The sequence below is a fragment of the Oryza sativa genome, chromosome 1, assembly GCF_034140825.1.
Source record: "Oryza sativa Japonica Group chromosome 1, ASM3414082v1".
Lineage (NCBI taxonomy): Eukaryota > Viridiplantae > Streptophyta > Magnoliopsida > Poales > Poaceae > Oryza > Oryza sativa.
In genome coordinates this window covers 29601338-29877768 of record NC_089035.1, presented here as the reverse complement: position 1 = coordinate 29877768, position 276431 = coordinate 29601338, and the positions used below count along the sequence as shown (strand labels likewise).

Sequence of the window (276431 nt, the reverse complement as noted above, 5' to 3'; positions counted from 1 at the left end):
TTTAATCTAGACATATATATATATCTATCTAGATTTATTAACATCAATATGAATCTAGAAAATACTAGAATGATTTATATTGTGAAACGGATAAAGTAGTTTTGACTTTTCTTAAGTCAAACTTTTTTTTAGATTTGATCAAATTTATAAAAAAAATATAGCAATATTTTTAGAAAAAAATATGTTCAATATTAAATGTAATGAAACTAATTTGGTGCTATAACTGTTTTTATATTTTTCTATAATAAATTTGATTAAACTTTGAAGTAGTTTGACTTAAAAAAAGTCGAAACAAAGTACAAATTTCAACGACCGAGATCATCAATTACGCCGGATAACCCTATTGCCTTCATGGTATTTCTCTGAGACTATGACCTCGTTTAGGGAAAGCTGAAGATAAGAAGTTTCTCCATGGCTCCGTTCTAAGAAGCAGCTGATGAATAGAGCCAGTTGGTGACAATCCAAACATCTGGAAACAGCTGATGAGTATCTAAAAATCTAGGTTTCAATTAGCTAGTGCTAATCTCACTGTCTGCATCATATAGCAATGCGGCTGACAGAGTGAGAATCTACCTTATCAAAGAGGGCTAGAGATTATGAGTGTCAAAAGCTTTCTAAACAGTTCCTATGCAGCTATGCTTCTTTCCCATACTTCAAATTCTAGTCAAATAGACCTTTCCAACTTCAAAAAATCTAAATTCATCCAAGGCAAGAGGGGAAACCAAACAAAATCCTACCCAAAAGTAAAATCGAAAATACTAGAAGAGGACAGTGACCCTTTATGGAAACTCCGTGCATTGCTATGAAAAGTTACGTGAAAAATGGTAGGATAAGGTAGATAAACATGAGCGGCAATGTAGATTTGCTTTGTACCTCCTAGGCATTTGACAAGAGAATTCTTGACAAACCAAACCACAAGTATGGATCATGGCACATTATCTCCCAACTAGAAAATGAGAAAAGTACAGGAGCGGTCTAAATTTTGTTCAAAAAGTAACTGTCAAGTCATCATGACAGGTGATGGGACTAACTGTAAAAAAAACAATAATATGGTCTTAGTAGGCATTAAAACAACAGATCAGTTTTTTTAGATATTGAAACAACAGATCAGTTAGCTTGGCACAAATAACATATTGTGTTGTTCCTTTTCTGAAGTTCGTCAACAAGTCCAGCATCCTCTTCCCAGTGTCCAAAATGCTTATCCAATTGCACTTTCAAGCTCCAAATGTAGACAGCTTTTGACATATCCTGCAAAGCACAAAATAGGTTTTATATTTCGAGACAGTACAGCTGTTTGACAGTCCATGTAAAAAGTATGTGGCAAAATATTTCAGAAGCCGCAAATATGTGGCAAAATATTTCAGAAGCCGCAAATAACTTGTGATTCATGTCCACAAAGTACGTAACACTGATCGATCACACACAAATAGCAATCCGCACCAATCAAATATTCAAATTACATGGCATACAACAATTGATCAACTAATCTAACATTGTCTGTGAAGGCTGAACAACTACCCAAACCACACAATCATACACACCCTTGCCCCAATTTCATCTCCTGCCCCCAAAGCCAAAATTAGGTAAATGCGTAGTCAGAATAGATTCAATGACTGGTGTTTAATCAAGATTTTATCTGACTGCAATTATTTAAGAGTCCACCTCTATCACCCTCTCCCCTGGCCCGGTCTAGGTGTTTGGGTCTGGTTCTAACTATGCTTCTAATGAGTCTGGCCATCCGTCCCTCCCTTCCTAGTCAGAATTGGTTCGATGGCTCATGTTTAATCAAGATTTCATCTCACTGCAATTGCTTAAGAGTCCACCTGCTATCTCCCTTTCCCCTGGCCCGGTCTAGGTGCTTTGATCTGGTTTTTGTAACTATGCTTCTAATGAGTCCCAAATCCTAATCGAGCAGTGATAAAAGGAAAGCTAAACATAACTATTAGCTATTTTCACTAAACAAAATCATGGAATAAATAATAGTCATACAGCAAATGACAATATGGACGTTGGCTTCAATCAACAAAGCAGTTAGCAAGTATCGCAAAAATGAGAAGAGAAATTCTGCATAAAAGTCATTGGTTAGGGTTACATAAATTAGAATGATGATATTCATGCTGAGCACATCCACTTGAGCTGAGTAAATCGAATGTGCAAATCTAGAATTCGTGCAGAAATCCTAAGCTTGACCTAAAAAAATAATTGCTAGGCAACTGAAAAGTATAACAAGCCATGCCTTATTGAACATTCAACATTGAAAAAAGCAAAACAAGCACCACATCATGGTCCAGCCAACACTGAAATATAAGTTACCTCATGGTTTAGATGCTAAGTGATCGGCGTTTAGGGCTTCTTGTAGAGTCCATGAAGACTCAGGGCATGCACAAAAGTTCAACTCAACTGTGGCACCGAGCATGGCTGCTTGTAAGGAAGAGTGTGACTTGTTGATTACTAAATCACTGATCTCACGGTCATAGAATATCGTCATTTTTTGCAGGGAAGGGAGCCTCTGCAATAACACGGATGCTAAGCATAACTCATGGTCAGAACCTTTAAAAGCCTCATATACAACCATCATGATCTTACGATCTTCTATTGGCTCAAACAAGTCAATAATGCGATCTTCTGTTAGATCTATAGTGACATTGTCCAGTTTAGTACTCTGCAAATCAAGAGGCACGTGTCATTTAACTCAGGCATGATGGTACCAAGCAAGTAAAAAAATATGTTATACCTGTATGTATAGGTTCTCCACAGATGGAAAGTATTTCAATAGACGCCGCATGGTGTGAAACTCATTATCATGCCCAAACCCAAGTTGAACTCCCAAAGTCCTAACAGACTTGCAAGATTGCCCTTCACTCAATAGTGGCACATGGGAGTTCAGGTCAATGTAACCTAAAACTTCAAGATCCATATCGATTTCTGAGTTCATAGATAACACCATGGTTCGATGGTCGCCAGGATCAGGGTGCTCATCATGGGGCTGAGGCTCAGAAGTGCCAACATTATGCAATATGAGTCTGCATAGTTTTGGGGCCACAATTCTAACACTGTCTCTTGCAGAATAATTCCAGAGCACCATCCTCTTGAGGCTATTAGACTCAAAGTGAATCTTGGTAGAAAACTCGAGAAAAGCCAGAGATAACCTTTCGAGCTTTGGGCACTGTGCAACCATCTTCATCAGTGTATCATGGTGGAACTCACAATTGACAATCCCCAATTCCGCGAGATTCGGCAAATGGAAATCAATGGTTCCAGAGGGGTCCTTGAACCTGATTTGACATAAATACAGGGTCTCGAGCCTCCACCACTTAAGAATGTTTTCTGGCACAAATAAAAGTTTAGCCGTTGGCTGAGCTCTATTGAGAAAGATGAACTTGGTCACCTTCTTCGAGTTAAAGAGATTAAACCAAGACATCAGAATAATAAATGCAGACTCATCATCGTCTGTACAGAAGAGAAAATTAGAAGAATATAAGTGCATGATACTTTAAGCAGCGACTCATCTTTAACAAGCAAATTGATGCAAAACGACCAAAGCTTCAAGAATAATTACCTATGCAATGTAATTCCTGCACCCCAAATGGCTGAAAGCACAAGTTGGTGAGCCTCACCGTAGGGAAAGGCCCATCTTGTGTGGAAAGGACTGACCCAACCCTCTCAATGAGATCCACTTGCTCGCCATTCTGGGGGAGCAGCTGTTCGTCGTCAATTTCCATAACGGTGGATAGCCAAAATTCGCTGGCGAATAAGGGACCTAACTCCCGCACCATCTTTACCGGGAGATGACTGAGAACGTCCCTCATCACCGGGGTACCACGGATATTTGCAGCGACTGGAGACGAGCGTGTGGCACCGGCATAATTGAGGTTGGTGACGGCGGCGGGGGCGGGGTCGGAGACGACGGCCATCTCCATGGTTTTCCTGCGGGCGAGCATCTTGCGGTGGGTGATGGTGGTCGCCGGCGGCGGCGGGAGGCAGGAGATTAGCTCCTCGAGCTGCACCATGCTTACGAGTTTTTCGATCCTCTCTCTCGAAGAAGCAACGTGGATACGAGTATAGGATTAGCTTTGCCGGCGGCGGGCTAGGGAGGCAGCGGCGACCGGTAGGGGAGGGGACGGTGGAGGCGGGACAGTGAGGAGTGAGGAGTGAGGACTGAGGGGGGACTTGGGCCTAGGGTTGTGACTTGTCCGTGCGGATCGACGGCCTTTACGGGATTTTCTTTTCGTCCTTCCATGTCATATAGCCCATGAACAAGCAGACCGGCCCAAGTCACTGTTCTGAAGCCCTGTCTACAACGAATAAGTTCACTGTGAGTCCCTCATCTTTGACGACGAGTTTAAATCCATCCTAAACCGTAACACCAGCAGACTTGAGTCTTGACCCCTTAACATGCAAAATTAGGTTAAATTAGTTCCTTTAAAAGTGTAGATGGATGGTTTTGCTAATATGGTAAGTTTATCCGGGGCCACTCGTGCTGACTAGACGTTTACGTGACAAGAACAAAAATAAACCCCACATGTCATACAGTCATACTCACTCCCCTCCACTCTTTTATCTCCCTACTCTCTCTCCCCCTCCTCTCAGTCTTCTTCCTCATCTCTCTCCGTGTCTCCCCTCTCTTCTCATCTCTCTCCTGCCTGACAAAAGCGAAGGGAGGCGGTGTATGGCAGCGTCACATTATTATTATTATTATTATTATTATTATTATTATTATTATTATTATTATTATTATTATTATTATTATTATTATTATTATTATTATTATTATTATTATTATTATTATTATTATTATGCTGAAAATGATGCCACATCCGCTAAAACAGCCGCCCATATTACCAAAGGACCTAATTTAGATGGTTTTTCCAAGATGAGAGGCGAATATTTCTATATTGCGGTTTAAGGATACAAAATTAAACTAGACATAAATATAAGGGAACTGCAAGTGAACTTATTCTAACTGGAGTATGAAACAAAGAGGCCCAGCACAAGCATATGACGGCCCAATTCCTATTGGCCCAGTAGGCCTCATCACACCCTTAGCGCAGAGGAATAAGTTCACCGGATGTCCCTCAATTTAACAGCGAGATTTTTTAATATCATTTACCCCTAAACTCTCACACACCGTTCACCGGAGGTCCCTCGGCACTCGGCAGTATTTTTGCCCAATTTTGTTGACGTGGCATCCTAGTCAGCAAAAAAAATTAAAAGAAAATATGTGGGGCCCACATGTCAGCTGCACTTTTTTTTTTCTCTATTTTCTTCTCCTTTCTCCTCTTTTCTCCGCGTCGGGCTGGCCGGACAGTATCCAGAAGAATCAGGTCAACGCCGACGACGGGCGAGCGCGGGGGCGGAGCGGCGCCGGGCTGCAGGCGAAGCGGAGGCGGGCATCGAAGTAGAGCGTGGGCGAGTGGACGCGGGAGAGCGACGTGGTGTTGACGGCGCCGGGCTGCGGGCGGAGCGCGGCGGGCGAGAGCGGCGATGGGCGGGCGGCGGGCGAGCTCCAGGTCGCTCCGTGCGCGCCGCATCACCAGGGGCGCGACGACTGTTGGGTGTGGGCGGCCGCCCTCCTCCGGCTTTGCCCCCTACTCCCCGCACATCTCCACCTCCTGCCGGAGGCAGGCGGGCGCGGACTGGGCGGCGATGACGACGACTCGCCCTCCTCCTCTCCCCATCTCCCGCCGGCCTCCTCTCCCACTTCTCCCGCCGGTGCGGTCGGCCGGCTCCCCCCCCCCCCTCTCCCGCGGGCGCGCTACAGGTTGACGGAGACATCGGCGATGGCCCATAGCCCCTGCTCAATGCTATGAGCTTTGGAGACGATGCTGGGAAGAACTCCATCCACTTTTTCTGCAATGGCAATGAACCAATCAATCAGCAAGGAGGCATACGTGTATATGAACGAATTCATTCATGGGCAAGATGGAAAATGCTTGTGGCGTCGAACAGCTTGGAGAAGATGCTGTCGTAGGTTGAGGGTCTCGCGGGCGTCGCCGCCGGACACGCCACCGCTGGGGCTCTTGGACCAGATGTGTTCGCCTGCCTGCGCGAGGCGGATCAGCTCGTCTCCCCGACGAGCCGCCGCTGAGGAGGTCAAGGTCTAGCGCGGCCAGCACAGCCGGGCTCGTCTCCCCTTCTCCCGTCGACGCGGGTGACGACCTCTCCCCTTTCTCCCGCCAATGCGGTCGGCCGCCTCTCCCGCCGACGCCCCCACCTCTCGCGTCGGCGCGCCTCCTCTCCTCCTCTCCCGCCGCCTCGTCACGCCGACCGCCTCCGCTTGCCGCTGCAGCCGCACTCGCCGACGCCCGCCCTAGCAGCCGCGCTTCCCGCCGCAAGCCGCGCTCGCCCGCCGCTTGCCCTCGCAGCCGCTCCGCCTGCCTCCGCCCACGCCCGGAGAAGAAAAAAGAACAACAGAAAAATGTGGGTCACTTATATGTGGGCCCCACATATTTATTTTTATTATTTGTGCTAACCAGATGTCACGTCAGCGAAACCGTTTTTGTATAGTTTAGGGGTGGAGATTTCTGGTTTTGTGGTTAAGCAACCTTAAAAAATCTCGCTGTTAAGTTGAGGGACCTCCGGTGAACTTATTCCTTAGCGCCGAATATGTCGGGCCGGATAGCCCAGGAGTCTCGTCCTCTTCCCCTACCCCCATCGACGCAGGCGGCGCTGTACAGCGGTTAGGAGTTCGACAGAGTGGGGAGAAAGCCGGCGAGGGAAGCCGAAGCATCGCCGCCTTCCGCCAGCGCCCCACCGGCGGCCGGCATGGACGAGGAGACGCAGAAGAAGGTGGAGTCCACGGTTCTGGAGATCCTCCGGGGCTCCGACATGGAGTCCCTCACGGAGTTCAAGGTCCGCACCGCCGCCGCCGACCGCCTCGGCATCGACCTCTCCATCCCCGACCGCAAGCGCTTCGTCCGCCGCGTCGTCGAGGGGTACCTCGAATCCCTCTCCCAGGAGGATGAGCAGGAGCAGCAGCAGGAGCAGGCCGGCGGCGCCGGCGAGGAGGGGAAGGACGAACAGGCCGAGGAGGAAGAGGAAGAGGAGGAGGAGGAGGAGGAGGAGCGGGGAGGTGGAACGAAGAGGGAGTACGATGACGAGGGAGACCTCATCCTCTGCCGCGTGAGTTCTTCCCCTCGCGTGAAATCGCTGATACTCCTTTGTTTCGCTAGATTTCGCGGTGGGAATCGGTGTGATGAGGTTTGCTTTTGCAGCTTTCGGCCAGGAGGAGGGTGACTCTTCAGGAGTTCAAGGGCAAGACGCTTCTGTCCATCCGAGAGTACTACTTCAAGGACGGCAAGGAGCTGCCCGCCAAAGGTGATGCACATATTCCTGATTTGTTAGCTGAAACATTGGATTTCTGCTATTATAATAGAGGACTTGTCTTAGAACTGCTCGGTTAAAATGCACCTTAATATTACACATATATCTCGAACTTTACCAGTTTTATTATGGGTGGGACTGCTGCAAGTCAGTTGGGTTAGATTTTGTTTAGACCTCAGAGGAAATATTACACTCTACCAATTCTGACATCTGTATAATCGAATTGCATCATAACTGTAAATTCTCTGATAGCTCGATCTGTTTAATATTTTGATGTGTTTTCTGTGCTTATCTATCCTCTTCTTTCTTGGTCTATTTGATCACACTCTCAAATGTCACGGAGCATACCTAGGTTTTGTTTTGCACATGTATGAGCTATTGTTTATATTCCAGTGTTGTTATAAGGATCAAGGGTGAGTTGCTTAAAGACAAAGGGGTGATGATAAGAATATAGGGAATTGTGAATTGGGTATGAAAATATTCTTCCAGCTTATCAGTCCTAAAAATATTAACTTCGTGCAAATTTCCCTAGTTTTTTCTATTGTACTTGCTAATATCAATCTTGAGTGAGGCCGACCTGTCACTTGTCTGTTGTCATTTGCCATCATGCTTTGATTGTGTCAGCGACACTATTTTTGTAGATCTGTGCTATTGCCAATTTGTAACTGCTTGATTATGGTTAGGATTCTCCATTTGCCAATTCTGCAAATATTTATCGTACAGTCCCTGTTATGGCTTACAAGTTGTTGTTACCAATTTGACTTCTTGTCTTTACTCTTAGATGATTCATATTGGTAGTACTAGGATATCTATTTTACCTTGGGTTTGCACCATCTAAGTCTTTAGTGTGGTTTGGAAGTTGTTGTGCAGTTTGTTTTCTTATTATTTGTTTAGTCCAGCTGAACGTAGTTGCTGAAAAAGTTAAATATGATGTCAGGTTCTAACTAGTTTATAGGATATTTGAATAGGTGCAATGTGATTAAATCTTATGCAACAGCTACCCAGCTCTATTTATATTGTTGTCCAAATTTAGTTTTATGGGAGGAACATTTAAGCTTAGATGTCTAGCTGATCCTCAAAAGTATCTCCCAACCTTATGAAGCTATACTACAATCTTAGGCATAAGCGAAAGATAAAAGAAAAGAGTCACAGTTACTCCATAGCCTGTACACAGGATCCTAATAGTGTGTTGATTTATAATGTTTGGAATACGACATCACCCCTCAGATTGTACTTTTATCACAAATCCTTATATTGAAGTCTAACATCTGACAATTGTTTCACTTGGGACACCTTCCTTCCTAAAGGATGAGCCTTTGTACCATGTTTTTTATTTTACCACCAAAGATGAAAAAGTTCATTTTCAGTTTGCTTTGTGCCTATTGCATCCTCTTCACAGGCATTCTTTGTGTAGTGGTGCTAATGCAATGCAGTTTTGTTTTACTTTCATGACGTAACTGTACCTTTGCGTGTGTGTTGATATGTTTGATTTCATGTGCTTCATTTCTTATTTTGCCACGCTGCTGAATTGCAGGGATAAGTTTGACAGTTGAGCAGTGGGAAGCATTTCGTGATTCTGTGCCAGCAATAGAGGATGCCATTAAAAAGCTTGGAGAATCATCGGACTGAAAGCATGTTTCAGAAGCCCCTTTTGCCTGTATCAAATCAAGAAGGCCTTTGTTCTGGCCCTTTACTTAGGGCCAGTACAGGCTGTAAGTCCGCTATGGAGGGTCTGGAGGTACTAGGGTTCCTATAAACTTTTGTAAAACTTATCCCTTAGTCAAGCTGCATGATGCTGTGTAGGGTAGACGGTTGGAGACTTGGAGAAGTAATTTCTTCATATGCTCGTCTTAATATTGGAGTTAGTGATGTACACTGACATGCATCTGGCTACTTTAGAAAAATCAGACATGGGTTCCAGCAACAAGCCTCTTTTGTTTGGATCATGAGGCACTGTCATCGGACTAACTCATCTTTATGAAGAATTAGTTCTCCGCCGCTAGATGTTAGTGTTTTTCGTTCATGCCCTTACACTTGACAATTGCGTCTTTTTGTCTGGAAGTTGCAATACTGATATGTTTTGGGCAGGTGATCTGAGCCCTTTATCATTGTTTCTCGAAACTGATTTTTAATTAATCTCACGGGTTTCACACCTTCTGCCATCCTGATGCCAGGATAAAGGTTGTACTATAAACTTTAGTTGGTACTCCATAGTTTCCAGCACTAGACTTTGTTTCTGATTTGAGCGTCACCTCCCTGACCAGGAAAGATATGCTCAAAGGAAACAACCAACTAACATCAATTATTTGCGTACGAATTATAGGGAACTATGATGTGAGCTTATGGTATTGATAAAGACTGTCCTAGAGTAGTGAAGGAAGAAACGGTTGATTTTATAGTGTCTTGGTAGTATCATCCAACTCGATAGCTCATTATGGTCTATTTGGAGGAGCTTAATAATTTGAGAATCTGCTAGTTGATAGTTAATTACTGAGAATATTGAGAAGCTGAGTTATCTTGAGAAGCTGAGTTATCTAGCTTCTGGCTTCTAGTTCATTTTCTGTCTTTTACAACTGCATATTCTTAAAATCTGGGTGACAATCTGGACTATTTAGAGGAGCTGAAAATTCTGTGAGAAATTGCAGCTGCTAGAAGCTCTTCCAAACATACTCTATATATGATCATGTAGATTTGGAGTAGCGATATGCATATAGATTTGGAGTAGCAATATGGGGAAAACAAAGTTACATTTCTAGTTTTTGCCTACCAGTTCATTTATCTGAATTTTGTAGCTATTAATTCTAAGACCAATTGTTACAATATGTTCTCGCCAAGAAAGTGTTGCACAGTTATAAACACATATCCCTAGTACTCCCTCTGGTAAAAAAAAAACTTAAATCCTAAGGATGAACATAGACACGTACTCAAATCCTAGGGATAAATCTAAACACATATGTGTATAGATTCATGCCTAAGATTTATATCTTTTTGGGACAAAAGAGTACTCCCTCCGTCCCATAAAAAACCAGTCTAGTACTGGATGTGACATATTTTAGTACTATGAATCTGGATATATATATGTCAAATTCATCGTACTAAAATATGTCACATCCAGTTTTAGATTCGTTTTTTATTGGACGGAGAGAGTGCAGACGAGACATGAGACGAGGAACCGAACCTTTGCAACTTGTCAACCATCTTTTCAATTCTTACCAATACACCATCCTCTTGTAATGCTACAAGTTGCACGTTGCTAGACCAATATTGAAACCGCCACACGTCATGTCATGCTACAATTATTCTGGAGTGTACGTCCAAGGCCCGGACCACAAAAAATGAAAAACATTTGTGGAAAATGACACCGGGAAATTGCTATAACTGGTACAACTTTAATTAGACACATGATGATAAGTAGTATGGGCCCCCAACAAAGTTCTCATAGCTGTATGCCCAAACAAGCGAAACAAACCAACGATCACGTAGGCGCCACACCCAGTCGGCTTGCTGCGATGATCGATGCCTCTTATAGCTATTTATGGACACTAAAAGAAATGACCGTTCGTTGCAACGGGAATAAAACATGAGAATTTAAGAAAAAAAAGGAGAAATATTTACATTACGTAATTAATTAAAATACAAATTTCAGCATCCTTACTATAAATAAACTACATATATTTATATTTATTTCATCCCCACTACATATAAAATCGCAGTTACATACGATATTACGAAAAGAAAGGATCATGAAAATCAAGGTAAATGTGGGTAATAAATTTTCCCAAGTAATAAAATTAATTTTTATTAAATTTTCCATGATTAATTACGTTTTATGAATATAACTGTTAAATGTAGATTAAATTCGACAAACTAAAAACGAATTGAAAGGGAAAATTACAGGGAAAATAAGAAGAAGGAGTTGGGAATCGATTTTTGCCATTAATTAAAGGAGGAAACGCAGGGAAAGACATGGGTATAGGTTCAGATTGGAATAGATAAAAAGAAAATCGAACAAAAAGCTGGCGTGCGCAAGAAAAATCCGATTCCAAAAAAAGCAAAAAAAAAAGAAGGAAAAACCGATTAAAAAAGATAAAAATGATTAATCCGATCAGAAAATAAACGGTGAGAAAAAAAAGGGAAAACCGATAAAAAAAGATGGACCAAACAAAAAACCATAAGTTTTATTTTAAAGAAAAAAAACGCTCATCAGCGGAGGGCGGTCGCATGCGCACCCTCGTTTCTTCCAGCCCCACGCGCCTCATTTCTTCCGCCTGACCTTATCCTCCCTCTCTCTTTCCTCTCGCTGTATCTGCTCCGCCCGCCCGCCATATCTCCTTCTCTCCTTCACCTTTTCTCTCCCCAAGCGGCGACGCCTTCCCTCTCCCCAAACCAGCGACGCTGCTCTCCCTCCTCCTCCCCCCACGGCGACGCTGCCACCCCTACCCCTCAGCCAGGGTGCCCTCACCCGCCCGGAGGGTCTTTTCCCCGGCGGGTGGCGTCCTGCCCTTGGAAACCGACGCTTTAGCTGTGGCGCCCTCCCAAGGCGGGCGGCGCCTCAGCCGCGGTGCCTCGTACCACCCTCCTCCTGGCCGGCGATGCCCTTTCCCCAGCGGGCGGCGTTCTCTCCTCGGCGGCATCACCTTCTTCTCCGGCACAATGGCGGCACCTTCTTCATGGGAGCCCCTCGGCGGCGGCACCCTCCTCATGGCGCACGGCGGCAGCACACGCGCCATCCACCACGACCTCGGGGGCAGCGGCATCCTCGGCTCCAATGAGTAGTGGTGCCAGTGATTTAGTTTTTTGTGATTTAATTTTCTTGCATGATTTTGATTCATTGTTGTTGGATTTGTGATTTTGTGATTAAGTGAAGTTGTGATTTTGTGATTTATTCTCTCTTTTCTGTATGATTTGACATCTAGTTCAAGGGGAACATGTTTGTTATGTACATCCGTATGGGACGGAAGTGAGGCGGACATGTATGTTCGGCCACGGGATGCGATCTCGCGAACGGCCGGATCGGAATCGGGACGACGGACAAAAAAAAAATCACGGAAACCTTATAAATTTTTTAATTAGGTATAGATAGATATAGATATATAAGCTGGTTAATAATTAACCATAGTTTTCGCAGTACTATAACCTTCTTGGCTTCGATGAGTGGCTGCACTTGGTTTAAGTTCTAATCTCTTCGTCTTCATGAACATTCAAAATCACATCTAATACGAGATTAACTTTTATCATATGTGACGAAAGGCATATAGTACTCCCACTGTCCCAAAAGTACTTGGTTTAAGTTCTAATCTCTTCGTCTTCGCGAACATTCAAAATCACATCTAATACGAGATTAGCTTTTATCATATGTGACGGAAGGTATACAGTATTCCCTATGTCCCAAAATATAACAACTTTTGGTTGTATGAGAAGTCCCATCCAACCAAAAGTTGTTATATTTTGGGACAGAGAGAGTACTTTCTTTGATTCAATGACTGCTGCACTTGGTTAAGTTCTATACCATATATGAACTGTCTCTTGCCTTTTACAGTACTACCTTTCTTATTTTTCATGGTTACATGTTATGCACGTGTGGGCAGTGGTGATAACACTACCCTAGGATCTAGCTAACACCCTACTAGTAGTAACCACCATACGTACATGTCATGACGTGGTGGATGCATCCTGCACGTGCGACTGTGCGAGTGAATAGGAAGAGTAAAATATTCCAACCAACACAAGTTGATACAACAAAGCACAGAAGAATGAAAGGTATCGGTCTATCGGATGAATTACTTTTCTACTAGTAGTACTACTAAATTCATTCATTTTATTCTTTGTGTAATGAAATAAACTAATACTAGTCAAAACTGCTTATGACATTTGTGGACAGGCAGGCGATGTGGCCCATTGGTACGTCGCCTGGCCTCTAGCTAGCGTTCGTCGCGACAGAAACGTACGCGTGATGGGTGTGCCGCAGGCTCTGTTAGGCATGTGTGATGACTGATGAGTGACCGCCTGCCTAACCACGTACCCCTTCTTGTGTCATTGTGTCATATGCAATGGGAGTATCAAGCGTGACATACATAGTATCGCACGTGCGAATGAAACGTCTGTCTTGGGTGAAGTGTTTGTGTGGAGTTGTTAATGTACCAATGGTGATCAAGGATTTATTTACTGTATCTAGTATGGACATAGCAACGCTAATTGGTAATCTCATTTTCAGGCTGATGTTGTATGTTCTATTATCTCCATCTTAAAATAGGAGACGTCCTAGTATAGTTGAGCTAAATTAGCCAAATTAGTGTACCATATGACGCTAACTTATTACTACTTCATCCGTCCCAAAATATAAAAGATTTAGGGTGGATGTAACATATAATCCAGATTTATAGTCCTTTGATATATCACATCCATCCTAAATTTTTTATATTTTACGACGGAGAGAGTAGTTACTTTGAATGACCAGAATAAGCAATCATTTCAAAACAAAAATACACCTGTCATTTCTACCATGGAAGGAATCATGGATGAACTACCATACATGATAAAATTTGAATCGTACACTGCTACACCGACCCCACGTTTCTGCTTCTTACTAAAACATCAAGCATTACAGGACAATAGATATGAAGTAAAATGCCAAGTATACGGGACAGAGGGAGTATTGTAATTTGCAAATATTTGTTTAATATAACAAATTATTATATTTTAGGATGAGTAAAGTCATATATTACTAGTTTGCTGTATCTATTAGTCTGTTCGGTTGGATATGGGATGCGGCTGCAGCCAGCACGGATAAAACTTTACTCACAGAATCAGCAGCATGCAGTTGTAGCATGGCTGCCGAACAGGCGCTATATAAGTATATATAAGTGACGTGACGATGGGGTTGGAAATTCATGTCTATCTTTTTTTTTCTTTTGATAACTGCTGGAAATTCATCTCTCTCTTTTTTTTGTTTGCTAACTGCTGGAAATTCATCTCATTCTCATTTCTCGAGTGCAGGGCAGTTGGCCGCTGCTGGCCTGGTGATTACGGAGTACATGCATGTGGGTAGCAAGCTGGGAAAACAAGGTACGATTACAAATGCTGGCACTGCATCGACAGATCCAACCGAACCACTGCACCGACGGTGTGCGCGGGTGCTACGAGTACTTTACTACTAGACCGATCACTCTAACAGTGTGTTTTTTACAAAAATTTTCTATACGAAAGTTACTTTAAAAGACCATATTAACTCATTTTTCAAGTTTTCTTTACTAATACTTAATTAATCGTGCATTAAACAATCGCGTTGTTTTGCGTGCACGAGAGGGAGGGTTCCCAACCCATGCTAAGGAACATAGCCTAAATGTACTGCTCTGACCGATCGGTCGACGACCGTCGTGCAATTAGGGCATTCATAGTGCGCCACTATTATTTGCTCAGCCTCACGCGCCAGCTAGATGAGGAACAATGTTAGCTACATGTGTCACAGTGCAAGTTGCTTCTTATGGGTCCCACCATTACCATCCTTTTACCACTTTTTTCTCTACCCTCTCTCTTTCCTGTCTTCTTTCCCTACCGCAGTGAGCACCGAGCGCATCGCCAGCCGAGCAGCCAAGCGGCAACGGCGCCGACCGGAGGGGCGGTGAGGCTTGACGCTCGCCCGTGCACCACCCTCCTCCTCCTCCTCCCCGGAAAAAACGACGAGCATCGGTACAACGGTGCAGGAGCTCAGCGGCGGAGGGCTTGATGGCGGAGGAGCTCGGCGGCGGTCGATCTGGGACGGCGCCGGGCGGCGGGGCGGTCGAGCGGCAACCCGAGCTCCTCCGCTCGAGCTGGGACGGCGCCGGGCGGCGGGAGACGACGCGCAGGAGCTCGACGACAGATCTGGCCGACTTGGGGACCGCCGCTCGTGCTAGAGGAGAGGGGAGAGGGGCGAGGCAGCTGAGGAGGATGGCCCTGAGCTCGGCGACGCGGAGACGAGGAGGTCGACGAGCTCAGTGGTGTGGATAGGAGGATGACGACGAGCTCGGCGGCGGGACGGCCCAAGCAGCGACGGTGCCGAGTGGCGAACGGCGCCGGGCGGCGAGCGGCGATGACGACGGCGACACCAACCTCCTCTTCTCCTGTCCCGCTCTCACCTCCTCCTCCTCGTCCAGCCTGTCGGCTGCCTCGCCCCTCTCCCCTCTCCTCTAGCACGAATGTGGGTCCTGCCTGAGACTAAGGAACTCGTAGCTAAAGTTGGCTACTCGGACCTGAGCAAGTTCCGTGCTTTGACGATATGGTATGGAATATCCGTTTTTTGGTGTGGAGGCTAAATGCCACAAAACCTACCGTGAATGGCCTTTAAGGCGCGACCTTCTCCACACGTTGCCGATGACGGAATTTTGCGAGCTCAGACACACGCGTCGGCCGATAGTGCAACGACCCCACAACGTACGGCTGTACTGCAGATCGACACGGCAATGTGGTGGTGGGGGAGCGACGGAGAGTTGCTGGTTAAGGTTGTTGGCGCGTCACGTCGACCCATCGGATCGCCCGATACGACGTCTAAGCTCACCATTTTTCCTTTTTCCTTTTTTTTTTTGAGAACTGTCTAAGCTAGCAGAGCTCACCTCGACTGCCCAGTGCCCGTCATTCGGTATTCCCGTGGGACACCACGCCCGTCGCACTCCCTCCGTTTTGCGCGACGGGACCGGGTGAGAGCGTGCGGTGTGGGATCGAGCCGGCCGGCGAGCGAGATCGCGCAATGAGGAGGGCAGGAGGCGCGACATGTAAAGTACTGACTTGAAGACGCGGAACGGCCGGTTTTCACACGAGAGGCAGACCGGCTTCGACGACGAGGAAAACTTCCAGATGACACGAACGTGCGCCGGCGTGGGACGTTGACGATGCGGAATCTGAGGGAGGGAGCACAGGTAGTCCGTGGTCGGTAGGCAGTTGGTCAAAGTAAACCGCGCGTGAAAACTGTACTAGTGCTTCCAAAAGATTGATCATGGACTGCACATACTAAGCAGTTTTGATTTGTAGTGACTAAGCAGTTCTCTTTTTTTTTTTTCCTTAACACGCCTTGAGCGAAAACAAAAGCTTATCCAACAACGAGGACATGTCATTGCCATATCAAAGTATGGAAAACCCCTATACGATGCTTCAGGCTAAATTTGTGTACATGCATCTTAATCTAACATTTTTTTAAGACAATGATCTAAATCTAACATATAAATCAGGAAAAGAAATATATAAATATCATCTTTGCTTCCATTAATTGCTTGAAGTCACAAGGAGTTGCACCTACCTAGGATTCAAAGACTGATAACAGTTGGCAGCTATACCGTACGCACGAGTACTGCTGTACTGGTAGTACAGTACTAACTTACTGCACTGCACTGTCACGGGGAGGGAGTGGTGACGCTCACCCCCCGCGACATCGCCGCGAGCACCGTCTCCGCCGTGAGCCGCTCCGGCCCGGCCGACCGCACCATGAGCGTGTGCGTGACGGCGTCGTCCGACACCGCCACGTCCGACGCCACGACGCTGATCTGGGATTCCCTCATGGCGTGGAACACCCTGGAGATGGGGTGCTCGTCCAGGGGCGTGGTCACGCGCAGCACCACCTCGTCCTGCATTGCCTTCACCTCCACGGCCGGCCCATCCGCCCGCGCGGGCACGGGCGCGTCGCCCCTGAGCCGGGCCTCCAGCTCCTGGATGTACGCGATGGCGTCGCTGAGCAGGGACGCCTTGTCCATCTTGGAGATCTTGGGCACCACCGCGCGCAGCGCGTAGAACCTCTGGTTCAGCTTCTCCCGCCGCTGCCGCTCCGCCTCCACGTGGTTCAGCGGCTCCTCCCGCCCGTTCGCCGGCTTGCGCCCACGCTTCCGCGGCCGCCGCTCCTGGCCGCCGGCCTGTTCCTGCACGTTCGCCTTGGAGAAGTCCAAGCTCTTGGGGGGCTCGGCTGGTTTCGCCTTGACCACCTCCTTCTTGGCTGGGCGCACCGGCGTGGTTTGGACAACGAGCCGCGGCGTCCATGGGGCGTCGCATCCCATGGGCTGGGACGGTCGGCCGGGTGAGAGATCCTTGCCGAAGATTCTCATGAAATCTTCCGGCGGAGCTGGCACGGCGCGCATGGCAGATTGGATGGCGCGCAAGACCTCGGGGGTCTCGCGGATGGCTACGACGGAACCGAGCTCGAGAACGCCGCCCTTGCACGGGAGGAAGACGACGGTGCGTAACCCCGCGGACTGGGCGAGAGACGAGCGAACGTACCACCCTGGCGCGCTACCGGAGCCGGAAGGGTGGGGGTCTACGTCCGCCCAGGCGTGGCGGCCGGAGGCCAGAGCGCGGCCCGGTCCGCCCGAGCCCTCCGGGAAGGAGAAGTACATGGACGCCAGGAAGTACATCTCGGCGCCGGTGACCCGGTCCAGCCGGAGCGCGTAGTCGGCGCCATCCTCATCCCCGCCTCCGTACAGCGCGTGCAGCCGCAGCAGCACGCGCTTCCGCGCCACGCTCCTCTCCGCGGCGCCGACCTCCCCGTGTCCGGCACCGTCGCGGCAGTGGCCGTCGCCCCAGCCGAGCACGGCGCGGGCAGCGCGGCCGCTGGCGGCACCGGCGCCGCGGGACTCCTGCCAGAAGATGCCGTACGTCCAGGCCCCTCCCTGCCGCTCGACGAGGTCGTGCAGGCTCGCCTGCAGCTCGGCCGACGACGGCGACCCCTCCGGCGCGTCGAGGTGCGGCGGCGTGGTGGCCAGGTGATGCGCCGCGTCGTGCCCCAGCACCGCCGCGAACAGCGCGGCGTCCGTCTCGGACCACGACATGCCCGCCGGCCCCGCTAGCTCGCCGCCTCCGCCTACGCGCGTCGGTCAAACAAATCAACCGCGTGTGCGCTCTCTTTTTTTTGGCCGAGACAAGATGCGCGTGGCCTTGTGAATTTTTTACCAGCTTACTACGCTTTTATATATAGCGCCGAGCCGTCGAGCACGAGACGTCAGCTCACGGGAGCTTATTGGCCACGGCAAGTTGCTTGGCTCTCGGCTAGCTCGGCTGCCACTGGAGTGTATCGGTGGCGAGTGCTCGGAACCAGTGAAGCGTGTGGTGTGGAGTGGATGCGCGATGTGAAGTTGCGATCGAGCCGGGGGCTAAAATAAGGGGGGAGCTGACGTACGGCGAGGTACAGGACTTGGAGCGGGTTCGATGCACCAAGGACGCGGGGGTCGGCCGCCTTACGGGATTGTGCGGTTTTTGGAGCGAGGCGTCGCGGCATGTGATTCATGTTGGCCTTTTGGGTGGTTCGGCCGTTTCCTTTCCGTCGATATGGATGTTGTCGCCCCTCGACCAAAATCGCTATCCTACCGTGAATGGCTTCAGTTCCCGTGTAGGGAATACCGTCCGATCGGCATAGAGCATCATGGACCGTTTGATTCTCTATGTGAGGAAGGAGAGTTTTTTTTTAATAGAACTGAAGGGAGGGTTAAGCGACCATATATAGTCCTCCCGCCTTTGCTACTTGCACTCTAGAGTGGATTTTAAACTCTCTAGATATTTTCATTGTTTTTTATGTCACTTAAATAATTATAATCATACAACTTAAAATTCAACTTTTACATGCCGCAAAAAAAGATTTGATTGTAAATATACGTTAACTAGTTTAATTTGTCTTTTTTTTGGCAACATGTAGAACTTGAATTTTAGGTTGTATGTTTGTGAAATGATATATCACATATTAATATATCTTCTCTTTTTTTCAAATATTTTTATAGCTATTTAAGTGACATGTAAATGACAAAAAAAATATCCTCTCGAGAGTATAAAATAGTTTCCCTCTGCGTGGTACCCCTTTTTTTTCTTCCTGATCAAGTGCACCCCCTTGTCAGCTGTCACGCCTCTCAATCACCCTCTGATGTGACGAGGAAATAACCAACGTGTATTCTAATGGCTGTTAAAACATACTCATTTCCCAAATGGGACAATAACGCATAAATATACTTGTCTGTTCAAGGTAATTTAAATTTGAAAGTTGTTCTAGAAGTTCGTTTGTTGAAAGCTAGCTAGGTGGTCAGCGGGGCGGATTCATAATGGGGGCGGAGAGGTCTTGAAACCCCACTACCGTTCCCGGGACAGTGGAGACCCCCCTAAGCCCCCACTAAATTTTTTTCTATAGATCCATAAGATGTGGGGACTGGAGGTTCGATTTATACTGATATAGTTTATTTAGCTTCCACTATTATTTTTTTCTAGATCCGTCCCTGGTGGTCAGTGTGGTCTTAATGCACGACCCATAAACCGTAGTTATGATATGAACAAATTATATGCATGATGGTTACGACAAACCGTTCGTTTTGTTGTGGCTGGCCACATCAAGTCACTCGTACAAGCATATCTTCTAGTGTTACCTATCTACTTTAGAGATCTCGGACCAAGTGATACCCCGACTACATATAATGTCCATGCCGGATCCTAGCTTCCTTGGACTTAGCCTCCTAGTGTTATTTAACACATAAGTCTTTTGCTAAATTGCAGCGAGGTGTTCGACATTGGTTTGTAGGGAACACAACACTTGCGTTTCAATGGGATCAACCATTCTCCTTAGGACGTTTCATGTAATATATATGGCTGAAAATTGGTGGACGAGAGACAATTGTGATTTTGGTTACCACGGAAAAAGATCTGTTCTCCACTAGTGATTGGGAGAACCGTTTCTACTTGTAGGGCAACAATCATATTTGGTGTATCCGTGCATTACCATCTTTTCAAAATCATAATAAATTTAAGGCGTCATTTTCACTGGTTTGGAAAAAAAATGCACCCTTTACTTTCTCCTACGCTAAAAAGGCTAGAAAATGTTTAATTAGGACTACGATTGCCTATATGTTTGCATGAAAAGGAATTTTTGCTCGAGTGTCGATGCCATCAGGCTCGTGAGAAAATACAAGGGATGGAGGAGATGAATTGTGTGCTATTAGCCTATTACTGTGTTCAGCGGTTAACAAAAAGGCAGACCCTTTTTTCCGTAGGATAGAGTTATTAACCTTTTGGTTTCTTTGTTGTAAAAGTACTCACTCCGTCAAATAATATAAGAGATTTTGACATTTTACTTGCACTGACCACTCGTCTTATTTTTAAAAAATTATGCAAATATAAAAAATAAAAAATTATGTTTAAAGTACTTTGGATAATAAAGTAAGTCACAAATAAAATAAATAATAATTCTAATTTTTTTTTAATTAGACGAATGGTCAAACGGTGCAAGCAAAATGTTAAATCCCTTATATTATGAGACGGAGGGAGTAATAAATATATGAATTTAAGGTTGACTAACCCCTCAATTAAAATACAAATGGTATAAAAACTCATAAGCTAAATCTTCTACTATGCTGGACACAACTGGAATTAAGGAGCACTGGAGCACAAATCTTATCACATAAAAAAATTCTAAATATATATACAATCAGATGGGCTGAGAATAGAGTGGCAAGTGCTGTGGAAGGTTGTGGTTGTTGCACACTTGCACTACAGTCAGGCGTGCTGAAAAGGATATATGGTCGTCGCCAATAATAGCCAGACAGTGCAGTGAACTGGCGGACTCGTCGTCACCTCAGTGAGGTTTGGTTGGTGGCCTAAATAGCCTTATCAAATTTTGTCAATACTAAATTTTGGCAAGTTTTGACATGACTAATTTTGGTAAGGCAAAGTTGTGTTTGAATTGAAGCCAAAATAACATAAATTCACTATTGAAATGGCATATTTTCAATCCATCAGATCCGGATCCGTCGTATTTGGCCCCCTTTTTTGTCCAACGGGAGAGATGCGCGCACGAGAGGGATTACTATTTGACATCAGCGCGGCTCCGGCCGAGAGGGGACAGAGAGATGAAGACGGGGACCTCCGCCTCCTCGACCTCACTGTCGTGAGAGGCGTGCGCCCGCAGCAAACCCCCCTCGCGGTGGCGCGCGTTGCGGCAAGCCGGCAACAACTGAAAGTGGATCGTACGCGAGAGAGACGCATACGGGGGTGGGCCAGCGTGGGATCGGAGCATGCACAGGGGGGGGTATGATCGCTGCTGCCGTTCCGGGCACGGGAATTCAACCCCCGTACGGGTGCAGTCTGGTCCTTTTGAAGATGCTAATGATCCAGCCCATGTGAGAGTATAGTTTCTTCGCAGGCTTGCGGATTTGGATCAGGGCATCTTTGCGATCACTTGAGATTAATTTCAACCTTTGCGTCTGGCGAACCATGATTCTTTCCTCTTTGTGGTGGGGGTCCAGCATATGCAGTCCAAAGACTCCGAACTCGTCCAGATCTGAGCTTGGACACAGGTGCCATCATATTCGTATATATGGCTTGATATTTTAGGCTCAACTTTGATAGAACTCCTACTTAGTAGGCCAAATTTCAAGGATTCCAATCCAATCGTTGGTTAGGAGCGGTAAGAACAATTGGATCGCGCACGAATATCGCATGGCCGCCAGATTGCACCTATCAGCTTCGACATGGCAACAGATCGACCATCCTACGTTACACTTTGAACTCCACAGTCAGAACTGTTGCTGCTGCTAATGACCTTATTAATTGGAAGAGATTAGATTCAACATGATGATGATTGATCTATCCCTAGGAATAGAGAAGAGCGGCGCCGCTGTGCCTTTCAAGGCCGCGAGATTAGGATCGTTCCCATGGCACACGTACAACACACTAAAAAAGCATTTTTCCCAACATGGAGGTCTCATTTTCGCAAGCGGACATGACCTTTAGAGTCAAATGATCGTCTACAAAAATATAAATTAAGGTGAAATTTACGGTCAGCATGTGAAAATATACTTGAATATAATTAAATAGATTTGGATAGGAGTAGATTTTTTCTAAGGCTCCACACTTCACCCCTCTCTTCACCCACTTCACCCCTCTCTTCACCCACGGCCGGCCTCTCCCTTCCCCACACCTCACGGCCGGCCTCCCCTCACCTCTCCTCCTCTCCCCTCCCCTCACCTCTCCTCCTCTCCCTGGCCACCAGAGGGGGGAGCGATGGTGGCTACGGCGCGGGGTGGCGCGGAAGGCGGCGTGGCCGCGCGGCTCCCCTCACTCCCTCCCCTCCTAGATCTGGCCGGAGGAGGGATGGGGGAGGCCGGCGGGGGAACAACGGCAGCTACGGCGCGGGGCCGCGGCGGTGGCGGCTCCCCTCCCCCTCCCTCCTAGATCTAGCCGGAGGAGGGAGGGGGGAGGCCGGCGGCGGCGGGGCGGCGCGGCTCCCCTCCCAACCTCCTCTCCCAGATCTGGCCGGAGGAGGGAGGGGGGAGGCCAGCGGGGGCAGCGGCGGCGGCGGCGACGACGACGTGCGGGGACCGCGACGGCGGCTCCCCTCCCCCCTCCCTCCTAGATCTGGTCGGAGGAGGGAGGGGGAGGCCGGCGGCGGTGGCGATGACGACGCCCGGCGCGGCTCCCCTCCCTCCCCTCCCAGATCCGGCCGGAGGAGGGCGGCGGCGGCGAGCTGCGCCCGTGATTTTTTTTTTGTTCGTTGAATGGTGCCCGCCTGCGAAAATTGATGATTTTTATAGTTGTTGGGCTGCAGGCGGTCCAACCTCCTGCCTGCAAAAATCACTTTTCTAGTAGTGACACATCCCAGCTAGCCACGCCTTCTCTCTCTCGTAAATTGCACTTTACATCATGTTATCTTAAAACAAATTTCACTTAATACTATAATACATCATCAAACCTACATAAATTTCTTAAAACATTTAAAATGAACGTTCAGCCTCATCTTTTCGTTTATTCTTATGCTTATCAGCAAAAATTTAAATTTTCAACCTTAAATTTGAAGCTGATTTTGGAGATTTTCATCGAAGTTTATTTTTTAGTCTTTGCTTTTAGATCGCTGAGAACATGTATATAAAAAATTATTCACAAATTACTTTTTGTTTGCAAATATGCTGTTTGATTTATTCCATGAATAAGGCAAAAGATGGAGCCCATTGTGAAATATGGTCGCGCCAAATGACACGCCCTTTTTAGCATGTTCTTACACATATGAACGTAGAAATTTCAAAAGATTTTGGTACGATTAGGACAACTTCATTAAATTGTTCATTTAACATGTAGATTTATTTAATTAAAAATCATTATATTTTAATCTATTTATGGCATAGCTATTAAAAAGTGTTTTTATGTAAGTCTACATTATTTCAAATGTACTTATTTTATAAATATTAATTATTAAGCCTTATCTTCAGCTAAATAAGCCATGGTCTTTAAAAATAAGTTTTTCAAAATGGACATTTTTAAATAACGACCGTACTCTTTTTTACATAAAATATACCAATCGAATTTATGATTAAAAAATATTTTTCCTCTGTTCAAAATATAAGTATACAAAGTTTATATCTAAATATAGCAATTGAGTATCTACTCCCTTATCTTAACCAATCATAATATTTCTCTTATTTAACTTTCCTTTTACTCGCCTAGTTTATATTTGGTTTTCAGCCAAGAACTATATAATAAGTGGCTATACCTTTTGTTTAAGTAAAGACAGGATTTTATCCATTATCTAAAAAATTCACCTAGTTTATTAATACCTATACCCAATTTCAAACAATTTTATAGACCTTATAACGATGGGGCATTTCTCACCAAAGTAGAACTAACAAAAAAAAACAAACTATTCTACTCCAACCCCGGAAACTTTATTTCTAGCAATTCTCATGCAAATTAGTACTTGCGAGAAATACCCACGATGTCCTTATCAATTTTTGAATTCCAATTAAATATGTATATATATACCTTTGTTTGGTTGGCTAAAAAATGTTCTTATAAGGGAGTACGTAACAAATCTTTTAGTATTTAATTGTTTTTTACTTGACACCGCCTATATATTAATCTTTAATATTTTACATATTGTAAAATATTTTACATGTAAAATATAACTATATCATTTGCATCCATCAAAACATCACAATTTAAAAGTTATTTCTGACCATCGGTTGTCAATTAAAAAGAGGAAAGGAGGGAGAAATTGGCAAAAGTGAAGCATTTATTAATTCTCTTTGTTATTTTATTTGTCGATACTTATCAACTGGACATTAGTCAGTGCAAAGAGGCAAGTAAAGTAATGAGTTTTCTAGAGATTCTAATAGATATATGTGCACGAGACATCATAAGAGCTTATATCTGATTGACACGTGGCAAAATTTTGGAGATGTTTAGCTAATTTTTTAGGCTGCCACGTGGCTAGTTCAATTTTAGTATCCAGCAACAACATTTGAGATAAACAACATTAGTTTTTTTTAATTATGTTTTAAGTAAATTAAAGATAGATGATTTATCCTTTCAAATTTGACTTCTTTTCTACATCCACAAAATTTTCATGCATGTATAGCAACTCTAATAGTATATTTATTGTATTACTCCATCCGACCTAAAATATAAGCATTTCACATGGCAACTCTAATAGTATATATATATATATATATATATATATATATGTTAGCATGTGTCCTGTATATCACATGGCTTGTGCGTGGATTATCATTCGTTCGTGCCAATCGCCCGTATCATTGGCTTGACTCGTCTTCCAATGTTGGTTTAACCACGATAATACCTCCTCTGATTAGACTAGCTGTCGATGCCTTGACATTTCGCAAAATTAAACATTATTTTATAATAATCTCATCAACCATCAGTAATAGCTAATTATTCAAAACACAATATTAATTGTGACAACGATTTCATTCATAGTCATAATTATCAATTAATTGAGCTCATACCTACCACATGAGAATCACGTGATGAAATTTAAGCACGTACACTCACAATCTGCTGGACAACTGGAAGTAATACTATGTGGGAACGTTCCAAACTACAACTTTCTCATTTTCTATTAGCACACTTTCTAAACTGCTAAATTGCTATTTAATATATATATATATATATATATATATATATATATATATAATTTTCTTTAAAATTCAAATAAACTTATTTTTCAAGTTCATAATAATTAATTAATCATATGTTAATTGTTTGCTCATTTTACGGTGCTACTTAAAAGCACAGCTGATCTGCATGAACGAACGCAGTAGGTGAGGTTTGGCCCAACTTGTAGCATAGTTTCAGACAAAAAAAAGCAGAATATTTATACTTCCTAGTCATAAGTAGTTGACATTTAGAAGAAGATTTGATCAAAGTTTTTAAATTTATGACAGAAAGGAGTTCCGAACAACAACATTTGCAACAAGAGTAATTTATATGCAAGAAATAACTAAGAACCATACACCCACTTTTTCCATACTTGTGTGCAAAAGGAAAATAAGTGCCTAACAAAGCTTGCAAGCTAGCACGAATGAATTGAGTATAGCTCAGTTGGTAAAATCTCATGTGGTAGAACTTGCTTACTCGGGTTGAAATTTAAACCTTAGCACCAGTGTTCGTATTTATAGGTTTTTTAGTGGTAGACGATATATCCATCAATAACAAGTTATCAAAATACGCCGGTACAATTTTTAAATATACTCATAAGATCAACAAGGTTGAGTTATATACATATATAATTAGCTTATGCGTTTATACCATGTTTTGAAAAAAAATATTAAATCTTACAAACCGGCAAAGCACGTACGTACAGGGTGTGGAGAAGAGAGTTGCACAAGTCGTAACCTACCCACGGTGCATGCAGCTAAAAAAAAAAAGAGTTCGCCCGCTCCGCTGGCCTGTGAGAAATAATGGAACTCACTTCTCACTTCTCCACTCGCATATGAGGTTCAAAGAATGCACACTTTATTCCGTTCCACCGATTGATCCATTTTTCCCATCCACACAGTCGTCCACACTCCACACCGACCAGACGGCATGCATAGCGCAATCAGCTAATCTCGTAGACTCTCCATCTCGTAGACTACCTAATCTCCCTCCTGAGTCCTGACGTCACCACCGGCCCGGGCAGCTTACCTCAGCGAGCATGACACGCGCACAACTCTACGCATGCTGCCCTATCCATGTCCCAGCACATGCGGCCCACTGGGGGGGGGGGGGGGGCGCACGATCTACAGTTTTTCACACGCGTCGGTCACCGGTGGAGTCCTCATACCGTGCTTGACAGTCAGCAGAGCTCTCATCAGGTACAATAGCAGGCTATAAGCCAGCTACAAACATATTTTAAAAAAAAATAAGAAGAGAGAAGGACAGCGGACTATAGATTTGTAGTCAGCTGTAGCATGGACTTCAAGACACAGTGTGTATGATAGGTGGGACCAGATATTAATAGTGTAGTATATAACTATTGTATGAATAAGCTATTAAATTGGATATAAATAAATTAGAGCTAGTAGTTGGCTATACTATTAAACTTGCTCTCAGGCCGCCGCAGCAGTTGACGCACGCCCGGGGTGCGCGGGTCGATGAGGATCGTGACGCGGAAAGGCCCACACAATCCAGGGGAGAGCCGCCGCCGTACGGCCGCGCTGCGGCTTTGTGCGTTGCGTGCGTGGCGACATGCATGCACCCCGACGGTTGATGAATGATGAGCCGGCCGCCCAGTTGAGAAACTACGAATCCAGCGTGGATTCCGGCCAGATGTATCCGTTCCGAGAGGTCGCAGTTCGCACGGGTTACACGCTATGGCCAGGTGACGTAGGAGAGCCAACCTCAGCAATGGTCCTTTTCCACTGTACCATGGTCCGTCCATGAACAATGCCCGTAACCCCATGCATAAAGTGGTAAAAGGAAAATACCACTAGCCTTCAAACGGTTTTGGTTATACACTTTCTCAGTTCCAAAATAAATGCACTGACATGAAAATAGTATTGGCTAATAAATTTTCTCCTAACAATTTATTAAATATAAATATAATATAATTATGGTGTAATTATATTATAATTTGTATGTAATTTTGAACCGTTAGATTTGCTTCACGATTCTTGCAAACAAGGAAAGAAAATCACATATGCGCATAGTTGAGGAGATTCGGTCCCATAACATCCGCTTCACAAAAATAATATGTCATCGTGAGATTTTTGAAAGCTACATATAAGTTGTTATATTACAGTTATATGCAAGTTACAATATAATTACACTACGCGGTTATATTGTATTTAGAACTCTTAAATTTTTGATAGAAAATTTATCGACAGATGTATAGGTAGTTTCTTTCAAGATATGGCTACCTTAACATGCTCAACACTGTCACGCCCAGAAATTTAGCCCAAATTTCCAGACTATTTTGTGTATTAAATCCCTGTCCAGGACCAGCCAGGGTACACAAAACGACAAGTAATAAACAGTTCCAAACGTAAATAAAGCGTAAAATACTTACAGAAGAGGCACTTAGTCCTCACACCGAAACAAAAGCAGCAGCAGCGGAAAAAGGCGATCCTAGCGGGGCTTCAGCTCCACTCCACAGGCAAAACTCAACTGGGGTCTGAGCCTTGGTCCTCTAACTCCATCTTCAGCTCAGAAGCACTACACTTCTGAAAAGGGGGAATAATAGCAAGGCTGAGTACAACCACCGTACTCAGCAAGCCACACCAACGATGCAGACGTGCAAGGGGGAACACAAGGACGGTTTGTGGCTATTTGCATAAAGGCGGTTGTAAAACATTTTATTGAGCAAAACAGTAAAACTGTTGAGTAATTAAAGTAATATTAAATCTCCACTGATCAACGCTACACCACGTTGAACAGGCCCAACCAACCCACCTGTACTACAGTGCATTGGGTCGATTTATTAGGTGTGAGACTAATCACGGTGAATCTGGTCGATCGCCCATAACCGCGGGCACGGCTATTCGAATAGTTTTACTCTGGCCAGAGGTGCACAACTGTACCCACAAGACACAACCCACCGACATGTCACCGCGTCATCATGTGCCCATGATGCACACGTCACCATGTCGAGTGATTGTGACGAGACCCTTCGCATAACCCTCCCCTAACCATCCACACCACGCTAAGGTTTCACCCCCACCCCTCAAAAGGCAGTGGGCGGTCCCCTCTTGCGCCGCGGTGAATCCGGCAGCTGGACAACCGGACACCCCGGCCGACCCAACTCCATCACGCCCACCCTCGCCACCGGTGCCTAGGAAAGGGTCGAGCTATACTTCAGATCAAGCAGTTACCCATTCCCGCTTGTGGCAAGCGCTGTAAGTCTTCCAGGGTTTCCCGTGAACCGGTCCTTAATTGCTATGGGTGCGACTCGCAAAACCATGCATCCACAGCCCACCATTCAGTCGCATTTTAGTTGGATAATTACGACCATAAAACATGGCCAGATGTCTCGAGCACGCAGCTCAACAAGATACTAGAATGTCTAATACTGCAATTATCCCATCGACTGAGCTAGTGGTAATTAAGCATGGCTAAGCATATAGTTCTAGCTAGGTCACATAAGTAACACAAGCTAGTCAATTTATTACCCAAGGTTGACAAAGAACAGATATCAAGTAAACATGGCGCAAGCGAGCAGATAGGAAAACCCTGATCCCATGTAATTAGCAAAACATGCATATTTATTTGTAAACGGTAAAACATTTATAAATTGGGATCAACATGCTCAAGGAGAATGTGTGACTTGCCTTGCTTCTTCACTTTGATCTTCTGAACTCTTTTCCTCGCGACCGCGGACTTCCGAAACGACGGAAACTACACGCTGGCACGCAAAACGAGGAAAAACTCTAATAAACACCAAGAAAACAGTACATAAAAAGTAAACAAACATGTAGAGCTCAATTTTAGATGAATTTTGCAAGTTGAATGGCTCAATTCGGAGTTCGAATGAATTAGATATGAATTTTAGAAGGTTTTGAGCCATTTTAATGAATTTCTAGAATTATTACCGATTTATTGCGCAATTTAAATCAATTATGACGTCATCCGACGGGGGAGAGGTGGCGCCGGCAAGCGGGCCCCACCTGACGGTGACTCACGGGTGGCGGGCGCACCGTGGACCGAGTCCACGCATGCGCTGGTCCGCGGGCGCACCACGTGGCAGACACGTGGCGGCCACGACGGACGGCTAGCGGAGGTGGCGCCGACGTGGCGCCACAGAGGCACCGACGCGGGCGGCACGGGAAGGCCACGTGGACGGCCCAGATCGCCCCGAAGGAGGATCGGGCGGCCACGGGCGAGCGGGAGCCAGCTCACCGGTCGGCCGGCCGGGAGCGACGGCGCACGGCCCGATGGTCGCCGGCGACGACCACCGGCGCGACGGCACGCACGGGAGGCGACGAAAAGAGGGGAAAGGGAAAGGAGATGAAGGGGGTCCTCACCGAGGAGCGCCGGCGACGGGACGACCATGGGGAGGCGACCGGCGGCGGAAAGGATGGCGGCGGCCGACACGGGAGGCGACGGGAACGGCGGTCCGACGACGCCCGACCATGGCGGAGCCGCGGCCGAGGGCCGGCAGGACCTAGGGAAATTATTGGAGCGGTTAGGGAGGGAAATAGGCGACCGGAGCGGCGAGAATACCACGCCAGAGAGGAGAGGAATGGTGGGGCTCACCGGCGACCGAGAGGTACCACGTTCCGGTGGGTTTCCGGCGATGAACAACGGTGACCGAGGTGCTGCACGGCGCTGCGAGGCGAGAGGTGAAGACGGAGCGACGCGGCGGCGGCTAAGGCGACGGTGGCACACGGCTGGAGGCGGCGTATGGTGGAGGTGGCTCGGGATGCACGGTGGAAGGGTGGTTGCGGTGGTGGAATGGGGAAACGGAGCGGAGGCCGGGGTAGAGCTTGGCACGGCGTTGCCGACGGCGCAAGCGGCGAGGTGCGGCGACGACTAACGCAGCGGCAGCGGCCGGCTGAAGGCGGTGTGTGGCGGTAGTGGCTCGGCCTCGCGATGGGAAGGTGGTTCCGGCGGTGGAGGAGGGAGATGGAGTGGATGCCGGGGTGCGGTGGGGTGGTGTGATGCTATAGGTGGTGGCGGCGCAGCGCGGCAGCGACGGGAGCGGCGGTGGCGGGCGGCTGGAGATCGCCGGCGAGCGGCGGCGAAGGGGATCGGCGTGGAGAGCTCGGTAGAGGGCGTGGGGGACTCGGGAAAACGGGGAAAAAGGAAGAGGAGTCCACGGGGATTGATTTTATAGCTCAAGGGGGCGAGGAGAGGGCCGGGGAGCGGCGGATTTCGAGGGGAAGTGGGGCGGCGTCGTGGGGGTGTGGCGGCTCGGCGTGGCGTTGATTCCCGCGGGGAGAGAGGGGGAGTGGGGCGGGATGTGGTCGCGAGGTGGAAGGGGTCTCGGGTCCACGCCGGTTGGGACGAGGGGAGGTGCGGGATCGGCGGAGGGAGTGGGCGGCGTGGGCGGCGGTTGGAGCTGGCCGGAGGTTGGGGATGACAGGTGGGGTCCACGGGTCCCACCTGTCGGCCTGAGTGAGAGGGGAGGCCGGGAGGGAGGAAAAGCAGACTTGCGCCAAAAAGGGGAGGCAAGCCGGGCCGCGGGAGGGGAAGGAGAGAGGATTTTGGGCCGAGCCCGAAAGGGAGGAAGGGGAAGTTTATTTTGTTTTCTTTTTATTTAAATTGATGCAATGACCTTTGTGCTATTAAAACTATTTCTCGAGCTCCGAAAATTCACGGAAAATTCCGGAGAGTACATTAGGGCACAAAGAATATTACAAAATATTCCCGGCCAATGATTTTTAAGGGAAAATTTTAATTCTCCCAACATTTCACTTGGATAAATTGATTTAACTTTTATTTAATTTCTAGAAAATGTATTATTAATTGATTTTTAAACCCGAACGAAAATCGGGGCGTTACAAATCTACCCCCCTTACAGGAATCTCGTCCCGAGATTCTGGGATGGCTAGAAAGAAAGCCGGTGCTGGTGGGCGGTCTGACTGATCTGCACATTGAACTGCCACATTCTGCTTCGAACTGATTGATTGACTGGTTGATCAAACCTGCACGATTGCACTGGCTGGATTCGACCTTTCTGTTCCTTTGCTTTGCCAAAACTGGACCGACTGGTTCTGCTTGAACTGACCTAGGCCAGAACTGCGGATACTCCTGAAACTTACTTATCTTGGACTGAACTGTTGAGGTTGGCAATTTTGGTAACCTGAGAATTCACCACGCTGGCTATAAGAGGATGAAAATTGAATCTGGCATTTGTAAATCATTTACCCTATGTCCGCTTGGACTGGTCCCAACTCAAATGACAAGTAAATCCAGGAAACCTGCTTGACCTGTCTAAGCTAAGCGGTTGAACTGGCCTCATGGGTGTACCTTAGAATTCAATCGGTTGCCCGGGGATCGGCTTAATTCTTCTGATACCTTGCAACTTGCTTCTTCAAGTGCTACCCTGATTGCGGCACTGGTTGAACCTTCAACTAAAACAGCGACGAAGTGAGGCAAAACTCTTCTCCGAGACCTACCCCCCTTACAGGGAGTAGTCTTACTTCCGCGTGGCTGGGATCAGTTGAACTGTTGTCCTTCAAATATAGCCAACACTTCTCTGATTTACAAAGAGCCCTGACTTTGAAAACTGAAAACTTCATCGGTCCATCAAATTGAAGCAATGGCGATGCACTTTCACCCCGACAAGATTTGGAACTTAACCCTTAGTTGATGATAGGAAATTCCACATAAAAGTGACTCTCATTTAGCTCATGGACACACTGACTCTTGACTGCAACACACTACTGCTGGAGTTCTTTCCGCTACACTTGACCTTGCATCGAGCTTTGCATCTCCCGCATCAATACATCCATCATCTAATCTTGGACACCAAATGTTGATCACGAGCAGGGTTCTTCTGGCACTGGGATACCTTGTAGCTTTCAACTGAACCATTGATTGGTGACTTTAATTGATCTTATCTCTGACACTGACCATCCGCTGCCAGGACGGAAGAGAGGTGGAAGAGAGGGGTTGCTAAAGATAAGGTACTAAACCACTTGCCTACTGTTATGTTGTGAGTAGACTTTTATTGTTCAAGTTGCTTAAGCAAACAACCTAGTATGGTCGCATCCCCACCAATGATGCAAACCATACCCCTACACACAAGCAAACAACACACGATCTAGAAAGCTAACGGAACTACTCTTCTGGGAAAGATTGGGTTTAGGTCAACTTCGGGAAAACTCCACTTGATCTTCGCAGAACGACGACTCTGAACTGATCTTCTCGCTCCTTGCACGAAGCTTGAGGCTCGAATTGACTTGACTTCCGAACAGACATGAAGCTGACAGCTGGTCCTCTAGGTTTGACAACTAAAAGAATTGGAGAGATTGGGAGGAGAATTTTGAAAAACCGTTTCACAAAGAAATGCCGAAGGGCGAGAGGAGACAATTTGCAAGTAGGGTTTTCAGAAAACTTGTCCTTACGGTTTGACCATTTGGCTCAACCTACAGTCAAGTTGGCTCTGATACCACTTTGTCACGCCCAGAAATTTAGCCCAAATTTCCAGACTATTTTGTGTATTAAATCCCTGTCCAGGACCAGCCAGGGTACACAAAACGACAAGTAATAAACAGTTCCAAACGTAAATAAAGCGTAAAATACTTACAGAAGAGGCACTTAGTCCTCACACCGAAACAAAAGCAGCAGCAGCGGAAAAAGGCGATCCTAGCGGGGCTTCAGCTCCACTCCACAGGCAAAACTCAACTGGGGTCTGAGCCTTGGTCCTCTAACTCCATCTTCAGCTCAGAAGCACTACACTTCTGAAAAGGGGGAATAATAGCAAGGCTGAGTACAACCACCGTACTCAGCAAGCCACACCAACGATGCAGACGTGCAAGGGGGAACACAAGGACGGTTTGTGGCTATTTGCATAAAGGCGGTTGTAAAACATTTTATTGAGCAAAACAGTAAAACTGTTGAGTAATTAAAGTAATATTAAATCTCCACTGATCAACGCTACACCACGTTGAACAGGCCCAACCAACCCACCTGTACTACAGTGCATTGGGTCGATTTATTAGGTGTGAGACTAATCACGGTGAATCTGGTCGATCGCCCATAACCGCGGGCACGGCTATTCGAATAGTTTTACTCTGGCCAGAGGTGCACAACTGTACCCACAAGACACAACCCACCGACATGTCACCGCGTCATCATGTGCCCATGATGCACACGTCACCATGTCGAGTGATTGTGACGAGACCCTTCGCATAACCCTCCCCTAACCATCCACACCACGCTAAGGTTTCACCCCCACCCCTCAAAAGGCAGTGGGCGGTCCCCTCTTGCGCCGCGGTGAATCCGGCAGCTGGACAACCGGACACCCCGGCCGACCCAACTCCATCACGCCCACCCTCGCCACCGGTGCCTAGGAAAGGGTCGAGCTATACTTCAGATCAAGCAGTTACCCATTCCCGCTTGTGGCAAGCGCTGTAAGTCTTCCAGGGTTTCCCGTGAACCGGTCCTTAATTGCTATGGGTGCGACTCGCAAAACCATGCATCCACAGCCCACCATTCAGTCGCATTTTAGTTGGATAATTACGACCATAAAACATGGCCAGATGTCTCGAGCACGCAGCTCAACAAGATACTAGAATGTCTAATACTGCAATTATCCCATCGACTGAGCTAGTGGTAATTAAGCATGGCTAAGCATATAGTTCTAGCTAGGTCACATAAGTAACACAAGCTAGTCAATTTATTACCCAAGGTTGACAAAGAACAGATATCAAGTAAACATGGCGCAAGCGAGCAGATAGGAAAACCCTGATCCCATGTAATTAGCAAAACATGCATATTTATTTGTAAACGGTAAAACATTTATAAATTGGGATCAACATGCTCAAGGAGAATGTGTGACTTGCCTTGCTTCTTCACTTTGATCTTCTGAACTCTTTTCCTCGCGACCGCGGACTTCCGAAACGACGGAAACTACACGCTGGCACGCAAAACGAGGAAAAACTCTAATAAACACCAAGAAAACAGTACATAAAAAGTAAACAAACATGTAGAGCTCAATTTTAGATGAATTTTGCAAGTTGAATGGCTCAATTCGGAGTTCGAATGAATTAGATATGAATTTTAGAAGGTTTTGAGCCATTTTAATGAATTTCTAGAATTATTACCGATTTATTGCGCAATTTAAATCAATTATGACGTCATCCGACGGGGGAGAGGTGGCGCCGGCAAGCGGGCCCCACCTGACGGTGACTCACGGGTGGCGGGCGCACCGTGGACCGAGTCCACGCATGCGCTGGTCCGCGGGCGCACCACGTGGCAGACACGTGGCGGCCACGACGGACGGCTAGCGGAGGTGGCGCCGACGTGGCGCCACAGAGGCACCGACGCGGGCGGCACGGGAAGGCCACGTGGACGGCCCAGATCGCCCCGAAGGAGGATCGGGCGGCCACGGGCGAGCGGGAGCCAGCTCACCGGTCGGCCGGCCGGGAGCGACGGCGCACGGCCCGATGGTCGCCGGCGACGACCACCGGCGCGACGGCACGCACGGGAGGCGACGAAAAGAGGGGAAAGGGAAAGGAGATGAAGGGGGTCCTCACCGAGGAGCGCCGGCGACGGGACGACCATGGGGAGGCGACCGGCGGCGGAAAGGATGGCGGCGGCCGACACGGGAGGCGACGGGAACGGCGGTCCGACGACGCCCGACCATGGCGGAGCCGCGGCCGAGGGCCGGCAGGACCTAGGGAAATTATTGGAGCGGTTAGGGAGGGAAATAGGCGACCGGAGCGGCGAGAATACCACGCCAGAGAGGAGAGGAATGGTGGGGCTCACCGGCGACCGAGAGGTACCACGTTCCGGTGGGTTTCCGGCGATGAACAACGGTGACCGAGGTGCTGCACGGCGCTGCGAGGCGAGAGGTGAAGACGGAGCGACGCGGCGGCGGCTAAGGCGACGGTGGCACACGGCTGGAGGCGGCGTATGGTGGAGGTGGCTCGGGATGCACGGTGGAAGGGTGGTTGCGGTGGTGGAATGGGGAAACGGAGCGGAGGCCGGGGTAGAGCTTGGCACGGCGTTGCCGACGGCGCAAGCGGCGAGGTGCGGCGACGACTAACGCAGCGGCAGCGGCCGGCTGAAGGCGGTGTGTGGCGGTAGTGGCTCGGCCTCGCGATGGGAAGGTGGTTCCGGCGGTGGAGGAGGGAGATGGAGTGGATGCCGGGGTGCGGTGGGGTGGTGTGATGCTATAGGTGGTGGCGGCGCAGCGCGGCAGCGACGGGAGCGGCGGTGGCGGGCGGCTGGAGATCGCCGGCGAGCGGCGGCGAAGGGGATCGGCGTGGAGAGCTCGGTAGAGGGCGTGGGGGACTCGGGAAAACGGGGAAAAAGGAAGAGGAGTCCACGGGGATTGATTTTATAGCTCAAGGGGGCGAGGAGAGGGCCGGGGAGCGGCGGATTTCGAGGGGAAGTGGGGCGGCGTCGTGGGGGTGTGGCGGCTCGGCGTGGCGTTGATTCCCGCGGGGAGAGAGGGGGAGTGGGGCGGGATGTGGTCGCGAGGTGGAAGGGGTCTCGGGTCCACGCCGGTTGGGACGAGGGGAGGTGCGGGATCGGCGGAGGGAGTGGGCGGCGTGGGCGGCGGTTGGAGCTGGCCGGAGGTTGGGGATGACAGGTGGGGTCCACGGGTCCCACCTGTCGGCCTGAGTGAGAGGGGAGGCCGGGAGGGAGGAAAAGCAGACTTGCGCCAAAAAGGGGAGGCAAGCCGGGCCGCGGGAGGGGAAGGAGAGAGGATTTTGGGCCGAGCCCGAAAGGGAGGAAGGGGAAGTTTATTTTGTTTTCTTTTTATTTAAATTGATGCAATGACCTTTGTGCTATTAAAACTATTTCTCGAGCTCCGAAAATTCACGGAAAATTCCGGAGAGTACATTAGGGCACAAAGAATATTACAAAATATTCCCGGCCAATGATTTTTAAGGGAAAATTTTAATTCTCCCAACATTTCACTTGGATAAATTGATTTAACTTTTATTTAATTTCTAGAAAATGTATTATTAATTGATTTTTAAACCCGAACGAAAATCGGGGCGTTACAAACACTGGGTGGTCTCATCGGACCCACGATTGAATTATTCAGTTCAGCCCAATAATTTAAATTTAAGTCCTCTATTTATGCTTTAGTTACTTATTTTGCATCCAAACCCCTCTCAACCTAAAATTTCTTATAGAAACACCCATACATTACCCGTTAGTCTCGTTCATTTTCTCACCCATCCATTTTCTTATCGAACCGTCGCTTTCCCCACGTTGATTTACTTTTGACCATCACAGAGTCGATGGAGCCCCAACGCGATGACACTTGATTCATCACCGTCATTGACTGTTCCTGGAAGCTTGACTCCGTCCTCTCCTACTTCTCAATGCCCTGGTCTCTTCCACGAGTCAGAGCCATATGATCACTTGCGATGCCATGTCCCCCTTGTCGACGCCTCTCCGTGGATGCCGCTGCCCCAACCGAGCTTCCTAGCTCTGGCCGCAAAGTCAGCGTTCTCGCTAGATCTAATGGTGGCTTGGGCCGAAGAGCTGGGCGTCGGTGTTCTCGCTAGATTCACCGGTGACTCAGGTCGATGAGTTAGGCGTCGGTGTGTATTGGGCCAAGACCTTGCCGACTGCATCCATGGCAAGGCCGGGCTACGTCGCCGCAGACCCCGATGAGAGCATCGCCTCTAGCTAGATACAGATCTGACCATGCTTGTCCCAGCTGTCTAGCATTGCAAACGGCTGTCGTCCAGATCTCTAGCGATGACGGTGGCGGGGTACTCCTAATTGTTGCGCCGCATCTAGGTCTATTGTTCCCCTCAAACAAGCTGTCGCCATATGGCTAGACCCAATCCCTCCTCCTTTTCCCCCTTTTCACTGCTAAACCACTTTCTCTCACCTGAGGCAATTGTGTCTCCTGTGAGGTACGTTGAGTTGCTGACACCCTATGAGGATCCTCCTTGCCTCCACCATGGCATTCGAGCCTAGGTAGTAGCTTGGGGCACAACACCAAGGACACTGATTGTTCATGCCCTATGGAGACGACTGACGAGCAATCTTGCTGCTCCACATAGGACACAGTGTGCCATTGAAGATAGAGGTGAGGAGAGCGTCCTTGCGGTGGTGTTAGTAGCCTTGTAGAGGCAGGGGTGGCTTGGGGAGAAAACAGGAACAAAAAGTTTGGTCCAGCTACCCAAACTATAGTAGAAAAAGCCGGGTCGGGAATTGACCTGGTGAGGTCACCAATTGGACCGTCGATTCATAGTAATTATTTTTTAACCTAAACCGACTCTAAAATAACTAAATAGATTAGTTTATCTTATTGTAGGATCGTAAAGGGTCCCCAAAAGTTAGCCATTGAGGTGAGGAGTTCCCCACTTATATATTAGGTCCTATGCCCTTCCACAACCAATGTGGGACTATTCAACAATCTCCCCCTTCACACATTAGTGTCCCTCAGCCCTTCACTGCCCCTTCACCGTTTCACCACGGTCCCTCAGGTGTATGGGCCCTGCAGGCACTCACGGTCCATCAGGCCTTCACACACACTGTCCCTCGGGCCAGAGATGTTGAACTAGCCAGTCTCTGATACCAATTGTAGGATCGTAAAGGGCATTTCTCACCCCAAAAGCTAGCCATTGAGGTGAGGGGCTCCCCCACTTATATCTTAGGTCAGATGCTCTTCCACAACCAATGTGAGACTATTCAACAATTTTCACAACGTGATTGCATGGTGCGGTGGAGAAGGGTGGACATATCTTAGATTTAGGGAAAGTGAGTTGGGGCTATATGCAATTCCCTTTTCACCTTTTAGGTTTGGCCAGACATAATTGTAAATTTAAATAAGACAAGGTATAGTATAAAAATTTGATAGGGTTAAAATGCAATTCTTTTATGGATCCCCACTAAGAGTAACCTGTACTGTGACTTGTGAGCAGAGTATCCTTAAATAGACTCCTCCTACGTTTTATTAGATAATGGATATTACACCCCGGTCTCATGAGATATCTATTTAGTGAACTCTAATTTTGTCTTCTTTAAACCACTTCTCGAAGTGGTTTTCATTGTAAATGCTCCCACCTCTCACCTGCTTGGAGAACTAAAGAAAACGAAAATGTACGGTCGCACGTTTACGTCTCAATTCACTAATAGTACTACTGTACCTCAACGGAGTAAACATTTGATGTCATGTCAGTGTGTCACGCTTAACTATTTGTAGTGTGCCCCTCCTACCTAGTAGTATTACTGTATGATGGATGATGATTGACGCATTGCATTTGGTCTAATGCTTCGCCAGACGTAGCTTTAGCCTCGGCTAAAATGGATGTATGACACGAACCACAACTTAAATAGCTACTGTACTCCGTACCATAGTAGGCCTATCTTTGGATGCTAATATGCTATATGGTCTATATGGCACATTTCACATTCGGGGAAGAAAAAAAAAAAAAAGCAAGCCATCCTTTGGGCGATTCAGAACATGGCAAGGACGGCGAAGAGAATCATCCAAAATCTCGCTTTAGGCGAGCAGGCCCGTCCGTTCACTTCCCTTCCGCGCACGGGCAATTGATGGCGCACAGTCCACTCTCACCAATTAATTCCCGGCCCACACCAGATGCCAAATTAGAGATCGCTACTGTACTCTGTAGATGTTTTGAATCTACGAACGTCTAGAAGCGAGAAAACCTCGTGGATGGATGGATAGGATATATACGGACGAACAGCGTCTTCTTGGTTGAAAATACTGTAATGTCAGTAGAGTGCAATAGTTAGAAGCCTCCAACTGTTCTCACGGGGCACTCTTCAGAGTAGCTTTGTCCAGATGCATGGATCGGATTCACCACCTCACCACGCAACATTATTGCTCCAGCGAATCCACAGTGACCTTGTGATCGTCGCGCCCACGTCTCCAGCTGCGGTACGAGTTCGTTTAAGCATAGATACAGAAAGAAGCTCACGAGATCGTCTTTAATGGCTGGCACACCGCATAGCGCATCGGATGTATCGGAGCTTAGGTCCACCGCACCACGTGAAATTAGAGTCGAAGAAATCCACTTTGATGGCCGGACTCGAGACCGTAGCGATCAAAGGAATCCAGATTACTGTAGCATTTATGGCACACGTGATTAATTTCGAGCATATGACAAAGGAATCCGAGACATGATGCATTTGATTTGACAATAAAACCTGATTAATTTTGAGCATATGTTATCGCAGCGTAAGCTCAACGATCAACGTCTTCCAAGGTCTGCAGCATCAAACACGGATCAAATAGCCACGAGGGCTATGGATGTTTTCATTTTTCAACATTCCATCTGATTAATTTTGAGCATATGTCATCGCAGCGTAAGCTCAACGATCAACGTCTTTAAGGTCTGCGACATCAGACACTGATCAAATCGCCACGAGGGCTATGTGTGTTTTCATTTTTCAACATTCCACGCTGGGAGAAGCACAAAGTATTCAACAATTCAAGCTCCAAACGGACAAAAGTAGCAGCCTATTCACCCAAGGTTGCCACGTATCGACACTGACATCAGTAATCCACTCATCTTTATAGGTGCCCCACAAGGAGAATTAAAAAGCATTGAGATAGATACTGATGTTCGATAATCTGCATACAAGAAACAAAAATCTGTCACTTCTCTAAAACTACATGCATGCAGTGGGTTGAAAAACTAACTTAATCTATAGTCATTATTTTGACAAAACTACAAATATAGCGGCGGAAATTGTGATGGGCACCAGACGCACGTGATATGTGTGTGAGAGCCAATCATATGTTACTGGACGAAGTAACAAAAGTACACGGGGGCGAAGATTAGAAAGAAAATGGTTTCACATTAAATGCCCAAACACAATATGAACTCTTTATTTCTTGCCAGCGGTACCAGGAACCACATGTGCCAGTAGCAAAAGGCAATTGATTACTGACGTAACTTACAATCTCGATAAATTAACAGAGTCCATAACCAATAGAAAGAGAGAGAATTTCAGCGTTGTGACTGTGTGAGCAAAACTGCAATCTACAGGGTTCATCGTCTTTCTGGCTTGCTGCCTTATTTATGGAATACAAAACCTAAAGAAAAGGAAAACAAAAGCTAGGTGAATTATCGTGGACTATTTATTCTATAATACTCAGACTAAAGCTCCAACAATTTCTCGGGCAACTAATTTAAGCTGCTCTGAATTAATGAATACATCATTGTCATGAAATTGAATGCCACAAGAAAAACATGGTAAAACTGGCATAGTATTCAAATAATTCACCATAATTGGAAAAGTCAATGATGGTATAAAATCATTATATTCGTAAGTCAAGAGAAACCAATACTTCATTTTCAATGGATTTGGAGCAACCAATATCAACAAAATGAAGCCGCAGAAGACAAAATCACATACATCACTGAGAGTTGGTTGGGGGAGCTTGTTTGGCAGTCTCAAATGAATCCAGTATGGGCCTAACAACAGCTGGAAGAAAAAGACCTGAAATTGCAGGGGCACAATCGTGAGGTTCCTTGTAGATACAAGTTGATGAATTACAACATAAAATGATCTGCTCAAACAAACAAACAAATAACACAAAATTATGATATTTCCAACAAACAAACTACAGTTAGTGCATAAAATTGCTGGGTCTATTAGTCTTCTAAAGAGCATAAAAAGGCATATATTTAAAAAAGATCCAAGTGATACTAGTAAATGCCACACACACACACACACACACACCACACACACACACACATATATATATATATTCATTTATGAATTCAGATTATGTGCTAGGTCTCTTCACAACGTAATAATACACAAGAAAGAAACCCAATCATGCATTCATTGCAGAAGCAGAAAAATAGAGGGAGAAATAGACAATTATTGTTACTTTCATAAAAAAGTGCGACTGCTAGCTGCCACTAGCAAGGTTAATCCAAGAAACAAAAAAGTATCATTATCAATGTAGAAAAAGAAAGCCAGAAAATGGTGATATGGTATTCAACCTAAGGTAGAAAACAGCGAACTGGAGCACTATGCGAGGTTAGTTGCAGTTGACCTTTATTCATCATAGACATAATTTGGGAAACAAAAGCATAAAAGATACAATAATACAAAACAACCAAACATCAAAATGCAGAACTCCCATATACTTTAGACATGAGCTAAGTCCTTCTCAAATCAAAATAAAGAACATAAATACTAAACATTAGCATGTGACAACTAGAACGAAAGATAGGAATGTTAAGCAACTAAGCAAGTGATCATTCAAACAAAAAGAAAAAGGGTAATGCCTTTTTAAGAAGAAATACTCTAGAAAGGTAATGGTGGACGACTTTAATTTAAATAAAAAATAAAATATTTTAGGCCTAGCAGTTATCTTAGCAACAAAAATGACTTGAACTCTTGAGTTTTTGTTTATTTTTTGAAATAGTATGACTAAATAGGAAAATAAAAATCATATGACATCTATAACTTAAAAGCAGCAGTTATGTTCGAGGCACATCCAACAAATTAGTGAGAATGCCATTTAATAATTCAAACATATAGCCTTCATATAGATTCCCCCCTCCTTAGTTTGGTGTTTCAGGGGCAAAATAAATATCGCATGCATTTGAATGCACCACGCACATCCTATCATGTAAGTTTAGGTCAATTTACCATGATTATACATTATCATGATAATACGAACAGCATGTGCACAGAAAAAAGTGCATGCCATATTATTTGAAAGGGAATGGCACTTGATAAACTGTGCATAGACAGGACAATACTTATCTCCTTTCTGATTTTGAGCATATGCTCTCTGGCAACTGAAATTCAACACGATGAGCTAGACGAGGAAAAAAAACAACCCCTTTATAAAAAGGCAGAATTTTAGTCAAGGGCAGTGACAGTGCTAAATGCCTAAATCTATTATTATCAGTCCCCAAACCTACACACTCAATCTTTGTTTCATTACGGCCTGAGCCCACAGAAAAAACTCTAATAGAGAGTCCTGATAAGTTCCTTGTAAAATGAACCAAGCAGAAAGAGATTGGTTGCAGTAAAATTATTCTTCGACACAACCTTGTTGTACTGACCAAACCAAAGCTAGGAGGAACCTGGTGAACGCGCCTGGAGATCCAGGACGGGCCATGACTGATGGCTCCGAATCTGGTAGATTCCATTCTAGGGTTCCCCGATCTGAGCTTACGAGAGTCATCTATGGATGGAGCTGTACACTACATACGCACACGTCGAATCATGGAGACCGGAGAGGGAGGAGAGGGGATACCGAAGCCGGCGATGAGGCAGGAGGCGGCGACGACCGGCTCCTGCACCACGAAGACCCTCAGCTTCCCCATCGCCCCCATCGCTCCTCGTCGCCGATCCAACCACGCCCGCTTTCCCTGCTCTGCTCGCTCGCCGAGGTGGAGAAGAAGGAGGTCTTCGCCTGCTTCCCTGCCCGAAACGTGTCACGGCCCATCTCGTGCTCGAAATGGGCCGTGACACGTTTCGGGCACGAGATGGGCCGTGGGCCGTGCCACTTTCCCTCCCTCTCCTGCAGCGGGGCGCGTGGCTCGTCTAGAAATCGGATGAGGTGAGAGAAGAGGGGCGCAGCTTAAGCCTCGAAGAGATGGCTATGGCAATGGCGGCTTCGCTCGCGGCGCACCACCACCTCGCCGGCGGCGGCCTCCTCCCCACGCCACGAGCGAGCGGGAGGAACGGCCGCAGCGGCATCACCATATCCATGAGAGCGCAGGTGGAAGCTCACCCAACCTGCCCTAACGATGTCCTCCTCCCCTGGCTCACATGCTTTTGTTTTTTTTTTTAATTCCCCAATTTCTCGTAGAGAAAGCAGAGCGGTGACTCTGGGAGTGGGAAGGGAGACGGCGGAGACGGGCGAGTCAGCGGTCGGCGGCGAGTGTGGCGTCGCCGGAAACTGGTATGCTCTCTGGCCGAACTAAGGGAGTAGGTCTCCTCCTATATCTCCGCGTGGTTGATTGTTTTGGACGGAACTAGGACGGCATGGACGACGTTCTCGCTGAATAATCTGCGAGCCTCCGTTTTGGAATGCGCATGCCATTTGCCTTTCTTTTTACATGAGATTGGGAAGGTAGAGCGGGGTCAGTTGTGTTCAGGAGAGAGAAGCGTCGGATGTGTCCATTACTCCATTATCATGTGGTATCAAACCTCGGAAACCCTTTTTTGAGTTGCGAGGATTATGTGATGCGATATTTCATTTGCACCTGTTTTGGTTCATTATGGAGCTCTTGCTTGCATAGATTTTCGTTTAAAGGAATCCTGAGGCTTCATGGGGGTGGGATAGATGAAAGCATCATTTTTTTTTGGCCAAATAAGGCAATTATTTTAGGTTGTTTCTAAACAATAAGTCACAAATTGTTGGTACAAGAAACTTCCTTTGCCCTTGTAGTGTTTTTCTCATGTGATTCCATGACATTTGCTATTCAGTATTATGCTCAAAATATGAAGTCACAGATTGTTAGTATGATGCAGCATGCTCTGGTTGTCCTTCATCTTTGTAGTGTGGCTCTTGTGGTTACATTGGTGGCTGCTAGCAGTGTCAGAGCATGAGACAAACACAAAAAGTATTCAATTATCCAAATCATTTTAAAGTTTTAAATAAACATCAACTGATAATTAGAATTGGACATTGTTGTTGTTCATCGTTAGTTCACATATATCATATCAGAGTAACTGTACGTATGTATTAACTCTATTAAGTATTCCAAAACCACTGTAAACACAGTACTAGCATAAAAGGGGAGCATGAAAAATTGAAGGGCTTATTTGGTTTGGTACCCTACCAAAATTTTAGTAGTGCCAAAACCTAGGCAAGTTTTGGCACTACCAAGATTTTGGTAGGGTAGCACAGTAAATATGAGTGTTTGGATTAGTGCCAATGAAGTGCCAAATTTTTATGGGTCAATTTCCATTTGGATTGGTACCAATGAAGGATCACCAAATTTTTTTTTTGTGCTGTAATAGCTTTGGTACTATTTGCTGCAGAATAAGCAGAGCGGTGAGGCGGCCAGCCGAGGAGACGAGTAGTGGCTGGGTATTTATTGAAGTAGAGAAAAGATGAAGCCCTAGCTTTTTTTTTTGAACAGAAGTGCGTGAACTAGTTTGGGCTGAGCCAAGTTGTGTAGCCTGCTTCTGGGCGCTTCCGGCGGGTGACGGATGGCTGCCAATTCCAGCCTATGCCTTGCTACCAAATTAAGCCTAGGCACTACCAGTGATTTGGTCACAATCCAAACTCTCAGTGGTACTGTTCTGATAACCAAAATATTGGTATGGCCCAGTTTTGATAGCAAACCAAAACGGCCCGAAAAGTAGCGCTGATTGAAGGCACGCTATTCTTTTGGTCAGATTATTAAAATCCACAATTATGTTTTTGTAACTATAGGTTGCTACCTTCTATGTGTATTAGCAAGCTATAGGCAAGACAGACATCTTCACATCTTTTGTAAGGGACCTTTTCTTGAACTTGAAACTAGAAAACACATGATCACCACTAGCTCGACCAAAAAAATGAGCTAGTTTGTTACACATGGAAAGTGCCTCATGTGGAAGAATGAAATAAAGAGCTGTAGAATTCAGTAATTTAAATAGGACAATAATAATGCATAGATTCAAGAATACATGTCTACGTTCAACCTTTTGAGCAAGGGAGACTGGAACTGTGCCCCACCACTTGCTATTAGCTTGTCAGCCTTCGTTTATTTTATGTCAACCAAGTATCATATTCAGCATGGCATGACCATGCCCAACAGTTAAGCAGGCTGCCAGGCAGTTGTATGCCAGCCATGTCTTCATTGTTTGCATCACTATTGAGCATGTCACCACATAAAAACATTCGAAAAGGTGACATTGGGTGTTGTTGCCATGCTTTACTTCACATTCTTTTCTGATTTCCATGTATATAATTGATATATGCGTCCTTGCAGACCAAAGAGGATGACATGTTGCGGTACAAGTTGGAACGTGTCCCTTTCTTAGAAGAGAAAGTGAGAAAAGTTAGGGAAAATGGGAAGATCATATGCTTGGACATCAACCAGCTGATGTTATCTGAAGAGAATAGATTTGCTTTCACAATAGAGGTGGCTGAGGAAGCTAACTCTTATCTTGAAAAGAACAGGCATGAGTATGGACTGAAAAAACCTATACTACATGTGCTCAGTGACCGCATGAATGAAGCTGGGTTTTCTCGGCCGGAAGGCTACCTTTATCCTTATCCTATTAAGCCTGGTCCTTATTTTATTAAAGAAGAAGGGCACTGAATAAACCTCATGCTCTACAGTAAGTATATTTCACAGCCTACTTGCCAAATGACCTTTTTTAAGTCCTGCTTTTCCCTCCAATTTATCTGTTATCCTCGTTTGCTATGACGATTGTTCTTGCTAACAACAAGCATGCCCTAGAGTTGGGGGACTTGTTTTTGGGTGGGTCATTTGTGTGCGTAGGAGGGGGTTTGCAGATCTGCTTCATCAAAATATAGAAGAGGACAGTATGAACTCACAAGCAAATATCAATATTTATCACGCAAAAAATGGCTTCATAGACGATCCACTCCCTCAGAACTATGCATTAATATTACACCTAAGGCCCTATAAAATAAGCTGGTCTTAAGTCCATGCAACAAAGACTAACAATAAGATAAGAGTATATCTATATGGCTTTCTGATCCATATGGATGTATAACGATTAAAGCTTACATCAGGGGATCCAGATATTCATATATTAAGTTTGCTACAGAAAGTTACTAGTTTGACTCATATAACCCCTTCATGTAGTTCAGACGATCATACGCAGTGATATGTACGAAGGAGCTTAGATGTCTAGCGGCTCCTGCCTCCAATCCCAGGCCTTCTGCGTGGATCATGTTTAGAGTTTGCCCCTCCATAGTCATAATCCTGAATATCTGTGAGAATCTTTCTACTATGCCCCTTCATTTAGAAAATAAAGAACAAGGATAATTAATTAAGTATATAAATGAAAAAAGAAATGTGAAGTTATTAATTATGGTATTTGTTCAAATTAGTGCTGCAGTCAACAATACTATCTTCAATAGGTGTTGTTATATGACTTTCATACATTAGTTGTCTATATTATTTTATTGAGGGGAGCATAAAGTGAGTAAGTGACCAACTATGACAACATTAGGGGACACATCAAAAGCTGGAAATTGGAAAATGTTAAATAGCGCTAACATATATGAATTGAAATAATTAATCCAAGATGTTAATATTTCCCTCGGTGAAACTGTGCTGAAAACTTTGGGGGCAAACCTTTATCAACTTTGGAGTAGCAGCAATATCATTTTTCATCACTATGGTTTGGCCTGCATTAGGACGAAAGCAGGTTGTTTAGACATATAATTAATAATACAGTAGCATATTGAACAAAAGAAATAGCAATAATCATACCAGCAGATGCATTGCAGAGAAGTATTAAAAGGATGATGGTGAGTAAAAATCTGGATTTAGGCATGTTGACCCCTGCTTACAGAACGTTATTCCTTTCAGAGGATTTGTTGGCAAGGACCTATTGTGTCTCTGCCCCTTTTATACATGGACGGTCAGGCAGCGGGAAGGAAAAAAATATTGTAACTTTATATATTGTCTACCAGTAATGATTGCTGTACAGGATTATGATGAAAATCATAATCCCACAACACAAGGTCAACTGCACTTGGCTGAAGCTACTTGAAAAGTTACATTTGCTTTTTCAGCAACTAAAGCTAAGACAGACTGATACATGCGTATTAAAGCATTGTTCTGTTGATTTTATTCCACCCTTGATCTGCAGTTGCAGGTAACACCGACCATGGTTGAAATTACTTGGAGTAGTAGCTTATTTTTTTATAAAAAAGTGATTATGATTAGGTTATGTACCAGTTATTTTGTAAGCACAAAGTATTAAAAAGAGGTTGTCATGGCATAGTGATGATGAGTAGACTGCAGACCTCTGGTAATTGCTAGTTTGCTACAGCATGGAAGTTACCTCTGAAAATTATCAATGGTACATATTTTGTACTCCCTCTGTTTCATATTATAAGACTTTCTAGAATTGCCCACATTCATATAGATGTTAATGAATCTATACACACATATGTGTGTATAGATTCATTAACATCTATATGAATGTGGGCAATTAAGTCTTATAATATGAAACGGAGGAAGTACAATATAAAATGTTTAATAGTTACAGTACTAGCATACTAAAAACCATCCCAGGAGAGAAAATTTATTAAATAGAGAACCTAAAAATTGATATAGTGCATCCACTATCATATGGTAAATGGCTAAATGCTAAAGAGAGAGCAGTAATAAGTGGAGCGAGTGCACACTACAGCTATTTCACAGTGTGCTAGGGGACAGGGAGTGGGGAAAATACAATGTAATTGGAGGGAACTGCAAGTGCAAGTGCAACAGCACCCCCCACTAATGGATCCTTCGGTCAAAAGGAAAAATAACTTGCCCATTGTCTTGTGGCCTTGTGGGGATCCTGTTTGAGATTTTCCCTATCTAGATTTGTTCATACCAGTGGCATATGCAGATACATATTCTGCTGATTTGTCTTGCTATACATCTACGCCGTCCTTCTGCTACATATGGTTGCATGCGCATTCTGTTTATGGACTATATTATGACCTAACTACCCACGTATCCACTGTACTACCAGCTGTGCAAATGATCACGACCAAGATGCAGTTTTGTTGTTGGCCGCTCATTATGTCATCCTAGGCAGCGAGCACCTCTATGAAGTTGACTCATCTATCTGTTGGCTTGCAGCATTCTGAGAGCCAAATGCATACAACAGGAGAAAAATTTTTGGGTCACTGCTTTATAATCCAACCATAGGCTAGCAGCTAGCTGCGCACAGCGCCAAGTGCTGTAGGATTACAGAAATTGGCATCCCCACTACCTTGCTATTTTCATGTGTGATGACACCACGTACAAAAGTCTTTCTTGAACAGCATAACTACACATGCAAAGAAGCTAAGGAATGATGGGCATATGTCGGCGTCATACCATATCCTCATCAATGTTACATCGGAAGTGCACGTGTGGCCGTGCAAGGGTTACTCTGAGATTGCACGGAGATGATCTATTTGCCACATAGTACAAGGTCCATTTCAAACTATTAGAGTTAGATATTGGCCAAGATTCTTGAGTATAGCTTTCTAGTCAAGAAAATAAGATACTCTGTAACATACTACTAGGAGGAAATATGGTGCAGGAGAAAATGAATTCACATTCTTGTTGACTCGAGGGAAAAGCATGGTGGTATGATGAAACTTTTCTTACATATGCACAAGGGCTTACATAGATGAGAACAGTAAGAGCACTATCAGTGGTTAGTTTGCACTTCAATTCAGAAGCATCATTTCTGCACCCGATATTTTTAGTGAGGCAACTTCCTTGCTTCTCAGTTTGCTTGATTTTGATACTTTTTGCAAGAATGCGGTTAATGCCTTACTGGAACGTTTTTCATATTCAAAACTATTTCTCTGCTTCCCTTTTGTGCAACCTGTAGTTCATACTGCTCAAGCTGTGAAAAGTCAGTCAGTTAGCTTTTGATTGCCTTGGCTCTTCAGGTAGTTCTCTGGTGGTGCTTGACTTCCTGTGCTCTTATTTTGATAGTGAAATGAAATCTCCGTGCCATTTTATTTTGGGTTTTCCTTTCTTTCTCAAGATACTGCTGGGCGAAGTGGAGCAAAGCTACATCGCTGAGGCAGTGAGGCTGTAAGGCATTATGCATGTATAACTTCTAATCATTCATCATTACTGTTCTGCAGGACCAGAAAACACAAGATGGGACCTCTTTTCAGAACGGAGCAGTCCTGCAGGTAGTTTTGCTGCGTACACTATACGGTTTGGGAGGATTTGGGGATACCTCGCATCACTTCCATGATCAAATGCCGCCTATCTCCAGATCTCTGATATTTTGCAAGAAGTTCACCAGGCTTAATGTACAGTAAGGGCAGTGGATCCTGTCATTTTGTTTGGACGGTCTTCTGCTTTGCTTTACATGAGTCCAGGACTATAAAAAGTGAACAGTGAGTTCTGCCGTGAAAACCATGTCAATGGGGGTAGACAACCATTTTCTCATGCATCAAGCTTTGATTAATCAAAAGATCCATCGGGTCCATGCTACTGTTGTCTTCCTACTGTACCGTTGTAATCTCAACTGATTTACCTTGGACTTGGCTACCTAGTACAGTAGTACCCAGGGTGAGTCTAAGCAACTATATTTTGCTTCTCTTTTGGGTGGCAACCATATCCTGAATCCTAACTTTTGAGAAGCCAAGCTAGTAAAGTCAAGATATTATACTCCTGCTTGATCATCGAAAAGTTTCGAAGCACGCTTGCATGATTTGTACTTGAGAAGCCATAACGTGCGAATCAGGGACTTGCAGGAAATACTGGCTACTCCCTGTTCTGAAGGCCAAGTTTTTAGCCCTGTTTAGGATCTGAAGAGCTGTTTAGAAGGGGCTTGGACCTTCAGCTGTTCAGCATTTGGCAATCCGCGGGACCGGTTGCAAACTTGCAATCCCTACAGCAGTTGGCACTTAGGTAGTACAGTATCAACCAATCTGACCATCCACCAAACAAAAAAACTTTCATGGTTAATCAACTCATTATCTTTTGCCTACCTTGATCTACCTTTTCTAACTTGTAGCAACAACGTTTTGGAGGGAAAACAGGGTAGGAAGTAGAGTTAGGCCCCTTTTGAAATGCACGAAAGGAAAAATACAAGAACAAGTAAAACATAGGAATTGAAATTGAAGTAGTATGTTTTTTCAATCCTACGAAAATTGAGAAATCAGGAAACGGAAAGAAGAGCCATTTGGTTACACCATAAGAAACACTTAATAAAGGAAAGTTTTACATAAGGTCTAACCTCTTACTTATTTTCCTATGAAATTGACCATAGGAAAAAAAATCCTATGGAAATTTTTCCATCCCCTTCATATGAATCAAAGGGTTCTATTGGGAAAAAAAACCTTAGAAAAATAAATCATCCAAAATGTCTTTGCTAATCCTTCATTTCAAAGGGACCTTTAGTGACAGTTAACCATGGGAAGTTACTTCCAGTCCCCACCCACACCTATTCCGAGAAGTGGGACGACAGAGAAAAAACAGAGAGGTACGTAGTTCCATACTTACACTACATATTTCCATCTCGAGCAATGCTACACATACTTAAAATAATTTACGAAACTCTTACAAACAAAATTCAACCGTTTCAATTAACTAGATGAGAGTTACAAAAATCTGCATTTGACTCACAGCTACATGAATGTTTGTATAAGTTTTGTAAGGAAAACCTTGTTTCCTTTCATCTTATATTTGTTTACTCATGAGTATATGCAAAATTTTGTTTCTTTATATTTTATTTTCATGTATTATACATGTATATTAATCATGACAATTAATTTTAGCTTCAACTATCTTGTGCTATACCTACTCATGATCATGAGATATCCTGGATCTTACGGAGAAGCTCGAAATTTTAAGGTGACCTACAGTGCTCATAGGGAATTTAGATCCTCTACGGTATCACATAGGATATAGACATGTCTGCTATATAGATAATTAATGTGTTGAATAAGAATTCATTATAGCTCAAGTGTCTGACCTAAGATCTTTGGGTAGATCATTGTAGCACCCTTTTTTCACTATAGCGACCAGTCTAAGAGACATTACAAATCATTATGCGGAATGTGCCTAATGCATCGCACTCTTGCCCTCTATGGAATTTGCCTAATGCGTCACGCGCTTGCGCTATGTCATAGCATGATTTATTTGTATAAATTAGGTGTCTAGAGAAAAAGATAAAAGATATTTGTACAGCGTAATTGAGCTAAAGCAAGAGCCAGATACACAGAATACATGACACGGTAAAGTGAAAGGCATGTGTATTTTCTTTTTTTTTAAAAAAAAACTTCTATGCGGTTGTTGTGAATCACAAGGAAAAGAAAGGGTTTCTTCATTGGTTGCCTTCCTTTGCCACATTACATTTTAGTCATGTCATAGGTTTTTACGTACGTGTTTGCTCCGCTATCACAATTATATTGTGTCAAACTTTCTTAGACTAAGGACCCATCTATCATACTTTTAAATTTGGAACCAACCATACCACACTTATGACCAATTATTTCTTAGCAACGCTCGGTGGCGGGGCCAAAATGTAGACATGGAGGGAGCCTAAAAAATATGGAAGAGGTCTAATACGCTGTTAACTTTGCTTAATTACTTTGGCGACCGGCCAGAAAATCTTACTCTCATAGTAGTATAGGACAGGTAGGGAGGATACCAACCGTCACGAGCTGATCTCCCAGGCCGCCATTGGTAGGGGTGGAGGAGGAGGCTGACGAAGCAGCTAGAGACGGCCCAGTGATCGGCTGATAGCATAGGCAGCGATGAAACAATGCTTCTTCTCCTCAATTCCCCTGTGATACCACGCCAGATATGGGATGGCAGCATGCTTGGTTAGGGGTGGAGGGGTAACAGGACAGCGGCAATGACGATGTGTCAAAGGTGGTGGAGTTATTTGTCATTGTGCTCAAGGCAGTGTGTGGCATCACTGCAGTAGGATCCCTTCCTATAATATTCCAAAAGATTAAAAGTGCGTTTGGTTGTAAGTCACAGTTTATCACACCTAAGGTAAGGCAAACTTGATAGGTGTTTGATTGTAGCCATAGTTATGATAAGATTCTCTTCCAAGAAATTAGGTTCTACGTGTCAATGATTGAAAATAGTGTGGCAAGATTCCCTTAGACTTAGTAAGTTGTGACTAAGAATTTGATCATCTCACCTTAGACAAGGTATGACAATTTTTATTGGCAAGTAATGGTAAAGTGTGACTGGACACTAAACATGCCTTAATTATGCTCAGGCCTCAAATGAAGATAGTCTAAAATAGTTTAGTGCAGGTGGCATGTTCAGTTGGATTTGTTGGTAGTACCTCGAAGTTCTTTTTTAGGATTAGCGCTATTACCTTGCAGTCACTATGAGCATCACCAACAGATTACCTATAATCTTTCCCCAAAAATTGTTTTTGGGTTTTCTAAACTGAAAATAGGAAGTGAAAAAACTCCTAGCTTTAACAGATAGCCTAAATTCAATCCCCAAAACTTAAAAGTAGGCCCTTCTGTTAAACTACCAACAGAAAATTTTGTTTTTTTTCTTTCATGCGCAAAAATATCGCTATCTCCCACGTGCGGGAACGAGAGGAGAGAAACAGGAGTACGAGATTGGGAGCGAGTTTCACGCCCACATATATAACGGAGCGAGGAATTGGGAGTAGGGAGCTCCAAAACTCGGTAGGAGAGTAGAGTATCTGTTGGAGCTAGTTTTTAGACTAAAATTCCTCAAAATCAGTTTTGGGAATCAGATAGATAGACTGTTGATGATGATATAAGAAAATCACACCTAATCTAGATCTCCTTGTTGGGCTGCCTTGAGGAGTGTGACAATGGGCCTTGGGTAATTGCACCATGGGCCATGGCAGTATTACACTTGCTATCGGCCGGTATGATCGAATCACTCGAGGTAGCAATCATCAGGGTTCACCATACCGCCGGTAACCGTACGGTTACCCGGCTTACCGCGGGGGTACGGTAATGTAAATACCGCAGTAACCTCCTTAAATTCAAATAAATTTAAAAAATAATTTAAATTTTTGATGAATTTTGCACGGTTTTTCACGGTTACCGCGGTTACCGCGCGCCCCGGCAGTTTGGGAAACCCTGGCAATCATTGGGTTGATAGTTGCTCGCAATTGTGGAACCTTTCTCAATTCTCAGCCGTCAGCTCCTCTGCCTCCTCACTCTGTACTCCTACGTTTTACTTGTCACGTGCATCAGCATCGTGCAAGACAAGGGGCTAACGCATTATCTCAGTCGTCCATTCCGAGAATCCACGATTAGTTGCTCAACTTTGCTGCTAGCCTGCTACAATATAATCTGCTTGAGTAATATTTTCCAAGGACATTAAAAAAATCTCATCTACTATACAGCATTTTCGTAACAGTACTTTGGACGTTACTTAAGTGACTCCTGGACTTTTGATCTCCATCCAACAGCTATCCACGATGTTGGACATAAGATGGACCTTAAAACCTAAAATCAACCTTATACTCTCTCCGGGTTGATAATACTTATCGTTTTAGACAAAAACATGATCTTTAAAAAGTAACTTTAACAACTATTTTCTATTATAATATATATAAAAATATCAACAAACATATGATTTTATTAGAGTACTTTTTAAGACTAATCTAACCATATGGTTTTCATATTTTTAAGATAAATATTTTAGAAATTATTTGTAGTCAAAGATTTTAAAGTTTGACTTTATCATTGTCCAAAACGACTAATATTATCAGCCCGGAGAAAGTACACATATATATTGTGGGAAAGTTTGTAGGTGGCTTTAAGCTTGAGGCTAGCTGCAAGCTTGAGTCATAGGGAGAAAACAAATCGATCATATTTGACTCTTTTCCCTCCATCTCTCTTACCGGCAAAAAAAGTAGTACTGGTTTATATGTAAAGTAAGATTCTTTAATTATGTGAGATCCGGCTTAATGCTTTTCTTTTGTCACATATACTGCATTGCAACAATTGCCATATATTCACTTCTGCCATCCCATTATATAGCAACTCAAGAATGGATTGATATATCCCCTATTACTAATCTAGACATGTTAAGGCTGAGTTGGGCAGTCCATCTTCCCAACCCACCACCTTCGTTTTTCGCGCACATACTTTTCAAACTACTAAATGGTGTGTTTTTTAAAAATATTTTCAATACAAAAGTTGCTTTAAAAAATTATATTGATCCATTTTTTTAAAAAAAATAGCTAATACTTAATTAATCACGTGTTAAAAGACCGCTCCGTTTTGCGTGCAGGAGGGATAGGTTCACATCCTGCATTACCGAACACAGCCTAAATCTTGTTGTCTAGATTCGTAGTACTGGATATATTAAATCATGTTCTAAGTTACTATATACTGAGATGAATAGAATAAGTAAAATTAGACCCACCTTAAGTCTTGATGAAGTTACTACTAGCTGCGTTTGGGAGGACTTCCCAAAAAAAAAAGTATTAGCCATTAGCACGTGATTAATTAAGTACTAGTTTAAAAAACTTAAAAAATAAATTAATATGATTCTCTTAAGTAACTCTCCTATAGAAAACTTTTACAAAATTACACCGTTTAATAGTTTGGAAAATATGTCAGTAAAAAATAAGAGAGTAGAAGTTATGAAAGTTAGAAAAAGAATTGTTTTAGTAGTATACAGTTATAAACTATTCCCTCTGTTCTAAAACATAAGGGATTATGGATGGATTCGACATGTACCAGTACCATGAATCGAATCCAGACAAGTTTTTTATGCATATTTATTCTACTATAATATATCACATCTGCTCTAAATATCTTATATTTCGAGGTGGAGACTGTCGCTATGTTTTTCTGCCCGTTGCTAAGCACACGCCACCCCCGATGCGGGGACGCCTCTGGCCTTCTTGCCACGATAATTGAATGGAACTTCCACATTCAGATTCGATAGGTGACCGTCGACTCCAAGTGCTTTGCACAAAACAACTCCGGCCTCCCGGCCACCAGTCACACGACTCACGGCACTACCACCCCTGACTCCCTGAGGCGGACCTGCCACTGTTCTGCATGCGAAGCTATCTAAAATTCTGAAGCAAAGAAAGCACAGCACATGCTCCGGGACACGCGCCACCCGGCGGAAAAGGGCTCGGTGTGGCGATCTCACAGCCGCATATCGCATTTCACAAGCCGCCCATCTCCACCGGCTTCACGAGGCTCATCGCGGCACGACCGCGCACGGAACGCACGCGGCCGACCCGCGCGCCTCGATGCGCGAGCCCATCCGCCGCGTCCTCCCTTTGCCTTTGCCGCTATCCTCTCGGTCGTATCCCGTTTCTCTGTCTTTTGCTCCCCGGCGCGCGCCAGTTCGGAGTACCAGCGAAACCCGGACACCTGGTACACCTCCGCCGGCCACAACGCGTGTCCCCCCTACGTGGCCGCGCAGCACATGCCCATGCGCGACACGTGCACCTCCTCATCCAAACTCTCAAGTCTCAACGGTCCTATAAATGCACGGATAGCCTCAAGCTGCTCGTCACAAGGCAAGAGGCAAGAGGCAAGAGCATCCGTATTAACCAGCCTTTTGAGACTTGAGAGTGTGTGTGACTCGATCCAGCGTAGTTTCAGTTCGTGTGTTGGTGAGTGATTCCAGCCAAGTTTGCGATGGCTTCTCAGCAGGAACGGGCTAGCTACCACGCCGGCGAGACCAAGGCCCGCGCCGAGGTGAGGTTTCCCTTCGTGCATCCGCGCGCGCGCACCGCACGTACACCACCACGTTTGTCCCATCCGTTGCGCGTGCGCTTACATTTGTTGTTTGCTTGTTTCGTGCGTTGCAGGAGAAGACGGGGCGCATGATGGGCACGGCGCAGGAGAAGGCGCGGGAGGCCAAGGACACGGCGTCCGACGCCGCGGGGCGCGCGATGGGCAGGGGACACGGCGCCAAGGAGGCGACCAAGGAGAAGGCGTACGAGACCAAGGACGCGACCAAGGAGAAGGCGTACGAGGCAAAGGACGCGGCCTCCGACGCCACCGGCCGCGCCATGGACAAGGGCCGCGGCGCCGCGGGCGCCACGAGGGACAAGGCGTACGATGCCAAGGACAGGGCGGCTGACACGGCGCAGTCCGCCGCCGACCGCGCCCGCGACGGCGCCGGGCAGACCGGGAGCTACATTGGACAGACCGCCGAGGCCGCCAAGCAGAAAGCGGCCGGCGCCGCGCAGTACGCCAAGGAGACCGCGATCGCCGGCAAGGACAAGACCGGCGCCGTGCTCCAGCAGGTTCATTAGCACTCGCAGATCGTGTTCTTTTCCTAACCATTCTATTTTGTTAAACATTCATGCTAATTGCTGCAAAAAAACGCTCTCTTGGTGTGCAGGCAGGGGAGCAGGTGAAGAGCGTGGCGGTGGGGGCGAAGGACGCGGTGATGTACACGCTCGGGATGTCAGGCGATAACAAGAACAACGCCGCTGCCGGCAAGGACACCAGCACCTACAAGCCTGGAACTGGGAGTGACTACCAGTAATACGGTATAAGAAGCATGTGTCGTCTTTGGCACTGATGCCAAAGTGTACGTGTTGTATCCTCTTTTTTAAGTTTCAGCTCGACTTCGACGTGTTCGGTGTCACACTTTGGTTTTTCAGTTGTGCTCAACTGTTCATGTTTCTGGTTCCATGGAGGGCCAGTGTGGAGGTCAATGTTTAAGCTTTCGTTTTAAAATCTGATAATAAAGTTGGTTAAGACCTGAAAGCGTTATCCCTTCTCCATTTAGCGACTTGGAAAATGGCAAATGAGCACACAAAATGATTGGTGCTTAGAAACCACATTTGGAGATCAACATATTTTGTTGCCAGGGTTTACAGGATAAACTTCAGATAACTGTTCATCAGCCAAAAAGACAATGAAAGGAAGAGGTCAATGGTGTAAATCATAGAAATCAATCACACATCACACCTTGCATTAATTTCCAGATGGAACACATTACACATCAGTATCACTATATGCACAGCACAATATAGTAGATTCATTTCACAGATCTCGCACTGAAATTCATTTCAGATACACAATTTAGACGATGTAGTAGCAAACAAATGCCACTTATAATATACCCATGAAAAACAAACAAATACACACACGAACGCACACAAAAGAATGGGGGGCAGCATTAGCAATATAGCATCTGCCATCGATCTGCGCTGCTAAACCAATGACCATCACGGTCAGAAGCCGGCAAACTTAGATTTGATGGCGCCCACTTCATCCTCGCCCATGAGAAACGTCTTGGCGAGCACCTCCATCGGCATGGCCGGCTGGGTCGCGAAGAGCGCGAAGGTCGGCGTGACGAGGCCGGGCGACTGGCTGTCGAACATGGCGACGAACGACGCGTTGCCGGCGCCGACGTTGAGCTGGAAGTGCTGCAGGCCGCGGGGCACGACGAAGAGCTCCTTCTCCCTGACCACCTTGGAGAAGAGCCGGTTGGCCGCCGTGGTGAACCCCACCATGACCTCGCCGCTGAGCACGAGCACGAGCTCCGAGGCGCGCGGGTGCGAGTGCGGCGGGTTGAGGCCGCCGGGCGCGAGGTCGGTGCGCGTGATGGAGAGGCCCAGCGTGTTCAGGCCGGGGAACGCGGACACCGTGGCGCGCGTGGAGTTGACGCCGAACGGGTTGCTCGTGCTGGGCGCCTGGACGATGGCGTCGCAGAAGAAGTCGTCGCTCACCACGGACGCCGTCGGCTTGCACGGGAACCCGTCGACCGCTGTCGCCGCCCGCAGGTCGGCCACGCAGATGTCCTGAAGCGGCGGCGAGTCCGCGACGGCGAGGCGCGGCGCCCCGGCTGCTGCCACGACGGCCACCGCGACCAGCACCCGGAGCACGACGGAGCGAGACGACGCCATCGTACACCAATGTACGTAGCCAAAGCGAATCCCTAGAAGTGAGGAACTAACTAGCTGCTCGATTTTTCTCGAGAGTTGATCATGGTGGTGACCATGCGCTGCTGGCTATATGTAATGCTAGCCTAGCGAGATGCGTGCACGGGTGGACGTGACGTGAAACGATTCTGCCGATGTGGATGCTAGCTGAATCGGTGATGGTGTCGCTGCAGCTCAGCGCAGGCGGTTGACGGGGTCGCGAAGCGCGCGCGTCCATGGCGTGCGGCCGGACGATAGCCAAATGAAATCAAGTAGGCGCGCGTGGCGGCATGTACTGTTTGTCGCTGTCGAGACCGGCGCGTCGGGTCGGGAGGACACACCATTTGGCAGGTCCCCGGGAAGTAGATGCGGAGTAGCTTGCGTCGCGTTTCCAATGACGCGGAGAAGAGGAATGAGGTGATCACATTAAGAAATATCTACATGATAGTTTTCTTCGCCGTTTGCATTTTAAAGGAAAAAAGTCCACTCTAACTCCCTTAAAGTAGGCCAATCTAATTTGTACCCCTTAACAAGAAAATAAGATAGAACGACTCCCCGAACTATTAAAACCAGTACAACTTGACTCCTCTAGCAATTTTGAAGGGTGGTTTTGCTGACGTAGCGGTGTTAACCCAGTTTTCATCCCACGTAGCATGTGGGGGCCCACATGTCATTCTTTCTCCTTCCCTTCTCTCTTCCTTCTCTCTCTTTTCTCTCCTCCTTTTCTCTTCCTCTTCGGACGCACGCGGGGAGCGAGAGCCTCATCGGCGGCGGCGGCGGGCGGCGGCGGAGTGGCGACAGCAGCGTGCGGGTGAGGGCTGGAGTGGGGGTGGGCGGGCGGGGCCAGAGTGATAGCGGCGGCAGGCGCTGGAGCGGCGACGACGGCATGTGGGCGAGGGCTGGAGCGGCGGTGGCGGGTGGGAGGTGAGCGCTGGAGCGTCCACCATCCCCTCCAGCTTTGCCTCGCCATCTCGATGTCGTCGTCGCCGTCCGCGTCTCCTTCCCCACCTTTCGCTGCGCTGCCTCTCCCCTCTCCCTTCTCGGACGGCGGCGACGCTTCGGCAGGCGGTGGCGGAGATAGAGGAGTAGCTCGACGGTGTGGAGGACGCATCCGAGCTCGGCGATAGAGGGCGGGCGAGATCTCGGCGGTGCCGCCTCTCCCCTTTCCCTTCTCCACCCCCGGCGATAGCCTCGAAAGGCGGCGGCGCTTTGGCAGGCGGCGACGGAGGTAGAGGAGTAGTAGGACGGCGCGGAGGGCGCACACGAGCTCGGCGGCGTTGCGACCGGCCCTCGCCCGTCCGCCGCCACCGCTCTCGGTCGCAGCCGCCGCCAAAAACCACGGGACGCACCGCTACAGCTCTGGTCCGCGCCCACTGTTGCCGTCGCTCCAGCTCTCCCCGCCTCGGCAGACGCCGCGTGCTCCGTCGATTCAATTGTGGTGAACACCATCTGGGATGAGGCGATGGTGGCGACCGGCGGTGCGGACCAGCCGTCGTGTACCTCGACCTTGCCGTCCCCGGCCATCCTCCCCGCAGTCCCCTCCTCTTGCAGCCGCACCCGTCATCCCGCCCGCCACCGCCACGGCCGAAGGGGAAATAAAAGAGAGAGATAAGGGAGGGAGAGGGAGGGGGGAGGAGGAAGAAGGAATAGAGAGGGAAAGGATGACATGTGGGCCCCACATGTCAGTGGGTCCCACATTATTTTTCTGAGAATGACAAATAGGTCCCACATTTTTTTTTTAGTTCTGATGCCACATAAGCACCACGTGGGACGAAAACCGGGTCAACACCACCACGTCAGCAAAACCACCCTCCAAAACCGCTGGAGGAGTAAAATTGCACTGGTTTTAATAGTTCGGGGAGTCGTCCTATCCGATTTTCTGATTGAAGGGTAGGAATTAGATTTGGCCTACTTTTTAAAGAACTCAAAGTGGACTTTTTCCGATTTTAATTGGACTCATCTACTACTAAATTTGGGCCCAATAATTTGGGCTTTAAATAGACTCAAAGAAGCCCATTGTTATGTTGAAGGCATTGTATCCCATTAAGATATCAAAAGCCACTTTACATCCCTCAAGTAGAGGTTGAATTTTATTCGTGTCCCTCAACCATAAACTCAGATACAGAGTATCCCCACCTCTAAAACCATTGTAGACCAAGTCCCTCGATAGTATTGAGAGCAGTTTTGACTCATGTGGCACTTACATGGCTTGTTTAACTTGGTGCAGCGTTGACGCAATGCGTACTTGGGAGGATAAAAATTTAAAAAAATACACATAAGTATCCATTAAAAAAATTAAAAATGTGGTACGACCCATATGTCATCACCCCTTTCTCTCCCTCCCTCCTCTCCCTCCCCTTCTCGCCAGGACACATTAGTGGTGAGCTGATGTCGGGTTGGTGGGAGTTCACTAGCAGAAACCTCCAACAAGACGAGCAAGGCCTCCCGGACACTTTATTCCTCCAAATCCTACGATAGCATGTCAATGTCGCGTTCACTCCATTCCTGTGTCCTCTACCTCCAGCATCTATGATGAGCACCTCCAACAACAACAATCGTAGGTCTTCCTCAGCGTCCTCACCGCCACGGGTGGACATCACCAGCAAGAACGAGCAGCTCACGAAGGATTACTACACGCTAACGCACGATACGAATAGAGGTTACTGGAATGCGTGGTGTGCCTCTTGGAGTTTAGGGAGCGGGAGACAGGAGTTCAAACTGATCAAGAATTAAGTATTGGTGAGTCGTTGGGGTTAGCGTGCCGTTCTCGAGGCCGATGCGGTGAGGCGGCGACACCTGAAGTCTAAACTAAGAGCAAGTATAGTAATGTACAGTCAGCTGGCGAAATCAACCGCTGCGTCATCCAAATCCAACGTGGAGGAGCGAGAAACCAAGAAAGAGAAGGAAATGGGCGAGTCGCGAGTCGCCGGCTCGAAGCGTCGTACCCGAGGCAAAACGCCCGCTCCCAACTCGGTGCTGGCGATTGAGCCGGTGCCTGCTCCACAACAGATGCTTTGCACATGCATATATTAATTGCTTAGATGTTTTAATTAGGTAACGTATCAGTCAGCTTATAGTCAACCCATTATACAGGTGAGCTTTTAAAGCATGGCTAAGTGACATGGCAGTGGCTTTCAGCCGGCTGCTGGCTACGTTACTATCCTTGCTCTAAGAGCAAGTACAATAGCAAGCTATTAGCCAGCTGTAAACATATTTTAATGAGATAAATGATAAAAGAGAAGAGCAGTGGGCTACAGATTTGTAGCTAGCTGTAGCGCATACTCCAAGACACAATGTGTGTATGACAGGTGGGACCATATATTAATAGTATAGTAAGCAACTATTGTATGAATTGGCTATATATAAATTGGAGCTAGTAGTGGGCTATACTATTAAACTTGCTCTAATGCACCGAGGGAGAAGAGAAAGGGTTGATAACATGTGGCCATGTGGGTCCCACTACATTTTTAAATTTTTAAACAAACACCCAGTGACTATGGGTCCCACAATATATTTAAATTTTTCTTATAGTGCCACGCAAGCGCCATGTCAATCGTCACATGGGATAAAGACCAAATCAAATAAGCAATGCAAGCATCACATCAGTAAAAACCATTCTTAATATTGCCGAGATTCAATTCGCACTGGTTTTATGGTTGAGAGATGAGAGTAGAACTCGGCGGTGAATTAAGGGATGTATAGTAGACTTTTTTTATCATGTTCCAATCCAGCAACACTGTCGAGTGTCGACCTCAGGTTGCCTGCTTGGGCCCTAGGCCTAGCATATTTCGGAAATAAGAATTCCTCGATGTAATCACGAGCTTACCAGTCACAGTCAGGCAGTCACCAGCAATCTAAGCGCGTCATACATGCGTAACGCGTTCACGAAGTCCATGGTGCCAGCCATGGAAAGCTAACTCTGTTGGAACTGTTCTAACTTCTGATATGCCAGCTCAAGTACACATTATATCTCGCTTAGTCCAGCGTGACAGCGTCAACCATCTGATCTGACCAGCTGGATCCTGGATCAATCATCGAAGATGAAGCTTTGGAAGTATCGGGCCCGGGGACGACAGCGATCTACGTACGAAAGGCTGGGACAAACTGAGGTACGAAACGACGCCGTATTACTGTGTTGCTGTTTGATTGCCAATGGCCAGTGGAGATTGGCTCGGAAGCCTAAGTCGGCAGTCAAGGGGCCGAGGCGAGCAACCAGAATCCTGTCAACTCAATCGATCGGGCCGAAGGTCACTGTTGGTGGACGGGCGAGGCTGTCCAGAACGATCGATTCGACCTGTTAGGCGTTAGGCCATTCACAATGCATCTACATGGCATTTGGTCTCAACTGTCCAGCTAAACAGATTGTATACGTGGAGAAGAAAAGAAGGTGGGGCCCATGTATTCACCAGCTTCGCGCGTCCTCATTTGGCTCCGAGAGCCTCATCAGAAAAACAGCTTTTTTAATCGCATTTACACATGAGAAAGCAGGACAGAGAGAGAGAAGGGGGAGAAGCTGACCCAAAAAAGTAAATTTTTGTGGTGGGGCCCGCATGAGAAACAGTTTGGTGGGGTCCACCTAAAGACACGCGCCCACGCCGCATTGTGGAGAGAGGAGCTTCACGCTGTTTCTTCGTACGTGGCTTCGTACGTGGCTGTTTAGGCTCCTTAGAAAAATACTACACAGTGCTAATGCCCTTGCTAGGCATCTGTCCGCGCGCTCACCGGCGGCGGCGGACCGGGTCACGCGACCCTGACCGAGCCTCACCGTTAAGGATCACATCATGAAGCAGCACCAGGCCACCAGCACGTACTACCTCCGTCTCAGCAGCCGTGGAAATCCGTGTCCAACGTTTGACCATCCGTTTTATTTGAAAATTTTATGAAAATTTTTTAAAAAATTAGTCACACATAAAATACTATTCATATTTTATCATCTAATAATAATAAAAATAATAATCATAAAAAAAATTTAAATAAGATGAACGTTCAAAACGTTGGAGATGAATAGTGTAAAACTACATTTATTTTAGGACAGATGGAGTACTGTCTGTCTGCTGGATGTCACTGCTAATCGTTTCAGACTGCATGCGCCTTTGCCTGAAAGGCCTCTGTTTGGGATTGTTTTTTTTTTTAAACGAACCTCTGTTTGGGATTGTCGCGGATGTGTTCTGGACTTCTGGTGTTCTAGGCGCTTGGAGGCATGGATCAGCAAACTCAACCAACCTGATCGACTAGCCCTTGATGTCATTATAAAGCATGGAGCAGCAAACCAACCTGATCGATCGATTAGTAGTCCAGTAGTCCTTGATGTCATTATACATGTTCCCCATTTTTCCTGGAACATGTGCCATTCAACTAGTAGGACTTTTATATTAGAGAGAAACCACAAACAAAAATTGAACACATTTTTAGGCCCGGTCGCTCCGCCCCAGGGGTGACGCGGGCGGCAACACCTCACCGTCGCCCCCTCCTCTCCCACGCCTCGCCGCCGCCCGAGCAGCCGCCGGTAAAGCCGGGCGGCTGCAAAGACGGCGGCGGCGGGGCTCCCCTTTCTCCTCACTCCTGGTCAAGTGGTTGGGGCGCCGATGAGACCGGAGCACGAGGGGCGCAGCTCGGCGAGGACTGCCAGATCCGGCGCCGTTGAATTCGGATCCGGCCCTCCCTTGGCCGGATCTGGGCTGGACGCGCAAGTCGGCGGCGAAGGCGGCAGCCGCGGCGGCGACCGCGGCGCGAGGGCCGCGCGGAGGAGGCGACGGCGGCGGCGACCGCAGCGCGAGGGGCGCACGGAGGAGGAGGCGGTGGCGGCCGTGGCTCGAGGACCGCACGGCGGCGACTGCGGCGCGAGGACCTCGCGGCAACGGTGGCTGCGGCTCGCGGACGTGCGTCAACTGCTGCTTCTCTGGCTTGTGTGCACGAGGAAGTGGTTGGCGGCGGCGACGTCTCTTCTCCCAGGCGGCTTAAAAAACCCATCTCGTGGAGCTCCTCCCCTCCTATGGCCAGATCCTGTTCTGGCCGTGGGGAGCTTCAGGAGAGGGTGGACGCGGCGGCTTGTGCAGAGGACGACGGTGCCATGGCGACGTGCGGGAGCAGGCCGCGAGCCTACCTGAGCCGTGGGGTGGTGAACTGGGCTAACTGGTGGCTGATGAGATGATGTGGTGGTTCGGCGACGGTTGTTGTGTGGTTCAGTGGTGGCGCTGGACGAAAATCATTGGCGAAAGCCTTGCTTAGCCTTTGGCTGGCACGACGGCGGCGGCGCCTTTGGCATCGTTCCCTTCTTGGAGGCGTCGTTATAGCGTTTTCTCCACGCTACCAGTCTCTAGGTGAAAACTGTGATCCGGTTTCCGGACGGGCGATGGCGGCGTTTCACGTCGTATCCTCCTTGGGGGCATCGTCTTGGAGAACCTTACCCATGCACCATTTGCCGCTTGTGGACTCCTGTGTCAGCTCGATGTGCTAGATGCCTAGGTGCTTGGCGAGGCCTTGTCCTTCTTGGTTCCTTTCTTGTATTGGTGGCATCCAGCTTATTCGTCTGTCTCTGTCGGGTGGAGTCGAAACTGCTACGTCGTTGGGGTGCGACGAAGCTTGGCAACGATAACATTTGCAGTTTCTCTCTAGGGATGTGGGTGTTGCTAGTACAGGCTTTGGCGCTTCAGGGGCTTGAATGATGTCCAAAGTGTGAGCTTGGTGTTGCTTTGCTCGGTTTGGCGGTGCCTACAATGATGCCATGATCGCCGTGGAGTTGGAGCTGCTGGGTCGCTGGGCGGCTAGCTCGGTAACGATGACATGTGCCTTGTGATGTCAACGCGGTGTGCCGCCTCTTCAGCATCTCGACATCGGTGTTCGTCGTTGGATTCCGCCATCGTTTCGTTGATAGTTTGGCTAGAGTGATATAGAGCTCCGTGTGCTGTGTGGTTGTACCGGCCACGGTGGAAAGACTTGGCGAGTCTCTACTCGCCGAGAGTTTGTTTTTTCTTTTTCTGTAACCCGTCTGGGTTTTTACTCCTGTTTAATGAAATATAATTGACAGTTCTCCTGCCGGTTTAGTTTAAAAAAAACCCAAGCTCATTTTTGAGAGTCAACGTTGTACTCCATCATGCATACTCATGTATGAGCATCGCGCTGCTATTTCTCTATGTATCTGGATGCATGCATCATGCGTACGTCTCTCTCGCGTTTTCCTACTCTTCCGTACGCAGTTCGTCGATTGCGCTCTTGTTCCTACTCTTTTGGTTTTCACTTTCAAGTAAACGCCGGGTAACCCCCGCAAAGAAAACGGACGCCCAGAGACATACGGTAGCAGGCCCGGTTTGAACGCCCGCCGGCGCCGGATCAATCCGTGATACCCAAGGGTGCCGCGCCACGTATGACGTACCAATCCCAAATCGAGTCGAGTCGAGTCGCCGGGAGCGCGCAAAGGCTTTAGCTAGCCAACGCAGAGCATGTCTTGGAACGCGTCTCAAGTCTCTCCAGTCTCCACACGTCGTTAGTTCCATCGATGATGATCTGTGGCAAGCAGAGCCGCCTCAAGTAGAATAACTCGCCCAATGCACGCGTACATTCCTTTCACCTAATGCGTAGTATTGGCGTATTGCTGACACACACACCCTCCGTCGTTTGACTGATAATTTTTTTCTCCCCGTCGTTTGATTGATAATTCGACATGATTGACAGCGTATTTTAGCTAATCCCTCCATACTAATAAAGGAAGTCGTTTAGAATATTGATACGGTCTCTAAAACACAACTTTGACTTCTTTTTTCTATAAAAAATATTCATTGAAAAGTGATATATGTATACTTTTATAAAAGTATTTTTCAAGACAAATCTATTCATATAACTTTTACATTTTCAATCCTCATGATTTATATTCCCAAGGTTTAACTTAAATATTATCCTAAACGACTTTCTTTACGAGTATCGAGGAAGTACTTTTCTCTCTCTTTCCGGTCAATGTTTGATACCTATATCACCTTGATTAGAATAAACACTGCGTAAATATGTTCAAAGTTGTTATTATGCTTATCATTAGTTCACAACCAAGCCAACAACTCCCTCTCGGAGGTCTCGGAAATACGGCTTTTGTTAATTAAACGAAAGAATCGGCTGCTACTGAGTCTGCTACCCTCGCGTCGCGTGCACCAGGTGCATATGCTGCTCTTTTGTCCTGCCGCGGCAGCGCGCGCACGGCGACTCTTATGCCAAACCCACGCACGCAACGCAAGCACATATGCTTCGTTTTGACTGCTCCCTGCTCAACACCACACACGCTCTCGCTCGCATATAGGCAGGCAATACGTAGCTACACCGTGCGCGCGCGCGCACACGTACACGCACACCACCACCGGCCGGCGTCGAGCGCTGTTTGCGCTGCTCGCGCGTCCGTACATGGCGGGGCTGCAGCGATCGAGCGAGACGTTCCGGCGGTCGGGGTCGTCGGGGATGGTGTGGGAGGACAAGCTGCAGCAGTCAGGGGAGCTCGGGGGCAAGGCCGAGGCGCCGGCTCCGGCCGCGCGGGCGGCGGCGCAGCGGAGCGGCTCGAGCGGCCACGGCGGGTACAAGGCGGGGCACGTGCAGCCGGCGCTGGACCCGCCCTCCCCGCGCGTCGCCGCCTGCGGCTTCTGCAACCTCTTCGGCAAGGACAAGCATCATCAGGCGCGCCCGCGCGGCGGCGCCAGCGCCAAGAGCCGGCGCCGCTGAGCCAGGCCGTCCCTGCCATGTTTGTTTGTTGAGATGCTTTGTTAGCTCCGGGCTAGTTGCTTCGTGCAAAGAAAGGTTAGAAATATATCGCCATGCCGCCATGCGCATGATCAAAAAGTACAGATACTTAAGCGTGTTTCTCCGTTTCTTGTACACACGGTCACAATGTGCAGTCCTCTTTGATCTCTTGCTCTCTCTCATGAATCATGATCTGTGACACTTCAATACTTTCATCAACGTTCTTCATGTCTCAGCCTTTTCTTTCGGTTATTATTTCGATTTCTACCTTGTAGGGCTTCAAATTCGCAGTTTTCTTAAGGAATATCGTATCTATGGACCTGTTTGGCATAGCTCCAGCTCCAGCTCCACCTCTCCTGGAGCTGGAGCTCAGCTAAACAGTTTTCAGCTCCACCAAAACTGGGAGTGGAGTTGGGTGGAGCTCTCTCACAAAATGTACTAAAGTTGTGAAGCTGGGTTTAGGCAGCTCCATAACTCCACTCTAGACTCAACTCCTGGAGTTATATTTAGGAGTTGGAGCTGTACCAAACATGCCCTATGTTTGCAATTTCGATTCTTTTCCGGTTGCATTTGAGTCAAGGGGCTTTTTACTATTTGCCACTTTTAGATTTGGCAAATAATTATTTGCCACCCCTATCTCAATGACATATGGGTCCACATGTGTCTATGACATGTGGGTCCAGTGGTAAAAAGTTAATTGCCACATCTAAATGTGGCAAATGGTTAAATATCTCTTGAGTTAAACGGGGCTAATCATAAATCGTATTACTAGCAGTCCGTATAATTAACTCCGTTCTGGGACTAAATTGGAAGCGTGAACCCGGCACGCATCCTGTCTCTTTCGTCCTCTGCTCGTTTTTTCTCGCTTCGTACGTATGCGACGAATCAGCGCCCACCTTCCCCTGATCGTGCGTACTGTAGTAGTAGTAATACCGGAGAACTCACTCCGTTCCACAATGTAAATCATTCTAGTATTTCTCACTTCCGTTCCACAATGTAAATCATTCTAATATTTCTCACATTCATATTGATATTAATAAATCTAGACATATATATTTATTTAGATTCATTAATATCTATATGAATGTAGAAAATGCTAGAATGATTTATATCATGGAACGGAGGAAGTAGTAATTAGTAGTAGTAACAATCAGTAGTTGCTTCTTCTCCGGCCTTATTTTACGGGGTCTGACCTCATTCGTCCCGTTCAGACTTCGCAATTGCCACTTGACCCTACTAAACAAAAACTGTCACGCGTTCAAACTGCAGCACGTATGGAACTTGCCTAGGAAAAATACGTAGATGCATACGAAATGTCGTTTGGGAATACTTGCAGGGATAAATATAATCACTGGTCATACGTCGGGCTAGTAATTTCTTCCACACGAAAGACTGCATTTATTAACCGTAGCACTTACGTATATTTCATTTGACCAATTGACCTCGTGCTCCAGATTACATTGATCTACCTTGAGGTCTCGCTTCCTAGATGAATATACTTCATTTTGTTGCTCTTGCAATAAATCGTACAGTGGAAAACGCAAGTTTGACAAAATGATGTCATCTAAAAATACTTGTAGCACGCTGGTGCAATAAAACCGCATATATCCACTTGTGCAAAACTAAAGGCCCTTCAACAGTACGTTTCTGAGTTACATTCTGAAGTTAACAAAACAACCTGGTAAAAATGTTAAAAGAGTCCGAAGCGTTGGCCACTTGTACACAGATGCTGGGCAATTCTGAACAGCTCCCAGTTCTGGGATGAAATATCAGAACTGTGTAATATCAGCTCTACTTTTAAGTCATCTATCCCCCTTTATCTCAGATGTAAAACTCAAAAGATCTTTTGTTGCTACAGCTCTGGAAAAACATAACAAGGAGGGCAAAGGTGCTGGTTATAAGTTGGAAAATAACCGATTTCTGTAGTGTTAGAAAGTGATTACTTTTACCTTCGAGCAATGGCAATGCCTTCTTTATCTACAAAACCAACCAAGAGTCCTCTATCTTGACGATCAACATGTTCTGAAACTACTGGAAGTTGATCCACTCCATAAGAATCCATGATCTTTTCAACAGTAGTTAGAGATGTCTGAGGTGTCACAGGCCACATTTTACACTTAACGGCTCCACAAACATAAGTTTGTACAGGTTCCTGTAGCATGACCAGAAATGAGTAACATACAGATAGAACTACAAGACGACAAAAATATATGCCAGTTAAATACAGTTAGCATGTTCTGAATTATGATTGCACCTCAGAAAACAAATAAGAAACCAACTGTATTTTTCTTTGAAAATCTTTAAAGCAAGCATGAACCACAGAAACTTCAGAGATCGAGACTGGCCAAGGGATATAGATCCCAAGGGGCTAGCAAACTAAAGAATATGTTATTTTGATATGTTCCAATCAACAACAGAGAAAACAAATGAAGCTGGGGGCAGCTGATGATCTCTTATTCAGGAAAGAAGAATAGAAAAGAGTGCATAATGGCTGTGTATATCCACTTGAGGATATAGAGGCCAGATTCTTATCCATCATCTAAAAAAAGGAAAAGAGTGCATAAATAAGACAAGGGTGCATGTCCAGTTGAAGTTTGGTATACATAAGTCATAACTTATGAATTAAGATCAAGCAGAATCGCAGAAGGAAAAATGAGGGAAAACGACAGCAAATCACCTCAGTCTGTACCCTGGTAGTTTTCGCAGTTCTGCAGAAATCCTGGATATCTTTGAGAGTTACCAAGCCTATTAGAGATCTGTTGCTCTCAATTATCATAACAAACGGTTGCTTTTCCACAAGCATAAGATTTAGTGCCTCAACTACTGGAGTTGTCTTTGAAACAGAAATATATTTAGTCTTCATAGCCTCTGCAACAGTAAGATTTTCCTGAAAATTCTCATGCTTGGCATCATAGACACACAGTGAACTTTCAAGCTTACATAGGTCGGTAATAGGCTTATCTGTATCCACAGAAGCTCCTTGTGTCTGGGAGGGCACACTTTTTTCCTGTTTAAAATTACTTGATTTCACCTCTGAGGAATCCGGCTTACTCCTATTGCTCCTAGAGAACCTCTGGGGAGAAGCAATCCAAGATGATACTCCAACAGCACCAAGCAAAGGTAAAACTATACGATAGTCCTGAGTAAGCTCAAACAGTAGGAGGACAGATGTAAGAGGCACCTTGCATACACCAGCAAGCGTGGCTGCCATACCTACCTGCAAAGATAGAACAAAAGGAAGCAAACATGCAAATCAGTTTTCTTTGCTTGATATTTTCGATCAATCTAAAAGAAAATACGCAAAAGAGAAAACTATTGCTTATAGACATATTACCAGGCCATATGCTTGAGGTGACGCCACATCTAGGAACGGGATTTGGAACAGTGAATCCGGGCCAGTAAATGTAAACCTCATGACCTTTCCATACGCCATGCCTGTAGCTGCACCAATAAAAAGGGATGGTGCATAATAGCCTCCAACCAATCCAAAAGCCCTGCACAAAGATGTCGCCAATACTTTTACTCCAATGAGCTGAACCAATACAGCTGCTGAGAGTCCACTTGTGAATGGTCGTGATTCCAGCAAAATATCAACATTTTCAAAGCCCCAATAAAGAACTTCAGGGTATACAAGGGCTAGAAGACCAACAATAAGGCCACCCAAGGCAGGAGATGCAGCCTTTGGTAATCCGGTTGCCGTTTGTAAACTTTGAACTATCTCCATAGAAAGTGCTGTACACCTAGATAGTGTAGTAGACACCAACCCACAGAAGATGCCCAGCAAAAGATATAGAGGAAGTTCTGACATTTATTAAGTCATGTAAATATCCTCATACTTTCAATCTCTGGATCACGAGAAAAAATATGTAAAAACAAGATGTTATTAACAGACAGTAAGACTAATCTACGTCCAGGAGGGTTTAAGAGGTGTTTTCATACTTGACAAATCAACCTTACTAATGGCAAAACTGAATTCTTTAGGAGGATGAGGTCAACAAGAGCACAAATGTGTGGTTTCAAAACAAAAGCCAAACATCAAGATTTTCATGTTCCCTTCATTTGGTAGTAAATTTTCCCTTCTTCAACTATTTCAGTTGGGCACAATATGTTTTATTTTAGAATCGTAAATTAGGAAGTGCTACACAAGTTACAACGAGAACATGTCAAAATACCGGACAGGCAGTTAACCAGTAGAAATTATGTATAGCCTAAATGAAAGTATTGCAAGATATGGTTTGTATGCATCAAACTGCTGAAAAATATCAATTATAACAAAAAAGTACCTGTTGGCGAGCGGAAATCATATTCTGGAACGGTAAAAGCAGGATCAGAACCAAGACCAATCTCTGAAACAACAGACGCTATCACTGCACTGAGTATCACCATAGGTGTTGAGTTGGAAAGGGATGAAGAGTCAACAGAAGTAGGCCACAAAACAGATTCCACGGCGAAAAAGCACCCGGCAACAGCAGCATTAAAACCTACAATACAAGCAATCACCTGAAATATAAGTACAATGCAATCAGAAAACAGAATGCATGGGGAAAAGGATTACTTGGCCAGTTTGAATTGTAGGACTGTGTGGAGTATCCACAAAAGGAGAATATCATACTTTATGCTGTGTCAACTTAGGTGATCTATTGACCAAGGAACATTACACAAAGTTCCATAAATAGATTCTTTGCGTTTGGATGCTACATAGCAAAAAGTTCCAAAAAACAGACGCTTGCGTTCAGATGCGTAGCTTCTGATACAAAAATATATTCCATGTGTGTAATTAATTAAAACATGACAGACCAACTTAAAAGTTGAAGATAAAATATAGAGAAATATTCTGCAGTGAATGGAATTTTGAAAAATAAGAAATATGAGAAGCAAGATTCACCTGATGCGATTCCAGCTGCTGATCCAGCTGCCACAAGAGAAAGTTTTTTCCCTCCTTCCAATTTAAACACATTTCCAAATCCTTTGGCTATAGATGAACCAATCTCCACACTTGGACCCTCAGGCCCCAAAGAATTTCCAGTTCCAAGAGTAAAAGATGCTGCCATGGCTTTCAAAAATGGCCTAAAGGCACCTTTTATCTTAGACATAGTGTCATTTGAGTTGGTTGCTATAGAACTTCTTAATGTGTTAAACACTCCAACTATAATGCCTCCACTGACTGGAACAAGTATCACTCTCTGCCAGATTTCACCGATGGACTCCTCCCTTAGCCATGAAGCGCCTCTCAATGGTATGCCGTCCCAAAAGAGATCACGTATTTCATGAACCTATGCCAAAATAATACAAAGTTCTTATCTCAATCTGCAACATGTGTAATAGTGATTACTTTGAGGACTTGTATGCAATCAAGATGCTCAAATTCTTGAAATACATTATTTATGCCTGGCAGCTGCAACGCCAACCTCCATTTTCATCAAACATCTATGGGCTTAGAGATCGAGATTATACACACTATCCACTATATTATCAGTAGGGAAGAATCAGGAAATGGCATCTTGTGAGGATGGGTGAGGACTGGACGCGCTAATTGGACAAACACAATTCGAACCAAGCTAAAACAGGCACACAGCAGACAAGGAGTAATAAAACTAGTAATTTTTGGATGGGAACTAAACTAATGCATGGATGCATGAATTAGCACCAGCATAGCTTATGGATCGGCAATGCTACATGTGAGAAGCGTTTTAGAAGGGATTTGGAAGCAAATTGTAGCTTAAAACATTGCTATGTAAGTTCGTTGTCCAATTGCATCGCATATTCACATCCAAGTCGGGGAACTAGACGTGAGATGTGTCGTCGTATGGGTACCGAGAGGTTGAAGAGGACGACGGAGACGCCACTGAGGAGCCCGACGAGGCAGGCGGCGAGCGTGACGAGGTCACGGCCGGGCGCCGCCACCTCCTCCTCCCAGGCCGCCTCCACCCGCTCACCCCGCCGGTCCCCGTCCTCCTCCTCGGTCGCCGCGCCGCATCGGATGGTCCGGAGGCGCGCGCCCCCGTCCCCGCCACCGCAGCGGCGACCTGCCGGGCGGCGGCGGGAGAGAGAAGGCGGGGATGGGGTCGAGACGAGGAGGACACGCGCGGGACAGGGTGCCACGGACGGCGGCGCCATGAATTGGGAGAGGCATCTCATATTCTCATCCCTAGCATACTACTGCGAGTCTGCGAGAGAGGAGGGAGTGCCGCGAGGCCACGGCAATTCGGCAAAGCGTCTCCTGGCGGATTTCCAGCCTATCCAATTCCAGATGGAGGCTGGAGCGAGCTGTTCTTTTTTTTTTTTTCATTCCTCTCGTTTTATGTGGTAGGCTGGTAGCCAAGAACCGCGATCGTCTGTTTCATATCATCATCGGCCTCTCTCTACTTCTCTAGTCTCTTGGAGAAGTAAGCAGGATTGGGCTTTGGGAAATGATAATGCGTTTTTGGGTTTTAGGGCCTTGCTTGATTTCGAGTGAAACGGGCCTAACAATTTCCTGTTAATTACTCCGCTTAAGGAAGGCCATTTCCTAATCATGTCGAATATGTGTTTATACGTTATCAGTGTCCTTACCAAAAGGTCTCTATTTGACTAGATTGCTTTGCTCCAAACACATGTTATCGCAACTATACGATATTGGTGGAGAAATACTTTTTACTCCTGGTTGGTAATCCCTATAGTCCCGGTTTTCTAACCGGGAGTAAAAATACGGGACTAAAGGTTTTTTTTCTTTTTTTTTCTATTTTGTATATCTCACGCACATTATCTCACATCATTCACAATAATATAGTTCATCCTAAATCATTCACAGCAACATAATTCATTCTAAATCATTCACAGCAACATATTTCATTCTCAAAATCATTCACAACAGCATAGTTCATTCTCAACACAGATCGAATCACACATTCAACACAAATCGAATCAACACAGATCGAATAATTCAGCACAAATCGAATCAACACAGATCAAATCACACATTAAGAAAAAAGAAAAAAAATACGTGCAGCCACGCCGCCCTCCACCGCCTATCGCCGCACCGCCCTCCGCGCCGGCCGCCGCCGCCCGGCTGCCTCCCCTCCCGGATCCGCCGTGCGAGGCCGCCTGTGCCGCCGCCTGGGCGCATGAGAAGTGGGGAGGAGAGGGGAGGGGGCGGATCCGGAGAAGGAAGAGGAAGAGATGCGGTGAGTGAGGAGAGGAGAGGAGAAAGAGATAAAGGTGAGAGAGGAGGAGATAGAATTTATTAACTGATCCCATGCGCCTCCTCCTCCTCGATCTCGCGCGCGTGCACGCCTCGTTCTCTCCGCGCATGCCAATCTTTTTTCCCGGTTGTTTAACAACCAAGACTAGAAATAGATCTTTAGTCACACTAACCGGGATTAAAGATAACAGAGGGTCTGACACCGCTTGCCTTTTTTTATCCGGGACTAAAAATGATCTTTAAGGTTGGTGTTACCAACCGAGACTAAAGATCAAAAGGTAGCTCTAACCTTTTGAACCGAGTCTAAAGATATCTTTAGTCCCGGTTTTTATTGTAACCGGGACTATTGTGGAATTTGGTCGACCGACCAAAGATGGTTTCTCCAGTAGTGTGATTAGTGTGCTAGGATCTTTCTGACATGGACCAATAACTCCTTCGCATGGAATAAGTTCAAGACTTTGCGGGGAGGTCCGTGTATCCGTTGGCGATCCATTTGTGTAATTAAGAGCAAGGCTAATAATATAGCCGACTTGTTAACTATAAGGTTCTTTGTAGCCTTCTCTCAGCCCACCCATATAATAGTTAGCTCTTTACGATTAATATAGGACCCACTTATCTCTCTCACAGAGTTTTTTGGTTTTTGTGTCCAAACCGGCTATAAGTTTACAGCTCGCTTCTCCTCTCTCTTCTCTCTTCTCTTCTACACCTCAGCATTTAGTCGGATTATAGCCTCCTTATTATACTTGCTCTAAGGATAGGCCAACGTGAGACTTTGGTGGATAGCCTTGAAGATGCTCGAAGGTGGCCACGTGTCCTCTGCACGGGTGCACATGGCTATCTAGCTAATTGCCCGGGAACCATGTCGTGGCACCATTCGAAGATAGGACCCCACAACCCAAGTTTGCATGGAAACTGCCAAGTATGTTTACCCAAGACACGGTCAACTGGAGTTGGTATGTTCACTCAAGAAGAAGGTCGATCTTCGCACATCCTAGGGTGTGTTTGTATAATGGAAAATGAGGAATGTAATTAGGAATGAGAAATGAATGAATGGTTATGATTAAATAGAAGAGGAAGAATGGATGGTTAGAATTTAGAGATGTTTTGGTGGGTGGGAAATTATTTCCCTATCCCATTAGCCAAACAGGGCTAGATGTCTCGTTTCAGGAATCACTTGTCAGCTCGGTAAAGGCTAACGTGGCGTTTCTTGAAGAACGGTGGAGGCACATCCTACGGACATCACACATCCATCATATACGGGTGGAGGCACATCCTACCTCTACTAAAAAATGATTTTTCATGGCGTCACCCTATAATTTTCGCTGGCAGTTATACGTGAAAACCGCTACTAAAAATGTAACTAGGGGTGAAGGGTTACGGACAGCCAGCGAAAATCGGTTTTTGCTTTTCGTTGGCGGCCACACTAAGAGGTCCGCCATTAAAAATAACTCTATTTTCGCTGGCGGCTACGCTAAGAGACCCACTATAAAAAATTGGGTTTTCGCTGACGGCCGATTTTCGCTGGCGGCAGCTAACTTACACCGACTATGAAAAAAATATTCCCTCTATTAAAATCTTCTCCAATCTTATCCCTTCCCATTCACCTCTCCCATTCCTTCTCTTCCTCCTGCAGCCTCTCCACCTCCTGTCCTCCTCCAGCCTCTCCTCCTCCTTCTCCTCCACCTCCTCCTCCTCCTCCTCCTGTCGGAGTAGGAAACCACGGCGGATTAGCGACGGTGACGACGGCGACCGGGAGGGGCGCCGTGATCCACGGCCGGGAAGGGCACGGGCGCGGGTGCAGGCGTGGCGGATCCGGCCACCGCAGAGCCGCGGGCGGCGGATCCGGCCGCCGGAGGGCCGCGGGGAGCGGATCGGGGCGCGGGCGGCGGCGCGCGGCTGATCCGGGCAAGGGCGGCCGCTCTCGGACGCCGGCGGCAGTGCGCGGCGGATCCAGGCGCGGGCGGCGGCTCTCAGGCGCTGGCAGGGAGGCTAGATCCGCCGCCGCTAGATCGGTGGCGCCTGGCCGGTGGTCACCGGGGAGCTGCATGCTAGCTGCAGAGAGGAGGCACGACCGCACGAGAGGATCCTCTCTTCAGTTCATGCGTTTGGTTCTGATCTGTTTGCACGTGGTGGGGTTCAACTGCTCATTATGTTTGACGTTTCTGGATCATCATTTTCTTCTGTTCATGTGCTCATTTTCTTCCTTCGAATTCCAGAAACCATTTCTGCAGCGGGGCTCTGTGCAGCGGCGGAGGCCGGCGGGGCTCGGCAGCGGCCTCGTCGAGGCGGAGGCAGTGGAGGCTTGAATGCTTGAATTTTTTTGATGCTTGAATGCTTGGGGGAATAGAAATTTTTGACTGTAAATTTAAATTGTGCTTGTGTGAATTGAATTTTTTGACTAATTTTTGCTTGGGTGAATGGAAATTTCTGTGGATTTTTGAATGGTGGAGCGTTGATTTTTTTTTTAAACTTGGCCAGGATTAACACTGGCGGCTGACACAGTGTTACCCGCCAACGAAAAAATATTTTCGCTGGCGGCCATCTTAAGCCAGCCGCCAGTGAAAATGGATCTTTGCTGGCGGTTGGGCTTAAGACAACCGCCAGCGAAAATGAATTATCGCTGGCGGCCAAAAACCGCTAGCGAAGATTGTGATTTTCACTGGCTTTTGCTTTGTGGCGGCTCAAAATTCCACCAGCGAAAATCTAAAATGGCTGCCACGAAAGATGGTTTTTTTAGTAGGGTACGGACATCACACATCCATCATATACGGTGTGTCAGTTGCTAAGTTTGTCCATTGCATTAGGGTATTGTCCTTCAGAAACCTGAACATGTATACTTCTTTCTTTGCTCCCGAGCACTTATGGGGTAGACCGTACCAAGGTCACCGAGAACCCAGGTCGATCACAGTTCCATGGTTTCCTTTGTTTGTTGGAACACAGTACACGCTTATGTAAACACGCGTACATCACATATATAAACACACATCTTATAATACGAATTCAATGCAAACAATCGAGAGGAGAAACATGCCACGTGGCAACTCCAGTTTCGCATAAGAGGCTCGACGAAACGATCTCGCGTCCGCGAGTGGAGGCATCGATGAAACGCTCTTGTGCGCATGCAGCAGGCCTCCAGAAATTTCTCCGTAATCAGGTCCCAATGGGCCATTGCTCGGTAGCCCATGCGAATTATGCCGTGTGATGATTCTAGAAAGAACCGGCGCCATTACTATGCATACATGTAGTGCAAACACCCGGTGTATGCTGATTAATGAACTGTACCGTGCTGCTGACGTTGATTTCTCACATTGCCGCCGTACGACTGGCAAAGCCCAGGCAAGCAGGCAGCTATTGCTTCCTTTCACCACCAAATCTTGAGGATCAAAGGAGTAAGGCCCTCTTTATTTAGGTTTATAAGCTAATTTATAAGTCGAAAAGTCTAAGCCTAAACAAACAAGCAGCTTTTCCGTTTGGCTTTTTTAAAGCCATAAGCCACTCTAACACTATTAAGCTAAAAGCTAGGTTGGAGAAGCTTTTTTGGCTTATGTGAGGTAGATGTATGACTCAACTACTAAACTTAGGACATTAAATCCACCGGCTTATAAATCATATAAGCCAATAAGCTGACTTAAAAATCTAGGCCAATAAGCCTAAGCCTAAACAAAGAGGGCCTAATAATACTACCTACTTTAGTTAGGGTTAAAATAGGATTAGCCGGATGTAATTAAATCATCCACTAAAAAAATCCTCAAACATCAGTCTTTTTAAACTTTCTATGTTTTTCATTTATATGTTTTACACATGTATTTATGCGTTTTATATTCCAAATGTTTTCTTTCATATATATTGTTTTCCTGAGTTCCAAACATGTCTTAGGCTATGTCTGAGAGGAGAGGAAAAAAATAAGACACGTAAAAAGAAGTATGCCATTATCGCTTCATCAGGTGATTTAGGACTGTTTAAAAAGCCAAGGACTGTTTCAAACATGAAAAATAGAAATATGATTATTTTAAAAAGTAACTTTTCTACATATAGTTTTATGTAAAAACACTCTGACATACGGGTGAAAAATGATGGATGTTTCCTTTGTTTGTCCTTTGTCGAATGCAGCCTTAGAACAAGTACAATAAAAAGCAATAAGCTAGCTATAGAACAACGAAGGAGAGTGAAGAAAAATGGACTAGTTAGTTGCAGCACGAGCTCCAATATAGTATGTGAGAAGTAACCACCCCTTGTGAAAGGGGTAATCTCTTCACGAACTCCAGTAAAGGAATGGTGTGAATTGGATGAAAATTGGAGCCAGTATGTTAGAGACAATTTATTACATATGCTACATCTTAATTAATTAGTTGATGATGTGAATAAATTGGTGGTCTCAATCACCTCTACTATAAAACTTACTCATAAAATTTGCTCTTAGAGCAAAAATAATAGTGGTCTATAAACTTACGTATATGATAGAGATTAAAATATATATATAGAGAGAGAGGATTGGCTTTCGATAAAATCTAGCTCTACACATGTTTTAAGGTAAATACATTAAATTCTTGTAAGTAAGATAAAGAGAGGAAAAAGAAATATAGAGACAATCTTATAGCCAACTTATAAGCTCTAATATAAGTTTAGTTATCTCTACTATTAATCTGGCTCTTCTATATATGTGTATTAATTTGTTACCTATTCACTAGGCCTAATGAGCCAGGCTCACTGTACCACACGTGGCAAAGCCGCACGCTTTTTCTAGTGTATACATTAATCATATGAGCATCTTAGTTTATATTTGGTTAAAGGGATATCCCTGGATAGGAGATGATCCAGTTTTTTGGTATGTTTGGTTGGTGGACAAAGGTGGATAGGGTGGTCCAAAGAGGAAATAACTCACACATATGTTGGATGAGCGTATCTGACCAAATTGGTCGGATGAGAATATCCACCTTTTTGTTAATCTTAATCATTAGTAATTGATTAACAATAATTAATGTAATTTATTGATAATAATTAATAATTAACTTGTCAAAATCAAGGTTAATTAGACAGAATTAGTCTATTTTGTTTTTAATTAGTATAGACTATGGCTACATTAATGATAATAACATATTTTAGTATTAATTAATATAACATTGTTTTCCTTCTCATCCATCCAACCAAACAAGATCCACCCAACCAAATAAAAAATAGGATCACCATCAGTGGCGAAGCCACGTTGAAGCTAGCGGGTGCACATGAACCCACTAAATTTAGAATTTCTCACTTGAAAACACTAAAATGCACAGTATTACATTGAAATTTTCTAGATCTTCAATGGTAGTGTCCCCTTGTTTTGATGCTAGCTTCGCCCCTAATCACCATATCCTTACAAATATGAATGACCATATCATATCTAACATTCTAACCTTAGACCACAAGCCAAACGCACCCTTAAGAAAACTAGATCACATTGACAAAATCCTCACATATATCTCACCATTGATATTGATTAACCGCACCAAAGTTGTCTTTATAAAATGTCATGTAACTACGCCATTGGACCATAAATATTTTATGTTTATAATAGGTTAAACTTTTATTTTTTTATTATCAATTTTAGATTAAAATGTGTTCATAAATTTAATGAGTTCATCATGATGATATATAGTACTTTTTTAAAAGCAAACACACCTTTTTTTTATAAACACACATAATTGTCGTTGTAACATGTAAGAGCACCCGCAATGCTAAAGTAAGATGCTCTCTATAAAATATGTACATCTCAGCAATAAACTAGATTAATAGTAAACCACCTCAATAGTATGTTTAGAGCACCCGCAATGGTAAAGTAAGGTGTTATCTATAAAACATGTACATCTCAGCAATAGACTAGATTAATAGTAAACCATCTCAACAGTATGTCTACATGGGTATCTATAGCTCTCTAATACATTGTCTCGTTTTTCTCTATAGACTATCTCCAGGTTAGTAGATAGCTTTGCTCTCTCTCTTCATTTAATCTCTTCCAAGTAGGAAAATATGCTGACATGGATATCTTATAGAGAGCCTATAGATAACCATTGTGGGTGCCCTTATATGGGTATCTATAACTCTTTAATCCATTGCCTCGTTTTTCTCTATAGACTATCTCCATGTTAGTAGATAGCTTTGTTCTCTCTCTTCATTTAATCTCTTTCAAGTAGGAAAATATGCTGACATAGATCTCTTATAGAGAGACTATAGATAAATATCTATACTAATATAAAAAGGAGGAGTTGTCCCCCACCAATGCTTCAGGCCAAATCATCCCCCAATCATCTTTGTCCTCAGCCGTCCGATCTGTTGATCCAACGGCGAAATCACCGATTCCGCCATCCCACCACCACACAAATCCACGCCCGCACTACTGCCACCGCGCTATCTACGCCCCCACGCTCTCCCCGCGCGATGACTCCGCCGCCGCGCCTCCTCGCGCTGCTCAGATGCGCGCTGCGCCTCCCGACGCTTCCTCGCTCCAGGCCGCCGTCGTCATCGCACGGTCCCGACCCCTCCAGTATCCCCCCCATCCCGCCTCCTCCTCCACCGCGTCGCCGATGGCTCCATGTCGTCGTCGTCGTCGCGCGGTCCCGGCTGGCTGTCCACCGCGCCATCACAGATCCAGCCATCCCTCATACCGGACTCCCCCATCCTGACGGCCCCATCCCAGCGGCGAGGAGGCGTCGTCGCGCGGGAGATGACTGGTGGGGAGAGTGAAGAGGGAGAGGCGGATGGCAACCCTCCCTCTGTCACGCTCGCTCTCCAATCCCCCTTCACAGTCGAGCCCTGCGTCGTCGCCTTCCCCCGCCGATGCCACCACATCAAGGCACCTCACGCATGGAGCTCTTTCCCCGAAGCCGGACGTAATGGCCGGTCCCTCGCTAAGGCGCCCAGCAGATCCGGCCAGTTGCCTCAGCAACAGAGAGTCCACGGACTTCTCCACTGCTCTGTAAGAGGATCTGGACTCTTCTGCCAACGAGGCCACTGTCTGATCCACCATCGTAGGGGATTCTTTCCGTTCCCTAAATGCACCACATATCTTCCCCTCCGGAATTTTTTTTTTCGAATGAAATTGATAGAATACCAATGGCTGTTGCAACAAGGTAATTTGCCCTCAACCTTTAGCTTTTCAAATTAGAATCAATTTAATTACTTCTTTGTTTACGCACATCATTTTACCCTAAAGACTGATGCTTGCACTGATGTACCATGTTGTCATGGGGGATGATCTAGACGTGAGGACTGGCAAGCCATCTCTTGATATGTTTCTTGCTGAGATGAGGAGGTTCGAGGTATTGCCATGTAAGTGCTCTTACCTATAATGTTCTTTATACTAAACACAATATTATAATTTTACCTGGCACAAGTGCATTGCATGTTGTTCGGGTCAATTTGGAACCAGTATTTCAAGCTCCTTCTTCTGTAGCAGCAGTTAAAAATTGCTGGAATGTGACTTCGCTCCTCCTCGCTCGCTCGCTCCTCCTCGCTCCTGTGTACTGCCACCGCGCCGCCGCATCCTCGCCGGAGCCACTATCTTCTCCATCCGCCGCCGGAGCCGAGGTCCATCTTACAGTTTAATTCCTCACTGAATGTTGACTATCCCTGCCAATCAATCACACGATTCCCTCTGAATGCTAATCCATTCAATTAATTTCCTGGACTGGTAATATCTCTCCCATAGTGGGGAATCATGTGTCTTTTGTACAAATTACACAGGTTATTAAACTGGATTCTCCATTTCACTTTAGAAGTTGATTTTCTTGCTTTCTTGGCTATATTTCCTGTCATCACATCTTACATTTACAAGTAGGAATGAAATGATGGCCGACTACCTTCTTGATCACTGCGATGTGCCCCTTCGCTTCAAGGATATGCATAAATCCAAGGTGATTCTCATCTTCCAAATCTTTATCTCGATATTTCCCCTAGGAATAAAAGATTCCAAACCCATATTCACACTATTTACAGTGAGCATTAGGATCATTTTATAGAAAAAGATATCGAGGTGATCTAGAAGTTATTATACGTTAGGTCTGCTGCTTCATTATAATAGATCATATGTGTATTTCTGAATATATCTTCTTTGTTTGGTTTTTCCCAGTCCGGCACTCTGCTAGTATTCTAGGTACCGGACTGCAACCTGTAATATTATTTTGCGGTGTACTGATTGGGTGGTTAGATTTCAAAAGCAATTTCAAATTATCTGTCCTGTCCAACTATTGCCAGATTACCCAGGTGCCATGTACAATACTATTTTTTTTTAAAAAAAAAGTGGCACTCAGGAAGTTTGAGAACCAGTATGTACTCCTACCAATGAATATCACATCATGGTGTTTCAGGTTTTGTTTAAGTTTGGAAAGAAAATATACATAATTTGTGGCAAATAATGTTCAGATTTGCAGATTAACATGCTACCAAGGTCAAAACTGTATGTAATACATGCAAGTGTCAGATTTTTTTTGTTCCCCTACTTTACTAAAACTGTAAATTAGGTTTACAACGTGTTTCTGATATATAACAATAAGAGAAATCATGATATCGAAAAGTATCTGTTAATGCTATAAGGCATCTGAATATATTGGCTTACTTCTATTGTTTATAATACAGGTTGACATTGTGGCCAACTGGAGATTTTGGTAAAATCCTATCATGTTTCACCATGGCATTTCACTGTTTGGCGCACGGTATTTAGGAGCTATTTGTATAGTAAATGCTGGAATATTGAAGTAAATTATATGTTCAGCTTATTAACTGCATTGCGATAAGCTTTGATCTAGATCCGGTTTCAATTTTCATTTGTGTGGTCGCATCCTTTAATTTATATAGCTTCATAAGAGTATACTCCGAAGTACATGCCGTTTTATGTATTTTTATGCCTTCATATTCTGATTGTCTAATGGCTCTAAAACAACAGACGTAAACTACGATGTCTGAAGTTTTCCATGTTTTCTTCCTTATGAAAATGATATGGAGCTGTGGCAAGCTGCTTTGGCAATCCCTGTTGCTGTCCAGAGTAAAGATTTTCATGTGGCTTGCGCTAAAGGGCAGATGCCTCATGGCTGACAATCTACAGAAAAGAGGTGGCCTCATCAGGCGAATTGTTCCCTATGCAACCTGACATTTCAAGATGACACCCAACCTTTTTGTTCAATGTGCTTTCACAAACAGGATTTGGAGATTGCTCAGGAGCTAGGTGAATGTTGGCTTTCCGCTTCCCAGTGACCTCAATGTAGACTTGGCTGATTGGCGGATGGCTTCAAGGAGAAGCTTCAGAGATTATCTCAGAAAAGTTTTCGGTACACTCTTCTTCAGAGATTGTCTCAGCAAGTTGTATGGTTGTGCAGCTCTTTGGTGACATCAAAGAAATCACAATCTGGAGGGAGGCAGGCTTCATGGTAGGCGAAAAACGATTGGCATTATTCCTTTTGCAGTTTTTTCTCTCCCACTCTTTGTAACCGGTTTCGACAACTTCGTGTGGACGCTTAGTTTGTAACACCATCTCATAATCTTAATGAATTTGCTTAGCCTACTCTTGGGCCAGTCTGGCTAAAATAAATGTAATCAGAGTTATACTTCATTTGTTGGAAACATAACTTGTAAAATAAAACTAATCATTTTTATCCTTACAAAAGGCTGCTCAATGCTGCAATAATTTATGTTGAAAAAGGAAGTGGCAAAACAGCATGTCTTTTGCTACTTTGTTCTGTCTGTTTTTCTTGAAGAATTCTCTAATTTTATTGTGATTAGTCTTTTGAAAAGACTATATTAAAGAAATTTCTTATTTTGTTTTGGTTATTTCTATATGCAAAAATTAATAGCTCTATAAATTCAATAGTTGAAGAGAAGCAATGTTCAGAAAAGTTGAATATGCACTTGATATATATGTGTTAATAAATTACCTTTCAAAGTATGTGTACTTTCTAATTTTTAAATGTGACTATATATTTTTTATATATATTATGACAAACGTGTTTTACATGTGCACGATAACTAGCAATCTCTAAAGTAAACGTATATTGACTAAGAATCTACGCTGAATGGCTCTATTTTGAAACGTGGATATATGACTATATGTTACATAGGAGTTACAAGGAAAACGAAAGAAAAAAAAAGACGCAGCGTTCTAGAAAAGTGTCATCGAGCCCATTGGTTTTGTCGCAAAATCGTAAATGTTATTGCCAAATGCCAATCACATCGTGGTCCAAAGCAAAACACACATTTCTGCGAGTACTTTAATCGGTGAGCCCTTGAGACGTTAACTACACGAAACACACATTTCTGCCGCCCGACACTTGCCATGGACCAGATGACCAAAAAAATGAAGCGGTTAGTGTGGTGCAAACAAAACAAGCCGCTTTACATGTGTTTCAAGACTAAAAGAAGAATAGTTTTGTGCAAGACTGTTTACGCTTTCAAATAAAGACAGAAGCAGTGAAAGTGCTTTGCTTGCAGAGAATTGAAGAATGCCCTAGCGCGAAGCAGCGCATGCGGCATGCCCCCACCAGAAACCGGAGGAAGAAGACTAGCAAAGCCGGATCGAGATCAACTGCAGTGGTAATAGCGACTGCAACTTTAACCGTTGTTGCGTGACTGTCAGATCAAAGAAAATGGCTCAGATTCGGTCAGGGTACACAGTCGTGTACTGTAAAGCTGACAGCCTGGTTGTGTCGTGGCGCAGCTCTCTATCGTTCATCAGCTTAATTTGATGGTTGTGGATGATATGACTGTTTAACGTGCACCCGACCTGGCCGCGAGCACACAGCTTTCGCTGCAGTTTCCGTCCGACCTGGCCGAGACCGGCCATCGACCGCTCAGGCTTGGATAAAAAAGGGCCGGACTTGAGCATCAGCGGCGGCAGAGCGGCAAAGCGCCCACGGAAACGATCAGCCCGTACGTGCAAATTGTGCAAAATATAAATCGGTCATCGTCCACTCGTCCTATCGAGACGGCCGGTCCAGGGTGGCGCCCTGGCGGGCGGTCATGCCTCCATCAAATAAGCACAGATGCCTATCTTGACAGACCGTATTAGTATCGCGAACCATATGTGATCCTCATACTACCGCATATCTGTATGCGTGCACTGGATCAGTGAGTGGCTCTGTGTTTATAACTTAGGGTTGGGAACCCATCTCATCCGCACGGAAAACGGAACAGTTCATTAGGGCGTGATTAATTAAGCGTTAGTTTTTTTAAAATAAATTAATTTGATTTTTTTGAGCAACTTTTGTATATAAATTTTTTTTAAAAAACATATCGTTTAGTAGTTTAAAAAGAGTGTGCACGAAAAACGAGAAATTTGAGTTAGGAGCACCGAACACACCTAGTAAGTTCCACGCCAAAACCGGAGGAACATTCGTACCACGCGTATGATGCTGAATCCTCACGAGATAATTTTGCCGTACGTTTTACTCGCAAGTGCAGTGCTTCTAGAACAAAGTGGTGGCTCTCGTCTTCCCGACAGCGACGCGCACAGTGATAGGATCGTCAAGCACACAATCAGGCGGCCGCTTGTACTGAAAACCGGACGCTTTGCTGCGTTAGCATCGCCATTATTCGGACCCCGCGCGCCAACCATGTGGTGTCGTTCGATCACCGGCCACTGTCTCCGCCCACACGGCCGGAGAGAATCCCTCGCCGCTTGAAAAAAATATCTCTATTCCCCCCGGTATTGATAGCTCGCGAGCCGCGACTCGCAAGTCGCAACTGACCACAGGAGGAGACAAACAAGACGCAGACCTTATGGACCTTATGGGTGATGATCTTATCTGATTCGACTAGTCGACTAGTCGCACTGATTAGACTCCCCTTCTCTGGTCCCATCGTCGCGTTGTTTGGCGGCATCAGCAGTTACCCGAAACTAATTATTGCGAACACGACATTATTGTTTTTCTAAAACAAAATCGAGATCGCAAGTTCGCGACGAACGCTGATAGCTTCAGTTCAGGCGCGCCGGTGCAACGCGCAAGGAAGGATAACCCTTGCCGTCGCGGTCGTGTGATCGTGTCGTGCGCTGCACTGCACTGCACTGATCAGGTCGCGCAGCCGCTGACGTTTCGTTGTGTCGGCTCCACCCGTTTGGGTGGATCCCTTCCGAATTCCGATCCCATTGGTCATTGACCACCGGGCTGGTTGCCCGCACTGGTCTTGCCCTTTTAAGCGCCGGCGCTTCCGTGGTTGGCTCGCCATTCCAGAGCTCGAGGTGGAGATCGCGGGGAGAGGAAGCGAAACAACGATAGGAGGAAGCGAGACAACGAGAGGTGGTTTCTCGGTTGCGGGTGAGTCGTGTTGAAGTGAGCTATGGTGGCGTTGGAGATGTGTGCGGGAGTGGGAGTTCGGGGTCACGAGTTGAAGCATGGGCGGCAGCGGCACGAGGAGGTGGGGAGTGAGGTCGCGGGAGACGGCGTGGCGTCGCTCGGGGAGATGGACCTGTACGGCGACGTGCTCGAGTCGGTGGTGGAGCGCGTGCCGGCGGCCGATCTCGCCGCATCGGCGCGGGTGTCGCGGGAGTGGCTCCGCGCGGTGCGCGCCGCGCTGCGGCGGCGGCCCCGGCGGCTGCCCTGGCTCGTGGTCCACCTCCATGGCCGGCGGCGCCGCACCGCGGCGTACGACCCGCACTCGGGCGCGTGGGTCACCGTGCCAGCAGCGCGCCACGACACGCCGTCGCACGTCCGCCTGGTGCGGGGCGCGGGCGGGGACCGCGTCTGCGCGCTCTCCCTCTCCGGGCTCGCCGTGTCCGGGGACCCCCTCGGGAAGGACGTGTGCGTCGCGCTGAAGGCCCCCGGCGTGTGGCGCGTCGACCCGGTGTTCGCCGCGGTGGGTGACCGCGTCGTCGCCCTCGGCGGCGCGTGCCAGTTGGCGCTGGGCGAGGGCGAGGACGCCTCGGTGGTGGAGGTACACGAAAGCGGCAGCTGGACGGCCTGCGGTCCGATGCCAGCCGAGCTGCGGGAGTCCGCGGCGGCGACGTGGCTCTCGGTGGCCGCGACGGATCAGCGAGTGTACCTCACAGACAGATCCACCGGGTGGGCAAGCTGGTTCGATCCGGCGAAGCAGCAGTGGGGACCCACCTGCCGCCTCCGCCCTGACGCCACCGTCTCCACATGGGGCCTCGCCCCCGGCCGCGGCGGCGCCGAGCGGCTCGTCCTGTTCGGAGCGAAGCGCTGCGGTAGAGCCGAGCAAGCGAAGAGCAGAGTCGTCATCCAAGCGTGGGAAGTGGACGGCGACGGCCTCGCGCTGTCCCGTGGCGCGGCGCACGACACGATGCCGGGGGAGATGTCCGAGAGGCTGTTCCCCCGTGACGAGGACGGCGATGAGGAGGACGAAGAGGAGATGTCGCCGTCGATCGGGGTGTGCGGCAACGCCGCCGGAGGGTACGTGTACAATGCGGCCGACCCGACAATCGGAGCCGTGCTCTACGAGCTACGTGACGGGGTGGGCAGCGCCGTGGAGCGATGGGAATGGGTGCCGTGCGCGCCCTCGGTCGAGGCCGAGCCGTTGGGACGCTTCATCCTCGCGTGTTCGCCGGTGGGGCTGGACGAGCTCGCGCGTGGTCAACCAGCCGCATGTACAACCGCACAGTGAACTCATGACTGCCGACGCCCGTCCAAAGCAAGTTAACCTCAAAGGTTGCTTTTGTAAATAAAGTCCCGCGCAGTAGCACGGCTACTCGCTAGCGTACATAAAAAATTATGTTAAATTTTCTTTACACATGATTTTCTTAGAAGTTATTAATAGTTATCCCGTTGGCTTATAACATTATAAAAAGTCAAATATTGGTTTCCAAGTCAAACCAGCCACCATCTTTTACTCTTCTTCTCATGTTACCCTTTTATTTACTCGTGCGATTTGTCACAACTTTTATTGACTTTTCATGAGACCATTAAAAACCGTACCTTATAACTTTTACCGTTCATTGTATCGTTAACGTTAAGTTCCCTTTTATTGTTTCGAGAAGTCCCATCAAACGATTACATTATACTCATTTATGGATAACCCGTTATCTTTTTTTTATTATTATCATTCAGTTTTTAAAAGTTGAACATGTTCCTTACTTTACTTTCTAGAAGTTCTGCTAACCATCATGACCCTACTATTTATGTCATATCTATCTCATTTTTTCTTAATATCATTGGGATAAAAAAAAATAGGCCTAACTATCTTTTTTTTTTGGAGGGGGGGTTTATAGTTTTTATATTTCCATTATTCGTCACGATACTACTTTTACGGCTTGCCCGCTATCCTCTCCCTTACTGACATTTTCCCACCGTTGTGTTATATAGATGAACTACTTTGAATGTTCCTTGTTTTCCTTTATTTCTACATGTATTTCTACTTTGAACTCTGAATTTTTTTTTCTATTTCTAGTTTAGGAATTTATTTTTTTTATTTAAAATTTTGGTTAATCATGTGTTGTGTTCTATATGGTATTTTTTTCATTATTTATTATTTTTATTTCGAAATTCAGTTATTTGTAAATTATAATTATACTTGATGCTTAATTTTATTTTTTAAATTTTGAATTTATCTTATTTTCTATTTGAAATTTTAATTAATCTTGTGTCGTTTCTAGATGATCTCTCCTTTTAATGTTTCCTTTTTTTATTTCTCATTTTAGTTATTTATAAAGTGTATTTTTACTTGAACTCTTATTTTTTATTTTTCTAATTTCATAATGTATTTTTTTTCTGTTTTTTAAATTTTAGTTAATCTCGTGTTGTGTTCTAAATGGAATGTTTTTTTTCAATATTTCTTATTTTTATTTATAATTTCAGTTATTTTTACATTGCATTCCTATTTAAACTCTTCCTTTTTTTCCCTAATTTTGGAATTTATTTAATTTTTAATTAATCTCCTATTGGGTTTTGTATGAATTGTTATTTCAATATTTCTTATATTTAGATTCGAATTTCAGTTATTTCTGATTTGTGGTTGTATTGGAACACTCTTTTTTTCTAAATTTGGATTTTATTTTATTTTTATTTTGAATTTTAATTAAAGTTGTCGTGTGTTCTTGATGGACAGTTCTTTCAATAGTCCTTTTTTTTTATTTCAAATTGTATCTTACTTGAACTCTCTTCTTTTTTTTAAATTTCAGAATTTATTTTATTTTTTATTTCAAATTTAATTAATCTTATATTGGTTCTATATGTACTCTTTTTCCAATATCACTTATTTCTAATTCTAAATTTTAGTTTTTTCTAATTATATTTCTACTTAAACACTCTTTTTTCTGCAATTAATGTGATAATTTATAGCGTTCATGGTGAACATGGTGAAAATGTATTTTAATAATATAATAGATGTCGTTCCATTGTGAAAATGTATTGCTTTGCTGAAAGTTGCTGCAGTGTTTTGCATAGTTTCCTCGAACTCGAACCTCTCTGCCATTTTTTTCCTCTCGTTTTTTTTTTCATGTTGAACATTCGTATAGTGACAAAGGTGAGGGTGTTCCTTTCTGTAACTTTATTTAAGCAGGAGGTAAAGCAGTGAAGTGACATATGCATTATCTTACACATTATTGCTTTCATGTGTTGGGCACTAAAATCTCGGCTTCAAAGTTAAAGTCTTGGCAATAGTGACTAGGGGGGAAACAATATAATGATAAAGTTTGGAAGACTCGATTAAGACATATACTAACTCCTCTTTTACTGTTATTTCACAGTGGCATCGGGACAGATCGGGTGCATAGATCCGATCTTTGACCAGTGTTTTGTATAGGAAGACAAGTCCATTTTAACAAACCACCCACCCAACCCCCAAATATTACTGTTGTCTAAAACACTTTCCCAAACTTTAAAATTGGTCATCCAATCTTAACTATCAAAATCATTCAATTTAACCCATCTTATTCCAAATCAGCCGGTTTTCGCTTGCGTAGCATTTGACATGGCATTCCCACGATGATAATGGTCTCTGCAACAACGATGACTTATGCCATGTGGGATTGGTGATTTTGGGTTTTTTTTTCCCATGAATGTGGATTTAGGATTTTGGGGAGATTTTGCAAATGAAAATACAAATTTGGGTGATGAAAATCCTTATCATATGCGGTCACCTTAATCACCCTGCTAGTGAATTTTTTTCATTGGTGGACGTCATAAGCTAGCCGCATGTGAAGAATATATTTCCCAGGCACAGAGGCATCCGTCAGCGAGAAGTTTGTATTTTTCATTGACCTTTGGTTATCGGCGGCACCGCGGTCGCTAACGAAAACTCATTTTGGACGTCAGTGTAAACACATTTTGTAGTAGTGGGAGGCAGAAGAAGAGGTGTTTGTCACCGATATATGGGCCTGTGATTATTATTTTTATTTCTTGACTAGGCAGTTACATCAGCTCACGTAGGCAAAAATCGGTGAAAACCGTTTTGAGGGTAAAGTAAATGGCATTAAAAGTTTAGGATGTCAAATAACCGGTTTCAAAGTTTAGGAGAGTAAAATACCCTATCGAAAAAGAAATTGCAATAGCCATTGAACCGGTATCAATTCCACATGTGGTGCTCGATGTCCATGCAAAGTGAAGGCTGTTTTATCGCGAATATTAGTGAATGACCTAATATCACATAATTAGAAGGGGTGAGGCTTCGAACCCAGGTCGTCTAGCCCACCACCTTGTGGAGCTAGCCGGAAGACCCCTGTGCGTTTCTCTAAAGGTTGTTTTATCATTCTCCTGAGTACCTGTGTAACAACCACTTACCTGTAGTGTTTAATTATTTACAGACTTCACAGCGCGTGTTGTACTGCACACTGGACTCTAAATTTCTCGCGCGCGCACAGACAGTATATATAGGATATTCATATGGGACTCCATGGTGCCCGGGCTCCAAGGTATAAAACACACAAATTCTCTCAAATTTTTAAAAATTTTCATATATATATATATATATATATAATATGTGAACTATCACACTATCACACTATGTGAACTATCAATATGCCTGCACATTATCTTATTCGAATGTGTGTGTATATACACTACGACTAATGGTAAATAATACTCCGTATGCGACTAGCTAGAGTTGGCGAAACAAAAGATATATTAGAAGCAAGTTACTACCAACTATCTGACGAGAAAAGACTGTTGGAACAGACAACACACCATCCTTATTCTAAAGAGCAAAAATTAAGCCAAGCGGTTGCTAACGATTGACTAATCGGTCATTATATCTGCGACAGTGCCACCAGGTCGTGGCGTGGAATAAGTTCATTACAGGTCCCTTGACTTGAAAGCAAGTTCGATTTTCGTCTTCGAACCATAATACCGAATACAACAGATCTTTCATTTGCAAAGATTGGTGCAATATTGGTCTCAAAGAGACGGTTTATATGGCGGTTTCAACTAACCTAGCGCCCACGCAAACAATTTAACTTGGTCTTTATCTGATGTGGCACATGAAGCAAAATTTAACAATTCAAACATTAAAACAAAAATTGTAGGCCCATGTGCCAGTCAAACAATAAGATTAAAAATTAATATTACCCACATATTAGTGGGCCCATTTCCTCCACCTAATCCCTTCCTCGACATGTATGGCCACGCCTCTGCGCTCCCCATTACCTGACGCCTACCGCGATGCCAAGTCCTCCCTCTATGCCTCCGCCTCCCCTGGCGACAACTTCAAGCACATGGAGGCCAACACCTAGGGCGCCGCTGCCGACAACCATTGAAAGGAGTCGTCCGACTACTGTACCGCCGTACCGAACCCTTCCCCCACGTCGACGACTTCCTCTCCTCCCCTTGTCGACGCACCATTAGCAGCGGGCGCTTCCAATGTGTCGAAGGACTCAACTAAGAAATGGTATGGACTTGTGGTCGGTGTGGTAATCGTTGCATCGCAGCAGGGTGGCGATCTACCGTGCCATCACTTAGCTCCTCACCGGTCAAGAAAGGAAGCGGATCGAGCGCTTCAGGATCGAGCTCTGCGTTCCAGATCCAGGCCCTATCAAACTACGCTCCTCCACTTGCTCGGCCTCCGCCTGGCCGCTGGGAACGATATCCACACCCTCATCACTGATATGGATGCTGACGACAACGGGACCATCGAGTTCGATGAGCTTGCCTCCTCCCGCCGCGGGCTTGTGCTACACCCACCACTGCAATCGCCGCCGCCACCTCACTCCCACTGGTTATGTTGCCGCCACCGCAACAGTCGTAGCCGATGCGCTGCTCCCCATGCCGCCACGCATCGACCGCGCCACACGGCACCCTAGGGCGCCGCTTCCGTGTCGTGTGCCGGAAGCACACAAGGACGCCATGGCTGCCTCCTCCGTCGCTTTGGAGGAGGAGGGGAGAAGTAGAAGGGGTGGATATAGAGAAGAGAGAGGATTATGGTGAGGGAGTGGGCCCACTGACATGTGGTCTCACTATTTTTTAATCTTATTGTTTCACTAACACATATTGTTAGGTCCACAATTTTTGTTTTAATGTTTAAATTTTTAAATTTTACTTCATGTACCACGTCAGATGAATGAAGACCAAGTCAAATTAGTCACATGGACGACACGTTAGCTGAAATCGCTTGGGACAAATATTTCATTTGTTTTGACGGTTAAAGGACCCGTTGTATCTGATATTATGGTTCTAGGATGAAAATTGAACTCCTTGTCAAGTTAAGAGACCTGAAACGAACTTATTCCTTATGGCGCTGCCATTGTGGGTAATAGGCCCAGACTAAGCCCTTTGTGTAGTGGGGTGTGGGCCAGTGCGGCCCATTAACGTTGAGGACAGGGCCCAGCAAAAGCAACTTGCATTTCCTTCTTTTTTTCAGGCAAGTTGCCGAGTTGGGCGCTGCCCAGGGCCAACCTGCGGACCTGCTTGGAACCCTAGCGCCGCAATGCAAAGAGCAACCGTTGCCTCAGCCTCCCTATATAAGCAGAGCACAAGCCGGGGGTCTTCACCACATCCCCTCTGCTTGGTCATTTTCAGCTATGGGTGGTAGCATTCATCTTGGTATCGTCCTGCAGTTCTTAGTGAGAAACAGGTCAAAGCTCTAGATTTGTGGCTCCTGGCTTCTATTTTACTTGAGTTTGCTCTCCTTTCTTGTGGCTCTTCTGTTTTGTTTTTCTTTTGATTTTTATTAAGCTAGATTTATCATGATTTTTGCTGTTTCACGGTGAGATCTTGTTGTGCTTGTGTATTCTGGTGCAAAATCTTCCAATCCGGCTGCGACAAATCTCCTTTGGGCAGCCCGGCCACCTTTTGCACAGAAGGATGGGCTACGTGTGTTAAAACATTAGTGGCAAGTGCTTTGCCTCATTTCCATCGTGGAGGATTGGAGTTCATCTGTTTCCAGTCCTCCCAATGGAGCAAGCGCACATCTTGTCTTGCATCCCTTCAATTTCTGTCTTTCATAGGAGTATCACTTCTGAGATCTGATGAAAAAAGAAACCTTTCTGCCATCTTTTGAGTTTTCCCTGCTTTTCTCGTGAAGGATGGTTTATCTCTACTCCTTCCGTCCAAAAAAAAAAAGTACTTATCTTTATATCTGAAATTCAGTCAGAGGTCAGGAAAACTGGATCTGAGGTAATGTTCGTACATCAGTGGAAGTAAAACTGTGGCACAGTGCAGCTTTGACAAATGACATGGTCCCTCGTCTGGAACTATTCAATCATTCAAATACTAGTACTAATAAAAAAGGAACATGTAATTTTGCGTGATACTACTAACTTGCTAATAACATGTAGCAAGGGTTTGATGACCAAACTTCATAAGGAAAAAAATTTCATACGCTTGCAAGGAGATATTGATTTGCATAAACTGCTGTTCCGCAGTTGTCAATAGGGAAGCCAGCATAGCAGCCACATATTTCCAAATCGCTTTATAAGTTACATACAACTAATGAAAATCTTGCTTGCGTCTAGGCTAATTAGATCTATACAAAGGGTACCAAATCCCCGAGTCCCAGAGCAATAGAGCATATTCGCGCAGAATATGCCTTTTCAATCTCTGTCCCAAGATCCAAATCTTCAATGAACCTCCCCCACTCGATAAACTAAAAACGTTTGACTCTGTCAGAATAAGCAAATTGTGACAAAAAGGCGGCTGCACCTTGGCCGTGTTTACATTTAAATTTTCTTCAAACTTTCAACTTTTCCATCACATCGAATATTTGAATACATACGTGGAGCATTAAATATGAAAAAAAAATTGCACAGTTTACATGTAAATCGCGAGACGAATCTTTTGAGCCTAATTACGTCATGATTTGACAATGCAATGTTACAATAAATATTTGCTAATGACAGATTAATTAGGCTTAATAGATTCGTCTCGCAGTTTACAGGCGGAATCTGTAATTTATTTTGTTATTAGTCTACGTTTAATACTTCAAAAATATGTGTCCATGTAATTAAAAAAAATTGACGCACGCAACTAAACACAGCCGTAATCGAGGGCTGTAAAGTTTACATAAACAGGAAGTTCTCCAAAGAGAAAGGACAGCAGGAAAAGGCTACAACATGCTGACTGAGCCTATACTTTTCTATTTGCACCATTTGCTCTGCACGTCCTTTGGTGGAGCATAAATGCATTTTCACAAACCAGGCCCTATTTAGGGCGTGTTTAGTTTGGGAAAAGAAAATTTTTAAATGTCACATCAGACGTTTGACCGGATGTTGGAAGGGATTTTCGGACACGAATAAAAGAACTAATTTTCAGAACTCGCCGGAAAACTGCGAGACGATTCTTTTGAGCCTAATTATGCCATCATTAGCACATGTGGGTTACTTTAGCACTTATGGCTAATCATGGACTAATTAGGCTCAAAAGATTCGTCTCGCTATTTCCTCCATAACTATGCAATTAGTTTTTCTTTTTATTTATATTTAATACTCGATGCATGTGTCTAAAGATTCGATGTGATGTTTTTGGGAAAAACTTATTGGGAACTAAACGGGCCCTTAGATTCTAACTTTTTTTCTTCAAATTTCTAACTTTTCCACCACATCCAACTTTCCTACAAACACAAACTTACAACTTTTCCATCATATCGTTCTAATTTCTTCAAACTTCTAATTTTGACGTAGAAGTATACACAGCCTCAATCTAGTACTCAAGGTTTACCAACTGGCTTGTGGAATCCCAGAATTTGATCCACAAGAACACGTTAACACGCTAGCCCTACGCCCCTACTTGTACAGTGCGGGCAGTTCATCTCTCTTGCAGTTTAGTTTCACTGTAGTTCCTACCAGTTAGTTTCACTGTAGTTCCCCAAATGACGATGCACACGGTTTAATCCCTAGACCAACAGTAAACTTTGCAGACATTATCAACTGGGCAACTGGCTCCAGGTAAATTGATTTACAATATGGAGACTGTACACATAATTTTAAGTGCTACCTCAGCTGATAGAAGTTAAGGGTCTGGAATGTCTGAAGAGGGAAGAAACCTCATTAGGAAACTCGATAGAGACCATACGCAGATAACCCCAAGAATCTGGAGGACAGTCAATAATGCTCCTAAGGAGTTCATGATAGCCAAGGTTTGGTTTGTTGCCTCTGTTCCTCTAACAGAAAAGGTGAGTGCTGTCACCAGCTGAGCTGCCCTGTTCAGTTGGTGAAGCCTGTAGATCTGCAAAGACGAGGAAAAGAGTAAATGACATATGCTTAGAAATGGAGCAGTTCACGAGACAAATAACATCAACAGATATCTAATTGTTCATTATCTGCTTTTACTGTGCCTCTTAAGCGATTCACTCAGGCATCTTCAAGACGCTCGTGAGACAAACAATATCAACTGATATTTAATTAACCGTATAGTGAGCTTCGTTCCAGAAATAATCACAAAAAATTTCTTTAAAAATTGTGAAGCAACCTCCTGGTTCGTTTGAATGAACAAGAGCAAAATAGATGGTCTGCAACTCTGCATCTGGAGATACAATGGACAAAAAATAAAGCTGATACAAATAAAAGAGTGTCAATTGTAACGTGTAAAAAGATCTGATGCCTGCTTCTATATATGCCTATGTAATCGGATTTTTTGTGATTTAACACACTGCAACATATAGTTTGGGCAGACTGAAATCACACCAGTGCACACTTGATTATAAGGAAAGCACAATGGATTAAGCTTTTGTTTCAGGATCCAATAGCACCAGGATAAATATAAGCACCAGGTTACCTTAAAGATGATAGGGATAACTGGCCAAGAAGGTGATTTCCGATGCCGTGCATACTGCTCGAATGCGAATTGTACAACAAGACCAACCAGATAAGGGGCAAGAGTAGCTGAAGCTGCTGGTCCAGTCCAGGGCCAGACCATTCCCATGGTCAAAAGCGGTATCATCAAGCTCAAAACCATCGTTGTTACTGAAGAAATACGGAAAAATCTGGATTTTGACCAGATATAACTCTTAGGAGCTACTTGCTGCAAAGGCCTCCAGACTTTATCAATCAACAGGACAAAAATTGCGACTCCTCCATAAAATAGAGCCTCGGTAAAGAATAGTATAAGAAAATCTGTAAGCAATTATGAAAAACCATCAGGTTATGCTGCCATGCTTAGGCTTCATCCAAATGTGGAATGGGAATCAGGGACATCTAGTGTCTTAAGATTTAAGAGTATTAGTATATACATAAAAATCTTTAACTAAAGAATGCTGCACATAGGGTTCAGTTTAAACAAAAAATGGAACTGTTATGAGATATGTTTGAATAGAAAAATATAAATTTAATGTAGAATAACCTATTGTCAATCAAGCACTAATTAGTCATATTCCTTCTCTAGAGTAGTGCAAATACAGACACATGGGATATGCTAGTGCTAACCAACACAATTATCTTGTTTCCGTCAACTATTGAAGTATCAAAGAAAGCATACCTGTCAACAAGGAATCCTCAAACACAGCTGAGAGTACTTTGCGCAAGTAAAGCGATGGAAGAACCAAGAAGGCCACAAGGATAGTTGGACCAACAAACCAAACTAATCTAGACGCTTCCTTGCCAGGATGTGGCACACTCTCCACACTTTTCATCTGATAACTACTGCCTTGAAATGAGATGAACCCTGATTTTCCATTACCCCTCTCAGTAAAATAGGAGGAGCTACCAGACGCAGGGGAATCCTCAGTGCTATTATCGGTCTCTTCTACCGGCAACGCATCTGTGGTAGGTGAAGTAATTGACTCCTGTTTGTCCATAGCAGCGAAGGAAGTAATTCGCTTGATATGAAACCTTCCATCGTGGTTGCCGTATCTTCTTAAAGCATGCCCTGTTTAGCATGTAGAAAAACTAAGCACAAACACAGCAGCTCAAATTCAATAGAGTTTTATGGAAAGTAGATGGTCCAAGGGGGGAAAACCTTTTAGGGCGTCCAAGTGCTGCATTCTACCCCCATTTACTCTCTGAATTGGCAATGACCTTGCAAACTGAGAGATAATCCGTGTTACTGCTATGTTACTAAAGCTACATCAGACAATTCACCATCTCTTAGTGGTCACAGCATACAGAATAGCAGACGTATATGGAGTGATAGTGATCTTTCAAAACCAAAAGTATATGGAGTAGGCACTAGTTACTGTGACCATTCTTAGCAATTTCAAGTGCAGTACTGCAGTATCCCTGAAATTATCTGCCATTAATGTATTATGTATCCCCTCTGTGGGCGACTCGGATGACACAGCCTCACTGCATGATGCCACCACACGCAGGGTAGATTTTTATTATGCCTTTCTTTTCGACCGGGATATACACAACCACTCACGGGAAATTCTACCGGCGGCCAATTAAAACCCTGCCTAATCCCCAACCCAACCCAGGCAAGCAAGACAACCACCGCGTGAAATTCTATAAATTGGCTAGGGGACCTACTTGCCTTGGAATACGAGTAAGCGGAGGAGCTGAGGCGGCAGCGAGGAGGCGACGGCGCGGCGGTCCGGGGGCGGGGCCTGAGCCGGAGGGCGGGGCTCGCGACGGCGGCCATGGGCGCGGGCTGTCTCTCCCGGCGTGGCGTTATCTGTAGCAGCGGCCAGTGGCCGGGCGGGCGGGCGGCTGGTGTGGGGAGTCGGGGAGGGAGGGGAGGCCGGGAGGGCAGCGATGGTGGCCTGGGGAGGCGGACGGGCGCAACGCAACGCAGGCACGGGACAAGTGCGGTGTGGCCGGTTGGTGCGCGAACGTCGTCGCGGACTCGACTCGCGGTTTGCTCGCCTCGCTTCGCTTCCCACACTTGCGCTCACCGCCTCACACGCACACGGCAGGCACGGCACACGCGCACGGTGGCATCGTGCTCGGTGTTTCTGGGCCAAGTTTGCACCGCGCGATGGGGTAGGCCGTGTGGAACGCAAATGGTGGCTGCGCTACACTTGGGCTGCTATTCCATGGTTTGGTGGGCTCTGATTATCGGTCTTTCGCGTGTGTATGGGCCGTATGGCAGCTTAGAAGAGACCTTCGTCTCTCTCTCAAAAATGAGAGAGTGTGCGTACTGGAGTTTTACAAATTACTCCGTACTGTACTACAATAGACTGAAATACAAAGAAGAAAAATAATTGAGTATTGGTTGACGGACATACTATCCTACTAATCTACTATTCCCTTGCACGTTCATGTGAGGTCTATTTGCACACGGGTTTGTTTTGATAATGCTCATATTTTGAAACTGGCACAGATCCGTAGATTCTAAACTTTGTGTATATATTCAAACTTTACCATGGATTTCATAGATATTCAAATTTTGTACGCGGTTTTTTGAGCGACAACAGTTGCAGGGTGTTGACTGACTACTGAGTAGGGCATGCTATGTACGTCGAGTGTGAGGAGGGGGATTGTCCGTCGCCAAAATATCACCTCAACTATGCCGCGAGAATGAAGTCGCGCTAGTTATTTTATACTACTCAACTAAATCAAATGCCTCTCTAATGGTCATTTAGATGACGTTTTGTCCAATACTTTAATTTGGTATAATGATAGTCCTATTTTGACCGAACAAAAGCTGAAGCTTGACACTGTTCTTCAGACTTCGAAAGAATCTGCAGCTCATAAAGCCGGAGCACTTTCACATTTCGAGCCACTGTTCCCAGCGAATCAACGACTTTAGCAATAGAAACACTGATACCAACATATCACATCAAAAAGTTTTGACTGTTTGAGTATGAGTATGATTACCATCACAAAAACCACAGGGAGCAAACCACCAACAAGCGCCGATCCACAGAAGTAAATCAAACCCGTATATATCTGGAGTACTAGCGTATAGTGCCCCCCCAATCCCAAGGCCACCGAGGTGACCGCGCGCGCCACGACACACGTACACCCCTCACTGTACTCCACTAAGCCCACGAGGCCACGACCCACACTGTGCGCGCGCGCGGTCAAACGACACGTACCATCAATTTGTACAGTTGTACTACAACCGCGACCTTATTGTCCGTGGCATTCTTCACACCCCGGCCGGCGACGCGTCGACGGGGACGGTGTGCCTGGGCTGTCCGCCATTCGCCGACGACCTCCCGCCCTCGCGCACGCTGTTCTCCGCGAACCGCACGCTGGCCGCGTTGAAACCCTTCTCGCGCTCGTGATCCGACCACTCCCGGCTGTAGTACTCCTCCGCCGTGGCCCCCTTCCTCGGGCCTACGAGCATGCCGCCCCACTGCGGGAAGTAGATGAGCATGACGGGCAGCGTGCACGCGATGATCATGAGCCCCATGTACTTGATCCCGGTCTCCGTCTTGTACTTTGTGCCGTGGAAGAAGATGTACTGCGTCAGCACGGCGCCCACGTTGCCCCCGCCGCCGGTCATCCCGGAGATGAGCCCCAGCGACCTCCGCGACACGAACGGCACGATGCCGAAGGTGAGCCCGCACGCGGCCTGGACGAAGAAGGAGAAGAGCACCATCACGGCGACGGACGCGGCGAAGGAGAAGTCGACGATTCCGAGCACCACGCAGAGGACGCCGCCGATGGTCTGCACAGTCCACAGCCCCCACAGCCTGCCGCGCATGCCGTACCGGCTGGAGAGCCAGTCGGAGAGTAGCCCGCCGCCGGGGCGGGAGATGATGTTGGCCATCCCGAAGCTGGCGGCGATGAGCCCGGCGGTCTGGAGGTTGACGTCGAAGCGGTCGTAGAAGTACTGGTGCACGACGTTGTCGATGGTGAGCTCGACGCCGAAGCTGTAGCCGTAGGTGAGCGCCAGGATCCAGCCGCGGTAGTTGGTGAGGGCGTGGCGCAGCACGTTGCCGAAGCTGTCCTTGTGCATGTCGCCAGTCTTGTGGAGCTTCCCGTAGTTGCCGCCGGGCATGTCCTGCCCGAACGCCAGCACGGCGATGGCCGAGAACGTCTGCATCAGGCCCGGGATGAAGAAGGCGATGCGCCACGCCGTGAACGGCGTGCTACCGATCTTGTGGATGGCCTCGTACACGAGCGGCATGAGCAGCTGGACGGCGCCGCCGCCGAGGTTGCCCCAGCCGCCGGCCACGCCGTTGGCCAGCCCCACTTTGGGGGCCGAGAACATGGAGCTCATCCAGAACTGCGCCGACACGAACGACGCCAGCGAGATGCCCGTGAAGAAGCGCACGAGGAGGTACCCCGACGGGGACTGGATGATGGAGGAGCAGTACACCGCCGGTGTGGTGAGGAGGATCAGAGACGCGGAGGCCAGCCTGGGCCCGACCAGGTCGCACGCCGTGCCCATGGCCAGACGCGCGAACACGGCGCCCGACACGGACGCGATCCCGGCGTTGCCGATGTCCGTGGCCGTGAGCCCGAGGGTGTCGCGGATGAGCGGCAGCAGCGGCGGCGCGGCGAACGTGGACACGAAGCAGCAGAAGAAGGAGAACCACGCCATGTGGAAGGAGGCCATGTGTGGCCTCGCGAAGGAGAAGAGCCAGAACTCCGTCGCCTTGAGGTCGGAGTCCACCGGCATCCTGAACCGCGGCTTGCCCCCCGCCGCCTCGACCCCCTCCACCTCCATCGCCACCGGCTTAGCCTCCATCTCCAACACGTGGTAGCAAGGCTAGCAGCTTAGCTAGTGACTGTGTGTACGTACATCCGCTGTGCCCTGCGCGTCAGCTCTTATAGCATAGCGGAAAGCGCGGCTCCGGCAGCGCGGCGCGGCGTGGCGCGATGGTTGGGTGCGGCGAGAGGGCAACCGGTGGAGAGAAAATGAATAAAGATTTCGGGCGTGATCTTACGCGACCGGTGGGAGGCCGGCGCTGCCGTCTCCGCGCTCGCGTCGCGGGTTTTTGTTGGCGAGCGGGTGACTTGGCGGCGCAGTAGGGTCACCAAGCCGCAAGGGTGGTGGGCCATGGCTGGAACGAAGGGAGATTCCGACCTCTGACTTTGGAGGTCACGTAAGTTCCTTGGCCTGTGGAACTGCCTCCCTCCTCGGCACACACGAATACTGTATTGGCGGAGAGGAATTCGTCGCGGATTTGGATTGGGTTCCCCCGGAATGCCACCAAGTCTCCAACTATTATGGCAAGTTTTATGGCAGAGATGACTATCACATCTAATATTGTCCATATCATCAACTAATTTATTAAGGACAGCTCATATAATAGTCTCAATGCAACATAAATATTTATTTTATTCACTCTCATCCAATCAACCTCACTCTTTTCTCCTTCCTCCTTAAAGTTTGTAAAGAGGTTGTCCCTTGTATGAGGGATGGCTCATCCTCTCTCTCATCTACTCTCTTCTCCACATCATCATTTAAAATTAGATGGCATCTAGGAGATTGTGCTTAAATAACTATAGTACTTGCCGTTAGCTCTTCTCCTTCTCCAGTCTAGTTGACAATAGTGCTACGACATGATAACCTCTGATTGGCGAGTACTGTACGGATAACTAAACTATGCAACACTAACATGTTGGTGACTTTGTGGTCATTTTAATTTTGGAACGGTGAGATCAGCTCACGTTTAACACAATTATACTTTGAGACGAGCTGTTTTATGTGTTCTTGTATGCCTAGTGCAGTGAACGGCCTGTATCTTTTCATATCTATATTAACAGTATGCCTAGTTGCCTACTTCCTCCATCCCATAAAAAGAACACTCCTAACATCTCAAGATAATTTGAGTGAGAAGTAAAAATAATCAAAATCCTTATTATTATTGAAAAAGTAGTAACGGTGATAAGTAAGTAAAAGGTATTTAAGAAATAAAACTTCTCGTTTTATGTGTTGAGAGTAGGTGGGATGGTAGAAGTTGGTTTTTTTTTACAAAATTTAAACTGCAAAAGTTGATTTTTTTTACATAGGGAGTACTGCTCAGTATTTTTTTTTATAAAAAATAGGATACAGTGTACTACTTGTCCTTGTTTTTCTGAATGTCAACCAGTTATAGCCGCTGGTTTGCTAGAAAACAGCTTTGCGCATGCATAGGACATGTTAAAAAAGGGATCAGTTGTGCAAGTGGAAGGAGAAGGACATCACGATCGCAAACGATTTGCATGCCAATATATTACTGCATTTGAAAGCATCAAATCTCACGGTATATTTGCAAACGAAAAATAATTTGTAGATAAAATTTTTACATATGTGTTTTTAATGATCTAAAAGTAAAGACTGAAAAATAAACTTCGATGAAAAAACTCCAAATCAACTTTAAATTTAAAGTTGAAAATTTTAATTTTGGCTTATAAATATAAGTATAAGCGAAAAGATGAGGCTGAAAGTGTGGCATCATGCACATACCTCAGCTAGGATTGCGCAGCCAAAGGACACAATCATATGATTTGGAAGAGAGAACAGAATAACTAATATTCCTCAGGAATTTGTTCCACGCGAAAAATATTCCTCTGTAATGGCTGGAGATCCTGCTTTAGTACGGATAGGAAACAACGTTTGTGGTTGGAAGAAACGGCCAACAACTAGAAACATTCAGAATTTAGCTTTCAAAACTACTTATGATTATGCTAGTAGGTACCAAGGTGCAACCAGACAAGTAGGTGATGAAAATAACCAGAAATTGAACGCTGCATTTGTACACTTGCGAAATGTTTTTCCCCTACCTTAACCATGGCTTCTCATGCTCTGAAAAGGGCAAGATTAATTTCATCAGAGTTGATGACAAATTGAAGATACATATGCATATTTATTTTGAGACAAATTCATTTTTGAATAAGTATGAACATTTCAATTTGGACGAAAAGTTTCCTTGAGCTGGCCGGCCGGCCTGGCCCCAAGCAATTCCTGGCAACAGAGCGACACGATAACATGTCAAAACTTGTGCACTCTATAAAATGGTGAAGATATAGACACGAAGCATAAGATGTATAGTAAGTAGCTAGCAAGAGGATCGAAATGTAAGAGCTAACCCCAGCTAGTGTTTTCTTTTTCTTTTTCTTTTTTGGAACCCTTGCTCAATCACTGTTAATTAGTGGACATCTACCAAAAAGCCCAAACTTAAATTCCGGGTTACCAAGTTAACCAAAATTCTTGTGACGGCCTATAAAGTTTGCATTCTCTGGATGTGGATGGCATTGACTTGAGCAATGGAGTTTGCTCTGGATATATGTGTGACGTCTCAGCTTGAAAGCTGAATTACTGTAATAAACTTTGGTCGGAAGCTCTTGAGCTAAAGGCTGGGAAACAAGTTGATCCCACAAAACACGATATCATGTGGCTCTTTTAATCTTCTGTACGTGTAGCAACTAACAATAACCACCATTATAATATACAGATGCTTGTGCAACCCCTCCGCGGACTGCGGCTGTTCCGCAGATCGTTGCAAGATTCTTCCTCTGACTTTGGTATCTCGCGTCATCTCCTCGGCTTTTTGCTGCTACCAAAAGTCTCTGCATAGTTAAATGTGAGATACATTTGGGGTACTTATATATTTAGAGCACATCCGGATCCATGGTTTGTACGGAACACAGACGATGCAAGGGATTTTCTGAAATTTGAAAACCTGACAATTAGATCATTCATGAAGATGAAGGACATGGATGTCAGGGGCGATCGATTCAATATCCGGGCCAGTATATGCATCTTGTACTAGTAGACTACTAGTTTCAACATTTCACGCTGATATGATTAGGATTTGTGCAAGAATTGCAGATAAGACGGATATCCCTTCAGTTACGTTTCGTGACTAGTATACATTGGACTGAAATTATTGGTTCCGGCCGGACATTTCCTGCAGCTCGTATGAACTTGCTAAGCAAGATGCCAACTTGCTATCCCCCAAATTGTCAACCTCGCCGTAGGTTGGCATCCAATTGGCAGTTACTTTATTGACCTGATAGGGATGGCCGTGTCCTTCAACTCCAGCTTAGCGGTGACCCCAGCAGGTGAATGTGGCAACTCGGATATCCCAGCCGCAGCTAGAGCTCCTCTCACCAATCACTAGCTCTCTGTTGCATCATCATTAAGTCATGGTGATTAGTTAAGATAAAAATGACGTATTGTGATTAGTTTAGCCTGCGATCTCATGCTGTCCCAGCTTGCTCTGACCAACAAAGATTCAAGATACCGTTTCTGCACTATTGAACTACCAGCCATCGGTTGAGACGACTTAGATTTGATATTATTGATTCATGGCTTGGCTTGAGTTTACTTGGGTATCCAATGGGCGCCTCTGGCTTGCTGGTTCCTGTAACTTCGATATCTTAAATATATATAGGTGGCTGTTTACTTACTTAAGTAGCACATGTACGCCTGTAATCTCCTCATCAAACTTTGAATGCGCAGTGATAGTCAGGATCAATTTTGAGCTAAACAAAAGTTTGCATTGCCTTGGTTAAATTGGTCGATGGTTAATTGGATTGAGTTTGGATGTAGTGGGGACATACTTCTCGCAAATGTCTGCGCTACAGTGCTACCTGTTCATTCTCCGGTAGCCATTTGTCCGTAGCACATAAATAAACAAGATAATACCGAAATTAATTAGGGACATAACTTTTTTAGGAGAAAACTGTAATGCTTAGCACACCACTAAACACGCCGAGGCCATTTTAAGGCCGTAGAGATCCCTACGATCATGGCTAGCCATCCACGACCAAACCGCAAAAATTTACGCCATTTTTGGATCGACGGCCGTCAAGTCCCGTACGTCTTCTTTTACCACCACCATTTGATCTGTTTCCTTCTCAGACACCAAAGGAACTTGTTTTTTGTATTTTTCTTTTCGGTAGCTACTTTCTACATCTCTCTTATTTGGATCACGTATTATCCTTTTTCATTCCACGACCGACGACCAATGTTCCGACACCTCGCCGCCCTGATCCTGTCCGCCGTCGTCTTGGCGGCGTCCACAAGCTCCGGCGTCGTCGATGCCCGTCCTGTCCACACCGGCCCGTACCACGTCGTCATCAGAACCGCCGCCAAGCCCAGCCGTCGCCTGATCGGGCTCGGCGGCAATGCCGCCATATGCCAAGAGGTATAGCTAATTAAGGATCGACCAGTGAGCACTACTACACACACTACACCGACATAGGTACGCACGACGCATCGAAATTAACCCGCATGCCATTTATATATGCGTGCGTGCATTGGCATGACATATGATGCAGGTGCACTACAAGGCGCTGTGCGGCACGCTGACGACGCTGCCGGGGGTGATGACGCCGCAGCAGCTGCTGGACGCGGCGTTGCGGGTGGCGGAGTCCAAGGCCATGATGGCGGAGAAGCGGCTGGCCGACGTGATGAAGTCGCGCGCGGTGAAGGCCGAAGGCACGAGCATGTCGTCGACGCTCGACACGTGCAAGGGCGCCTACTCGTCGCTGGCCGACGCGCTGCAGAAGGCGCGCGACACGATCAAGAGCGGCGGCAGCCACGACGACCTGATGACCGAGCTGTCGTCCGCCTCCACCTTCTCCACCGACTGCGGGGAAGCCTTCGACGAGTTCCCGGACCTCACGTCGCCCATACCCGGGGCGCAGCGCCACGTCAACCGCCTCGTCAGCAACTGCCTCGACCTGGCTGCCACCATCAAAGAAAACTGATCGATGGCGTGGACGCACACGTGCCGCGCCGGCCGGCCGCGCTAGGTTTGTAGGCTGCTTCTGGCTGCAGGCGAGCGTGCAAGGCTACAACGACACGTACTGCATGTACTGCGCACACTCTGCCTTTTCATGTACGTATACGTGTGTACTAGCGTACATGGTGTCTGTATGTACACTGGTCATGGGGAGAATGGGGAGAGCATGCAGTGCGTATGTTTTTATCAATATTTCTCGCAGCGGCATATATAGGCGTCTTGGTCTTGGAGATTAGCAAAAAGAAAGAAAAAGTGTTGTAGTTGAGTCCGGGATATATTTGTGCATCAGTGCATGGGAGGTTGATCGCCCAGAAAGGTATATATAATGTACTTCCTTATTAAATACAAGTTACTACATACAAATGTTTTTTTTTCTTCATCGACATTTGTACTTGCAATGAGCTCTGAGCTTCTCTCTCTGATGGAGTTAATTATTGAACCTGATGATATACCATAATGGGCCGCACTTCTGTCACCATCATGTTCCGGCCCAATAAAAACAGGCTGTACAGTCATCGATACGGACCACACCGACGGCCTAGCATAAAAGAATAAGTTCAGTCCAGGTCTCGTCTTTACGCGGAGTTTGAATCACGACCATAAACCACAATACTAAATATAACATGTCTCCCAACTATCAAAACCAGTATAAAAATAATTCTCATAGGATTTGAATGGCAATTTTTGCTGACGTGACGCCTACATGACTAGTTTGAATTAGTTGTTGTCTAATATGCCTTGACGAGTCACTAGAAGGAAGACTAAAAAAAAAAAGTTGAAACAAAATATTTAAGCTCATGTGTCAGGAATAAATAAAAATAAAAAAGTAGTAGGACCCACATGTCAGTGGGTTCTACTCTCCTTTCTATCTCCCACGCGAAGACCGGGCGTGGGTGGGGAGGAAGGCGAGGATGTAACGTCGGCCGATGTGTCGCTCGTATTCGTTTGATCGTTTCGAAGAAGCATTGGAGGTGAACTGTGTGGGAGGAGTCAGAGGCAAGCTACCATTGCCCCCTAGTCATCGGCTTTAGCCTGGGTGGCCAACATCCACCTTTGCCCTGTGCGCGCAGAGGTACCAGTGGCAGAGAGCGGTAGGAAGTGGCATGGGGAGAGATGATGGGAGGAGGCATCAACGGCAGGGTGGCAGGTGGCGGCGCGGTCGCCGTCTTTCCTCCCATACGTTGGCTAGCTCCTCCTGTCAAGTTCTTCATTAGCCCCTCGTGTGGCTGAAATTTTTACATTTTGGTCCTTTTTAAAAACTTATTTTACAAATAGACCCCTGGGAAAACTTAAACCGGAAATGGTCCTTTTTGGGCGCCAGAGTGGCTGGCGCTGTACCCCAACATGGCGGCGCCAGCCACACTGGCGCCGTGCCCGTGCCACCGTGGCACTAGGGCTGTCGTAGAGGTGCTGACTGGGCAGAATGGGGGCGCCAGCCACACTGGCGCTGCCCCTCCTACCACGGCGCCAGCATGGCTGGCGCGCCCCTCCTCTGTGGGCCGACCCCTTAAACCCCGTGGGCCCCACCACCTATCTCCTCCCCACTCCCATTTTCGCCCAAGCACCAGCCCGAGCTGAGCAGCAGCAGCTCTCCCCCTCACCTCCCCACCTCAAATCCACTCCATTTGAACTCGTTTTTCGCGAGATTTTTTGTGGAAATCGAAGAGAAAGGTAGACTCTTTCATTCACCCCTCTTTTTTTTTGTTTTTAGTGGTTGAATTTGTAGATCGGTGGGTAACCCTAGAACCCCTTTTTTACCCAAATTTGTGATTTTTAGCATTTGTTCTTAGGATTGGCTTGTTGTAGTGCTACATGTTTGCAATGTACTTATTGGTGTCACGATTTTTTTAACCATATATGTGGTAATGTTAATTTTTGGATGGTTTGGTTGGATGGATGGATGAAAAATTATGGTTGAGGCATGAAAGTAATTTTAATTTGATGGACTTGATGCTATAGTCTATAGGTTAAACTTTTAACCATTAATTATATGAATGTGAGAAAATTTTGGTTGCATTATATAAATTGATTATAGTTAACTAGAACTAGGTTGGGTTGTATGACGGAGTATTTGTAATATTTCGATGTGTAATGCACTAGTAAACTTGTTGATAGTTGTAGGTGGATTAAATATTTTTTTGGAGTAGTAGCTTTGGGACAATTTAAGTTATGCATTGGTTATAATATGTCGGTTTGGACTACGTTTAGGAATGAAGATTTAATTTTTGTTGCAAAGTTACATTTGATTTTTTGGTGTAGATGGATAGACTTGTTCGTGTTTACTACGGTGGTAGAGTGGTGGAACCTTATGTTGGTGCACATGTTGAGTTTGAGGATATGTCATTGAAGACCATTTTGTTTCCCACCTACCCAACTCTAGATGAACTAAGGTCACGAGTGAAAGAAGTTCTTGGATGGACCGAGGATAATGTGGAGATTCGTTTTTATGGGAGATACGATGTTGGTCAAGGGCATAAGTATATATTAAATGTGATAGGTCAGTTGGAATGGGAAGTTTACTTTGATTTGGTAAAAGAGTCTCAGTTTAGATCTCTAGAGGTGTTAGCATCAAAGTTAGTTCGTACCGTAGAAAATTTGGATCTAAACAAATCTCCTTCTTATCATTACGTTGAGAAGAATTTTGTGACATATTATTCTCGTCGTGGAGGGGGTGCAAGTAAGACTGAGTTGGTACGAGAAGACTTGGAGGGGGAAGGAGAGAAGAAGAGACCTTTGCTTGGAAATGATTTATGGGAGGCAGGACCATCAAAGAGACATTGCGGTAGTGATGATGTGGATGCAGCGAGGGAGATGAAAAGGGAGTTAGTACAAGAGGGGCTTGATCTAAGTGAACATTTGTCGGCGAGTGTTCATTGGTCATCGTACGGAGTCAACCCTGAATACCCGACAGAAGTAGCAGGCCAATATGTGAATCCAGATGATTACTTTGATGTCGAATTGAGTGGTGGTCACGATTCTGTCTCAGTAGAAGTCAATAGAAATGATGTTGACGAGGAGGCAAGTGTTGAGCAATATGATATTGAATTTGCTGAAGACTCTGATGATGACCGTCCATTCCCTCCACTTACTAATAATGACAAGTTAGCATTAGAGGAATGTCGTGCGTTTGAGAAGGTGTTTGGGAGGAAGCCGGACAGCTCTGATTTGTTTCTGGGCAGTTGAGTACCACCTTCCGCACCGTGTCATGCGACAGTTCGGGAAGAAACAAGACTGGCCGGTTGAGGACATCTCAACTGGAGTTGAATTACACAAGTAAATATTTCTTATCTTTGTTTGCTTTCATTGTCAATGTTCAATTTTGTACCATTTAACCCTTGTCGATGCTCACTATTGTTTCATCACCTTCTACTTGTCTAGGTATGACAGGGTGAGAACAAAGAAGGTGAAAGACTGGGGGCTAGAGCATAATAGATACATTGATGAATGGAGGACAGCCGAAAGGAACGACAGGTACATCGAGACTATACACCAAAATCATCTTTTCTCAGAGTACCTTCGTTGGCTGCATAGGACATATAGATTGTTCCTCCGCCCTACTTGGACGGAAGCCGACATAGAGGATGACCGCGACTTCGATGAGGGACGGAATCCCTATGATATCCGGACTAGAGTTGGATATCAAATGGAGCACGCCCCACTTAGAGACAGAGTCGTAAGTTTTCTTGCATTTGTCAAAGTTATTTCCATTTGCACCCTAGACCCTAACATATATCTTCTCACGCTTTCAGTCGAGAGAGCTCCTCAGGAGTGTGAATGAAATGGGGCATGCCCTCCAAGCTCCGAGGGGTGGTGAGGACACGGAGAACACACTCCGCAATGTTTTAGAGGTAAAATTTATTTAGCACTTTGCATTACTTGAGTTATGCCTAACAAACTTCTTTTTTTTTTTGAAATGCAGAAAGTTCGTCAAAGGTGCCGGAAACTTGCAGCAAGATTAGGTTGCAAGTCGGTTGGATTGGACGACGTGTACCAACCGCGGAGACTACCACCACCACTACCTCACTCCGCGCGTCCAAGTACCGCTCGACACTCCATCAGGACAGAAGAGCGTGAAGAAGTTGGTGGCTCGTCGTCGTCACGCATTCCGCAAGGGAGGGGAAAGGGGAAGGCGCCGGCTCCACCTAGCGATGACGATGACGACGACGACGACGAGGATGAGGACTACGTCGCACCAGACGCTGAGGAGATAGACATGTCGCAGCTTCCCGACGCGCCTCAGGGGACGCAACCCACGCAATACAACTTGCGATCCACTCGGGCAGCGAAAAAGAGGTAAAATGAGCTTACCATTCTCAAATGTTATTTGATTTCCCTCATTTTGTTTTTAAAATGTTTTAAACATTGGATTTTCAAATGTAGGTACACTCCGGGCTCGCAAGCTATTCGACGCCAACGGAAGAAGTGATTTGTATGAAGTTAATCTATTTATTGGTAGTATGACATATGTGGTGCACTATGTGATATAAAATGTGATGGACTATGTGAGGACTATGTGATGGACTTTTGACATTGTTTCATGTGTGGAATATAGGATGGACTTTTGGCATTGTTTGATGTGTGGAATATGTGATGGACTTTTGGCATTGTTTGATGTGTGGAATATGTGATGGACTATGTGAGGACTATGTGATGGACTTTTGGCATTGTGATTTGTGCAATTGGAACTTGTTTTAGTCCGTACGAATTTGTGAATTGTGATTTGAATTGCGAACTGTGAATTGGTACATTTGTGCAATATGGATCTTCAATTTGCAGGGAGGCAGAGGGCGGCGCCAACCACCCTAGCGCCGCGGTTGGGGAGGGCGGCGCCAGCCAGTGCCGCGAGGCAGAAGGGTTTCGGGCTGGGGGGAGGGCGGCGCCAACTACCCTGGCGCCGTGGTCCATGAGGGCGGCGCCAGCCGAGGTCCGGAGGCAGAAGGGCTTCGATGGGAGGAGGAGGGGGGCACCAGCCACCCTGGCGCCGCGGTCTGGGGGGGGGGGCGCCAGCCGTTGCCTGGAGGCAGAAGCGAAAATTTTGAGGGGGAGGAGAAAGTTGGTGGGGCCCGCAGAGGAGGGGCGTGCCAGCCATGCTGGCGCCGTGGTATGAGGGGCGGCGCCACTCTGGCTGGCGCCCCTTTCGGCCTAGTCAGCACCTCCACGACAGCCCTATTGCCACGGTGGCACAGGCACGACGCCAGTGTGGCTGGCGCCGCCATGTTGGGGTACGGCGCCAGCCACTCTGGCGTCCCAAAAAGGACCATTTCCGGTTTAAGTTTTTTCAGGGGTCTAGTTGTAAAATAAGTTTTCAAAAAGGACCAAAATGTAAAATTTTCAGCTCGTGTGGCGCCATGCAGCCGCTTTCCACGGCCTTCCTCTGCGTCGTGCTCCGCCCGTAGCAGCACGCTCTCGCGACGACCGCTTCCTCGTGTCTCCTTCCTCTCCGCTGTGGCCCTACGCTTCCTAGACAACGGTGCGATGGTGCTTCCCAGCGAGCACAGCGTTGCCCAACACCTAGAGGCGTAGATGCAAGAGGCGGTCAGGGGACGACAACAGGAGGTGGAGGGTGCCAACGAGGGATATCGAAGTCGACCCCAACGCATTATCCTCCCACTCAAGTGCTGGGCCAAGCTCAACCGACGGCCCACCGAGTAGAGCGCATCAGCAAGGAGGGAGGCGTTTGGGTGGCAAGGGGCGCGAGGAGGAGGCGCTGATGCGAACAGGCGGTGAGGGGTAGAGTATTTCTCTGGAAGGATATTGCCGGTTGCAGCCGAGCTTGAGGGGGTGGTGGCATCATAGGAATTCGTTGCCGACGCCGAGCTGCTCCCTAATCCCCACCTGATGCCAATGAGAAGGAAATGATGGGTAAAAAGGGCGAGCCGTTGTCGTGAGGGAGTAAAATGGTCTCGCCGTCGAGCTAGTTCCTCCACAGCGATCTCATCGTCGCGTGTCGTACCTGCTCGTGACGGACGTTGTGTGACTAACCCTGCACCAGCAGCCGTTCCTAGAGCCCGAAGCAGCAGCAGCTTGCAGCCGAGTGGATCCGGCCGTCGAGTCAGCACTGGCTTTGGCGCGGGTTGGGGGATGAAATGGCTGAGCTAGCTTCTTCCCGCCGGCCGTTGTCCTCACCGCCAGCCGCCAGCCACCGACCTTCTCACCGCTCGCCGCCATCCTCCTCACCGCCTACCGCCCTGGTGAGATGGGAACAGAGCGGAGGGGGGGAGATAAGGGCCATAACACGCGAGTTCCATGTAGGTCCCACGTCGACTTAGCGTTGTTGACTACGATCAACTCGCCACGTTAGACAAAATAAGGAATACTGCTTTCATGGGACCTTCAGTAATCCGGTTTTGTTAGTTAAGGAATAGGTTATATCTAGTATTTCAATTTAGAAACGGAAACTCCATGTCAAATGAGAAATCTAAAGTGAACCTATTCCGAGTATAAATAAGCCTAACATACACCACGCTCCCGTTCTGACCCAACATATATGGGCCGATCGTAATTAGGTGCAGGGGCTGAGCAGGGCTGACAAAGGTAGGCATTACGACTTACGAGCCCTGTCGGTGATATGGGACCGGGAGTATCGTGACCAGAGGCTTGAGGCAGACACAATCGCCCACGTGGCCTGGCACCTTCGGGGACGTCGGGCCCGAGGGTGAGGTGTCCGCCCTCCTCCTGATTTCCCCGAGGGGGGGTCGGGTGACTCCTGCCCCGGCCCCGAGGGCCGAGGCGCCCCGACCCCTTGTGGAGTTAGCGCCATGTGAATGGGTTGGGTGAGCACGGTAAGCCTCACCTAACCACATTTATTGCGGTCTGGTCGAACGTGTCACGCTGCATGCAGCGTAGTGCAGCGCGTTCCTTTATCCGGTCTGTGACCAGTCACAGACCGGTCAGATCACGGGTTAGGTGGCGACTGGCGGTCTGACGCACGCCTTGCCCCATCCCGTCAAGACGAAAGCCTCTAGGCACTCGTCTCAAGCCGGAGCTAGCGTGTAATCTCTTAGAGATGGCACGTTAGCCCTGGTTAGATTTATACCAGGCTTCATCCCAACCATTACAGGCAAGATGCTACATGAAGAAGGGCAAACATGCACGTTGCTAAGCTGACACGTGGTGGACAAGGATGACTGATCTGTGACCGGTCTGACACTGGTCGCGTCATCAACAGACAGCCATAATCCCACGTCGCACCTGTTTCCGGCGGAAGTGGGGGTAGATATGGGCCGTCCCGTCAGAAGGGCACCCGGAGAGCAACCGTACCGATCTCCGTCCATTTATGAAGAGAAGAACAGTCCAGTTTGGAGAGGGAGAGGGGCATGTGGTATCCCCTTGAGATATAAAAGGAGGACCTTGCCCACTTAGATAGGGGGGGACTTTTGGACACAAGGCCTTCTCCAGATCCGATCCCAGAGCGATTGGGGGCTGGTTGACACTTTATTACTTGTTCATACACAAATCCACCAAAACACAGGAGTAGGGTATTACGCTTCCCAGCGGCCCGAACCTGTATACATCGCCCGTGTCTCGCGTTTCCCCCTACCTGGCGCGCCAGATGACGGAGCTCGTGGCTCCTCACCGGGAGACCGCACAGGCCCCCCTTTGCCGGTTCGGCCGGGGGCTTAGGGTGAAATCTCAAGCTCTCTCGGTATGTGGAAAGATCGCCAGCCTCCCTCTCCAAACTGGACTGTTCTTCTCTTCATAAATGGACGGAGATCGGTACGGTTGCTCTCCGGGTGCCCTTCTGAGAAAGGGGCATGTGGTATGCCCTTGAGATATAAAAGGAGGACCTTGCCCACTTAGATAGGGGGGGACTTTTGGACACAAGGCCTTCTCCAGATCCGATCCCAGGCGATCCGCCCGCGGCCTCGTCGCGAGCCGCCCTGGAGGCTGTCGCCTGAGCGTCGCCCGAGGGAGTGGGCCCAAGCGACGCGCCCGCAGCTTTGTCGTGAGCTGCCTCGGAAGACGCCATCGCCTCAGCCTGACGAGCCCGGGCGGCCTCCTCCTTAGCAGCCTCTTCGGCTTGGCGAGCCCGGGCGGCCTCTTCCCGAGCGGTATCCTCTGCATGGCGAGCCCGAGCGGCCTCCCGGGCGGCCTCTTCAGCTTCCCGAAGGCGATCTGCGGCCTCTCGCCGGTCAGATTCTCGCCTCCGTTCCTCTGCGGCCGCCGGATCTTCGGCCTCGGACTGGCCGGACTTGGGATGGCGGGAGGAACGTGACGGGACATCGTTGAAGCAAAAGAAAAAACCAGAAGACGAACAAGATGGGTAAGAGAAAACTTGCTTTTGGGATAAAAGAAAGACGGTCGCAATGAGAGTGGGACGAACCTGCGAGGGGGTCGGTTAAATGACCACCTTGGAGGGGAAATCAGGTTTCCCCGGGATGGTTCCGTCTCCCCCATCTTGCGGAGCCGCTTCTTCTTGCGCTCCCCCTCGGGCTGCGATGTCGGCGCGGCCCCCTCCGGGTGCCGACTGCTGGCACGCACCGCCCCGCCCCCTCGGGGAGGAGATGGGGGAGGTGTTCCTCCCAGCTTCCTCTTCCCCTGGGCGTCGGCAGGGCGGCTGCTCCCCGAGCCCCCGGCGCGGGGCCCAGAAGCACGACCCCCTCCTGGGGTAGATTGTTCCCCCCGGCGGCTCTCGCCCGCGCCGTCGTGGCCCTTAGGAGTTTCCTCCTCTGAGGCCCCGACCCCCATCATAATGGTCAGAATGGAGGCGCGGTCGGGATCGCTGCAGAGGGGGAGGATTCCTTGAGGAATGAGAGACGCCTCCACGGAGCTGAGATTCAGCACCCGTTGGACCACGATCTTGAAGTCCTCGGGAGCCCAATCCCATCTGACTCCCTGGTGGGTCCGCATGTAGTCTTCGGACCCGGTGTACTCCCAGGCGCCCCGGGCGCGCCGTTGGAGCGGCGCAATCCGGCGACGGAGGTAGTCGCCGTACACCATGGCCCCTGTGAGCCCCTGGGATCGCAGGCCCGCCAGGCGGTCGAGGACGGCGTCATAGTCATCCCCCAGATCTACCGGTGCCCGCCAGCTGGAGACCTGCGCCGGGGGCTGACTTGGAAGTCGGAGGCGCGCTTCGTTGGCGAGGGGGGTGTAGAACCAGTCGCTCTTCCAGTCGTCCCACTTCTTGCGGAGGGCGCAGGGGATGTAGCGGTTCAACACCGGCCCCCGCGGCTGGAAGTAGCAGCCACCAACCACCGACGGCGGCGACACCGACTGCACGGTGAAGAACCACCGGAACAGCCGAAGAGATGGGCGCACCCCAATGAACATCTCGCATAGGTGCGCGAAGATGGCCAATGTCATCACTGCATTGGGGGTGAGGTGCGCCATCTGGAGATCGTAGAAATCCAGAACATCCATAAAGAAAGAAGAAAATGGCGGAACCAGCCCTGCCATTGCGAAGGGGAGGAAGAAGACGGACCGCCCCGGGTAGTCTGGTGCCGGGCGTCCCTCGCCCAGCATCACTATCTCCCGGCCGGTGGCAGATTCCGGCATAAAGCGGCGCGGCAGCCCGGCATGCCTCTCGCTCACGATGCGAGAAGGCGGAAGTACGCTTCCGTCGAGCAGAGCGGAACCCCGTGCCATGGCGCCGGAGGAAGGGATGATTGAGAACGAGCGCGTGTGGCGAAGGAAAGGCGCAGCAGAGAAAGAGTTAGGGCTCAAGCAGCGAAGGCAAGGGGAATAATGGCGAAAGGAAGGGAGCAAATCCTTTCCTCGGTGTCTTTATACCCTTGCCATCGCTGTGCCTGGCTCCTCGTTTCTCGCGCCCACTATCTCGCTCCCTCGTTTCTCACTATCTCGCTCCCTCGTTTCTCGTGCCCACGCTTCCACTAATCCCATTCGCCCGCTTGCGGCGCATGAGGTGGATATGCGGTTGTGGCAGTCGAGATAGATCGTATCGTGCGCGCGTTAATTACGCTCGCCGACCGAAGCGACGTTACCATATCTCCAGGCGAAGCAAATCGGCTCACCCAGATTCGTACGCCGCTCAAGTAATGTGGCAGTCTCGAAGAGACCGCCCATTATGGACAGCCAAGTCACCATTACCGATGTGCATGGTTTGAGACCGTTGGGTTTCTGCCCAACCATGGAGACCGGTCCCACCTGTCACCAGGCTTTAGGAGTGGCGTCACGCCCGACCGCTTCCCTTGAGAAGGGCGATCGCCCTGGCATAACGCCGGGGGCTACTGTCGGTGATATGGGACCGGGAGTATCGTGACCAGAGGCTTGAGGCAGACACAATCGCCCACGTGGCCTGGCACCTTCGGGGACGTCGGGCCCGAGGGTGAGGTGTCCGCCCTCCTCCTGATTTCCCCGAGGGGGGGTCGGGTGACTCCTGCCCCGGCCCCGAGGGCCGAGGCGCCCCGACCCCTTGTGGAGTTAGCGCCACGTGAATGGGTTGGGTGAACACGGTAAGCCTCACCTAACCACATTTATTGCGGTCTGGTCGAACGTGTCACGCTGCATGCAGCGTAGTGCAGCGCGTTCCTTTATCCGGTCTGTGACCAGTCACAGACCGGTCAGATCACGGGTTAGGTGGCGACTGGCGGTCTGACGCACGCCTTGCCCCATCCCGTCAAGACGAAAGCCTCTAGGCACTCGTCTCAAGCCGGAGCTAGCGTGTAATCTCTTAGAGATGGCACGTTAGCCCTGGTTAGATTTATACCAGGCTTCATCCCAACCATTACAGGCAAGATGCTACATGAAGAAGGGCAAACATGCACGTTGCTAAGCTGACACGTGGTGGACAAGGATGACTGATCTGTGACCGGTCTGACACTGGTCGCGTCATCAACAGACAGCCATAATCCCACGTCGCACCTGTTTCCGGCGGAAGTGGGGGTAGATATGGGCCGTCCCGTCAGAAGGGCACCCGGAGAGCAACCGTACCGATCTCCGTCCATTTATGAAGAGAAGAACAGTCCAGTTTGGAGAGGGAGAGGGGCATGTGGTATCCCCTTGAGATATAAAAGGAGGACCTTGCCCACTTAGATAGGGGGGGACTTTTGGACACAAGGCCTTCTCCAGATCCGATCCCAGAGCGATTGGGGGCTGGTTGACACTTTATTACTTGTTCATACACAAATCCACCAAAACACAGGAGTAGGGTATTACGCTTCCCAGCGGCCCGAACCTGTATACATCGCCCGTGTCTCGCGTTTCTTCCTAGCTGGCGATCTTTCCACATACCGAGAGAGCTTGAGATTTCACCCTAAGCCCCCGGCCGAACCGGCAAAGGGGGGCCTGTGCGGTCTCCCGGTGAGGAGCCACGAGCTCCGTCAAGCCCGCATGCAGTGGCTGACCTAGAAAAAATATTATTGGTCCAATACAGTACATACTAAGGCTGGTGAGAAAACACCTCGTTTTCCGCGCGCACGCTTCCCAAACTACTAAACGGTGTTTTTTTCAAAAATTTTCTATAGGAAAAGTTGATTTAAAAAATCATATTAATCTATTTTTGAAATTTAAAATAGTTAATGCTCAATTAATCATGCACTAATTGCTCACCTCGTTTTGCGTATCTCCTTCTCCTCAAACTCACCCTTAAGTATTTAATTATGGAAAAATACATCGAAGGTCACTCATCTTGTCACCCAATTACAAAATCATCCTTGAACTACAAAACCGGATACAACTTATCCCCCAACTTACAAAACCAGTGCAAACTAGGTCCTTCGGTGGTATTGTCTTTGGATTTGGGTGACGTGGCGTCTACGTGGCTTCTTTGACTAGGCCTTTATTCCATGGGTATTGACGTGACGCTTACGTGGTAATTCAAGTCGAAAAAAAATAAAAATAGTGGGGCCCATGTACCAGTTACACTAGAAAATAAAAAAAAATGATGGGTCCATGTGGGACCCACATGCCATCCTAGTATTCACATGACACCGGACGGAGCGGTGGGGACAGCGGCGCCGCGGCGGGGAGGCCCAGGGCGCAGCAAAGGGCGCGGGCGGCAGCAACTGACGGCGCCGTGGAGGAGGGCGTCGGCGGCAGCGCAGAGGAGATGGGCATCGGCACCGGCAAAGAGGAGATGGTCGTCATCGCCGGCGAGGTGGGGGAGGCGGAGGAGGGGAAGGGAAAGGGTGGCAGCGGCGGCATGGCACGAGGCGGCGACAAAAGAGGTTGGGCCCCATAGGCTAGCTCACAACGAGGCATCAGAGGGGCCACTGGCGCGGAAGAGGGAAGCCCCGCCCCGGCCATGGCAGCGGCGGCGGCGCAGCCGCCGCAGAAGGAGGCTACCGGCGCGCCACCTCCACCAACCGCACCCGCACCTCCGTCGTTGACAGCCTCCACAAGAACTCCACGACTCCTGCAGCACGCGATCCAGATGGCCGCAACGAGGTGCTCGGCGTGGTGGCCGAGATCCAGGAGCGGCACAGCGCGCCTCCGCCTCCATATGGTCGACGTCGACTGTCGCCCGCCGCCTCCGTCGCCTCTCCACACACGGCTCCGCCCCCACCACCCCGCGCATCCTCGCTCACCTCGTCGTCGCCGGGGTCCACGCCGGTGACCTCGGGGACCGCTTCCATGTCAGTGTGAGCGTCCAGTGGTCGCGGCGATGGCGGCGGGCGTCCGTTGGCCACCGGCCGCGCCGTGCGCCTCCAGTCTCCTCCAGCTGCCGCCCGTCTTCTCCTCGAACATCCGACCCAGGCGCAGCGGCCTGCTCCCGCGTCGCAGCCGCCACCTCGTCACCCACCGCCGCGTCGCCGGCCGTCGGACCTCCTCCTCTCCCGCCTCGCCCCAGCGACCTCCTCCCACCCGTCGGCCGGCCAGCAGAGAGGAGAAAAGTGAGAGAGAGAGAGAGAGGGGGAAGGGAGAGAGAGGGTGATGACATGGCATACTGATATGGGGGCTCACGCTGACTCAGTCGCCATGTTACATAAAATTATAGTCAAAACCACCAAAGAAACTAAAGTGAACGGTTTTATAAATTGAGGGATATCATATATCCAGTTTTATAGTCGGAGATGATTTTATAATAACTCGATGATAACAAGTTGAGAGGGACCTTTTATGTACTTTTTCCTTTAATTATCGATTGATAGGGTCGCGACGATGCCACGAGGGAGTCGCATGCGACGATCCCTCGATTCGCTTGGCCAGGCCGGCGAGACGACGCAAACCACAGCGGAGTAAACTGAGATGTTGAGAAAACGTTAGACAAAGATCGATGTGGCAGAGCCGCAGAGGTGTCAACTACCCAGAGGCCAGAACTACCTCAACGGATTACATGCAGTACTAGGAAACGATCCAAAATCAATCCCACAAAAATCATCCCTCTATAAAAAGGTCGTGATGGAAAGGTAAACGGGTTTGGGTTGTAAACACACCTGAACGAGTCGAAACAATCTACTGCGAAGGTGGGAATATAGTGTCATTGGATAAAGTGGGTTCTTTACAAGGCCCAGCTAGTCTAGCTAGTACAGAAAGACTTGGAATCACCAAAATTGAACGTCATAAACATCTCAAAAAACCAAAAAAGCAAACCTTAACGACACGAAATTTGTTCTAAGCCATGGAATATAATTATATAAAGAAGAATGTTGGCATGTGGCAACAATGGATCACGAACGGAAACAGCATTGACAAGATGATCAACACCCTGTAAGGTCTGAAACTCTGAATAGCTGATTCTCACTGCTATAGGAAACCGTCACTGTGCAGGTACACAACAGAAAGCATGCCTTAAAAATAGTTCTACAGGTTCAGCAGTTTTAATCTGGACTTCAAAAGCACCGCCCAGGTATTTCATTTATACCAATTCAGCTCAAGATTTTTGTGTAGTACAAAAGGGGGAAAGTTCGACACCCACAAAAATAAATCAATAATGATACAAGTGAACAAAAAAAAAGTTTTTTTCAAAGCTATACTTGATGGGTAACTTACAGTAACCATGGTAAAGTAACACTAACAAGATGAACAACGAGACAGAAAAACCTTGCATGGTTGAGCTTTTCAAAGACTTCCATGGCAACGTCCCAATGCCAACTATATGTTGTATATCGAGCATCAAACATGTATCTTGGGAGTTGAAATTTAGCATCAAAATCTTTGAGCAGCCATATCAGAGATAACTCATATAAGTCTCAGTTCGTATTCACCAGCCATTGTAATGTATCTAACCCAAGGAAGCGCCTGGTACCCACTCTTTTCAATGATCTTCAGATAGCGAACCTGCAGAAAATACAAGATGGCATACATTTTGAGTGAAGATAGCAAAGAAGTACCATAAGAGCAATCAAGTACATATTTGCAATAGTAATTTGATTACCTGAATACCCGACACAGTGAAATATGGTATCTCAAATTTCACTCGTATTGGTGCCTTCTTTTCAGGAGCTGCTTCTTCTGCAGTTATACTTGGAAGACTAAATTCAGCTCTGCACATGTAATCCTAACAGAAAAACTCACATATATTAGCACACTTCTAGGTAGCATGAAGTAGAAGGCAAAGATGACTTGGCTTGAAACTTACCTTGCCACCAGGAAATGATTTTACTTTCCAGACCATTGCATCTCTCTCAGGTGCATATGCAGCAGAGCCCATTGAAGTTCTTATATTAGGGTTCGTAGCATCTGAAGGAACAGGCACTTCAATTTCAACATTTGTTGCTGTGCTGCAGGTGAAAATAGGAAATATGTCACCTTCCAAGAGGCATTAGTGTAACAGCAAACATTGCTCTTGTAAAATGCTCACCTCCTTTCCTTAAACTGACTTCTTGCTTTCACCATAAGTTCTATTCGGCTTCTTGAATGTTTCTCAATTTGTGCTTCCACCCAGATAAGTGGTTTTACCTTAAGGATATATAAAAAAAGACAGGCATGAGAATAGCGGAGCAAGGCAGTGCATTTCAGGTATCTAAAGCATCCAATAGCTGTAAATCACAAGCAGTAGAGAAAACCTGGGTGCTAAGTCTGTATGTCATTAGATCGAAAGATCCGTCAGGAGGTATGAAGGATATAGTTCTATCATTCTCAAATCTAGCCAACCTCACGCACCTAGTAATAACAGAAGAGAGAGGTCATATATGGCCCTGCTCAAATTGTCAAAGTGACTTGAAAAAAATGCTAAACTGTTTACTTACTGGTGAAATTTAATATCATCAAGATCTATTGCTTTTCCTTTAGTAGCTCGGCCTTGAGCCTCCAAAAGAACCCTATCGTTCAATCCAAGTTTGCACTCAGGCATTCCACTGATTCACAATATTGTTCAGTATTAGTGGGGGTCAGAGATGTGCAGGAAAACATAAATGGTTGGGGTGACAGCATAACACAAATAATTTGAACTTTGAAACATAGATGGAAAACATAATTCGATGGGGAGCATGGCGCATGAGCATCATCAGATGATCAGTTCAGAATGTCTGCTAAAAGGTAGACATCTGAAACAAATTAAACGGAATACTCCCAAATTCTGGTAATCTGCAAAGCACTCTCATTGCTTATATCCTAATAATCTTAATTTGTAGGCTCCGAAGCTATAATTGACATTTAGAGGTATTTGCTAACATTTTGTGATGGGTATGGCCAACATCAAACACTTGAAATGCAGTATCGATGTTCCCAGGTCATAAATTGTATGTCCATCTTTCAACTGCAAGTCACTTTATGATCATATGAGAGACCACCATTCTTTCTGAATATGGGATATAAAAGATGCATAGACATTTTAAAAATTAGAAAAAAACGGTGCGGCACATCTCCCAGGTAGTGCTTACAGAGTGAATTTCTACCTTGATCAAATTCCTTGATGATTTAATGTGTGGCAATAGCAGTTCTTTATACAAATACGTGATAGCCTTGGCAAATCAAATTCATATAACAATAGTTGACGTTTGAACTTTGAACCAATTCTAAAGTCGTCAGATAGTATTGCATGGAAATTGATCTAGCTCAAAAGACATTCAGCATGCTTTCATTTCTTTGTCCAAGATTTATGATAGATCTAGTTGCATAACAGAAGAATCTACAAGCAGTAATCTGTTAGAGACGAAGAGGTTTCTAGAATAAGACTTCCTGAAAACTTTCAAAGGCAAAAGGTCAATGAAACACTATGGCTACATGATAAAATCATGAAATTTCAGAAGTGAAGCGGTAGTATAATACTTAGTTTGACACACATAAGAATGGAACAATTGGAATACAAATACATATTAAATGCATGATTACAGGAAAAATGAGCATATGAACCAGCAAGTAAGATGACGCGTTTACTTCACAAATAAAGAAAGTAAAAAAGTTTGCTTAGGCCATCACTTAAACAGTTCAATTTTCTGATAAATGGTCTTCTAAATGGGCAATTAGGTTGGACACTTCATCTATTGGTGAGATCCGATTGAAGGTACCCTGAATGTTCACTCATATAAATGTGATCCCTATTGAATTACAGATCCAGATATCATACTACTAGTTCCACAATAACATTGTAGGCTCACCTCAAATATGTCCGCATCTTCAGTGCCCCAACAACATCTGATCTCACAATCTGCCCATTGCTGTTAACAAGAATGTTAACACTCTCCACAACATCCAAGAACACCTGGAAACACATCGGTTAGATAATTTGGAAAGCACCATCACAAAACTACCCAAAATAACAGAGTGAGCCTGTATCTTACTTCATTCTTCTTGTACCGAATACCCTCACTCCGCCATGACACGGCATTTGTCACTGCCATAGGTGGCCTCTGTGATACCTCCATCCTGTACGCATCCGTCTTAATGAATTCACTTAAGATTTTCGCCTCCGTGTATTGTGGGTACCCAAAATCCATCATTTCATCAAGCAACTCATACTGCAGGCACAAATCAAACACCATCTTGTGTCAAATCCAGTAGATTGTGCAGCAAACCAGAGTGATGCTTAGCTGCTTGCACCATTACTTACCACAACGACAAAGTTATCCCTCAGCGACTCTTCCTCCAACTCTTCGAAATAGTGCTTGAACACCTGCACTCATGCACAAACCAACTTCGTGAACAAACTGAACGCTGAACATGTCATCTGCGTCCCAGGATCCAGGGTGGGTATACGTACATCAACGACGCGGTGGAGGAAGAGGAGGATGCTGGCGGCGTTGCAGTTCTGGCGGGAGGCGGTTAGTAGGAACACGTTGTTGTGCTGGATGAACATGTAGGTGACCCCGGCATCGTCGTAGACCACCGGCGAGTGCGCCTCCGAGTCGCCCTGTTGGTTCACATCAGCTTAGCGCGCAACGCCACCGGCGAGCCACATAGATCCTACGAGGACGAGGAGATAGAGAGAGGCCGGGATGCGCGAGCGCTTACCTCCTTGTCGAGGAGCTTGGTGAAGAAGCGCTCAGCCTGGAGGGCGGAGACGTCGCCGCGGTAGTCGCGCCAGACGAGGACGCGGCCCTTGATGTCCAGAAGGAACAGCGCCGACACCGCGCCCGCCATCGGCGCGGGGTGTATATGATCCCGCCCCGCCGGATCTGGATCTACCCGCCTATCGCCCTACCGGCGACGGCCGGCGGCCATCCGGCGGTGATGCGGGCGGGCGGGCGCGGGATTCTCCTCGGCTTGTCGCCTGCGGAGTCGCGCCGCGCCGCGGTGCCGTGCTCGCGTAGCGCGGCGGTGCGGGTGTTTGGGTGGATCGGAGACGGGACGCGGGGAGCGGGGAGATCGGGAGTGGAGACGGTGAGGAGGGGCAGGATCCGGGGAGGTTTTCTCTCCTGTCCCACTGTACGGTGGGTCCCAGGTATGTCTCTCTGGGTTCTCGGACCCGATTGTCAGAAACTCATAATATTGAGAACATATTTAGATGGGACTAAATTTCCCTATCACATCAGATCTTTGGACACTAATTATAAATATTAAACGTATACTATTAATAAAACTCATCCATAATCTTGGACTAATTCACGAGACGAATCTATTGAGCCTAATTAATCCATGATTAGCCTATGTGATGCTACAGTAAACATTATCTAATTATAGATTAATTAGGCTTAAAAAAATTGTCTCTATTGAGCGTAATTAATCATGTGTCTCTATTAAGCCTAATTAATCCATGATTAACCTATGTGATGCTACAGTAAACATTCTCTAATTATAGATTAATTAGGCTTAAAAAAACCTATGTGATGCTACAGTAAACATTCTCTAATTATAGATTAATTAGGCACAGTACAATGCAGACACTCACAATGCACGCGCACGCAAACCCTACCCCTACGAGCATCTTCGAAGACTGGGCCGGCAAATCCTGGAGAGATTGACGAAGTCACCACAGGCGCCTCTAATTATAGATTAATTAGGCACAGTACAATGCAGACACTCACAATGCACGCGCACGCAAACCCTACCCCTACGAGCATCTTCGAAGACTGGGCCGGCAAATCCTGGAGAGATTGACGAAGTCACCACAGGCGCCTCGCTGTCGATGGGTACGTCGCCTACCACTGAAAGCACAACGCCGTTAAATCCTGGAAAATTCGCTCCCACGGGGAGTCGAACCCAGGACCTCAGGTGCTACTGAGGCTCTTGTAACCACTAGGCTACAGGCCCTTTCGCTATCATTTATGTAATTAGTTTTGTAAGTAGTCTATATTTAATACTCTAAATTAGTGTCTAAATATAGAGACTAAAGTTAAGTCCCTGCATCCAAACACCACCTGAATTGCAGCGATCAAACAAATTGGATTGGGCAAGTACAAAAGTTTGGATGAAAAATCGTTACTCCCTTCGTCCCAAAAAAGGCAAACCCTGGGTTTCCGTGTCCAACTTTGACTGTCCGTCTTATATGAAATTTTTTTATAATTCGTATTTTTATTGTTGTTAGATGATAAAACATGATTAATATTTTATGCGTGACTTGTCTTTTTAATTTTCTTCATAATTTTTTCAAATAAGATAGACGGTCAAACGTTGGGCACGGAAACCAAGGTTTGTCTTTTTTTAGGACGGAGGGAGTAGGTTTCTGTGGCTTCTTTTGAATTTTGTGGGGTTTATTTTCTTTGTACCAGCAATGAAACAATATACATAACTTATTTTTATCCAACAATTTGTCTGATTTGCTATCCCACCAAGCAAACCATCTCCATCAAAACACTGTCCTATCAAAATTTTGATAAAACACATCTATTGATCTTGTATGCACCTTATTTTGTCACCAAATGAACATATCCTTTCTAATTATGTCCTACAAAATTTTGGTATTGCCAATGGGTACAATGAGCCCAAATCTCAGCTTGACATGGGCATGTTGGAGATGATGAAGTCTAAGGCTGTCTTCGGGAGCTCCTCCCCGGCACGCACAACAAAATACGTATTATTGGATGATTAATTAAGTATTAACTATTTTTTTAAAAAATAGATTAATTTGATTTTTAAAACAACTTTCGTATAGTTTTTTTTTGCAAAAAACACACCGTTTAGCAGTTTGAAAAACGTCCATGCGGAAAACGAGAGATGTGAGTTGGAAAAATTGGGATAAGAACTTAGCCTAAGTGGCAATGAAAAGGCTACATCCATTTATTGGAATAATTGGAACTTAACATCATGAGGATCATTATGGAGAAACCGAAACCAAGACAAAAACGTCAGCCAAAGTACATAAGGTAAAAATATTGGAAATTTTCGATTACATGAAAGATACACACATTCACACCCTATCCAACATGCTATAATTTTAAGGTACTTAGGCTAGAAAGATTATTCAAGTTGAAAAATAGCATAATGCTGAACAGATTATCCACATGTGATTCTCATGATATTGTTTTGTGACTTGGATATGTTTGTGGTGTTTTTGAGTCAGTTTATGACTACATGTCAGTGGAGCAAAATCGATTCAATTTGATTGTGCTTGCCATGGTCGATGGAGGTGGGTTGGCTTCGTTTGAAGCCATGCGATTTTTTACATTTCCTTCTTCAATGTTCCAAATGGAAAATGTTTCTTTCATTCGCTCGATGGAGGCAAATAGAGGAGACCAAAGCTTTGTCCTTGTGGTTGTACGTTGATATTGATGCCTGGTCTTTGCCGTTGGCGATCAAATGGGGTTGCTACGTGGGTAGTGATCTCCGTCTTGATTGGGAAGATTGGTTGACGACTATTGAAATTGGTCTAGCAACCATGACTAGTCATGAGCGGACCCTTCGGATGTTTTTGACGAACAATAGTCACCATGGGCAATTGTTACCCCTACTATATTCGCTTTAGCTAGACAGTGACATGGAGTATAAGCAATGATGATGGCATGGCAGAAACTATGATCTAGTTCATCTAGATTCGGCAACATCAGTTCTTATTTGTTGTCTCGTTGTTGAAGGTGTTGTCTTACATTTCAAATAAAAATCCACCCATGTTTTTTTTATGACCGCAACACATATAGGTCTTGACCTTCTTGAAGACCCCACAGTTAATTTTCATTAATAAGGAGAGAAAATTGTACAAAAGAGTTGAAGATGTTGTTTTGGAATAGGTGCATAATACTTTGTGTTTGTGTTAATTATGTGTAGGGCGAGTTGCTGCAAGGCAATATGTTCATGTTTGCCTTTTTAGGATGTGTGCATCCCTAATTGATGGAGGTCAAGTGTAGTTTCATTTCAATGAAATTCTTCTCATTATCTAAAAACATACCAAGAGAACACCGGTGGTGCAATATTAAATTTGTGGTTACATAACTCTACGTACGATGGTTCAAATTTTGGTGTCCAAAAATATTACACATATATGTGTGAATACACTCTCAAATCTCAATAGGAATTTAATGAGACCATCGATTTACTATTCTAGTGTTGCGTGCATGTATCTATTTAAAAAGGTTAAGGAAGTCGTTTTGGACAGCGACACGGTCTCCAAAATACAATTTTGACTTCTTGTTTCTATAAAAATATTTATTGAAAACTGATATATGTATAATTTTATGAAAGTATTTTTCAAGACAAATCTATTCATATAATTTTTATTCATGATTTATATTCCCAAGGTTTGACTTAAACATTATCCTAAACGACTTCCTTTACAAGTACGGAGGGAGTACGTATACATGATCTCTCGGGTGCCATGAATTAGGCTAATGTTAATTATAAGTTGTATGACTTATCTGCAACAAAAGGGTAATTTATGGGTAAAAATAAATAAATAAATAAATAATTTATGGAGTATATGTCTAGCGATTTAAAAAGTCAATACTAACAAATAAACTATGGAAAGAAAACAAATCATCTCTAAATTAAGTATAGCAACAGGTTATAAGTTGTAGGGCAAACGATTAGAGGTGCAAGAGTCACAGGCTCCAAACCTGCTGCACAAAGTTTTGCCGGTCAATTCATGTATAGAACCATTCGAGACGAAAGATTCAAAAGACACTACACCTTATGTGACAGGAAGCTTCTTTTCATACGATAATATCTCTTTCTAGATCTGCCCTTACTTAAAATTCGCATGCTCAAACAGGGCTTACTTTGAAATGCGCCCTGCTATTTGAGCCTTCGAATGCAGATAAGTATGAAATTGGTAAAAATGAAGCTAGCAAAAGCCAAAAACTAAAATTAATGACACAAGCAGTTCACGCACGCATAAATAGCACCATGCTTCATTATTTTACGGAGTAGCACGCTGTACTACACGGTACGAACATAACCATAATACACACAACATCAGGGAACAGTCCCCATGATTCTAGTTACCAGTTATTTGTCCCCACGACTCTAGTTACCAAGCAAACATGAAACAGCTTCTCCATGAGCTTAGCTCTACTTCTGCCTCTTGTAGATCTTGTGCAGGAAGGATTTCAATACATTCTGAACTGCTTTGTTCGGATGTGCTTCGATGTCGGCAATCAGCTTATTGTAACTCTCCCTCTCGTATTCATGAAATACGGCCTGCAGTATAACAGATAAAAGCAGTGCCTCAGGTCTTGCAATGGATAAATGAGAAATTCTGAATTATTGTTTCAAGCATCTTCAACAAATGAGTTCCTTCTTATTCTTAAAAAAACAACTGAGTTCTAAGTTTTGTTCCTCATCGAGTTGGGATGGTAATTATTCTTTTTCACACCTGCGTATGATGTCTGCATATGTTTACTCAGGTGATGATGATACACATAACATAAATACAGAGAACGGTTAAGACAAACCTCCAGATTAAGTTCTTTATACAGATCCTTCACTTTTGCAACACATTCAGGATCTGGCTTCCCATAATTTTCCTGTCAATTAGACATAAAGGATTCAGATGGTGCCCATGGGTTGATAAAAACTACAAAGTTAATAATACTTACAAATAGAATGTGCTTTTGGTTCTCGTCAGCACGCTCGAGAGCTTGCACAACTAACCATGAGCACTTGTAGTCTTCAATGTCCGTTCCAATCTGCATTAAGATTTCTACTGATCAGATCATAAGCTACAGATAAAATAAGCCTGGACAGCAATGGACCGATTGGCAGTAGCCATACTCATTGGGATTAGTACAACCACAACGGGCACACTAACCTTGCCAATAAACTCAGGATCACCATAACAATCTAGATAATCATCCTGTGAGAAAACTCGTATTAGTGCGGTAGTCCAGTAATATATAAATTCACAACCAACAAGGTGAAAAGGTACCTGAACTTGGAAGTATGTCCCCATTTCCACAAGAATGTTCTTAACATCACCGAAGTTATCCAAATTCTCACCAGATAGCAGCAAAGCACATGCAACCTTGGATAAAGAAAAATATTATTGCTAGTGATGACAACTATTCGCAGATTACCGAAGTGAGAGTTTAAAGATGGAAAAAATCCATAGGAGAATGGTAAATCCTACCGGAAGATAGAATGAGTAGTAAGCTGTCTTGTACTGAACAATGCGGCGGTGACTGCACAATATGTCAGTTAAAAGAACACCATTAAATGAAGATCATAACCCAATTCTGAACTGCTAAAATAAAATATAGTGCAAATACAACTCATTCTAGAAACTACACATGGAACACAGAAAAGGAACTATCTGTTATTTTTTCCGTTCCTTTGTTTTGTTTGAACCTTATTTTTAGAAACAAATGGACAGGAAATCATGCAAAGAAAGAAAGAAACAAACACGTAAATGCAAAATGAACTTACACTGTCAAGTTGTACTTTGTGAGATCCTTTTCTCCCTCATGAGTAGTAATAAGATCCAACAATTGACCTGAAGCAGTCTTAAACTCAACCTAACAAAACAAAAACATACAACTGGGCATCAGGGAGAAGCGTACAGTATTTTTTTCCCAACAATATGTGCATGTCAGAAGATACAACTTACCTCATTGAACAAATCAATGAGATCAACATAATACAGCTTTCCTTTAAAATGGCGTTGAAGAATTCGTGAAATATGGTTGCGAAGGATAATACCATCATTTACAGCAATGAGCCCAACCTATTGCAAAACAATGAAATACACAAATTTAGTTTTATAGGTAACAGATAGCAATTCAACATTGTGCTAATCTGATCACACTCCTTACAAGGATTGAAAAAAGGGAACATGAATCAGTTACTTAATGCATGACCTTTTTTTTTCAATGCCTGTGCAATTCTGGATTATAATTCATACAGTTATAAAAAAACAATATATATAAAAAAATTGATGCATACAAAGGATGATTGTTCTGCTACTGACCTGAGGCACCCTAAACCAGCAAGGCTGGCCACGTCGTGTTTGAGAGTTGTCCATAATATCATCAAGCACAAGAAAATAAGCTTGAAGCTGCAAAATTATGCAGAACCATCAGTGGTGCCACACTTAGCATATAACTTCACTTGGCTAACAAACATCCTACAAGATAGCATTTGGAGAAAACATTACCCATTCAATGCACCAACCAAGGGTGCAGGCAAGAAATGTCTCCTCCTTATTCAGAACATCAGTGCCCTTCAACATCTTGAAACTATCAATGACAGAGATCCCGCGGTTGCACTTTCCTCCGAGCACATTGTAATCCAGCATCTGCTCCGGATAAAAAAAAAATGTCAACTACTTTAACATACTCAAATATACTGTATGTCCAATTTCTGTGGGTATGATTCTGATATCAATACACAATAAATAACAATGGTAAATGGAAATGGAAATGGTAATAGGTAGAGGATAAAAATCAAACAACAGAAACAAACCATCAGCAACCAATCATTTACACTTAGCTACTACTGTTGTGTCATTAACAGTAAAAAGTAGTAAAACTTTTAGAATACACCTGAACAATGTATTGTGCTCCCCAGCTTTTCACCTATATATATTTTATTACCGGTGTTTCGCTTTGGACAACTCTTTAACCAATGCTTTCACTTTGGACCGGATAATTTACCTTTGTGGCACTTTGGGCCACCCTCAACTCCTTTATCCATCTGCATTCATATGTCAAAGAAATGATCTACATATAGCCGAGGGAGTTTATTGACGAGTATGAGCCGGCATACTCGAGGTCATTCATATGCTTGAGAAGAGAGTTGGGGTGTCCCAAAGTGAAACAAAGGCAAGATTTACCTGGTTTAAAGTGAAAACATTGGTCAAAGGATCGTCCAAAGCGAAACATCAGTAATAAAAGGTGGCCCAAAGTGAAATTTACTCTTTATTTTTGAAGGAACATCTGTAATATTTATACTGTCTAACCAACGGGATCTGAAATATTAACATGCAAAGTAGTAAAAACAACTAGCTCTTTTTATCTTTCCACGGTTAAGGAGATGCAGCTTGGATCTGAAATATTGACATGCAAAGTAGTAAAAACAACTAGCTCTTTTTAACTTTCCACGGTTAAGGAGATGCAGCTTTGATAGATCGTTTTTGCTGCAATATAGAACAACTCAACATACGGTGAGTTCATCTTTTATGTCAAGGAAACCCACAGCATTTTCACCTTATCGATCTAAATATTCCAAAAGATGTACTTAGGCAAAGATCAAAATACTCAACAAGAATTTTGTGCCCCCCTTCCTCCAACACACACACAAATAAAAGAGAACATGGTGTCCAAAAGGCTAGCTTTACTAATTTTTTAAAGGATCTGTTGTACAACAGAAATGAAATCCGTATGCTTAAAGTTCATAAGGTGACTTTATATGATCTACTTCACCAGCGACTGTAGGTAAAAAAAGACACTCCTGTCCGGCTTTTCCTAACAAGTTGATCGATCAATCACTGTAGCCTAGAAAAGCCCTGCCTTCCTTGTTCACCTACTCTTGTTAACAGATAAGAGAGAGAGATTACTCGCTCTGTTGCTCAGAGTTCAGACCCACTATGCAATTCAACACACCATATCGATCTGTATGTGAGACGTAAACTTACTTCGTTACCCCCTAGTCATTGCTCGCATACTCCATACTCCTAACATTCTACCATCAGGAAACACATATACCAATAACAGAGCGAATCCACCAGCCAAGCGCCACTCGTAAGCCCAGAAAACCCGGCGAAATTCCAAAAGCCTTTGACGCGTCACGCGAGCACGTAGGCATCAACGCCACCCCCTCCCTCCCCTCTCGCTAAACCAGATCAAAAACCAACATCCGTATCCCTCCCAGCATAAAGGATCGAGACGGGGAAGAGAGCATTACGCGGTCGATCCACTGGAGCGACTCGTCGGTGAACTCGAAGGCCGGGTCCTCGAGCATCTCCTCCTTGAGCCTGCTGTATATCTCCGCGAACGCGGCCTTGGAGGAGTCGCCGCTCGCGCCGTTCGCCACCACCGCCGCCGCCATTGCGCCGCTATCCCTCGACTGCCTCACGTGCGATGCGAGGGCGCGGAGAGAGAGAGAAAGAGAGAAGAAATTAGTGGCGAGTATTGGAGAGGAGATGGGGGATGAGGACACACAAAATTTTGTGGGGAGAAGCAGCTTCGGCGCACGCGTTTATTTAAGGACGGGAGATGGGCGCCGTGAGAGGCACACGTTTGCTTGCTTGGCTGGTTTGCGGAACTAGCGTTCCACCCTTTCCAGAAAACACCGTGAATTTGACAGAGTTTAGGGAGATTTTAATTTGAAAGAAACGTGTAGAATAATTGGGAGGAGATACGAATAAACGAGTAACGGATTGGAGGGCGACAGACTGACAGTGCGGTCTTGGCTACTGATTTGGGTAGTACTCCGCAAAATCATACTATTTTGTTTAATTTGCAATTTGGTTGTTTAGATACAAACATTTATTGTTATTGTTTTAGCTGCAAATGCATGGTAACTCAATAGAATTTCCACTACAATTAAAGTATTCATTAGTAAAATCTACCGATGCATGTTCATGTCATGTAATAATCCAGAAAACAAAATATATTTGGGTTGATCGGATTCATGGTATACAAATTTACCGTAATGAAAAAAAAACATTATTATTTATTGTACCGGCTCCGTGTCAATGGTATTTTTAAAAATTTGAATTATGCCATTATATGTGTTTGAGGTGTTGTTAAACCAGTTTTTTTCATACCGTATTTCTATATGGACCAAAAATGCTCATACTAGTTATTACTTCATTTGTCCCAAAATATAATAATTTTTAGCTCTTAGGATTTGTCCCAAAATATAACAACTTCTCTACCAACATTCTCCTCCCAACCAATCACAAACCTCCAACATTCACTTTTCCCACCTACCTCCACTATTCATCCAATCACAATGCTTCATCATTCACTTCTACCTACATTTCTTAATAACCGTGTCCAACTCTAAAACTTCTTATACTATGAGACGGAGGGAGTATCTTCTTATTTCCTATCCCTCGTCAACTTCCTCTAGCTCTATGAGACCGGTGATGGCTTTGGGTGGCAGGTTAGGAGCTTTGATGTGATCGGGGTGTAGCGAGGGAGCTCTACGAGGCCGGTGGTACTCTCGAAGTGGCAGGTCGAAGCTCGACGAGGCCGAGTTGCAACTCGCAAGCTTAACGAGGTCGGTGGCAGCTCAGGAGCCGGTATAAGCGCATTTTACAACTAATATATACTACTACGTAAAAAAAAAGAATTTCTAGCTACGAGCCTGGAAGGATTGGTTTTTTTATTGGGACAGAGAGGGTACATAATAGATGAGCTACAATGGTGTATCTCTTTTTTCTCATCTCGCTTCCTCTCCTCTATTATATTTGGTGCATCTACATTTAAGTATGTGAAGAACTAAGTCATAGGACCTGATTTTTTTCTCTCTCTCCTTTATATACGCTTATAGAATACCATTATTACTTAGCTCCCCATGCCAACGTCAGCACTCCACACTCCACTGGCACGATGGGTCGATGGTAGCGATGGAGAATCTCGCATATCAGTTAGCGGAGTAGTTGGCAGGTAAGAACGACAAAGTAACATTGATTGATTCGCGATATGCACGAGGTAAGGATTTTTTTGTTGTCGTGGGCAACCGAAAAAAAAGCTCCTGGTACAACTCCCTTGGAAGATAGTAATAGGCCGAGCAAGCGAAGAACATGAATATAATCAACTGCAATGAGAGGATTATTGGAGGCCATGAGTACTTTTAGGCTGTATTTTGGATAACTGAAATTGATAATGTATAATCTGATTTTTTTATAGCTATTAGAAAGTACATACGGATAAATGAACCATTACAGAGTTGAAAATTTGCTTTCGAAAAATATTACAACAAAAATAAATTTACAAAAACAACGTTTATAAGTTTGGAAAACAGGCAAATAAAAATCCAAAATCACGAAATAAGTGTAGCTCAATTAGTTAGATTCCATATGATGGAACCGGCCCACTTGATTCAAGTCTTAGATTTGACACAGGTACTCGCAATTATAGCTAATTATTATTTTAATGACAGGCAACGTACCTGTCAATAACAATACATGATGTTCCAGTCTTCTGAATGTGCTCAGAGATAGGATGTGTGTGTACACGTTCATGGGAAATATTTCGGATGTCCTTATAGAAATAGGATGTGTGTCTTCGTGTTTATAGGGATGAGTGTGCATATACTCGTCTAATTTTTTTAGAGGTGCTCATAGCGATAGAATATGTGTGTACGTATGTTACGAGGGTTTGCATTTGTACTATTTTTTCAAAGAAAATCAAAAGATAAAAACAGAAAAGAATAAAGTCGAACGAGACCACACGAATTGCTCCATAGGGTAAGAAACCAGTAGTCAAAGAAATAATAGTCGACGATCGGTTATACTCTTTCGTATAGAACCATTTAGTGGTTTTAAAAACATGCTAAGTCAAAAGAGAGAGAGAGAGATATTAGTTTGGAAAATAGGGGAAGGAACTCAGCCTATATGTCATTCTTAATGGATTATCCTGTCAGCATTTGCATTAGTTTTCTGTAAGATCAATCCACTTTGTTAAGATTATATGGGACTAATCAAGATGATGATGCTACACGTATGCATTATATATTTTCTGATTCGGCCGTCCGAACACGTTGAGTGCGACTGTGCAAACACGTGAGCAGTGAGCTAGGAGTACGCGAGTCATGTGACGAAAGAAAGGAAGCACCGGGCTATGCCAAAAGAAAGCCCTCAGGGAGTTTAGGAGTAGAGTAGTTGGACAGTGTGTAGTGCACTAGTGCCAGTGAACTGCTCGCTAATTCCAATGGGCTTATGGGCTTACTACTGGATTGTCACCTGTCAACGAGGAGCAAGCACCGGCGCCGTAACCTCCGGCCACGTGTGTATCCTCCCAATCATGCCAGCACAGTAGATCCACACGTGGCCGCGGCCCACACCGTGACACCGATAGGCGATAGGATCGAGTTGCACGGCTGCGGCTCTACTTGGTCTCGAGGCACGGTGCCATCTCCGCGCGGTGCGTCTCCGTCGCTCTCCGGGGTCCGGGGCTCCGGGCCGGAGAACTCTTCCACCGATTTTCCCCCAATCCCCCCACCACCGTATGCCGTCACCAGTGACCAAAGTGGCTGCCCGTACGCAGGTAGGCACCGATCGTCGTCCGCGAAGGCCGGCGGCTTGTGCCCAGGTGCTCAACTATCACGTGGCTAGGTGGCTTGACCAGACCAGGGACGTACTTGACCAACGGATCGAGTGGCGCACGGCGCAGGCCCTACGCTAGCACGTAGTACGCCCGTTAATTTCACGAGCGAGTCGCACGAGACGCATGTGTGTGTTTTGGTTGTATATAGAGTTGTGTCACTTGTGTGTTTTGTCTTGGGGCTTCTCCCTCTCGTGATCGCGTCTGTGGAAGAAACGGCACGACGGTCTCGCTTTCACCGGCCGGTCGTACAACGGTCTCTAGGCTCGTAGCCGCCGTCTCCCGCAGGGCGCAGCGACGAGGTGGGCTGATTGATAATTATAGGCTGGGCAGTAGGTCAATAAACTGGGCCGAAAATGTTGGCCCACTCTGAGCCAGGCCTAGAATACAGTACTGTAGTAGTTTCGACCGGGCCGAATACCTTTGGGTTGGCATTCGCTGGAGCACGAGCGCAAACCCTGGTATATGTTCTCGTTTGGTTTCTGCTGAAAAAAACTACGTACACGCGCATCTCGATCGACCACATTCGAGAGATGCAACAACACCGCAAACAACACACACACACACACACACACAAAAAAACTCTTTTACACATTTCCCGCTTGTCTACCTAGCCTAATTAATCCAAGCATATCTTTTTCACATGCAAGTGTATGCATAAATATTCATCGTGCCGTCATCAGCAATATCGAACTAGGTCAGTGCACGCATGGTTGGCGTGCCAGGGTTTTTTTTTCTTTTCTTTTTCTTCTTCCGTGAGGTGCGACGCATGCGTCGGAAGGCGCGGTATCAGTAGCTCCGTATTCATGTCAGCTTGTTTTTCTAGCTGAGCTCTTGCTTGCAGAGAGGGCAAGAGGAGATGATCCTGAGCCACCTGTCCACGCATTTCAGGTGGAACATGTGCGTGCACGGCAGCTGCCTCACCTCCTCCTTCTCCTTGTACTGAGCCAGGCATATGCAGCACTCCTGCCATTTAATTCCAGTAAGTATGTAAAAGCAAGGACAATTCCTAGTTTCCTATAAGTTGTGAGCTCTAAACAATAATAAGCTAGCTAGAGAGCAAACTAATTGGCTTAGATGTATAAAACTGGACAACATCAACACATCATAGCTAGTTAGCACTAGTTTATGTTGGCTAAGTGCCTAAGTTGTTCCTAAGCAAGCACCGAACCAATGGGAAAGGTAAAGGTTTTAGCAGTTCTTATGTTAGCTAGTTAGCACTAGCTCATGTTGGCTGAGTTGTTCCTAAGCACCGAACCATGGGGAAAAGTAAGGTTTTAGCAGTTCTTATCTTAGTATATCCGCCCAAAAAGGAAGATTGTTCTAGTTTGGTGCGCACGTTTCATCACTTTTTGGATATCCTATTCTGGCCAATAGCCGAGTTCACCAATCATTTGTTTGGCGAGTTTCTCCTTAATTCCCCTCTCTGCATCGCTAAACTTTCCTACCTCCCCGCAGAGACATGCACGCTGCTTTGCTACTGCCTAATCATCTCTGTGCATGCAAAACTAACATATCCCACGATATTAACGTACGCGGCAACGGAACGTGCGCTCACCTGATCGTCGTGGTCGCGGTCTCTCGGCGCGTCGGCCGGCTCCTTGAACCGCCACTGCGGCAGCGCGGCGAGCTGCTCGTCGGAGGCGCCCCGGCCGACGGACGCGGAGTTCATGTTGTACCCGAGCGCGTAGCCGACGGCCGGGACGAAGCAGCAGAGCAGGAGGAAGAGGAGGAATGGGAGCGAGTAGACGACGGCGTTCCATGCGAGGAGGCCGATGCAGAGCGCGTACAGCCTCGGCGCGCGGTGGAACGACCCGAGCCGCGCGTCGAACACCCACACGTTGCCCATCACGAACCACATCGCGAAGAACAGCTCCAGGAACGCCCGTGCCTTGTTCATCAGATACGACCTGTTCCTGCATCCCACACACACAATTTCAATTTCCATCAAGAAATTAAGAAAGCTAATCAGCTAATGCCGTTTTATGAACCTTAGAGGGTCGTTGGCGCCGTGCATCTCGGGATCGTCGGAGAGCGTGCCGCCGCGGGCGCCGGAGGAGGAATGCCGGTGGCGCCAGTAGAGGAGGGGGAGGCTGAGCACGTTGCCCACGTTGTAGGCGGCGACCCAAACCCGGAGCGGCCACGCGGGGCGCTCCTTGGGGGAGGTGGCGACGACGGCGGTGGTGACGACCATCTGCGCCATGATCACGCCGAGCTCGAGGGCGAGCCAGCCGGGCGAGTTGAAGGGGTTGGAGCCCAGGTCGGACCTCGGGCCGTTCTGGTACTGGTACACCCGCCTCAGGAAGATGAACCACCGCGCCCTCGACATGCGCGCCACCGCGCGCATCGTGAACGCCGACACCCGGCCCGTCCCGGGCGTCGCCGACGACGAGGGCGGCCGCATTGTGGTGGCCGGTCAAGGGGGAGGGGCATTGGGGGCGCGGCTGATTTGAGCGTCAAGGGATAAAATGGGTGGGAGGGGAGGAGGCGATCGAGTTGGGTTTGAGATGGTGACCAACAATCTAACGGCTTTGCTTTGGCGCCAAGAGTGGAGGTCGTGGTGTGGTGAAGATAAAAACGGTTGGCCTAACCGTCCCCTTCCCGCCAATGCTTCTCATGGCTCTTAGGCTCTAGCTTGTGTTTGGTTTTGTTTAGGTGGGACGCAAGGAGAGAGAGCCACAGAGGTTCGGTTTATGGTGGGCAGACGGCATGACTCAACAAAGATCCCTTGTTGATTTCATCCTGTAGTACTAATACATTGACACATTGTTTCCTTAAACATTGCATTTAGGTCACGATTTTATATATTTGAATGTCGAGTTTGATTTGGTTTCGGTAAAAAAAAAAGGTACTAGCTTGTGTGTATCTCTATTGTAATGGTAGGTGAAGTGCAACAGTTTAAAACAGCATTACTTGTCTGAAACTATATATCTTGAATCATACAGTGCCTTTCAGTCAAGGACGACGAGAGGGATCATCACTCATCAGATGTCGCTGCCTCATCCATTGTGTTGAATCGAAGCTACTGACAATGAAGCTTATATAGCAAACATCACAGGAAATTGATTGTTTTCTCTTTTTTTTTGGGGGGAGGAAATTGATTCATGAAGCTGCCGCAGAGGACCCGGAGCTCCTCTGTATAGGTTGAACGTCTCTGTAGATGTGGTAGGCAACTACCAGCAGTCCGCTTCCTCATTTTGGTTGAGAAATCCCGTTTCTGACACGGTACTTCAAACCTTTCTGGTCACTTCCCGATCGCAGATCCACCATCGGTGAATTACCGAGACGCTCAATTTGGTATCAATATTGTCGTGTGCACTAGCAGGTAAACAGGCGGGGTCCGGGGATCCATTGAGCCTGAGGTTATCGCTCTCGTTGCATACGTGCGTTTACGCTCTTTACCTTGTGCAGAACGGGTGAATGGGTGATCTGCAAGTTAAATCTGAAGTCTTCGTGGGAAGGTGACATATGCCTCTCTCTCTCTTGTCTAGTTGTCTCTTCTCTCTTTACGCGAAGGCAAAGACCGTTCCTGCTACACTTCCCTCGTTAAAAAAGAGGCCGTGCCTGCCAGTTTGGTAACACCCGCAAAGGGTGAGATAAAACCGGATCAAGTTCACTTTATGTCCCTCATGTTGATATTAAGTTTGAATTATATTCTTAAACCAGAATATCATAAATATCGAACCCCCAAATTTTAAAGCCAAATTAAATAAGATCCTAAAGCAATAAAGATGATTATTTTGGTTGACGTGAAATCCTAGTCAAAAAAAAAATGTGGGGCTACATGTAAGTGGGCTTCTAGAGGCTCTCTTCTTTCTTCCCCATCTCCACCTCTCCGGCTCTCCCCACTCCTCCATAGGAGCTTGCTGGGGGGAGACGGTCAGCTACTAGTGAGAACGGAGCAAGGCGGCAGCGGCAACGGAGTCATAGAGCTCAAGCAGTCGCCTACTCGCCTCACTCCTCTCACCTCACGACCGGAGTGCAGCATCGAGGGCGGTGCTTGGGCAAAACACGATGCGACGGCTCCTGTCTCCCAAGCACAACATTGGCTGCGTGTAGGACAGAAACGGATGGCTCGGGCCTTGGTGACATTGTCGGCCTCGACGCCTCGGCAGTCACAACAACGACGACCATATCCTCCTCCTCCCTTGCCCTTCCCTCTCCCCTACCAGCGGCAATAGCTGCACAAGCACGAGCCATACACCCCCCGCCCCCCGCCCCCGGGTGTCCAGCGTTGGAGATCAGGCGAAGGTAGAGGCCAAACACGTGTGGTGCAGGGCGCAATGGGAGTCATCGTGGCCACACCACATGATGCGACGGCTCCGGTGGAGGACGAGCGTCACCTCCAAGTCTTTCGGCGTTGTGGCCTCCACAACACCCTGTGGAGGGCTCCAGGCACCATGGAGACGCTCGTTTGCATCTGTTGTGGCTGTCGAGGCAGGCTAGCATGGGATGCGCATGGAGCTTGATGATGGTGGCGTTGGCTTCCTCGCCTGCAGGCGCGGTGAGGTGCTCTCCACGCAGGAGCTGGCCTCGTGCTAGCGATGGCCAACCGGTGGGAGGCGGTCGTGGTGGTGGAAGTCGCCTCACACAGCCACAAACGCATCCTCTCTAGTTGCTCACCGCTACCGTCGCTTTCAAGGAAACGGCTGCCAAGCTCGAGCTCATCAGCTCCTTTTCCTCCTCCGCTGTGGACCACCGACACCCCTTCGCCGTTGACCTCCAACTACCGCTTCCGTCTCCCATGACAGACTCATCGGTCGTTGTCCCTCTCCTCATCGGCGAGCTCCTAGAGAAGAGACGGGAGAGTTGAAAATAGGAAAGAGTCGATAGGTAGAAGTCCACTTACATTTTTTTTGGAACGACTCACACGAGACGGTGCGAGGTTCTATTGATAGAGTAGTAAAAAATTACAAGATTATAACCCTAGAGAGTCATAACTAGGAAAAGGAAAAAAATACCACCACCCACACGCCGACATCGCCAACACACACGCCCAGGAGAAGGCTACCACCGGATCGGCCGCCGCTAAGCGTGACCGACTGCCACTAGACCAACAAAGGGCACAGACGAGATCGCCCCTGCGAAACCACGGCTGACGCACCGATGCTCCACCACCACACAAGCTTTGCCGACATGTGGGACCCCCTCACCGGCATCCCCCGCCAGCTAGCCTTCGTGCGCCGAAGACCGCGCCACACCCACCGGCAGCTCCTCCTCACACCTAGGTCGCCTCCTCCACCGCCGGCAGTGCCTCACTACGCCAAACCGGCCTCCTCTACCGGACGCGCCTCTCGCGCCAATCTGGCCTCCCTCTAACCGTCGCACCTCTCGCGCCAAGCCGGCCTCCATCTCCGCCGCCCACGCCTCTCGCGCCGAGCCGACCTCCGCTGCCATCGGTTGCGTTTCTCTGCACCAAGCCGGTCTCCGACCCCTCCATCGAACGGTGCCACGCCGGCCAGATGCGGACGTCTCCCACGCCTTCGGCTAGTCAACCGAGGCTGCCATGCCTCCGGTGACCGTGAACACGGTCACCACCACCACAGCCGCTACTGCCGAACACCTAACCACCTCGCCGTCATCATCCCCACCTCGCACCCGACTCCTTCCCCGCCACCAACGTCATCACCGCCTCTAGAGTCACAGCCACCGTCGCCGCTGCCACCGACACCAACCACCGCCTCCGCAAAACCGCCGTTGCGCCATCGCCCTCCACCACCGAGTAGGTAGCAGCCCGACGCCATTGCTTCCACCGCCGTCGCCAGATGACACGGCAGCCACCACGTTGCCGCCGGCCCACGGCCGCCGCCGCTGCCGTCACCACACTGCCGCCGTCGTCGCCCACTGCCGCCGGCATCCAGATCCGGCCGAGACCATCGCCTACTGCCGCCGGCCGTCGTCGTCGTCGTCGCCAACTGCCGTCGGCCAACTGCCTCCACCCTCCAGATCCGGCCGAGAGGCGCGGATCTGGGAGGCACCGCCGCCGCCTCCGCGCCCTCGGCCAACTCCATCCCCGCCGTCGTTGCCGCCACCCTCGCCGCCGCCAGTTGCCGCCCCGCCAAATCCGGCCGGAGCGGGCCGGATCTGGCGGTCACCGCTGCTTCGCCTAGGACAGCCCCCTGCCCGCCCGAAAGAGAGGACGTGAGAGGCCCCGCCGCCGCCCTTGCGGCCGGCCGGCTTTGCCGGCGGCCGCTCGGGCGGTGGCGAGGCGGAGGGGGAAGAGGGGAGGGTGAGGGGCGGCCGGGTTGCCGCCTCCCGTGCCGCCCCCAGGGGAAGACGACGCGAGAGCTTGTTTCTTTAGTCCACTTACATGTGAGCCACACATGGTTTTTCTTTCTGATTAGGATGCCACGCCAATCAAAACAGCCATTCATACTGTCTTATGATTTTATTTAACCTGGTTTTGAAAGACAGGGGTTCAACATTCTGACATTACAGTTCGGTGATGTAATTCAAACTCAAACTCAACGTCAAGATGAGGGAGCAAGAGTGAACTTGTTCCAAATTTTAAATTCCAGCAGGATCCTGGTTGCGAAAATTTCTGGTCCACATTGACATTTCCGGGGCGTTGCGACGAGGAGGCCACGAGGCCGGAGCGTCCCCGTTTCTTCGAGGAATAAGTTCACTTTAGGTCCCTCTATTTGTCGTCCAGTCTGATTTTCGTCCCTGAACCGCAAAACCGGGCACGACCCGTCCCCCAACTTACGAAACCAGGCAAACGAGATCCCTTGGCGGTTTTGACAGTGGTTTTGGCTGACGTGGCGCATACGTGGCTAATTTGACTTGTCTTCATATGACGTGGCACTGACGTGGCAATTCGATCCGGAAAAATAATAAAACCCGTGGGACCCACATGTAAGTTGCACACATAAAATAATATAAAAATGGTGGGACCCACGTGGGTCCCACCTGTCATCGTCACTCCTCATTTCCTCCTCTTCTCTCGGCATCTTCATCTCTATCCCCTTTCCTCTATCTCTTCTCTCTACAGCAGCGCCACCACCACGGACTCCGCCGCCGCTCCCGCCACCGCCACATCCCTTGCCGGTGATCCAGATGAGGTTCCGCGGCGTGCAGGTGGATCTCGTGTACGCCGGCGTGTGCCTCCCGTGGTGCCCGACAACCTGGAGTGGACCTCAGTGCGACCGGTCGGTGCTCCGCGGCCTTGACGACCTTGCCACGGCGCGCAGCCTCAACGGCATCCGCGTGGCCGACGAGATCCTGCGGCTTGTCCCGGAGACCGCCGTGTTCCGCACCATGCTGCGGTGCGTGAAGCACTGGGCTAAGGCGCGGGGCGTCTACTCCAACGTCGCGGGCTTCCTCGGCGGCATCGGCTGGGCTATCCTCGTGGCGCGCATGTGCCAGCTCTACCCCAACACATCCCCAGCATGCTGCTCCCGCGCTTCTTCCGCGGCTTTGCGCGGTGGAAGTGGCCCAGCCCGGTGATGCTGCGCGCCATCGAGCACGACGACGGCGAGCTCGGCCTCAGACGCCACCCTGCGCGTCATCACCGAGCAGCTCGCCGTCGGCGACGACGTCTGCCAGGAGATCGTCAAGGCCGACGCCATGTGGGTGGTGATTAGTTAAGTACTGCTTGGTCTTAATGATCGGTAACTGTATGTGTTGCAGCTTGACTAACAAATCACTGAGTCTGAGAAATAAGAGTGGAAGTGTAGCTAGTTCGCCGCAAGCTCGTGTTTGTCCACTGAAGTATTTGCATCACTTGTGTATTCCTTCGTGCGTGTGTGACCTCGCGTGTGTTTTGTTGTTTCTCTGGGCCAAAGCTCACAGGGCTGGGTGGAGTCGCGGTTGAGGCAGCTGTCGGCCAGGGTGGAGGCGGACACGTCCGGGATGCTGCTCTGCCACCTTCACCCGCAAGCGTACGCCACCGAGCACCACAAGGAGCCGCGGCGGCAGGGGGAGCGGGAAGCTGTCTCCGCCGCGGCCGCCTCGACGCCAAGGATCTCCGGGCGGCTCGCCGGCGCTGCACGGATGGCCTTGAGGAGAGCAGCTAGCTCGCTCAGATGGCCTTGAGGTGGTCGGCAGCGGCGGCGGCGGCGATGTCCTTGCCGTCGGCGTCTCAGCGAGGGCGACGATGTTGGGGGAGTCCATGGCCACGACGTCCTCCGTGGTGAACCCATCCTCGTTGCGGAGGAGCTCCTTGCTGCCGGCGGCGACCATCCCCGGCGTAGGCGTGGCAGTGCACGGAGCATGCGGCAGCGTCGACGGCGAGGTCCGCCTCCTGAGCGCCGTCAGCCTTCAGCCTTCCCGAGCCTTGGCACGGCGGACCTCACGTGGTCCTCTCCCACCGGGGACTGAGAGAGAGGATATAGATAACTGATAAGAGGGGAGAAATAGGGTGACAGGTGGGGTCCACGTGGGTCCCACCATTATTTTTATTATTTTGTATGTGCAACTGACATGTGGGTCCCACGGGTTTGTTATTTTTCCGGATCAAATTGCCACGTAAGTACCACATCAGTGCCATGTCAGATAAAGACCGAGTTAAATGAGCAACGTAGGCGCCACGTCAACCAAAACCGCTATCAAAACCGCCGAGGGACCTCGTTTGCCCGGTTTTCGTAAGCTGAGGGACGGGTTGTACCCGGTTTTGCGGTTCAGGGATGAAAATCAGACTGGACGACAAATAGAGGAACCAAAAGTGAACTTATTCCTTTCTTCGAAAGCGAATCAATCAGCGAAAGGCCCGCGCTAACACCTCGGCGCGCGGTGGGACTTTGGGGGCTTTCAGTGTGTGGCCCGTGTGTGCGGCCGGAACAGAGGTGGACACCGTTTGGTGCGGGCGCGATGGATGATGGCCTGCTAGCTGCAGGCTGCGTGGAAGTCCAGTTCTCCCAAAACATGTGAGCCAGGGCCCAAAAATCCCGCACCCTCCAATTACCGCAAACGGAATTATACGTCGTTCGTCGATGTACGATTGCAGGCCGAGTCGCCGACACTGGTTCATCGATGCATCTGATCTGATGCATTTTATATATTTTAGTTTACTTGAGTACACTTACTTTGCCTCTAAAGCTAGACCTGTGAATGATTTTTTTTTCAAAAAGGAAAAAAAAATCATCACCAAACTGATCGATAGAGGCGCTGGTTTTGGAGTTTTCCCTCGTTTTGGTTTTTACCGGTTCAGTTGTCGGCCTGGTAATAATTACTTTACCTGGAAGTAACTAATTTATCTTGTGCAACGTTTCTGTCTCGTCAGAAAAACTGTGCAGCCAGGGAAGCTAGCCCTGAAAGAGAGATGGTATGGCCGAGCCGCAAATCTCTTCTCCTTGAAATGGCAAGCTAAAGATGATCTCATCGATGTTGATCGCTCAAGGAGGCAAGGAAAATTAAGGAGGCGAGAAAAGTACGTAAAGGAGATGGGAACAATAAGTGTAAAGGCAGAACTGAAAACTAATTACCCAAAACTTTATGGATTCGATCACTGCTTGACAGGGAACATACTCTAAGCCCAGGAAAACGACCGCCAGATATATTAGCATACCTTTTTGCAGAAAAGAAGAAAGATTGTCATCTTTTTTAGTCGCAAATAAAAGGGGTTCTCGGCTAGTGGAAAGTATTTTATGATCCTAGATGCATATGCACAGATAGGCTCCTCTTCATTTGTACACAGTTTTAGACAAGGAGCGTGCATCCATGCTTCATTTTATTTTTTCTCGTCGAAAGCTATTCATATGGAGTATGGAAACCAATCCTCTGTAATATTATCCTTTAATTTTAAGTGATTGATATTTGAGCCTTACACATCAAAGGGTGGATATCAAGCTGGCTCGGGCTTGGACTCGGCTCGTTAGGATAATGAGTTAGCTCGACTCGGCTCAAGCTAGCTCGCGAGCTCTACTAGGCAGAGCACCATGCCCTATCTTCTCCACGAGCGCGCACGAGTAGGAGGGGCTAGTGGGCAGCGCAAATGGATGGCGAGCGAAACAAGAAGGAGAACGTCATGGTTGGCAGCACCAGCCGACCTCACCGAAGCAACAGGCTCCACGACGCGCAAAAGCTCACCAGTCTTCTGTCGAAACAGGGACTCGTCATCCTCCGCATCTCGTCGTCTTGGACGGGAAGAAGAAGGACAACAGTCAACGGATGACGATACATGCAGCGCAGGCGCCACAACGTGATGGGAAGTAGAGCAGAGAGCTGCCAAATCCAAGTGGCGGCGAGAGCGCACGCGGCAGCATGCGCATGTAGTACAACCAGGTCAAGGCCAATAGAGTACAGTGAGGGGCGGGGCAACAAGCACGAGCCTCCAAACCACCAGCGGCTGCGGCAAGTGCTCTAGACCTTCACCTTGTTTGGCTCATGAGTAGCTCGCGAGCTAGCTTGAGCTGGTTTGTTATCTCTAACGAACTAATTAAAACATGAGCTCAGCTCTTCACAAAAATGAAACGAGTCGACTCAAGCAAGCCAGCCACGATCTGTCCAACCTACTTACAAAATCGTGCCCACATGTAAGTCACCCACATTAGATGGCAGCCCTGTAAAGAAACCCATCCATGGAGTGTAGATACCCACATAGAAAAATGAAAATAAAACAACTAAAGTATCGAAAAGAAAATCTCACCGTGGTGTACTACTAGGAGTACTTTATAACAACCTTTGAACTTGTTTGACCGTGTTACTTTACAGCTAGTTGCAATTGTGGTTGGGCGATAACTATTAGGGTTTACCAAACCGTTTAAGGTGGGATTATTGCCACCCCATGGTTTGGTGGTTACCGCAAGGTATATCGTAATTTCAGAATCTGGTAAGGTTATCGCACATGATAAACACGATAACCGCACGATTCTATATATAAACTCGGATAGATAGCTATAGGACGAGCAATTATTTTTTTTCGTTTGTTGTGACCGTGCATCCGCAACAATCTCTCTCAAACACCCCCCTCCCCCCCCCCCCAAAATATGTTAAGTTAAAATATCCAAATAAAAAACAAAAACGATACGAAGATTGGACATCTGGAATGAGGATCAATAATGGCCTATTGGCAGGTTGGTCTGTACACGTCCAGTCACTGTACAATAGGTAGATTTGGACATATACCGTTGCAGTACCATGCGTATTACTACTACTACTACTACAAACGAAAAAGAGGCATGATAAGAAAAGGTCAGCTATCAAGTTTTAATCCCCGCTGTAATCAAGCTGTGCCGCAAGAGAAGGAATTCTAGAAGCACCACACACACCCTCGGCTTTCCTCGCTGATTGGCTGATGGAGACCACGACGAGACGGATCGACAATTCGACACTAACATAAGAGGGGTCCAAAATCTTAATCCACCTTGTGTACATATAGTTAACTCCATGTTTGGGCACAGTGGTGTCACCCAGCCCCCATCACCAATCGATCGACGGGTTATTTCCCAATCGCACTTAACGTGACATTGAAGTCAATGATCCCCACGGCGATCGATTACGATCGCTAAACCAATGCGATTACCGAGCGATTAATTAGGTCCTGATACATATATTAGTCACTTTTTTTCGATTCAGATATCCCGTCCTGCCGTCCATCCGTCTATCCGAGTCGATCGTAGTACTACATGGCTGTCGCTATACACACAGCAAATTAATTTCTTACAGATGGTGCATGGCATCGCTTGTGTGCATTGTTGATGACTAGATGTGCGTGGTTGTTCAACGTCACGTAGGTTTAGTGGTACGTTGGATCGTGCTAAAACTCTTCTCGCTTGCTTGCTTAATTAGTTGCCGACTTGCTGTGTGACCTGACGGTATTTTCAGTCGGTGAATGGAGATATGGAGTTGGACGGATGCGACGATCGATGGATGGAACGAGGCATGCACGTGACACGTCGTCGTTAAGGTGAGCCTTTGTCACACGATCTCCTGCTAGCGCATCTCGGCTCGCTCGCTCGACGTCTCGGCTGATCAGTCCGACCCGATCGACGTTCGTGCGCGCGGCAAACGCCAACACCGTTGATTTCGCCTGGTGTACGTGCGGGTGAGCTGTGCATGCACCGCACTGCAGGCGACACGAATGTATGGCTCGAGTGATAGGGCGGCTCGCTATCTAGCTTACGGCCTTCCGCGACCTCGATCGTGCCGACACTCCCGCGGCCGGGCGGCGAACGCCGCCGATCCTTGTGAGTGCGCCATGCGGGGCCTGCACCACCGTCGACATATTGGGCATTGGCCGATTGGCGTTCCACGCTCTCCCCCGCCCCTATAGCTATCTTTGTTTCCTAGGTGTGGAATATCGCACAGCAGCGTGCGAAAGCAACCGCGCCATGGATCGATCCGTAGTTCGGTACGTACGTATAGTAGCGGCACTGCGGCAGTAGTGCTAGTGTGATGACGGCAGGATTGTGGCACACGATCAAAAGCAAGCAGCTCCCCTGAAGACCTGAATCCTGAAACCCTGATGCGGAGAGACCACGTACCGGCCGCTGGGCCGGGCCGCGTATGTCCATCCAGTGGATTGGTCAGTAACTCAGTATAGCAGCCTCACAGGTTTTGTTTACGATTTCTTTTCGGATTTGCAAATTGCAATTTCACTTGTGACAGATTTTTCGCGCTTTTTTCTAATACACAGTACACACGAATTTAGATGCTCATATACATGTATGTACACCCTACCACTATGAGCCACTTTAAAAACTGGGCCAATATATCTTACGATTAACAAAGTTATCACAGGTATCTGATTGCCGATGGATATATCTAATATCACTAAAAAAACTATTACTCGTGAATGTGTGCACTCGTGTCAAGTCTAAAACTTAAATGATTTTACTACACATTTGTCGACAAATTACGTTGTATAACATATGTAGGAGTAAGTTATAATGTAGTTATACTACGATCATACTATATCTATATTTGGTAATTTTTTAAGAAAAAATTTATTGACAAATGTATAGATAGTCCCTAAACCTTATACCAAAAGAAAAGGTAGCCTAAACCTTATACTAAAAGAAAAGGTAAGCCAAGACAAAATATTGACAAAGTTAGATGTTTGGTTGTCAAGATTTTGGTACACAGTTCCTTTGTTTGTTTCAGATGTAACGCACCAGTGCTTGGGCAAGTCCTGCTTCACTTGAGATCAGATATATTTTGGTCTAAAAGGTGAAAATAGTATGGAATTCCCCCGGCTATCCTGAACATTTTCCCCCTTTTGTACTGACCATTTACTTGGAATTGGAATTGACGGAAGCATAAATGTGATCTGGTGAGGCTTTTTTAACGGCCGTTTGGTTAGGAGGAGTTTTTACGAAGGATTGAGAGTTTAGAGGGATGGGAATATTAACTGTTTTATTTTGGTTGGGAGACATAAGAATTTTGGTGGGATGGAGACGGAGAATTAAGAAACTCCCTCATTTTCAATATCTAGGTAGGGAGTGGTAATCGGGAGGAAATTCCTCCTTTACTTTTCTTAAACAAATCTCAATTATCCGTTTTCATTAATAACCTAATCTCCAACTAAACTCCTTATCAATTTCCATCAGCTCTACCAAACAAACTATTAGGATTAAAAATTAAATTCTCATCTTAATCAATCTCACATCAATTTCCTCATGTAAACTCTCAATCCCCTGCTTCAAGTTGCCAAACAAGCCGTAATAGTTTCGCCGGTGTACCGTTTTCATAAGTTTTTTTTGGCAAAAACTACTATATTGTACTGGCAACCCAGCACAAACAATCCTTTATTAAATCAAACCCTAATCAACCCCTGACCCTTATGTGTTACTAGTGTGTTGAATGCTATGGCATCCTCAGTAGTATTTATTAGTTGTGCTTTGAATCTTCACGACTTCACCAAGTAATTTGTAAAGTATTTATGGCTTCATTTGCTTGACAGTTGACACTATGGTGCCATGTTTTCGATATATTCTATATCGTTTTCTTACTATACCATTTTATCCGTTTTTTCAAGAAAAAAGTATAGGTTGTGTTTAGTTCCCCGTCAAAATTAGAAGTTTGAAGAATTTGGAACGATGTGACAAAAAAGTTGGAAGTTTGTGTGTAGAAAAATTTGCTGTGACGGTAAAATTGAAAGTTTAAAGAAAAAAGTTAGAATCTAAACAAGGCCATAGTCGAGAAATGGTTTGAGCAATTTCCAAACATTTTGACCCCTATTTTGGCCACAGTTCTACGATTTGTTTTCTATTGATACAGAAGGGTACTACAGTGTGGCAAAAAACACGCTCACACACACACAAAAAGAAAAAGAAAAAGGCAGAATATGCTTTTGTGGACATGTCAGGAAGGTTCCTGGCAGAGAAGTTAACATCAGAAGAGGGTCATGAACAAATCTTCCCTGGGAAGCAGGTGGCATGCAAGATTTTACGTCCACCTTTAGGTCCCTTCAATTTGTAGAAAAAATGTAGAAAATTTAAAGGATTTTAATTTTATAGAAAAATTTCCTATGAAACCCTTTGAAACAAAGGATTGAATCCTATACTATCCTTTAAAATTCCTATGGAATAGGTAATTCTATAGAAATTTTGGAGGAAAGTTAGCAAGAGGTCCAACCTCTTGGAAAAATTCCTTTGAGTCTATTTCTCTCATCCGATTCTTGTGTTTTTTCTGTGGTCCAATCAAACGATCATTCCTGTGTTTTTCCTGTATTTTTCAATCATCTGTTTTACACCTACATTCCTGTCAGAATCCTGCGTTTTTTCTATTCCTATGCTTTTACATTCCTACGATTCAAAGGGGTCCTTACAATATTGTGCAATCTCCGGTGTGCTACGTATATTGGAAAGTTGTCATAGGATTATTAAAGGTGCAGTGCAGCCGTATCATTTTCACTGAGGTAATAATGCCTACTACAGTTGAGATGATCTCACACACACAAAAAGAAAATGTCATATCGTTTGAAAAACGAGGGATATCAAAAGGGATGGCCAGACACCGATGATATCTGGGCTGCAAAATCAAAATGTAAGAGAACGGGACACATCTCCAGCTAAACATGACAACGGAGCAAAACTGCACCTTTGTTTAGTTCTAAACTTTTTTTTTCCAAACTTTTAATTTTTTCATCACATCAAAATTTTTCTACACACAAACTTCCAACTTTTCCGTCACATCGTTTCAATTTCAACCAAACTTTCAATTTTAGCGTGACCTAACACACGACTAGTTTTTTTTTTATTTTTTTTAGATAAGGGTATTTTTTTTACCCGGCCTCTACATCCAACCGGATATATACAGCCATTGAAATAGGGAACTTAGCCACTGAAACAATCTAATCTGAAATTCGCTACATAGAAGATTTGAACTAGGGAACTTAGCCACTGAAACAATCTAATCTGAAATTCGCTACATAGAAGATTTGAACTCAGGACCTTGGTGTACTACTCAGGTCACTGTAACCACTAGGCTATATGTCCTTTTGTTATCCTATGGAGCGAATTTCAGATTGGGTTGTTTGCAGGGCTAAGTTCCCTATTTCAATGGCCGTATATATCCGGTTGGATGTAGAGGCCGGGTAAAAAATACCCTTCTCTAAAAACACACACACGACTAGTCCATGCTGGTTCTGACGTGCATGTCGGCCGGCAGAACATTCTGAAGCCGCAGCCCGGAGGGCAGACACAGAAAATGTGCAGCTTTGTGGAGCTGAAGGCCACCTCCACTTAACGACTGGAAGTTCGTTGTTTTCTGCCCCTGAAGCTACACTTTATTGTTTTGCAAAAACTTCATTTGGAGACTGGAGTACCCAATAATATTCAGAAACTCGAGCTACGGATGATCAAATAATGGCAGAACGATTCACGTTGCATTTCAACGTTCGCCGTGGGTGCAGTACTGCAAGTTTGTTATATTAAGCAATGAAACATGTGTACGGCCTTCCTCGTGGCTAGATACGGATTACACCCGCACGGCCAGATGATTAATTCTTGCTTTGCCCGTAAGTTTTTTCTAAGATGCATCTGATGCATGCATTGATCACTAATAGGCTATTAGGCTGATACGTAGAAATGACGTACGCGCAATACTATTGTCTAGCTTGGTACGCACTACGAAGATAACTGCATTGCGCCCGCGATTTCAAGCCCGGTAGGATTCCGTTTGAAAGCAATCACGCTGGAATGATTAGTCAGGTAGCTCGGAATGCACTAGAAACGGATTCCATTTCTACTCCTAGATCGGACGGCACCAATATTGAAACGAAGCAGAGGACGACGGGAAGAAACAATCCTCTGAACTGAAGAACGGAAAATTCAGTAAACTGCGTGTACGGACGCTCCTTACTCTGAAATGCAGCTAGCATCCAAACTTTCCAAGCTCCAAGCATCAGGACAGTTGGACAGTACTGGAGAGTACCACTGATTAGTTATGTTGCTTGGCTTCCGTTGCGTAACCTCCATGGCTCTAGCTTAGTTGCTACTACTACTAGATATTAGGCTATTAGCTACGTACCTTAGCCCATATCTTGTCAGTGTGCCGTGAGAGCGAGAAAGAGGGGTAGGAAAGGAACAGTACGCACTATCCAGACAGCCAGGCATGCATGCAGCAAGTCCGGCCTCCTAATGAAAAAAAAAACAGAGAGAGGCGAGCTGAATTAGGTGAGGGGAGAATTAATTAGTGCACAGTTCAGTTCTGCATGGCTTGAGCAGGCGCTTTCCATTGCAGCTAGCCAGCAGCAAGTTCAATCATGCAGGTTAGTCATGCAAGGCAAGTGCACATCACGCCATCTTTTTGTGACAGCAACGGCCTCTAACTCGTACTACTAGTATTACTACTACTACGTAGCGGCAGCGCCGGCCGGGCGCACCAACCTCGGGAGCCCAGAGATATCGGCCGGTGACGTCGTCGCTCGGCGATGAGTAAACTAGTAGTAACATGTGTATGTGATGTGTAATGCAGCCACTTAGCTGCTAGCTTTGGGCTTGCATAACTTCAAAGAGGAGCTACCATGATGCACCACCTCTTTAGTTTGTTTTTTTTTTCTTTCTTCTCTCGCTCTCTCACCTTTGGGGTTTTACTTACTAGTAGTACTTTCCTTTATAGAGGAGGCATGTCAAGATCAAGCCTCAGGTAGGAGAATCCTGGAGGATCCTTTTGGCCACAATAGAGACATGCACTTGAGGTAATTCCCAATTGATCGATTAGTGACTACTTTGCCGGGCGATTCTTTTACATGTCGCCCATGCATCCCGCATACTACCACGTAGTCGTCGTCTTAGTTAGTGCTGCGGAAGTTGCAGCGGTAACAACTTGCCTTATAGTGGCTACGTAGCTCGGTAGTCGGTAGTCCTAATTCTTCCTTCTTTTAGCCGTCCACTTGTCTGAACTCTGAAATAATCAACGTCAACTGCAAGAATACACTGCAGTTGCCCCCGGCCCCCTTGGTACTACAATTGGAGTTCCCTTGAAGAAAGAAAAAAAACAGAGTACAAAAAGGAAGGAGAGGATGATAACAGTACCAAGTTGTCAACAAATATATTTTTTGTGTTATTGTCCAACTTTCTTCAAGTGAGCCTCTTTTTTCTTGTGGGTGAAAAAGAGGCCAGCTTGTCTTTTAGCAACTGCTGCAAGCTCGGTCGAAAGGGAAAAGCTGCCTACCCTGGTCCTGGTACGCGGGTAACTTCGTCAGAAGAATTGGAGAAGAAGCATTGTCGCCTATGGAACATGTAGATCATCCCATTTTATCAGAAGGTTAACACTACTACGTTGACGCACATTTCTTGAGTTTCACTCATGCAGGTTTATCTGGCGAAAAATATGCCTTTTTTTACCGGTGACATGCAAAATTGTGCCTCCAGCATTATAGTGACTCCGCACTGCTATCACCACTTAGCCACTCACACATGTGTTGTTATTTCCAAGCAATTAGCTTTTGTAGACACCGTTAGGCAAGTGATTGATCACTGATATTGCCTAGCAGAGTAGCAGTCTCTCAAGTCAAAAGAGGGGAGAATCAGACAAATGCTCAGTAGCATTCACAGATCTGATCATTCACTGCAAACACAATTTTCCCGTTATTCCAATCGATCTGTGAAGGCACAAGATCAATGCATTACAATTCATGAGCACATTGGTGCAACTTGGTGTGTCTGCATGCATTTGCAGTTGCAGCGCGCACAAAACAACGCCAAGAGCAAGTTAAAAAAAATTAAGTGCGCGGCCGTTAGGGATACTAGGGTTCCCAACTAAACCGAACTCGACATGTACATGGAGCAGGCTGGAAGCTAAGCCTGACCCTGATTGGCCACCAAACTTGTTGCCGAGGCCGTGCGCGCGCGGTGGACGGGTGGTGCTGGTGGTCTCCGCGCTACGCTAACCCTGCATGCTTTCTCCGGAGCACGCTAGCTTTGCCCCCCCTCCCCTCCTGGACGGAACGGACACACCCCTCGCTACATCATTATCCTTGCGGTTGTAGCCAGCCTCGATCGAGCACTGCTCTTGGCCTCTTATCTCTATCTCCCTGCACAGTCATACTGCTGAGAACTAGCTGCCATCATTTGGCACGAGCCTTCAAGCCACTCTAACGAGGGTCACGGCACTAGCTAATTAATCGGTACAGGCCAGAGCACTTAAATTAAGTGGTTTTCAGATCGTTTTCGCGCTACAAGCTGCGTTGGCATGCAAGAACAGCATGAACACCACGGATGATGTGTGCCGTTATTGAGAAATTCGTTGCAACGCGTGCATGGCATTATGGCAAGTTTGATCGTTTTAGTATCGTGCTCTTAATTAGTGCCTAGGGCCTCCAGATAGATGGAAAAGAAAATAAAAAGGTTGACGTGTACAACTCGATCATGCGTATGCTTTAGCGCACAAGCGTGGGAGGCTAAGTGCTGGGGGTTAAGCGGGGGCTGCCCTGTCCTGCATGCAATTGCTATGGCCCGAGGCTTTAGGGACCCTCGCTTTTAGTGTACTGAAAGCTGAATGATTGCACGGTTGATCGAGCCACGCACTGCAAGTACGTAGTACTCGAATTTAGGATGGAGTCGACTGATCGATCGAGCCGTCTGGTACGTTGAACTGAACATCTGCATCTCACCTTTTCCTTCCTAGTGGTACGATGGCCAGGGCCTACTGCTGTGCTGCTTTGCTTGGTTTGTTTGTTCCCGTTTTGTTCTGCAGTAACTTTGGCTAGGCTCGGCGGTTAATCAGGTACCCCTCTCCCTGTGGTCATTTTGCTCTCTCATTTCTGCTTTCTTGCAGCTGATGAGACCAAAGCGTGTGCGTTATTTTCACCTTTCAGCGTGTAACTTTCACCTTTGCATGTCTTTCTAGAACGAGCAAGGTTTTTACCCCCGCACCTAAATTAAAGATAGTTTTATGCTTCGACATTTTAACTGTTACAGAATATCCACTCTCTACTTGGAAGAAAAAAAAAATCATCAACTTCTTCTTCCGTCTACGGACGCATATCGGACCCACATGTCAGTAGATCCTACGACAGGTATCCTGTACATGTTCTCATGCATGAAACTGACACTGTGCGATAAGCAACCTGGTTAAGTGTTTATGCCTTCTTTAGAACATAACAAAGTAGAAATTCTGAAAGAATGTTCTAGGTACTGTATCGATTCGGCCGTGTAAAAAATTTCCTACTACAAGTAGTAGTACCAGTACCCCACAAAAGGACTCTTACGTGGAAAGACGTGGGGCCAACGCTGCAATTCCAACTGTCGGCTGCTATCCTCTTCAGGATCTCGTGGACAGTGATCAGTTTAACCCGATCTATGAAAAACAATGCCGTATTTACACGCACGAATGTGACGTCCCCCGACCGGCCGCAACTTGGATGGCAGCTTTACCTTCGGCTGTCTCGCCGCGCACAGTTGGCCACCGCGCCACCCGCGCACCGGCGCACGGGGCTGGCACCTGCAAATCAACACGGATAGATGGAACGCGACAGTCGGCAGCAGCGGTAGTAGTTCGCCTATTGCCATGCGTGGACACAGGCACACACGCGGTCGGTACGGCCAGTGTCGACCGAGCCGGGCACAATCAATTGAAGACGTGGCCAAAGACCGCCATCTGCATTGCGTAGCACAGCAGACTAATTAAGCCGTGTTTAATTAGCGGCAGAGCTATGGCCGCCGTACGATCTTACCCTGTTGATTTGGCCCCACGGGCTATATAGGTATAGCAACCGAGTACGGAAATCCTAAACGGCGATTGATCACCTGGGACGCGGGGGGGGGGGGGGGGGGGAGCGATCAATCCCCCTTCCCTCCCTCTCTCCACCTGTTTCCTTTTTTGGCACCGTATTACTTTTCTACTTTAGTAAATTTATACACATAAAATTTATACACCTTAAGTTACACATTTAAAGTTTATACACCTTAAGTTTATACATCTAAAGACCAAAAGTTTATAAGTCAAAAGTTTTTATATCTAATTCAAATTTGAATTTGAATTCAATTTTTTTATATATAGTATTTCTATACATTTAAAGTTTATACACCTAAAGTTTATAAACCCAAAGTTTATAAGTCAAAAGTTTACATACCCGATTCAAATTTGAATTTGAATTCAAATATTTTCTATATATAGTATTTTTATGCATCTAAAGTTTATACACCTAAAGTTTATAGACCTAAAGTTTATAAGTCAAAAGTTTACATAGCCGATTCAATTTTAAATTTGAATTCAAATTTGAATTTGAATTCAAATATTTTCTATATATAGTATTTCTATACACCTAAAATTTATAAGTCTAAAGTTTACATACCCGATTCAAATTTGAATTTGAATTCAAATTTTTTATATATAGTATTTTTATACATAAATTTTTCTAACTTTTTGTTTTTTTAAAAAAATTTGTGTGGTGTACTATAGTAGGAAGAGAAGAAAGAGAGGAGGGAGAGGGGAAGGGAGGGAGGAGTGTATAGAGTATAGGGGAGCGGCGATCGCCCGCCCATTAGTCCCTCCCAGTGTACGAGCGCTGCACGAGGCGTGTGTTTTTTCGCTGCCTCGCTTATAGCTTCGGTCGTGTAGCTGCAACTTGCAAGTTTCCTGGAGGGATTAATAGTGAGATTAATAGTGATATGGCTGTACCGTGTTCTTCCCTAACCAAGTGTTGATGGAAAAATCTTAGTCATAATCTCCAACTAACCCTGCTTTTTTTTTCCTCCGTCCTTTCCGTCCTGTTCCCGCGGGGCCCTAGCTTGCCGCTCGCTTTCGCTCGCTGGCCCAGTGTCTGCGCTCCTCTCCTCTCCTAATTTCTCTCACGAACCGGAGATATCTTAAGCTCCAATCCATTGTAGCGGAAGCACGATATCAAGCCGCACGCACCAGGTAGTACACACAGAGAAGAGGAGTACTAGGTAGAGAGACGCTTGGCTCCGTGGCTCGTTGGTTGATTGCTTAAAGGCCACTTGATCGCTGCTCGATCTGCTGCCTCCCTCGCGCGCGCGCACCGTACGTGTGTGTGTGCAGTAGTTCTCGGCACGCTTCCCCATATATACCCCCTGGATCGGGCGCCCAGCCGGCCGCCTCGATCGACAGAGAGATCGATAGACAGATACACGCCGGCAAGGGCAACGAACCCAGCGGCAGGTAGCTGCTCGCGTGTCGGGCGGGAATGGGACGGCACGCGTGCTCTGCCGCCGGTGTCCAGCAGAAGCTGCGCAAGGGGCTCTGGTCTCCCGAGGAAGACGAGAAGCTCTACAATCACATCTACCGCTACGGCGTCGGTTGCTGGAGCTCCGTTCCCAAGCTCGCAGGTCGTAAGCTGCTCCTGCTCTGCTCGATCCGCTCTTTGCATGCATGTGTCTCAGTGTCTCATCGCTGACCCGTGCCGTGCAACGATCTTCTTCTGTGCTCCAGGGCTCCAGAGGTGCGGCAAGAGCTGCAGGCTGCGGTGGATCAACTACCTGCGCCCCGACCTGAAGCGGGGCAGCTTCTCGCAGCAGGAGGAGGACGCCATCGTCGGCCTGCATGAGATCCTAGGCAACAGGTTCGTACGTACTGCCGCTCCGGCAATAATGCGTACCAGTACTATTTTCGTCGCAATGTGGTTGTGTGGAGGTGATTTGTTAGCGATAAGTGGCCTGATCAGCGAGGCGAATCCGATGCAGGTGGTCGCAAATCGCGTCGCACTTGCCGGGGAGGACGGACAACGAGATCAAGAACTTCTGGAACAGCTGCCTCAAGAAGAAGCTGAGGCAGCGCGGCATCGACCCCAGCACCCACCAGCCCATCTCCACGGCTGCTGCTGCTGCGGCGGCGGCATTGGACACGTCGACGCAGGACCAGAAGCCGCCGGCCACCGCCGACGGCTTCGCCCTGAAGCAGCAGCAGCAGGTGTTCGACCCGTTCCCGGTGATCGACAGCTTCGGCAGCGGGTTCGACGCCACGGGCATGCCATTGTACGGCCACCTCGGCGGCAAGGACGCGGCCGGGTTCGTGGACTACAGCAGCGTGCTTGACGTGTCGGAGAACCTGGGCTACGGCGAGAGCTCCAGCAACAGCAGCAACTGGAACTGCGGCGTGGGCGCGCCGGAGGTGAACAATGCGCTCGAGAGCGAGCCGCTGCATTGGGCCACCGAGAGCAAGGTCGAGCCTTTCGTGGGCTACGGCGAGGGGGACGCCATGGAGCACAAGTTCGGGCTGCCCTGCCATGGGCAGCAAGAGCAGGGCATGACACATTTCGACTTCGACGTCAGCCGGAGCATGGTGGTCGGCGACTTCAACTTCGAGTACTTCCGATGAGGTTCTTGTGAATTAAGCCATTATCGTATATACAATATTCTTCCAAGGCATTTTACACAGAGGGCATGACCAACCGGGAGAGTAGAGACTGTACTCTGTTAATTTTCACTAGTCCATACTCCTTAATTAACACCTTTTTATGATTTCTGCATGGGTAAAAATATAAATAAAGGGTATAGAAATGTGAACACTGTGTAGTTAATTACTACTATGAGATTTTGTAAGAATAATTAAGTTTCTTACACTTGTACTCTGTAAGTTGCTGCCACTGGGAGGACTGTGTAACGTGTATTCCTCTCCTGAAGAAGGAACAATCAAGGTTCTCACTAATTGCTTGCCCAAGTCGCTATCCTGTTTTTTTAGCTTTTCTTGATTTGTGTCCCACGAAAGCAATGAGAAAGATAGATACTGTTTAGGAGCACCATCCATGATAGTCAATTCCAATTATTGTTTAGGAGCCGTAGTAATGTTTGGACAACAATTTCGTGGCATTGTTAATGCTGCTGTTAGCTTCCAATCCAAATTTTCTCCTAAGGTCGCTTTTGCCAAAAGCTACATGTATCACTCCCATGATGTAGTAGAATAAATCTAGCGGTGCTTGAAGAGAAACAAAAGGCCAGTGGGATTAAAGAAAGACGCTAACCACTCTGGTTTACCTTTCTCTTCAAATAGAAACCAAACAGGCGAGGAGTTTGTTTAGTTATTTTTAATTTAGTTGGAAATTCACAGACCATAATAGTACACTAGTTCTTCCAATCTTCCATTGAATGGTTAATAGTAAGCATCATGCGACGTGAGTCCGTCAATTTTGTCGGGGCGAGCCATGATGGCATGTTCGACGCCAAGACCCTGACCGCTGCTAGCGACAGAAGCAAGGCGCCAAGGCACGATGGCTGGAGACATCATCGTGAACATCGTGTATCAAATCAAGCCTTGACGCCACAAAAGGCTGTCAAAAACGAACGGGCCAGTGAATAGCAGCATAGCATCTTCCAAGTAAGGTCACAGCATCGAGTGCAAAATCATCGCCCCCACACCGACGCTGCCACAAGCCCACAAGCCAAGCCAGCAGCCACACCTGAGGTGGATAACGAGGCTACAGCTCGATTGATTAAGGCTAGTTAACTTTGCTCAGTTCGTGAGCTGAGCTAAGCTCGTTTTTTTTTAAAGAAGGAAAAAGCTTTGTCTTGTATATATTAATAGAGTAGAAAAAAATTATAACAAGATATATACAGGGTTAGCCAGAAAAAAGCAATAACCCGCAAAAGGAAGACAAAAGGCGGATATTAAGTGATATCTCCCAAAGTTCCAAACTCCTGCAGGGTTACAGCCCCTGCTTTGATCCATGCTCTTCCTTTCTCCTTGATCTTTGCTAAAATTGAGGACGGCGCAGATGCATTGCTGCGAAATATTCTTGTGTTTCGTTCGCACCAGATTTCCCACGAGATTAAAATCACCAGGGTCCTTAGGGGTTTGTGCGGGGTGTTTGGGGATTCCGTTACGAGGGTCCACCACTGATCGACTGAGTGGCAGTTTTCCCAATCGTCCATTTGGAGGTAAGTCCCAGTCCATCTCTGGATTTCTGCTCATATCCTCTTTGTGAGTCTGCATTTGGCCAGGAGGTGTAAGGACGATTCGTCAACAGTGCAGCAAAGTGGGCAAATATTTTGGTTTTACCATCCTCTTTTCTCCAGCCTATCTGCCGTCCAAACTCTATTTTGCGTGACTAGCCAAGAGAAGAATTTGCACTTGGGTGGCACCCAGGCCTTCTAGATTGACTGATAGAAGACGGATTTGGTTGAGCTAAGCTCGTTAGAACAAGTTTTTTCTCATTTACACTACTTCATATAAATATAACGTATTTTATTTGAGTCCTACCATGGTACTCCCTACTAGTAGTAGAAGTTAATCGATCTGAACCACAAATCTAATTTTATTTGAGAGTTCAGATCTTTTTATACTATAACCTTATTTAACAATAGTAGAAATATGAAGAGGTATGATTATCCATAAAAATATAGACGTGTAGGGGTAAAATTGTACTTTTGCCACAAATTATTTAAAAACATAGCCATCTCCTCAATTCTAACATGCCAATCTAAGACAAGGTTAAAACAATCACTTTACTAATATATCAATATGATACAAATTACTTTTAAATATGAATATAACAACATCAATTTTACGTCATAAAAAGTATATCAAAATAGGATAATCGTTAGTCAAATTTTGACCGTAACGAGACAACATACGGCTTGTGGCGGAGGGAGTATCATCTTTTTAATTTTTAATTTACTATTTTATCAACGTTAACATAACAACAAAAACTAACTACTCCCTTCATCGAACATTTCTAGATTATTTAGCAAAGATTAAGATTGAAGAAAAAAGATTTTAGTGCCCGGCCCACATTTAACGAGAGAGAGTTAGGGTGAAAAGGTGGTTGGGAGTACGATGAGATAAATTTAACTGAGAGTAAGCAGTAGTGTATGAATGCTTATATTCTTGGACAATCTTCAAATTGAAATGTTTGAAATGTTGGGTGGAAGTAGTAGTAAAGAACTCAACAGATATAAATAGCTTAGACTAATTTAAGAAAATATGTATACTCTCTTCATCTTAAAATATCGTTATCTAGTATTACAAATTTGAATATAACTATAACTAGGTAGTTAATCCTAAATGACTAGTAGTTAATTTTAGGATAGATAGAATAGTTAGGAAGTATTATGCATATAAAGACACTGATTTTTCTTTGAGTAAAATGTATTCTGTGGTATCACAACTTGTGATATAAGTGCAATTTAGTCACTTATCTTACAAATTGTTTAAATGAGTCGCCATCTTGTTCCGATGGTGAAAATCATGTAAAATACATCACATGTATTGTTTGTTTCTCAATTAGAAGCCATACAAGCCTAACATAAATACATGTGTGAGGCATACACTACTAGAAAACTAATTTTCGCAGGTGGCCAAAACTAATCTTCGTAGGCGGGAGGGAGGTCCGCCTGCATCACAACGACTGTGAAAATCATCGATTTTAGCAGTCGGGGCAACGGCCCGCCTGCGAAAATGCAAAAAAAAAAAACGAACAAAAAAATCGCCGCACGCGGCTCGCCGCCGCCGCCCTCCCCGGCCGGATCTGAGAGGGGAGGGGAGCCGCTGCCGTCGTCGTCGTCTTCACCGCCGCCCCGCGCCTTCGTCGCCGTCGCCGCCCCCGCCGGCCTCCCCCATCCCTCCTCCGGCCAAATCTGTGAGGGAGGGAGGGGAGACGCTGCCGACCGCCTTGCACAGTCGTCGCCGCCGTCGCCCCCGCCGGCCTCCCCCCTTCCTCCTCCGGCCAGATCTGGGAGGGAGGGGGGAAGGGAGCCGCCACCGTCGCCCCCGCCGGCCTCCCCCTCCCTCCTCCGGCCAGATCTGAGAGGGAGGGGGAGGGGAGCCGCCGCCGCCCGGACCGCGCTGCCGACGCTCCACACCGTTGCCGCCGCCGCCGGCCTCCCCCCTCCCTCCTCCGGCCAGATATGGGAGGGAGGAGGGAGGGGAGCCGCTGCCGCCACCGCCCGGACTTCAACCACTGCCGCCCTCCGTCGTCACCGCCCGCCGCCGCCGCCGGGGAGAGTAGAAGTGAGGGGAGGGGAGAGGAGGAGAGGGGAGGGGAGGGGAGAGGCCGGTGAGGAAGGGAGGAGAGGTGTGGAGCGAGGGGAGGACTGAGAGGTGTGAGGACTTAAAAAAAAAATAGGGCCCGCAAGTCTATTTATATTCAAGTCTATTTTCGTAGGCGGACCACTTAAGCGGCGCCACTTAAGTGGTCCGTCTGCGAAAATCTATTTTCGCAAGCGGGCATCAAATTTTACCCCGATTTATATTTTTGTAGACGGTCATTTGGCTCTAAGGGTCATATCAGCCTGCAAAAATAAGGCCCTCACGTTAGTAAAAATACTTTTTCTAGTAGTGATATGGGCAGGACAAGTTGACATGTTTATAGGCAAGCAATAAAATTAAATATTAGCACCCGTATTTTCATTTATGTTAGTTGCTACTTGTATGCTTTCAATAAACTTAGCAAGCAATAACAAAATCATCTTAAATTGGATTTTAGTATCAATCATATTGAAGTTGGCTTGTTTTTTCATTGAGTGTGGTCATGCTTACAAAAATAAATCAACATGTATCCAATTTAATAGCGAACTTGACACATGTACTTATGCAGCGGCAGTGACAACTTGGGGGCTGGGGTCTTTAGACTCTCTACCCTAATGTACCATTAGAGCCCCCATAATACCTTATAAAATTCTAATCCATATATTTATATTTTGTATTAGAAATATAGCCAATTTATATGAGACATATTTCAATTTTTATTTTCCACTTTAGTTTAGCCCCGCTATAATTTTATCCTGACTCCACCACTGTGCTTATGTGATTTGAAAAAAAAAACAAGATGAGTGATTTGTTTGAGAATTTTTTTTTGACTAAAACTTGTTTGAGAATTTTACGAGATGACTGACTAAATTTCGTGTATCTTATAAGTTGTATGTAGTATCACCTACGTATTTTACGTTTTTTTTATTACAAGTGAGCTAGACACGATCTGACTCGTTAATTTCACGAACTATAATTCTAACATGGTTTAGCTCGTTATGACTATGAATGAGTTCGATCCGATTTGAACCTTCGATCAAGCTTTTGCACACCTACCTGCATGCGGCTCAGGCAAAACTTACAAAACTTATCCGCCGTTTCTTGTGCGCAGCACGTTGGCGGCCTCGATTTTTTCCCCCCTTTCTGGTGGCCCAGCTTCGAACCCTGCAAACATCCGATCGATCTGATCACGTCTGATCCGTCTTGGCGTCTTGCACCGGCTGATCAGCAGTCAGAAAAAAAAGGACCAGACAGCGAGTGGACCTGACTCATAAATGGGGGCACAGTTCGGCGAGATCTCGCATAACGTATACGCGCCTGCATGCGCTACGTGCACCGTAGCGTCCACTTGCTGGGGTCGACCGATCGATTGATTGATCACGACGACTGAACAGTGAACAGCACGGTGCGACGTATCACAGTGAACAAGTGCGCGCGCGCGACGAGAGAACGGGGGAATAAAGATGGCGTCGCGGCGGCCGACGGATATGCATGCTGCCCCTGTGGCGCATTGAAGCGCAGCCCTGGCGCGCAGCAGCGGGAGGGACGATAGAGGCCGCCGCGCGTACGGCGTTGTCGTTGCCGCGACGTGGTCGGGGATGGTCCTTGAACAGAAGCTGCACTGGAGGTGGCACTGGCAAGGGCTCCGTGCTGTGGGGTGGCCGGGGGGTGGGGCGGCGATTGTCGATCTGATTGGTGTGATGCTGTTGGGGATTGAACCGGAACAGCGGCGGCTATGTAGCAGGGCGACGTATCTGGGGCGCTGGGCTCTGGGCTGGTGGCCCTTGGATTGGATCCTTGCCTCCGCCGCCACGAGGCAAACACGTGCGCGCTCGCGAATCTTTGCGTTGGATTGGTATTCGACTACAAAATCCATACGCGTGTATATTTACCTAATTCCTTTTCCATATATCCCTGTTTTTTCTTATTTCCATATATATCCTTAAATTTAAATTTAATTCGAATCTCTTCCATACCCTTTTCATTACTTGATCGTTAAATTCCTATGAAAAAAAAGTATTTTCCCCTAAAGAAACGTATAATCTATATTGTTAGATGGTAGAAATTTGTCCTTTATTCTAACCAAACATGAAAGTGGGTTTCTTGGCTATTTGGCTCAGCTCAATCCCAAAGGGCGGAGGCACGAGTGGGGTGGGTGCAACGGCTGGCTGAGGTGACAGTGACGGTGGGGGAGGGGGGGGGGTGCGGCCTATGGAGGTGGTGGCCGATGAGGCTATAGGCCACAAGCTACCGGGACACCAAAAGCCAAGACAGTCGCTGTGTTGCCGCACTGCCGCTGAACCGTCCCGTCGTTGTTGAGTAGTTGCACTGCACGCGCTGGCCGTAGCGCCGGCTGCCGTCCTAGCCAACATGCTAAGTGTAATCGGACCACGCGTTGTGGGTACCAAGTGGACCGTAAAGTTGACTGTTGTGTCACCGCGTTGGCCACAACGTCGGTCGCAATCCTGATCGTCACGTCGCGCGCAACCGCACCGCGCGCCCTGGCTATCGGCTTGATCGTAGCTGGCTGCCGGGGCACGCCGTTGCATCGGCCATAGTTCCGGTAGCCGTCTGCACCATAGCCGCTACGGATCGAAGACAAACTAGTGGCATGTTCTCCTGGTTGAAAGGTGGAAATTTTTGTACTATTTTTTGTTATCTCGAGGGGCTATACAACAATGGTATCCGTACTAGAGTATAGGGGTCGTTGGTACTAGAATATACACGATATCATATTAAGAGAACAAGGGACAATGATTTATACTGGTTCGGGTCATTGAGATGAGTAATAACCCTACTCTAGTTTATATGTATTACTGGGAAAGATATCGCACATGTTACAACCGGTGATCTGTAGGCTACTCTAACATGCCAAATAGAATCCATCGAGTACGTCTAGATGAGTAGAATACGACAACTAGGCTTTGGTTTTCTTTGGATTATCTCTCAATGTGGCTCTGGTTATGAATTGTGATTCGATCAATCCCTTTATAGGGGGTCTTATATTTATATTTATAGGACAATGTTTAAGTTAAACCTTGGGAATATAAATTATGAATAACTCTTGAGTTGTTAAGTTTGAAAATATAAATATTATATGAATAGATTTGTCGTGAAAATCCTTTCATAAAAATATACATATATCACTTTTAAATAAATATTTTTATAGAAATAAGAAGTCAAAGTATGTTTTGGAGACCGTATCGCTGTTCAAAACAACTTCCTTTACGAGTACGAGCACGGAGGGATTACTATCAAGTGTAACTCAACTGTATGCTGCTTCTGATTCACATACTTTACAGCACATTAATTCCGTGTGCTCCACTCGCGTCCTCCATGCTCTACGTAAACCAAGCAAATATTGAGAATGAGATACTTCTCTAAAATAAATTCCACACAACGGATTTCCAGGGATAGATTCTCGCGACCTAACGCACGTCAGTCAAAACAAATACGGTATAAGACGAGGCAAATTAGGTGTTCCCACCTACACTCATGGCCGGCTCATGTACTCCTTACGGGAGTGAGTACCAACACAAAAACATGACAACGTTCCGTGACAAACATTTGACCGTACACACTTGTGGCATTGCATACTGCGGTCAGTGCATCGCTGTATACTCCATTACTCCTTGGTCCTTGCACGCCTGACGCCGGGTATTAACCTGTCCATGAGTGGTCTGCATGAGCTTACCCTGTGACCGAGAACGATGTTGCCGTCCACCGGACAGAGGTCGCCATGGACGACGCGGATCACGGAAAGCCACTACTTGTCTACCGAAAGCCAACGCTGGGAAACAGCGGAAGGCGTGAAGTTGTGAGTGAATGCCGTGTCAAATTCTCCTGGGCCGGGGCCGCTCAGTCTCTTGTTGCGCGCGCAATGTGGTTGGCGCACTCTGTGTTTCGTTCCTGGCGGTTTGTTTGGTTGTTCAGTTTACGGCCCACCAGTTCGTCTTGACTCCGACTTGCGGGCTGCGGCTGCGGCCAGTAGTTGTTTTGATTCGCCTCCCGTCCGTCGCACCGCGCCACCGCCGCGGCTCCTGTTTCGGCTTGACCACTTGACGCAGTGACCGTCCATGGTGTGAAGCGTCGGGATCGACCAAAACCGATCAATCGGCGGTCCTGCCTAAACGTATCATATAGTACATTCGTTTTGTCTCACACCATCATCAGTTATGCGCACGGTTGTCTCAGAGGAATTCGATTCGCCAGGTGACAATTTTTTGGTGCGAAACGTAAAGCACTCGTGACTCGTTATAAAGGATAATTAAAAGAGATCTGACTCTGGATTATTGGATACACCGTACATGCATAGACGCACTGTACACCACCTAGTTTTACCGAGACCACACATCGACCGTAAAATTAACGAACTGAAACACGACTGGTATTATACATACATGCATGGACAGTTGCACGAACGTCAACCGATGAAAGTGCGTGCGCGCGAGCTCTCGCTCAGTGGTGGCCGTGGCCGGGGAGCTTCTCCTTGATCTTCTCCACGATGCCCTTCTTCTCGTGCTTCCCCGCTGCATGCGTCCCCGTCCCCGTCCCCGTCCCGGCCGCCGGAGCCGTGTGGCCAGCTTGCTTCTGCTCCTCCTGCTTGTGGCTGCCGGGAAGCTTCTCCTTTATCTTCTCCTTGATGCTCTTCTTCTTCCTCCGCCCACCTTGCCCGTCATCCTCCGACGACTGGGCACGCGCTCATCAAGTCAGTCAGCCCATCGACAAAATTAATCAAGAACACAACGACTAGAAAGAGAAGTTACCGAGCTGGAGCTGGAGCTGGATTTGCCGGAGCGGCGCAACGTCTCGCCGAGCGTCGTGTGCCCCTCCTCCCTGGTGGTGGGCTGGAGCTGCCCGGAGGCGCCCGTGACGCCGGCGGCGCTGACCGTGCCCTCGTAGGCGAACGTCTTCTCGCCGGCCGGGGGAACTACGCCGCCGCCGTCGCGCGTGTACGCCTCGCCTCCTGGTGCGACGGCAGCGGCGGCTGCGCCGCTCATCACCGCGCTCTCGTGCGGGTGCGGCGCCTCCGCGCCGGCGAGGCCGTAGTCGCCAGTCGACACCGCGGGGTCCGGCGGCGCCACGTACCCCGCGGCCGTGTCGCGCGGCGCCGGCTCGTCCGGGACGGGGTTGCCGTACTGGTCGACCGGCGGCACAGGGTTCCCGTACTGGTCGACGCGCGGGTACGGGTGCCCGTACACTCCCGTGGCGTGCTCCGCCATTGGTTGGTGTCGTCGAGTTGCTTCCTCCTCAGTTTCTAACTCGGTTACCCTCTTTGAGCCATGAGTGATACGAGCGATCGAGCTGATGGGAAATTGGATGATGATGAAGCGGAAGCGGACTCGTATTTGTACGAGGAAACAGGAGGCGACAGGCGGTATCTGCAGCCCTGCAGGCAAGCCACGTGTGCCCTCGTAAGGACGGCGCGCGTGACCGGAGAAGGGCACGTAAGCGCCGGGCGCGCCACGTTGCGGCCTGATCTCTGGAAGGTTCCGGGTGAACAGTAAAAGGGTACACTTTGCCCGGGCAGATAGCCATCGAAGATCTCAAGACCTGATTATAACTATCCAAATTACCTCTAAAGCATCAAAGGCTCGAAAATATCGAAGAATATTGCGTGGCTACATGGACCAAACATCGGTCTTGCAACACACTATCCACATCGTAACATCTTTGCTGGAATGCTGGACGCAACGAATATCAAATGCTCCTACAGAAAAGCAAAAAGAATCACAAAATGAAGCCTCGGCGGAGTGGTGTCCCTTGTAGCGATGCTGCCGTGCTGCTCCTGAGTCCTGATCAATCCGACGGTGTTGCTTCTGCATCGCGAGCCTCAACACGCAGGCTGTTCTCGCGCCGGCAATGCGATTTTGCACCCTGGTTTCACATGGAAAACGGGATCCAAATCTCATTATGATTTTGCAACCTGGTTAACCAATGGAAAAATACGAGGATGTTTTTCAAATCAACATGGCAATATAGCATTAGCAATTAGCTTGAGTGCTTGACATGAAGATACAAAAGACTACATGAAAGCAGAACGCGCACTGAGTCTGAAAGGTAAGCAAAATAGAAAAGGACATCAAGAAAAGAGAGAAGACGCGTATGAAACCATTCATATAGTTCGTAACCTCCGACATGTTACATATGCCAATCATCATCTCTCACCCTCCAAACAAAAACTCCGAGTAGTTCTCTGAACTAGTTTCCTATATAAATTGCCACCTCTGTGACGATTTACAACGGCTTTACAAAATTTCTCCACAGAAACAGGCCACGGAAACATATTTGTTCCAAATTAGTTTCAACACAAACTTCAATGTTTTACGGTTTGCAAACAAGATTTGCCAGAATGATCGGTATCAAGTCCTGGTGATTAGAGCAATCCTCCTTTGACCTACCATAGTAGCTGGAGAAGATAGAAAGATGAAGCAAAACTTACTTGGAATATTGTCCCCAGCTTTTTCAGTCCTCTAGCTCGCACCTTCAGAACATCTTTGGAAACAGTATTCTCCCTCAAAACCTGAAGTCAAAATGGTTGCCACGATCATCCATATTTGTATGTTATTTCTAAGATATCTCAAAATTCAAGCATATCGGTACAGTACTGCAAAACATGAGGTAAAAACTGAGGTGGACAATGCTTACTGCTTGGCAAACACGAGAAAGCGTTGATTCAATATCGACTACATTGATTTTCCACAGAGAATTCAACATTGCGTCTTTTTTCTCCTCAATACTCTTCATAAGCTGGCCTTCCTTGTCGTCGCCCTCAATCTTTTTTATACCTTCTTGTAGCTGTATCAGAGAAATTGCACCTACAGTAAAAGATCAGACTCATCTTTAACAAAAGAGGGATGTAGAACACCGAGGGTCAGACTCATTAAGAAGTATTATAGGTGATGTAGGAAAAGGTAGTACAGCATCCTATGATGTACCTGCGGCCGCATTAACCTGTGACTTTACGTGGTGGCCCTTATCTCTTACCCATTCAGCTATGAACGGCACACCCATATACATTTTGCTTTTTCCAAGCTCTCTTGCTGCTTGACGAGCATAAATGTAGCCAATAGTGTGGAGCATAGCCTCACCGAAAGCTGAAAAATCAATTCATAACAGACACCAAGGAATTAAAACAAATGCAATCAGCAATTCAGTATAAGGCATAATAGAAAATTCAGTGGTATGAGTGTATATACTGTACATACAGCAGCAAAAGTTGAATGAAATGTCCATGCTTATCAAAAAATACAACAGTGCAAATGAGTATGAAGATGGAGGGCAATACCCGCTTGAGAAAGACGCTGAGCTTCAGCACCTGCCCAATCACCAAATTCATCCTGCATTCCATCAACATATGGTTGAAGTCGATCCTTAAGGCTTTGAACAAGCTTTTGCTCTCTTTCGGTTTGCAACTCCTGTAATCCAGAGATATTATTAAGGCCTAAGCATGAATTATGAACTGCCAACCTTGAGGAGATGGATACTAGAAGGCTGGGAGCACTACTAGATAACATCTGTTGTGCAATTTACAGAGCATTACTGGAGCATCATACTTTTATCTTATCTTGAATCCTTGCCCTTGCCTCTGTATTATCTGATTCTTCCTCAATCTCTACTGAAGCTACAGATGCCAGTGCAAACTGACCAACATAATCTTCAAAATAGTCGCTCCCAAAAAGCATTCCAAAGACAGCAGTTGGATCAATCATGTTATCCCTAAAAAAGCCATTTTAAAAGTTCAATAGCTTTATGTTGATAATAACTAATACAATGTACATGCAGCATGCAGCTAAAACTTCAAATCGCTTGTGCAATTGAATTTTGTTTTACAATTTGGCCGATCCAATTCTATAGAAACAAAGAATTTGGAGCTTAATTTCTATCTAGGTTGATAGAATAGTGACAGAAATATTCAAGACTTACTGTGGAAGGCCTTCTTTTCCATGCTTGTCATAAGAATCCTTTCTTACAGGATCACTGAGTATTTGATAGGCCTCACCCAGTTCCTTGCAGAAGTAACCAATTTTAGTTAGTAATCCTCCTATAAAGGTAGTGGGTGAATTAATAAGGCCTACTGATAGGGATGCAAGCGGGCCGACCCATGAACCCGCTTATAGGCAAAATTAGTGAGCAGTGGCGGAGCCAGGATAAAATATAGTGGGGGCTCCTTAGTCTTTTGAGCCTTATAACAATCTCAGACAAAGTTTATTTTAGCCCCCTTGCAATAGATATATGGATTTAAATTTTAGGGGGGGTCTAAAGAACCCCAGCCCCCACACTGCCTCCGCCACTGTTAGTGAGTAACCCGCGGGTTACCTACTAATTTGACCTATAAATAGCTTTATGGATTGATCCACTTATATCTTTACGACGCGGCAAGCCGAGCCATGACATGAATACCCACGGATTACCTTTTATTTAACATATTAGTAGGTTCACGGGTTGGCCGGTTTGCATCCCTACCTACTGACATTAAGAATGCACCAACATAAGGCATTAAGAGTTTTCACCGGTTTCCCTAATTAACCGTTGTAAGATTTTTGTGTCCAATTTTTGTTTATAAACTGGATAACTCTCTTCTAATAGTGAATCGCATGAGCTCATGCCTGCCCTTTTCGGAGGTTTCCCTCGAAAAAAAAAAGGTAGAACAGAAAAGTTCACAAGAGAACAGAAGTGACCAGAGCTACCACCATCTCTTTGGTTCAGTCGTCTTATCGTCTAAAGCCATTACCTATACTGTTTCCTTTCCTAGAACATCGAACTGTGACGCACACAGCGCAAAACAGAAGCGAAAATCTACCTTGAACCTCCGCTCCGCATCAGGGTTATTGGGATTCTTGTCAGGGTGCACCAACTTGGCCTACAGAAACCCAAACATTGCAAGAACAGCTGAAACCATGAACCCAACAACAAACATTGCACGAAAGAAAAAAAAACACAAGAAAAACAAATATGCCAGCGTTCTCGATCTCGGGCCAAGAACCACGCACCTTGAGGTAATACGCCTTCTTGATCTCTGCCGCGGAGGCGTCTGTGCTGACCCCCAAGACGTCGTAGTACGCGCTGTCCACCACCATGGCTTACGCCGCCTCTTCCTGGATCGTGCTGCAACTGATCGTCGGAGCCCGACGAGAAGATCGGTTACTGGGAGAGAGAGAGAACAAGCCAGTCAAGAATCGGAAATGCCGAGGAGAGTGGTCATCATCTGACCTGGCCAGGAGGGAGGAGTTGAGCCCGGAGATGATGGGAGTCAGTTGATGCGATCGATCATGTGGTCAAATCCGGGAAAGGTTCCTGGGTCGGACCCCACCCACTGCCTCGTCCTCCACAATCTCTCGCAAGTGCTTCGCTTTCGAGGCTGCTCCCGTTGGCTGCAACCTGCAAGGGAAGCATCGGTGTCTGTCTGTTTGCTCTTTCCAGCCTCCCTGGTGTGGGTCATGTGTACATGCAGCAAACAACATCTGGCCTGCCACATTATGCTCTACACCCTGTATCTCATATTCTCACATCAAGTAGTATATATTGCCCGCTTTATTGCCAAGAGTTACAGATGTCACATGTTACACGGGTTGTTACATTATGATGGCACCACCACACCTAGCGCAAACCAGCCATGCTTATTTTAAGCACATGTTTTTAGAAGCAGCCCCCCACCAACAACAAATTCAAAGTGCATTAGTGACGTATTCAGTATTACAACTTACAGCTGGAAGCTGCCTAGTGTCACTAGCTTCTATACCGGTGAGACAGAGAGAAGGAACTCCGGCTTTATCCTCTGCAGCAGTATGCCGCAGAAGGGGCAAAATGGGACGGCCGGCGCTGATAAATCAAGCGATTCGTTACCATGAGTGACATCCCAAAATGATGTGGGCATGGTGAAGAATATTTCCGGCAGCAGCTTGTCGACCGTCCTCCCGCAACACGCGCAGTGCCATGTTGGTTGAAGAACAGGGCACAGCCGCATCGACGCTGTGCATCTTGACAATTTGTGAGCTTCAGCTGGGGGAGTAGCAGGATTGCTACCACTGCACATGGCAACATCTGCGGACTCGAAGGGGACTGGTGCATTGCAGTAGGTGCAGTATTCTTCAACTGAGTACTCGCACACTGAGTTGATCCTGCATGGCGCAAAACAGTTACTGAACAGGTTCAACATCCAATTTTACTTTCAGTGAAGCCATTTCAAGGCAATTCTACTGAACTATCATGTGGCATATGCTCTATGCCGTTTCACAAGTGAAATGATGTTAGAAAAATGGTTTACCTGTCTCCTAGATCATTGATCCTCGTTCTAAGAAATTTGAGCTCATCCCTCACTTCTCCATCGTTCATGGATGCCCAAGAGTCCATCTGGGCAACTCCAACAGGAAACCAGCTGTTTTCAGCAGGGGCACCCTTGAGCAAATATGCTGTTCGGTTGAGGACAGCAGCAAAAGTGAAAGCCACAAGCCTCTCTTGCAGCTCCCTTTCACTTCTTACCAGAAGATTGTTCCACAAATCAGCCATTACATCATTACCTTTTTCTGCACCAGGAGAATACTGCGGTTGATCACTAAGCATTACTTTCCTACATACGATATTCAGCAAGTGCAACTTCCGCGAGCTGACTTTGGACATGTTGTGAATTGAATGTGATGGGATGTCGATAGAAGCACAATGTGGATCATCTGAAAACAAACCTGACACCCATTTATGCATCAATGTCTCAAGAAAGGTAGGTGCAGATTTCTTAAACCCTTGTAGTGCAGCAATGAGATCCCATAAGACAAGCACTGTTTCACAATTCTCATATTTCTTCAGTGACCAAAAAATGTTGGATCCCCACCACAAGAAATTAGTCTCAGATAAGGCGGCAGACTGAAGACTGAGGATAACGCTATTGTCCAATGGAATACCAAGGAACTGACCACCAATCCAAATGAACTCAACCACTGCCTTTTGTGTCCTGTTGTTTTTATTCACAAAATTATTGTGATGACAGTGGATTTTCTAAATGTTAGATAAAAGAAATCATTAATTAGATCCAAGCAGACCTCACTACTTCCCATACCGAACTCCCAAACAAAATTACCTGGCCTGATACATCTGATTTAACAAGTTTGAGTCCAAGCTGCGCACCTGAAGGAGATAACATTCATAAATTGTTTTAGCTTATTATATATGAAAGCTCAAGTACAAATGTTGCACAGTTAAGCAATATGCGTCAGATATAAGAGATAGCCTAAAGCATACCACAGCAATCATTAGTTCTCCAGGTGCTAGTGCAAGGCCATAACATCGATCGGATACTTCTGTGAGCTGCATGCACATTTCAGATGTCAACCAGAAGAAAAAACTTGCATGTTCAGGATAAAGGGTTATTGAGTATATGTTTTACATCTACGGACTCTTTCAGCTCCGGACCATCTGTGTGCAGAGGAATTTCTTCTAGATGTTTTTCGTTGAACATCCAACAATGTGCAGAATTATCCTGACAAAGTAGCAAGGCTTTATGCATAAGCAAGTAACAAAAGGTTCAAGAAAATAAGTTAACACAGTGCGCAGGATTTTTTGAAGGTTCAAGAAAATAAGTCAACACAGTGCATAGGATTTTATGATCCAGCAGCAGAACATAAAATATAACTTTCAGAAAACTTCAGCTTTCCAAGTCTTAACTAACACAACTCCAAAATACTACAGAAATCAATGTCTCCCGTCAATCTGCCATCAGTTATTTATGCACGTTTTGTAATCAGCAGCTAGTAATATTGCAAAGACAGAGATCGTGAATACACTGAGAACATAGAAAATAGTTTACACTTTAATAGAAAAGTTAACATACTGTCAACGGAACTTTGGTTTTATTTAAAAACAAAATCAGAATTAATTACAAAGTGCAACGAGGACATAAACACACCTGACTGCAGCTGTATAAACAATGCCCATGAAAACCCCATGACAGACCTGTCACCTATGGTGATGTTAGATATTTTTTTTCTTTTATCAAGATGTAAACATACTAAGGTAAAATGAAATTTTACCACTTGATCATGAGCGTCACATGCATGAATCTTCTGAATTTTGTTACCAGATATGTTCCACGACCATGCTTCTAGTGACCCAGATGCTCTTCCAATTGCCAGATTAACTGAGTCTTGATGCTGAGCTGGTGCAGATAATGAGATTGACGAGACTGGTGCTAATGAATCAGTAGTGACCTGACAGTACAACGTTTGGAGCAGTATATTTAATAACAGAAAGGCATTAGCTGGAACTAGAAAGTGCAAGATGGGCATTTCAATCTATTATATTATTAAGATAGCTTTGAAAGGAGGCATCACGTTCGCTGTGGGGGCTAGAAATTCCCACATTAATCGGAGAAAAAGAGAAAAATATTAACCGTTGTATTGTGATATGACTAGATTTTAATGGTAGAGATTTAATGACAGTCCATATGTAAGTTTGACTTGATTTGTTTTGTTATTTGGAATCTGATATAATTTGCATATTACCATATGTAAGTGTTGGAAACAAACACAAAAATAGAAAACTAGCTTTAGCTACATAAGTACGAATTTGTGTCCGATTCCCATGGATGACTGCCTAATTCCCAGCTAAATATCAAAGAAAAATAAGCAGTCACCTCTAATAATCAGACTCTTATTAGTGTTTATTCTTAAGCCAACTAAACTCTGGCATAACTCTATTTAGAAGTAGCACTTTCCACACTGGGTGTCAGAAACACATACCAACAGAGAGAGTTTGCATGCTGCAGAGAAAAACATAAACGATAGTATATGCATACAGCAAAGCAAACAATCCGAGTACTACTATTAGTCCTCACTTTGGACACATGTTGTTCCGTTCTAAAACCTATATCTATACCTAATAAAAAAATACGCAAGGATTTCGTTTTTTATCATGGTCCGTCGGTTTAATTAACACAGACAAACGTTGTGGGGATTAGAAATTTCCATATCAATCGGAGAATAGTCCATATATATCACAATGCAAGATTAAATTAAAATTCAAAATAAAAAATAATTTCTGAAATGACAAAACGAAAAATAAGAATTCAACTAGAAATACAATTTATAAATAACTAAAATTCGTAATAAAAAATAAATACTATTGGAAGAAGAGACATCTAGAACACATGACAAGATTAATTAAAATTCCAAATAACAAATAAAATAAATTCTGAAAATAGAAAAATAATTATAAGAGTTCAAATAGGAGTATAATGTTGTAAATAAAAAATATCGGAATGAAAAATATGGAATTTTTTTAAAAAAATAAAATCTAGAACACAGATGACAAATGTCAATAAATATGGGAGAAGTAACATGTTTGTAAAGAAGTAGAGTGGTGACGGTTAATGGGACATCTAAAAACTATTAATAAAACCCCAAATAGAATCCTACTGAATATTAAAAGGAGAGATGACGGACATACCGTTAAACAACATGATCACGACTGTTGGCGGGACTTCTAAAAGGTAAAAAATAAACCCAATGATAACCATGTTTGATTTTAAAATCTTAACGACAATAAAGAGGGGAGGCTGTAGGCGAGCCGTAAAGGAAAGTATTATAGTGGCAAAGTCACTTATGGTTTGACAGAATTTCTAGAATGTAAAAGAATCCAAATGATAATTATGTTCTATTTTTAATATCCCAATGTGACAATAAAGAGAGAAAGCAGCGGACAGGCTGCGGAGGAGTATAGTGTCAGTATTTGACGGGACTTTAAAAATTATAAAAATAAAACCCAACGAGATAATAAACTCTAAAAAGTAGGTTCGGAACTTCTAAAAAGTAAAAAAAAAACAATGATGATAATGTTCGATTTAAAATCTCAATCACAATAAAGAGGAGAGGCAGCGGGCGAGCCGTAGAGGAGTACTGTGACATAGCCGCTGGCGGTTTGGCTGGACTTCTATAAAGTAAAAAAAATAAACCCAAACAATAATTATGTTTGATTTTTAAAAATCCCAATGACAATAAAAGCGGAGGCAACGGACGGGCCGCAGAATAGTATAATGGCAGCATTTAACGGGACTTCTAAAATTATAAAAATGGAACCAATGAGACAATAAACTCTAGAAATTATAAGGCTTAATTTTTAAAGGTTCTGAGAGAATGAATAGAAATAGTGGTAGATCGAGCAAGCAAATAAAGAAGGGGATGACACAAGTAAGGGTGGCAACTGGTGTGATTTTAAAAAACTATAAAAATAATATAGAAACAAGGGGACAATAAGGTTTGGTTTTCAAAATCTTAAGACAACTAGATACCTGCGCAATTGCGCGGGTTACCCAGCTAGTTTTATTAATAGAATATTGGATATTAGTCATATATCGAATCAAATATGTATATCAATAGACAACACAGGGTAATGGTAATTATGTACCTCAGCCACTAATGTCAAGGGCACTTCTTTTGCGCATGTACATTGATTTAACCCTTCAATATCACCCAGCCATATCTTTGAGCTGAAAAAACCCCAGAAAACGAATTTGAAAGGTTTTGAGTAAAACAGGTATTTGGGAGGATTAAGGAAGCATCACAATTTTAGTGGTTTATGCTTAAATTGTCGAGAGAGAGAGAGAAAGAGAGAGAGATGGAACCATGGAAGAGCAAATTCAAGAGTTAGCTGTCACATAGTATGACAAAAATGTAAAATCCTTTACAGTGGTGACGGAAGTTGTACTGACCTTCCATCTGAGCATCCAGTTGCCAAAAGCAACAAAGGTTTTGAAGAGCCTGAGGAAAAAAGTTCCCAACTTATGGCAGTGACCCATGATAAATGAGCTTGAACAACCCCGATCAGCATTGGATCTCTAGTAACCATGCCGATGTCTATTGTGTAGTATTCAGGTTTGTGTATTTTCCAAAAGGAAACACTCCCAGACTTGCAACCAACAGCAAGAATGCACCAATGTCCCGTGAAATAAGAACTTCTGTCAGGTGATGGTAGAACTGGAGACCATGCAACTACGAGAGAAGACAAAAGTGCTTCACGACATGAATACTGTTTTGCCGTAATAAGTGGGAGAGATTTGTCTTCTCCATTGCAGTATGATGGTGTCTGAATATTTTGAGTGTTGCCCTGACCATTTCTGACAGCATCGTCAAGTCCAGGTCTCGTGACCTACAATCACAACCAGGTAAAAGATACAGGATGCCAAAGAAAAAAAAATCATATAAAATAGGCTATGTGCGAGTGTGATTTAACAGCACAAATAGTTCTCTCCTTAGTTATGAAACAAGGTTTAGCTTTTAATGTTAACAACTAATGGGCATACACTGGGGACTTTAACCTAAATGTGAACATGTAAATCCTACCTTCTTCAGTGTATTTTTCTTTAAATTAGAGATTGGATCCAATGAAAAGTCTGCATCCTTTGGATCATCTACATCGTCCTTCTCCGATGTTTTTTTCTTTAAATTAGATGGATCCGATATAAAGTCCACATCCTTTGGAGCATCTACACTGCGCTTCTTCAATGTTTTTTTCTTTAAATTAGAGATTGGATCCAATAAAAAGTCCGCATCCATTGGAGCATCTACGCCACCATTATCCTCATGATAAACAAAACCTTCAAATCTAAAAAATGAAACAAAATAATTCAGACCTAACATACGATTATAGGCCAAAAATAGCTTCTTGCAAAATAAAGTTAGTGCGAAAAGGAAGGCATTAATCAGTGGCGGATAGGTTGACATATGAACAATTGGCATCCTATAATAAGCTTAGCAACAACCCATAGCAAATACTTACTACAGTTTTTCTACCAGTAATCGTCAGTAATTCAGTACTTCAACTGTAAAAATTAGCAAACAAGAGCCTCTAAATTATCAATCTTATTCCAAAACCACACATGGCAAGTGTGTCGTGCCAAACGAAAAAAGAATTACTTTATACAACCACATTATAAGCAGCCTCTCGCCACCTAATGATAGAAAATAAAATGGCCTTTTTGCAATCCTTGACACATTTGTCTGCTCGTCTAAGTCAAAGACTGTCAGGAAAGGGGAAACTGAGTTGCTATCATTGCCATTTTCAGTTTGTTGGAGATTATCTTCAATTTTCCCTGGCTAAAATTAAACCTGATTCAAATAGCACATGCAGAATATTTACCCATTGACAATGTACCACCAGAGAAACCAAGTAAGTGCACTAGGCCAGTCTGCCAGTGTTAAGCATAGATCTTTCTCTGGTAAATACATTTTATACTTCTAGGCACTCATTATCTTTTTTTGAACGACTCTAGGCACTCATTATCATACATCAAATTGTAAGCATAGAACCCATCATCTTATTTCTTGAACTAACCCCTTTGGACCATCTTGTTATCTTAAACTTTGATGGCCAGCAAACAGAAGAGTGTGACTCACCTTGCTGGTTTCCTTTTTCTCCGTTCTGTACCCATGCTCAGAAGAGGCTCTTGCAGTTTACCAATACACATGACTTGCTGGTTTTGTTCAGTATTTTCTTTTTCCTGACACAGAAGACAAACTTTCTGTAAGTTAACTCAATAACATATATTTCTGCCTCACAAAAAAAAAATTTTCTGAGGCAACCAATGAAAGGGAGACACTGGTGATAGAGTGGATGGATGGGAGAATACCTGAGGAAGTGAACTAGGACCATCATTTTCCCCAAATTCTATACCTTTGTAAAACTTAAACAGCAATCGAGATATATCTGCAACCTAGACCAATAGATTTAAGTTGACAGGCAGAATATGAGAAAACTAAAGAACACATACACCCTGAGATATCCTAAGCATATGTAACTGATAGGTTCAAATGATTACAAGTGGTGAATGAAAATAAATATTTTATCTAATGGCAAAAGGAAAAGGAAGGGACATGACAAACAGCAAGAAAAACACAGAGAAATACAAACAAAACTGCCAAAAAGAATATCTTCTTTTGTCTGTAATCGAAGTCAGAAGTAGTACTGAACAAACGGTTGAATGTCTACTAGGTGGTGCAGTGATTGTTAAGCTTATTTTAACTGCATTGCCTGTCCAATATGTTTTCAAATTCTTAGATAGTGAAAAAATAATGTAGGGGGCTGCATGGTTGCATGGGACATGGCAAATTGGACCTACATGGAACAAATTACTGTTGCATAACAGGAATTTGGCAGGCCAATCAAGCTGCCCAGCTATCAATGTTTATACAAATTAAGTTAGTCAATAAACTAAATTAATAATACATTAGGTGAACATGCTTACCTCAACCCATTCATCACAGAATTCACAAAATGGTGACCGATAAAGCTTTACATGACCATCAACAGTACAAACAGCCAACAGACAACTGAATCCATATAGGGAAAAAAAAGTACAGAGGCCAGATAAGCAAATGAACCTAGTAGTGCTGAAGAATAAATCTAGAGAGAGACAAAAATGATGTGATGAAACGACTTAAAAAAAGACATACCCGGAGTTAGGAGAAAACCCTTGTTGAGACCATGAAATAGATCGAGCGCATAATTCAGTTTCACGTGCTAAGGAAGTGGGCATTATACATGGTTCAAAGAGATCTGCAAAATAAGCAATAAAAACTGATTCCTGGTGCGCACCTTCTATCGATGTCCAGTGTTACTTTTCAGTTTGTCACAAGAGAAGTTGACTGCCAAAAATTTCATGTAATCAAGATAATTACATATTAAAATTACAATTTTATTTTTGTAGGAACTCAAATCCACACTGCTGAATTGATGTTTAAGAAAGCGTAACTTCTGGATGCATATTGTTGAATTGCATCTTCACATGCAATTAGCCTAAGGCATTGCTTAATAATTTTTAAAGAAAGCAAAGTGTACATATTGATGATATTTATCATCATTTGGAGTTGTCCACCGTGATCTCAAGCACAACAGCCACCCATAACATTTAAGTTGTTGACAGAACTCTAAAGTAACTGCTAAACTCAAGCTGTCCCAATCATTTTTTCTTACTATGCAGTGCTAACATAAAGAAACTTAACACCGAGCATCTCTTCCACTCCACTTCGGCAATCATATTATCCGTCTAAACTGATAACACGTGAAAAGCAAAAGGAATGCAGCACAAATTCATGTGTTTCACTGGAAACCGTACCTTCTCTGTTAACCACTCCTATGGGAAATGGGTCGCTAGGACGAAGAACAACCAGTTCCCGAGGCCCCTCCAGTGCAGATGGGTTCTAGAATCAAAAACACAAGATGAACAGTCATAACTCCTGAGGAGGACAACATGGTTCGAATACACTAATGCAATGAAACCACACATACCAGGATAGTGATAAGGTGACCAGAGGCAACAGCCACCAGGTTCTCAGTCGACCAAGCGATTGCATTTGGGTACGACGGCGACGCGATCAAGGTGGCAGCCTGGTAATGCGAAGCCATGGCACTCACAACAAAACCAGGCGGAAATTAACGCGGGACAAGGGGGTTCAGTTGAGCCACTGACTGCACCTGCACCTCGTCTAAGTTCTATCATCCTATATGTAAGTCCACAGCATGCTTGTTTGACACATGGGGGAAAATCCTCACTGCAGATGGATCGGGTTTAATCCCCCACCACCCAATTCCTCTTCGCTACGGAGAAATTTCAGCTAAGCCCTAGGAAAGGAAAGGAATGAATAGTGGCGGAGAGCTAAAACTGCAGGAGTATAAGAGGGAGGAGGCTGACGATGGGAAACGTTAGGCGGAGGTGGAGCAGCCGTTGCAGTCGCCGGAGTCGGGAAGAGCGCGGCAGCGCTTCCCCGAGGCCGGCCGGACTCGCCGCGCCGGCTCCCACCCCGGTGCTGCGACGCGGAGTGGAGCGGACGAGCGGAGGGGCGCGGCAGCAACCGGCAGCCGAGCGAAGGGCCGCGGCGTGCGGGGGGCGTGGGGCGGCGGGCGAGCGGAGCGCGTGCTGTCCTCCTCCGCCCTATGTCGCCTCAGCCCTCAAGCCGCCTTCCGCCCATTGTTGTATGTTCGGAGGCCCAATTGGTTTTCCGTGATTTAGGCCGGCCCAGTTGCCAGCTTTCGAATGGGAGTCTGGGCCAATCGTTCCATCGTTTCCTTTTCCAATCGTTCCATAGTTTCCATTTCTTCTTAACTCCTAACAATCCTTCCATCAAGTTCAAAAAAAAAAAAAAACAATCCTTCCATCGCGCGAGATTGGGCCACGAATCCCACCAAATAGTCCCAGCCGAAACTAGAAGAAAGTATGGGAGTACTATATCATAGCGCTACAATTTTTGGGTCTGTTTGGTTGTTGCCTAACATTGCCACAACTTAATTTATCATAGGTATGGCACGGCAAATATAGTGTGGCCAACAATTTGTTAGCCACAAGTGTGACAATGTTTGGCTAGAAAATAAGTATATGACATGTATATCCATGGAACAAGAAAGTGTGGCTTGCCACAACTGAAGCAAGTAACCAAACGCTAAGCTAACAATCTGTGGCATGCCTAACATGTTGTGTGGCAATATGTGGCACCTAACCAAACAGCCCATTTGTACTAAAAAGCAGTCGATTTTAAATTATTCAAATCTTACACCTTTAAATTTCTCATTTACACTTTAATATTTATGGCATATCAAATAAGACGTCAGCATGTATCACTAGCTTCAGGGGTTGCATGTGTTCGTCACAGTTTATGGTAGGAAAATAAATTACACTCCTCCGTGAAGAGGCAAAAAAGAGAAACCAAGCAACACTACAGCATAAAACACAGTATAAATTATACAGTTCAAAGTTTGACTGATTTCCATGGAGAAATGTAGCGACACATCTCTGGCAGAAAAGAACGAACAAGTATATAATTATCGTAATTATATATTTCGGCCGGCGCTTCGCCGGCCCGACGAGAAGTATATAATTATCGTAACAAGATGAAGATTGATGCATTACACTATTCGAGTAGCACAAAAACAACTTGACCGTCGGAATCAGAACAAATATCTGGATTCGATAGCTCACATCTATCTGCCAGATAAAACGAAATCGATCCTCTCCTCTCTAACCAAGTCTCCTGCCATTAGGATTTAGGCAGTTAGCCCTAACGACTTGTGGACCTTGGCGTGACAACACCAACAGTTATTCAGTTTCCAGTTCTGACTCGAAAAGAATCGACCCCGTCCGTGCTACCCGCAGGTCGTCTTGGCAACGATGGGGCTCCGCACGCGATGCTTCCGGTCCGGGTCCGACTCCGACTCCTCCGACCACTCGATGCTTCCGAACACGTAGTTGGCGGCCGCCGCGGCGTCTTGCACCTCCAGCCTCACCGTGAACTCCCTCTCCTCCCCGTAGGACTCGAAGCTGAGCTCGGGCGGATACACCGTGACCTTCACCCCCGCCAGCGCCTCGGTGACGCTGACCGCGTACCGGCACGGCGCCGCGCCGACGTTCTTCACCCGGCGCCGCACCGTCGCGGAGCCGGACAGGCACGGCACGGCGATGGACGGGTAGTTGAGGTCCTCGGGGCGGCCGTACTGCGCGCCCTGGCTGCACGCGCGCGGCTTGCCGTCGTCGCCGAACACCGGGAGCGGGAGAGGGTTCTGGGTGGGCCTCAGGGCGCAGAGGAAGTCGGCGTAGTCGGCCGACGTGGTGTCGTACACGAGGCCCGGGTCCAGCGCCTGCACGGACCTCACGTGCCCCGACCCGTAGGCGAACGGCGTCGCGGCCGCGCCGGTCTCGTCCCGGATCTTGCCGCTGTCGTTGTCCCCGGTGATCGCTGCAATGCACAGGCATATTAAGGACGTGAGATCGATCAGAGTTTATGTGATGTTTGCGCTGGCTCGATTGATCGCGATCTGCATTTCTCGCTCACCTGTGGTCATGATCGCCGACTTGATCATCGCGGGGGTCCAGTCGGGGTACTTGGTCTTGATCAGGCCGACGATGCCCGACACGTGAGGGCACGACATGGAGGTGCCGGACATTATGTTGTAGGGGACACGGCGGTCGTCGAAAGAGAGTTCCGTCGGCGAAACCGCCTCGCTGTAAGCCGCGATGACGCTGACTCCTGGCGCGGTGATGTCAGGCTGCAAAATCACCACCAGGTTAGCATACACACACAGCTGCTGGTCCTATTTGGAAGGGGCAAGCTTTCTCTCTCGAGTATCTGTAGGAATACGATGAGCAATGTGCCAACCTTGAGAATCTGGGGAGTTATCGGGTTTGGCCCACGGGAAGAGAAGGCTGCCATCACAGGCGCTGGCTTTACGCCAAGCCTGGCATCCGATGCAGTGATGTAACCGACCGGGTTGCTACATGAACCAGAGCAGTAACGTTAATTAGTATAGTATATAACCATGCTGTGATGTGTTGCACCTGAAAAGTAGTACTATGTGCTGATGAGCGATGCTTACTCTGTTGACCCGAGGTAGTTAAAGAGGTTGATGCACTGGGAGTAGGAGACGTGAGCCGCCGCGATGAGGTGCGGGTCCGCGATGACATCCTCCCCGTTGCCGGCGTAGTTGCAGAGCACCATGCCAACGCCGCCGGCCTGCTTCACCACCAGCCCCTTCTCAACTCTGGCGTTCACCCCTCTGGTGCAGACAACTATCTTGCCGCGCACCTTGTCGCTGTCCAGGGAGCCAGGGAAGCACAACGTCCTGCACGCACGCAGCAGTGCAAGCAAATCGACGTCGGTTCGATTCGATCGGTGCAAGTCGAGATGATATCTGAGTTTTTGATTTCTTACGAGTTCTCGCTCGGTACGTTTGCGGCGTTGGCGTTCTTCGCGTTGATCATCGCGTACCGTTGCCCTTGAGGCAGAGTGCTGTTTGACAGACTTTGCCCCTGCAAATTGCCCAAATCCCAATGGCATGAGCAAAAGTACGCCGTATTCTCATGTGCGCAAACTACAGTGTGATTTGGTCGGTCGTATTGTCAAACCTTGATGGTCATGCTGCTCGTGACGCCGCCGAAGGTGACATAAGCCGGGAAGTCCCTGTCCATGGTGCTCGCGCCGACCGTAAGTATCCATGGTGCCACGTTGGTGACCGAGCCCGGCTGCGGGCCGGAGTTGCTGGCGGAGCAGACGACGATGACGCCCTTCTGGACGGCGTAGAACGCGCCGATGGCGATCGGGTCCGACAGGTAGTCGTCCGCCGGCCCGCCGACGGAGAGCGAGAGCACGTTCACGCCGTCTTCCACCGCCGTGACCATGGCCGCGAGGATGTCCGAGCTGGAGCAGCCCTCGGCGTAGCACGCCTTGTAGGCGGCGACCCGCGCCAGCGGCGAGCCGCCCTTGGCCGTGCCCTTCCCATGGCCGAACACGCTGGCGTCCGGCACGAACCCGCCGCCGGCGGTGGACAGCGTGTGCGTGCCGTGCCCGATGTAGTCCCGTGGCGTGTACAGCTCTGCAGCCTGGCTTGGCGGCTTCCCCTGCAGCAAGCCCGACGCTAGGAAGCCGAGGTTGAAGAACCCCGCGCCGATCAGCTTGCTGCATGTACGACATGTTAGTTTCTCGCCAGAAAATTTACTGCATTAGTTGCATGCAGCTTGATGAGCAGCTGTGGACAGTGGAGTTACTTGTTGCATTTGAAGGTCGTGTCGTTGCCAGTGATGCACTTGCCGCGCCACCTCGACGGGACTGAATAGCCGTCGTCTTTGAAGCTCGCGGATTCCGGCCATACACCTTCATTTGTAGGGAGTACGTGCACGCACAGAAAATAAGAATCAGGAGTTCAGGAATCAGAACAGGTTCCGGCTATGGCTAACTGCACAGCACTTCAGTACAGCAGATAGGACGACAGCACATCTGAACCAGGCCACCAGGGATCCCGTAATCCAACAGAGGCACAGGCGCACTGCGCCCATGGCGACGCTACCATTTTGCGAGGTTTGAATTGACTTTTTAGTTCCCGTATTCTTGGGATTTGATTCTGTTAACCTCATGTCATCTTGGGGTGATTATTTTAAGTTATCTCGCGCATGTATCTCATCGGGAAGCATGTACCGATGCACGGAATAACTGATTCGCTCCGATCGTTCTGTGTTCATTATTTGGGGCTGTGTTTCTCAATTTCACTTCCTCATATTCTAGGGCACCCGCAATGGTTATCTATAGACTCTCTACAAGAGATCCATGTCAGCATATTTTTCTACTTGGAACAGATTAAATGAAGAGAGAGAGAGTAAATCTATCTACTAAACTGGAGATAGTTTATAGAGAAAAACGAGGCAATGGATGAGAGAGCTACAGATACCCATGTAGACATACTATTGAGGTGGTTTACTATCAATCTAGTCTATTGCTGAGATGTACATTTTTATAGAGAGCACCTTACTTTACTATTGTGGGTGCTCTTAGTGCGTTTTTTTTAAAAAAAAATCCATTGAAAAATTAATTTAAAAAATTCGATTTTCATTAGTTTTTGGTTGCTAGCGGTTGTACCAGTCGCTCGTGAAATCCATTTTGATCGTCTCGAATATCATTTTTCAAGTAGTGGTACCTGTGTCGACGTTGCCGATGATAGCGTCCACCCCGTACTTCGCGGCGTCCTTCCACGCACCGGTCGCCGCGCCATTTCGCTCTAGCTCGAGGAAATCCCAGGAACGCGTCGTGTGGACCTTGTGCAGGACGTCGGGGATCACGGCCAGCACGCCGGGCAGCTCTGAGTCCAAAGTACGCGAAAAAAAGAACGCGCTCGTCAGTGACAGGTATGAACTGCAAACTCCAAGGGGGGAACACACTATAACATGATGATATATGTGGCGTACGCTTGATGACTCCTACGAAACTCTCATCGATCTGCACCACGATCACTTGGATGGGGCTCAAGACGTACAGTAACTGAAAGCTGTTTATTTTTACGGCACAAAATGAACACATTAGTGATGTAGGAGTACATAGCTAGTAGCCTAGTACGGTAGCACCGACATCCATAACGGCCACACTAGTATTTTCTGACCTGGTGACGACTGTAGCAAGCAAACCAGAAGGAGAAGCTGGTAAGCCATCAAAGACGATCACATAAGTCTGCATGCACGAAAGTACCCCGCTTCATGGATTAGAGATCGTCAATAGAACATTTAATCGCAGTCCTATATTTGTTGACTTGCTTGTATTGTACGTGACGAATATACGATGGAAAAACATTTTTGCAGTTTTAAGGAATATATACCCTGTTTTCTGTCATATATCATCGAAATAGTTATAAAAATTAAATAAATTTAACAACACAAATTAATATGTGATATATCACTCTTTGTAACTCTAAATTAGAAATAAATAAATAAATACGACGGTAAGTAGTACACGTTACAGTTTAGTTTGATTTTCTCATTGAATTTAGTTGTTGATTTATAATTGATCAAATTTAAATCACATATGAATATGTTATATATGTTGCCATTTTTTTTTGTAAAACTATTTGAGTGGCAAGAAGTAAAAGAGCATCCCCTTAAAAATATAATCTCCATGTATGATTAAAAAATCCATTAAATACATTTTTTTAAAAAAATATTTTTCATAAATATTCGAATGACATACAAGAGAAACGAGAGGACATGCAATTAAAGAACAAAATGACTTTGGCGGATATATTTTTAAAAAATATTGAGGGCATGTATGATGAATAGATCGAGAGGGTAAGAGAGAGAAGTGAAGAAAGAGCATTGCCTTTGTGCCTGCGGACGCCGGCGCCTGCAGCGCGAGGAAGAGCACCAAGGCGAGGAGAAAAACTCGGGACCGTCCCCTCATTCTGATGATTGGTTGATCTGCTTCGTGTCTACTCTGTTCACATAATCCCGCAATTTATAGACGCCAAGGTCAACCTTCTGATCAGTATGTCCGTAGTGAGGAGCACGAGCTCACGTGTTGGATAACCTGGCATCTACTCCTAAGTCACCAGTACTGCTTAATTACCAGACAGCAGATAATGGATCCGTCCACATGCGCGCGCAGCATGCAAAACAGCTAGTGCTCAGGATTAGAGCAAAGGCATTAGAGCAGTCCAAACCCTCTTTCTCACACCTAGCTTACATACCGTTAAATATACAGTCACCTATGTCGGATGGAAGTTCGTCACATTCGTTGGGAGATTAGACTTTTATTTTCTTCCTCCTCCCCCTCCTGTATCTTGTCCCCTTCGTGTTTTTGATTTTTCGGCCCGCTCTGTAAATACTTTTATTCCTTCTTAATATAAAGATGCGTCTCTCGCGTATTTAAAAAAAAAACAGTCACATAAGTAAAAAGAGGCGATAAAATAGTTAATGAGAAGAGATGAAAAAAAAGATGAAGAAATCATTTCTTACGAAGAAACCAGCTCTGTGTAGCAACCAATAATAAAATTGAGAGAGAATAAAAGTGATTGGATGGGATTTTATTTTGAGCTCTATAGATAATCCCTGTTTATAGTTGGACGTGGCCAGCTATCATACCTGAACTTTTGTAAAAAAACAGAACCCTAAGAACATAGCTGGCTTACGGGCTTTATATTTGCCGGAAATTGACTCAAGTTTATTTAAATCAGCAGATCGAATATGGAGATCTACCCTACCAATATATTATTTGCCCTCCTGATTGGAGTGGGCAATAGTTGTTTAGAAAATCATAGAAGCATGAATTCAAATGGTCCAACTTGTCAAGATTCTCCCCCTAAAAGAACTTGTCAGGATTCAAGTCTTGATTATTTCCTCCAACATATTGCATTTGTGTCCCTTACAAGAACGGCACAAGATATGCACAAAATACTAGCAATGCCATGTTACTTGACAAGGGCACATTCTTAACGAAACTACATGAAATCCCGCACAATATTACGGGAGCTTGGTATGATAATAGTAGAAATAGCGTATAAGATAACTAAATAATATAAGTTTATATAATCATCATATTTGATCGATCATTGAAAAAAAGCTATAAACCATTAAATTGATGTTGTTTATGATAACTTAAACAATATCAATCAATCCTTCTCAAGCCGGCAGTTTTGCCTATTGTTGATTGGTCCACGTGGCACAACAATGTTTGAGAAATAATTGGAAATTAATAAGTGTAAAAAATTGCTAGGCTCTGTAAAACAAAATAAATCAAGAGAAGTATCTAGAGATATGCAGTGTGCTGTGGGTTAGAATAAATTTTCTTTCAATGATGCCGCATACTCCATGTCCTTCTCGATTTTCATCGAGAACGACCTAGTGAGCATGACAACGTTGACTGTGAAGTCTCGGATGACAACGAGTACTCATTTGAGTTGAAGTCGGGGGGCTACTGTCATGGTTACGGATAAGGCATATCTCATATCCTATGACTTATGGAATATGTGGATACGGCATGTTTTCGTATGTATGATATGTTTCCGTATACGATAAGGTAATTATCAAGAGATTATGGAAATTACCCTCGCGGGCAAGTGTAACGCTCCGCATTTCGTGAGGCGTTAAAAACTATTTCGGCAAAATCCTATATGCGAAAATTTCATTCTTTGAGTGCTGAGTCTAAGTCGTGCCGTGGATCTCGATATAAATCTCCTTGATCCCTCTCGTCGAATTCAAAAATCGCCTCATCAAAATCCCCCACCTCAAGTTTCCAATTCCGATTCGAGTCTCCGAAATCAAATTCCTAAAGTCAATCCCCTCCTTTGAATCCTCTCCAAATAATTGTTCCCAAAAGTATCAAACTCCCGCTTTGTTTCCTTCCTCATCTCCTTGAACCCTTGTGCACAAGTATCAAATTTAGATTCAAATCCAAGCTGCAATTCTCTCCAATTCAAATTCTAAGCAGAAGTCTATTTTGACTCCCTCTTGGTCGTTGGGCCGATTCTTCCTCCCTTGGCCCATCTCCTCCCTCAGCCTCGCACGTGCATTGCACGCGCCGAGCTGAGCCGAGCCGAGAGAGAGAGAGCTCTCGCCCTCTCGTTCTTTCTCTCTCTCCCTCTCTGTTTCTCTCTCTCTCTCTCGTCGAGCTCCTCCACCGGCGTCAAATCCCCCGCTCTCCGCCATTCAATTTTCGGTCGGCCGCCGTTTCCCCCGCGCGCGCGCGCCCTGGTGGCAACCGTCGCCCGGTCGCCGCCCGTGCCCGCGCTGCCGCCCAGTCGCCGCCGCGTCAGCCCTGCCACGCCTACGCCGTGCAGCCGCCGAACCCCGCTCGCTTTTTTGCAGTCATCGCCGCTGTCATCGCCCAGTCCCGACGCCCCCATGCCGCATGCTTCCAAAACGCGGAGCCAGAGCTCGCGCTCTCTCCCTCCTCCTTTCTCCCAAAATGGCATGGGCAGAGCTCCCTTTCTCTCCCCTTTTCTTCTTTTTCCCTGACCAGCGCCATTGTCACCTCCACTGTCGCCCCCACCTTGACCCAACCGAGCTCCCCTTGACTGCCCGTGCTCGGTTCCTTCCCCTCGAAGCTCCACACCCCACGCCTATAAAACCACAGCCAAGCCGCTCGCCTGCTCTCTCTCTCTGTTCTTGCCACCCTCGCCGCCTTGCTGCCGCTGTCCTTGCCTCCCTCCGCCGCCGTGTGTGCTGGTGAAGCCGGCGTGCGCGCGAGGAGCTAACGCGGACTCCGGGCACCCTCATCTTCCTCTTCCCCGGCCCGAGGCCGTAGCGATCATGCCCCGCGCCGTCGGCCGCTCGTCACAGCGCCCGTCTCGGCTCGGTAGTGCCTCCCTCCGTTCTCCCTTCTCGCTTGCCCTCTCCCTCTTTTAGCTCGCGTGGTAGCTCGGTAGCCCTCCTGAACGCGCGTAGACGAAGCCCCGCCGCCGCCCGGCATGGCCTCGCCACCATTGCCACCCGTTCCGGGGAGCCGCCGCTCGTCGGCCTCCCTCGAGGCCCCTCCGTCCCATCCGACCCCGAGAATGAGTTCCCCGAACAACGGAGATGCTCCCGACGCCTTGAATCGAACCCTCGCCGCCCCGCCAGTTTTTCCCCTTTTGCACGCCGCCAGCCGCCGCCGTCGCAATCCACCGCCCTTGACCTCTCCCGGCGCGATCCGAGCCATTGGCTCGTCCTCTCTTGTGCCGCTCGCCAATCCGGTGTGCTCCCCCTTGACCATAGTCGTCTTGTCGAGCTCCGGTGAACTCGGCCGCCGTCCGCCGTCCATCTCGGCCTTCCCCTTCTTCCTCCTCCCGCTGGCCCGCGTGGCTGCCACGAAGGCGCCACGTCGGCGCCATCTCGGCTGCGACCGGTTCAAGGCTGACCCTGGTCCAACGCTCCCCTGCACCCCCGCTCGCGCGCGCGCGGTCCACCGCGAGCCATGAGGCTGCTCGTGGGCCCGCCGCATCCGCGTCCACCGCAAACCGCACGTGCGCTGCGACTCCCCCTCCCAAACCCTAGCGCGCTCCGCGTGCGCCCCGCTCACGGTGAGCCGAGCCGCTAACAAGCGGGTCCCACTCGGGACCACGCGAGGTGAGCCCGGTCCATCGGTTCCCTCTCTCCTCGCCTCCCGCGCGCCCTAATGGGCCGTGTCTCCTTAGGCTGGCCGGCCCGTTATCTCGGCCTTAGGGTCTCCGGCTGGGTGATCCAGGTTAGTAATGTCGTGTGGGTAAAGTGTACCTCCTCTGCAGAGGTTAACTAACTGTTCGAACAGCCGTGCCCACGGTCATGGGCGGATGTGAGGTGTTTCCTGTAGCGTAGATTTGTTTGCCTGTGCTTTGTGAAAAGTTGTTGTGGTTTGGGAATCGTTACCAGAATCAGCCTATGTGGCAGATGGATGACCTGAGTGGTCAAGAAACGAATCTGTGTGATTCGGGATGTCTACGGGCATCATAGACTAGGCTTCCTGAGTGGAAGCGGATTGTTGTGCTGCTGGGCAGCTGGACTCTGGGAGTCCGAGAAAATGAAAAGGCTTTGGGAGCCGATTAATCAAGTGAAATGGCTCTGGGAGCCGAGAAGTAATGATCTGAACCGGGAGGTCGGTACATTACCAAATGAGCTGTTGAAAAACATCTCTTAAAGTCGAATCGAGACACAAATCTCTTTTTGGCCCAAACTTAGAAAGAAATAAATCACTTAGTGATTTCAAAATGATTTCCAAAACAAAAGATTTGCAAAACAACCTTGCCTCTCTTCCAAGCTTGCATCAGACACCTAAATTCCCGTGACTTGCTGAGTGCGAAAGTACTCACCCTTGCTCTATATAAATATAGTTCCTCTGCCTTGAAGTCAAGATGAAGTGAAGTGAAGATTAAGGTTTCGTCCTGGTTCCCAGCCGTCGCCTGTGGTGTTAGGTGTTAGTTCATTGGTTCCGCTGCTGCTGCTGCTGTTGATGTTTCCTCGTCCGCGTCGTCGGTTGTATTCTCAGGCTGTCCTGAGCTGCAACCTAAGTTAAGGTAAATAAGTTCTCTATTAAATTTAAGGATTGCAATGATTCATATTTGTCACCGTGGGTACCAGTGCTAAGTCCTGGGACTGGTACTGTGATCGCAGTTTCGTAGGAAGCAGTTCGCGCCGTTTTTCCTATGACACGCTCCTATCAGGTGCCGTTGTCCGGCGGTGCCAGATTGGGGTGTGACAGCAAGTGAATAGCAGAGTCCTACTTGGAGAGAATCGGGTTTATACTATATCATGCGGGGTCCGTAGTCTCCGAGTTCTACTTGAAGACTAAGGTGATTCACGGTGTAAAAGGCATACCCCCTGAGGGGTTTAGATGACCGAATCATAGCGCCAGCACCACCACCATAGCCTACAATCCGGAGGACGTGAAGCCTACTCGCCATGAGATCTCGTTGAAACCATCTCGACAAGGGTCTCGCCAACGACAAGGGTCTCGCCAACGACAAGGGTCTCGCCGATAATCCCAGGATTATTGGTCTTCTATTGTAATATGTGGTTTTTTCATATCTATCTCATATATATAAACTGGATTAGGGCTATTACCTTACGAGGGCCCGAACCAGTATAATCCTTGTCTTTTCGTTTGCTTGATGTTGTATCGTGTAGATCCTCGTACCAACATACCCTAATACTCTATTTATCCGGTTTATGGGTATCCCCGTCGACAAAAGGATACAGATACCCTTGAAGTGAAGGATCTAGATAGATCCTGATGTGTGTGAAGTTAAAAATCGAGATAAACAGGGTTTCAACTTTTAGTATCTTCCCTGCTCACAACACACATAGACATTAAGATAAATCTAGGGATCATTGGTGTGCTGAAAAACAAAACAATTATCTTCTCATTAGCAATCAAATAAATTTGCATTCCTTGAACCTCTCGATCAAATATAAATCCATTGTTAAGAAAAACTCTATAAGAAATCAAACATTGTGGAAAAAAAGTCTCACTTGCCTTTCGGCTACGACACCATCGTCGCCTTGATGGTGATGGTAAACCCCTGTCAAGCTCACGTTGACGCCCTCGCTACTTCCATATACCAATGAGACAAAATGCCAATGGTTGATAGCTGAGAGCACAGCAACGCTAACCTTGTGCTGGACAGCGAGCTATTGTTGCGCAATGGCAAATCTAAGGAGTTGTGGAGTTTAAGAGGACACACAACTTGGGTTCAATTGAATTTATTGAAAAATTAGGTTGAATTGAGTTAGTAAATCATAACTCGAGTTTTTTTTTTGTAAGAACAAGTAACAGAGCTAGTCAAACATACTCCCTCTCTCCCAGTTTGATCATCGCCTAAGTTTTTGAGGTTTTCTCAAAATGATGATCATCTAACAAAGTGTCTCTTTATTTATTTGTACAAAGAGTAAATGCACATCGTGGAATGCCCTGCATGCATGCATGCAACTATACACATTCGGTCAACCAATATTAATTTCTATTGGTTCAACCCATGCAACATTTAAAGCGTGAATTAATTTATGTTGGACACGAGGGGATATAGCACATTCATCGATGCGGATTAATTTTAGAATGATGAATGCGTTGATGTTATTGGTTTTGGTACCATTTGCTTAGGAGATGATCAAAATGAGATGGAGGGAGTATTTTCTTTATACAATCATCGTTCGTTTGACACTGATTGAAACAAATTAAAGGATTTTACAGAAATTGGATTAAGGCTAGCAAAATATCTTCAATATTTTTTTTGAAAAGGATCTTAGCATGGATTATACTAGCAAGGCGTGCCGATTTTCTAGTATATATTAATAATTGACCAAAAGCAAAAGTAAGGTGGTGTGACTTCATGAGAGAAGAAAATGAGAGATAACTTAAAGCATAGAGTAGTCATCCAAGGGATAGAAACAATTAAAGTGTCGTGGCTTAATGAGAGAAGAGATAAACAATTAATTAAGTGGGGATGCAATATACTGGATATCGTAGAAATATAATGAATTGATATATATATTGAAATGCTATGTAGATGATGTGTAATGATGATTTAACATGCTAATATTTTAAATCTCTAAAATACAACAAATTATAAATAACGTAGTATGCCTGTATTCTTTAGTGCGGAGTGGAGACTAATCCCATGCATGGAAAACATAGCAAACTTAAAAAAAATAGATTAATATATTTTTTAAGCAATTTCTGTATTTTTTTTTAAAAAAAACATAACTGTGCGTGCGGAAACGAGATACTGGAGGTTGGGAACCTTAGGAAACAAACACAACTTGAAGATACAATAATTGCCAGTGAATGATGATGTGACATCTTTACATGTTAAGTTTTAGAATGTGGTGGGTTGTAACTAAAAGTGCACCTAACCCCCCTCCTATGTGGGTTTTGGTGATTAATGACAAAATGATTAAGGGACTTATGATTTTACTGAGTAAATGCAGGTGTATTAGTCCCAGGTTGCTTACGAGGTGGCTAGGATGCTTGGAGCCCCCAAATCATCAAATTCAAAGTGGTGAAAAGAATTGGAGCCGAGTTAGGCTAGTTTAATTTTTCACTTTGAGTTTAGGAAAAACCTTACTATTAAGAGGGGTTTCAAGTGTGGTTCTGAGATACTCTAAGTGCCCTTAGCTATATCCAACAGTTGAAATATTTTTAGGAGCTATTTTTGGAAATAGCCTCCTCAAGATAGCAAAGCATGTCTGGAAGCTTTAGGCCCCCATGTCCGGAACTTCCGGGCCGAGGAGAAATGAAGAAAATTTCCTAAATGATGACCGAAAGTTCCTGGCACCAAGGACCGGAACTTCCGGGCAACATTCCGGTTCAAAAATGTGAGTAACAGCTAGATGACATCATCTAGCCGTTATATATATCAAACTCGACCCTAACTCACTCTTTTGCCATTTCACTTTTGCTCTTCTGTTCCTTAGTGGTTTCTAGCTTTTCGCAATGTGATTTTGCTCTCTCCACCCCAATCTTGAGCCCTTCTTGTGTGTGAGAGTGATTTTGAGGGTGAAGGTAAGGATTGGAGAAGGTTTTGAAGGCTAGGATGGTTTGAGCACTTACTCTTGGTGACGGAGCGTGGGGCTCCTCACCGGGAGACCGCGCAGGCCCCCCTTTGCCGGTTCGGCCGGGGGCGCTAAGTGAGGTTCTTCGCCCTCGATCGATCTGGAGAATGTTCGCGAGAGAGCAAGTGCACGAGACACGGGCGATGTAGACAGGTTCGGGCCGCTGAGAAGCGTAATACCCTACTCCTGTGTTCTGGTGGATCTGTGTGTGAAGGATTTACAGAGAGCCGGAGAGCCAGAGAGTTCAGGCTCCAGAACCCCTCTCGCTTCCCCTCCCTCCTCTCTTTTTGGTGGGCAAGGTCCTCCTTTTATATCTCAAGGGGATACTACATGCACCACTTCTACCTACTTTTCTTCTGGGTGGGGACCTACCCTATCTTGACCAAAACTTGGCTTGCACCTTCGCCTGGAAGCTAAATCACAACTTGTCCTTGAGTGAGGCTCAGCGCCGTCTCTCGCCTGACACCGGGGATCTCCCTGTTACTCCCTCATTAATGGGCGGAGATTTGCCATGGCTGCTTTCCAAATGACCATCCGACGAGATGGGTCATACCTACCTCCACTCCATCGGAGGCAGATGCATCGCGGGAGCACGGTTGTCTGCCGATGACGCGACCGGCGTCAGACCAGTCACAGACCGGTCATTCTTGTCCACCACGTGTCAGTTCAGCATGCTACACGTCTGCCCTTCTTCATACAATGACTTCCTTGCAATGGTTGCCATGAAGCCTGGAATGTATCTGGCCGGGGCTGACGTGCCAACTCCAGGAGTTCCCACGCCGGCTCCGGCTAGGGACGAGTGCCTGGAGGCTCTCATCATTCCGACGGGACGGGGCGAGGCGTGTGTCAGGCCGCCTGTTGCCACCTAACCCACGATCTGACCGGTCTGTGACCGGTCACACACTGTGACCTGTCACGGACCGAACGAGTGTGCTGCGCTGCATTAAATGCGACATGGGGCGCTCGTCCAACCCGCAATAAACGCGGTTAGGTGAGCGCCGCTGTGCTCACCTAACCCACACACGTGGCGCCAAACCCACAGGGGGCCGGGGCGCCCCAGCCCTCGGGGCCGAAACGGGAGCGGCCCGACCCCTCGGGGAGACAGAGGGAGGGGCGGCCACATCACCCTCGGGCCCGACCCCCCCCCGAGGGGGTCAGGCCACGTGGGTGACTGCAGCTGCCCCAAACCTCTAGTCAAGATACCCCCGGTCCCATGTCACCGACAGTAGCCCCCGGCGTTACGCTAGGGCGATCGCCCCCCCGAGGGAAGCGCTCGGGCGTGACGCCACTCCTTAGACCTGGTGACAGGTGGGGCCGGTCTCCACAGGCGGCAGAAACCCAGCGGTCGCAAATCGCGCACATCGTCAAGGAAAAAACCGACCGACAATAATGAGCGGCTTCCTTCAAGACCGCTACATTACTTAAGTAGCGCGCGAACCGGGACGAGCTGGTTCGTTTCGCCTGGAGATGTGATGACGGTGCATCGGTCGGCGAGCGTAGTTAACGCGCGCACGATATGTCCCATCTCGACTGCCATGGCCGCACATCCGCCTCGTGCGCCGCAAACGGGCGAGCGGGATTAGTGGAGGCGTGGGCGCGAGAGACGAGGGGGCGAGGTAGTGGGCGCGGGGATCGAGGAGCCGGGCATAGCGTTGGCAAGGGTACTAAGACATCAAGGAAGGGATTTGTTTCCTTCCTCTCGTCACTCTTCCCTTTGCCTTTGCCACTTGTGCTCTGACTCTCCGTTTCCGGCGCCCTACCCTTGCCATACTCGCTCGCTCTCAAGCTCCTCCTCCGCCGGCGTCATGGCACGGGGCTCCGCACCGCTCGAGGGTAGCGTGCTGCCGCCTTCCCGCATCGTGAGCGAGAGGCAGGCCGGGCTGCCGCGCCGATTCATGCCGGAATCTGCCACCGGCCGGGAGGTGGTCGCGCTGGGCGAGGGACGCCCGGCGCCGCATTACCCGGGGCGGTCCGTCTTCTTCCTCTCTTTCGCAATGGCAGGGCTGGTCCCGCCATTCTCTTCTTTCTTCATGGATGTTCTGGAGCTTTATGATCTCCAGATGGCGCACCTCACCCCCAACGCGGTAATGACGTTGGCCATCTTCGCGCACCTATGCGAGATGTTCATCGGGGTGCGCCCATCTCTCCGGCTGTTCCGGTGGTTCTTCACCGTACAGCCGGTGTCGCCACCGTCGGTAGTCGGTGGCTGCTACTTCCAGCCGCGGGGGCCGGTGCTGAACTGCTACATTCCCTGCGTCCTTCGCAAGAAGTGGGACGACTGGAAGAGCGACTGGTTCTACACCCCTCTCGCCGACGAAGCGCGCCTCCGACTTCCGAGCCAGCCCCCAGCGCAGGCCTCCAGCTGGCGGGCGCCGGTAGATCTGGGAGATGGCTACGACGCCGTTCTTGACTGCCTGGCGGGTCTGCGATCCCAGGGGCTCACGGGGGCCATGGTGTTCGGTGACTACCTTCATCGCCGGATCGCGCCACTCCAGCGGCGCGCCCGGGGCGCCTGGGAGTACACCGGGTCTAAGGACTACATGAGGACCCACCAGGGGGGCAGATGGGACTGGGCCCCTGAGGACTTCAAGATGGTGGTCCAACGGGTGCTGAATCTCAGCTCCGTGGAGGCATCCCTCATCCCCCAAGGTGTCCTCCCCCTCTGCAGCGATCCAGAGCGCGCCAACATCCTGACCATCATGCAGGCGGTCGGGGCGTCAGGGGAGTGGGCTCCTCGAGGCCACGATGGCACGGGCGGGAGCCGCAGGGGGGAACAATCTACCCCGGGAGGGGGTCATGCTTCTGGGCCCCGTGACGGGGGCCCGGGGGGCAGCCGCCCTGCCGACGCCCGGGGGAAGAGGAAACAGGAGGATACCCCCTCTCCATCTCCTCCCCGAGGGGGCGGGGCGGTGCGTGCCAGCAGCAGGCGCCCGGAGGGTGCTGTGCCGACGTCGCAGCCCGAGAGGGAGCGAAAAAAGAAGCGGCTCCGCAAGATGGGGGGGACCGAACCATGCCGGGGAAACCTCATCTCCCCCCCAAGGTGGTCGTTTAGCCGACCTCCTCGCAGGTTCGTCCCCGCGCCCACTGCGGCCGTATTCATTCTCCCAAGGCGAGTTTTCACTTACCCGTTTCCTTTTGTCTTCTGGTTTTTCTTCCGCTTTCAGCGAGATTCCGTCGCGCCCCCCTCGCCATTCCAAGTCCGGCCGGTCTGAGGCCAAGGAGACAGCGACCGCGGAGGCCCGGAGGCGGGAAGCTATCCGGCGAGAAGCCGCGGACCGCCTCCGGGAAGCTGAGGAGGCTGCCCAGGAAGCCGTCCGGGTTTGCCAGGCTGAGGAGGCCGCTCGGGAGGAGGCCAGACTCCACCGGGCCGGGAAGTCAGCCCGGGAGGCAGAGGCGACGTGCGCACGCCAGGCGGCCTGCCAAGCCCCCGACCCGACTCCGCCCGAGGCGACGACGACTTCCGAGGCCACCCACGACGAGGCCGCGGGCGCACCGCTCGGACCCGACCCTTCGGGCGATGTTCGGGACGAGCCAGCCTCGGGGGACGCCCCTGAGTCCGGCACGTCGATTGGCGGGCCGAGCCGCACAGCGCCCACACCGAGGCGGCTCTCCCCTCTGCCTTCCGCCGCCCCATTGAACACAGAGCCCCTCCTGCAGGCCCTGGCCGCCGCGAACACGACGGTGCTGGACGGGTTAGGTGCCCAGATGGAGGTCCTGCAAGCAGAGCGGGCGGAGCTCGACGCGGCGTGGGCGCGCGTCGAAGAGGGGCGGCGCTCGGTGGAGGCCATGGTGGAGGCGGGCCGCAAGGCATACCGCCGGCACGCCTCAGAGCTCGAGGCCCGTCGGAGGGAGCTGGCGGAGATCGCCAGGGAGGTGGAGGAGGAGCGGGAGACTGCCCTCATCGCCACCGCCGTGCTCAACGAGGCGCGGGACGATCTCCGCCTTCAATACGGGAGCCGGGTGGCGGAGCTAGAGAAGAAACTCGACGCCGCCCGGGGAGTCCTTGACGCCGCCACTGCACGGGAATGGCGGGCGACGGAGAACGAGGCGGCGTCCCGGCGGCGCGAAGTGGCCCTTGAGGCTCGCGCCACGGCGCTGGAAGAGCGCGCCCGCGCGAGGGAGAGGGACCTGGCGGACCGCGAGACCGCCGTCGCTATCCGGGAGGCAACGCTGGCGGCGCACGAGGCCGCCTGCGCCGAAGAGGAGTCCGCACTCCGCCTCCACGAGGATGCGCTCACCGAGCGGGAGCGAGCTCTCGAGGAGGCCGAGGCCGCGGCGCAGCGGCTGGCGGACAGCCTGTCCCTCCGCGAGGCAGCGCGGGAGGAGCAGGCGCGCCGTAATCTGGAAGGCGCCCGCGCCGAGAGGGCCGCACTGGATCAGCGGGCCGCTGAGCTCGAGGCGCGGGCGAAGGAGCTGGACGCGAGGGCGCGCAGCGGTGGGGCGGCCGCGGGCGACAGCGATCTAGCCGCCCGCCTCGTAGCTGCCGAACACACCATCGCCGATCTGCAGGGCGCGCTGGACTCGTCCGCCGGGGAGGTCGAGGCCCTCCGCTTGGCGGGCGAGGTAGGGCCCGGCATGCTTCGGGACGCCGTCTCCCGTCTAGACCGCGCCGGGCGGCAAGCGGGCCTCTGGGGCGAGCGGACCGCGAAGTACGCCGCCAACCAGGGGGGCCTCGCCCAGCGCCTCTCAGAGATGGCCGGGACTCTCCAGCGGCTCCCCGAGGAGCTCGAGGAGACGATCAAGTCATCCTCGAGAGACCTCGCCCGGGGAGTAGTGGAGCTTGTACTGGCAAGCTACCAGGCCAGGGACCCGGACTTCTCCCCGTGGGCAGCGCTGGACGAGTTCCCTCCCGGAACCGAGGACGACGCGCGCGCGCGCAGGTCCGGGACGCCGCCGACCACATCGTCCACAGCTTCGAGGGTACGGCCCCTCAGCTCGCGTTCGCCCTCGACTCCGACGAGGAGGGCGGCGACGGTGGTGTGGACGACAGCGACCACGAGGCCGGTGACCCGGGAGCCTCGAAGTGAGCCCCCAGGCCCCCGCCAATCTTAAATAGTTTTTCCTTTCTTCTTCCGAGGCCTTCGGGCCTCCTTCTTGTATAAACTAATTTAATCTGCAATCAAATAAAGAAGAAATTTCTGTGTCAATTTTATTTGTTGTGTGTATGAGACGAGGATGGTCTGTGCCGCGGTCCTTCTGTGTCTTGGCTTGAACAAGGGCTCGTGCCCAGGTCCCAGCCTCAAACGGCGCGGGTCGGGGCTAGTGCCTGGGGAGATGCACATGTCGAGACTGGCTAGGCCGGGAGCGCGGTGACCGAGGGTTATGGGGACCCGATTGTGGGCCTTTGCCGATTCCCCCCCGGAGTTCACCACGCCCCGGGGCACGGCTCGGTTCTGGGCCCCCTTTGGCGATTTCCGCCGGCCCGGGCCACCGAGGGCAGGGTCGAGCACGAGCGTGCTAATTCAAGCCAAAACTCTTCAAAAGGAAACAATGGCACAGACACAATCCTTAGAAAATCGAAAAAGCTTTTATTGAAATACGGAAGAGAAAAAAGATAAGTATATGCATATGTGGTAGCCCCCGGCCAACCCTGCACGCCCGAGGGGGGTGCGGGGTTGGCCCGAGCCCGAGACCTGACACCCGACCCCCACTAGGGGTAGAAGCGACGAAGGTGTTCGATATTCTATGGGTTAGGCAGCTCTGTGCCGTCGCCCGTGGCCAGCCGAACGGAGCCCGGCCGGGGGACGCCGATCACTCGATACGGACCCTCCCACATTGGTGAGAGCTTGCTCAGTCCAGCACGCGTTTGGACGCGGCGTAGGACGAGGTCGTCGACGCAGAGTGATCGGGCCCGGACGTGACGCTGATGGTAGCGCCGCAGGCTCTGCTGGTAGCGCGCGGCTCGAAGGGCCGCGCGCCGCCTTCGTTCTTCCAAGAAGTCGAGGTCATCTCTGCGATGCTGATCTTGATCAGCCTCGCAGTACATGGTGGCCCGAGGGGACCTCAGGGTGAGCTCGGATGGGAGAACCGCCTCCGCGCCGTAGACGAGGAAGAAAGGCGTTTCCCCGGTTGCTCGGCTTGGCGTGGTTCGGTTCGCCCAGAGCACCGCTGGCAGCTCCTCGATCCACGAGTCGCCATGCTTCTTGAGGATGTTGAAGGTCTTGGTTTTGAGGCCCTTGAGGATTTCTGCGTTGGCGCGCTCCACTTGGCCATTGCTTCTAGGGTGGGCGGGAGAGGCGAAGCAGAGCTTAATGCCCATGTCTTCGCAGTAGTCACCGAAGAGCTCACTAGTGAACTGGGTGCCGTTATCCGTAATGATACGGTTAGGCACCCCAAACCGAGCAGTGATACCCCTGATGAATTTAAGTGCGGAGTGCTTATCGATCTTGATGACCGGATAAGCCTCGGGCCACTTAGTGAACTTGTCGAAAGCGACATACAGATACTCGAACCCGCCCGGGGCCCGTCTAAACGGACCCAGGATATCGAGCCCCCAGACAGCAAACGGCCATGAAAGAGGTATGGTCTGCAGGGCCTGGGCCGGCTGATGGGTTTGCTTGGCATGGAACTGGCACGCCCTGCACCGCCAGACCAGGTCGATCGCATCGTTGAGAGCCGTCGGCCAATAGAAACCCTGGCGAAAGGCCTTGCCAACCAAGGTGCGTGAGGCAGAGTGGGCTCCGCACTCGCCTTCATGGATATCGGCAAGAAGCTCGACGCCTTGTTCCCGAGGAATGCACTTCAGGAGGACTCCGTTAGCCGCGTGCCGATAGAGGGTCCCTTCCACCAGCACGTAGCGCTTGGAGATGCGCTGGACGCGTTCACTCCCTTCGCGGTCCTCGGGTAGAGTCTTATCTGCGAGGTACGCCTGGATCTCAGCGATCCAAGCAATCAATCTAAGGGAGCTGGGAGCGCCCCCCTCGGGTCCCGAGGCCTGGACTCCGACGGGCCTCGGGGGCCGTTCAGGCTCGTCCGTCTCCCCTAGGGGGTCGGGTCGCGCCGACGGCTGGGCAAGCCTTTCTTCAAAGGCGCCCGGTGGGGTCTGGGCTCGCGAGGAAGCGAGCCTTGAGAGTTCGTCGGCGACCGCGTTATCCCGTCTGGGCACGTGCCGAAGCTCTATCCCGTCAAAATGGCGCTCCATACGCCGCACCTGGCGCACGTAAGCATCCATCTGCGGGTCAGAGCACTGGTACTCCTTGGAGACCTGGTTAACAACCAACTGAGAGTCACCTCACACCAGGAGGCGGCGGATCCCCAGTCCAGCCGCCACTCTGAGTCCCGCAAGGAGTCCCTCGTACTCTGCCATATTGTTGGTTGCCCGAAAGTCAAGGCGGACCAGGTATTTGAGGACATCTCCGCTCGGCGAGGTCAACGTGACCCCCGCACCGGCGCCCTGAAGAGACAGGGAGCCGTCGAACTGCATCACCCAATAGGCGGTGTGAGGCAGCTGCGAAGGGCCCGAGCTGGCCTCGGGGATGGAGACGGGCTCGGGAGCCGGTGTCCACTCTGCCACAAAGTCGGCGAGGGCCTGGCTCTTGATCGCGTGGCGTGGTTCAAAGTGCAAATCGAACTCAGAGAGTTCGATTGCCCATTTCACCACCCGTCCAGTACCCTCTCGGTTATGCAAGATTTGGCCGAGGGGGTAGGACGTAACCACCGTGACCCGATGCGCCTGGAAATAATGGCGCAACTTCCTCGAAGCCATCAGAATAGCGTAAAGCATCTTCTGGGCCTGAGGGTATCGGGTCTTGGCGTCCCGGAAGGCCTCACTAACAAAGTAGACGGGCCGCTGCACCTTTTGTCGGGGCCGATCCTCTTCGCCAGGGGCCGCATCTATAGGGCGCTTTTCGTCCGAGAGGCCGCGCGGGGCGCACTCGGCTTCTGTGTCGACGACCTCGGGGTCGGAAGGCGACAGGCGCGGCCTTCCCGCAGTGGCCCCGGGGCCATCCTGGGGGTCGGGGGCGCCTGGCACCGTCGGACAAGCGGGCAGAGGGCCAGCTCCGGTCGTCGGGGGCCTCGGGCCGCCGTTCGGCTCGGGGGCCTCTCCTCCCTGCTCTCTCCCGGGTCGAGTCGACACAGGGTGGGGATGCGCGGAGCGAGGGTCGTCCTCGTCGCGCTCCATGACCAACGCCGCGCTGACCACCTGCGGAGTTGCCGCCAGGTAGAGTAGCAACGGCTCATCTGGCTCCGGGGCGACCAGGACTGGGGGAGAACTGAGGTACGCCTTCAACTGAGTGAGGGCCCGTTCAGCCTCCTCCGTCCAGATAAACGGCCCGGAGCGTTTGAGGAGCTTAAATAGGGGTAGCGCCTTCTCTCCCAGCCTCGATATGAACCGACTTAGGGCGGCCATACAGCCAGTGACGCATTGCACATCCCTAAGCTTGCTGGGGGGGCGCATCCGCTCTATAGCTCGTATCTTCTCGGGGTTGGCCTCAATGCCTCGGGCAGAGATCAAGAACCCGAGAAGCTTGCCCGCAGGCACGCCGAACACGCACTTGTCGGGGTTCAGCTTTATGCGGGCGGTGCGGAGACTTTCGAAAGTTTCCGCTAGATCCGAGTAAGGTCTCCTGGTTGCGTGTTTTCACAACCAAGTCATCAACATAGGCCTCAACATTACGTCCTATTTGGCTACCCAAAGAAATTCGAGTAGTACGTTGAAAAGTAGGACCTGCATTCTTTAACCCAAAATGCATTGTCGTATAACAATAAGTTCCTATGGGGGTAATGAATGCAGTTTTTTCCTCATCCTCCCTAGCCATGCGAATCTGATGATAACCAGAGTATGCATCTAGAAAACACAAAAGGTCGCACCCCGCGGTGGAGTCGACAATCTGATTTATGCGTGGCAGGGGGTAAGGGTCCTTAGGACATGCCTTGTTAAGGTCGGTGTAGTCGATGCACATCCGAAGCTTGCCGTTCGCCTTGGGAACGACGACCGGGTTCGCCAGCCACTTCGGATGGATGACCTCTCGGATGAATCCGGCCTCCAGAAGTCGCGCCACCTCCTCGCGGATGAAGGCTTGACGTTCCGGGGCCTGCCGCCGCACTTTCTGCCGGACCGGCCTTGCGCCCGGCCGTACGGTGAGACGGTGCTCAATCACCTCCCTGGGGACCCCGGGCATGTCCGCTGGTCTCCAGGCGAAGACGTCGGCGTTTGCCCGCAGGAAGGAGACGAGCGCGTCTTCCTATTTGTCGTCCAGAAGACCACCGATTCGTGTGGTCTTGGACGGGCCGTCGCCCAGGGCAACCTGCTTGATCGGGACCTCGTCGCACGTGATCATCCGCTGCCTCGGGGCGGCTGGGACGGAGGTGCTGAGCCTCTCGTCGCCACCCGCGGGCTTGGATGCCACGGCGAGGTGGTCCGCGCGCTGCTCCATGCAAGCAAGCGCGACTTTGAGGTCGCCATGGACGGTGATGGGGCCACCGGGGCCCGGCATCTTCATCTGGAGATATGCGTAGTGGACCGCCACCATGAACTTCACCAACGCGGGCCTCCCCAGGACCGCGTTGTAGGGCAGACTGAGGTCCGCCACATCGAAGTTCACCCGCTCCGTGCGGAAGTTGGCGGAACCACCGAAGGTGACCGGGAGGTCGATATGGCCTAGCGGCCAAGTGTGCCCCGGCGTCACACCGATGATTGGCTGGGACGACCGGAGCACCATCCCCGGGGCCTTGATGGCGTCAAAGGCAGCGGGGGAAAGGATGTTGAGGGCTGCACCCCCGTCAACGAGGACACGCCCCAACTTCACATTGCAAACGGTGGGGGAAACCACCATCGCGATCTGTCCTCCCCGGGCAACGCACGGTGGGTGGTCGGTCTGGTCGAAGGTGAGGGCAACCTCCGACCACCGCGCCCGCCGCGTCGCCTCATGGGTAGGGGCCACGGCCAGAAGCTCTCGCTTCATGGCCTTGAGGCTCCGGCGAGAAGCGTGAGCACACGCTCCCCCATCAACGGTGGCGACAGTGGCCTCAGGCTCCTGGAACCCTAGGTCATCGTCGCCATCGTTGATGTCCTCGGCGGGGGCCTTCTGCTTGGCCTCACCTCGCCGGTTGCCGGCGGGAGCCGCCGGGGTATTGCCCTCACGGCGCTCCTGCCTCCTCTCCTCCTCCCACTTCCTCGTCCGCTCAGCCAAACTTTTGACCGCGCGGCAGTCCGCGAGGTCGTGGAGGGAGGTGTTGTGCACGGTGCACCACTTGCTGGTCGGGCGCTCCCTGCTGGGAGCGCCGGCCTCCTTCTTTTTGTCGCTCGCAGGCCTCCCCTTTCGGGTGGCCCGCAAAGCGCCCTCGACGGCGAGGACGTGACCCTCGTCGTCGGAATGGGCCGACCTCTTCTTCCTCCTCCTGTCCCGTCGCCCTGACCGAGCGGCGGATCCGGGGGCGGCCGAAGCTGCCACACCGGAACCGGAGGAGTTCCAGGTCCAGGCCTCCTCCTTGCGAGCCACACGGTCCGCGAGCTGAAAAAGCTCCGCGGTGGTCTGGGGCTCCTTGGAGGCGATCTTCTCGAGCATGCGGTTGTGGCGCACGCCCCCCCTGAACGCGTAGATCACCGCGTGTGCAGGGATGCACGGTATGGTGTTGCGGACTTGACAAAACCGCTGAATGTATGAGCGAAGAGACTCATCGTCCCCTCGCTGTACCGCGTGCAAGTCCGCTTCTTCACCTGGGCGCGGATATGTGCCCTGGAAGTTCATAGTGAACTGCTGGCACAAATCCTCCCAAGAGTGGACCGACGCGGGTGGCAAGTTCATTAGCCAACCCCGCGCCTGTCCTTTCAGGGCCATGGGGAAGAAATTCGCCATGACCCTGTCGTCACCCCCGGTGGCCTCGATCCCAGTCGTGTAGATCTGGAGAAACTCGGAGGGGTTGATGCTTCCGTCGTATTTTTCGGTGATGGTGGGCCGGAACCTTGGGGGCCAACGGACGTTCCGAAGGCTCGCCACAAAGGCTCGACAGCCGGCACCGCCAACTGGGGACACAGGGGGCTGGCCCCCGTGCCCGGACCGAAGTGGCGCTCCGGACGAGGAAGCGCCCTCCGATGCGTGGGCAGCACGGCGATCATTGCACCGGCGCTCGATATTGAAGCGGGCATCTGGCCCCCTACGCACATCTTCTTGGGTTGGAGGCGTTGACGAGGGAATGGCGGACGAACGGCGGGTAGCGGCCGCCGCTCGCCGCGCCCTCCGCCTCGACGACACGGAGCCAGCAGTAGCAACGCCAGTGGCCTTGGTGGCGGAGGACCACCAGCCGGCGCCTAGGCGCTGCTGCGCCGTCATGACCAAATTGGCCACGTCATCTAGCCAACGTCGGGTTGGAGTCTCTGGATCAGGGATGACGGGCGGGTGACGCAGGAGCGCGCCCGCAGCCTGGAGCGCGCCCTGGGGCGTGCTGCCATCACCGTAGACGAGGAGACGACGCTCCCCGTCTCGCCGTCCTTCTCCATCGCCCGCGTGCGGCGAAGTCGCGGATCTTTCGACCTCCTCGAGCGCCTCCTCCCGCCCAAGACTTCGGCGAGAGGGGGACAGTGGAGTACGAGCTCGACGGCGCGGGTTCTGCTCCCCGTCTTCACCGCTAGCGCTCGGAGAGAGATTGTGCGCCACTGCCCGTTCGGCCATTGGGCTGAGCGGGAGAAGCTTGGCGCACACGAAAGAGGACGAGGGCTTAGAAAAACACACGCGCCCCCTACCTGGCGCGCCAGATGACGGAGCGTGGGGCTCCTCACCGGGAGACCGCGCAGGCCCCCCTTTGCCGGTTCGGCCGGGGGCGCTAAGTGAGGTTCTTCGCCCTCGATCTATCTGGAGAATGTTCGCGAGAGAGCAAGTGCACGAGACACGGGCGATGTAGACAGGTTCGGGCCGCTGAGAAGCGTAATACCCTAGTCCTGTGTTCTGGTGGATCTGTGTGTGAAGGATTTACAGAGAGCCGGAGAGCCAGAGAGTTCAGGCTCCAGAACCCCTCTCACTCCCCCTCCCTCCTCTCTTTTTGGTGGGCAAGGTCCTCCTTTTATATCTCAAGGGGATACTACATGCACCACTTCTACCTACTTTTCTTCTGGGTGGGGACCTACCCTATCTTGACCAAAACTTGGCTTGCACCTTCGCCTGGAAGCTAAATCACAACTTGTCCTTGAGTGAGGCTCAGCGCCGTCTCTCGCCTGACACCGGGGATCTCCCTGTTACTCCCTCATTAATGGGCGGAGATTTGCCATGGCTGCTTTCCAAATGACCATCCGACGAGATGGGTCATACCTACCTCCACTCCACCGGAGGCAGATGCATCGCGGGAGCACAGTTGTCTGCCAATGACGTGACCAGCGTCAGACCAGTCATAGACCGGTCATTCTTGTCCACCACGTGTCAGTTCAGCATGCTACACGTCTGCCCTTCTTCATACAATGACTTCCTTGCAATGGTTGCGATGAAGCCTGGAATGTATCTGGCCGGGGCTGACGTGCCAACTCCAGGAGTTCCCACGCCGGCTCCGGCTAGGGACGAGTGCCTGGAGGCTCTCATCATTCCGACGGGACGGGGCGAGGCGTGTGTCAGGCCGCCTGTTGCCACCTAACCCGCGATCTGACCGGTCTGTGACCGGTCACACACTGTGACCTGTCACGGACCGAATGAGTGTGCTGCGCTGCATTAAATGCGACGTGGGGCGCTCGTCCAACCCACAATAAACGCGGTTAGGTGAGCGCCGCTGTGCTCACCTAACCCACACACGTGGCGCCAAACCCACAGGGGGCCGGGGCGCCCCAGCCCTCGGGGCCGAAACGGGGGTGGCCCGACCCCTCGGGGAGACAGAGGGAGGGGCGGCCACATCACCCTCAGGCCCGACCCCCCCCCCCCCGAGGGGGTCAGGCCACGTGGGTGACTGCAGCTGCCCCAAACCTCTAGTCAAGATACCCCCGGTCCCATGTCACCGACACTTGGAGATTCATCTCATAGACGGTTAGGTGTCGCCCGCGAGTTTCCGTCAAGATTGTGGATTGACCCGGGCAAGTTTGTGAATGTATTCCTCACCTCCGCAAGGAAACAAGGTAAGTGAGTAAAGAAATTGTGCCGAGTTTTTAGAGGTAGTCCTAGTAGAGCAAACCTCACTTGTGGTTGTCTCTAGAAGGTTGAGTTGGATCTTGGTGGTCACTCAACTTCTAGAGAAGGATCTAGGGGTGTTGGATTGAAGGCTGTGGACCTCTTCTAGGATCTTTGCACAAGAGAGGCAAGGGTTTAATTGAGACCCAGCTTTTTGAAGCTCCTCAAAGGAGAGTAGGATCCGTGCATCCGAACTTTGGGAAAAAAATCCTCTTTATCTCTTCCGTGAATGCTTTGTGCTTGCCCCTATGTTTTATATACTGCTATAGTCTACTGTGAACCATATTGACCTAATAGGACCTGTTGTTCTCTCTCTTTTGAAGTATTTTCTCAGTATTTCCAGTACCCGGAAGTTCCTGTTCTTGAACTCCGGAAGTTCCGAGCTGCCTATAGCTACCAGGAAGTTCCGGTGTTCATCACTAGGAAGTTCGCGGGTCCTGTTTAAATTTGATCGTTACGATTTTTTTAGTGATTTTCAGGTTAGCCTATTCACCCCCCTCTGTAACATCCTGAAAATCCCTAACAATAAAAATCACTAAAATTTCAAACTTTTTAAAACTTTTGCATCATGCTGGTTGTTATGATTGCTATGGCTTGCCAAACCGTAAATGATCACAAAGAAAGAAAAGAAAAGATCGATATTTAAGCAATAGATATAATTTACGAGAATATATTTAATCCTACAAATAATTATGCAAAAGATAGTAAAGTCAAATATTAATTTCTATTACAAATTACAAATCAGGTATTAAATATTCGAACCATGATTGATAGCTTGATGTCACAATTAGCTAAAGAAATAGTAAGATTAAATCCAATTCATTTGAATCCAATCTCACATGAAATATAAGAACACATGAAATGATGATCACCACTATAGTGATCGTGTTTATAAATAAGTAATTCACCGGAATATATAGATCGATACTTGCAACATGTCGCCGAGTTACTCATGACATGAAAATCACTCATATAAAATAATGGTCATATAAATAAATTAATCCTTATATATAAACAAGAATATGTGAGTGTTTAAAATTAGATTAATGTTGTACCGAGTCTTAATATACTATTTATAGAATAAATAGATTCAACCTATCCGTGTAAAATATATTGCTATAAGTTCATTCAATGTGCTATTGTAATAATAAGGGCCACACTAGGATATTTTAGAACCCTCAAAGCCTCCAAAATTATCTAGGCTAATTTTAGAATTAGACCTCATTTAAATAATACAATAGAAAAATATATATAAGAATAAAATATGGGTAATATTAAAATTTGGTAAACTTTCATCTAAAATTAAAACATATATTGGGTAAACCTCATTTATGTAAAAATTAGGATTTATAGAATGAAATTTATACAAGGGATAAACTAAAATCGGGTTAAATAGAAAATGGCACTGTTCATTGCACTCTAGGTGCTCGACGTGGTCCCTGGCTCTATTTTCCCCCTCCTCAGCCGCACGCGCCTGGCTGCCTCGCGCCCCGCGCCACGCCGCCCGCCGTCGCGTCGCCGCTGCCGCGCCGTCGCCGTCGGCCGTCCCGTCGCCGCTCGTCCGTCTCATCGTCGCCTCGCGCCCCGCGCCCACGCGCCGCTGGTCCGTCGCTCCGCCGCCTCGCGCCCCGCGCCGCGTCGTCATCGCATCGCCGTCGCCGTCACGCCGAGCCCCGTGCCGCGCCGCGCCGAGCTCCGCGCCGCGCCGTCGCGTCGCCGCTGTCGCCGCCTGCTGCCGCGCGCCGTTGCCATCGCCGCCTGACGCCGCATGACCGTCCCATCGCCGCGCCGCGCGCCCGTTCCGTCGCCGCACCGCCGTCCCGTCGCCGTGTCGCGTGCCTGCCGCCTCGCGCCCCGCGCCCCCGCCCGGCCGCGTGCCGTCGCCAAGCCAGGAGCCGCCGCCGCGCCTTGAGCCCAGTGCCGCCGCGCGCGTCACGTCGCCGCCCCGAGCCCCGTGCGTGCCGTCGCGTCGCCATTAGGCCCGGCCACCCCCTCCCTGCGCCCTATAAAGTCCCCCCGGCCACCCCCTTTCCACCCCACACCATTTCCCCATTCCCCTCTTCCTCCCCTCTTTCCTCTCCACCGCGCCGCCGCCCTCAGTACCGCCGCGCCGCGCCGTGTGCCGCGCCGTGCGTCGCCGCCGCCGCCGCCACCGTCGCCGCCGCCGCCGTCGGTAAGCCTTCCGCCCCCTCCCTTCGTTGCCGGTAGCCGCGACGCGCCGCTCGGCCGTGAGAGAGAGAGGAGAAGACAGAGAAAGGGAGAGGGAGAAAAGAGAAGAGAGGGTAGAGTGGGCCCCACCTGTCATTTGCTCCTATAAATTCCTTTAGGAAGAAAAATAAAAGAAAAGAAAAAGAAAATAGGAAGACCCCACCTGTCAGTCACTATAGCTTGTGGATAAGGTTGTATTATAAATAAATGAATTAGGAACAGTGCCTTTTTACAATTTCTCGGATTTATTCAAATTTGAATCTTTACACTAGCATAACTTATTCATTTTAGCTCCGATTTGAGTGAAACTTGAACCTAAATTCATCTAAATTCATAAGCTTTCCAATGATATATAATTCACTATTTGATAAAATATATTTATAAATATTAAATAATTAATATCAAGATGATGCATAATAGTCAACTTAAAAATATGTTAATAAATAAAATTAGTATTGTACGGTAGAGTAGATGTAATAATATTTGTCTCTAACATGTCTTGCCACTGTAACAACCACACAAACTAATTTTATGTGATGTCTCAAATGAATGGATGTATTGGAAAATACTAGTACTTATTTAATATTCGATGGCCATATAATTAAATCCATGGCTTATAGGTTATTTAAATCAAGTGTAGCCTTATGATTATGTAACTAAAATATAAACACACATAGATGAATCTGTTTAGGAGAATAATAATAGAGCTAAATGTGGAGGAATCACTAAGTAAATTAATCGATGCAATACCATATAGAATAGCATATATATGCCTAAATTGATTACCACTTATTAGTAACCCAATAGAACCAGTGCTTAAACTTGTCGCATCACATATACAATATCACTCATAGAAACTAGCTAATGTATAATTAAACTACAATATATTCAGGAATCACTTGGAGCATTGGGTAGTACACTTTCTAAATAAGCTCATGTACAGTAGGCGACCAAAACATTATACGTTGTTGCACACATATATTGGACATCCCATTATAGTTATACAATTAATTTATCTTTTTCATATATTAAACTGGGGAGTATATAACAAACATGCATAGTAGATAAGTACTAATTATAAATCTTGACCTCATATGTTCATAGTTCAATTGTAACTCCGGATTGTTCATTAAGAGATAATCTGTAACTATAATATTATAAACCTCCCGAATTTAACATATAGAGCATGGATAATTATTAGCCCTTTTATAATTTATAATGGCAAGTAAAATATGTTCATAATTAAAGTAAAGCTTCCATCAATAAAATAATAATACAAATGATTCACTGTAATTATTTGATTGATCCTAAATCCATCTAACAACAGAACCTCTGATATGTAACCGTGCTATTTAGATATATGCATACGTAGCCATAATCCTTCCATAGCTATTTGATAGACTAAACCACCGATTAGCCAAATATATATGTATCCCATAAATGCTATGTTGGTTAACTCCTAAATAGGCCACGATGACAATAGAAAGATTAAGAAACTTTAGCCTTAGCATGATTGGGATCCATTAGCAAACACGAATAGTACATTTTGTTGCGCATATTTGATTGTTGTTTGAATATTGGTTTTTCTCGCGTATTATAGACCTTGTGTATCGGTTAGTCGTGAGGCAACGTCTGCAACTTCCAGGAGGTGAAGGTTGATCAAGATTATATCAATAATAAGGATTATCCTGAGCAGGCAAGTCATCACTATTCCTTGAACATGTTGATCCCAATTGCGAAATTATTTTTATTTACAAATAAGATTGCATGCAATGATGAACATCCTATTTGTGAATATGCCATACCTTGATTATTGTTTAACCTTATTCCCTTGTAACCATGATTACGTATGAGTCTCTAGTCAACTATGACAAATGCTTAGAGATGCCACTCTAGAATCATGTATACTCATATTTGTCAAATGCTATATGCTTGGGCAATTACCTTTGGGAAGGTAATTGAAATGCGGCATGTGGAGACATGAGCGCCACATTGCCATGATATTGATGACATGATTTGTGAAAGGAAAATAAAGTGAAACAACTGTTTTCGACTGGGGCGGCTGGAGGATTTGGGTGGTGTCCGGAAAAGGCTAGTGCCGTCCCTGGTCAATTAAGGACCGAGCCATGAAGTTAAGTATGAAACGACCCCCCGTACAACCGCACTTCTCGTATGGGTATAGACCTAGCGGAGTAGATAGCTGAGCGGAGGCAGTATCCATGCATAGTGGTTTCTTGATGTGTGAGGCAGGGGCTCTACGGTGGGGCAGCCATTGGTAGGACCGCGAGGCGGGTGTCTACAGTGGTGTCGCCATCGGTAGGACTGCCATGTGAGAATCTAAACATAATTATAACTTAATGCATGTGTGAGTCTTCCCTTCCAAGGTGCGCCAGAACTCCTCTTACTGCTAGAAACCGTATACGCCTAGAGTGCATGAGGATGTAAAAGTTCATGGAGCGGGTACTGCCAATGCGAGGTTATCGAAAAGCTTTGCCGTGACACATCTCATGTGTTGGGACGAGGCTCATGTATTGGGCAGTTGCGGAGTGCGGGTAAAGTGTACATCCACTGCAGTGTGAGTAAACCAATCTATTCGAATAGCCGTGCTCACGGTTATTGAGCACCGGGACATGTATTACACTTCGCTAGACTCTAAATTCTTAACTTGTGTGGGATGGGATATTGCATGATGAATTTTATGCTGATGGAGCCACTTCCTGAGAGGAGGGAAGGTGGACGTCCTCAGAAAACCATGACGACTCAATGGCGGGAAGCTATCCTTGGGATTACAATGGATGGTGGACAGAACCATCGTTGTTTAATGTGAACACTGGTATTAAAACTTGATCAGTCTATGCTAGGTCTTAGGCTTGTGAAAAGATTTGTAAAACTTGCTTTGCGCAAAGGAACCTGAAGCCATTCCTTGAAATACCCTCTATCATATGCATCGTTGCTGTGGTGGCTTGCTGAGTATGGTTGGTACTCACCCTTGCTGTTTATATATCTTTTAGGAGAGTGTTGAAGAGAAGCCCTTGTCGGTACGCTTGCGTATCCAACAAGATGATCGGAGTGCGGTCTTGTTCTAGGTCTCGTTCCCCAGTCGACTGCCTGTGGCATGTTAACCGGGCCCTTATATTATTTTGTCTTCCGCTGATGTTCTCTGATAGTTGTTGGCCTACCTGGCCCTAATGTAAGTATTTAACTCTTTTAGCCTGAATTCATTCGTGATATGTTGTGATCCAACTATGTATGTGTGTACCAACTACTGATCCAGAGATTGGTACGGATAAACACAGAAGATTTCCGATTTCCAAAATCGGGGGTCTACACCCTCTAAGCTACATCTTCACCTTTCAGTAACTATATAGATAGTATATATCCATTTGTTTTAATGTCCTCAATGCTCCTTCCATCCATCCATCCCAGTTTGACCATCCTCTAAGCAAAGCGTACCAAGACCAAGGACACCAACATATCCATCATTCTTAAATTAATGCTAAGGTGTTCCATCGCTTCGTATCCCGTGAACTGCTCTTATTTTAAATATTATGATATTGCACTAATAGAAATTAATCAATTTTAGTTACATGCAACACATGCAATGATGTACATTTACTCATTTCATAAATAAACGAAAAGACACTAGTTAAATGATGATCATTTTAGGAAGATCTTAGAAACCTTAGGGGATGATCAAATTGAGATGGAGAGAGTACTTTTCACTGAAAATATCTTGATACTAGAATATAAGTAAATTTTGTTTGTTGAACTCAAACACCACAAACTTGTCACAATTACATGTGATGATCTACATGCCATCTTTTTTTTTTGGTGGTTGGGCGATCGATTGCACCACGTATATATAAAATCAATTATTTTTTAGCACCTAGGGTGAAAAATGAACTTTGAGCCAAATTCAAGGACCGAAATAAACTTTACCATGCCATTATAACTTTGTAAAGTTTGAGATATGTTATCGGTATCTCAATGACATGTAAGACCCACATGAGTCAATGACATGTGGATCAGGATGGCATATAACAAATTTTGCAAAATTATAATGGCATGGTTCCAATTTTCCCACTAAAAATTGTAGCATGTTGTTGATGTTACTTGGCCAACTTGGGACTTGGCAAATACAACCTTCATATGTTACATTTTATAACAATAGTAAAATAGAACTCCTGTTGGGTTAAATAGCTACTCCATCCATTTCATATTGTAAGACTTTTTAGCATTGCCTATATTTATATAGATGTTAGTGAATCTAAATACATATATATGTCTAAATTTATTAACATCTATATAAATATAAGTAATGCTAGATGAGTCAATGACATGTGGATCAGGATGGCATATAACAAATTTTGCAAAATTATAATGGCATGGTTCCAATTTTCCCACTAAAAATTGTAGCATGTTGTTGATGTTACTTGGCCAACTTGGGACTTGGCAAATACAACCTTCATATGTTACATTTTATAACAATAGTAAAATAGAACTCCTGTTGGGTTAAATAGCTACTCCATCCATTTCATATTGTAAGACTTTTTAGCATTGCCTATATTTATATAGATGTTAGTGAATCTAAATACATATATATGTCTAAATTTATTAACATCTATATGAATATAAGTAATGCTAGAAACTCTTACATCATGAAACGGAGGAAGTATATTCTTCGTATAGTATGAAATATCTTCCGCCTTTCCACATCACGCTTACGCTTTCTATCCAAAGAAAAAATATCCTGATGGAGCGATCTCTCCATTACAGTCAAACGGACAGAAATGGCCACTCCATCCGGTCATCCGTATTCCCCAAAACACCCTTAAAAAGCGTCCGCTGCTGCCATAAATATCTAAGGGTAATACCGTCAGTTCTTGCAGCCAACCGCATCCGCCATAAAAGCCGTCGGGTTTAGCGATAAGGGTTTTAACATTTGGCTAAAAAATTTTCGAGCCAAAAACTTTACCAAAATCCTCCGAAATTCCTGCGTCTTTCAGCTCGGATCAGGCATTCAGGCCCTTCTCCCCGCCAGGATCGGTGGTAAGCTAGTTCATCCCTCAATCTCTAGAACGTCCAACTCTTCAATTTGGTGGTTTCTGCCAATTCGCTGTGGTCTCATTTCGCTAATTGGACCTCTCGTTCGGTGAAAATCGCATCGATTCCTTTCTCCAAGTTGAGTTCTGATGTTTCTGTTGCCTTTGAGTTCGTTTATGACGGTTTGGTTTATGGTAAAAATTCAAGGATGGAGATCATCAACGGGCCGGTTCTCCCGCGCTATGCTGCTCCGGCGACCGGCGCCCTGACCTCCGACGCGAAGATCAGCGGGCAGCTGCTTAGGCGCGTGCACCTGAGGAGACGAGCCTGTGGGTTGCAGGGAGACCACTACCGGGCGGCGCGCAGGTTCTTCGGTTTCCCGTCCGAGCGGCATGCGCGAAGCGGCTGGGTCTGGCCTGTTTGTTGCAGTTACGGCTCGTCTTCCGACGGGGACGGCGCCGCTGCCGCGGATTACGACGCCAGCGGCGAGGAGTTCGTCAACTCCAGCGTGATGGAGGCTGGTAATTGCTTACTTCTGTTACACTGTAACTTGTAACTTCATTGGGTTTTGATGCATAGTCGTTCGAGCAATGTCCGGGTCCGGCCCACTGTTTGTTGGGAGTTGGGAAGTTCGCTGTGAGCCTTTGAAACAGTTGCTGTTGTTTGATCAGCTACATACCGTTTATGCCAAGCTACTGTTGCAGTATTAGTTACATATCACTAGTATATCATTTATGCCGATTGCCAAACAACCATTGTACATTTCTGAGATTAAACTTGTGGTTTTATCTGTCCTTGCAGTTGAGCTCAGAAGTGTATCTGATGGATTTGTGATTAAAATGCGTGATGGCAAAAACCTTAGATGTGTCCAAAACAACCCGCGGGTATTAAGATTGCGGGATTCTGCACCTCACCATGCTATTGTTCTGAAGATGGAAGATGGAAGTGATCTTTTGCTTCCAATTATCGTCAGTACGTATTAATTCTTGCTTGGGCATGCTTTCCACTTATGCAGATGCTTTTCTAATTGTGTGATATACTCACATTACTTTTTTCCAGTGGAAACACCAAGTATTATGTTGCTGGCTGCCCTTCGGAACATTCGAATTGTAAGAGTTGGATGTAGCTTTAATAAATATATGTTAGATGTTAAGCATCCACATGATTCTGGTTTTAAATTGTTTTCATGTACTATATCTGATTTGCATGACTATTCTGTCTTTCCAGCCAAGGCCAACTATTTATAATGTGGTAAAGGAGATGACCGAAAGGATGGGATATGCGGTGAGTTTAAGATGAGATCTTATAAGCAGACTTTCTTTTGCAACTTTCGTGTGGCTTCATGGTTTAGGTTTTCTGTTTAGTGTTTCATGGGTGTGCTTATGTGTGTTACTATTTTAGTTTTATTACTTAATGTATGCTGGTTATCATGCACTCGGACAATACATACATCTTTTCTAAAGTGTCCTAGTGGAAAGCTGTTTTCCAGAGTTCACGGTCTGCAGATCTGTTCTCTTAAATGTCATATAATATGTTCATTTATCAGTTACTTGATTACTTCAGATCTGTTCCCTTTAGGTACGTTTGGTGCGGATTACAGAAATGGTCCATGATGCATACTATTCTCGATTGTATCTTGCTAAGGTAAAATGACTTCACATGAACTACTCCCTCCATACTCGTAAAGGAAGTCGTTTTGGACAGCAACACGGTCTCCAAAACACAACTTTGACTTCTTGTTTCTATAAAAATATTTATTGAAAAGTGATATATGTATACTTTTATGAAAGTATTTTTCAAGACAAATCTATTCATATAATTTTTACATTTTCAAACTCAACAACTTGAGAGTTATTCATGATTTATATTCCTAAGGTTTGACTTAAACATTGTTCTAAACGATTTTCTTTACGAGTACGGAGGGAGTATCTATTTTACTTTTGTCTGAAGTATGGTGTCATGATATCCAGATTGGCAATGAAGAGGAGACTATTAGCTTAGATCTCAAGCCATCAGATGCCATCAACATTGCTTTCCGGTGTAAGGTGTGCATTCATCTCCTGTGCAGCTGTGCTTCTGATTAATTGCTGAGTGCTGGCCATATTTCCTTTAAGGCTGCTAATCCCAGAATATTGGAAGTGCTGTGACTTAGTTGCATGTTGGGGATTATAACATGCATCTATCTGTTTGAGCGCTAGCCACAAAACTGTAAAACCAGCAAACAGGATTCCCTTGTCCTGTCAGAAAAGTGATCTATTTTTTGGTGCTGTTGCTTAACCTTGTTATTTGTGGATGATATGATTTGCATGCAATACTTCTAGAGGTACTCCTTTTTATTTCCTTTTAAATCATTTGAGGAAATTTTCGTAACCAATGATTTGAGTACAGCAGTCAAAGAATGTGGAAAAATCCTGATCTTCTTGGTGTTTTGCTGCTAAATGGATGTTTATGATACTCATTCCAATTTATTCTAACTTTACATAGGTTCCTATACAAGTGAATAGGCGTATAGCGTATAACAATGGATTGAAAGTTGTACAACCAACACCATCTGAGAGCTATGTAAGCTCAGACCAATTCCAATACACAAGACTTGACAGGTTTGTAACAAAAGTAGCTTCATAGGTTTCAGTAAAGAAAGGTTTATTTTAAAGCACTGCTAATGCATCCCGTACCATTTGAAGGCCTGACGATCAACCTTGCTTTGAGGCCCAAGAGTTTGATTTGGTCCGCAATATGCTGGTCGCTGCTGTTGAGGAACGCTACAAAGATGCTGGTAAGCTCTTGTTGGCTTAAAATGCATATAGTAAAATAGTCATACATTGTGACAGTGTTGCATTGCATTATTTTGCCTCCTCTGGAACAGATAAATTTTATAGTTTTTCTTTTGTGGAAATTGCAACTAATTCGTACAAAATTCCTGCGTTCAAAATGGGCCCTAAATGGGAAGTCTTTGTTTTTTTTTATCCGCCTCCCGACTCACAAATATATGCAGCAGAATGTTCATGGCGGCTAATATCTGGTATCATCTGTTTCAGCTCAATACAGAGATCAGCTTTTCATGTTCCGGGCAAAGAAAAAGAACATGATTTAACAGGTAACAGTCGCCCATGCCATTCTTGAAATCTTCATATAGTCAATTTCTTTGTCAACTTTCACGTACACTAGCTCGATCAAACTGACAGGATGACAATTCACTTTTCTTGATCAGTTCCTGAAGGGAGGTGTACATACTAGTCCCGCCTGAAGTGCATAAAGCCAAACATCAAGAAGAACTTTGTAAATACTTACAGAAGAACCTATACATAGATACATATACATACTAGAACATGATTTTGGGTGCTTTCAATTCGTGGTGGCGTTGGTAGTAAAATTGACTCAAAAGGTGCCCATGTTTGTCACTCACGATTGATTTTAGCAAAACGTTAAGCAAATTGCTTTACACGAATCCTCGTGCTTCTGATTTGAATTTGTATGCCTATTTAGTTTGCGGTGAATACCTGTTTTGCTCCGAACTAAGTTTCGGCCCGAACCAACAACTGTACTCTCAAGTTCCAGCCCGGCCCAAAAGCCTCGAACCGTCACGTCCAGAATAAATTTCGGTGAACCTTGTCCATACTCCATAGACGTGAAACCCCACCAGCGAATCTCAAAAAAAGGGAAAAAAAAATCACCAGCGCCGTCCACTGCTGCGAGCCTGCGAGCGTGTCCCGATCAGGCCAATCAGAACCTCCAAGGAGAAATCAACGGCTCATAAGCATCGGCATCTGCAGATCAAACGGAGCTGGTTCACCATAGTGGGCTCTAGCCGCTCTACACCGGCTCGATCTCCTCATATTACGGGCGTACCGTGCGCCCATGCGCGACGCGTGGCACGCGCTCGCCAGGTCGACGGACCAGAGCCGATGTGAGCCGCCCACGTGGCACGCCTACGTGCAGGCTGATGCAGCGTCGCGGTTGTTGCGAGCCTATGGACCCGGTCCACGAGAGGATACGTGTAACACCCCCTCCCCTCTTGCCCTGTCCCCTTCCTCCACCGATGAAAAGAAAACAGAAGCTTCTCTTCCCCTCTCCCCCAAAACAAAAGCATCAAAATATTCCTCCTAAATCAAAAGAAAAACAATCAATTTCAAACGAGCCATCTCTCTCCATTCTCGTGCCCCTCCTGTCTCCGCGCATTCCTCCGCCGGAAACCCTGGTTCATCGGCGAGCGGCGAGGCTCGGGGACTCGATTACCCTGCGAGGAATCGAGGTCGGACCGCGGGTGGGGAAGGCGAAGATGGCGGGGTCCATCGATCGGCCCTGTGAGTGCGAACTGTTTCCCTTCTTCCTTCGACTGCGTGTTCCCTGATGATTCGTTGTTTCTCCATGCCGCCATGCGTTGCCCGTTCTCGTTTATGCAATGCTTACCTGCTTGTCATTCGCGAACACCGGAAAATTGCGGTTGCAGAGAGATTGATTCTGTGAGGGGGTTCATTGGGGCAAGTGGAGAACATGGCAAATCACTCGGAAATAGACAAATAGTTCATGTTCGAGTGGGATTGAAATTTTAATAGTAGTAGTTTAGCACCTGTAGAGATTATAATCACACCTCCCTAATTTTTTTAACGTGCGTGTAATTGCGCTGCTTTCAGTTAATTGCAACTCCTATGTACTCTGCTCTCGTATTGATTATTTTCAATGTAGTTGTTACCATTTCAACCTGATTAGGAGGAGGGGCATTTCGTTGAAACTATATAGCAGGTGCAGGTTTTGAAGGCATTGTGCATGATGATGATAAGAAAGAGTGGAAATCCGATGAGGACAACTCAGAAGGTGACAAAAAGGCCAAGGCAGTCTCCTTCAAGAACCGAGCTATCAGTGCTGGAAATAAATTTAGGCGTTCCTTGAGAAGGAAGAGAAGAAGGAGGGTCGGCGACCATGTAGCCTCTATAGAGGACATAAGGGATGTCAAGGAGCTGGAAGCTGTCCAAAGATTTCACCAGTGCTTACATGATGAGGGCTTGTTGCCAGAACGTCATGATGATTATCACGTGATGTTGAGGTGCAATTTTTTTCTGATCTCAGAGTCACAGTTACTTGGATTTCTCCTTACTCCTGCAGAAAATTCAGCGTTGCTTATTTGATTTAAAATTTCTTCATGTGCCTATGACATGTTACACATGTAGGTTCCTGAAAGCGCGAAAATTTGATATTGATAAAGCAAAACATATGTGGTCGGAAATGCTTAGATGGAGGAAGGAGTTCGGGGCTGACAACATAGAGGTAAAGCAGAGACTGGACCATATGCTCCAGTACGTAGGTAGTGATAGTCTTTCTTCATGTAACTTCTGGAAGTTTGACATCTGGATCATTTAGGAATTTGACTATAGCGAATTAGATGATGTTCTGGAGTGCTATCCACAATTTTACCATGGTGTGGATAAAGAGGGAAGGCCTGTCTACATAGAACTAATTGGAAAAGTTGATCCCAACAAATTAGTACAAGTCACAACTATTGACAGATATGTAAAGTATCATGTCAAGGAGTCCGAGAAGTGCTTGCAGATGAGGTTTCCAGCTTGCTCCATTGCTGCAAAAAGGCACATAGATTCGTGCAGTACTATCTTGGATGTGCAAGGAGTGGTATGTTATTTTATAGCCAATCTTGCTATCGCCAAAATTTCTGGGTAGATTAGTAGTTAACTTGTTTTTTATGTGAAGGGTTTGAAGAACTTCTCAAAAGATGCAAGAGAGCTAATCATGCGACTTCAGAAGATCAACAATGACAACTATCCAGAGGTAGGTGATTCCATTATGTTTTAATGTTATTTTTCACTATTGCCCTTTCACTTCGTTTTTTGTCACTATATACATTTCTATAGAACTTGTTTTTATCTGGGGTCATAACAAAGGACTTATCTAATACCTTTCTAGTGCTCGTGCAGACCTTGCACCGATTGTACATTATAAATGCTGGCCAAGGCTTCAAGATGTTATGGGGTACAATAAAATCATTTCTTGATCCACAAACTGCTTCGAAGATTCATGTAAGTATTGAAAATTGTTATTCAGAATAATATTTACTTCTAGTATGTGATAATAGCCTTATCTGTCTTTTTTCACCTAGGTCCTTGGAAGCAAATACCAAAATAAGCTACTTGAAACTATTGATGAGAGGTTAGGTCTTTTCTACTGTCACAAATACTGTAGTTTGGTTCCTATCCTAATAATTTTGTTTAATTCATGTTTTCAGTGAACTTCCAGATTTTCTGGGTGGCAAATGCAGGTGTGAAGAACATGGAGGTTGCATAAAATCAGATAAAGGTCCTTGGAAGGATCCTGACATAATAAAGGTCTTCCACTCTTCCTGAACCCTACCCTTCTTCTTATTCATCCTGTACACCTTTTTTTTTTTGAAAAGAAATCCTGTACACTAAAATAATGTGTCTATGATTTTCAGAGGGTCCTTAATGGTGAAGCAAACTATGGACGGAAAATTCTTGCTATATCAAGCGTTGATGGGAAGAAAATATGTTATATTAACCCTAGACACTTAACTGTAAGCATGCTTTGAATGGAGATTACTCATACATCATCTTAAAATAACAACTATCCGTTAGAAGCTTGATTCTATCCCCTCGCAGAAAAAATGCAGCGATGCCTCTGCTGAGTCTAGTTCTGAAATGGAAGATGTTTCATCTCCTATAGCTTCAGTTAACCCCATCATAAACCCTCATTTGACACCCGTTGACGAGGCAAGATCTTGTACCTTTTGGTTTTTTCAACTGCACGAGGCTGATATTAATGATTAGTACTCGTTCTATTGGTCTTTTCAACTGCACAAGGCTGAGCTCAGATTACTGATTAGTACTCGCTCTAAACAATGATGTGGCATTCTTAATTTTCTTCCTCCTTAATCAATCTTTATGTTGGTAAATATGATCATAAATGCATCTTTTTATATTTCTGCAGTCCAAATTGCCGGGAAATACTTCCACATCTGGTGCCCCTCCCAGAGTAGAGGACATCCCTGTTGTTGACAAGGCTGTGGACACATGCGCCGGTCCATCAACCAGCTCAATGGCTTTTAATTCAGGTCTTTATATGACACCTTCATACTTGTACCTCTTATTGAGAAGTTGTCTACTTGCTGATTTCAAACATTCGTACCCCCATATGCAACTAGGGAAATGTGAGATACTGGGAATTTTGTTGGCCGTTTGGTTTGAGGAATCAAACTATCTAGAATGGGTGATCCATCATGGGACCATCTCTCAAATCTAGTGGAATGACTCCATTTCTCAGTTTCTCATTTAGTATGTACTTTTTAGAGATGATGGACAAATCCATTCCATTCCTCAAACCAAGCGACCTGTATAAGATCAAGTGGTCATCTCATTCCTCAAACCAAACATGCCATTACATTATAGTATGTAGTGAGTGGTGACCGGTAAGCCCACCAAGAGTTTATTGGAGTGATTTTGACTGAGTTTGTTGCATGTTTTACACAGATTCGTTCTCGTTGAGAAACATAACGATGGAACTGGGAGGACTTCGAAATCGAATTACTGCGTGGTTGATAGTCTTAATCGTGAGCTTTGTTGCCGTGCTTCGTTCTGTCCCAAGCAGAGTGACTGCAAGTCTATCAAGCCAGGCCATTTCCCGTGGTAACTATAGTGCTGAGTTCCCTCAAGAAATTGAGTTTTTGGAAGAGTTTTGACCTCCATCTTCTCCCGGATTCACAGAAAACAGTACACATTCGTCTGTATTGAGACGTCTTGGTGAATTGGAGGAGAAATTACAGGAGCTTGAAGCAAAGCAATCTCAAATGCCACCGGATAGAGAGGAATTGCTCAATGGAGCCATTCACCGTGTTGATGCATTGGAAGCCGAGCTAATATCTACAAAGAAGGTACTGTTGAGTCTTGACATATCATATGCACTCTGTGGGTGTGCATGTGTGACAAGGAAGATGTACTCTCGTTAGATAGCTTATTGCTTAGTGGTATCAAGGATATAACTACTGTTCTGAGGTAATGTTTCTATATGTTATACTATTACACCCAAGAATTGGCAGTTCACCGAATTTCTTGATTGTTCGCTATAGTAAGAACTAAGAACTGAACAAAAAATTGCGATTTTCCATATTGACCTTTGTTTCTCCCATGAGCAGATGCTTTATGATGCATTGATGAGGCTGGACGAACTGCTTGCATACGCCGACCAGCAAAAGAATATTCAATTTCGGGTAAGTTGTGGATTTTTCCTATGAATTACTCTTTCCTTTTGAGAAATGCTTGTTCTTGATGCCAACTACTCTTTAGTTATGGATGTGAGTGAGTTCACCCAGAAGTACCTATTGACCCGCTAGTTTATATAAAAATGAATTTATTCTTTGTTGCTAAGTGTGTGTTTTTTTAAGTTAAACTAGATTGAGTCAAAGGGAACTTCATGATTTGGTTCGCACACATCCCTGTTCTATCGTACTCCCTCTGTTTTTAAATATATGACGCCATTAATGTTTAACATACGTTAACCATTCGTTTTATTAAAAAAAGTGTAAATATAAAAAATATAAGTTATGCTTGAAGTATCTTTAATAAAAAAATAAATCATAACAAAATAAATAATACTTGCATAGTTTTCTTAATAAGATGAATGGTCAACCATATATCTAAAAGTCAACAACATCATATAGTATTAGGAAAAAAAATGTAAAGAATATCTCATAACACTGAGCTAGCCAATTCATATGTGTTCATCCATTATATGCAGAAAAAGAGGTTCTGCTTCTAAGTACCAGAGTGGCTTGCTTGCTTTTCTCCTCGAAGGTTTCGTGTTCTTCTGTCAACTGAATACTTGTAAGTTGGACTCTTTGTCCAATTTTAAAACTGTGAATATTTTGTTCAGCCGTGTATCTCTGAATATTAAAGAAAGAAAGAAAGGTGGGTGGTCACTTTGCCACCTATTTGACTTAATAGGCTTAGGTGTATTTCTAAATTTTGCAAGGTGCGGCGTGTAGTTCAGAGAAATAAAGGGTGTAACATGTAGAATTGATATCTTGTTTTCATGATCGATTGAGATGTTATGATATATTAGTCAAACGTTCATAAACAAAATGTAAAAACTAGTAGCCTGGAGAAGTATCCCAAGTAGGTCTTTCAGTGCAAAACTATATTGGAGGGGCTTCTTCTCTGTCTCCACTGGATAGCGTCGGTGAGCGAAGACACTAGGGACTGGAAATTGTCAGATCTGAATCGATGGGGATTCGGCCGATTTTAGGGACATAGTGACGAATGAAATATGGATGAGAGTTGTGTATCAAGATCAAGACGGTGCGGTTTTTTGGCGCAGCAGGGTACGTGAAGCGGGCGGTTTTTTAGCGCGACAGGGTTCGTGAGGCAGCTAAAGATCGAAGCTTAGTCTTCTCGTCTTTTCTTTGCTATATTCTGTTGCTTCTTAGTTTTGGGGCCTGAATTTTTTTATCCATGTAACTTTTGGCTGTGGATATAGATGCCGAATTTCTATTCATCTACTTAAAAGAAAAACTATCCTCTCAGTGTCAAAATATACTCACTCCTTCCTAAATTGATCATATCATATACTCTCTCCGTTCCAAATTGATCTACGTATAGTTTTTTTTAGGTTATTTCTAAATAATCTACATATTTATATTCATTCATTAAGTCTATTTGTTATTTGTGCATTGGAGTAAATGAACATTGATGCATGCATCCATGCACACAAGTATTTATAACCCACATGTAATATCTTGATTTACTATTGGCTAGAAAATAGTGGGGATGGTGTATGCATCGAGTTTGTTGCTAGAGTAAATATAGTATGAGAGAGTTATTAACTTTTCTTGGTCTTGGTGTACCTATGAAATATGTAGATCAATTTGGAATGGAGGGGATATGTTTATGCACCAAAACCAAGAATAATTTAAATCACATCAATTAAGATACCATGCACACATTTTCACACAATGCATGTATCGTTTAAAACACTATGCCAAATACTACACCTTAGTATGCACACATTTTCTCATGCTACATTAATTGTATTTTGATGAAATACGTGTCCATGCGGTTATATGATTATCAATTTGAAAAATTTTGAATTCTATTATATGATGATCAATTTGAAAAGGATGGAGTAGCTACTAAGCATATGTTTGGTTGAAGGGTTGGTATAGATCAGATTGGGTTGAACCTATTTTTCATGGTGTTTGGTTTAAGAACAAATGGAATGGGATGGTTACTGATAGGGGATATTCCTAAGATCTGGGTTGACATATTCCATAAAAAACTAACGGACAAAATCAACCCAACTTTTTCTCTCGCTAGCATATGGGTCTTCTCTTAAAAAGTAGAATCATCTTATTTCTCATGTCAAATGGATAGATACCATCCCATATGAGTCCAACCTATCTCACCTCATTCCCAAACAAAACATATGGTATGGAAGCACTTGGAGGGACTATAAGAAAACCAACACATGGTAGGGAAATACTTGGAAGGACTAATAAAAACTACTACCTCCGTTTCATAATGTAAGTCTTTCTAGCATTGCTCACATTCATATGGATGTTAATGAATCTAGATATATGTATGTATAGATTTATTAAATCTATATAAATATGAGCAATGGTAGAAAGTCTTACATTATGAAACGGAGGGAGTACTGTGCAATGTAAAAATAACCCTCATTATAATCTAGGGCTAGGCGGTTGTGTAATATATTACCTTTATCTTAAAATATAACAACTCATTATAACTCATTATAGGATTGGATATAACATAATACTACGAAAAGTAGATTGATAGCGGTAGGATGGGAAAGTAGGTGAAAAAAATCAACTTTTTATAATCCTATGTAGTTATATTTGAAATAAATTTAAAATTTAAAGATAACTATATTTTTGTAGCGAGGGACATATACACAAGCGCTTAACATAAGTGTGAAAGCACATGGTACCGACCAGTGCAATACTAATCCACTTTCAACTATGATCAATCGGAAACCAGTGCAATACTAATCCCCTGAGGGGCTGTTTGGATCAGGGCTAAAATTTTAGTACTTTATCGGATGTTTAACACTAATTAGAAATATTAAATATAGACTAATAACAAAAACCCATTTTGTAACCCTGGACTAATTCGCGAGACAAATCTATTGAGACTAATTAATAATACATGATTAGCCTATATGATGCTATAGTAAACATGTGCTAATTATGGATTAATTAGGTTTAAAAAATTTGTCTCGTGAATTAGCTCTTATTTATGCAATTAGTTTTATTATTAGTCTACGCTTAATACTTCTAATTAATATCAAACATCCGATGTGATAGGATTTTTAGTCCTTTATCACATCGGATATTTGAACACTAATTAGAAGTATTAAACGTAGACTATTGACAAAACCTATTCTATAACTCTGGACTAATTCGCGAGACGAATCTATTGAGCCTAATTAACCCATGATTAGTCTATGTGATGCTACAGTAAACATTATCTAATTATGGATTAATTAGGCTTAAAAAATTTATCTCATGAATTAGCTCTCATTTATATAATTAGTTTTATAAATAGTCTATGTTTAATACTCTAAATTAGTTTTCAAAAATTTAATGTGACATGTACTAAAGTAACTTTAGTACTCGAATCCAAACACCACCACGGAATGGGAATTTCTGATGCATATTCTTCTCGTGATACCTCGGCATGTACGCGGTCTTTTTTCTTGGCACGCAGTTTTGATGTTTGGGGACATCATCATGCGCTTATGGCGTCAGACCAACCAATCAAGCAGACGTGCAACGTGCAAGAGCCACACGACCATCTGCCCATCTAGTTGAAGTGGGTGATTAGACTTGATTGATCGACTCGTACGTATAGCTTGTAGGATCTGACCGCTAGAATCTCCCATTCTTCACCCAAATTGTTGCACCAACGTACTGCTGCTTCCACATTCGACGCTTCCAAATCGAGCTTGCTGTGCCCTTTTCCCGTCATGGTTTTTGTTTCGTCATGGAACATCACGATCGTCAGCAACAAGTGGACTAGGGCACCGAATGGGTTCCGGTGAGGAATGCTACATGTACGACCAAATTTACATGCATACAAGTAACACGTGGATAATTGAAGGATATTAGGCAGCCATATCTTTCGGTCGAAGTATGAAAAATATACCGCAAATGTTACAAAAGTTACTTGTTATATCACGTCTAATTTTTTCAAGGATTTTCAATTCTTTATGTTGACTAGAAAATAGTGCCCGTGCATTGTAACGGGAAAAATATAAGCTTACGTTAAAGGTTGCATGAATTTGAAAAAATATATTTTTGTGATTATGCTAAGGACCATGTTGGAAATTTATACACCTTATTTACATTTGTGTCATTAAACATAATGTCATGAAAACTCAACTTTGTTTAGAAAAATAATTCTGCACCGTAAAAAATATTTAACTAAATTTAGCCTTAAATTTTATTTCGATTTTCAGTAATTTTTAATGACTCAAAGAGTGCTAAAACTAATTTAATAAATAAAAAACCAATTTAACATGGCTGGGAAATGAAGAAAACGGCTCGTAATTGAAAATATGTGCCGTGAAAACGAGCCAGCTTGTTTACACACATGAGCGTGGCCCATCTCTCTCATTCACATGCTACGAGCACTCCCAGTGGCAGGTGATAGCCCGAGTCGGCATCGGTGCGCTGAGAGCCATCAGATCCATTTGATCAGTCATAATAGCTAGTGACTTTAGACAAATTATCCCCCAGTCTAACCTCTAAACCGTCCTCTGACTCCTTTGGACCGAGCAAGAGAGGTGTTGGTGATTTGGCAGAGTGACTGTTCGTGTCATCCGCGATAATTCCATCAGTGGCGATTGGCCATGTCTAGCGTGGTGTCATTATCCTTTCACTTCCCTCCTCCGCGCTCTAATCCCCAAAAATTATCATTTTTTCTCCTGTCTCAGTGAGCATGGACTGCATGGTAGTGAAGGAAGAGACTAATGGTAAGTGCTATGGTAGATATGACCATTACCTTCAAATTTATCTATTTTATTTACTCATGAACTGCTCCCTCCGTTTTACAATGTAAGTCATTTTAACATTTTTTACATTTATATTGATGCTAATGAATCTAGACATATATATATCTATCTAGATTCATTAGCATCAATATGAATGTGAGAAATGTTAGAATGACTTACATTGTGAAACGAAGAAAGTAAGAGACAATCCATACAATATATCATCTCTAGTACACAAATACCAATATCTCTAATGCTCTCACACTTTTCTTGAAATTTATGTGGAGGTTGCCTCTTGATTTAGGGGTGGCTCATCGTCTTTCTTCACTTTTCTTCTCTACCTAATCACTCAATCTAATGTGGTAGAATGCTGGCCTGGAATACGGATAGAAGGTGGATTAGGAGGTCAAAAGATGTGGCAGAGGAGACTGCAGGTGTATGGATTTGTTACTCATTAGGGCAGTCCCAACCCATAGTGTCTATAAGCAGTGTCTATGGTGCCATATCAATAAGACATCACAATAGAAACCACACTCCACAACCCATGATTTCTTAAAGTGGGCCATTAATAAATACATCATCTCTCTTTTCTATCAATCATATTAATTCTTCATCTATTATGAAGACACTACTCTTTTCCAATGCAAAACTTGATAGTGTTTAGTGCATAGGTTCTTGTGTTGAAGCTGGGTCTTACATGAGACCCAGTTTCTTCCTCTCTTCACTCTCTCTCTTAATTAATATAGTGCCACATAAACTAAAAGTTCTACATGGTAATATAGTTAATGCCATAGAAACTATTTTAGGTGGAGGGTTGGGACTGTACTTAGTAAATAAATCTTTGCTTTGATTGCGTTTCTTCCCCATTTTTTTCTCCTCTCATCAGCCTTTTAGTTTCCAAACGGGGACCGTGGTGGGTCTAGTCCTCGTGGGCTCGATCAACAAAGCAGAATCCATGGAAATAGCCCACAGTCCTGGTTTGGAACCAGAATCTGATCCTATTTTGTACTCTCTCTATCGTATTTTTAAGTGCAGCTATGAGCTTCTATATTTAACGTTTGATCATTCGTCTTATTTAAAATTTTTCATAATTAGTAGTTTTTTATTAGTGACTTATTTTTTTAATTTTTTATATTTTTTAAATAAGATGGACGGTCAAACATTAAGCAGAGAAACCAACAGCTACACTTAAAATATGACGGTGGGAGTATCTGTTTCGTATTGGCTGTCGACAAGGGTGTTGGCTACACACAAAAGAATTATGTGAGGATGGAACGTGATGCGGATAGAGTCGGAGTGACGAACGACGACTAACAAAAACCTAAACGGAAGCCTTACGTATTTTTTTATAAGTATATAGGTATATATAAATTTGGTGTCTTAAAAGATAAGACGGTTGTCGGTGATATGTGCCCGGGGTTACCGGGAGTACCGAACTTACAAGGGAGGAGTCGCCCTTGGCATCCACGTGGCACTCACCCCGAGGGGTCGCGCCTGTGAACGAGTGGAAGCCGTCCGTACCTAACCTGAGGGGTCGGCCCCGAACCCTCGGGCTGGTCACCACATGGCCACCATGCAAAGACGATTCGTGGACGCCCCCTCCACGCCCACCTAATCGCATTTAGTGCGGGCGAAGCGGGCAGAACGAGCGTGCCTCGCCACATTAAATGTGGCCTGCCGCTCGCTTGACCGAATCTTGACCGACGGACGGGACGGTGGCAAAGCCACGTGCGGTCCGCTCGGGTCTCAGGCGGAGTGCAGTAGGTATGCCCTGTCCCATCAAGATGACGGGAGGCGCAGCGCCCAGGACAGAGTTCCCGGTGCGTACAAACCTCAAGTCTACAAACATTAAATGAAGAATGACATGGATCCTCCTCCATGTCGGCTTGTGTTAGCCGGCATGATTTGATGGGGCCCGCTCGACAACCGATGCTCAGAATTTTTATGCGGTAGCACAAGACACACATTCAACATAGAGGATATTTACCCTTTTGCTCCCTCCGTACTCGTAAAGGAAGTCATTTAGGACAATGTTTAAGTCAAACCTTGATAATATAAATCATGAATAACTCTCAAGTTGTTGAGTTTGAAAATGTAAAAATTATATGAATAGATTTGTCTTGAAAAATACTTTCATAAAAGTATACATATATCACTTTTCAATAAATATTTTTATAGAAAAAAAAATCAAAGTTGTGTTTTGAAGACCATGTCGCTGTCCAAAATGACTTCCTTTACGAGTACGGAGGGAATATGTGTTTCTATTGAAAGATATGCCTTTCGACCTAATAATCATCCTCGGTAATTGACTATATTGTTTTTAATCGTGATATACATATACACATACTCACATAGTATTGTTTTTTTATAACCATTCCTGTTTTCGTTTGCTTAGGCTGGCCTTTTGTGGTCAAACAACAAAGTTTCAACGGCTATTATTGGTGCATCTTGCAAATTTCTTGCCAACTTGGGAATTAACGTGACATACTAAGGAAAAAGAGATACATACTAAAAACCATCCATTTATAGTGCCCTTGGCTGTAGCCACTTACTTCTGTTCGACGACAATGCAGTGAAGAGACTGCGAAGACCCAAGCTGGAATGCGACACTGCATATTCACAACACTGAGGACTGAATCAGGGATGCCCCCCCTAGATTCAGATTCTGGCGACGGACAATGGCACCGAAGCTGATCTATGTCTTGTTTTAGGATTTAGTGGAGTGACGTTGTAAATTCGGTGGTTGTATTGATGGTCCAACTTAACTGAACAAAGGGTCACAAAACAACTGAAATCTTATATTCCGATTCTTTTCAAGTGGCAAACGCCTATAACCCTGTAGAAGAGCCCGTAGGATGCAAAGCTATACCTGTAGAGTTTCATGACGTCAGGAATAACATAAAAAATGAATTTAGGAATGTATTGCTCCCAATTTACAAAATATGCAAAATTCGGTGTAGCTTCAATGATGAATTGGTATCCACATAAGGGTGAATGTACTTGGACAAACTATTGCATTTTTTTTTGTCAATTAGAGCAATAGCAGGCTATAAGCTGGCTACAAATATATTTTAAAGAGATAAATGAAGAGAAAGAAGAGCAGTGGGCTACAGATCTGTAGTCAGCTGCAGCACGGACTCCAAAAACGTAATGTGTGTATGACAGGTGGGACCAGTTATTAATAGTATAGTAAGCAACTATTGTATAAATTAGTTATTATATTGGCTATAGCTAATTTGTAGCTAGTAGTGGACTGTACTATTAAACTTGTTCTTACTTCCCCGGGCCTACTTCCTAAAAAAAAACAACAACAATCCGAACAGTCTAAAAAAACTCTCTTCACTTTCCTTTCCCCACTTCACTTTAAAAAACTAATTAATTTATTGGTTTCTCTATGTTTCTATGGTTATTTGAGAAGCTAGCTAAACATAAACAAAAATCTCCTCATCATTTATAATTTAATACTAGTTCTGTTTTTAATGTATGATGTCTTTTTTTCTCAAACTTCAACAAATAACATTTATTCACTTAGCTAATGAAAGTGAAAACAATACTATTATATCCCTGGTATGTTTATATATTTGCATAAATATATTTATAGAAAAGCCGAATATATAGTCAGATGATCGAGTTTGTGTTTGTGTTGGGGCGTGGGTAGGTAATTGGGTTTTATCTCGTAGATACTCTTGTGAAACAATTAGTTTGAACGCGACATAGAGTTATATGCGTGCACGTTAAGTGAAACGACCCTTTCCCGTGCACAGGAGTCTGGAGGTGTATATGCTGTAGTGGATGTGTTGTATTGGTAAGGCTAAGTTCGTTTAAGTGTTTAGGCTAAAATTTTCGACGGCAGGTGAAACGATACAAGCCTCAGCACATGATAAATTAAGTAATTATTGTAATCTTATAAAATAATTTATTTGTTTTTCAAGAAACTTTTTTATAGAAATTTTTTACACGAAACATACTATTTCAAAGTTTAAGAAGTGCTAACAGAGAACAAGAAACTAGTTGTTCCAAAAGGCTGTTTAGGGTGCGTTCTATATAGCTGTTAGGATTAGCTAGTTAGCTGCATGAAAAGCGATGTACTCCTAAGTCATTAGCATATAATCCTTTAGTTTTTTAATAGATGACGCCATTAACTTTTTCTCACATATTTAACCATTCGTCTTATTCAAAAATTTTATACAAATATATAAGATATAAATCACACTTAAAATACTATAAGTGATAAAACAACTCATAACAAAATAAATTATAATTAAGTAAATTTTTTGAATAAGACGAATGATCAAACATGTGAAAAAAAGTCAACGGCGTCATCTATTAAAAAACGGAGGTAGTAATAATTAATTAATTATTATCTATTGTATACTTTAAAAATTGATTTATTTGATTTTTTAGAGAAACTTTTTTATATACCGTTTTAGCATAAAATATATAGTTTAGCAGTTTGAGAAACATGCTAATGTTCAATGAGAGATTAGCTCAGCTCAAACTCAGTTTAGAACGCGGCCTAAGTCATATGCATCTCTTTTGTGCCTTAGAAAATAAGCCTCTCTAGAGAGTGACACTTTATTCTCAGAATTTCCCCTACCTTACCTTATTCCTTGCAACAGCATGTATTCGTCCGTTACATCAGAGAACTGTAAAAGACGATGGACCGAATGCCCTATATAAGCTACATACATATTATACTGTGCACGAGCATAAAGTCTTAATATTCTCTGCGATTGTGAGCCAACAGAATGAATGTGTGGAAACTACAAAAACCAGGGCCCTCGCCTCATCGATGACTAACCAGATTCACGCAACTCTATCAGAGCGGCTAGCCTGAAGGGTCGCTATGCTAGTGTCAAAAAGAAGCTTGGAGTAGAGCAGCTTAGCTACTTGCTGCTACTGCATTTCCATACTATAATTCATTCGTTTCAAAATATAAATATGTTTAGAATTTATTTTTTTATCACAATACAAGTGTTCTTCTCTGATTTCAATGCACAAAAAATTATAGCTAATCAGGTGTTTGGAAAGGGGTTATTTAAGCAAACTAAAATTCAAAATTTGACCACTGAGATAACTAAATAGAAACAACCTGGAAATACCTATATTTTAGAACAGAGTAAGCATGAATGACGCTTTTCAAATGGCAATCATGTTATAACACTGATCAGTACAGTACTAGGCATATATAGTGCGCATGCAATGGCTACCTAGCTAACGAAGAAGCTTTTCACCTGGTGAACACTACAAACAACCACACCGGCCCAATTGACCCTGAGCCCTACCATGCGCCACTACAGGGGAAAGGCCTCAATGAGAATCCAAAAAGAACCACCACCTCTTCTATCACCAGCACCAGCATATGCTTCGCGTACAGTTCCTACCATTTCAGTATCTGCTTTTTCGTGCCAACTTGGTACTAATATATTACCTGCACCGAACCGATTCCTATTAGTCGGCCGGGTTGTTTACAATGACGCCTACCAATTTGCATTCACACGCTATCATCTTCATGCGAGTTTAGAAGAAAAAAATCGGCACTAATAACGACAATTCGACAAAACAAATAATGCCGACAGTTTGAATGTAGATATTTGCTCTCGGAAAGGGTAATATTATCATTTTTAAGAAGGTACAGAAATGTTATAAAACTTGGTACTTTCAGATACCAAAATTTCTAATATAAAATTTAGGTACTTCCTCAACAACCATAAAATTTCTAAAGAAAAAGGCTGGACTATCAAAGGGCTTGCTTTTCCCCGCAAAAAAAAAGGGGCTTGCTTTCAGTCTTGACAATCTTGTTCTCAGAATCGCAGAGCACATAACATAACGAGGTGCTGTGATTTTTTGAGTTAACTGGCCAATGAAAGTTTATGTCAACAAAATCTTCAATGTTTCTTCTCTATTGCAAGCAAGTGCGATGTTATTTTCTTATATGTTTTCAAGATAATCTGATTAAGTGTTGTCAACTGCATCTCTTATATGCAGCAGTGCCTTCTGAACTACTGTAAATTTTCCCCATTTCAAGGGAATAAAGCAGTTGTACTTTGTGCTTTAAAAAAAGGAAAAGATGAGTAAAACCGGTCTTGTTTTCAGCTTGGTAAGCTGAGTAGCTGACACTTTGCAACTTTCAGAGGTCATACGCAGTGTCCTGAGTGGACAAAGTGTTATGCATTGATACCTTAAATATTGTATCTAGAGACAAAAATTGTGGAATATATCGGCCATATCTAGAATTTAAAATGTGTTGTCAAATTAAAGGGCATTAGACACTTGCAGTAATGTATGTGGCCGTTGTAACGCATTTGCTAGGCCAGAATTCGCATTTTGCTTGTTCTGCTTTACCTGAAATACAAAAGGAAGATGCCTATTAGCTATTTAGCTAAGCCTATATGTCTGGAATTTCTTTTGTCTAGTCTATGTCAGTACTTGTGTAAATGCCTTTGCTAAACTTCAACTGTAAAAGCTAGCCAAGTTATAGTATTTTTTACATTGTTTGTCCTTGCTTTTCATAAGTGCAGACAAGATTCTTGTTGGTTCTCAGAATTTACTTTTCCTGATATGATGTTAGTCCACAGATTTTCACTGTGTGATTAACATAAAGCCTACCTAATGTAAAGGGTTTAGGCTTTCTTGTGTATCAGTATATGAAATTATGTGTTTATTTGCTTCTTCAAGAATAAAGTTCGCGCGAGCGTAAAGATAATTCTTGCCTGAAAATGACTGGAACTATGACAACTCCAGCTAACTCGTGAACAGTTAGTGTGTAGTTCTCCTGCTTTCTCTTTTTAGCCGGGTCGCAGGAAATGTCTCCTGCTTTCTACGTTAGCATATTGCTCGTCCGTTGCAATGAAATTTTAATTAATAAAATGTATCATCAACCCATCATTATTTTGCGTTTACATCTTTATATTTGTTACAAATATGTAAGCCATCTAGCTCCTCAGTCTTTTTTCTTCCCATAATAATTAGAGAGTAGGTAGTAGGGATAGCTGACATGCGGATTCTCTGACTCTACATGCCATTTCTTCATTTTAAAAGGATAGAGTGTTAGTGATGGGGATGGTGTCCAATTCATCACCACTTACCACCATCACTACTTTTTATAGAGTACAGAACAGTTATATAGATGGTGTTTGCCATATGTTTCTTTACGTCTCTGATTTGAAACTTCACCAGGCTGGGATGAGATTGCCCAGGAATGACCAGCCTGGGCACCGCATAAGTGCAAACTACACCAGGCTGGCCATCCAAAATAAAGTCTAGACCTCAGACAGGTTGGCAACTTGAGGATAGCCAAATGGCTCTATCTGCCCCCTACGTTGACAGACCCAGGAGATGGCCCTCCACCTCCTTGCAGGGTGCATATACACAAGAACTTAGGCGGCTCTAGCGGATTGGACAACATACGGTCAGCTAGACCCTACCCAGTGGCAGCAAGCATCGATAGTGCTAGAGTGGTGAGAGAATACTTCAAGCATAAAAGAAGCACCAAAGAAAGGCACTACACACACTAACACTGCTAATTGCCTGAGAGATATGAAACGAAAGGAATCGTAGGACCTTCCCACATAAGGAGCTCTTGGCGCCCAGTCTTCTGGCCAAAATCAAGGAGGAGACCAAAACGTGGGTCCTGACGGGTGTGAAAAAGCTCGGTGCAATGCTTACATTTTAGTTAGCTTGGACCAAAGGTCTTGAGGCTGTACATTTTTTTCCTTTCTTTTTTGATATGTACAGTTTTCTTCTTCTCTATTAAATGAAATTGACGACTCGCCGATTCGTTACAAAAAGTATTCACTGCAAGAGAAACGGCCAACTCACATCATCTGTTCATGTTTTACAAGCAAAACAACAAAATGGAAGGACAAACCAGGGTTAAATGGTTTTAGGCTTTTACTTCATTTGTCCTCAAATATAAGTATTTATGAGAGTTAAATTTATGTACTGTATAAACATTTATGGAACACTGATTCCAATACACATAAATCCAAACATTGCATTCGAGAAAAAAAATAAAAAATAGATCCAAGCATTGTCAGCTAATCAGATATTTATGTAGGGAATTCAGGCAATTCAAAAATTTACAATTTGATAAACGAGACAACTGAAAGAGAATATTTTACTTTGTCCTTAAACTTTGCTCAATAGGATAAAAGTCTTTATGCCATGTATCTAGAAATAGAGGGAGTAGATTGTAGAGTAGCTAACAACCAAGATTCGGTGACGAACCCCGATTCAGCTCTGTCGGCCATTGTCTTCGATTTTGAGTAGGGTTGGGGCGAAGCAAGCTGACGATGAGCAGATCAAGGTGTTGACAGGACGCTGACAAGTGGGGTGCTGACGAGTAGATCAAGGCGGGCACAAATGGTAGACGATGAGAAGATCGAGACAACGACGAACAAATCGAAAAGATGCAAATCAGGGCAGCCATTGCCGGCGACGAGCTCCCGGCAACGCGAGTGAGGCGAAGACTTGGGATTGGCAAGCTCGAGGTCATCATCGCTGTCATGTTCTTCCTTGTCCTCACCATCTTCCTGGTACGTCCCTCTTAGCCATCATCACCATGGTCACCTCCCTGCTCGAGATCTTGCCGCGCCACTACCACATTCTTGCTCGAGCTCCATGTGAGGGGGTTGGGGGTAGGGGGGGGGGACCACATGCAGGACAACAGAGAGCCAGTTAACACCAGCGCGAGACGTGCCCCCCACCCTCGCCTTGACGAGGCGCGAGTGTCCTCTACAGGCACAAGTGGCTCTGTGGGGGCATGGTTTCATTTAGGATCGTGCTGCGACACAGATGGATGCAGGTCGGTCATCTGTAGTACCTTATGTATATGTATAGTACTGCTCACTCTTGTACTATAGAGGCTCTTGACGTGGCACCGGGCTGGGGGCACTTGCCGGGTCATCACACTGTGCATGCCCTAAGCATCGTAGGCAGTCAGCAACAACAGTCACTTCCCTTTCGAGGAGTGCATGAACTTTGAGACGTCAGCCGTCACGCAACTTGACAGCAGCTGCCTGCATGCCCCTGCACTCGCACAGCACCACACTCGTGTGGTTTGGGTGCTCTGCTCTCGTGTGACCAGCCGATTTGCAGGGGAGGAGGAAAAGGCAAAGCAGAGAAAAAGCACCGGCCACCGCGCGGGGTACGACCGGAGGCAGGGGACCAGGGACCCCCCCCCCCCTCCCCCCTCTCCCCCCCGCCGCTGCGCTGTAGGTGTGGGATTCCGGATTCAGCACGGAGAACGGGAGAAAAAAGCCGAGAGAAAAAAAAAAAGCTCGCTCCACTACCCCGCGCTAACGCACGCGGCTCCACCTTAAGCTTATGGTCCTCCGATTTCTACCTGTCCGGCCGCGATACGCCACCACGTATTCCCACAAAACAAAAGGGGAAAAAAAAAAGGGGCACGAGACGAATGGATGCGCCGTGACACCAGCTGCGTGCAGCGTATCGCACCCAACCCGTCCATTCCATATGCACGTATCGTATCATATGATATAATAACGATGACAATATCTTACTAGCAAATCATCGTAAGTTCATAGGGACATATAGGCAATGCGAGCCAGCTGATATTTATCTCTCTCTCTCTCCCCCGACCTAGCAGCCATGTTCCTCTTATGTGTGTGCGTGCGTGCACAGTTCGTGCAAGTTGGGAGGAGACGCTTGCCAATGGCTGGAGCCACATGATCGAGCCAGCGATTCTGATTCCGTTGGCCTGCCTATAAATACCCCGAGGAGCGAGCACTGCAGATGCCAAGGCAGAGGCCAAGGTTTCTTCTCTGCTAGCTAACTAGTGGGCTGCTTGGGTGGGGAGCCCGGGCCGGCAGATATCCTGTCTGAAACCCTTAGGTATGTATTTTCCCTCAAATGGCTGGTTAATTTCGGCTCCGAAATGGCAGTTCGCATACTATCATGCGAATGGCATTGTCTTCTTCGCCATCACTTGTATAAAGTCACTAGTGCACATGTAGCTTTCAAGAATCAAGAGGATGATCACTGCTAGCTAGCTTATGCGTCTGTTTAGTTAGGCCAAGCAGCAGCCTGTGTTGTGTTACCTACTCATTTCCAATTGCACCCATTGCATCAGGAACCTTCCATCTTTCACTTGTAAAAATCTTACTGCATCTGTTTTGCCTGTTCAAACATGGATTTTCCATGCTCTCTCAAGTGTGAAGCAGATCGTTTGCAACTTGCAGTTGTGTTTAGGAGCCATAGTAGACAGGGTATCAATTAAGCACAAAGGTCATGTTGCATGCATGACTCAAAGTTTTTTTTTCCTTCATTTTTTTTTGGGTGGGAAGAAAAAGTTTGGACCAATGGTTTTACGCCAGCTTTTATCTCCTGTAGCATTTCACGCACTTTCACGTTGTGTTTTTTCTCCCTCCCGGGAGTCAATCTTTCGCCGTACGTGATATGATAATATCGAATCCGAGCCCATATGTCCTTGAAGAGACTGACAGAATTGTACTTTATCTGAAACCCGGTTGCTCGGTCGGTCACACCAAACTGAGCCAAAAAGGAGATCCGAGTTAGACAAATCGCGCCTTGTTTGCATAAAGCGGCCTAAACTTAGATGCCCATATTACTATCACATTATTCTGAAGAATTTTTGTTCAGAAAACAAACATTATTCTGAAGAATCTCTTTTGCACATCGCGTGTAGCAATTGTTCGTCAGTAGCTTGCTACGTTCTACAGTTCTCTGCACGAGTGGCCTAGGTAGATACTGTATTTTTTTTTAATATCTTGTGCGAAATGGGTGTACAAAAGCAGAGTCCTGAACATGTACGCACTGCATTGCGTGATCACAGGGACAGGGACTTCGAATTCTTGGAGGCAATGGCGTCCTCGTTGCTCCACTGCTCCGACAAGCTGCCGTTCATGAACGTGGAGACCGTCCTCCACATGAAGGAAGGCCTCGGCGAGACCAGCTACGCGCAGAACTCGTCGCTTCAGGCGAGCACCTTGCTTCCTTGCCGCTCATGGCCATTGATTCTTTTTGATCCGTGCATGCATTTTTTTCCGAGTTCTGGCTCTGAGCCATGGCGTGGCCATTCTTGCAGAGGAGGGGCATGGACACGCTGAAGAGCCTCATCACCAACTCGGCGGCGGACGTGTACCTGTCGCAGATGCCGGAGAGGTTCGCCGTCGCCGACCTCGGGTGCTCGTCGGGGCCGAACGCGCTGTGCCTGGCGGAGGACATCATCGGGAGCATCGGCCGCATCTGCTGCCGGTCGTCGCGGCCGCCGCCGGAGTTCTCGGTGCTCCTCAACGACCTCCCGACCAACGACTTCAACACCATCTTCTTCAGCCTGCCGGAGTTCACCGACCGTCTCAAGGCCGCCGCCAAGTCCGACGAGTGGGGCCGCCCCATGGTGTTCCTCTCCGGCGTCCCGGGCTCCTTCTACGGCAGGCTCTTCCCGGCCAAGAGCGTTCACTTCGTCTGCTCCTGCTCCAGCCTGCACTGGCTCTCCCAGGTACTTAACTCCTCTGACACTGTTGCATTGTTTGATCTAACGATTAACCGGTGTTTAAGTGGGAAATTTTCTAAATACTTCAGGTTCCTTCTGGGCTTCTTGACGAGATGAACAGGCCGATCAACAAGGGAAAGATGTACATATCAAGCACGAGCCCCCTGGCCGTGCCAGTGGCCTACCTGAGGCAGTTTCAGAGAGACTTCAGCCTGTTCCTCAAGTCGCGCGCGGCGGAGGTCTTCTCCGGCGGCCGGATGGTCCTCGCCATGCTCGGCAGGCAGGCCGACGGCTATATCGACAGGCGTACCACCTTCCTCTGGGAGCTCCTCTCGGAGTCGTTCGCCTCCCTGGTCGCACAGGTGAGCAGATAGCCTGATACTCATCAGTATTCAGAACTCTGAACTGATAATCTGAACCTGACGGCAATGCAATGGGTGGGTGCAGGGGCTGGTCGAGGAGGACAAGGTGGACGCGTACAACGTGCCGTTCTACGCGCCGTCGATAGGGGAGATCGAGGAGGAGGTGAGGCGGGAGGGATCGTTCAGGATGGACTACGTGCAGACGTACGAGATCAACCTGAGCAGCAGCGGCGACGCGAGGAGGGACGGCAGGACGGTGTCGATGGCGATCAGGGCCATCCAGGAGTCCATGCTCAGCCACCACTTCGGCCCGGAGATCGTCGACGCGCTCTTCGCCAAGTACACCGAGCTCGTCACCGCGTCCATGGAGAGGGAGGAGGTGAAGAGCGTCCAGATTGGGGTCGTCCTCACCAGGTTGTGACACAAACCACAAAGCTGTGACGACTGACCAGAGCGATTTGTACCAGTTTATAGTTTGACCCCATGTTTCTGAATTCTAATGTGTGACCATGTGGTGTTTAGTTGTTGTATTGAGTAACTGATGATATTAACAAATTCCATGTGTACTTAACTGGTAGGATGGAAAGAAATTAATGGAAAGTGGATTAACAAGTGTGTTGAAATGCCATAAATCGTCCGCTACTCCCCTTTATCATCAGTAATTCAATATCCAGCAATACTACTGATTTTGTGGTTTATAGCTAGCTACACATTCATACGAACGCTAATAAAGTTTTGCGACTTTTTTTTGGTTTCGTAAAAAGAAAAAACATTTTTTTCTCGCAAATTTTTTAACGCTTTTTATACTTTCCCTCAAAATTAATGTCACAAATGTGAAAACAACTGAACATGAGGCCTTGTAATGGGCTGGCAAGAGCAAACAAGGGCAACAAATTTCGACCATCGTGGGATGAGATGGGCTTAAGGAGGCATTAGGGCTTGTTCAGTTTGTTGCTAAAATCAACCATACTAAATTTTGGCATTGTCAAATTTTGGCCAAATTTTGGTAAGGCAATAAACTAAATGACACTTTACCATCACAACCTTGCCAATCCCTACCAACATTTGGGATTCTAGAAACTTCTACTCATATAACTATATCAAAAATTGTTGAGGTGTCAAACTAAAGGCCTGTTCACTTTGATGCCAAAAAAAACCCTATCAAAATTTGTCATTACCAAAATTTTGGTAACTATGCCAAAATTTTGGCATGATTTCTTATATAGTTACCAAAATTTGGTAGCAAACTAAATGTAGCCACTTTTTTAGCAACTTTATCAAAATTTGGTAAGGTTGAAAATGACATCAAAGTGAACAGGCCCTAAACTCCATCTTCACAGCTTGATCTTTGCTAAAATTTTAGCATCACCAAATTTTGCCTTTTCAACAAATGGTAAGGTCTTTTTTGCAATGAACTGAACAAACCCTTTGTTTTTGTATGTGAGGCCCATTAAGGAATAAGTCCATTTATATCCCTCACTTTTTGTTGAGTTGGAAATCTTAACCCCTAACTTACAAAACCGGGTTAAATTAGGTCCTATAGCAGTATTGAGGGCTGGTTTCACTGGCATGACATACTAGTCAGCGAAAGAAAGTCAGTGAAAAGAAAATAAAAAAACATATAGGGCCCACATGTAAGTGAGCTTGCACCTCTTCCCCAACTACCCTCTCTTCTCATCCCTCGACCTCAACCTCTCTCTCCCCCAAGAGCTCGCCGGTGAGGAGAGGGGCGGTGGGCGGTGGCTGGCGAGAGAGGAGCAAGATGGCGGTGGCTCATATCCTTACCGACGAGCCCTACGTGGGAGGTTGGAGGAGGAGATGGCGCAGTGGAGAGGGGATGGAGCGAGGGGGCGACCGCCGTCAAGGGTGGAGCTCGGGGAGCCGCCATCGGTGTGGAGAGGGTCACTGCGGCTAGAATATGTGTAACAACCCTCCCTCCAGAACCGCGTAGCCAGTCCATCCGACGGGCGGGCCCACTTACACATACCACTCCACTTATACTTTCGTCTTCGTTTTGTGTAAAAAGGTTAACCCGGGAGTGAGATATGGTTGGAGGGAAGATGCCTTATAAGTTGGTTTCACCCTTACTAAACTAGCAAGGTGGTACTAAACATGCACACACAGCTCTCATGGGTCATACATGCCTCATCCTAATTGGGCCAGGATGTCACAATATGGCTGACGCTGTCCTTACTCGCAACCGCTGCCGAGGGCGATGGTGGCAGTGAACCTGTGGTTGCCGAAGCAAGAGCTGACGATCACATCATGGCAGTAGGAGGAGCACAATCAGTGGACTCCATGGTTTCACCATGGGCAGGGTGATTGGGAGGCTTCGGGTGGCCTTGGCCTCTAGCTCGATCGTATCAGTAGTGAGTGATGCTTTGGCCTCCTGTTTGGGTGGCTTTGCTATAGCGCCTCCCTCATGGCCATCGTCGCTGAGATCCATCAAGGTATGAGAATGGGTCACCGCGCCTTCCCCATGGCTTGGTGATCGCGTTGCATCGTGGAGCACGAAATGAAGCGCTACGAGAGCGGTGATCCACAATGAGTAAGTGCTCTGTGTGTTAGGATAGTTGCTCGCGCTTCACTGGGGAGGCATGGTTGTGATGCTGAAGCAAGCGTGCCGGTTTAAGAAGCTCGTGATCATTGCCACCACGATTGTTGCCTTGCTCTGAACCTAGCATGGTTGTCACCTTCTCTCTCCACCTACGGTAGCTGCGTATCTTGAGCTCGAGCTCGTGGGGGAGGGGCGCCTCGGCCTTCCCCTCCCTACTCTCGAGTCGGTCACGGCCTGCGCTTGCTCATTCCCCGCCGCCCACCGCCAAGAGGAGATGTGGAGAGATATGGGAAGAGAGGAGAGAAGCATGTTAGAGGAAGAAGGCAAGAGCCTGACATGTGGGTCCCATGTTGACTGCAGTTAATTCATCACGTCAGTGAAACCGGCCATCTATAGTTTCATACTGCCATGAGACCTAATTTAACCAGGTTTTGTAAGTTGGGGATCAAGATTTTCCGTATTGCAGTTCATAAATATGATTTAAATCCGTCAGAAAGATGCGTAAAGTGGACTTATTCCCCATTAAACGTAGCTGGTCGTATGCCTATATTGGGCTTCGGACTGGTGGAACAATTCTAGGCCGCGATGGTGAGGTAGACATGCACGGTGACATGAATTCACCTGACATCCAAGTGAATAATTGATATTCTCTTCATTCTAAAATTGGTAATTTATAATATTAGAATATGTCATATTTAATTATAGATGGTTATATTTAGGACAAAAGTAGTAACTAATAGTTCTGATGTGCCTACGCATGGTGCCTCTTGATGGCCTGAAGCTTGACGCCATACTTGAAGTCACAGATGATCGCGAACTAGAACTCGAGAGGGGACTCCATGCTAGGCGAGTGCCGGAACACGTAATGGCGGTAGAGGTGGATCATTGACAGTTTGATCTCCTGGATGGAGAACTTCTGGCCGATGCACACCCTTGGTCCTATCCCGAACGGGATGAACGCGTACGGGTGCCTCCTCCTCTCCTCCTCGCCATTGGGGTCGAACCGTTCCGGCCGGAATATTTCTGGCTCCGGGAAGTTCTTAGGATCCTTCGCTAGCACTCCTGGTGCCAACCACACCCACGTTCCCTGAAAAACAAATGCATTTGTAATCCATTATATTCCTACATAGACTTTGCTCTTTAATGAATGAATCCCACTACAGTGCTATCTACTGGTAGTAGAAAATAATTTGAATCATTAATTTTATTTGATCGAATGGCTTATATCTATTTATATTACCACCCAATTAACAACAGTATAAACATGGAGGGGTATTATTATAAAAAAAATAGGTGAGAAGGGGCATAATTGTCATTTAGCAGTGATTAAACCTTTTTTTTTCTTTTTTTAGCTTTTATCGATGGAATATAAACAATGCCAGTGCAATTGATGACCATAGATCAATCTAGTCAAGCATAAATAACAAAGTTACCTCCAATCATTATATTAGTAAATCATTACTAATTTACTATTAATAACGAACCGTTGAAATCATTTCTACAGATAGTATAATATTATTAGTAGGAAGCACCGGAGCATCTCCTTGATGTACTTATATATAGATCGTTGGATCTAGTACCTTTGGGAGGACATATCCTCCAATTTCGACTTGTTCAAGTGTTTCCCTGGCTAGCAATGGCGACATAATGTAGAATCTCATCGATTCCTTCACAACCTGCATTCATAACCAGGTGAAAAGTGCAGTGGTTAGAAAAAAAAAAATTGGTCTCACGAACCCATGAACACACAAGAAAATATACGCAACACATACCTGATCAAGGTACGGGAACTTGGTCTGCAGATCGTCGGCCATCGGCACGCAGTAGCGGGGGCCGAACGCGTCAATCTCCTTGAGCAACTTCTCCTCCACCTCCGGGTGCTTCGCGACGAGGTAGAGCACCGTGGAGAGGGTGAACGCCGTCGTGGTCGACCCGGCGAGGAGGTGCTCGTAGGTGAGCGCGCTGATGTAGTCCGGCGTGAGCAGCTCCCTCGATGACTTGTTAGACTCCCTCGCCGTGAGCACGACGGACAGGAAGTCCTTGCGCTGCTGCGACGCCGCAAGATCGTGCTCCATTGCCGCCTCCCTCTCGGCGACGATGCTGTCCATATGTGTTTTCAGCGCGCGGTTGACCCGGTCGATCTTGTAGTCCCCCATGCCGGGAATCCTCTTGAGCACTTGCCGGAACGGCTCTTGGAGGAACGGTAGGAGCATACCGACGAGTATGGAGAGCGATCCGGACAGGTCCATCTTGAGAGATGTGGTCGCGTGCATGTGCATCTTGATGAACTCCGACGATGCCTTAGCCTCCACGCTGGTATCAGCGGCGATCTTGTCTATGTTGCTGTCGTCAGGTGTGACTGGCAGCTTTGACAGGCCGAAGTCCGTGCCGAACGCCGCGAGGCCGATCACGTCGGTGGCGAGGCTGAGAGAGAGATCGGAGAAGGTGATCTCCTTCTGGCCGTCGAGGTTCTTGGACGCACGCTGAATGCACGACTCCATGGTGGGGATCAGGCTGGCCAGGTGCGACGGCTGGTAGATGGAGATGATCATATTTCTCATCGACGTCCACCTCGGTCCCCTGCGGTGCAGCAGCCATGATGTTGTTTCCTTTAATTTAACCCAAATCAATTTTTTCGACACAACTAGCATAATATTCAATGAAATTCGGCCAAATTTTATGGGAAATAGCTAGTCTCTGCTGCTAGCCAGCTAGTTGATACTTGATATTACCTGGGAAACTCTAAACTATGGAGGAGACAATCCTTTATTGTTTACATGTTATCTAAATAATTATGAAAAACTTAGAAAAAAATCAATAAGATAGATTAATATGTGATAAATCACTTTACAAACATGCAAGATCACATTTAACTTATACAAGATGTAATGAAAAAATAAATTTAACTGCGAATATACGTTAACTAGAAAGTTTAATTTGCTTTTTCTGCTGCAACTCGTAGAAATTGAATTTTAACTTGCATGTGTTGTGCAATGATCTATCTTCTTAAATCTTTTCAATTTTTTCATAACTATTTGGATGACATGTAAACCACGGAGTAATGTCCCCTCTTAGAGTTTAGAATCCACTCTCGATGCTACCTTATGAAGAACAACCCTTTCTTATGGATAGGAGAATTGGCAATGGGGGAGGGCATGCTTCGATTTGGAATGCTCTTGAATTTCTTCACGCCCACTTCCTTGCACAGCTCCGCATCCGCCACAATGATCAGTGGTTGCCTTCCCATGTGAAATCTGCAAGTAAATTGAATAATTGTGCTATGTGTATGAACTTTGATCTAGGTTCACACTGGGTGTGTTGTTTTAATCTAGGTTTGCACAGACTAGATAAGTTTTTCACCGAAGAGTACTTTGCAATTTATTACACATATTTGCATCCACATCATAAATTTATGCATCATGAATGTAGTTTACTCTAAATTGAATTCCAGTTAACTGGTTGGTACTGTTATCCTAAGCTATGCTCTCCACGCAAAACAAATTAGAAGAACTGAATCTGCGAGCAGAGGAGGCAGTCACCTGAAGACAGGACCGTGCTTCCTAGCGAGAACGGAGAACACATCCGGCCCGTGCATGGCGAGCAGGTGGAGGTGGCCGATGAGCGGCAGAGGCACGGGACCCGGCACGTGCCAAACCTTCCGGTACGGCTCGTACAAGTAGGCCACCACCAGGAGACCCACAGCCATGGCCACCAAGGTGACCGCCCACTCCGCCGTTGCGCCCAGCACCTCGCTGATGTCCATCTCAGCGATCTCACTCTCACCCTGCCTTGCCTCCCTCTTGCCTTGCTATCATTTATCGCACTGTTGACGTTCTGTGACAACTGCGAAGCATGGTTGGTTAAGTAGGCTTGTGAAACGGTCCGTTCCCGCAGGATTCGATGGAGAGGCATCGTTTTGGTTGGATTAGTTTGTCCTGCTTGGCTGATGTATTTGTTGTTAGTCACTGGTTCCGACCAACCAATTTTATTTGAGCGAGATTTCTGAGTCTACGTGTGATGATGGACGTGCCGGTCGAGGAAGAAGTTTGCTAAAAACATGCTTAATTAAATATCGCTGGGCCGGAAAATGCATAATCAAATGACGTGCAGCCAGTGAGTGCAGTGTGACAAAAAAAATAAATAAATAAGGAAGGTAGCTGCCAAACGTGTTGATGCCTTAGATATTACTCTTCCATTTCAGATTATAAGTTTGGTCAAAGTCAAACAACTTTAAATTTAATTAAGTTTATAAATAAATATAGTAATATTTATAATATTAAATTATTTTCATTAAATCAATAATTGAATATATTTTCATAATAAATTTGTAGGTTAAAAATGTTAATATTTTTTTCTACAAACTTAGTTAAATTTGAAGCAGTTTGACTTGATTGACCAAAGTTAAAACGTCTTATAACTTGAAAAGGAGGTAGTATTTTTTTAAAAAAAATAAACTTTATATGCTAATGGTGGAGCAGGCGAGATTCTACTCAGTAGGTTTCTTGTCCTCGTGTATATAATAAGGTGTACTAATCGACAATCAATATGATCGATGTAATACTCTTAACGGATGTGCCGCTAGCTGATTGGTGGATTTATTCCGCACCAAATTACTGACACTTGTCCCTTTTTCTATTTGGTATGCAGTACCATGCGACTATGCGAGTATGACTATGAGACGATACTTGGCTAGGCTCCGTGAAGTTCTTATGGGCCTCAAGAAAACAATCTTAGCTGTTTTTCTTAACCCGTTTTAAAAATGGTATGTTAAGTAAACTAAGATACATAATGACACAATCCTATATAGGCTTACAATTATTGTATTTCACGAAGAAAAAGTACTGTTGAAAAAAACAATTTATGTATGTGAAGATATATACAGTGATTAATATGAAACATGGCGAAAAATAATTTAATAGTGTTACTTCCACATAGTAAAGGATGTCAATATCGCACATAATAATTGTTCACGTAAGATTAACAAATCTATAAAATATAAAGAAAGAAACAAATCAATTTAAGGGTAAAACTTTCCATATCTCTAATAAGTTCAAAAGACCACCAAGGCTAAAAAAAATTTAAGAAGAAAGAACACAAAATTAACTTTAATATTTTATTAAAATTAAATTTTGTTTGTGGCTTATAAAACAATAAATAGGCTATGATGGTACTAACAAGTTTTCAACTTCCTTAGTCCTTACCAAAGTCTTGAATCCTACAAGTTACTTCAAGGTATACTGTCACAAGTCGAATTCCTTTGATCGTCGACGCGCTCTTCGCCAAGTACACCGAGCTCGTCACCGCGTCCAGATTGGGGTCGTCCTCACCATGTTGTGAAACAAACCACAAAGCTGTGACGACTGTCCAGAGTGATTTGTACCAGTTTATAGTTTGACCCCTGTTTCTGAATTCTAATGTGTGGCGATGTGGTGTTTAGTTGTTGTATCGAGTAACTGATAATATTAACAAATTCCATGTGTACTTAACTGGTAGGATGGAGAGAAATTAATGGAAACTGGATTAACAAGTGCGTTGAAATGCCATAAATCATCCGCTACTTCCTTTCATCACCAGTAATTCTGTATCCAGCAATACTACTGATTTGTGGTTTATAGCTCCACACTCCTACGAACGCTAATAAATGTTTGCGATTTTTTTTTTTGGTTTCATAAAAAAACATTTTTTCTCAATTTTCTTGAACGCCTTTATACTTTCCCTTCAAAATCAATGTTCACAAATATGAAAACAACTGAACAAGAGGCCTTGTAATGGGCTGGCAAGAGCAAACAAGGGCAACCTTTCGGCCATCGTGGAATGAGATGGGCTGAAAGAGGCCTTAGGGCTTGTTCGGCCTGTTGCTAAAATCAACCATACCAAATTTTAGCCAAATTTTGATAAGACAATAAACTAAATGACACTTTACCGTCACAACCTTGTCAATCCGTACCAACGTCTGGTAATCTAGAAACTTCTACTCATAGAATTATACCAAAAATTAGTAAGGTGTTAGACTAAACACCATCTTCACATCTTGATCTTGCTAAAATTTTAGCATTACCAAATTTTGGTTAAATGGTAAGGCTTTTTTTTGGCAATGAACAAGCCCTTTGTTCCATTTTATATCCGTCATCTTTTCGTTGAGTTTAAATTGTATGCTTAATACTGAAAATCTTAACCCCTAACTTACAAAACCAGGTTAAATTAGGTCCCATAATAGTATTGAGAACTGATTTCACTAGCGTGACATACTATTTAGCAAAAAGAAAAAACATATAGTGCCCACATGTAAGTGAGCTTGCACCTCTCCCCACCTACCCTCTCTTCTCATCCCTCCACCTCTCCCCTCTCTCTTCCCCAAGAGCTCACCAATGAGAAGAGGGGTGTTGGGCGGCGGCTGGTAGGAGAGGAGCAAGATGGTGGCGACTCATATCCTCACCGACGAGCCCTACATGGGAGGTTGGAGGAGGAGACGACGTGGTGGAGAGGGGATGGAGCGAGGCGGTGACCATCATTAGGGGTAGAGCTCGGGGAGCCACCGTCGGTGTGGAGAGGGTCACTATGGTCAGAATATGACGGACGCTATCCTTGCTTGCATCCGCTGTCAAGGCCGATGGTGGCTGTGAACCCGTGGTCGCCAAAGCAAGAGCCAATGTCCAGATTGTGGCAGTAGGAGGAGCACAATCAGTGGACTCTACAGTTTTGCCATGGGCTGCGGTGATTGGGAGGCTTCGGGTGGCCTCGGTCTCTGGCTCGATCGGATTGGTGAGTGATGCTTCGGCCTCCTGTTTGGGTGGCTCGGCCACCGCGCCTCTCTCATTGCCATCGCCGCCGAGATGGATCAAAGTAGGGGAATGTGTTTGCGTTGAGGTGCACACGATGAGGCGCAATGAGAGCTGTGATCCACAATGAGTAACTGCTCCGTGTGTTGAGACAGTTGCTCACGCTTTACCAGGAGGATGACAGGTGGGTCCCACATGTCAGTGGGTCTCACAATACTTTTTTTTTTGAATGACATAAGGGTCCCACATATTTTTTTATTTTTGTTTTTATTCTAATACCACGTAAGCGTCACGTAGGATAAAAACTTGGTCAATACCGCCACGTCAGCCAAAACCACCTTCAAAACCATCGAGGGACATTGTTTGCACCGGTATTGATAGTTGGAGGAGTCGATATACCCGGTTTTGTGGTTGGAGGATATGAATCATACTCAGGCGATAGTTATGGGAGCCAAAGTATACTTTTTCCAAATTTTTTACAAGAGACCCCATTAAACGTAGCTGGGCTATGTGCCTGTGTTGGACTTCGGACTGGTAGAACAATACTAGTAGGAGTACCATTTTAGCAGTGGCGAAGTGAACCGTTGACAGTTCTTTTGTTTTGACACAGTATTAAATGCAGACGCTTAGCTCGAACTGATAAATATACAGTTCTGCTGATGATGTGCCTATGCAGTGTGCCTCTTGATGACCCGAAGCTTGACGCCGTACTTGAAGTTGCAAACGATCGAGTACTGAAACTCGAGAGGTGACTCCATGCTGGGCGAGTGCCGAAACACGTAGTTACGGTACAGATGGATCACTGACAGTTTGATCTCCTGGATGGAGAACTTCTGGCCGATGCACGCCCTTGGCCCGATCCCAAACGGAATGAACGCGTATGGGTGCCTCCTCTTCTCCTCCTCGCCGTTGGGGTCGAACCGCTCCGGCCGGAATACCTCTGGCTCCGGGAAGTTCTTGGGATCCTTCGCTAGGACTCCTGGTGCCAGCCACACCCATGTTCCCTGAAAAAAACAAGGGTATACTAGTACGGAAACAACGAAGCAGAGTCTGTCTGGAACTCTGGATTATTGGCCGGATCTAGTACCTTTGGAAGGGCATATCCTCCAATTTCAACCTGTTCGCACGTTTCCCTTGCTATCAATGGCGATAAAAAGTAGAATCTCATCGATTCCTTCACGACCTGCATAGTACGCACATGATAAGTGCAATGCTCGGTCAGAAATTCAGGTCTTACTATTCACGACTCCACAATCGAAGACCATAAATACGACCAATGTCGAAGAAGGGCATGCATGCCTGATCAAGGTAGGGGAACTTGGTCTGCAAATCCTCGGCCGTCGGCGCATGGTCGTGTGGTCCGAACCCGTCAATCTCCCTGAGCAACTTCTCCTCCACCTCCGGGTGCTTGGAGACGAGGTAGAGCACCGTGGAGAGAGTGAACGCCGTCGTGGCCGACCCGGCGAGGAGGTGCTCGTAAGTGAGCGCGCTGATGTAGTCCGGCGTAAGAAGCTCCCGCCAGGATTTGTTCGACTCTCTCGCCGCGAGGACGACGGACAGGAAGTCCTTGCGCTGCTGCGCATGCGGCGCTGCCTGGTCGCGCTCCATTGCCGCCGCTCTCTCGGCAACGATTTTGTCCATCTGTCCCCCGAGCGCGAGGTTCACATGGTCGATCTCGTGGTCCGCCGTCCAGGGAATCCTCTTGAGCACCTGCCGGAACGGCTCTTGGAGGAATGGCAGGAGTTGGCCGATGATGATGGACAGTGAGCCGGACAGGTCCATCTTGAGAGACGTGGTCGCGTGCACGTGCATCCTGATGAACTCCGATGATGCCTTGGCCTCCGCGCTGGTATCAGTGGCGATCTTGTCGATGTCGTCGTCATTCGAAGATGCTGATATTTTTGACAGGCCAAAGTCCGTTCCGAACGCCGCCTGGCCGATGACATCGGTGGCGAAGCCGAGAGCGAGATCGGAGAATGTTATGTCCTCTTGGCCATCAAGGTTCTTGGACACGCACTCAATGCACGACTGCATGGTGGGGATCAGGCTAGCCAGGTGAGACGGCTGGTAGATGGAGATGATCATGTTTCGCAACGCCGTCCACCTCGAACCCCTGCATGTGCAGCACTACAGCCATTTTTCTACGTTTGCAACGGAAAAAAGAAAGTACACCAAATATTAAATAACTTTAAAATGACAATTTTTTTCATAACCTAGTGTAATATATGTTTTCTTTCCGTGTAGAAGAACTATATATATGCTTTTTCCACATATTTATAAATTATTTTATTACAGTAATAAAGGAATATTTGTTCACATGTGTGGCTTAGAAATCAACACATTAATTGAAACAAAAATATACACCGTTGATTATAGTAGATCTAGAAAAAGTTTTGATACATGTTTAAATATAATGATGTAGATTTATCAAATATATGCTCTATCTTTATAATTAGATTTAATCCAAATCATGATCCCATACCGGCTAACAAAACAAATTGTTTTCTTTCTACCAACACACATGGGATAAAGCTAGGTCTGGGAACACGAACACAAAATAAACGAAAGATTATTTCAGCAATTATTTAATTAGAAAATGGAATCAAAATCCTCACTTTTAGGTTTGGGCCGAATATGAAAAAGTCCAGATTCTTTCCCTTTTGTCTCTTTTTTGTTTCTAGCCTGTTTCCCTGTTTCCTTTCTCCGTTAAAGTCCAGTTTGCGTTCTCCTAGATCGCCTAGGAAAATAAGTCTAATTAATTTAACTTCCTGTCGCTACATTAGCTTCTTCAAGCTCCAGCCGAGCCACCCCAATCCCGCATCCGATTCAACTAAACCCGTGGAGATAATCTTAAATTAGTTGAAGGCTTTTGATCTATATCTCATACTCTATCTTTTCCCTCAAGAAATTGAAGGAAATCCCATGGAAAATCGCTCCCGTATCAAGCTCGAACTTGAGTTTATCGAACCCTAGTTTTTATCTTTCTGGTGAACTCGAGTCCGATTCAACCAAATTAGCACATTGACGGGCAAAAATGCAGACAAAAAAGAGATGATGAACGGAAAGTTAACAATTTGTAATTAGTTAAAATATTTATGAACTGTAAAAAACGGTCAGCAAATTTTCATATTGATGAATTTAAATATTTAGTGCCAACTCCAATGTGGCACTGACAGAAATTAGAAAAGTAAATTTTAGAATCGATAAATTTATTATTATTATTATTATTATTATTATTATTATTATTATTATTATTATTATTATTATTATTATTATTATTATTATTATTATTATTATTATTATTATTATATGTTAGCTTTGCAAAAAATGTATCAGTATGGATGGGAAATTTCCATACCATTTTCACCCGTAGCTCGCTCTGTCCCAAAATATAGCAACCAGGATTGGATGTGACTCATGCTACTGATACAAATCTGGACAGAGGTAATATACCGTGTCCCATCCAATCTTGGCTTGGTATATTTTGGGACGAGTGACTTATAATATGAAAAAAGAGAGTATCAGATAGCAAATGTGAGTTCAAATACTAGGAATGATACCAAGTTATAAACCATATATGCCAGGCTGTGGAGATTGTTCGATCTGGTTAACGAAACTAGAGGATTTTCCTGTGCAATTTGCACGGAGCTAGATTTAAAAATTGAGTTGAATTTGTATACAACTTTGATTCTGTTTCTATACGGGTCGATTTATGCTACCATATTTAACATTGTACTTTGTATACAATTATATCAATAAATCTCCACCGATGTATTCTAGACCAACACAATTTAACGGTTAACATATTTCTCCTTTTGTCCGATTAAATGTGGTAATTTTTAGGCCTCCAGAGTAAACGCGGTGAAACTCATTTTAGAGCTATCTTAATAATAATATGCTCCCCCTGTCTCAACATATAACTATTTTGAGTTCCGAATCTACATAAGTGCATGTCGAGATCTATAGTTAAAAGTTAATATATTTTAGGACGGATGTAGTAATATATAAATACATTTATATTTATGCAAGAAAGTAAGAGTTATATATCAAATATAATTATACTTTTTTATTTAGGTTTGCTGCAAAGCAGCAGAGAAAAAACACTACTTATATTATTAAGCAAGGATGAAAAGGAAGTATGGAACTATCATGTTTCTCTCTCGAGGCCTAAATAGTACCATGTTATTTGAAGAAAAATAGAATCATATGCACCATCTTGAAAAAGGAAAAGCACCCGATGTGTAGTGATGGAGTTGTGAAAATTTATGGACATGCATGACATAGAAATAAGGGTTGTATATTATATATACTTTTACTTTTACTTCATAGAAAAATGCACGTGCATTGCAACTGGTGAATGTTATTTTAATCTTATTATTGTTATACGGTTTAGCTAGGGTAAAATTCACTGTAGGAATTCGCTTGTTTTTCTTTAGAAAATCATGAGTTGCAATTAGTAGTCCGACTTTTATCTCAAGTTAGCATACAGAGTTTTTTAAAAGAGACTTTTTATACGACTCTTTATTTCTAAAAGCAAACGAGCTTAAAATCCAACTCTAACACGGACTGTATTTCCAAAAGCGAACGATCTTAAATACCGACTCAAACACGGATGACGTATCAAAATACCGGCAAAAACATCTTTAATTTTTATAATAGTAGATATTTGTAGTTTATCAATGTACTAAATAAAATAATAGACTCATGTTTTCACTTATGTTTATATTTATTCGAACAACTTATTAGCAACTTATAAAACTTTTATACTTGTATCCTTAATGATTAAAAAAATATTGTAATAATAAATTACGATGAAAAAACTATGTAAATACTTAAGTATTTTTGTTAAATAAACGATACACAATTTTGTTAAATAGTGGTTTTGTTAATTTTGTGAAATAAACTACAATGAAAAAACTATGTAAGTTTTAGAAGGAGTTATTAATTAAAATAAATATTTATGTAGTGTTACATATGTGATATCCTTATCTTCATATTTGAATATAATTCTATATGATATTAATATCATAGGAGTAATATTAATGGTCAAAATTATCTATTGAAGACTGTCAAAAACTTGCGTCTTATATATTTTTTTTGGTTGAAGATATATAAATTGCAGAAAAAAAAACTCCACTCTTTACAGGAACCAATCTGAGTTGCTACCTACCTTGTGAAGCACAGGCCTTTCTGATTAATAAGAGAATTGGCAATGGCTGAGGGCATGCTTCGGTTAGGAATGCTCTTGAATTTCTTTACGCCCACTTCCTTGCACAGCTCGGCATCCGCCACCATGACCAATGGTTGTCTTCCCATGTGAAATCTACGAGCAAATTAAACTAGATCCAGTTAACCGGGTAGTAGACCCTGGTATTCCCAGTTCTGAGCTCTGCGTTCGAGACAGAGAAGCACCAGTAAGCAGAGGTGCCAGTCACCTGAAGACAGGACCGTACTTCCTTGCGAGCACGGTGAACACGTCCGGCCCGTGCATGGCGAGCAGGTGGAGGTGGCCGATGAACGGCAGGGGCACGGGGCCCGGCACGTGCCGCACTTTCCAGTATGGCTCGTACAAGTAGCCCAACAGCAGGAGCCCCACAGCCATGGCCACCAAGGTGACCGCGTACTCCGCCGTTGAGCCCAGCACTGTGCTGATGATCTCCATCTCACCCTTGCGTCTCTGCCTTCCCCTCTTTGCCTCACTGTCGCAGTTCGTGGTGTGCCAAGCGTTGCTGGTTAAATAGGCTTGCGATTTTGTGAACAGTCCAACGGAGCAGATGGAGAATCAATGAGGCATCCTTGAGAGAGGCATATGGTTTTGGCTGTATTAGTTTCTCCTTAATGAAGTAATAAAACAAGCATAATTAAATCGCGTGCAACCAATTAGTACATCGTGACAAATTTTTTGTTTTCTTCGGGAGGGTAGCTGTCAGATGCTAATGGTGGTTGTCCTGACGTGTTACGTGTATGCACCAGATGACCAGAAACCCCATCGTTGCATGAGTTCATCGCCGTCAGATGGTGAAATGAGTGCCTGTGTCTTCGTTGGCACTCGTAAAATATTGAGCCAACGACTTCAGAGAATAGAACGGCGATGGCCCACCATCCCACGAAAGGTACCAAAAGGTGCTGGACTGCAAATTCGAAATTAACAATTTTCTTAAACAAATGCATAACGTAGTACGATATTTCGTATTGAGAGAGCATAAAAATTATAAATGTACAGTTCTAAGAGAATATAGCGAAAAAAAAAACACCCCATAACAGTGGCTAGGGGTGGACGTTCGGTCAGACAGAAAAATTTGGTCTCGGTTTTTGGTTTTTCGGTCATTTCGGTCTTTGCAAACTCAGGATCGAATTTCATCCAAAAAATCTCAGGACCGGCAAACTCGGTCTCGGTTTCGGTCTGACCGAATTATGCACTAGATTCGAATCAGAGGAGTAGATCAAACAATAAGCATAATACTTACAGTACATCGCAAGAAGCCAAAATCCACAGATGTAGCCGCTCGCTGCCTTCCCGTCGTCCCCGATGGAGACGAATGCGGCCGGTAGGATGGAGGCGGAGGCGGCGCCGGCAATGGAGGCGGAGGGCGGAGGCGGCGCGGAGGCTATCAGGCGGAGCCACGGAGGCGGCGCGATGGATGCCCACGGCGGCGGTGGCGCCGGCGCGATGGAGGCGGAGGGAGGAGGCGGTGCCGGTGAGCTGGAGGCGGAGAGTGGGGGTGGCACCGGCGCAATGCAGGCGGAGGCGGAGTCGTGACGGGCTGACGGCGTGATGCGGCGAGGATTGGATAAGATTGGAGGCGGCGCGGGCGTGACTCCCTCCCTGATGCCCTCTAGGGTTTTGTTTTTACCGGGCTTATTGGGCCTCGTAGGTCTATTGGGCCACAATTTGGTTAACCGAAAGCCAATAACCGAATTGCCCGGAAAAAGTCGGTCTTTTGATGGCTGAGACTGAATTACTAAAAGTCGGTCTCGGTCTTTTCGATTTGGTTCTTCGGTTCGGTCTTATTCTGCCCACCCCTAACAGTGACGTAGCTAGGATTTAAAGTAAAGGTGGTCCATCCTATTAACTAACACATCTCTATCTCTACTACTTAAAAGGTTGAATATGTTTCCGTCGTTCGTCCGTGATAAAATAAAGGGCGAAAAAAAATTGAATCCGATTATATGCGATGCAGGAAAAAAAACGTCCATCGACAATCCAATTTGGTTAGCAAAATGTCACACCCCAATCTGATACCGCCGTACAACGGCACCTGACAGGAGCGTGTCGTAGGGAAAACGGCGCGAACCGCTTCCTACGAAACCGCGATCTCGGTACCAGTCCCAGGACATAGTGCTGGTACCCACGGTGACAAATATGAATCATAGCAATCCTTAAATAAATAGAGGACTTATTTACCTTAACTTAGGTTGCAGCTCAGGCAGCCCGAGAATACAACCGACGACACGGACGAGGCGAACACCAACAACAACAGCGGCAGCAGAACCAACGGTCTAACACCCAACACCACAGGCGACGGCTGGGAACCAGGACGAAACCCTAATCTTCACTTCACTTTGTCTTCTCTTCACGGCGGAGGAACTATATATATATATTTATATAGAGCAAGGGTGAGTACTTTCGTACTCAGCAAGTCACGGGAACTTAGGTGTTTAATGCAAGCTTGGAAGAGAGGCAAGGTTGTTTTGCAAATCTTTTATTTGAAGACATTTTGAAATCACTAAGTGATTTATTTCTTTCTAAGTTTGGGGCGAAAAGAGACTTGCGTCTCGATTCGACTTTAAGAGATGTTTTTCAACAGCTCATTTAGTAATGTACCGACCTCCCGGGTCAGATCATTACTTCTCGGCTCCCAGAGCCATTTCACTTGATTAATCGGCTCCCAGAGTCCAGCTGCCCAGCAGCACAACAATCCGCTTCCACTCGGGAAGCCTAGTCTATGATGCCCGCAGACATCCCGAATCACACAGATTCGTTTCTGACCACTCAGTTCGTCCATCTGCCACATAGGCTGATTCTGGTTACGATTCCCACACCACAACAACTTTTCACAAAGCACAGGCAAACAAATCTACGCAACGGGAACCACCTCACATCCGCCCATGACCGTGGGCACGGCTGTTCGAACAGTTAGTTAACCTCTGCAGAGGGGTACACTTTACCCACAAGACACGAACTTACTCCAGACACTGGCCGGTGTCAGAGGTTCGCGACAAAGCCTTTCCCAAGCCGACCCAGGGATACCTCATGCCACATAGAAGGATCAAATCCTCACATAAACATAGGCCATTTTAGGCGTTCACCAATCAAACTCCAACCACCTCGATCGGTAATTCAGCAAGCTTCTCGTTCTTGCATTACCAGGAACCCGGTTTGGCTCCAACCGACCCCGCCCCGGCGTTCCCAACTATTAGCATGCGAGGTTTCCCTGAACAGACTAGCTACTTAGCCAGGGTGTCCCATTCCACCTTGTGGTTGCACTTTGATTATGTTCGATGAGTTTCCCACAGGAATCGGTCCTTATATGCGAATACGGGACAGTGCCACATAGGCACAACCCCCGCATCGCGAGTTTTCACAATTCATTTTATTTTCAAACACACCGACACCACATGTCGGGTTTTGAAGGCTTCACAAACCTATTTCCCAAGTTTTCGACAAACAACGGTGTATGTGGGATATTTGGTATACGCGCTCAGAGAGCACAAATACCGAGGTACCACGAGGGTGGAGCGACAAGGAATCAGGGTAGTACGACCTACGGAAATTAGTGCGACTACTGGGTAGGTCCGTCGATTTGGCACGCAAACCGAGGCCAAGCAAGTTAAGTGTGTGATTCTAATAATGCAAGTTGCAAACAAAATAATAATGACTTTTCAATTATAGGGGCAATTTGATCAAAGGGTGACTTGCCTTGCTCAAGGTCTTCACGAAGCTTCACGAATCTTCGAGAAAACCCGCGATCGACGAAAATCCGATAACCGCAACTATACGCAAAAAATCGAAAACCTAAACAAAGGACCAAAAGAAGGATCCTATTTAGACTAATTAGTAGTGCCATTAAATAGATCTCAATTTTACGGAATTACTGGAAGTATAACGGAGTCAATCGGAGTTACGGATCGGGAGATATGAATTTGAAGTTTATTTGGAATTTCTGGAATAAGAGGAATGGTTTATGGAATTTATAGAAATAATATTCTCAAGAATATTATTGACAGTCACAGACACGCGGGACCAAAGGAAATGATTTGTGGAATTTTGGGAATAAGGAATTGATTTATGAAAAAGGGAAAAGGATTTATTAATCCTTTGGATAAGAAAAGGAAGGAGGGATGGGATTTAGACTTCTTTGGGCGGCTCGGGTACGGCCCAAGGGATAAGCACGGCGCGGCCGAGCCAATGGGCCGGGCGCGGGCGCGAGGAGGCGGCCCATGGCCGGGCAAGGCGCGGCCCAAGCGGGCGGGGCGCGCGGGAGGAGAGAGGGGGATGGGTCCGGGTGGACCGGATCCATCGTGCTGGGTCTCGGGACAGGCCCACGAGTTAGCGACTCGGCGCATGGGGGAAGGGTTCATGCGGCGCAGGGCGCTAGGGTTTTGCGGACGCGGCTCACGGCGCGGCGCGCGGGTGGACCAAGAGGTGGAGGGCCCACGCGCAGCCAGTTGGCGCACCGTGGACCGCGCGCGCGAGGGTGGGGGAGGGAGGAGGCGGCTGACCGGCTCGGCGCGGTCAAAGCCGAGGTGGCGCCGACGTGGTGCCTTCGTGGCTGCCACGCTGGCTGGCGGAGGGAAGAAGAAGGAGGCCGGCCGAGAGGAGGAAGAAGGGGGCGCGGCCGAATGGACGGCGGACGGCGGCCGAGTTCACCGGAGCAAGCGTGACGGATTTGGTCTTCGGGGAGCACACCGGAGTGACGAGGGCATCGAGAAGGAGCGAGCCAACGGCTCGGATTCGCCGGAGGAAGTTCGACGGCGGTGGAATTCGACAGCGGCTGCCGGCGGCGAGAGAAAGGGGAAATCACCGAGGGGCGACGAGGACTCAATTAAAGGCGGCGGGAGCATCTCCGGTGTTCAAGGAACTCATTTCCGGGGTCGGATGGGTCTGAGCGGCGCCGTGGAGGTCCGGCGACGAGAGGCGGCCTCCGGGGGTGGGCGGCAATGGCGGTGGGGCCATGCCGGGTGGCGGCGGTCCTTGGGGCGGCGTCTACGCGCGTTCGGCAGGGTTACCGAGCTACCACGCAAGCTAGAGGGGACGAGGGTGAGCAGGGAAGGGGAACTGGAGGGAGGCACTACCGAGCCGGGACGGCGCGGTGACGAGCAGCCAACGGCGCGGAAGCGAGTTCTCCGTCGTCGGGCCGGGGAAGGGGAAGAAGATGGGCGCCCAGAGTCCCGCGTCACGCGTCCACGCACGCACCGGCTCCCCCGGTGCTCGGCGACGGACGACGGTGGCGCGAGCAGGGCGGAGGCGACATTGGCGCGGTGGCGGCGAGAGCGAAAACGAGAGAGATTGGGAGATGGGGCGCCTCGGGTTTTATAGAGGTGGGGGATGTCGGTTTTGGGAGGGAGGAAACCGACCTCGTGGGCGGTCAAGGAGGGGCGGTCAAGGAGGACCTGGCGGCAGGGCGCCCGTGGTCCAGGCAGTGGCAGGCGGTGACGCCGATGGTGGTCGGGCAAAAGGAAAAAGGAGGGGGGAGAAAGGGAGCTCTGCTCCTTGCTGTTTCGGGAAAAGTTGAAGGAGGGAGAGGGAGTGAGAGAGAGGCTGCCTCTCTCGGCTTTGGAAGCTAGCGGCGTGGAGCGGCAGCGCACGACGCAGGCGACGCTAGGGCTTGACGTGGCGGCAACCGGGCGGCTGCGCGGCGCAGGCGCGGCAGGGTTGACGGCGGCAATGACCGGCCGGTCGGCCACGCGCGAGCGCGGGAAAGAGCGAAGACGGTGGCGGGTTTTGGGCGGCGACGGCGGGAATGGTGCCGGTCGGGGAAAAAGCAAAAGGGGAGGGAGGAAAAGGGGGCCCTGCCCATGCCATTCAGGGAGAAAGGAGGAGGGAGAGAGGGCTCTGCCTCCGGGAGTTGGACGCACGCGGCTTGGAGTGGCCGGGCACGCGTCGCAGGGGGGGTGTGCGGAGCCGAGCGGCGCAGGCGGCGCAGGCGCGGCAGGGCGGCATGGGCGGCTGCGTGGCGCAGGCTGCCAGGGCTGACGCGGCGGCGACCAGGCAGTCGGCCACGCACGGGCGAGTGCGCGCGCGACGCAGGGAGTGCGGCTGGATTTCGAAGGCGGCGGCGAGAGTTTTGGCGTCGGGGGGAGTTCGTCGGGAGAGAGAGAGAAACAGAGAGGGAGAGAGGGAGAAGAGAGGTGCTGCCTCTCTCTCCCGGCGCATGCAGCGCGCGTGCGGGGAGGAGGAGGAGCGGCCGAGAGGAGAGAACCGGGCTGAGAGGAGATGGGCCGAAGGAGGGAATCGGCCCACAAAAATCCGAGGGACGCAAAATAGACTTTGACAGAGAGATTGAATTTGGAGAGAATTGGGGCTTGGAAATGGAATTTGGATATCTTTGAAGTCGGGCGAATATTTGGCAAGGTTTTGAGATTTGGAATTTGAATTTCGAATTTGATTACTTGGACTCAGGGAAACAGGGAGGAGTCAACAACGGGATTCAAAAAGGGAATTTGATAATTCTAGGACGGGGACAATTATTTGGCGGGGATTCAAAGGGAGGGATTGACTTTCGGAATTAGATTTCGGAGACTTGAATTGGAAGAGGAAATTTGAGGCGGAGGATTTTGATTTCGATGAGAGGGAACAATGGGATTTGAAATGAGATCCTTGGCACAACTTAGACTCACACAAAGAACGAAAATTTTCGCAATTAGGATTTTGCCGAATTAGTTTTTAACGACTCACGAAAAGCGGAGCGTTACACAAAAGTGATGGAAAAAATTGCAAAAAAAGAAGAGAGAAACCACCCACGGATTCACATCCGATTCTCCACAAGATTCAATCATAAGGAAGGCGAAAATCGAATCAAAAAGAGAAAAAAAAGTGCAAAAGGAAATTTCTTTCAAACATTCATCACAAAAAGAAATTTATGAGGGGGATGGAGGAGCCCAGCGTGCCCACCACCGCCACCCCCGACCGCGCTCGTTGATGTCGTGTCCGCCACCGCGCCAGCTTCAACAGCCGCCTGCTAGTACGCCTAACGCCGGAAGAGGGGGATAGAGGAGGAGGCCATGACCGCTGCCGGCGAAGGGAACCTCCGCAACATGGAGAGGAGGACGGGGTGGAGCGGGTGGCCGACCGGAGCGGCTCCCGTGCGATTCGCCCACCATCTCCATCTCCACCGCTGCCGCTCGCGGTGGGGGAAGGCGTCACCGTTGCTGCCGGTGGTGGGGAGGGCACTGTCGCCGCTGCCGCTTGTGCGCGCGCGAGGGGAGGGGGGCGGGCGGGGAGGGCGTCACCACCACCGCTAGCGTGGGGAAGGGCGCCGCCGCCGCCGCTCGTGGGGGAAGGGAAGGGCACCACTGCCACTGCTTGGTGGGGGAGGGTGCCACTGCCGCTGCTCGGGGGATGAACGTTGCCGCCGCCGCCGCCGCTTTTTGAGAGAGAGGATCGGGGGGAGGGGAGTGGGAATGAATTTTAGGGTTTCATGTATATATAGTAGTTTGGGGTCAATCTGGACCGCCCATTCGATAGGACGACTCCGGCTTCTCCCGCGTCGTGTCGCCGGATTATTGGGCCGACAAATGGGCCGCATCTAGCACAGAAAAAGGCCGCGAGTTTGGGCTGGGTTAAAAATCAGTGTTTTCTCTCTCCCTGTTATTTTAAGCATATTTTTATTTTTAGAAATAGAATTAGTACCATTTTAATTGTTTATGTCTGCTTATTAATTTAATTCTAGCTAAATTGAACAAACTAAAAATTTGGCTAGATTTTTCTCACGATATGGATTTATTTTCTGACTAACGTTGATTATAAATTCGTATAAATTTCATTTATGTTCATGTTTCTTAATTATTTACGTCAACAATGATGTAATTTAGGAATTATTTCTGTTTAACTATGTAAATAATTGAGACAACGCAAATTAATTATTCATGTTCATCCATAGGTTTCATGAACATATAGTATTACTCGTTCATCGACACTATAAATTTGGTCGAGTAGAACTGATTAGATCAGACGTTGTATTTCAATTAATTAGTATGTAATATGCTTTAATTCAATTTTCTCCTTTTTTTCTTCCCGTAGCAACGCACGGGCACTTTTGCTAGTATACAATAGTTTTAATCTTGATCAAATTTTTAGGTGGTCCATGGCCCACAGTGCCACCTAGCTAGCTATGCGTCTGCCGCATAAAGCATCTAAAACCAAAACCCGCTACTCAAGATCAAAGCAGAGCACATCATCTCTAAAGAAAACGATATTCTAAATGACACCTCTAGAAAGGATGCGGCACCAGGAGTAACTCCGCCGCCCGCCCTGAGGCGCTAGGACATGATTTAAACCTAAAAATTCATGCAAATAATGCCCCAAGGGAAAAGCAGCGTCCGTAGATGTCGCTATTGCTTGTCTGAAGGGCTAGGCTTCTGCCCGTAAGCTTTCTACCCTCCCGTGTCGAGGTTGCCTGCAAAAAGGGTACCAGCACCACCTGCACACCTTCGACGGATGGCCACCGCGCCAACACCTTGCCATTGGTCGACCTTTGAGTAGGAGCTCAACATCGGACGCGCTCCAAATCGATCCACGCATTTGGGTTGGAGAGGGAGAGGGAAAGAGAAGAATGGATCCCCTCTCCCTTGCACTAGCCCGCCTAACGTGGCCATTTTGTGACAGCAAGGCGCCACCACAAGAGGACTATCATTTAGATTGGAGCCCCCCTCAAGCTTGTAACGCAACCTCACAACACCACCATCGTCAACACATCGACCAAACAGCCCGCATCACCGCCACCTCAGGCCGCTCTTTCGCATCGCGGTCGCCTCGCCCCGTTGCCTCAGCTCCCGCCGCCATTGGACCCGCTGGAGCACTGTCAGCGGTAGTCTTGCCTTGTGCCCGTGCTGCGGAAGCTTTGCCTGCCACCGGCCATGGCCTCCCACACCAGGTCAGTACAGGCACACCCATCGCCAGCAGAGCCGTCGTCGTCGCACCATTGCAAACCACCGCCCAGACTACCACCAAGCCACTGCGGCTCACACCGGAGTGGCCAGATCTGGACTAGGGGTTCTACTTTGTAGCTATAGATGTCCCGTCAATCACCACCACCCTACTCCTTTATGGTCAGCATGTTGCCCCTCCTATTTACTATCTTTGGGATTTTTAAAGTCGAACCTGATTGTTGTTGGGTTTTTCTTTTTATAGCTTTTAGAAGTAGCCACAATTGTTCTATCCAAGTATATGAGGTATAGCGGATCCACGTAAATTGTATACTTGTCGATGTTTTAGATCACGATTACGGTATTTGCATGGTATGGGGATCGTTGGTACCAGGGTATATGCGAAATTGAGGTAAAAGAGGCAGAGATAAGGATTTTTATACAGGTTCAGGCCCCTTATTCATCGAAATCAGGTAATAGCCCTACTCCTGTTGGCCGAAACCGGTGCTGCTCTTATTCATCAGAATCACACAGGTACAATATTTGGGATAACCTATCTAGCCATTGTCGACTTGGTGGCATGGAACACCATCATGTAGTCGACGACAGGGCAGTCTTCCTCCTCGAATATAGACTTGGTGAGATCAGAGATAGCGCTAGATCCCTCTTGTTAGCCTCTGATGGTACCAGATTGGGTCTGTCTAGGTTTATCTCTGATATCGATATCTGGCGGCATGCATTGGTGTCTATTCTGATTGAGCGTGCTGGTCTGTGCTGGCTTGTCTTGGTTTGTCCCTCTCTCCTCCTTGGGGTCTTGTATTTATATCCATAGATGTCCCTTTGTCCAAGTATAATTAGGGAGACAAATATGGATATAATCTGATCAGTCCTCATAGTTTTCATGTAGAACTCTTCTTCTTGTCATTCCTTATCCAGAACTCCATCTATATACGAGGTATGATTCCGTATAAAACTTAGTATATGGTAGGCCCTGCCGAGCTTAGTCGATTACTTTTAGATATGTGTTATTCATAACCTTGACACTACTTCAACTCTATTTTTTCTTTTCTCTGATTAATGTGAGAATTTTAGAGCAGAGCAAACTTATTTACACGTATGGTCTATTTTTTGGCCCTTAGACTTTGCTTGGAGTTCATTTCTCACCTGAATTACAAAACTGGTTATTTTTTCAACAATAACTTTTAAAATCATGCATATAATTTTATGATGGTTCTTTTTATAGACGACATGATATAGTGGTTTAATTTTCGCTAGCATGAATTTTAGTCAGGCAAACTTCATGCTTATAGACCTAATTATGTGTTATTTAATTTTCATCAACAAAGTATGCATAATAAGAGTATAAACTACGGAAACCATCTCCATTTGAAGCAAAACAACTACTAAATACTCCATCCATATTAAAAAAAAAACTTCTGTCTACGAATCTAGAAAGGCTTGTGTCCAAATTCAAATTCAGAAGTTGATTTTTTTTCTTCCAAGACAGAGAGATTATATCCGAAAGTGTTTACCTTTTCAGTTTTGAATTTGAAAGTGAGAATGAAAAATAGACTTTGTAGTTCACGATGAAATATACGCTTTGAGCAAAGTTAAAGGTTAAAATAGGCTTAACCATCTAATAATAACAACAGTAGATTGGATCAATAAACCCTGTGAATGGAAAACTGCTGACAATGTATTGTAAAATAGTGGCGACCACTGGGTTTGTTATCTTTCCCTTCTATGTTTTTTTAGAAGCGTGAGAAGATACTAAACACCCGTGGCCATTTCACCTCAAAATATCACAGAAACTAAACAGCGAACATAATAACTGTCTTTATTAGATCTATTTTCATCGTACAACATGATATGTCCCACGGCCTGCTCCTCTACCTATAGAGGTCTTTATGAGAAGAAAAATCTTATATTCGGATATTTACTCATAAGAAACTTTATGCCTCGGAGATTTGCTAGCTGTGGTTCATATATATTACGAGTACAACACGGACTGCCCGGCGAAAACAAGTACAGTACAACATAAACTGAAAACGAGTACTTAATAATATGCGCAATACCCAAAATCCAAACGAATAGTTCTCCTGATGATGTGATTAAGCATTATATATGCCTCTTGATGACCTGAAGCTTGGCGCCGTTCTTGAAATTGGAGACGATCGAGTACACAAACTCAGGAGGAGACTCCATGCTGGGCGAGGGCCGAAATACGTAATGACGGTAGAAGTGGATCGCTGACAATTTCATCTCCTGTATGGCGAACTTCTGGCCGATGCACGCCCTCGGCCCTATCCCGAACGGGAAGAGCGCGTACGGGTGCCTCCTCTTCTCTTCCTCGCCGTTTGGGTCGAAGCGCTCCGGCCGGAACACCTCTGGCTCTGGGAAATTTTTGGGATCCTTTCCTAGGACACCAGGTGCCATCCACACCCATGTTCCCTGAAAAAACGAATGAAATGTATACTGAAGTAGTACATAAGAGGAAACATGAAAGCAAGCCTGTCATGTCCTATAAAAATGTGAATATTAAGGAAAGACCTAATATCAAATAATTAGAAGGGTGAGGCTTCGAACCCAGATCGTCTAGCCCACCACCTTGTGAAGCTAGACGGAAGTCCCCTAGAAATTTCTCCCTGTCATGTCCTATATGGACTTGTATATAAAGATCGTCGGATGTACCTTTGGAAGGGGATATCCTCCAATTTCGAGCTGTTGGTTTAGTTCCCTTGCTATCAATGGCGATGAGGGGTAATATCTCATCGCTTCCTTCAGGACCTGCATGCGTGCACGATGCGCGGTCAGAAATTCATGTCTGACGATATAAACACGTCGAGGAAGGGTTTGGCGTGCCTGATCAAGGTAGGGGAATTTGGTCTGCAGATCCTCGGCCGTCGGCACGCGGTCGCGGGGTCCGAACCCGTCGATCTCTCTGAGCAGCTTCTCCTCCACCTCCGGGTGCTTGGCGACGAGGTAGAGCGCCGTGGTGAGAGTGAACGCCGTCGTGGCCGACCCGGCGAGGAGGTGCTCGTAAGTGAGCGCGCTGATGTAGTCCGGCGTGAGCAGCTCCCTCGAGGATTTGTTCGACTCTCTCGCCGTGAGCATGACGGACAGGAAGTCCTTGCGCTGCTGCAGCGCCGCCGGGTCTCGCTTCATTGCAGCCGTCCGCTCGGCGACGATCCTGTCAAGCTGTCTCCCGAGCGTGAGGTTCACGCGGTCGATCTCGTGGTCCGCCGTCCAGCGAAGCCTCTTGAGAACCTGCCGGAACGGTTCATGGAGGAACGGCAGGAGCTGGCCGACGATGATGGAGAGCGAGCCGGACATGTCCATTTTTAGAGACGTGGTCGCGTGCACGTGCATCTTGATGAACTCCGATGATGCCTTGGCCTCCGCGCAGGTATCGGCCGCGATCTTGCGGGTGTCCTCGTCGTCGTCCGACGAGGCCAACTTTTTCGACAGGCCAAAGTCCGTTCCGAACGCTGCCTGCCCGAGGACGTCAGTGGTGAAGCTGAGAGAGAGCTTGGAGAAGTTGATCTCCTCTTGGCCCTCGAGATTCTCGGCCGCGCGTTCAATACACGACTCCATGCTGGGGATCAGGGTGGCCAGGTGCGACGGCTGGTAGATGGAGAGGATCATGTTTCGCATAGTCGTCCACCTCGAACCACTGTCGACAAAGAGTACTGATGTTTTATTTGAATGTTCGTGAATTTATAAAGTTCCAACGGGGGAAACTGTTTTAACGGCTCCAGTGGACGTCCACCCATTTATTGCATGTCATCTAAATGGTTATGAAAAAAATTTAAAAAATATGAACAAGATAGATCAATATGTAATATATTAATCCACAAATATGCAAATTAAAATTCAACTTCAATAAATTGTAACAAAAATAACAAACAAAACTCAAATTACTATATGTATATTTACAATTAAATTTGTTATTTTGTTACAATTTGTAGAAGTTAAATTTGAACGTGCATGCTTGTGGAGTGATATATTACATATTGATCTATTTTATCATTTTTTTTGAAAATTTTTCGTAACCATCTAGTTGACATACAATAAACGGGTAGACGTCCATTCGAGCTATTAGAATCCATCTATGTTCCAACAGTAATTAACTACTAACCAAGGATGGAAGCTGGCCCGGTACGGTGTGCATGCACGAACACTTTTACTTCTTCGAGTGATCATTTGAGTTTTATCTTATGCCAAATATCATTAAGTTCGACCATATTATAAAATGCCCCTATAAAAATATACAGTAACATCCATCATTCAATATATTTTTATAGTATATTTATTTTTAACATAAAATGTTAAAAATATTATATTTTTTAAAAAATAATTAAACTTAAAAATATGACATAGGAAAACTTATAATATAAAACGGAGAGAGAGAGAGTACTATTTAAATATTTAAACATTGATGGACCTTTTACCCTTGCTAGATCTTTACATCAGAACTCTTCAGTGCCTACCTGACACAAACAATAGTGTAATAAAACCATTTTACATTTTTGCGAGGGTAATAAAACCTTTTTATGGCTCTACTATATGGCATATGTACCTCCATTGCATATTGCTATGAAAAAATAGAATGGTTTCTAAGACATATGTTCTTGAATGTATTCTAAGACATATTCTCTCTTTTCTTGTAAAAAAATTATAGGCCTAATAATTTGTAAAAGTTCAATGGAACATTATGCATTTCAAATAAGGGACAATTACTAATTTGACTCTATTTCGAAGTCTAACTATCAGTGACTCTTATTTATTTGGCCCTGTTTTTAAAAATTGGGATTACCGTTTGACCATGTTAGAAAAAACAAAAAAAAAATGCATTTATGTGCTGGACTTACAAATATCCCTAAGAACACAATAATCCTATCCCCAATTTCTTCTCATCCATTCATCTTCGGAGACTAGCATGGATGACGGTATCAGTGCGGAGAGAGCAAGGCTGGCATTGTGAGGAGGGAGCAGGGATGGCAGTGACGGCGGCGCGCAGAGAGAGAAGGGGTGGCGGCACGCGTGAGATGGGAGCATGGGTGGTGGTGGCACGAGGAGGGAGCAGTGGCAACAACATCGTGAGGTGGCGGCGGCGACAATGACAGCATGAGGAGGTGGAGGTGGCGGCACGTGGTAGGAGCGGTGGTGTGTGGAGGTAGCGGTGGCGGCGCGCGGAGGGAGAAGCTATAGCATCGCGCAGAGAGAGCAGGAGCGACGACACGCAGTGGAAGCGCCGGAGTGGAGGTCACGACGGCTTGCGGAGAGAGCGATGGCGGTGGCGATCGTGGCGACACGCGGGGAGCAGGGGTTACGATGGTGGTGCACGGAAGAGGGGCGATAGTGGCATGGTTATCTGTATTTTGCTTTATCTGTGTTTTTTTTTCAATTTGGGATGGAAAAAACAATATGATGTGAAAATCTTGTAAAATTTCATTCATAGTTATGTGAGATTTTGTTAATTTTATTTTTGCCAAATTGACGTCAAATTTGTCAGTTTGAAGCCAAATCTGTCAAAGCAATGCTAATTTATTACAAGTTTGTCAAAGGTTTGAATAAAAAAAGCTTTTATGCAGTTATGGTCAAATGAGCAAGGGCAAAAAGAACAATTTATCTCTTAGCTAACACTTTTATCTTGTTTTCACGGAATAGGGTAAGTCTTAATCTTCGATTTTGAAAAAGGGTTAAATGTACAAACTTGAAAAAGTGGGGTCAAATTATTAATTGGGCTTTAGAACAGAGTCAAATAGAAAATTGCCCCTCCATATAACTAATGGGTTATGGCCGATCACGCTCAAAGGAATCAAACAAAAATACTACAGGCTCTTTAAATTTATTTTTCTAAATTTTAATAATTTCGAATTTACAGTTAATAAATTTATTTTGTCAATTCAATTCCGAAATTCAAATTTAAAATAGCATTTTATAACTGGAGCTGACTTTTATAAATCTAACTAAACAGACAGAATTCAAAAATATAACCAATATATTTATTTTAATATTTATAACATTAAGAATACTAGCATGTGCAACATACAACTAGTAAAATTTAATTCTACTTTTAATTTAGCTCCAAGAAAAGTTATGGATAAAGTTCTCTGGTCTTTATTATAAGAGAGTATATATGAAGAAAATCCAACAAGTTCGCTCCAGACATATAAAAAGGTATCATGTTATCCTTAGAAAAAGAGAACTACAAATATCACTTAATCGAGTTGGGTCAAATTATAATAACTGTGTAAATTGGTAAATATAGTTTTATACAAAATATACTCGCAAATGGGGAGGCCCGAGAGGTATTGTGGTGGATCATGTGTGTATGGGTCCGTACACTAGGATTTAAATACCAGTGTCTATAAACATGTGGGTAAGATTTTAGTAGAAATTTAGTGAAATAAATATGTACTATACGTACTTAAGGATGCGCATTCATAGTATATGTGTATCTTTCATGCAATAAAAACATGTATACATATATATTTTTCTTTTGGATGTAGAAGTGAGGGATGTATATCAAATCTATTTAAATTTAGCTTCAGGTAAAATTGCGCGAAATAAAGAAAGTAAAGCAATCAACTGCTAGTTGCTACTACCTTGTGAAGAATAGGCCCTTCTGATGAACAGGAGAATTGGTAATGGGTGAGGGCATACTTCGGTTAGGGAAGTTCTTGAATTTCTTCACGCCCACTTCCTTGCACAACTCAGCATCCGCCACCATGACCAACGGTTGCCTTCCCATGTGAAACCTACAAGCAAAGTAAACTAGATCCAGTTAGCAATAGACCCTGGTATCCTCGTCATCTCTGAGCTCTGCATTAAAGAAACAGAAGAAGCAGCAAGCAGAGAAGCCAGTTACCTGAAGATGGGGCCGTACTTCCTCGTGAGCACTGAGAACACGTCCGGCCCGTGCATGGCGAGCAGGTGGAGGTGGCCGATGAGCGGCAGGGGCACGGGACCTGGCACGTGCCGCACTTTCCAGTATGGCTCGTACAAGTAGCCTACCACCAGGAAACCCACAGCCATGGCCACCAAGGTGACCGCGTACTCTGCCAATATTGCGCCCAGCACTGTGCTGATCTCCATCTCAACCCTTCCGTTCCCTGACTTCCTCTTTGCCTCACTCTCGCAGTTGATCGTAGTGTGCCAAGCGTTGCTGGTTAAATAGGCTTGTGAACCGTCCAACAGTGTAGATGGAGATAAGCATTGAGGTATCGTTCAGAGGCATCTTTGAGAGGCGTATGGTTTTGGCTGTATTAGTTTCTCCTTAATGATGTTCTAAAACAACCATAATTAATCGCGTGCAGCCAATGAGTACATCGTGACAAATTGATCTTTGTTTTCTTCAGTGGGGTATCTGTCAGATGCTAATGGTGGTGGGTTCATGTCCGGAGTCCTGACGTGTATGCACGAGAGAACCCATTGTCGCGTACTTACACGTAACTATTCTAAACGCTCGAGGGGATGCCATCTCATTGTTTATATGTCATTAATATAAGAAAATCTGAAGTAATTTAAAAAATTTATCAACATGTGATATATATCACTCCACAAACATAAAAGTTAAAATTCAACTTCTACGTGTCACAACTAAAAAACCAAATTTGACTGTGAATATACGTTAACTAGCCGTAGTTTAATTTATTTTTTTCGTTGCGATATGTATAAGTTAAATTTAAACTTACATGATTGTGAAGTGACATATAACATATTAATACATCTTTCTCAATTTTTTTCATAACTATTTGAGTAACATGCAAATAACAGTTTAAAATCCACCCTCCGTGCTTGCATGAGTTCGTCGATGCATGATGAAATAGGTCCCGTGTATTTGTTGGCACTCATAAATTCTCGCGCAAAAAAGTAAAAAAAAATCCAAAAATAGCAGAATTTGTTAGTTCCTACTTAGTTACGAATATGAAAAATATGTAAAGAACTGGCACTTAAAAAATGGAGATAGGAAGAGATATAAATATGCAAGTCTTGTGTGTGACAATGGGTGTCAAATTCAATTGAAATAAGGTATCAATTTCATTGAGAGGACATCTTGAAAATCGTCAAGGAAGGTAATCGGATAATCTAAAACTTGTTAATTAAATCGGTATGATTGAATAACTTGCCTTATCTTTGTGCATCTAGACTAAGTTTCATTTCTTTCTAATTAGCCTAGTTTACAAAATGTTGTACCGAAATGCTTGTTCAATCAATAAGCGAGTATTAGTCACAAAATGGTGTCTATGGGAATCAAAGTACTCGGAGACCTTATTCTAGCTATGTGAATTTTGTCTTAGTGTTGGTATATATTTCTTAACGTCACAAATAGAATCCACAAGCGCACGGAAGATATCAATACAGCACTTCACTCTAGAGTATTCCAAGGCATCGATTTTCACAGGGAATGTGTATGTCAGCACGGAAGATACCGATGAACATGTATGTCAGCTCTTCTCCAGGTTTATCCAAGGACACAAAGCTAAGATAGGCTAAGAGAGGATTTACTAGCGAGAGACAGTGTCTACAGAAAGCTTAATTTAATCCTAACATGGTACTTCAGGCGCTGGCCAGCCCGCTGCTCCCAGATATGGCTCTACAGCGTAACCGGGTAGGGAGGACTTTAGTGTACTTAGGGTTGTGTTGATGTAAAAACACGAGGCCTGAGAGATCTGCTTAACTCCAGTGCAGGTCAAATTTGGTTGTTAACAGGTTGCCACCACCTCTTCACCTACCTCAAACCTACTATGGGATACGAAGGAAATTAACTACCCAAACACCATGTCTACACCGTTAATAACTACTTTAATGTTTATAACTCACTAAAGCAATCACTATATTTTAATGGACTATAATGAACAATGATCCCATACGTTGATTAGGAACTAACTAAGAGGTAACTCTCATAGAATAAATCTTAATTCCTCAGAATGATATTTGATTAAAGTAGAGTAATTGCCAGAGTAAAATAAATAAGAAGAGGATTATCGACAACTCTGGAATTCCTCCGACTTCCTCTACTCCACCTCTCCCTAATCTAGTATACAATAAAGTAGAATAAAGCCTCTTGTAATTAAGCTCAAGCTTCAAGTGTGTTGTGAATGAGGGAGGAGAGAGGTATTTATAGTGTGGAGGTAACTTGAGAGAGTGGAGATCCTCCAAGCATCCAAAGAGCATCTTCTCTCTTGTGTTGCCAAGTGTCCATGCTTATGACAGTTTCTACTAGTGAAAACGGCCATTTTCCAAAGAGCATTGGGAAGCGGTTTTCTACTGAACGCAACCTGGGCTTGGGCCAGTGGCCTCTGTCAAGGTTCGGCAGAACTCAGAGTTCGGTCGATCCCTAGCCGGCTCCGTTGGCCCCAATTTTCGGCTTGGACACTCATTTTGGGCCCCTCATTCTATTGGTATGGATGTTTGGCCCATTTGGAGGTGTTTAATTGGGTTTTTGGGTCCAAAACTCCATAAGTTCGGATGCGAGTTTGATTCTCATCCTCCTTCATGTATATTTCTTCTCAACTTAGATAGTTTGTCACCTACATATGAATATACACCAACACTCGTGGAAATTATTAGAAATAAATCCTACCACTATGTTGGATGTTTTATATTTATGGTTTAATGCAGCTATTGATGGCGAAAATTTGGTACTTAACAGCCATCAACACTTAGCAAAATCTTTGGGATTCATGTATACTAAATCCGTTTGCGATATGCTTTGTGAAAATTTGTGTGAGTTGTTCTTTTTAAAACTCTTGAATCTCACTCAAGTTTGTGAAGAAGTGGTTTGGCATGTTCAAATCTCGATGATCCCCCATCATTATATATCATATGCTCTTCTTGCCATGCTTAAATGCCAAAGTGGGAGAGGAGAACTAAGGGGGAGGGATACATTAAATGAAGAAAATAAGAATGTCCTTGACATGCAAAGGGGAGACTTTTTGTTCTATGATTTAAACCCTTTGGATGTGAGCTTTTTATGTGCAAAATTTGTATCTCAATGCTTATTGATTTACTTGTGATCTTTGTGTCAATTTGATGTTCATTACCTAATCACAAGTGATGAAATATAAAATTGAGAGGAAAATACTCGATGATTCCTCATCAATTATCCCTTTGCTTTCCTTTCCTTACTTATGCCTTAGTTTTTAGATGTCAAAGGGGGAGAAGTATATTAAAGGGTATAAAGAATTATTATAAAGGGTGAGATAATTGTGAGAAATTATCAAAATGCATGCTTTGAAAGATGCCAAAGGGTAAATGAGAAAGGGAGAGAGAATATTTGAAAATGTTTATCAATTAGCGTGCGCATGGTGTGATGGATTCAATGCGTATTATTTGATCACCATGCCACATGCAAATGAAATTATATATTTATACTTGAAATTGATTATGAAATTTGGTTATTCGTGCTTTATAAATTGGTACCGGAATCAATTGGCATAGAATCAAGTTTTTGCAATCAGCGAATGAAATTTGAAAATATAGTGTTCATTCAATTTTTTCTTAGAAATATTCCATATGCAATATTTTTAGTAGAAATATACCACCGAATCATTGAATCATTGCGCGAGAATGACGTGGACATGACGACGCGGGAAGTCTCGCGCGACAACGGCGCGAGACCGTGCAGTGAAGTTGCGAGACCGCTTGGTCTCGCATAACCAACAAGCGAGACCACAACAGCAGGTCAATTCAAATTGATTAATTAGTGATTAATTATCTAATTAGCGATTAATTAATTTTTTCTAATAAGATAATTAATCATTAATTACTATTAATTAATCAATGTTTTGGCCGCGGTCGTTGTCGCTATGTTGGCCGCATTGTCGCTGTGTATCCGCGCGAGACTGCTCGGTCTCGCGTCTTCCCCGTGCACGTTATTCTCGTGCAATGGTTCAGCGTATCAACATTATAATTCTATCAAAAAAAATACTTTCTGGATATTTCTGAGAAAAAAATGAACAATATGTTTTCAAACTTTTGCCTGCAATCAACATCAAGAATTTCATTTGATACATTTTGAATCGATACCAAGAATTTGAATTGTAAGTTTTTTTACTTTTGGTATCTCTTGTCACACACAACACACCCCACTAACGCCAAGAGTTAGAGGGAGCTCTCACATTCTAAAATATATATGCATATGAGTTCACTTCATATATTTGTATGCACAAATTGAGGGGAGCTCTTTGGATTCAAAATCATTTATTATCAATCTTTGTAAGCTTTAATCATGTTGTCATCAATCACCAAAATGGGGGAGATTGAAAGAGCATCTATGCCCCTAGTGGGTTTTGGTTAATTGATGACAAACGATTAGGGGAATAGTGTGCTTATTGAGTGTATAAGCAAAGGATTAGTCTGGTGAAGAACTGATAAAGATGATAAAGAATATGCAATACAATGAGTTTTCATTGCAATCCAAGGCCACAAGTGACGGAAGATGGCTAGATGTGGTGAAGGGTTGGTAAGACTTGGCTACGTAGTGGACTGATGGACCATGCATAGGAGAAGGGCAAGCGGAGACTTGGCGCCAAAGGACCTGACGTAGTGGTGAAGGAGCAAGTGCTTGGCCGAATACCGTTGAACCGATCGAGGCCATAGGATGTCACAAGTTGCTGACGATCAATCCTTGTTGAAGAAGAAGTGCAAGATGAAATGTCGAAAGATCAAGAGGATATGATTCGTTGATGATCAAGTCAAATTTTGTATTAGCATTGTTCAAGGCAAAGAAACAAGAAGACATAAATGTATTCGTATTGGTATAGCTTTTCAATTTGTTCTTGATTTGGTAGGAAAGCCATACTATTAAGAGGAACGTGGCCTTGATGTCTAGTGATGAGTTTGGAGCTCAAAATCTTTGTTGAAGTGGTTCTCACTCTTGGGTTTGTGTACTGGAGTTTTCTAAATTTGATTTAGGAAGTTCCCGAATTGGTTTTTGCCTTCGAAAAATGGTAATGGTCTTTGTTAGAAGTTCTCAAAAGTCATTTTGGAAATTCCCGAACTACTTCGAGTTTACAAAAACGGTACTGGTGTTTTTCGGAATTTTTGAAAATTGCTTCAGAAATTCTCGAAATGCAGTGTTGGCGCAAAATCAGTACGGGTGTTTTCAGATTTTTTTCCGAAATGCTTTTTTGCCCAGTTTTCTGCTGTGCTCGTGCTGGAATTTTGTACTGTTCGGAAAATTCCAAAGTTATTGTAGCAAGTTTTGAAAGTTGTTTTTGCTCTCTGGTGATTTTCGAATATTTCAAAAATCACTTCAGAAATTTCTAAAAAATGGAATATTTGCTCCCATCGGACAAATCTGAGGCCGTGGCTACAAATAGCCCCCTCCACCCCCCAAGTTAAGGTGGCTGGTTCCATTCCAAATCTTTTGCCCTTTTGAGCCTTGAGATCCACTTTTGAGCCTTGCCTTTCTCACTTCTTCCTCTCCACCAATCTACAAGCTTAGATTTCGTGAGTGTACATGTGTGTGTGAGTGGTTGATTTTAGTTTGTTTGAGTGCTTGTTGTTAACTTTGTAAATATTTGTTGAGATTTATCCCCAAGAAATCTTTTTTGCATTTGTTACTCTTGGTGGTGGAGGACACCTATAGACGGCTAGAGTCAACCTCGAGACACCGATTTGTTTGTAGTGTGCCGAGGGAGTTTGTGAAGGTCGGATCGCACCTCCGAAAGGAAAGAGATACCCTTAGTGGAAGGCGAAGTGCATTTGTGCAACCTCATGAGGATAGAACTGGAAAAGACCTGGCTCATTGTGGGCTCCTCAACGGAGAGTAGAACCCCCCTCAGGGATTTGAACTTCGGGAACACAACATCTTATAAGAACCCCGGTGATATCTCTCTCTCGCTCATCTAGCTTTGTTATTTGGTGCCTCTAGTAGTTTAGTTGTTGTTTGTGCAATCCCTTTCCTAATTGTGCCACTATCCCCTTTTGCTTGCCTTGCTAGTTTGCTTGTAAATATGAGATTTTCAAAAAAAAAATCGGAAAATATTTGGAAATATCCAAAAATATTTAGAAATATCCGAAAAGCCTAGCTTTCGAACTTACTTAAAAGTTTTAAACGCCTATTCACCCTCTCTAGGTGACATAAGGTCCTTTTAGAAGTAAATGGGGGCATATGTGTGTGCATGCATGCATGCAACCATTTGCATGCCATGTGAGCTGCTTCAGATTCTCTAGGCTTATATATACTCCATCCATCTATTTCATTTACTCTTCCATTGAAGCGACAACGCACCTTCACCGATGCACAGTAAATGGAATATAGGTCTTTAGAATGATTTTTGTTTCCTTGGTCTTGATGCACTTCTCTTATATGGTGATCAAAAGTGAATGAAGGGAGTACTAACAGGTGCATGCACATCGTGTAGTGGTATCTAGGGTTACAATACTCCGTTCTAAAATAATTGTTTCTGGGTTATTTAGCATATATTAAGGTTTAGAAAAAAAATATAGGACTCCTATTAAATGTTGTATGGTTGGGACTGTGAGTGGTTGTAATACCCCTCCCTCTAGAACCGTGCAGTTTAGCCCATCCGATGGATGGGCCCATTTATACATACCACCCACTTACATTTTCGCTCTAACTTCATGTGAAAGGGTCAACACGGGAGTGTTACAGTTAGAGTAAGAAGACCTTATAAGTTTTTTGCACTCTTGCTAAACTAGCTATGTGGTATTAAAAATGAGCACATAGCTATCATGGGTCACACATGGGCCATCCAAATTAATCCGGATGTCACATTCACCCCTTTCCCCTAAAAGGATCCAACGTTCTCGTTGGTCTAACTTCATGTGAAAGGATCAACACGGGAGTGTTACGGTTAGAGCGAGAAAACCTTATAAGCTTTTGCTCTCTTGCTAAACTAGCTATGTGGTATTAAAAATGAGCATGTAGCTATCATGGGTCACACATGGGCCATCCAAATTAGTTCGGATGTCACATTCACCCATTTCCCCTCAAACGATCCGACGTTCTCATCGGTTTAACTTCATGTGAAAGGATCAACACGGGAGTTTTACGGTAAGAGCGAGAAGACCTTATAAGTTTTTTACACTCTTGCTAAACTAGCTATGTGGTACTAAAAATGAGCACGTAGCTATCATGGGTCACACATGGACCATCGAAATTAGTCCGGATGTCACATTCACCCCTTTCCCCTCAAAGGATCCGACGTTCTCGTCGGTCTAACTTATCCATGTAGCCACATAGGCAAATAGGCAAATATCTAGGAACACGTCTCCTTTTAGTGTGCGTCCATACGTCCAGTGCCGATGCTACATGTCTCACATAGAGCCCACGTGTGCCATTCTCCCGCGCACTGTCCCATACACGCGCACAACTGCGAGGGTCGGTTCTAATACCATTTGTAACAGCCCATTCTCCAAAACTGGCAGCTCAGCTCATTAGATGAATGGGCCCACTTAAATATTCCACCCCACTTACAATTCCGTTCCCGTTTCATGTAAAAGGGTGAACCCATGAGTGGTATGGTTTGAAGGACAATACCTTATAAGTTGATTCCACTAGGGGTGAAAACGGATCTTATTCTGATGGATAGTAGTTATATCATATCCTATATCATATTTTTTTAAATGGATTCGGAGGTGATTTGGATAATGTGCGGATGCGGAGCGGATTGTTTCAGATGTCGAAAATGGTGTGGAGCTAGTGCGGACTCGGTTCGGAAATGGATGAAAATAATCGGATGTGGCATATATATACAATCGATACAATATTTATTCATCTATACAATGAGCAACAATACGGTACCAATATCACAATTCACATGGTTCATGAA

At 46.2% G+C, this 276431-nt stretch overlaps 29 protein-coding genes, 3 long non-coding RNA genes and 1 pseudogene across 50 annotated transcripts; 15 read left to right on the top strand and 18 right to left on the bottom strand.

Moving 5' to 3' along the window:
* Positions 1–883: 883 nt before the first annotated feature.
* Positions 884–4160, bottom strand: LOC4327672 (uncharacterized). Of its 2 annotated transcripts, none has more exons than XM_015773457.3 (4): positions 3560–4160; positions 2735–3450; positions 2314–2662; positions 884–1248 (listed from the first exon to the last, which is right to left on the bottom strand). In XM_015773457.3, exons 1-3 carry the CDS (start codon positions 4008–4010, stop codon positions 2315–2317), a joined length of 1515 nt encoding a protein of 504 aa, XP_015628943.1. In that variant the 5' UTR covers positions 4011–4160; the 3' UTR covers positions 884–1248; position 2314. The 2 variants fall into 2 exon arrangements, with proteins under 2 accessions (XP_015628943.1, XP_015628951.1); XM_015773465.3 differs by having other exon boundaries at positions 2735–3327.
* An 896-nt stretch (positions 4161–5056) lies between these two features.
* Positions 5057–6165, bottom strand: LOC136357535 (uncharacterized). The gene is made up of 2 exons (XR_010742869.1): positions 5948–6165; positions 5057–5850 (listed from the first exon to the last, which is right to left on the bottom strand). It is a non-coding gene; the product is annotated as an uncharacterized lncRNA (long non-coding RNA).
* A 506-nt stretch (positions 6166–6671) lies between these two features.
* LOC4327671 (RNA polymerase II transcriptional coactivator KELP) lies at positions 6672–9325 on the top strand. Its single transcript, XM_015766936.3, has 3 exons — positions 6672–7122; positions 7215–7317; positions 8858–9325. Exons 1-3 carry the CDS (start codon positions 6766–6768, stop codon positions 8950–8952), a joined length of 555 nt encoding a protein of 184 aa, XP_015622422.1. The 5' UTR covers positions 6672–6765; the 3' UTR covers positions 8953–9325.
* Positions 9326–16387: 7062 nt separating this feature from the next.
* LOC4327669 (transcription factor MTB2) lies at positions 16388–18838 on the bottom strand. The gene has a single exon (XM_015773217.3). The coding sequence runs from the start codon at positions 18108–18110 to the stop codon at positions 16689–16691; it is 1422 nt and encodes a 473-aa protein (XP_015628703.1). The 5' UTR covers positions 18111–18838; the 3' UTR covers positions 16388–16688.
* Positions 18839–39540: 20702 nt separating this feature from the next.
* On the bottom strand, positions 39541–42535 carry LOC4324256 (uncharacterized). Of its 2 annotated transcripts, none has more exons than XM_015766189.3 (3): positions 42419–42535; positions 40552–40635; positions 39541–40228 (listed from the first exon to the last, which is right to left on the bottom strand). In XM_015766189.3, exons 1-2 carry the CDS (start codon positions 42495–42497, stop codon positions 40553–40555), a joined length of 162 nt encoding a protein of 53 aa, XP_015621675.1. In that variant the 5' UTR covers positions 42498–42535; the 3' UTR covers positions 39541–40228; position 40552. The 2 variants fall into 2 exon arrangements, with proteins under 2 accessions (XP_015621675.1, XP_015621674.1); XM_015766188.2 differs by having other exon boundaries at positions 39541–39763.
* Positions 42536–42740: 205 nt separating this feature from the next.
* Positions 42741–49485, top strand: LOC4324255 (protein PLASTID TRANSCRIPTIONALLY ACTIVE 7). 4 transcript variants are annotated; one of them, XM_015766187.3, is made up of 4 exons: positions 42741–42886; positions 42986–43069; positions 45093–45444; positions 48947–49485. In XM_015766187.3, exons 1-3 carry the CDS (start codon positions 42761–42763, stop codon positions 45423–45425), a joined length of 543 nt encoding a protein of 180 aa, XP_015621673.1. In that variant the 5' UTR covers positions 42741–42760; the 3' UTR covers positions 45426–45444; positions 48947–49485. The 4 variants fall into 4 exon arrangements, with proteins under 4 accessions (XP_015621673.1, XP_015621671.1, XP_066168923.1 ...); XM_015766185.3 differs by having other exon boundaries at positions 42977–43069; XM_066312826.1 differs by lacking the exon at positions 48947–49485 and adding an exon at positions 46671–46934.
* Positions 49486–55309: 5824 nt separating this feature from the next.
* LOC4324254 (late embryogenesis abundant protein 14-like) lies at positions 55310–56538 on the top strand. Its single transcript, NM_001425712.1, has 3 exons — positions 55310–55498; positions 55612–56052; positions 56151–56538. Exons 1-3 carry the CDS (start codon positions 55439–55441, stop codon positions 56295–56297), a joined length of 648 nt encoding a protein of 215 aa, NP_001412641.1. The 5' UTR covers positions 55310–55438; the 3' UTR covers positions 56298–56538.
* A 157-nt stretch (positions 56539–56695) lies between these two features.
* On the bottom strand, positions 56696–57831 carry LOC107277647 (germin-like protein 1-2). The gene has a single exon (XM_015757906.3). It carries the CDS (start codon positions 57664–57666, stop codon positions 56992–56994), a length of 675 nt encoding a protein of 224 aa, XP_015613392.1. The 5' UTR covers positions 57667–57831; the 3' UTR covers positions 56696–56991.
* A 5206-nt stretch (positions 57832–63037) lies between these two features.
* On the top strand, positions 63038–64730 carry LOC107279007 (uncharacterized; annotated as a pseudogene).
* Positions 64731–65989: 1259 nt separating this feature from the next.
* Positions 65990–66611, top strand: LOC107278596 (uncharacterized protein At1g15400). The gene has a single exon (XM_015766526.3). It carries the CDS (start codon positions 66067–66069, stop codon positions 66376–66378), a length of 312 nt encoding a protein of 103 aa, XP_015622012.1. The 5' UTR covers positions 65990–66066; the 3' UTR covers positions 66379–66611.
* A 1271-nt stretch (positions 66612–67882) lies between these two features.
* LOC9267257 (chloride channel protein CLC-e) lies at positions 67883–72618 on the bottom strand. Of its 2 annotated transcripts, XM_015766525.3 has the most exons (8): positions 72211–72618; positions 71282–71669; positions 70680–70877; positions 69731–70197; positions 69578–69613; positions 69074–69469; positions 68346–68548; positions 67883–68256 (listed from the first exon to the last, which is right to left on the bottom strand). In XM_015766525.3, exons 1-8 carry the CDS (start codon positions 72532–72534, stop codon positions 68199–68201), a joined length of 2070 nt encoding a protein of 689 aa, XP_015622011.1. In that variant the 5' UTR covers positions 72535–72618; the 3' UTR covers positions 67883–68198. The 2 variants fall into 2 exon arrangements, with proteins under 2 accessions (XP_015622011.1, XP_015622009.1); XM_015766523.3 differs by having other exon boundaries at positions 69074–69613.
* A 2566-nt stretch (positions 72619–75184) lies between these two features.
* Positions 75185–76018, top strand: LOC107281401 (uncharacterized). The gene is made up of 2 exons (XR_001546732.3): positions 75185–75705; positions 75793–76018. It is a non-coding gene; the product is annotated as an uncharacterized lncRNA (long non-coding RNA).
* A 3941-nt stretch (positions 76019–79959) lies between these two features.
* On the top strand, positions 79960–83108 carry LOC4324252 (uncharacterized). Of its 2 annotated transcripts, XR_010734805.1 has the most exons (7): positions 79960–80682; positions 80813–80881; positions 81009–81139; positions 81390–81465; positions 82187–82215; positions 82553–82659; positions 82748–83108. It is a non-coding gene; the product is annotated as an uncharacterized lncRNA (long non-coding RNA). The 2 variants fall into 2 exon arrangements; XR_010734804.1 differs by lacking the exon at positions 82748–83108 and having other exon boundaries at positions 82187–82574.
* A 2652-nt stretch (positions 83109–85760) lies between these two features.
* LOC4324251 (F-box/kelch-repeat protein At1g23390) lies at positions 85761–87281 on the top strand. Its single transcript, XM_015766535.3, has one exon. The coding sequence runs from the start codon at positions 85877–85879 to the stop codon at positions 87155–87157; it is 1281 nt and encodes a 426-aa protein (XP_015622021.1). The 5' UTR covers positions 85761–85876; the 3' UTR covers positions 87158–87281.
* Positions 87282–94811: 7530 nt separating this feature from the next.
* LOC4324250 (uncharacterized) lies at positions 94812–97713 on the bottom strand. The gene is made up of 5 exons (XM_015772025.3): positions 97384–97713; positions 96871–96937; positions 96391–96780; positions 95692–96029; positions 94812–95142 (listed from the first exon to the last, which is right to left on the bottom strand). The coding sequence occupies exons 1-5, from the start codon at positions 97489–97491 to the stop codon at positions 94927–94929; spliced, it is 1119 nt and encodes a 372-aa protein (XP_015627511.1). The 5' UTR covers positions 97492–97713; the 3' UTR covers positions 94812–94926.
* A 913-nt stretch (positions 97714–98626) lies between these two features.
* On the bottom strand, positions 98627–100716 carry LOC4324249 (high-affinity nitrate transporter 2.3-like). Its single transcript, NM_001428078.1, has one exon. It carries the CDS (start codon positions 100492–100494, stop codon positions 98944–98946), a length of 1551 nt encoding a protein of 516 aa, NP_001415007.1. The 5' UTR covers positions 100495–100716; the 3' UTR covers positions 98627–98943.
* A 3858-nt stretch (positions 100717–104574) lies between these two features.
* Positions 104575–105869, top strand: LOC4324248 (probable pectinesterase/pectinesterase inhibitor 61). The gene is made up of 2 exons (XM_015790120.3): positions 104575–104884; positions 105018–105869. The coding sequence occupies exons 1-2, from the start codon at positions 104705–104707 to the stop codon at positions 105447–105449; spliced, it is 612 nt and encodes a 203-aa protein (XP_015645606.1). The 5' UTR covers positions 104575–104704; the 3' UTR covers positions 105450–105869.
* Positions 105870–107327: 1458 nt separating this feature from the next.
* LOC136355478 (uncharacterized) lies at positions 107328–118027 on the top strand. Its single transcript, XM_066308080.1, has 6 exons — positions 107328–108757; positions 108863–109157; positions 109234–109332; positions 109404–109619; positions 117360–117539; positions 117647–118027. Exons 1-6 carry the CDS (start codon positions 108690–108692, stop codon positions 118025–118027), a joined length of 1239 nt encoding a protein of 412 aa, XP_066164177.1. The 5' UTR covers positions 107328–108689.
* A 1173-nt stretch (positions 118028–119200) lies between these two features.
* On the bottom strand, positions 119201–123147 carry LOC4324247 (AP-1 complex subunit mu-2). The gene is made up of 11 exons (XM_015766630.3): positions 122777–123147; positions 122526–122675; positions 122376–122438; positions 122107–122283; positions 121924–122027; positions 120574–120681; positions 120391–120487; positions 120186–120283; positions 119964–120105; positions 119760–119882; positions 119201–119662 (listed from the first exon to the last, which is right to left on the bottom strand). Exons 1-11 carry the CDS (start codon positions 122903–122905, stop codon positions 119564–119566), a joined length of 1290 nt encoding a protein of 429 aa, XP_015622116.1. The 5' UTR covers positions 122906–123147; the 3' UTR covers positions 119201–119563.
* Positions 123148–127016: 3869 nt separating this feature from the next.
* On the bottom strand, positions 127017–131299 carry LOC4324245 (farnesyl pyrophosphate synthase). Its single transcript, XM_015772643.3, has 11 exons — positions 131033–131299; positions 129285–129425; positions 129099–129185; positions 128739–128855; positions 128558–128646; positions 128262–128313; positions 128061–128156; positions 127944–127988; positions 127732–127821; positions 127588–127659; positions 127017–127333 (listed from the first exon to the last, which is right to left on the bottom strand). The coding sequence occupies exons 1-11, from the start codon at positions 131174–131176 to the stop codon at positions 127205–127207; spliced, it is 1062 nt and encodes a 353-aa protein (XP_015628129.1). The 5' UTR covers positions 131177–131299; the 3' UTR covers positions 127017–127204.
* A 3552-nt stretch (positions 131300–134851) lies between these two features.
* LOC4324244 (E3 ubiquitin-protein ligase At4g11680) lies at positions 134852–136931 on the bottom strand. Its single transcript, XM_015777469.3, has 3 exons — positions 136395–136931; positions 135962–136319; positions 134852–135369 (listed from the first exon to the last, which is right to left on the bottom strand). Exons 1-3 carry the CDS (start codon positions 136805–136807, stop codon positions 135226–135228), a joined length of 915 nt encoding a protein of 304 aa, XP_015632955.1. The 5' UTR covers positions 136808–136931; the 3' UTR covers positions 134852–135225.
* A 4294-nt stretch (positions 136932–141225) lies between these two features.
* LOC4324242 (nuclear poly(A) polymerase 4) lies at positions 141226–142884 on the top strand. The gene has a single exon (XM_015779821.3). It carries the CDS (start codon positions 141460–141462, stop codon positions 141847–141849), a length of 390 nt encoding a protein of 129 aa, XP_015635307.1. The 5' UTR covers positions 141226–141459; the 3' UTR covers positions 141850–142884.
* A 12722-nt stretch (positions 142885–155606) lies between these two features.
* LOC4324241 (myb-related protein Hv33) lies at positions 155607–157395 on the top strand. Its single transcript, XM_015778118.3, has 3 exons — positions 155607–156077; positions 156181–156310; positions 156432–157395. The coding sequence occupies exons 1-3, from the start codon at positions 155936–155938 to the stop codon at positions 157063–157065; spliced, it is 906 nt and encodes a 301-aa protein (XP_015633604.1). The 5' UTR covers positions 155607–155935; the 3' UTR covers positions 157066–157395.
* Positions 157396–164929: 7534 nt separating this feature from the next.
* Positions 164930–166021, bottom strand: LOC4326935 (dehydrin Rab25-like). The gene is made up of 2 exons (NM_001406293.1): positions 165477–166021; positions 164930–165399 (listed from the first exon to the last, which is right to left on the bottom strand). The coding sequence occupies exons 1-2, from the start codon at positions 165930–165932 to the stop codon at positions 165169–165171; spliced, it is 687 nt and encodes a 228-aa protein (NP_001393222.1). The 5' UTR covers positions 165933–166021; the 3' UTR covers positions 164930–165168.
* Positions 166022–166263: 242 nt separating this feature from the next.
* On the bottom strand, positions 166264–170191 carry LOC9268042 (chaperone protein dnaJ 10). Of its 3 annotated transcripts, none has more exons than XM_066312789.1 (10): positions 169924–170068; positions 169704–169824; positions 169514–169573; positions 168637–168719; positions 168267–168429; positions 167999–168128; positions 167649–167807; positions 167359–167528; positions 167153–167233; positions 166264–166587 (listed from the first exon to the last, which is right to left on the bottom strand). In XM_066312789.1, the coding sequence occupies exons 2-10, from the start codon at positions 169788–169790 to the stop codon at positions 166510–166512; spliced, it is 1011 nt and encodes a 336-aa protein (XP_066168886.1). In that variant the 5' UTR covers positions 169791–169824; positions 169924–170068; the 3' UTR covers positions 166264–166509. The 3 variants fall into 3 exon arrangements, with proteins under 3 accessions (XP_066168886.1, XP_066168885.1, XP_015621139.1); XM_066312788.1 differs by having other exon boundaries at positions 169704–169857; positions 169924–170050; XM_015765653.3 differs by having other exon boundaries at positions 169704–170191.
* A 35-nt stretch (positions 170192–170226) lies between these two features.
* LOC4326934 (uncharacterized) lies at positions 170227–179638 on the bottom strand. 3 transcript variants are annotated; one of them, XM_015765650.3, is made up of 18 exons: positions 179387–179638; positions 178984–179316; positions 178811–178895; positions 178149–178251; positions 177941–178025; positions 177326–177409; positions 177093–177196; positions 176040–176301; positions 175409–175845; positions 175105–175186; positions 172734–172910; positions 172610–172663; positions 172091–172183; positions 171946–172011; positions 171785–171831; positions 171393–171658; positions 170978–171236; positions 170227–170831 (listed from the first exon to the last, which is right to left on the bottom strand). In XM_015765650.3, the coding sequence occupies exons 2-18, from the start codon at positions 179098–179100 to the stop codon at positions 170447–170449; spliced, it is 2706 nt and encodes a 901-aa protein (XP_015621136.1). In that variant the 5' UTR covers positions 179101–179316; positions 179387–179638; the 3' UTR covers positions 170227–170446. The 3 variants fall into 3 exon arrangements, with proteins under 3 accessions (XP_015621136.1, XP_015621135.1, XP_025876103.1); XM_015765649.3 differs by having other exon boundaries at positions 170978–171658; XM_026020318.2 differs by lacking the exons at positions 178984–179316; positions 179387–179638 and having other exon boundaries at positions 170978–171658; positions 178149–178340.
* An 865-nt stretch (positions 179639–180503) lies between these two features.
* LOC4326933 (subtilisin-like protease SBT5.4) lies at positions 180504–185423 on the bottom strand. Its single transcript, XM_015779323.3, has 11 exons — positions 185319–185423; positions 184609–184676; positions 184418–184497; positions 184150–184311; positions 183227–183332; positions 182588–183137; positions 182394–182491; positions 182059–182304; positions 181842–181956; positions 181518–181731; positions 180504–181421 (listed from the first exon to the last, which is right to left on the bottom strand). The coding sequence occupies exons 1-11, from the start codon at positions 185397–185399 to the stop codon at positions 180832–180834; spliced, it is 2310 nt and encodes a 769-aa protein (XP_015634809.1). The 5' UTR covers positions 185400–185423; the 3' UTR covers positions 180504–180831.
* A 27798-nt stretch (positions 185424–213221) lies between these two features.
* LOC4326932 (bifunctional nuclease 1-like) lies at positions 213222–216798 on the top strand. Of its 3 annotated transcripts, none has more exons than NM_001409007.1 (11): positions 213222–213339; positions 213541–213854; positions 214135–214305; positions 214393–214442; positions 214561–214617; positions 214912–214977; positions 215304–215378; positions 215818–215933; positions 216018–216109; positions 216372–216430; positions 216545–216798. In NM_001409007.1, the coding sequence occupies exons 2-10, from the start codon at positions 213542–213544 to the stop codon at positions 216425–216427; spliced, it is 996 nt and encodes a 331-aa protein (NP_001395936.1). In that variant the 5' UTR covers positions 213222–213339; position 213541; the 3' UTR covers positions 216428–216430; positions 216545–216798. The 3 variants fall into 3 exon arrangements, with proteins under 3 accessions (NP_001395936.1, XP_015621323.1, XP_015621322.1); XM_015765837.3 differs by having other exon boundaries at positions 213228–213339; positions 216519–216781; XM_015765836.3 differs by having other exon boundaries at positions 213228–213442; positions 216545–216781.
* A 570-nt stretch (positions 216799–217368) lies between these two features.
* LOC4326931 (phosphatidylinositol/phosphatidylcholine transfer protein SFH6) lies at positions 217369–222866 on the top strand. Of its 5 annotated transcripts, none has more exons than XM_066306844.1 (15): positions 217369–217637; positions 218083–218377; positions 218502–218598; positions 218692–218958; positions 219037–219114; positions 219261–219362; positions 219443–219492; positions 219569–219668; positions 219776–219874; positions 219960–220070; positions 220288–220411; positions 220827–220982; positions 221061–221227; positions 221489–221563; positions 222091–222866. In XM_066306844.1, the coding sequence occupies exons 1-15, from the start codon at positions 217373–217375 to the stop codon at positions 222109–222111; spliced, it is 2007 nt and encodes a 668-aa protein (XP_066162941.1). In that variant the 5' UTR covers positions 217369–217372; the 3' UTR covers positions 222112–222866. The 5 variants fall into 5 exon arrangements, 4 of the variants coding, with proteins under 4 accessions (XP_066162941.1, XP_066162939.1, XP_066162942.1 ...); XM_066306842.1 differs by having other exon boundaries at positions 218077–218377; NR_176813.1 differs by having other exon boundaries at positions 217370–217637; positions 218074–218377; positions 219250–219362; positions 222091–222413.
* A 13105-nt stretch (positions 222867–235971) lies between these two features.
* On the top strand, positions 235972–238829 carry LOC4326930 (probable methyltransferase TCM_000336). 2 transcript variants are annotated; one of them, XM_015779224.3, is made up of 5 exons: positions 235972–236214; positions 237176–237320; positions 237428–237841; positions 237925–238197; positions 238283–238829. In XM_015779224.3, the coding sequence occupies exons 2-5, from the start codon at positions 237204–237206 to the stop codon at positions 238616–238618; spliced, it is 1140 nt and encodes a 379-aa protein (XP_015634710.1). In that variant the 5' UTR covers positions 235972–236214; positions 237176–237203; the 3' UTR covers positions 238619–238829. The 2 variants fall into 2 exon arrangements, with proteins under 2 accessions (XP_015634710.1, XP_066165105.1); XM_066309008.1 differs by lacking the exon at positions 235972–236214 and adding an exon at positions 236949–237083.
* A 2558-nt stretch (positions 238830–241387) lies between these two features.
* Positions 241388–244583, bottom strand: LOC4326929 (cytochrome P450 711A1). Its single transcript, XM_015786786.3, has 5 exons — positions 244294–244583; positions 243856–244008; positions 242527–243334; positions 242335–242430; positions 241388–241841 (listed from the first exon to the last, which is right to left on the bottom strand). Exons 1-5 carry the CDS (start codon positions 244515–244517, stop codon positions 241572–241574), a joined length of 1551 nt encoding a protein of 516 aa, XP_015642272.1. The 5' UTR covers positions 244518–244583; the 3' UTR covers positions 241388–241571.
* A 3361-nt stretch (positions 244584–247944) lies between these two features.
* On the bottom strand, positions 247945–253058 carry LOC9269315 (cytochrome P450 711A1). Its single transcript, XM_066306786.1, has 4 exons — positions 252704–253058; positions 248833–249646; positions 248621–248716; positions 247945–248537 (listed from the first exon to the last, which is right to left on the bottom strand). The coding sequence occupies exons 1-4, from the start codon at positions 252847–252849 to the stop codon at positions 248202–248204; spliced, it is 1392 nt and encodes a 463-aa protein (XP_066162883.1). The 5' UTR covers positions 252850–253058; the 3' UTR covers positions 247945–248201.
* Positions 253059–263433: 10375 nt separating this feature from the next.
* LOC4326926 (cytochrome P450 711A1) lies at positions 263434–268851 on the bottom strand. The gene is made up of 5 exons (XM_015777881.3): positions 268496–268851; positions 268233–268385; positions 264484–265294; positions 264313–264408; positions 263434–264072 (listed from the first exon to the last, which is right to left on the bottom strand). The coding sequence occupies exons 1-5, from the start codon at positions 268720–268722 to the stop codon at positions 263740–263742; spliced, it is 1620 nt and encodes a 539-aa protein (XP_015633367.1). The 5' UTR covers positions 268723–268851; the 3' UTR covers positions 263434–263739.
* Between the last annotated feature and the right edge of the window lie 7580 nt (positions 268852–276431).

Coding starts and splice junctions, on each gene's coding strand:
- LOC4327672 (XM_015773457.3), bottom strand. CDS start 4,010: ATGGTGCAGCTCGAGGAGCTAATCTCCTGCCTCCCGCCGCCGCCGGCG. Junction 3,451..3,559: donor GCAGGAATTACATTGCATAG/GTAATTATTCTT, acceptor TCTTCTGTACAG/ACGATGATGAGTCTGCATTT. Junction 2,663..2,734: donor TGGAGAACCTATACATACAG/GTATAACATATT, acceptor CTTGATTTGCAG/AGTACTAAACTGGACAATGT.
- LOC4327671 (XM_015766936.3), top strand. CDS start 6,766: ATGGACGAGGAGACGCAGAAGAAGGTGGAGTCCACGGTTCTGGAGATC. Junction 7,123..7,214: donor GAGACCTCATCCTCTGCCGC/GTGAGTTCTTCC, acceptor TTGCTTTTGCAG/CTTTCGGCCAGGAGGAGGGT. Junction 7,318..8,857: donor CAAGGAGCTGCCCGCCAAAG/GTGATGCACATA, acceptor GCTGAATTGCAG/GGATAAGTTTGACAGTTGAG.
- LOC4327669 (XM_015773217.3), bottom strand. CDS start 18,110: ATGTCGTGGTCCGAGACGGACGCCGCGCTGTTCGCGGCGGTGCTGGGG.
- LOC4324256 (XM_015766189.3), bottom strand. CDS start 42,497: ATGGGGGCGATGGGGAAGCTGAGGGTCTTCGTGGTGCAGGAGCCGGTC. Junction 40,636..42,418: donor CTGCCTCATCGCCGGCTTCG/GTATCCCCTCTC, acceptor CTGCAATTTCAG/GTCTTTTTCTTCCAGCTGTT.
- LOC4324255 (XM_015766185.3), top strand. CDS start 42,761: ATGGCTATGGCAATGGCGGCTTCGCTCGCGGCGCACCACCACCTCGCC. Junction 42,887..42,976: donor CCATATCCATGAGAGCGCAG/GTGGAAGCTCAC, acceptor AATTTCTCGTAG/AGAAAGCAGAGCGGTGACTC. Junction 43,070..45,092: donor TGTGGCGTCGCCGGAAACTG/GTATGCTCTCTG, acceptor GCGTCCTTGCAG/ACCAAAGAGGATGACATGTT.
- LOC4324254 (NM_001425712.1), top strand. CDS start 55,439: ATGGCTTCTCAGCAGGAACGGGCTAGCTACCACGCCGGCGAGACCAAG. Junction 55,499..55,611: donor AGACCAAGGCCCGCGCCGAG/GTGAGGTTTCCC, acceptor CGTGCGTTGCAG/GAGAAGACGGGGCGCATGAT. Junction 56,053..56,150: donor CCGGCGCCGTGCTCCAGCAG/GTTCATTAGCAC, acceptor CTTGGTGTGCAG/GCAGGGGAGCAGGTGAAGAG.
- LOC107277647 (XM_015757906.3), bottom strand. CDS start 57,666: ATGGCGTCGTCTCGCTCCGTCGTGCTCCGGGTGCTGGTCGCGGTGGCC.
- LOC107278596 (XM_015766526.3), top strand. CDS start 66,067: ATGGCGGGGCTGCAGCGATCGAGCGAGACGTTCCGGCGGTCGGGGTCG.
- LOC9267257 (XM_015766523.3), bottom strand. CDS start 72,534: ATGAGATGCCTCTCCCAATTCATGGCGCCGCCGTCCGTGGCACCCTGT. Junction 71,670..72,210: donor TCGTCCTCTTCAACCTCTCG/GTACCCATACGA, acceptor ATTTTGGCATAG/GTTCATGAAATACGTGATCT. Junction 68,257..68,345: donor GGCATTGCCATTGCTCGAAG/GTAAAAGTAATC, acceptor ATGTTTTTCCAG/AGCTGTAGCAACAAAAGATC.
- LOC4324251 (XM_015766535.3), top strand. CDS start 85,877: ATGGTGGCGTTGGAGATGTGTGCGGGAGTGGGAGTTCGGGGTCACGAG.
- LOC4324250 (XM_015772025.3), bottom strand. CDS start 97,491: ATGGCCGCCGTCGCGAGCCCCGCCCTCCGGCTCAGGCCCCGCCCCCGG. Junction 96,781..96,870: donor GCACTTGGACGCCCTAAAAG/GTTTTCCCCCCT, acceptor CATGCTAAACAG/GGCATGCTTTAAGAAGATAC. Junction 96,030..96,390: donor TGAGGATTCCTTGTTGACAG/GTATGCTTTCTT, acceptor AATTGCTTACAG/ATTTTCTTATACTATTCTTT.
- LOC4324249 (NM_001428078.1), bottom strand. CDS start 100,494: ATGGAGGCTAAGCCGGTGGCGATGGAGGTGGAGGGGGTCGAGGCGGCG.
- LOC4324248 (XM_015790120.3), top strand. CDS start 104,705: ATGTTCCGACACCTCGCCGCCCTGATCCTGTCCGCCGTCGTCTTGGCG. Junction 104,885..105,017: donor ATGCCGCCATATGCCAAGAG/GTATAGCTAATT, acceptor CATATGATGCAG/GTGCACTACAAGGCGCTGTG.
- LOC136355478 (XM_066308080.1), top strand. CDS start 108,690: ATGCGACAGTTCGGGAAGAAACAAGACTGGCCGGTTGAGGACATCTCA. Junction 108,758..108,862: donor ACTGGAGTTGAATTACACAA/GTAAATATTTCT, acceptor CTACTTGTCTAG/GTATGACAGGGTGAGAACAA. Junction 109,158..109,233: donor CCCCACTTAGAGACAGAGTC/GTAAGTTTTCTT, acceptor TCACGCTTTCAG/TCGAGAGAGCTCCTCAGGAG.
- LOC4324247 (XM_015766630.3), bottom strand. CDS start 122,905: ATGGCGGGCGCGGTGTCGGCGCTGTTCCTTCTGGACATCAAGGGCCGC. Junction 120,106..120,185: donor AGTCAGTTTAAGGAAAGGAG/GTGAGCATTTTA, acceptor TTTCACCTGCAG/CACAGCAACAAATGTTGAAA. Junction 119,883..119,963: donor AATCATTTCCTGGTGGCAAG/GTAAGTTTCAAG, acceptor TTTTTCTGTTAG/GATTACATGTGCAGAGCTGA.
- LOC4324245 (XM_015772643.3), bottom strand. CDS start 131,176: ATGGCGGCGGCGGTGGTGGCGAACGGCGCGAGCGGCGACTCCTCCAAG. Junction 127,989..128,060: donor GGACATACTTCCAAGTTCAG/GTACCTTTTCAC, acceptor GTTTTCTCACAG/GATGATTATCTAGATTGTTA. Junction 127,334..127,587: donor ATAAAGAACTTAATCTGGAG/GTTTGTCTTAAC, acceptor GTTATACTGCAG/GCCGTATTTCATGAATACGA.
- LOC4324244 (XM_015777469.3), bottom strand. CDS start 136,807: ATGCGGCCGCCCTCGTCGTCGGCGACGCCCGGGACGGGCCGGGTGTCG. Junction 136,320..136,394: donor GGCGCCAACGACCCTCTAAG/GTTCATAAAACG, acceptor TGTGGGATGCAG/GAACAGGTCGTATCTGATGA. Junction 135,370..135,961: donor ACCGCGACCACGACGATCAG/GTGAGCGCACGT, acceptor ATTAAATGGCAG/GAGTGCTGCATATGCCTGGC.
- LOC4324242 (XM_015779821.3), top strand. CDS start 141,460: ATGAGGTTCCGCGGCGTGCAGGTGGATCTCGTGTACGCCGGCGTGTGC.
- LOC4324241 (XM_015778118.3), top strand. CDS start 155,936: ATGGGACGGCACGCGTGCTCTGCCGCCGGTGTCCAGCAGAAGCTGCGC. Junction 156,078..156,180: donor CTCCGTTCCCAAGCTCGCAG/GTCGTAAGCTGC, acceptor TCTGTGCTCCAG/GGCTCCAGAGGTGCGGCAAG. Junction 156,311..156,431: donor CATGAGATCCTAGGCAACAG/GTTCGTACGTAC, acceptor AATCCGATGCAG/GTGGTCGCAAATCGCGTCGC.
- LOC4326935 (NM_001406293.1), bottom strand. CDS start 165,932: ATGGCGGAGCACGCCACGGGAGTGTACGGGCACCCGTACCCGCGCGTC. Junction 165,400..165,476: donor CCAGCTCCAGCTCCAGCTCG/GTAACTTCTCTT, acceptor GCGCGTGCCCAG/TCGTCGGAGGATGACGGGCA.
- LOC9268042 (XM_015765653.3), bottom strand. CDS start 169,790: ATGGTGGTGGACAGCGCGTACTACGACGTCTTGGGGGTCAGCACAGAC. Junction 168,720..169,513: donor ATGCGGAGCGGAGGTTCAAG/GTAGATTTTCGC, acceptor TACTTCTGCAAG/GAACTGGGTGAGGCCTATCA. Junction 166,588..167,152: donor AGCTGGGGACAATATTCCAA/GTAAGTTTTGCT, acceptor ATGTGAAACCAG/GGTGCAAAATCGCATTGCCG.
- LOC4326934 (XM_015765649.3), bottom strand. CDS start 179,100: ATGGCTTCGCATTACCAGGCTGCCACCTTGATCGCGTCGCCGTCGTAC. Junction 175,846..176,039: donor AGAAAAATACACTGAAGAAG/GTAGGATTTACA, acceptor TTGTGATTGTAG/GTCACGAGACCTGGACTTGA. Junction 171,832..171,945: donor GAGAACTAATGATTGCTGTG/GTATGCTTTAGG, acceptor TATCTCCTTCAG/GTGCGCAGCTTGGACTCAAA.
- LOC4326933 (XM_015779323.3), bottom strand. CDS start 185,399: ATGAGGGGACGGTCCCGAGTTTTTCTCCTCGCCTTGGTGCTCTTCCTC. Junction 183,333..184,149: donor CATCGGCAACGTCGACACAG/GTACCACTACTT, acceptor CTACAAATGAAG/GTGTATGGCCGGAATCCGCG. Junction 182,305..182,393: donor AACGTACCGAGCGAGAACTC/GTAAGAAATCAA, acceptor GCGTGCGTGCAG/GACGTTGTGCTTCCCTGGCT.
- LOC4326932 (NM_001409007.1), top strand. CDS start 213,542: ATGGAGATCATCAACGGGCCGGTTCTCCCGCGCTATGCTGCTCCGGCG. Junction 214,618..214,911: donor CCGAAAGGATGGGATATGCG/GTGAGTTTAAGA, acceptor TGTTCCCTTTAG/GTACGTTTGGTGCGGATTAC. Junction 215,379..215,817: donor ACATTGCTTTCCGGTGTAAG/GTGTGCATTCAT, acceptor AACTTTACATAG/GTTCCTATACAAGTGAATAG.
- LOC4326931 (NM_001409009.1), top strand. CDS start 217,373: ATGAAAAGAAAACAGAAGCTTCTCTTCCCCTCTCCCCCAAAACAAAAG. Junction 219,493..219,568: donor CTTGAAACTATTGATGAGAG/GTTAGGTCTTTT, acceptor TCATGTTTTCAG/TGAACTTCCAGATTTTCTGG. Junction 221,228..221,488: donor AGCTAATATCTACAAAGAAG/GTACTGTTGAGT, acceptor TCCCATGAGCAG/ATGCTTTATGATGCATTGAT.
- LOC4326930 (XM_015779224.3), top strand. CDS start 237,204: ATGGCGTCCTCGTTGCTCCACTGCTCCGACAAGCTGCCGTTCATGAAC. Junction 237,842..237,924: donor GCCTGCACTGGCTCTCCCAG/GTACTTAACTCC, acceptor TAAATACTTCAG/GTTCCTTCTGGGCTTCTTGA. Junction 238,198..238,282: donor TCGCCTCCCTGGTCGCACAG/GTGAGCAGATAG, acceptor GGGTGGGTGCAG/GGGCTGGTCGAGGAGGACAA.
- LOC4326929 (XM_015786786.3), bottom strand. CDS start 244,517: ATGGACATCAGCGAGGTGCTGGGCGCAACGGCGGAGTGGGCGGTCACC. Junction 242,431..242,526: donor AGTTCCCGTACCTTGATCAG/GTATGTGTTGCG, acceptor TTATGAATGCAG/GTTGTGAAGGAATCGATGAG. Junction 241,842..242,334: donor GAGGATATGTCCTCCCAAAG/GTACTAGATCCA, acceptor TTTGTTTTTCAG/GGAACGTGGGTGTGGTTGGC.
- LOC9269315 (XM_066306786.1), bottom strand. CDS start 252,849: ATGGGAAGACAACCATTGGTCATGGTGGCGGATGCCGAGCTGTGCAAG. Junction 248,717..248,832: donor AGTTCCCCTACCTTGATCAG/GCATGCATGCCC, acceptor CGTACTATGCAG/GTCGTGAAGGAATCGATGAG. Junction 248,538..248,620: donor GAGGATATGCCCTTCCAAAG/GTACTAGATCCG, acceptor TGTTTTTTTCAG/GGAACATGGGTGTGGCTGGC.
- LOC4326926 (XM_015777881.3), bottom strand. CDS start 268,722: ATGGAGATCAGCACAGTGCTGGGCGCAATATTGGCAGAGTACGCGGTC. Junction 268,386..268,495: donor AAGTACGGCCCCATCTTCAG/GTAACTGGCTTC, acceptor CTTTGCTTGTAG/GTTTCACATGGGAAGGCAAC. Junction 264,073..264,312: donor GAGGATATCCCCTTCCAAAG/GTACATCCGACG, acceptor TCGTTTTTTCAG/GGAACATGGGTGTGGATGGC.